Genomic DNA, 288,358 nt, shown 5'->3' with positions numbered 1-288,358 from the left:
ATTAAAATTAAAAGGTTATACTTCTCAGAAAAGTCAGTGACTTGTTCAAAAGTACTGAGATAAAGAAAAACGTTACTAATGACACACTCTAGGCATTTAGTGTTTTGGCCTCTCTAATTCTTGCTTTTAGCAGTCTAAATTCTTGCCGTGGAAATCACTGTGTATAAACTAATCTTATTACTGATAGAACACAAGGAACCAACAGGATAATTTTAATAAAAATGTTTGAATACTACCCAAGTATTAGTGGGCACTAAAAGAAATCTCCCATGATACCACTATTTTATATTTTGTTAATTATGTTAGAATTTGCTATATTTTTAAGGTAAAATAATCTCAAAGGTAGTTATTATTTCAGAAACATAAGCTTAATCATGACTATTTAATAATCAACACATTAAGGAATGGGGATGCAGTTCCCTTTTTAAACTATGATATCTTTGGGGATGGAATATGAATGAATCAATCAGCTTCTATGGGCAAATGTCCTTCCAAAGTAATTGAGTCCTAAATGCCAAACCAAAATAGTTTGCCATAGATTCAATGAAAATGTTCTGTTCTACAGAATGTTCTGACTGATAGTAAATTTAATAACATTTTAAAATGTCAAGTTGAATTTTAATTCCAAGTTTGTATCTTCTAGAATGTAATGTGTTACAAATTCAATATCATGAGACCATCCTTCCTCAGTTTTTTTGATCTAAGCAGTAATAAATTCAGAGAGCAAACAATATCAAGACTCTATTTTGCTTATTTGTTTCAGAAATTCAAACAATTTGTCTGAATTACAAACCCGTAGGAAGCTATTTTAAAATAAAAGTAATAAGAACATTTAGATTCATGAAGTCTAAATCAGGCAGATTCTTATGATATCCGATAATTCCACTTAATTTCTAGCTTCCAAGCTAGACCAACCATAGGATAAAAATAAAATTTAATAAGTGGTGAAACAGCGATGTATTGGTAAAAGTTTCACCTGTTCTATAAAATACATAATTTTCAGTAAATGTTTATCTTGCTTGGTGATAAAAAAGTAGTTTAGTTAATATAAATGAATTCATAAATAGGTATTTAAATACCTTAGCTATGTAAAACAACAATTCACAAATACAAGAGGCTGTAGTTTTATATTAACAAAACAATTGATCTTGTTAATGATAGTAAAAATGTAAACAATTGTTTTGATATCTATGTAAATATAATTTAGCATTACTAAACATAAGTTACATTTGGGCTTGTATAAATAAACATGTTACATTTATATAGGTTATAAATATAGGTATTTATAACCTATAAAAGATGAAGCTAAAATATGAAATTATGTTTCAGAAAGGTTTTCTATTACTTGTAAAATGTAATGTGCTACTTGATATATCAAAAGATACTGTTATTTGCCAATGCCCCGTTATATATTTCGTGATCCCAGAGTCATTAGCAGCATTACAAAATATCCTGACATTCCCTGCCCCCTCCCTGCCATTCCCAAGGAAAGCAGGAAATTTTTCCCCAGGATTTAGCCATTTCTCTTGAATGAATGCTCCTTGAATTTTTGCAGGCCTTCTCAACTATTCCAGAATTCTGAAATAGTTGATTTTGATAAGTTTTGCCCTATTATCATTGCTTTTATTGAGGAACACACTTTTAGAACTCTTACTCAAATGTTCTAGAGGTGCTTTTATACTTGGTGATATTTTAACGTTATTTTTATCTCAATTTCTGATTTTTCATTATTTGCATAAAAAAGTATAATTGAGTTTTATATATTGATCTTGTATATTATTTCCTTGTAAAACTTGCTGATTAATTCTAGCAGAATGTTTTGTGGGTATTATTCACTAAATTTTCTGCATAGGCAATCATGACTTTTGGTTTCCAAAAAGGCTTTTATTTCTTTTTCTTGCCCTAGTGTACAGGCCAGGTCTCTAGGAAAATGTTGACTAGAAATGGTGAGAATATACATACTTGCCTTGATTCTAACATCAAGAGAAGAGCACTGAGGCTTGCAGCAATAAGTACTGGATATTAGCTGTAGATATCCTTTATCAAGTTGAGGAAGTGGGTAAATTTATTATTTTTTATAAAATTAATGCAGGATGTTGCCAAGTGTCTTTTATGTATTAAGTGGATCATGTTAATATTGTTTCTCTAGCTATTTTAGCATAGGGTATCTTTCTCTATCATTTTACTTTTAATTTGTATCTTTTTATTGAAAACAAGATTTGTAGACAGCATATAGTGGGGTCTTGTTTTTTTATCTGATCTGACAGTTCATATCTTAGTCTGTATTTAACATAATTATTGAAATTGTCTACTTTGTCATGTCACTGTCTTATTTTTAACTAATCTTTATACTATTCAACTTGTATTCTTATCCGCTTTTAAAACTGAGTGGGCAGTTTAATGATTTATTTTTAACTTTTATGTTGGTTGATATAGGGATTATACATACATGGTTAAATAAGAACACATCACTTTATTCATATAAGAACCTTAAAATACTATATTTACATGTGTCTTTCTCAGACTTTATGCTATTATTAAAATTCATTTTGCTTCCTCATATGTTTCTTGGTGGACAATAATAGTTGTGAAAATCTTTTACTTTCAAGAATGCTGGAAAAAGAGACATAACCTCCACAACATAATTACATTTAACTTTAAAAGAAGTTACACAATTGGTAAATATAGTTTAAGCTTGGCCAATCTTTAAAACCCTTTTTTTCTTATTGGTTATTTTTGTGATGAAAAGACAAGTATCTGTATTCCTTATAATATTAAGAACTGCTTATTTGACTTTGCTGGCCCTCTTTCCAGGAGAATTTTGTCTCTCTGCAGGAGGCTTCCAATTAAATATCAGTTTCTGCAGCATCTCCTTTTCCTTGGTGCATGGGAATAGCAGCTCTCAAACTCTATACCATGTATTGTTTGTGATTATTCTGATGCAGGCTTCCTTCTCCAAGTGATGAAATGCTGCCTCTGAATTGTAGAAAGAATAACCCATACAAATACAGAAGAAAACATTTTAATTAAGTTTATTCCTCTGTGTACTTGCTTCAATGGAGGAAAAAGAGTCAGTGTCACACATTAGATACACGTTTCATTTTTTAAGTGTTATTTACAATATGAGAAGATTCACAAAACATACATGTCTGCCTCTTCAAGGAAAATTTTAGATCATTTTTGGCATTGGTTCTTTCCTTAAATTCTCCTGCACAATATTTAATGTTATCACAAACTTGAATTGTAAGATATCCGGAAAAGTATAATTTCCTGTGAAATTATTGATTCATTTGACAGAAATTCTGAAATCTGATTTAACCTTATTAAGTTAAATTCAGCCCATAAGAAAAAATATTGCCTTCTCTCTCCAACTTTTATTGTTAATATATACTTATTCACTTTTAATAGGTATTCATTAAATTTTCTATTCTCTACAGGAAGGAAAAAATGTTTATTGAGTTTCTCATAGACACCAGACCAGTTGTTATTATCAACTTCGTCAAAGATCCATTGGTTGTAGACGTGTAGCATTCTTTCTGGATTACCTATTCTGTTCTATTTGTCTATGTGTCTGTTTTGTACCAATACCAAGCTGTTTGGGTACTGTAGCCTTGTACTATACTTTGAAGTCAGGTGAGGTGATGCTTCCAGCTTTGTTATTTTTGCTTATTATTGCTTTCATGATTTATACTCTTTTTTGGTTCCGTGTGAATTTTAGAATTTTTTTTTTCTAATTCTGTGAAAAATAACATTGGTAGTTTGATAGAAACAGCATTGAATGTGTACGTTGTTTTGGGCATTATGGCCATTTTACTCATATCAATTCTTCCTATCCATGAGAATAGAATGTTTTCCATTTGTTTGTGTCGTCTTTGATTTTTTTCAGCAATGTTTTTTAATTCTCCAAGATAACATATATCCAAATGTAAGTAGAAAGTGCAAGGGTAGAGATTAAGTATCTCCCAAGTGAGATATAAAATTGTGTAACGTAAAAATTTATAAGTTTTTAAATGAGTGACTCATGGATTTATCTCTAAATCTTCTGACAAAAGAAATGGGAAAGCTGCAATCACACAACACACATAGTCCAAAAAATAGAAGATGAAGAAAAAGGAGAAGGAAGGGAAGGAGAAGAAAAAAGAGAAGGGATAGGAGGAATAAGGAAAACTAATATGAAACCATATCTTAACATAAACAATATTCTCAGCAACACTATTACAGGAGACATAGTAAATAATTTTACACACTTTGTTTCCTTTATTTAATTTTGTTTGTTACCTAAAAACCCATAATAAAGTCTGACAGTATTATAGCAAAGAAAAGCTCATTTAAAGCATGTATAGTGTGTTTAAAAACACATTTTATGTCTTCTAGAATAAATATAACTGTGGAATATATGTAGCTCTTTCTAACAATTCTCTTTAAGTTGTGGTTAGTACTTTTTGAGAAATAAAGAATTCAAAGCCTCATAATTCCATTATCTAATGAGAGCTGAGGATATATTTTCATTGTTGCCTCTAGAATACTAATTTATACATTTAATGGACAAAAAACCTGGAGTTGCTAGTTATTGACCTCTTAAATCTAAGGAAATAACATACATCAAATACCTAAAAATAAGACCAATTGATCTTTTGGATGGATGGTTGTCATTTTGTCTAATAATAATTGCATGATACATGAGTCTGTATAGTAATAGAATCATGATGTGTATTAGAACAAATTTCCTGAACTGGTTCAAATACATGTTGAGTTTTACAAGTTAAATAGAAATTAGACCATTAGGCTTCAGATAAGCATTTTGAGGAGAAAAGAAAAGAACACGATATAAACAAAGGTGTGGATGGAATCAAAAAGAAAAACAAAAACTGGTGAGTGGAGATAAACATAAACACTAGGTTAAAGTGCAAAGTACAAGCAATGGAGTAACAAGAAGAGGATAGAGAATTAGGTTTGGCCAAGACCACGTATAGATGCAAATGTGTGAAAGGCAGCATTGTATAATGTTCAACAGCATAGATTTTAGAGTCAGACTCTTTGGGTTTGAATACTGGCTCAAACACTTACTGACTGTGACCTTGATCAAATTGCTTAACTTATCTGTGCTTATGGTATTTAAGCCATCAAAAACTACCTGCCATTCTCTCTCAGCACCTGCCCCCTCACCCCACAGCTCAGCATGACAGAAGCTATGCTCCAGGCAGGTGGATCTAAAAACACAGGACTCGCTATTCCTCAAATCCCAATTCCTATTCTATGATTATTATAACTCCTTAGGAGGAGAAGACCATCAGAATATTTCACTCACACACACACATACACACACACTCATGATACAGAAGTTCCACCACAAGCAAGAATAGCTTTGAGGTCTGGAGCTCCTTACAATCACCCAGCACCCACTTAGAAGCTCTACCCCAGTCATGACAGAGCAAGAATACTAGACCTCAATTTCCTGCACCCCAGCTTTCTCATAAGGCAGAGGTTCTACAACAAGGGAGGCAAACAAAGAAGATGAAAAGCCACTGCCGCGTCCATTGACCCCCATAAAGCAAGTGTGTTACTTCATGATAAGCATGTCACTTTCCCTACACCCATATCCACAGCAGTGACAGGGTTTTGTCAAGTGGAAGAGGCAAGCTATAAAAACAGAGGGCTCTTCTCATAAGAACTAAACTTATTTGTAGCAATCATGGGGAATTTAAAGTTGCCATGGTTAATTTTAGTTGTCAACATGACTGGATTAAGGCCTACTTAGAAACTAGAAACCTGGTAAAGTATTATTTTTGGGTGTGTCTGTGGGTGTTATGAGATTGGCATGTGAGTCTCAGTGGACTAGGTGTAGAAGATCTGCCTTCAATGTGGATAGTCACCATCCAGTCTGCTGGGGGCCCAGAGAGAACAAAATCAAAATAGCAAATATGCCAATTTATCTACTGGAGCTGGGATTCACTTTTCCTATCCTGTCCTTGGATAAGAATTCCAGGCTCCTCAGTCTTTGGACTTCAGGACTTAAACCAGCAGCATCCCAAGTTCTCAGACCTTTGACTTCAGACTGATAGATATACTATTAGCTTCTCTGGTTCTGAGACCTTCAGGCTTGAACTGAGCCATGATACTAACACCCCAGGGTCTCCAGTGAGCAGACAGCTTGTCATGGGACTTCCCAGCATCTATAATCACATGAGCAAATCCCACTAATAAGCACGCTCTCACATATCTATATCTGTCTGTCTGTCTATCTATCCTTTTGGTTCTGTCTGGAAACCTTGACTAATACACAAGCTTAATTGAGATGTCAAAACAGTGGGTATAAACTCCAGATAGGAAAAACAGAAAGAGATCATTCTCCACAATGCACCATATACAAATGTTGAAAGTCAAAAGGAAAACCTTAAATCTTTAAATCAAAAGAAAATAATGTGTTATGTTCAAGGTAGCCACAAGAAGATTAACAGGTGACCACTCAAAGATGACAAGACAAAGGGAAACATGTTCAGAATACTGAAAGAAACAACCAAGAATTTTATATCAAACATAACTTCCAAAATGAAGGCAAAATGAAGATATCCTGAGGTAAACCAAAACTGAGATTACTTGTTACAAGATAACCTGCTTTACAAGAAATATTAAAGAATGTTCTTTAGGCTCAGGGCAAGTATTTGAATCCATATGAAACAAAAAGTGGTAAAGATATTTATGTAGGTAATTATAAACAATGTAATTGCATGTTTGTTTTTCTTCTCTTAATTGACTTAAAAGCACCTCTATATACATATACAGGGAAAGAGAAAGAACGCTCTGTTCTATTATATACACTAATGTGATATAACATATTTGGCAATAAAAGCATAATGGAGGCAGGTGCAAACAAAGCTATATTAAGTTATACTGGACAAGAAATGGCAACTTCAATCTCTAGCACCATATGAAAAGTAACAGAAATAGTAAACAAGAATGGATATATAGTAAACACTATAAATACAATCTTTTCTTTGCTACACTTCTTTAAAAGGCTTTTTTACTTTTGATAAACTTATTATTATTATTGAAAATTTATATAAGTACATTCTGTGGCATGTAAGATATAGATATAATATGTATAACAATAATAGCACAAAATGAAAAATATGAATAGAGCTATATAGGAGTAATATTTCTATATTTCAATTCTGGTAAGTTAAAATGCACACTGTAAGCACTCTAAAAAGCACTATGACAATGACTCCAAAAGTCATTAAATTAAATTAAATTACATCAAAGTAATTAAAATCTTATACTAGAAAATATCCAAGTAATGCATAAGAAATAGTAAAGAAGGATAAAAAGAATAAAAAGATGAAGATACATGGAAAACAAAACTAAAATGGCAGATGTAAATTCAACTACATTAATAATAACATTAAATATGAATGGATGGAGAAATCCATTTAAATATCAGAGACTATTAAAAAGAACATCTTAAATCTTTAAATCAAAATAAAATAATGTGTTATGTACAAAGTAACCACAACAAGATTAACAGGTGAGTTACTGTTAATCTTGACTACATTTATTAAAAATTCAAGATTCAACTATATGCTACAATGTCTTTGCAGAAGACATCTTTATTTTTATGTGGCTTAATAAAACTCTACATCACTGAAGGTTTAATTTCACATAATTTTTACATGTCATAAAATATCAATTCTTCTTTTACTTTTTTCTTCAATAATTAAAAAATATAAAAACAAGCAGTGAGTCAGATTTGGCTTGTGGGCCACAGTTTGCCAACCCCTCATTTTTGATGCCGGAAATTTTATTTATTTATTTCCAATAGACAAATAATAATTGTGTATATTTATGGGGCACAAGGTGATGTTCTGATTTACGTGCACATTCTAGAAAAACTAAGTCATGCTAATCAACATATCTATTGCCTCAACTTATTTTTTGTGTATGTGGTGAGAACATTAAACATCAATTTCTTCAGCAATTTTGAAATATAAAGGACATTATTATTTACTGTGGCCAGTATGCAGTGCAATAGATCACTGAAATCTATTCCTCTAGTCTAACTGAGACTTTGTACCCTTTGATCAATATCTTATCTTTTTCTTACCTCTCCTCCTCTCCCCCATCCTCTGGTAAATAATTTTCTACTCTCTGTTTCTATGATATTAACATTTTTAGATTCTACATATAATTGAGCTCTTACATTATTTATCTTTCTGTGCCTGACAGATATATGAAAAAAATGCTCAACATCTTTAATCAACAGGGAAATACACATAAAAACACAATGAAATAGCATCTTACACCTGTTAGAATTGTTATTAACTAAAAGACAAGTGATAACAAGTGTTGGTGAGGATGTAGAGAAAAATAAAGCCTTGCACATTATTGGTGGGAATATAAATTAGTACAGTCATTTTGAAAAATAGTATGGAGGTTCCTCAAAAAATAAAAATAGAATTACCATATGATCTAACAATCCTACTTTTGGGTATGGCCAAAGGAACTGAAATTGTTCTTTCAAAAAGATATCAGCATTCCCATATTCATTTCAGCATTATTCACAATAGCCAACACATAGAAGCATACTCAGTGTCCATCACTGAACGAATGGATAAGGAAAAAGTGGTATATATACACAATTGAATACTATACAGCCTTTAAAAGAAAGAAATTCTGTCATTGTTGACAATATGAATAAAATCAGAGATATATACTTTAGATTTAAAAATACAAAGAGTTTAGTAGTTAAAGTATGGTAAAATATATTTTACATAAGCAACATCAAGAACACTGGAGTGGATATACCATTATCAAACAAAACATGCTTTAAAGCAAAAAATGTGAAGATGGCCAAATAAGAACAGCTCCGGTCTGCAGCTCCCAGTGTGATCAATGCAGAAGACAGGTGATTTCTGCATTTCCAACTGAGGTCTTAGCAACTGGCAGACAAGGTGATTCTCTCCTGAGCCTGGCTCTGTGGCTCCCATGCCCATGGAGCCTTGCTCACTGCTAGCGCAGCAGTCTGAGATCTATCTGTGAGATGGCAACCTGGCTGGGGGAGAGGTGTCCACATTGCTGAGGCTTGAGTAGGTAAACAAAGCGGCCGGGAAGCTGGAACTGGGTGGAGTACACTGCAGCTCAGCAAGGCCTGTTGCCTTAAGACTCCACCTCTGTGGGCAGGGCATAGCTGAACAAAAGGCAGCAGACAACTTCTGCAGACTTAAAAGTCCCTGTCTGACAGCTCTGAAGAGAGCAGTGATTCTCCCAGCATGGCATTTGAGCTCTGAAAACGGACACACTGCCTCCTCAAGTGGGTCCCTGACCCCCTTGTAGCCTAACTGGGAGACACCTCCCAGTAGGGGCCGACAGACACCTCATATAGGTGGCTGCCCCTCTGGGACGAAGCTTCCAGAGGAAGGATCAGGCAGCAATATTTGCTGTTCTGCCATATTTGCTGTTCTGAAGCCTCTGCTGGTGATACCCAGGCAAACAGAGTCTGGAGTGGAACTCCAGCAAACTCCAGCAGACCTGCAGCTGAGGGACCCGATTGTTAGAAGGAAAACTAACAGAAAGGATTAGCATAAACATCAACACAAAGCTCATCTACACCAAAACCCCATCTGTAGGTCACCAACATCAAAAACCAAAGGTAGATAAAACCACAAAGATGAGGAGAAACCCGAGCAGAAAAGCTGAAAATTCTAAAATTCAGAGCACCTCTTCTCCTCCAAAGGATCTCAGCTCCTCGCCAGCAACAGAACAAAGCTGGATGGAGAATGACTTTGATGAGTTGACAGAAGTAGGCTTCAGAAGTTCGGTAATAACAAAATTCTCCAAGCTAAAGGAGGATGTTCAAACCCATTGCAAGGAAGCTAAAAACCTTGAAAAAAGATTAGACAAATGGCTAACTAGAATAAACAGTGTAGAGAAGATCTTAAATTACCTGATGGAGATGAAAATCATGGCACGAGAACTTCGTGACGCATGCACAAGCTTCCATAGCCAATTCGATCAAGTGGAAGAAAGGGTATCAGTGATTGAAGATCCAATTAATGAAATAAAGCAAGAAAACAAGGTTAGACAAAAAAGAGTAAAAAGAAATGAACAAAGCCTCCAAGAAATATGGGACTATGTGAAAAGACCAAATCTACATTTGACTGGGGTACCTGAAAGTGATGGGGAGAATGGAACCAAGTTGGAAAACACTCTTCAGGATATTATCCAGGAGAACTTCCTGAACATAGCAAGGCAGGCCAACATTCAAATTCAGGAAATACAAAGAACAGCACAAAGATATTCCTCGAGAACAGCAACCCCAAGACACACAATTGTCAGATTCACCAAGGTTGAAATGAAGGAAAAAGTGTTAAGGGCAGCCAGAAAGAAGGGTCGAGTTACCCACAAAGGGAAGCCAATCAGACTAACAGCAGATCTCTCAGCGAAAACCCTACAAGCCAGAAGAGAGTGGAGACCAATATTCAACATTCTTAAAGAAAAGAATTTTCAACCCAGAATTTCATATCCAGCCAAACTAAGCTTCATAAGTGAAGGAGAAATAAAATTCTTCACAAACAAGCAAATGCTGAGAGATTTTGTCACCACCAGGCCTGCCTTACAAGAGCTTGTGAAGGAAGCACTAAACATGGAAAGAAACAATTAGTACCAGCCACTGCAAAAAAATGCCAAATTTTAAAGGCTATTTAATGCCAAATTTTAAAGATAGCCATGAGAAATATATATAAAACAATCTACTACACAGCAACAGTACATGCGTTCTTTCCCAGTGCATACTGAACACTTCTAGATGCTATGAAGAAACTGCATCAATTAATGGGCAAAATAACCAGAGAACATCATAATGACAGGATCAAATTCACACATAACAATATTAACCTTAAATGTAAATGGGCTAAATGCCCCAATTAAAAGACAGACACAGACTTGCAAATTGGATAAAGAGTCAAGACCCATCAGTGTGCTGTATTCAGGAGACCCATCTCACATGCAAGGATGCACATAGGCTCAAAATAAAGGGATGGAGGAAGATCTACCAAGCAAATGGAAAGCACAAAAAGCAGGGGATGCAATCCTTGTTTCTGATAAAGCAGACTTTAAACCAACAAAGATCAAAAGAGACAAAGAAGGCCATTACATAATGGTAAAGGGATTAATTCAACAAGAAGAGCTAACTATTCTAAATATATATGCACCCAATACAGGAGCACCCAGATTCATAAAGCAAGTCCTTAGAGACCTGCAAAGAGACTTAGACTCCCACACAAGAATAATGGGAGACTTTAACACCCCACTGTCAACATTAGACAGATCAACAAGACAGAAAGTTAACAAGTGTATCCAGGAATTGATCTCAGCTCTGCACCGAGCAGACCTAATAGACATCTACAGAACTCTCTACCCCAAATCAACAGAATATACATTCTTCTCAGCACCACATCACACTTATTCCAAAATTGACCACATAGTTGGAAGTGAAGCACTCCTCAGCAAATATAAAAGAAAGAAATTATAGCAAACTGTCTCTCAGACCACAGTGCAATCAAACTAGAACTCAGGTTTAAGAAACTCACTGAAAACCGCCCAAGTACATGGAACCTGAACAACCTGCTCCTGAAGTTAGAAATACACAATTCAAAATCATTAGCTGGAGATGTTAACACTTCACTTTTAGTTAACGGATAGAGCAAGTCGCAAGTAGGTAACTAATCAACAGGAGAAAAGAAGACTAAGACGACAATGTAAACCAAATAGCCATGAGAAATATCTATAAAACAATCTACTACACAGCAACAGTACATGCGTTCTTTCCCAGTGCATACTGAACACTTCTAGAATAGACCATATCTAGGATAGACCATAAGACAAGCCTGAATAAATTTAAGAGTATTGGAATAAAGCATGTTTGTCAACCACAGTGGTATGAACTTAGAAATTAATAACAAAGAAATTTTAGAAGCTCATACATATGTAAAAATTAAACAATATACTCTTAATGAATAGTTCAAATAATAAATCAAATGGAAAATTGCTAGAGAAACAATATTATGATGAATTAAAATGAAAATTGTAACAAACCAAAATTTATGTATGGGGCTAAAGCAGTGCATAAAAAAAAATTGTAGCTGTAAACATCTAAACTAATGAAAAAAAAAAGATCTCAAATCAATAACTTAATCTTGCACATTAAAATGCTGGACAAAAAGAGCAAACAAAACAGAGCATTCAAAGGAAAGAAATACTAAGTTAGGTATTTATCTTAAAGTTAAGGAAATAAAACAGAATAGAAAATCAATGAAACTCGAAGTTAGTTATTTAAAAAGATCAATAGAATTGACAGTCTATTAGCTACATTTCCTAAGAAGAAAGAGAAGTCTTAACTTTCTAAAGTCAAAAATGAAAGATGGAACATCACTACCACCTTAAGGAATAAAAAGCATTACTAGGGAAAACTATGAACAAGTATGTAGTTATAAAATTAGGTAACCTAGATTAAATAAGCGATACTCTTAAAAGAAATGAACTTCTGAAATTTTCTCAAGGAGAATTTAAAATCTGCCCAGACCTGTACAAATAGAGAGATTGAATTTAAAAGCCATCCGATAAAGTAGAGTCCAAGCCCAAATGGCTTCACTAGAGAATTCTACCTAACATTAAATTAAGAATTAATGTCAATTATTGATAAACTCTTTCAAAAATAGAAGAGAATACACAACCAACTCATCCTATGAAGCAAGTAATACCCTGATATGGAAACTAGATAAAAACATAACAAGGCACTATAGAACATATCTCCTATGAATATATATACAAATAATCCTCAACAAAACATAAGCAAATCAATTCCAGCAAACATAAAAGATGATTATAAACTATGACTACTGAGATTTATCCCAGAAATGTAAGATTGGTTCAACATGTAAAAATATATTAATATAATACATTATATCAATAGAATAAAGGTTAGAAACCACAGTCATATTATTCGATGTAGAAAAAGAATTTGAAAAAAAAATCTAGCTTGGTGTAGTGGCTTATGCATGTCATTAATCCCAGTGCTTTGGGAGGCCAAAGTGGGAGGATCACTTGAGTCCAGGAATTTGAGACCAGCCTGGCAACATGGTGAGACCTCTTCTCTGCAAAAAATTTTAAAAACTAGCTAGATATGGTGGTATGCTCTTCTAGTCCTAGCTATCTGGGATGCTGAGGCAGTAGGATAACTTCAGCACCCAGGAATTTCAGGTTACAGTGAGCTATGATTGTGCCACTGCATTCCAGCCTGGGTGACAGTTTGCGACGTTGTGTCAAAAAAAAAAAATCCAAAACAATAAATGAACTTGAACTATAAAGAGATTTCCTCAACCTTATAAAGGACATGTATGAAAACCCTACAGCTAACATTCTACCTAACCATGAAATGCAAAATACTTTCTCATTAGGATCAGGAAAAATATATAGATCTATGTTCTTCACAGTTCTGTTTAATATTGTCATGAGAAGCGCTAGGCAGATCAATTAGGGCAGAAAAATAAATTTAGAACACCTAGATTGGAAAGAAGGAAAGAAAGCTATCAATATTCCAGATGACATAATCTTAGGCATAAAAAACAGAGTCTACTTTAAAAACTATATGATTAATAAATGAGTTCAGCAAGGTTGCAGGATACAAAATCAATATCTAAAAATGAATTATATCCCACACAATAGCAATAAACAATCTAAAAGTGATATTTAAAAAAAATCTCATTAGCAATGCAATGAAAAATAATAAAACTTGAATTAAAAATAAATTTAGAAATTAACAAAAGAAGTATAAGACACTGAAAACTAATACACATACACACACACGCACACTTTGGTGTGAAATAATTGAAATAAAGAAGACTTAAGTAAATGAAAAGCCATCTTATGTTAATCACATTATTGGATTGCAAGACATTATTATTAAGATGGCAAAAATCCTGAAATTGATGTAACTTCAATGCAATTTTCATCAAAATCCCAAATACTTTCCTTGCAGAATTTATCAAGCTGATCCTATAACTTATATGCAAATTCAGGGGACCCAGAATAGCCAAACCAACTTTTAAAAGAACAAAATTGAAGAAGCCACAATTGCCAATTTCAAAATTCACCACAAAGTTACAGTAATTAAGACAGAGTGGTATTGGCACAAGGGTAGTTATAAAGATCAGTGGAAAAGAACTGGAAGTTCAGAAACAATGCTTAACATTTATAGACCATTACTTCTTGATTAGGTGCTAGGAAAATTCGATACGACACAATAGTCTTTTCTACTAACCATTCTGAGATAATTGGACAGTCTCATGCAAAAGAATGAAGTTGGGCCTCATCCCATACACAAAATTAAATAAAGGTAGATCATAGACCTAACTATAAGAACTAAAACTCTATAAAACTCTTAGAAGAAAATATGAGAATAAATCTTCATGACCTTAGCTTGGGTAAAGGCTAAGACACTAAAGTACAACCAACTAACAAAAAATAGATTAATTAGACTTCACTAAAATTAACTTTTTGCCTCAGAAGTTTTACCATTAGAAACAAAACATATATCATAAGGAAAGCTAAAAGATAATCTCAGGAGAAATATTTGCAAATACTATATTTGATGAGAGAATTATATCTGGAATATGCAAAGAGCGCTTATAATTCAATCATAAAAATACAAACAATTTAGAAAGTAGGCAAAGGATCTGTAAACATTTATCTATGGAATATATTAATGCAGATGTCCATTAAAAACAGGAAAAGATGCTCAATGTCAGCAACAGTAAAATGCAAATGAAAACCACATGAGATACTATTTCACTTTTATTATGATAACTAAGATAAAACAGACATAGTAAGTATTGGCAAGAATGAGGAGAAACTGCAATCCTCAGACACTGGTGGTGGGAATGTAAAACGGTGAGGCTGCTTTGGAAAACATTCTGTATGTTCCTCAAATGGTTAAATATAGACTTAGCATATGATACATCAATTTCACTCCTCGGTGCATACCCCAAAGAAATAAAAACATATGTCCACACAAAACTTGTACACATAATTTCATAACAGCACTATGTATAATAGCAAATCATGGAAACACCTCAAATGTCAAAAGAGAACTAATATATCCATATGATGGACTATCATCCAAGCTATAAAATGGAGTAAAGCGTTGATACATACGACAATATAGGTGGACCTTGAAAACATTATGCTAGAAGCATTCAAACAAGCAGTCACAGAAAATGACATACTGTGATTCCATCTTTACTATATGTCTGGAATAGGTAAATCTATAAAACAGAAAGTAAATTTGTAGCTGTCTAGGGCTGTGGGGTTTGGAGGGGAATGGAGAATAACTGTTAATGGGTACAGGTTTTATTTTGAGAATGATGAAAATATTTTAAAATTGATTTTGCTAACAGTTGTATACATTTATAAATAAAATAAAAATGACCAAATTGTGTGATACATAAATTTTAATTTGACAGTGCTGTAAAGTATTTGATAATCTTGTTAATAAGCTCATGCCAATAAATTTTAAGACAAATGAAATAGACAAATTCCTTAAAAGACACAAATATCACTCAATAAGAAATAGGCATAGCCCTATATCAATAAAATAAAATTGAATACAATGTTTAAAAGCTTCCAAGTAAGAAAACCACACGCCCAGCTTGCTCCACTGTTGAATTATACCAAAAATATAAGGAAGAATTAGTATCAAATCTATTCAAAATCTTTCAGAAAACGGAAGAGAAGTGAATACTGCCACAATCTCCTCCTGTGAGGCGGAAGAAAAATTATTCTTATATAAAAAACACTTCCTGGAACCCATCAGTTACTCATTTACACATTATTTCACTAAGAATTTTTTTTTTAGTATCAACTATACTCCAGGCACTATAGAACATGCTAGATATACAAGAGGTAATACATTGTTAATTATACAGTTTGATTGAGTGTCATGTACTATAAAGAGCCGAGTAAACAGGTAAATATAACACTGTTATAAATGCTTACAAATTCACTATCCACAGCCCTCTGGGAGAAAATTATTAAATAAAAATTTCCAGAATATGTATGGTAGAGTGCAGGAAAGACTTTCCAGATGAAGTGATACCTAACTGTAATTGTTGTATTTTACTTTACCAGTTTGTTGTATAAGCAATGTTACTATAATGTTTAATCAACACATATTAACAACTGTAAATGCCAATATTGGCAGAAAGGACCATTTCTTCCTTCTGGAAGTTATCTATTTATAGCAATTCAAAACTCTGAAAGAGCACATGTAGTAGAGGAAGAATTCCTGAAGAGAGAAAGGGTAGAGGTGAGAACTCATACTCTAAAATCATATAGATTTAAACTATTGTAGTAGAGTATCAGACAAGTTATTCAAACTTACTGTTTCTAACTATTCTGCCTCCAATGGTTCTTGAGAAACTTAAGCAATTTAGTTTATTTAAAGTATTTAGAATACTACCAGGAACATTGCAAATGTTCTAGCGTAATCTATTATTTTTATTACATCGTCAGCAAAGGAAACTAAAAGATTGTAAGGATCTTTTTTTCTAAGATTTTTGCTGCTCTGGCAATTATGTTTTAGAAAACTAGAGGTTCAACAGTGTGATACAGAGATGTCACTTTATCCCAGTACTTTTAAGTATGGGTTGGCCTCTCAAACCCAAGAGTCTAGCCATCTAGTGGCAGACACTATAAACCTCCAGCGGCAAGCACTGCAATAAACATGGTACACCAATGTCATTGATACCAAGCAGTTTGGCCCTTCTATACCAAGTTCTATCTTATGATATAAGCCTCACATTGTCATGCCTCACCATCTTTAGCCTCTGGCCATCACTCTCATGACCTGGATGAGTTTTACTTAGCTCCAAATGTAATCATGCTAAAGTCATCTAGGGGTCTGTGATAGGCAAAATAATGACCTCCACAAAGCTGATTATGTTATTATCCACAGAAACTGCAAACATGTTAACTTGCATGGCAAAGGAGAATTAGCGTTGTAGATATTATTAAAATGTAATTCAGATGACCTTAAAGTGAAGAGATCATCTTGGATTATCTGGATGGGCCCATCGTAAGTTCAGGAGTCATTAATAGTGGAAGAGGGAAGCAAATGGATTCAACCTGATGTTACTAGATTTGAAGATGGAAGAATAGAGCCATGCACCAAGGAGTAGGGGCAGTCTTTAGAAACTGGAAAAGGGAAGGAAATAGATTCCTAGAATTTCCAGAACAAATTCAGCCCTTGTTGACACTGTGATTTGAGACTCATTTTGGACTTTTGACCTCCAGAACTACAACACAAATAAATTTCTATTGTTTTAAGCCACTCTGTTTATGAGAGTTTGTAATGGCAGCAATAAGAAACTAATACAAGTTCTCAACATTACAGATTTTTGTTGATAAAGTTCTTGACTTTTACAAATATAGCCATGATTTCCATAGTGCCTGGGTAGCTGAATACAAGTGCTCTTTTTCACTTACTTGAAAAGTTTTCTTGTAATTATTTGTTGAGATAATTTCTCTTCATAGCTGGATAGTAGTATTTCGTATGGAGTAATCATCATTATTTATTGATTGTATTTTCTATCAATAAAGCTGAGAGTCAAATCAAGAAGGCAATCTATTTACAATAAAAAAAATCACTATTTAATAGTATAGTCCAGAGTATTTAGGCAGTTCCCAGTACATCACTATTTATATATTATTATAGAGAACATTCTTACATGTAAACTGATATGGAAGTTCTGATAATTTCCTTAGAGCAAATGCCTAAAACTGTTAATAGTTGGGTTCAAAAAAGAAATGCGCCTTTTAAAGTTTTTCATGTCATGCCCATATTAACACTACCATGATCAGAGTAAGAGTGCCAACATTTATATATTTTTTATAAAAATAGCTGTTTTTCCTTTTTTCCTTTTTGGCCAATTGTATAATCAGTAAACAATCGGTAATCACTGCTTTATTCTATATGTATTGGATTATTAATAATAGAATCTTAATATAAAATGAAAACTGATTTATTTATATTTATTTAAATGTTTGTTTACTTTTCTTAAATAGAAAATGGCCAGTCTCATATTTGTAGAGTCCTCGTTGCATTCATGACACTATGTTCATGTTAAATAAAGCTAATGACAAGTCCCTGCCTTCATAAAGTTTATAATCTCAATGTTAATCACAAACTAGCTATCATTAATGAACTTCCAGAGGAAACTCAGCCCTACTGACACCTTGATTTGAGACTCATTTTGGACTTTTGACATCCAGGACTATAACACAAATGCACTTCTGCTAGGGGATATAATAAAGTTCATTATACATATTTTCTTATCAAGACCTTTTAGTAATTTCACAGGAAAGTCATTATTGCCTATTTTATAAATGACAAAATAAAGATTCAGGGAGCTTAATAAATACATTTTAGACCATTTGGCTGATATGTGTAGAACTGTCCTAGGGGATGAAAACCTCTTAATGGGGTAAAATTGATGTAACTAGACTTTACTATAAGTTTAATGCTGGCTGGTGGTATAGTACAATGCAGTAGATGGTTGTTTGGGCACATTTAACTCATATTTGATTATTTTCAAACTCTATGTCATTTTCTATGTCACTTTTTCTCCTAAGTCTCGTCTTTTTCTCTAAAAAAAAAATGAAGAAAATAATGCCTACATTACAGTTTTTTGTATAACTTTTGAAAATGGTGCTATTGCTCTAATTGTTCTACTGAACAAGAAGCTAAGGAAGAGCAGAAGTCATAGCTACACTGCTAAAGTTTTATCCACTGTGCCTAAGATACTACCTGTCAAACAGTAAACACCCTGAATATTTGTTCTAATTTCTGTGGGTTTTGATTATTACTCTGTATTAGAATATTCTCCTAACTATCCACTGAAATTATTTATATATGTGCTTTTATTTTATCCCTCATATAATTCAGTTTACTTTTAATAGGTATAAACATTTTCCAGCCTCAATTATGAATCATAATCTAGAGAAGAACAAATTGTGGAAATTGTGTACTAATAGTTAATTCATGATGGCCCATGTTACTTCCACTTTTTTAAAAAAAGGTTATTTATCTGTGATTCCTTGAAAAATGTCATAAAGCTCTCTCTGTGTGGTCATTTGACCTACTAAAAATATGGGCACAATTAAACTAATGAAAATAAATGTCATTTGTGATAATGAATCACAAGTCAATGAACATCTTCCTTTTTTTCTTATTTTCTCTCAGATTTATTTGGCTGCAAATATATACTGGTTGGCCCAGCAATTACTATAAAACCTCTTTATTCTTGGCCTGTCTCTATCCTAATGCTAAAAAAGCTGAAACTGATGTTTTAGCATTTTCAAATGTAAGGTTGTCTGTGTGACATGGTTTTGCACAAGGAGGAATTTCAGTGGGAAGGCTATTACTTCCCTGACAAAGTACACAGGTACTGCTGGAGGTGTCCTTGATTTTTTGGCACTTTTTTTTTTTTTTTTTTGCCAAGTCAAATGTTCACAGGTTGTGGAGATTAAAATATGAACATCTTTGGTGGGTCATTATTTAGCCCATTACTCCTACTATCATTGCTATTTTTTCTGAATATGTTTCCTAATTTCTAAGCCAAAAAAATGTAGATTGAGAAAAACAATATATACAATTTTAATATGTGCTGAATTTAAAATTTATCTTCATTTGTATGAGAAAATATAATAAAAACAATATATAATCTACTTTTTACCAACTTTGATATTTAAAAAACACAAGACAAATTTTGCCAGAGAGAAATTTGTCTTTATGGATCCACCAATACTTTGTTTATATAAAAACCATAGGACCAGTTCAATAAACACCAAAAAAGCACTTGATAAAATTCAATACCTTTTCATAATTGAAAACTCTCAATAAACTGGAAATAAAAGGAAGATACCTCAATACGATAAAGGCCATATATGACTAATTCACAGCTAATACAAGACTGAATGAAGGAAGACTGAAAGCCTTTCTTCTAAGCTATGGAACAAAACAAAGATGCTCACTTTTCACCACTCTCATTCAACATAGTACTGGAAGTCCTACTCAGAACAATTAGATGAGAAGAAGAAATAAGGGCATTTAAATGGGAAAGAAAAATGTTAAATTATCGTTGTTTACAGACAATATAATCTTACATCTAGCAAATCCTTTAAAAGTCCATCAAAAACCTATTAGAACTGGTGAATGAATTCAGTAAAGTTGCAGGATATAAAATCAACTTACAAAAATCAGTAGCATTTATATATGCTGACAGTAAACAATGTAAAAAAGAACCCAAGAAAGCAATCCCATTTATCATAGCTACAACAAAAAATAAAATATCTAAAAATAAGTTTAACCAAAGAAGTGAAAGATCTCTACAATTAAAACTATAAAATATTAATGAAAAGCATTAAGGAGGACACAAAAATGGAATTATATTGCATGTTCATGAATTATAAGACTCACTATCACTAAAATGTCCATACTATCCAAAGAAATCCACATATCCAAAGTAGTATCTATCAAAATATCAAGGATATTCTTCACATAAATAGAAAAAATAATCCTAAAATCTACATGAAACAACAAAGACCCCAATAGTCAAAGTAATTCTGAGCAAAAAGAACAAAGCTGGAGTCATCACATTACTTGATTTCAAATTATACTACAAAGCTATAGTGATCAAAACAGCATGGTACTAGCATAAACACAGGTGCATAGATCAATGGAACAGAATAGAGAACCCAGAAAAATTTAGTAATTTACAATCAACTCATTTTTGACAAAAATACCAAGAGCATACATCAGGGAAAGGATAGTCTTTTCAACAAATAATACTGAAAAAACTGGATATCCATATGCAGAAGAATAAAACCAGACTTCTCTCTCTTATATATAAAAATGAAATCAAAATGGATTAAACTCCTACATGCAAGACTTGAAAGTATGAAATTATTAGAAGGAAGCATTTAGTGAATGCTTCAGGACATTGGTCTGGGCAAAGATTTCTCAATAGCACAGGCAACCAAAACAAAAATTAACAAATGGGATCCTCAATCTAAAAACCTACAGAACAGCACAAGAAACAATCAAAAAATGGATATACAACCTACAGAACGGGAGAATTTATGTATACTATTCAACTGACACGTGATTAACAACCAGGAGATATAGGACACGCCAATGAAGCAATAGCAAACAACAACAATGAAAAACCTATAACACAATTATAAAATGGTTAAACTATCTGAACAGACATTTCTCAGCAAAAGGCATACAAATGGCTAACGAGTATATAAAACAATGCTCAGCGTCACTAATCATGAGAGAAATGCAAATAAAAACCATAATGAGATATAATCTCACTCCAGGTAAAATGAATTTTATCAAAAAGACAAATAATAATGGATGCTGATGAGGATGTGGAGAAAGGAGAACTTTTGTACGCTGTTGGCTGGAATGAAAATTAGTATGGATGGCCGGGTGTCATGGCTCACACCTGTAATCCCAGCACTTTGGGAGGACAAGGCGGGCGGATCACGAGGTCAGGAGTTCGAGACCAGCTTGACCAACATGGTGAAACCCAGTCTCTACTAAAAATACAAAAAGTAGCCGGGTATGGTGGCACACACCTGTAATCCCAGCAACTCAAGAGGCTGAGGTAGGAGAATCGCTTGAACCCGGGAGGCGGAGGGTGTGGTGAGCCGAGATCGCAGCACTGCACTCCAGCCTGGGTGACACAGCAAGACTGTCTCAAAAAAAAAAAAGAAAGAAAGAAAAGAAAAGAAAATTAGTACAGATGCTATGGAGAACAGTATGGAGGTTCCTTGAAAACCAGAAAATAAAACAACCATATGATCCAGCAAACCCACCGCTAAGTATATATCCAAAAAAATTAGTAAATTAAAGAGATATCTGCATTCCCATGCGCATTGTGGCACTCTTGACAATAGCCAAGATATGGAATCAACATAAGTATCCGTCAACAGATTAATGGATTAAGTATATGTGGCACATATACACAATAAAATATTATACAGCCAAGTCATTTTCAACAACACAGATGGAACTGGAGGACATTATCTTGAGTGAAATAAGCCAGACACAGAAAGAAGTATATCACATGTGCTCACTCATATGTGGGAGCTATAAAAAAAAATTGATCTCATGCAGGTATATAGTAGAATGATGGGTTATGAGAGGCTGGGAAGGGTACTAGGAAGGAAGGGATCAAGAGGGGTTGTTTTATGAGTAACAAAATACAGTTAAATTGTTAGATAGTATAAATAAGTTTGAGTGTTTAGCAGCACAATATGGTGACTGTAGTGAACAATTTATATTATTTTTCAAAATCTAGGGGACTGAATTTGGAATGTTTCCAACATGAAGAAATAATAAATATTTGAAGTGATGGCTATCCCAACTACCCTGATTTTATTGTAACATATTGTATTCTTGTATCAAAATATCACATGTACTCCATAAATATGTACAACTATTATATGTCCATAAAAATGGTAAATAATTTTAACAAAAGGTAAATCTAAGCAAAAATAAATAACAGGTAAATCTAATCATCTCTCTTAAAAAAGTTTTGGAGAAATTAGAACTAAAAGAAAGTTTATTAAGAACCCTACATACAAAGAAATAAAAAATAAATATATTTCCTAATAATCAGCAGTGACTACTTTGAAAATATTGTGAAATTATATTCATTTTTATAAAAAGAAAGACACGAAAGCATTTAGACTTAATAAGTTTACTAAAAATGTTAAGGTCAAACAACTATCCAAAAAATAAAATTAACAAAAATCTTTCTTTTACTTAAATAAAACAAGTCACATATAAATGTAAATATTTTTAATGTTTCTTTATGGATTATCTATCTATCTGTCTCTCTGTTTCTCTCTCTCTCTCTCTCTCTCTCTCTCTCTCTCTCTCACTCTCTCTCTGTGAGACAGGGTCTTATTCTGTTGCCCAGGCTAAGTGCAGCGGTGTGATCATAGCTCACTGTAGCCTTGAACACCTGGGCACATACGATCCTCCCACCTGGGCCACCCAAGTGTTAGGATTACAGGTGTGAGCCACCACACTCAGTCATCAAATCTGATGTTGTAAATATTTTATTTCCTGCAAAAAGAGTCTATGCATTCAAGATAATTCCAAATAAAATCTCAAATAATTCCTATTGGTACTTAAAAAATAATTCTACCATTAGCTTAGAAAAAAATGCTCAAGAATAGTGTATTTAGAAAGTTAATAGTAATAAGGCAGAGGAGAAATTTAATATAAAATAAATGTATATTTAAAAATAAGTGGTATTTATTTTTATAATGTGGGTAAAAACAGACTATTTTACAAATGGTTATGGAACAAAGGGCTCTCCTTTTGGTAAACAAAATTATATCTCTATCTGAAAGCACTTATTGCATTCTAGACAGACTACAAAGCTCCCCCCACATACACACACATATATAGAGACGCAACTATAACAATACTCAAGCAAATAGCTTAAGGCAGAACATTCCTTCCTAAAATAAAATTCAAAGTCATCAAAAGTAAAGTTTAAATTTTTTGAGCATTACTTTTTTTTGTAACAAAATACAAAGTTAATACGCAAGTAAACACATGGAAAAATGTGTGATATATATTTTTACAACCTATGAAAAACTCCTACAAATATAAATTACAAGATAACTGCTTAACTGCATAAAGATCAGTAGATAAATGCATAAAGGTTATAAAGCAGGTAATTTATTGTAAAAAGAAATACAAATGGGTCCCAAAAATAAGAAGTTCAACTTTACATTTACAAATAGTAGTGATACAAATTTTAAAAAACGAGGTGATGATACTATTCACTTATCAAATTGGCAAAAAATATTTAAGTTCAATAATATCCAATGTTTAACTGGAAAAAATGGGTACCTCAAGGCACTATTGTTGAGAGTATAAAATAGCAGCCTTTCTAGATGGAAGCTTCACTGAAAATATTCCTACAAATTATGCATTATATCTGACCCATCAAATCAATGTAATATATATAATATATATACATATATAATGTATGCCTATATACATATAATATATATACATACATGCATATACGCATATATTATATATATGTACATACAATCTGCCATACAATTCTGTATACAAGAGTACTTATCTTAGCATTACTTGTAATCATGAAACAGTACAAATTATATAAATATCCAGCAACAAATGTGGTTAGAGTGAATCTTCATTTTTTATAAAGTCTGACTGCATAGCATACTCATCTATATATGATCACAATATTTTAAAACTGACATGAATTTCAGAAATCTTATAGAGAGAAGAAATTGAGGCCTGATGATACTTTCATTTTTGCCTAAAATTGCAGAGCAAGTTTATGCCTGAACTGAGAACTGGAAACTGCTCAACCCACGGAGCTACTTACTTTCTACTGCAAAACTCTAAAGACCATTTAAACAAAAGCTACAGGAAAGGCTTCTACTATCACCCTCAGTTTATTGATATGCTAATCTGTCATTAAATATTTTCTACTTTCTGTTTATTTTGTTTCCAATTTATTGGAAATCACTGCCAGGATTTGTACCCGGTAGCAGCAGAAGAAATAATAAACTAATGGTTTTGTTGCCTAAATATTAATTTTTAAATTAGTCATTCTGAACACCAAACATCAGCTTAATTCATGATATATTAGAAGTGTTAGAAGTTTGGTTAATTAACCCAATCACGTTTATCCTGACCCTAAATTTATCAGCTATGGGGAGAGTAAGAATGTCAATACGCAACTTACATTGCTATCTTTTCCTACCATGTTCCTGACTTGTTGGCATGAGAGTTAATAAAAATATTCCATACTTTAGGTAACAGTCTCATGAGGTCTTAAACAAAGAATGAGTAATAACTTACACTTAATGAAATATATGGCTGAGAATAAAGTGAAACAGGCATTAAAACACATGGCCGGTAGGCACGCAAATTGTTAAGTTTTCTGGAAAGCAATTTAAAAATTCTTACCAAGATTCTCAGAAGTGCTCAGAACTCCGACTCAGAATTCTGTGAATAATAGTTTAACCTAAGGAAAGAACAAGAAAAAAGACAAGGGTTTATGTATAAATATCTTCATCTCAAAATAATTTACAATAGAAGAAAATAAGCATGCAATAGCTGCAAAATAAGTATTCAATTTTAACTAAGTTGATAATAAAAAGAATAAAACAAGGAAATGAGATAAACTAGATAGGATTACACAAAAATATATGTGTATGTGTGGAAACATGTAAGAAAACATTACTATGATTTGTCATGTTAACACATTTTTGAATGGGAACAACCAAACTAAATCTTCAGTGTAGAAATACTTCAGAACAAAGATTCTGGGAACTTCTTTGTAACAAAACTTGAATTTTTTTTCTCAATGGTTTTGGGGATACAGGTGGTTTTTGGTTACATGCATAAGTTCTTGAATGGTGATTTCTGGGATTTTGGTGCAACTGTTACCCAAGCAATGTACGCTTTATCCGATATATAGTATTTTATCCTTCACCCACCTTTTAACCTTTCCCGGGGAGTCCTCTAAGTCCACTATATCATTCCTGTCCCTTTACACCCTCACAGCTTAGCTCCCACTTATAAATGAGAACCTATGATATTTGGTTTTCCATTCCTGAGTTGCTTCACTTAAAATAATGGCCTCCAGCTTTATCCAAGTTGCTGCAAGAGACATTATTTTGTTCCTTTTTATGGCTGAATAGTATTCCATGGTGTATATATATATACCACATTTTCTTCATCCACTCATTGATTAATGCACACTTAAGTTGTATCCATATCTTCTCAAGTGCAAATTCTGCTCCTCTAAACATGTGTGTGTATGCATATTTTTCATATAATGACTTCTTTTTCTTTGGGTAGATAGCTAGTAGTGGAATTCCTGGGTCAAATGGTAGTTCTACTTTTATTTGTTTAAGGGAGCTCCAGACAGATTTAGTGGTTGCACCAGTTTACATTCCCACCAGCAGCATAAAAGTGTTCTCTTTTCACCAAATCCACGCCAACATCTATCTTTGATTATTATTATTATTACTATTGCCATTCTCAAAGGAGTAAGGTGGTATCTCATCATGGTTTTAATTTGCATTTCCCTGATGATTAGTGATATTGAACATTTTTTTCATGTCTATTGGCTGTTTGTATATATCTGCTTTTGAAAAATGTCTACTCATGTCTTTTGCCCAATTTTTTAAAATTATACTTTAAGTTCTGGGATACATGTGCAGCACGTGCAGGTTTGTTATATAGGTATACACGTTCCACAGTGGTTTGCTGCACCCGTCAACTCATCATCTACATTAAGTATTTCTCATAATGCTATCCCTCCCCTAGTCCCCCAACCCTGACAGGCCCTGGTGTGTGATATTCCCCTCCTGTGTCCATGTGTTCTTATTGTTCAACTCCCACTTATGAGTGAGAACATGTGGTGTTTGGTTTTCTGTTCCTGTGTTAGTTTGCTGAGAATGATGGTTTCCAGCTTCATCCATATCCCTGCAAAGGACATGAACTCATCCTTTTTAATGGCTGCATAGTATTCCATGGTGTATATGTGGCACATTTTCTTTATCCAGTCCATCATTGATGGACATTTGGGTTGGTTCCAAGTCTTTGCTATTGTGAACAGTCCTGCAATAAACATACGTGTGAATGTGTCTTTATAGCAGAATGATTTACGATCCTTTGGGTATATATCCAGCAATAGGATGGCTGGGTCAAATGATATTTCTGGTTCTAGATCCTTGAGGATTGAAACACTGTCTTCCACAATGGTTGAACTAGTTTACACTCCCACCAACAGTATAAAAACGTTTCTATTTCTCCATATCCTCTCCACCATCTTTTGTTTCCTTACTTTTTAATGATCGCCATTCTATCTGGCATCAGATGGTATCTCATTGTGGTTTTGATTTGCATTCTCTAATGGCCAGTGATGATGAGCTTTTGTTCATAGGTTTGTTGATCACATAAATGTCTTCTTTTGAGAAGTGTCTTTTCATATCCTTTGCCCACTTTTTGAATGGAGTTGTTTGTTTTTTTCTTGAAAATCTGTTTAAGTTCTTTGCAGATTCTGGATATTAGCCCTTTGTCAGATGGATAGATTGCAAAAATTTTCTCCCATTCTATAGGTTGCCTGTTCACTCCGATGATAGTTTCTTTTGCTGTGCAGCAAGAATAATTATTTCCATATAGGCCTTTTGGATTGTCTTTGATGGAACTCTGTTCCTCAAGGAATCTCAGATAAAAACCTTTTAAAGCCCAACCATGGGCTTGTATCCTCGAATACCTGTGAGTTGGGTGATCCTTTTCTCTTAAGGTCCCAATATAAACTTGGAGCTCCTGGACCTGTTAGAAAGTGGCATTCTTTACTGACCACAGGTTAGGAACCCTGTGCAGGGACTGTGTTGACAAGGTATGAGGTCAGTTCTCCTGACAGGGTTTTTATTGGCTCTTCAAGTCAAGATTGACTCCTTAGAAGGAAGCATACCCTTCAGTCAAAGCCTTGATAAAATAACAGTTTTTCTAATTGTGTCCTGTTGAAAAAGTGAAATGGATTCTTATTGCACTGATGCAAAAAACTGTATTGCCATAAGTTAAGAGTACTCACAGATAGTTTCCAAATTCTAGAGGATCCAGGCAGAGAGAAACAAACGTGCTCCAAATTTTGTTCACAGGAATACACGTTACTCAATTATTAAAGGCTGTAAAAAGTTCAAAATAAGTTTCCTTAACTCTGAAAAACAAAACGAGGATCAGAAATATTCCAAGCGAAAGTCCAAAAGTTTGCTTTAACTTTCTGAGTGCAGTCCATTTAGTTAACTCTTGTTTTGCTTGACATTTATGAACATTTCAGTTCTTCATGAATCCTGTACGTTTTTTTCTCTATTCCAACTTACAATCTTGAAAGCTATTGGAAACCTGCATTTGAGAACACCTGTTAAAGTCTTATAGCTTGATTATAACCCATCTGTTGAAAAGGAACAAAGGAAGACAACAATTGTCTGTGAGTGACATAATTTCCAAGGTGGTTACACTTAAAAACACAACTGACAAAGAAGTTTAGTTATCTCTGTGGTTTACAATAACTTTACCCTTAATTATGATTGATAGCATATATTCAGACATTAGAATTTTAGAAATCCCATACAATTTTGGAACATATATTAGTATTACTCAACTAAATATAACTTAAAGAAGATTAGACATCATTTTGGCAATCTCATGCAACCGAAAATGTCAAACAATCTGGTTCACCTCTTTTCTGAATGTTTCAGGGGTCCTCTGAACCATCCAGAAAATCAGGCATTAGGAAAGACAGTTTTGAAACTTGACGCTTGAATTTGGGACACCTGTTAAATATTAGAGGTTTAAAACACTTGATGTTATGAAATAGAATTTCAAATTGCCATAAATTATTTATTTTGCCAAAATGACTCAAAAGGCAAAAACCTTTTATTAGCCTTTACTATTACATGAAAATCCTGTTCAAAGTCAAATTTACTTTTGCATCGGTATATTAATGTTAACTCCAATTTATTTAAATGAAACCTTATAGATGATTCTATCTAATCTTAACCAATTTCACCATGAGGTAAAATCTTTGCAAACCTTTTATAACTCTTTTGCCAAAGGGCAGATTAGCATCTTAAGACAACCTTGCTGTGCTTTTATTTCAATGCTCAATTTATGAAAAGACGATAGAATACCCTTTTGAATTTAGTTAATGTTACATATTTTTGCAAGATTAATTTTTACAGTCTTTCCATAACTAACTTAAGTGTTTAGCTTTATCGTATTAAATTTAAGATAATTCCTTATCCTTTTACAAAATTTACACTTCCATGCTTTCTTATCATCTTTTACTAAAAAACACATTTTACTGTTTTTATAAGCCTTGCATGTAACACTGTTTGGTGATCTCAAATACATGTTGCACTGTTAACTCAGCAACTTTTACTTTTGGTGAAAAACCTGGTTAGTAAGCAATTTTAATTATGTACCAGATGTGGAGCCTAGGACCAAGACAGAAGTGCAGATAAAGTCTGACTTTTCCCAGCATCTAACTCCATGTGTCCCAGGCCTTACCTATCTGTAAAGCAGGCAATATACAACCTTGGAACATTTAGCAAACCTAGTATCTAAGTTGTATGATTTAGACCATCTATTTGCATTTTGATGACACTTTACTTTTATTGCATTTTACCAATAATCCTTAAGACTATTTTTATTCCTTAAAGATTAAAGTCACATGAACTAAAACATATTTTATTTAAGTGCTTATTGTCTTTTAAGCCAATCAATTAGAGATCTTTTTGTAGATATTACACAAAACATATATATAGCAACACAGACAGAAGGTTCATCACTCATAAGATTTTTTATTTGCCAGTTTCTTACTTAGATCACTGGCTTCAGGATGGAGCCTTTGGAGGAGCAGGGCCAGTAGAATGCATTTTTAGGGCCTGAGAAGCAGGCACAGCTGAAGGCAAAGACAGATCCCTAAAATTAAGGGTGCCATTTTATACTGAATTTTGGATCCTCAAAGGGAGGGAGATACTATGGAAGAAGACAGTACAGTGCTTCTGTCACACATTTCATTGCAAGGAAACCCAAAGCCTATCAGCTTATTTTGTAATCAGCCCATCTTCCATTGGAGTCTTATCTCTCAGTGGTGCGGGGGAGGAATGTTTTCATGTCTTTCAGGTAGCTAAGAGCATGCTTCTCTGATTTATAATTACCATTAGCCATCCCTTAAAGTGTATTTTCTACCTAGTTATTACACACCAAAGCTGTCTCCTAATGTGAATTTGATACCCCCAAAACTCAAAACTGTCAGACAACACAATGTAAAACAGAACAGAGCCTTTGATTTTGAGAGGAAATTATCTGCTTTTAATTCTTGGGGTTTCATGAGGAAAATGGAGAGTTTTTTTCCCAAAACAGTGTCTGTGGTGTCTCCTCTGTTTTTCTCAAGGAGTCCCATGCTACCAGAAGTTATCTTAGGTCTTAGGGCCTCTCATGTGTGCATTAAGAGTGGCAAGACAATAATTCAGTTGACTGAGAAGAAAAAAAAATCTTTTTTCAGGAAAACAAGATGCAAGAACAGAAAAACATAAAGGCTTTTTAAATATACCTATAACTTGAATATCCACTTTTAATTAAGCTGAGCACTCTCTAAGAAAATCCTTTTAAATCCCTTGTTAATTGATGTTAGCCATGCCAAGCACTTAAGATTCTCAGCTTTCGAACTCTACAAAAAGTAACCTCATAGGTGAAACCAATAAGCCTTAATTCGATTATGACTTAACTGTGAATGTACGAGGTATTTTCAAAGGGATGATAAGCAGCTTTTGAAACTGTCATTGGAAAATTGTGACCGAGAAAGTGAAAGGGATCTGACCCAAACAACTCTGTTTTGTTTCCAGCCCTGAAGCTGTCCTTGCTTATCCATGGTTGTAGACCAAACCAACTTTGAGAGGAGCCTGGTTTAGTTAATAGTCTAAAACAAAGATAATAACAGCCCCTTCTTAATATATACTTCCCTCTTGCCTGGGCACCAGACCAAGAAATTAGCCACAAGATTAGAAGCCATGGCCTGGGAGTCACACAGCTGGAAGCTACAAGATTTTGACCCTACCTAAACTGCTCTCAAGATCAGTGCTTAAGATATTTTGTAAACCCTGCCCTTGATGGATCAGCTGGCACCACCCAGACTGATAAACTGGCTCATCTGATTTTGTGGTCCCCACCCAGTAACTGACTTAGCACAAGGAGACAGCCACCATTGTAAAAGGGCAGAGACTAAAACAAAGTATTGCCAAGTGGTTACAGGTCATGTTGCCAAGGACCTGAAACAAGATGGAGGTCTGTAGCCATGTTTGTTACTGATCATTTTGTTGGACTGGCTTGAACAGCAGGCTTATGCGGTCCTGAGCCTGCATTCTAATCTAAGTGACCCTTTCTTTTGACAAAACCATACAGAAAGACACACAAAGCATGCCATATTGGCTACAGCTTAAGACCAACCTCACAAATCTTTTTCATTAATTAAAACTTTATGGGGAACATAAACAATGATCCTTATTATCACTTTTGCCAGTTTGCATAGAAAGAGAGAGAAGCCAAAACTTGACTGGTAAAAAAAAAAAAAAAATATATATATATATATATATATATATATATATATATATATATATATATCTTTCGCTCTTTTGCTGGCATGTCAGGCTTCTAGGTTCGGGAGAGAGAAACCAAAAGCTTGACTGGTTAAAACAAAAAAAAATTTAGTCTTTTGCTGTCATGTCAGGCTTCTAGGTTCCCTTACCCCTAGCTCAACTATAAGCCAAGCATTTTATTTTTTATTTCTTATTTTTTTTTGAGACAGAGTTTCGCTCTTGTTGCCCAGGCTGGAGTGCAGTGGCATGGTCTTGGCTCACTACAACCTTTGCCTCCCGAGTTCAAGCGATTCTCCTGCCTCAGCCTCCCAGGTAGTTGGGATTACAGGCACCTGCCACCACACCCAGCTAATTTTTTGTATTTTTAGTAAAGACAGGGTTTCACCATGTTGGCCAGGCTGGTTTTGAACTTCTGGCCTCAAGCAATCCACCAGTCTCGGCCTCCCAAAATGCTAGGATTATAGGCGTGAGCCACCACGTCTGGCCTAAACCATGCATTTTAAGGTTCAGGGAAATTAACTTTTCCCAGGTTGGAAGAACATTATAAAAGTACCATTTTAAACTGTGAAAAAAGGAAAAACACCATAGAACATACTGGGTGTTCCAATTAGGGTTGTCAAGAGGTACTGCCTCTCTTCCTATTGAAAACGGTGTTTCCCATATTTCTTTGCCTTCCCTGTTTTCTCTCTTACCTTTTCGCCTACTATAGGAGACACAGTGCTCATCTCTGAAATTCTCTGCTGCCTGCAGAGTTCCCGTTTTTCAGTGGCAGTCAGGGTTTGGCTTAGGAGCAGCATAACAGCCCTCCATGAGATGTCAAATATCTGAGGTAAATTTCAGAAAGCTTTTGTACACCTATCAGGGACATTAGAAAATTGGCCTAAGTCTCCCTTTATTTGCCTAAGGTCCTGCAATGAGAAGGAAACTTGAACCCTAGTGACATCAACTTCATTGGGCATTTCCTGTAGGAGTAAGAGCAAAGGTGGGGGAGTGGGATATTTTGGAGATAGTGGGGGTGGAATAGCTGGAAGCATGGTTGGAGGTGGCCCCAGATAAGAAGGACTGGAAGGGCTGGGACATTCGATAGCTGCCTCAGATGGTGCCCCCAGAAGTTACTTTTCTAGTCTTGGGGAATCATTCCCTTTGGACCTGCCTGATATGATTGCTAAAAGGACTGGGTTGATTGTGCAATGCTTGCAAAGGTCTGGGTTGTCTTGCAGAGCAACGGAAGCCTGTACATAAGGTACCTCAGAACATTTGCCCACCCGTCTGCAGAAAAGATCTAATTGTTGGATAATATTAAAATTAAGGGTCCCTTCACAGGCCTGGATGGTTCAAGAGGGTGAGAAGCCCATGCCCTTGAGAAAAGAAAATGAGTCACTTTTTAAATTAAAGTTTCAGAGTCAAAGGAGTCTTTGTGCTTCAGAAGGCACTCCAGAGGAATACAGGCCGAAGATGATAAAGAAAAGTGAGAAAACAGAGTCCCTTTAGTCTCCTTCCTTTTGGTGTGACCCAGGGTGGAAAGGAAGACAGTGAGGGCGTACCCCCTGCTGTTTTCCCTCTGTGGTTTCTGGGTCCCAGCACCTTGTTGAATGTGCTGCTCATGGTTGCAGGTGTGATCCCAGCCATGGAACCAGAGGAACTATGTGGTTGGGATTAGTCACACTCACCCAAGTGGCTCTAGTCCTCTGCCTGTGATTTCACATTGACTTTCTAGACTTGTGTGACCTGCCTGGCTCCCCTAAGAATAGATCTTGGGAGACACTATGTGACAGTTACATTAGGGCAAATGTTGCACTTCCCTCCTAAATGGAGGAAGTGTGCTGGTTTGAGCTCTGTATCTGTTATTATAGCCCATGCTAAAGCGTTTACCCTTAAAGAATGGTTCTGGTTAACTTCTGAACCTAAAATTCCCCTACTAATTAAGTACCATTCTAACTGGAGGCGTAATAGGTGCGTTAAAAGAACATGGGGACTGAATGGCCATTTTCCTGCTGATGGAACAGTATCAAGACTAAAATTTGGCTTTGAAGGATATTTTACCCCTAATTGTTGAAATCAAAATTTTCCCATTTACACAAGCAGCGTGAAGCCTGGTTTCTAGTAGAGAGGTGCAAAAAGAGGAGAGAATTGGGAAGCTAGAGTGTTTCCTTGAAGGACCGACAATGTGCCTCACGGAGAAGATTCCTATTCCACTAGGTGGCACTGTTGACCTTGAAATGCCATATGCTCTCCAGACCAAGGGAAGAGTGACCTTGACATACCATGTGCTCTCCAGGCCAAGGGCAGAGAGTGACCTAGAAGTCCCATATGATCTCCACACCAAGGGCAGAGATTGACCTGGAAGTGCCATGTGATCTCCAGGGCAGAGGGAGGTACTCACTGTTGGGTGGGGGGGGGGGGGGTCTCTGTTCATAGAAAATCACAAAGCCACCTTCCCTTGAGCTATATCCCCAGTTACTACCATATTACCTGATCTCGTCAAATAAGATTACGTTCCTGTAAAACTTCCCGCACATTGCATAAACAGAGAAGTTAAGAGATACGGATGGTCACAGACAGGAAAGGAGGAAATTACAATAGCAAAGTTGGAGATCCTGTGGCCGACACTCCATCAGGGCAGTCAGAGGCTGGGGTCAGTCCAGAAGCCCTTGGATAACAGTGGGAGGTAGCCCCAGCCAGAAATCCTCAGTTGTCCCAGGACTTCTTCCAGCCCCACATGACAGCTAAGCCCCTTGTGTAAGGAAGCTGGTTTAAACATGGCCAATATGCCCAGCCACCCATGGGTGCTGGGGGATTCTCCATGCTCTCTATAGCAAGTCTATCCCCCCAGTCTTGTAAGGCTAGCAGGCATGCTAATCATTTTTAAATGGCTGAAGGGAACCCAGTATTTGGTTTGATTTGGTTCTAAAATGGAGGCCAAGAGCCTCAGAATGAAAGGACAGAGTTTGAGTTTGCTCCTCTACTCACCGTTTTGATGAATGTTGTACCAAGGTAACCCGAACGAGGTTCCCATTATGAAGCAGCAATATTGTCTTGGGCATATACCTGGGGTTCATTGTCATGCGCCAGGAAAATTTAAGACACAGATAGACAAGAGTAGTTTAGGAGTGGAGGTTTAATAGGCAGAAAAGAAGAGAAAGAGAAACAGCTCTCTCTATAGAGAAAGGGGTCTCTGAGCAGAAAGGACCAGCTGGTGGCAAATGCACCAGATTTTATAGTCCAGTTTGAGGAGGCGGTGTCTGATTTACCCTATGTATGTGTATGCTCACAGTTGGTTGGATCAGGTATGATGTTTACATAGTGCACAGGGAAGGCTGGTTACCCCACCCTAGTATTATGCAAATGGGCTTTCCAGTTGATCGGTGCCATCTTGTCTGCTCCTTACAGTACATGTGGCTGACAAAGAGAAAGGAAGATGGAGCCGCCTTCTTGAACATGTCTAGTCCCTAGTTCCTGCCAGCATTCACACGTGCAAGCTCCCAGCTTGTTTGTCTATGTCTGCAGATTGACTTTACAGGCTGCTCTTTGTTAGAAAATGATTTGGGGCTGCTTTTTATGAAAAAGAGAAGCCTTACCAAGGAATCCTATACCCTTACTGTCTGCCTAAGTGATTTCTTCTCAACTCCTGTACCATTGGGATGGTTAATGGTTACAAAAAATCATTAGAAAGAATAAATAAAACCTAGTATTTGATAGCACAACAAGTGTCTATAGTCAATAATAATTTAATTGTACATTTTAAAATCACTAGAAGTATATAATTTGATGGTTTCAGAGGATAAATTCTTGAAAGGATGGATATCCCATTTCCCATGATGTGATTCTTCCACATTGCATCCCTAAATCAAAATATTTCAACTACCTCATAAATATATAAACCTACCATGTACCTACAAAAAATAAAACTAAAGACACTGAACCCAGAAATTTTTTACTTGCTTTGTGAAGTGGAGTAGCCCTGCCTCAGAACCCAGAGCTATGTCACTCATTGGCATAATGGTGATGTACTCATTCCTTTTGGGATATATGAATTATCTATAAGTCTTTATAAAAATATATAAACCTGAACTTTATCTGTGAAAATGTTGATTTACTAAGTCTTGGTTGAAGCTCCACAGGAGAATCTAACATGCAAACAAGGTTGTGTTTATACTAGAATAATAGAAATATGGTATAGAAAGATCATATTAAGTAAGCTTTTTTCCAGAAATAGAATTACTGTAATATACTTAATTTGTTGAGATAATTGGTACACATGTCAAAGCCAGTGATTTCAGGATATGTGTGTGTACAGACACAGAGAGAGATTATGTAATCATGTAATATTGTATAAGTATTAAATATACTTGATAAGGTATTAGATGATACATAAATTGATGACTGAAACATTGTGATGTAAAGAGAATTATTTTCATTTCACAAATAAACAAGGTGATGTTTAAAATGGCAAGCATTCACTCAAAGTTATGTACCAGTAAAGATTAAATGCTGAATGCAATTCCTTGCTTTCTGATTGTTAGTATGGATTAGTGAGCTGGGGAAAGAGTAGGGACTTGATTGACCAGGAACTTTGATGTAATCAGGCTCAGTGTGAAGCTTTGCCTTGGCATTTCACTAGGTGTGTATGATTTGGATGGTAGATAAGCTTTTGTTTTCTGTTATGTACGAGTTAACAATCATGAGAAGGTTTCTTATCTCCAGAATAATCCTGTATACTTCTACTTTCCTGAAGCAGCCAGCCAATATACCTAAGGCTACAGCAGTCCTCTATCATCAAAGTCTGGCCTTATAAATGAATTGCAGAAAGTTCTAACTTTGGGAAATCCATAGCCATTTGGAGTAGAAAAATATAAAAGATGTAGGAAACTCAGACTCTCAGCACTCAAAAGGTTCAAATTAAAAAACCTATTTGGAATCCCATTTATATCAATCTGCTATGCAATTCTACCTTCTAAGTTTATGTTTTAGCAGTGAGAATAGCATCATATTTTTCCCTTCTGTTTTTTTATCAGGTGAGTGAATGTTTGTGGAGGCAGAATCACAAATTAAGAGAAACTTACTTTTAGATAAGCTCTGGTGTTTCCATCAGATCTTGTTGGTCTGGTGAAAATAAAAAATTCAAACTCATGGGATTTTTGTGAGGTTCAAATTAGCTAAGATATGTGCATATAAAAGCAGAATATAAACCACATAGTATTACATAAAGTTTCTCTCCTTTGAGGCTATGAAATTTTTATTTAGATATTTCTTTTTCTGAGATTTATAGTATTATCAATGTCAAATGAATTAAGAGAAACATCACATAACAAAATGGCTAAAAAGTAGGCTTTGGAGTTGGAGTGCCTGTGTTCACATCTAAGGCAAATAATTTATCTACTCACATCTTCAGTTTACTCATTTTTCAATGGTATAATTATAGTACTTAATTAATGGAGATGTAGATTAAATATGGTATCATGTGTAAAAATTTAGTACACGGCCGGGCGTGGTGGTTCACGCTTGTAATCCTAGCACTTTGGGAGGCTGAGGCAGGTGGATCACGAGGTCAGGAGATCAAGACCATCCTGGCTAACATGGTGAAAACCCATCTCCACGAAAAATACAAAACATTAGCCAAGCGTGGTGACACATGCCTGTAGTCTCAGCTACTCGGGAGGCTGAGGCAGGAGAATCACTTGAAACTGGGAGGCAGAAGCTGCAGTGAGCCGAGATTACACCACTGCACTCCCACCTGGGCGACAGAGCAAGACTTCATCTCAAAAAAAAAAAAAAAAAAAAAAAAAAAAAAAAAAAAATTGTACGTATAATTAGCACTAAATACATCTTAACTCTTCTTTTCCAGTTCATCACACTAATGTACTTGCATTCAAAACCATAAATAACAGGATATCTCAAACTGCTTTGTTGGAGCTCTAAGTTTGCTCAAATTACTTCAGAACCAAGAAAAATATAAGGGTAGGCTCAAGACAACCACACATATGCCTTTCGACTGCTCCATTCTGCCTTTATCTGCTTTAATAGTTTGAAAAACATTTCTAGAATAATATTTTCTTTTACTTTGAATTTTCAGGAAAGATTGAAAAAATTTCCAACAGCATTTTCAAATGTCTTAATATTTCATCAGTAAAATCTTACTATTTACAGGAATGCCCCCATTTTATTGTGCTTTGCTTTAATGTGTTTCAGATATTGGTTTTTTTCTTTCTTTCTTTCTTTCTTTTTTTTAACAAATTGAAGCTTTATGGTAACCTTGCATTGATCTTCTATTGGCACCATTTTTTCCAATATGTGCTCAATTTGTATCCCTGTGTCACATTTTAGTAATTCTTGCAATATTTCAAACTTTTAAAATTATTATTCTGTTATGGTGATCACTGATCTTGAATGTCACTGTTGTAATTGTTTAGAGGCACCATGAGTCATGCCCATATGAGACAGTAAATGTATTCTGTTAATGTTGTCCATGTCCCGACTACTCCAGTGACAGGTAATTTCCCCATCTATCTTTCTCTCATTAGGCCTCCCTATTCCCTGAGACACAGCAATGTTGAAATTAGGACAATTAGTAACCCTACAATGGCCTGTATGTGTTCAAGTGAAAGTAAGTGTTGCATGTCTCACACTTTAAATCAAAAGCTAGAAAAGTTTAAGTCTAATGAGAAAGGCAAGTTGAAAGCTGACATAGGCCAAAAGCTAGGCCTCTTGCACCACTTACCCAACTTGTGAAACAAAAGAAGCTTTCGGAGAAAATTCCAGATGCTACTTTAGTTAACACACTAATGATAAGAATGTGAACAGCCCTTTTGCTGATATGGAGAAAGTTTTAATAGACTGGATAAAAGATCAAACCACCTATGACATTCTCTTAAGCCAAAACCTAATCTACGGCATGAGCCTAACTCCCATCAAGTTTGAAGCTAAGAGAGGTTAGTTTATGAGACTTAAGAATAAAAAAGCCATCTCTAGTAACATAAAAGTGCAAGATGAAGCAACAAGTGCTGATGTAGGAACTTCAGCAAGTTACTTACCAAGTATACTTCAGATAATTGAAGAAGTTAGCTAAACTAAACAACAGATTTTTGATGTACATGAAACAATCTTACATTCATTATAAGATGATACCATCTAAGACTTTCACAGCTAGACAGGAAAAATCAATGCCTGGCTTCAGGACAGAGGAACTCTCTTGTTAGGGGTTAATGCAGCTTATGACTTTTACTTGAAGTCAATGCTCGTTTACCATTGCAAAAATCCCAGGCCTTCAGAATTTTCCTAAATCTACTCTGCCTATGCGCTATAACTGGAACAACAAAGCCCAGATGATAGCACATCTGTTTACACCATGATTTAATGAATATATTAAGGCCACTGTTGAGACCTACTGATTAGAGAGAAGATAGCTTTCAAAATATTACTGCTCACTGAGAATGCACCTAAATCACATAAGAGCTCTGATGGAGCTCTTGTGTGATTTGGTCTGCATCCGTTCTGCAGTCCATGCATCAGGGAGTAATTTTGACTTTCAAGTCTTATTATTTAAAAAATACATTTCATAAGGCTATAGCTGCCACAACTACTGATTCTTCTGATAGATCTGGGCAAAGTAATTGGAAACCTTCTAGAAAGAATTCACCACTCTTGATGCTATTAACATTCACAGTGCATGGGAGAAAGTCAAAATATCAACATTAGCAAGAGTTTGGAAGAAGTTGATTCCACCTCTCATGGATAATTACGAGGAGTTCAAGACTGCTGTGGGGAAATTAACTGTAGATGTGGTGTAAATAGAGAATACAAATGGGAAATAGAGTCTGACAATGTGACTCAAATGCCGCAACTCACGATAAAACTTTAACAATAAGGAGTAGCTTCTTAAGGATGAAAAAAGAAACTTATTTCTTAAGATGGAACCTACTCATGGTGAAAATGCTGTGAACATTGTTGAAATGACAATAAATGACTTAGCACATTACATACATTTAGTTAATGAAGCAGTGGCAGGATTTGAGAGGACTGACTCCAATTTGGAAAGTTCTACTCTGGGTAAAATGCTATCACACAGCCTCACATCCTCCATAAAATCTTTCATGAAAGGAAGAGTCAATAAATGTGGCAAATTTCATTACTGTATTATTTGAAGAAATTGCCACAGCCACCCCAACTGTCAGCAACCACAACCCTGATTAGTCAGCAACCATCAACACTGAGACAAGACCCCCCACCAGCAAAAAGATTGCAACTCACTGAAAGCTCAGATGATTAGAATTATTTTAGCAATAGAGTAATTTTAATGTATTTTGTATAGACATTACAAACAATATTATAAGTATGACATGAAATGTATTCTGTATATTATTCATACATTTATTATAGTCTAAATACAAACAATAATGTATTTACACTATAGTATAAACATAATTTTTATATGTACTAGGAAACCAAACGTTCATGTGAATTACTTTATCACAATATTTACCTTATCGTGGTGGCCTGGAACTGAACCTACAATGTTTCTGAGGTATGCCTCTATATATTTTTTGTACTGAAACTGAAGTCTCTGATATATTTAATCTACACAATTAACATACAGAACAGATGACTCAGGTACCTTTGAGATGCTTTTATATATTGATGATTTCTACACTATTAACATTCATGTAGCAAAATTTATCAGGCAGAATTGTTTTATAAGTTGGAAGATACGTATTCTCCAGCTCTGAAGCAGTTTTTGCTCAATATTTGTTAAATCACCTAAGTAGGAGATCTAAATGAAATACTAAATTAAGACTAATCCTGTTTCTATTTTGTCTGAGATTCCAAGGTGATAATGGATATCAGATATCAAAGCAAGGAGCTAGACTAAAAAGCATATTTTCAAAGGATGTATCCAAAAACCAGCATCATAGGAGATATTTACTCTTTCAAGAACTTCTATTGAAAGGGTATAAGGAGATATGAAGAGTGAAGGAGTTTCTGTGGCAGAAGCAATGCTATGTATTCACTGCATAATGTCTTTCCCCAGGAATATGAGTAAGGCATAAGCTCCCAAATTATGTCAGGGGGTGTAAGACTGAGTCTTGGCTAACAAAATTAATTTAATGGAGGTGGAGGGTATTTAAGCTACTTGCAGACACCGGCCTTACAAACAAACAGTGTGATCCTGTCTTTTCTTCTACCACAATTTTGAAGACTACATGATTCTGATATGATGGAAAAGGCCTGGATTTGGGGTTATCAGAGTAGAGCCAAAAAGAACTATCTGCTTTGCATCAGATGTGGTAGAAAAAATTGGATACATTGTATTAAGCCACAGAGAATATGACACATTTATCACTGAGCCTATCACTGTCTGAATGACAGAATTCCTTTGGAGCATTGCTGCCATATATGAATGCCAAGCCTTTTGTCAAAGGGCCTGGGTGGATGATATTACTTGATCTACTACAAGTTAGATGAGAAAGCCTCAAAAGAACCAACCAGCACTTGATTTGAGGAGGTGATTAGTCTGGTATACTAAATAATCTAAACATGCAAGACCGTGGCTGCGATGGCAAGGGAGAGTTTGCCTCTGGCTGGTATTGACCTGCACTCACAACATTTCTTGGGTCAACGAATGAGGGTGTCATGTCTGTGGCAGCTGGGTGTAGGGCAACACCCAAAAAGTAACTGCACTCCAATCTGATGACAAAGGCTGAGTAATTTGTTTCCCATAGACCCATTGTGAAGCACTTGGTCAAGAAGTAGCTAAAAGCTACTTTAATTTTTGCATAAGGAGAGTGTTTATGGGGCTGAGGTATTCTATTAGAATATGCTGTAAAGCAGACAATGGGAAAATCAGGGAAAGTTGCTGATAGAAGATATGCATTTTCTGTATCACTGGGAATCACAGTGGAAGAGTTCCACCTAAGGGAGCCTCCACAGAGCCAACACAAGCCCCCTAAAGTGAAAGGGTCAGCAATTGTCCCTCTTCACCCAGAGGGCCCTAAACACCTAGTGTAACTGCCTCTACTATGCAAATTTTGTCTCCTTTCATGACTCTATCTCCTTGGGCCCTATTAGCAAGCTAATAAGGGAAACTGAATGGAAAGAGATGGAGGGACTCTTTTCTGCTGCAAATAACCTACCTCTTTGAGCCTTTGGCTGGGTGAATGAAAACATTGTAGATAAATCTATTGGCATTTCTTTTCTGGGCCTCACCTTTTTGTTTTTTAATTTATTTAAGTGTAATACCTAGACAGAATATGCAGTAAATCTGTAAATACCTAGACAGAATATACAGGCGATGGCTCACGCCTGTAATCCCAGAACTTTGGGAAGCCGAGGCGGGTGGATCACGAGGTCAGGAGTTCAAGACCAGCCTGGCCAAGATGGTGAAACTCCGTCTCTACTAATAGGAAAATTAGCTGGGCATGGCGGCATGTGCCTGTAATCCCAGCTATGCACGAGGCTGAGGCAAGGAATTGCTTGAACCCGGGAGGCGGAGGTTGCAGTGAGCCGAGATTGCGCTACTGCACTCCAGCCTGGGCGACAGAGCGAGACTTTGTCTCAAAAAAAAAAAAAAAAAAAAAACCCAAAAAACAAACTGTATGTGACTTTCTGGAAAAGGCAAAACCATTGCTATAGTTAAAAATTAATGGTTTCCAGGCATCAGAGGGGAGAGATAGATAAGTATTTGGAACACAGAAGATTTTTAGGGCATTGAACATACTCTATATGATACCATAATTGTGGATACATATCATTATACATTTGTTCAAACCCATAGAATGCATACACCCAGAATGACCCTTAATGTAAACTATGGACTTTAGGTGATAATAATGTTTCAATGTAGGTTTAATCAAATTGTAACAAATGTACGACTCTGGTAAGGATGTTGATAATGATGGAGTCTATGCATGTGTGAGGGCAGAGAGTATGTGAAAAATTTCTGTGCCTCCCTCTCAATTTCCTGGTGAAACTAAAACTGACCTAAAGAAATAAATACTTTTTTAAAAATACTGTAAATCAAAGTAATTCCCTACAGTAAAAACTGAGATACGCTGAGACACATTGGTGTCTATGACTCACCTGACAGACTCTAAGCATAGCCTCCTATGCCTTGTAATTTTCTGTGCCTAGAATTTGATGACATTTTATATCCCTTGATCCAGGAGTAGGCACCCATTTATGTGAAACTTTAAGTGACTGCCAGAATAACAAAGGCCCAACTTCAAGTATATTAAATAAATGTAAACCCAAGTTAGAATATGTTTTCCGAAGTTAAGAATAGAGAACGATTGACCCTAAAGTACTTACAATTTTGATAGTTATTTACAGGCAAACTATACATTGCAAAGAAATTGTACTTATTTTTAAAAGTTAGAAATAACAAATAGCAATTGTTATTTTGTTTTTCCTGTTTAATTTACATTAGTATATAGTCCAGCAATAATGCTGAAGCTATGAAGATTTGGATAAGCATTCCATTGCATTGATTTTGACAAGTTGATATGCTCTAAGCAATCCAATAAAATAAAAATAATAAGCACTGTAAAAGCTACAAAAAATTAGTCATGGCGTAGGCTGAAAATCCATTTCCTGTTACACATTATCTCATCATCCAATGGAACTGTGACAAATTCATCATTTAAATCCAATTAATTAGCAGATTTTAGAAGCTACTGTCTTTTTAAGTATCTTTATATCGTAGATTATTTATATGCATGTACTTTATCATGTAATCTACCAGAAGAAAAGTAAAAATTGCCTCAAGTAGTTTGAAATTTCCAAACTTAGCATTAGTCTTCCATGGAAATTTATCTATGGATAGAAATGATATGTCCTGTTATTTAAGAACATTCTCTTAATCATATGTTGTAGCAGAAATTCAAAATAATAGATAGTTTTTTAAAATGTCAATTTCTGGTTTCAAAATAACCGCAAGCACAGTTGAATATACATGATACTTTCAGTAAATTATCAAGCAGTATCAATGTTTCTAACATAATATTTGCAAAGTATTGAACTACCTGGTTTCCTTTCAAGTAGTTTTGATATACATTTTATATACTTTTTAAACAAATATGCTTACTTTGTTCTGGTAACTATTCTTAATGATTGACATGTATTAACTCTTAACCCTCACAACAAACTATGTGACAGGTACTATAATTATCCCCATTTTACAGATGAGGAAAGTGAAGTCCAGATTTAAGTAGCTTGACCAAAGTCATTCAATGAATAAGTGGCTGAGCCAGGACTTGAACAGCAGGCATTTATACTCCAGGTCACTTGCCTTGACAAAATGGGCTATGCTATACAAAACACAATGTGGTGACCTCTAGCCATCCAGTTCTCCCAAAAGCAAATATTTTAATCATTCATTATATTAACTTCCAAAAATAGTACATACACTTAATATGTATGTATACATATTCAGAACTTCTATCTATATACTTATCTTTCACTAATATTAATGTGCTTTGCCATATTCTGCTCCTTTTCAAAACAAAATATATTTGAAGATTGTTGTATATTTTAATCTAATTTTTTTTAATGGCTGCAAGAATTTTACTATGTAGAGCCCTTACTTAATATATAACCAATTTTATTTAGATATTTTGGAGGCTCCCAATATTTTGCTGTTAGAAACTGTGCTGCCTAACTTTATTCCATGTAAATGAAAGTATATCTGTAGGATTCAAAGCTAGAAGTAGAATCACTGCATTGAGAGCTATGTCCATTTGTCCATTTTAAACTTTGAAAGTTTTTCTAAAAATGTTGTCAAATTTTCCTCTATAGAAATTGTACCGATTTTTATACCTGCCTGTATGATGATGATATCTGTTGTTCCAGATTCTCACCAACTCAGTAAATTATTAACTCTATAAATGCTGTGATATGGTTTATGATTAAATGTTTTTGGAAGATGGAATTAAAACCCTTACATGATGTTATTCTGATAGAAGCCAACACCAGAGGAAGAACTAGATTTAGTTAGTCATCAACCAGTTGATACTTTGAATCAGCCACTAAATTTCATAAAATTTAAAAGTTGGTGTTAGAAAGAAGTCAAGAAGATGTCAAGCTTGTGCATGATTATAAACAAGGTTTTGCCAGGGTATTTAGTAAACTAAAATGTTTATTTAAAGCAACACCTAGATGTTATTAGATGATAAAAATAACTAATGATTTGGTGTTTCTTCTTTTGCACTTTTTGTATTAGAAATATTTTGAAAGGAGTATAAAATATAATGATAATCAGTGACTTGAAATTAAAAAGACTTGATCAAGAGGCAGGAGGATGGACTATGTAAGGATAGAGTTAACTTGCATTTAGACTGGGGTAGCTTTATGCTTGTCTCCAGTAATAACTGCAAATCTGGAACTGACCCTTAGCCAAGATAAAGATATTATATGCTGCTTAGTGATTCATAATATGGTGTTTAAAATTCAAAACTCTCTGAGAGCTACATTGTACTAGCTTATTGATGTTATTTGGAAATGTATAATTTGATCATTTTTACCTAGTGTAAATGGTTACAAATCCCGGATTTAGTGACATTGCCAACAATATATGAAAAACCCCACAATAAACATTTGTGTGGATCCCAGAAACAAATATATCTCAAACATACCTTGGTAGATTATAATCTAAAGATGAAGTACAGTCTTTGCTGTAAAAAAAGGACTCTAGGGACTGTACCTCGAAGTTTTTGGTACTCTTTGTGACATGAACTATAACAAGTGGAGGTATAAACAGACTGTGGACTACTCTTGTGTCAATCACTGAGTTTTGGCCACAAACAAATGTAGCCATCTGTTTGAACTGTGTTCAAATACGACAAATGCCAAGCTATAACCAATCCAGCTGTTTCTGTGTCTCACTTTCCTTTTCCATGAATTTTCTTCCATGACATAACCGCACTGGATTATCTGAGCCTACTCTGCCTCGAGGAGCTGTCCAATTCGTGAATCATTCATTGCTCAATTAATCTCTTTTAAATTTAATTTGGCTGAAGTTTTCCTTTTATCACCATCAGAGGGCTGAGAGTGTAAAGAAATCTAAATTTATTGAACTCCATAAAGGTATAAGCCCTTCCTATGAAGACACATGGCTATTTTCATTCATTGGACTCCAGTTACTGAGTGAGTTTATAAATGCCCATTAATTGTTCAGCACAGAGCCTTCACTGATTACAAGGTGGAAGCACAAGGCTGCAGACATAGAAGCAAGGATAAGAGAGCTTCTCCTTGGAAGCATAGGGCCTTCATAAAGGGCCAGGAATAAACTTGCCAGACTCTATGGAGAAGGCATTAGTGTGGATAAAAATCTCCTGAGATGTGGAAGTCTGGATGCAAACCTGGAGAACAAGAGGTGACCCAAAATGTCAGCAGCGGGTATGTAAGCAGAGGGAAATCTCCTTTCATTTGCGAATCTAGAAACTGGAATTTAAAGCCTTAAGAGATCTGCAAAGACTGCCTGTGATCAGGATCCAAATCCTGTTAACAGAAAGTCCCAACCCTGCCTTCAAACCCTGAAAAGCGAGTCATGAACTGTTTATAATTAAACTGCAACAAAACTCACTCATTTCAACTATGGATTATGTTGACTCAGCCCACTATGCTGTCATCAGATAGATGAAGGAGTAGGAGGGGGTGCCCTTTACTGAGAGTAATATTACCTACTTCACTTTCTACTATTCTTTAAAATAAAATGTTTAGCATCAAATCAATAATTATGACACACATAAAGAAATAGAAAAATACAATTCATAGTTTAGGAAAAAGAAATAGAAGCCAACCTATAGCTAGCCCATATACTGAAATTAACAGATAAAGCCCTTAACATGCCCATAAATGAATGGGAGAGAATAAATAATAAAGAAGTAATCAATTAGAATTTTCCAAAATTGATGAGACACTGCAAACCACAGATTCAAGATCCGCAAACCCAAAACAGGAAATACACTTTCACATCATGATTGCAGTACTAAAAGTCAAAAATAAAGAGAATATCCCAAAATGGTCAGAAAAAATAAGATAGATAGATATCATTTTATGAAACAACAGTAGCAGTAAACATGATGGCTATCTTCTCAGAAACAATGAAGGTTAAATAAGGGAAAAATCGTCTTTAAAGAAAAAGTATCTGTCAATCTAGAAATTTAATACCAGTTAAAATACACTTTGAACCATATTTTAAGTCTCATTATCAAGTATTTGGTGAGGAGGTGGAGTAAATAAAAAAAATGTACTCATTTGGAGAGAATGAGCACATTAAATTACCCAATCTTAGGTAGTTCATTAGAGCAATGTGAACTCTCGTTGCTGTAATAAACTCTTATTGCTATAATGACATATCTAAGACTGGGTAATTTATAAAGAAAATAGATTTAATTGACTCACGGTTCCACAGTCTGTACAGGAAGAATGGCTTGGAGGACTCAGGAAACTTACAATCAGGGCAGAAGGCAAAGGGGTAGCAGGCATGTGTTACATGTCCAGAGAAGGAGAAAAGAGAGAAGGGGGAGATGCTACACACTTTTAAATAACCAGATCTCATGAGAACTCACTATCATGAGAACCGCAAAGGGGTAATCTGTCCCTATGATCCAATCATCTCCCACTAGGCCCCTCCTCCAACACTGGGGATTAAAATTCAACATGAGATTTGGGCAGGGACACAAATTCCAACCATATAGAAGGCCCATAAAATGGGGTTCAATATATTGGCAATATTTCAGTTCAAAAATCTCATGGTATATATATTGAGTCATAATATGTTTATATCTTTGTTGAATTTCTATTCAAAAGTTTGTTTTTAACTGGGAAAATAAGTAGGGGGATCTAAGAATTCAACCAGTTAAGAAAGTAGTTTATTTCTAACTCAGAAGAAAAATAAATTCACATTTTTGCATCATCAAAAATGACCTCATTTTGAAAGTGTTTTTAAAAGAAAATAGTTGCATATTAGTACAAAATGAACATACAGTTTCAAAAGGATTTCGAGAAATAATTGCATTCACTGAGAAAAAAGTAATACTAGCAATAGTTTAATATAAGACCAAGTGAGTAATCTTCCCAGAAGTAAACATGAATCTGCTACTACAAGGAAACCAAATGTATAGTTGAAGAGACCATGCAGAATCCTGGCTTCCAACTTGCTACTTATCTGATCTTGGACAAATTACTGCACTCCCCTGTATCTAAATTTTACCTAACTCAAGATTGTTGTGAATATTAACTGAGTTAACATATGTAAAGTACTTGAAGTTTTTGACACATAGTAAGCACTATAGGAATGCTTGCTGTTTTAATTATTGCAAGCTGCACTGCTAGGGAAGTTATATCTCCAAAATAAATAAAATAAATGAATGAATATTCTACATCAGGGCATATTAATTCCTCTATGTTTAATTTTCTTTATAAACCAATAATGTTCAGTGCTGTTAAAAATATGAGACATGTTGAAAATTAAAATGATTATTAAAATTAAGAAAAAATGGTGGCAGGCACGAATATCTTTGCCTTTTCTGACTATAATATGACGTATTTTTTCAGATTAAGCATAATTTTGGAATTTAGGTTGAAATATATACCCTTTATATATTAAAGCAAGTATTTTAATAGAAAAGTTTATTTTAAAATGAATATTCAATCAAATGAATTTTTGGCATATGTGAACATGATTGTATAATTTTTCTCTTTAGATATATTTTATTATGACTTATGAAATCACCATTTCTAGAATAAAACTCTTGTTCAAGTTATATTACATTGACTTATGTTGCTAAAACATCATTAGGATTTTTGTATTAACGTTCATATTAAGACTAATCTGTATTCACTTTTTAACTTTGTCAGTCTTCTGATATTGATATAATGCTTCCTATTGAAAATAACATGAAAGTTTTCTTTTTCTTTTGCTATGCTTTATAAGGATTTTATTTACATTTTACTTATCAGTTTTTAATAGTTTTATAAAACTTCCCTGTGAAGCTTTCTGGGAATTCTTATTTTAAGAGAAGTAGGGAAGGGTGGATATATATTCAATACTATTTTTTTTACATTTTAAAATGTTTTAAGTAATTGGTAATTGATATGTTTATTCTTTCATTTTCTGGGTTAAGGTAAGTCATTTTAAATCCTGTGACATTTTCTGTATTAAATTCAATCCTTAGGTTTATTTCAGTAGGAGGAATTTTATTCTCTACATAGTCCCTTTTGTCGTGCCATTTTCATACTGCTTAGCACCCGTAAGCTTCCTAAACACTGCATTATACACATACCTCACTAGCCTGCAATCTCCAAAGATATGCATGTGCTTTTCTTTACTGGCATTTTATTTTTTCTCATAAGAGTAACCCCTGAAATCTGGGGAATATTATTTTTCATCTTATTACAACTATATGCTGATATGCAATGCCTGAGTACACATCATTTATTAGATTCTTAAAGGAGTTCATGGCCCAGGAATATTAAGCACTACGGACTTGGGACCAGTTCTTTAAAGCTTCTCACGTGAGTCATTGCACTAGCCTGCTAAGCAGGAACTTCCTTCAAGCTCATTCTTTTCCAGTTATCCTCCACTCAGCCACTAAACATTTGTATTTACCTTCTTTTTCTTTAGAGTCTTCAGTGATTCTCTACTGCTCTGAACTCCTTAGTTCAGCACACAATACATATGATGATCTGATTCATTCCTACATTTTCTGGCTTTTACCTTTCACATGCAGCCTTCTAAGAAGTTCATGACTTCATATGTAGTGTTTCCTTTCCCTGGAATAGCTTTTCCACTAACTCATCCCTTAATTAATACTATTCATCCTTCCAATGTCACCTTCTTTAGGAAGAATTTCCTCTTCCAAGCCTAATTTAAATTGTCTTATTTAATGTTTCTCTATGCATATTCCTAATATAAGCACCTACTACACCCAGGAACCACAGATTTTACGTTTTTTCCCATCAGCACACGAAATATTCTCCAAGATAGACCATATGTTAGGCCACAAACCAAGTCTCAACAAATTTTAAAAAATCAAATCCAGTAGAATAAAACTAGAAATCAATTCCAAGGGGACTTCAAAAACTATACAAATACATGGAAATTAACAACATGCTCCTGAGTGATCATTGAATGATCAATTAAGAAATAAAGATAGAAATTAAAATATTTTTTGAAATGAATGAGAATGGAAACACAGCATACCCAAATTTCTGGGATACAGCAAAAGCAGTACTAAGAAGTAAGTTTATAATGTTAAATGCCTACATCAAAAGAATAGAAAGATCACAAATTAGCAACCTAACGTGACACCTCAACTAGAAAAACATGAATAGGCCAAACTCAAATCTGTAAAAAAATAATGATAATAACAATGATCAGAGCAGAACTAAATGAAATTGAGAACAAAAGAATAATACAAAGTGAATAATACAAAGTATCAATGAAATAAAAAGTTAGTTCTTTAAAAATAAAAGCAAAATTGATGAACTGCTAATTAGACTAACCAAGAAAAGAGGGAAGACACACAAAAAAATGTAATTAGAAATGACAAAAGAGACATTACAAATGATACCACAAAAATACAAAAAGATCAAAGACTACTAAAACAACTACAGACTCACAAACCAGAAAACCTAGAGGATATGAATAAATTCATGGAAACATAGAACTGCCCAGGGTTGAACCAGGAAGAAATAGAAATCCTGAACAGACCAGTAATGAGTAGCGTGATTGACTCAATAATTTTACAAAACCTCCCAACAACAACAACGATGAAACAGGGTTAGATAGAGTCACAGTTAAATTCTACCAGTGTACAAGGAAGAACCGGTACCAATCTTTCTAAAACTCTTCCAAAAAATTGAGGAGGAAAGAACCCTCTCTAACTTAATCTACAAGTCAGTATCACCCTGATACTAAAGCTAGACAAGGACAAAACAAATTTATGAACTGTAGACCAATATTCCCCATTAACACAGAGGCAAAAATACTCAAAGAAATACTAGCAAACCAAACCCAATATCACATCAAAAAGATAATACACCACAAACCAGTGGGTTTTATTCCAGGCATGTAAAGATAGCTTAACATATGGAAATTAATAAATGTGATTCATAACATAAACAGAATTAAAAACAAAAACCATATTGATTGTATTGATATGGAAGAAGTCATTGATAAAATTTAGTATCTTCTCATGATAAAATTCCTCAACAAACTAGGCATTGAAGGAAATCACCTCAAAATAACAAAAGTCATATACAGCAAACTCACAGCCAGTAGGGAATAGGGAATAATTAAAAGAATTGCCTCTAAGAATTGGAACAAGACAAGAATGCTCAGCTTCACCATTCCTATTCAACATAGTACTGAAAGCCCCAGCCAGAGCAATCAGGCAAGAGAAATAAATAAAAGATATCTATATTGGAAAAGAAAGAGTAAAATTATCTCTGTTCAAGGATGATATAATCTTATACCTAGAAAACCATAACAAATCCTCCAAAAGACTCCTATATTTGATAAATGAATTCAATAAACTTTCAGGTTTACTTGATTTACAAAATTTAACATTTCTATACACCAATAACAATCAAGCTGAGAACCAAATCAAGAATTCAATTCCATTTAAAATTGCTACAAAAAATAAAATACTAGGAATACATTGAATCAAGGAGGTGAAAGATCTCCACAAGGAAAACTACAAAACACTGAAGAAATTGCAGATGACACAAGCCAATGGAAAAATATCCCATGCTCATGGATTGGAAGAATCAATATTGTTAAAGTCACCAAACTGATCATCATATCTAAAGATTTAATGCAATTCATAAAAAATACATAATTTTTCAAAGACTAGAAGAAACAACCCTAAAATTCATATGGAAACAAAAAAGGCCAGACATAAACAAATCAATCTCAAGCAAAAATAACAAAGCTGGAAGCATAACATTACCTGAATCCAAACTATACTACAATGGTATAGTAATCAAAACAGCATAGTATTGGTATTAAAGTAGACATAGAGATTAACAGAACAGAATAGAGAACCCAGAAATAAAGCAACATATCTACAGCCAAATAATCTTTGATAAAGTTGTCGAAAATATACACTGGAGTAAGGAACCACTATTCAATAAATGATGCTGGGAGAATTGAACTGCCATGTAAAGAATGAAACTTGTCCTTTATCTCTTAGCATATGGAAAATCAACTTATAGCAAACCACTTATAAGGAGTTAACTCCCAAAATATATAAGGAACACCTATAACATAACAGAAAAGCAACATTAAACAATGGACAAAGGACTTGAGCAGACTTTCCTTCAAAGAAGACATACAAATGGCCAACAGATATATATGAAAAGATGCCCAACATCATTAATTATCAAGGAAATACAAATCAAAACCACAATGAGGTATCACCTCACACCTGTCAAGATGGCTACTAACAAACCAAAAAAAATCGGTGTCAGTGAGGATGTGGAGAAATTGGAACTCTTGTACCCTATTGATGGGAATAAACACTCTTCCAGCAGCTTTAGAAAAGAGTATGGAGGCTCCTCATAAAAGTAAAAATAGAACTACCACAATATCCAGCAGTCCTGTTTCTTGGTATATATCCAAAATAATTGAAATAAAAATCTCCAAGAGAGTTCGCTCTCCCTTGTTCATTGCAACATTATTCACAATGGTCAAGACATAAAAGCAATCCAAGTGTCAATCAACAGGTGAATGGATAATGTGGTATACACACACAATGAAATAATATTCAGCTTCAAAAAAGTAGAAAATTCTACCGTCTGTGACAACATGAATAGACCTGAGGGACATTATAATAAGTGAAACAAACCAGTCACAAAAGGACAGATACTGCATGATTCCACTTATATGTGATATCTATAGTAGTCAAACTTACAGAAGCAAAAAATACAACAGTGGTCAACTAGAGCTGAAGAGTGGAGGAAATAGGGGGTTGTTCAATAGGCATACAGTTCAGTTGTGCTAGACGAGTAATTTCTGAAGACCTGTATAACATTCCGCCTATAGTTAACAATATGGTATCGGGCACTTCAAAATTTAAGAGGGTAGATCTTAGGTATTCTTACTACATACATACACCCACACATATACACTCAAGACAAACTAACTAAATAAATAAATGGACACAAGGAAACTTTGAGAGATGTTGCACATGTCTATTACCTTGGTTGTGGTGATGGTCATCAAAGTGTACACATTAAATATGTGTAATTTTTAAAATATGAATTATACTTTTAAAAATATGAATTATATTTTTAAAATATGAATTAGACTTTAACAAAGCCTTTGAAAAAGGAAGAACATAAACATTGGAATCAAACAAAATCATGATAATGTCATACTTTTTTACAAATTGGTTTTACTGTCATCTATTAATATGTTAACAATTATTCTTTGAAAAAAATGATTATTTGGCCAAAAGTCTCTTTGAGAACCACTAAAATTTAACATATTATAGGTTACTATAGTAACAAAACTCTTCATTTGGTCATTGCTTGAGTTCCGCTGTATTCAAGAGATACCCAACTACAGTGGCTTAATAAATATTGTTTGGAAAAAATAGGTCCCATCTGTAGTGAATTACATAGGTTCACAAATTATAAATTTCCTAGATTCATTCTAAATTCTGCTCCACTGCTCTAATGATCACCATTACTTATAATGGGTACAATGTACATTATTTGGATGATGGTTACATTAAAAGCCCAGACTTCACCACTACAGTCCATGTAACAAAAGGTGCATTTGTACTTCTTAAATGTATACAAATAATTTTAAAAACTGGCTAGTCAGCCCGTCCTATCTGAATTCCAAGCAGAAAGAATAAGGAAATGCCTTTTTCTGAAGTCGTAAGTCTTCCTCTAAGGTTTTATTGACCGGAACAGAACTGACAACTTATTCTAGCTTATGGGAGGCCGGAAAATGAGTTTTGGCTAATCATATTATTGCTGCAATGAGATATGTTCTTCTGTTAGTAAAAAAGGTTGGTTTATTTGACGTTGGGTGGGCAGCTATTAGTGACTTCCTTTATCAAAAAAAAATTTTCTAACAAATGTCAAGGATATTAATACATCATGCATCATAATTTGAACAGTCCTAATCTATTAGAGTTTTCAACTCTTAGGATAATGGTGCTTTTAAAAACAAATCAGTGACTAACTCTGTGTACTACCATCTCCCACATAAACTCTTTCTCAAATTATCAAGTGTGAAATATTATAAGGCATAATTTATAAACTCTATTGCATAGAAGCAAAGTAAAACCCTTGCAATAAAATACAAATGGAAACTTTTCTAGCATCCAAGAGCCTCTTTAGGATGAACAGAATGATTTGGAAATCAACTGAAAATTGCTAATAAATGTTATGAAGTATCTTTTAGAAATAATTTTTGCCTGTATTTATTACAGGTTTATGATAATGTCAATTCATGTTTTAAGTATATTTCTGACACTCCTTGTAACACTTTAATAACATAAAATTTAAAATGTTCCGTACTTTTTTAAAAAAAGCTTTAGAATAATTCCCTAGAATCTTTGCCAAGAGTTGTGATACTATGTAACTTCTTTTTAAAGTGCTGTGGATGTCAGACTACCCTCTCATTCAATTTTGCATGCACAATTGTGATAATCCTCCCAGTTGTAATAACCTGCTTGATGCTGGTCTTCATTATTTCAGAAGTGTAGACATTGCTATGTTTTGTCCATCATTGTATTTTCACTATATGACACAGGAGATATTTAATGAATATCAGCTGAATGAATGCAATTCTTCAATGAATGAATGCATGTGAGACTCAAATTGGACCAATACAATTGCACAAAGCTAATTTCTCCATTATTGTCATTTGCAATTTTGACTCTTCCGAAAAAAATAAAATCTTACTATTTGTTTTGACAATCAAAAAAATCTATAATTTGAAGAACTACCACTGTCAGAGCATTGTAGTTATTTAAATTGTTTTCACTATCTGTAAAAGGGGAGTAATTTTGCCAATAACTTCATATTAGTTGGAAATAATGATAAAAGTTTCTAATTTAGTGGTTTATAATGAAGAATTAACCAGACCATCATTAAAATTTTAAGGTCTTTAACTTATGAGTCATTATAACAATATATTATTTTTCTTATTCACTATAAAGCAATATTTTTATACCAGAGGGCCAGAAACATATTACTCAGTCTACAATTCAGAATCATTTCACTGCCCTGAAATCTTTTTTTCCCCACCAGTTATCTATAATGATTGAAATTTATTTTTTGTGTTCAGTCTATTGGTCCACATTCAATACTAAAAATAATTATTTTCTCCCCTTTTTATAGTAGCATATATAAAAAATACTTGAAATACATTATTACAATGCACTACTTTCAAAAGTAAGTAAGTAAAGTTGTGCATTCTGAAGACAAGTGGAAAGAGTAGGCAGAGAAGAAAGACATGAAATAATGCAAGTGGAAAAGAAAAGATAGGCCAGAGAAAATTTTTTAAATAGTTGCATTGGAGTCGGATGAAAATGGAAAAGACTGGTGGAAGACACTTGTCTGTTTTAATTTTCCAAATAGAAGTCAAATAAAACTTTCCACTTAAAAACTACGACAAATTTTACATATATGCCAAAGAATACAGTCATTTCTGTCTCTTATTTCCTATCTTGAACTCAACATCATATACTAGCCTTATTGTCAGTTCAAGAGAAGATAGGAGCAGAGGAGCCAATTCAAAATTAGTTATTTAATCAAATGTTTTTGCTGAAACTTCACAATTATTAACATTCAGTATCTTCATTTATTGCATCTCTGGTAGTATTTAAATTAATAAATCATTCTGTTTATGAATTTTAACTTTTTACTTAGTTGTAGCCTTCAAAATGCAGATAATACAAGCCAATTCCTCACTCTCTAAGAGATATATAATTGTGCAATGTCTTTTTGTTACCAGAATAGATATCAATATTATTCTGAAACTTTGTATTTGAACATTTTTATATAATTTTAAAATTTTGTTTCCTGAAGTGTCCATAAAGCCCTTGAATTGATGTGATTTGGAATCAAAACATTCCACTAATAGTTGCTTTTCATTTAATGGTGTATGGAATAATCATTTCTCAAATTTTTCTGGAAACCATATTATGCATTAACAAGTAAGTTTACTATGAATACAAATAATCAAAAAAGACAGAAAAACATAAACATTTCTATGTAGCAGGGAAAAATACTAAACTTACTCAAGGTCTCTGATGCAACATTATTTAATTCCCAAAGACAACTTTAACTGTGAGACAGAAAAAATAACATGTCATAAAGCAGTCTGTCTAACCAGTGGTCAACAGCATGCAGCAATATTTACAGTTGAAAAAAAACAACCATATATGATCACCCAGTGTATTTTTTGTCAGTATAGTTTATCAGAAATTTTATCAGAACTAACAGTATTATTGTTGGAAATGGCAATGTATTTGATACAGTTATCTCCTGCCTCATGGAATTCACTTCATTTTGTGTTCTGTGACTAAATTCCATCAACTCTATTCTATGAATAAATATTATGTTCATTCTGAGGTTAAATCTTTTTTCTGGATCAATCTGAAGTCCAAACACCTGTGAAGTGACACATCAGCTGATCCATTACAAGAGATAATCAACCAAATAATTTAAAAATTGAATTTACGATAAACAAATTGGTTTTATGTTTGGCCAGGCAAAATCCTTTATGTGACCTCAGCAAACCCTATGTATGCTTTGTACTGAAAACCTTAAAGCTGAGCTTTCAACAATGAAAGTGCTTGCTAAATGAAAATAGTTTTTACACCCAGATTTAGTCCTCCAACAGGGTAAGAAACTGGTCACCATGAATGTGCTTGATGGTGGAAATAATCTTTGAACAACAACAAAATCAATAATTCCCAAACAACAAAATCAATAATTCCCAAACAATCTACTTCCAGTCTCAGGAAAATGTAGGTGAGGAAGTAATTACTTCTAATCAGATAGCTTAGATTTATTCTGGTGCTGCTGCTCACAAGCTGTGCATCCTAAAACAAATTATTGTTTCTTAGTTTTCTCATGCCCCAAAATAAAAATATGCTCTTTAAAGTATTATCTAATGCTTACCTCATAGTTGTGATGGAGCTATCAGAAGACAGAACATATGCAAGGTGGTTTTGAAAAAGGCTGGTACATGGGAAGTTCTCAAATTCTAGATGCTATTGTCTTCACCATAATTACAGTTACCAGTTTTTTCCAAATAATAAACGTTGGTAGTTGATGAGCAACTAACTTGTATTATGTTAAGTCTACAATTAGAAGTTAATAGATCCTCTCTGCTTACTCTGAAATAGTGGTGAAGTTAGAAATGGTTAAGTCGTATTTGACTAATGGACCCATGAAGGCCCATTTAACTAATACTCACCCTCCTTCCCTCAAAGGAGGCCTCAAGAGAGTTGAAATCACAGGTAATGAGTGCCAAATAAAACCGAAGCACACTCCAATATAATTGGATTTGAGCATCAAACTCTAATTTTAGGAATAATGTGGAAATGGGTTAGAATATGGCTTACGTTAGAGGATTTAAGGAACTTCTCCACCTTCTAGGTCTCGACTTGAATCTTGAAAATTAATTTGGCTAATAACTTTGAAGAGGGTAGATGATAAAGTGAGATGGCATGTTTATAATTCTTTTATTCCCATCAAGCAGGAGTTACTACAGATTGGTCATATTTAAAGACTCCACTTGGGCAATGGTTGTAAATCATTGGAGCCCCTGAATTAGAAAGCCATGAACAAAGATATGGAGCTCCTCTTTGGTTGAGAGAGGGACTAATGAGATTTTAGTGCAATTTTTCTCCCTTACTTGCTATAGTGGACTATGTAAGAATAAAAGAATTACAATACATATCTCCTTCTCTCCAAAGCTCATCATATAATTTAGAATCACTCAAATTACAATTGCTGTATAACAAAAAACTTCAAAATTTAGTTTAAAACAATTATTTTATTGTCATGGATTTTGAGAATCAAGAATCTGGACAAGACCTAGCAGATATGGCTGGAAAGATTAAAAAGCCTACACTGACTTGACAACCTGGGACTGGAATCAGCCGGAGGTTTACTCACTCACATGTCTGGCAATTTATGCTGGCTGTTGTGGGGTTTCACATGGCTGGCTGAGATTTTTCACATGTGATGTCTGCATGAGGCCTCAACTCCCTCACAATATGGCTTTAATGGTAAGGGGGAAAATAAGCATGTATATTTATAGCAGTAATATTTTTCTTGTAGGAGAAATCACAGTCTAGTACAACATTGCCATGTTACTCAGGCAACTAGGAAGGTTTTCTAAAAGGGCCAAGATAGGTTTTCCCAAATTTCCCACACTTATGACTATATAAAATACTGATGCCACTTTGACATACACTTTGGTAGCACTGTGTACATCTCTTTTTCACTATTTTTGTTGCCATTATATTAACTCATTTAGTGGCCATTTTTCCTGTTAAATCACAGGTTAATGATATCCAGGATCAGAAATATTATTTACTGTAATATTTGAACTCTATAATATAGTGTTTGATATAGATGGTGGTAAATAAATGCTTGAATTTGAATGAAAGAGTAAACCACAAGTTACTAGAAACAAATGACTATTTTCTTGAAGCACACATACAGAATAGACTAATTTGTTATTTTTCTGAAATCCCAGGGGGAAAAAGATGAATTTAAAATACTGCCTTCAAATATTAGCTTGAACCAAAGAAACCTAAGCACTAACTATATATGGGCTGAATTAATGGCCTGTATAGTTTCTTGATGTTTAATAACTAAGCCATGCAATATTTGTTGCATTTTTATTTATTGTAGAGCTGTTATATTAGATCACAAATAAAAGTAATTACTTATTTAGCTATTAATAAATGCCCCCAGGATCATTGTCAACGTATATGGAATAAAAATGAAACTAGGTTTCTTACCATATACAACATGTAAAAAATAAATTCCTGATATAATAAAGACCTAAATTTGTAAGATGAAATCAAGACCTCATTTTTTAAAAGAATTTCATAAAGAAGACCCAAGAACAATTACAAATGAAAAGTTAGACTGTTCTACACATTAAAATAAGACTTTTAAAAACAAAGACACTATAAAACTAAGTAAAAACTGAACACAGCAGGTGAGAGATGTTATCTGTAATACAGGCAACTAATAAGGATTAGAATTAAGAAAATATAAAGCATACTTGTAAATCAATATAAACAAACACAAATACAAAAACTAATAAAGAGATTTTAATAAAATTATCAAAGATGGATAATGCCCAAATGACCAATAAATGTATAATAGCATGTAAGCATTAACAAGCTAAATTGTGATATCATTTCACAACCAAGCATTTGGCACACATTAAAAAGTCTGATAATATAAACTATTGAGAAAGATTTGGGGAAATTGTAACTATCGTTTACTTCTACGGAAGTTTGATTCAAGCTTTTAAAAAAATTCTAATTACCTGGAAATATTTAAACTCAATGACACAAGTAATTCTACTCATAGATATATATGGCAGCAAAATCTTGTACAAATTCACCAAGATAGGGAAGCAAAGATTTTTTAATATCAAAATAAAAGAAACCACAAATCCATCAACAATATAATGCAGAAATAAATTAGGGTTGTATTAGTCCATTCTAATGCTGCTAACAAAGACATACTCCAGACTGGGTAATTTATAAAGGAAAGAGGTTTAATTGATCACAGCTCAGCATGGCTAGGGAAGCCTCAGGAAACTTACAATCATGGTGGAAGGGGAAGCTCATGTCCTTCTTCACATGGTGGCAAGAGAGAATCATGAAGCATTTTCATGATTCTATTACCTCCCACCACATCCCTCCCATGACATGTAGAGATTATGGGAACTACAATTCAAGATGAGATTTGGGTGGGCACACAGCCAAACCATATCATTAGTCTAATAATTAGATACTGCAATATCATACAGTAGAAAAAAATGAATAAATTATGTGGAGCAACATAAGTGAATTTCCAGAATTTTATGTTGAGTAGAAATATACAACTTTCAGAAGTATACAATGATTTCATCAATATAAAATTCAAAAATATCCAACAATAATCAATATCTTGTTTAAAAATACAAATAAAATTATTTTAAAAATAGTGATAAACAGAAAAATTAGATAAATGATTAATCCGAAAAGGAAGAGCTATGGATGGGATTGGTGAGGGGTACCAAGTAAATGATGATGTTCATTTCCTAACTGACTGATGAGTACATAGTTGTTTGTTGTATTGTGATTCTTTTTCCTCATATGTATTTTATAAGAATTATTTTGTATCTACTCAACATTAAATAGAAAGTTCCAAAACAAACAAAAGGTATAGCATATACATATTTTCTTTTAACTGGCCTCAAACTTGTGAAGTCTACAACATGATTTCCATTATTATCTTCTACCAATGGAAAGAGGGTGTGTTGGTTTCCTGTGGCTACTGTAACAAATTACCACAAAGTTGGTCACTTAAAACAACAAAAATTTATTCTCACAGCTCTGGAGACCAGAAGTCCAAAGTTAAGGTGCCGGCAAGATCCCATTTCCTCTGCAGCCTCTGGGGGACACTGTGTCTTGCTTTGTCTAGCTTCTGGTGACTGTTACCATTCCTTGGAAGTTTGTGGCCACATTATTCCAATGTCTGTCTTAGTCTTCACATCATCTTGTGTGTCTGTCACTTTGTCTGTTTAAGGATACACAATGATCTTAAACACAATCATATTTTGCCATATAGAGTAATATTCATTTTTATACCATGTAAAGTCATATTTACAGATTCTATAGATTGAGACATAAACATACATTTGGGACCATTGTTCTGTACATTACAGTGTGGGATATATTTTATTATCTGTTCATTTCTTTAAGTTTCATGACGTGATCCAAATGACTTGATAGATTATTTCAGAGTTAATGAAACTAAGTCAAGAATAACATCCTTAAAAATAGAAACTACTATTTTTTTCTTATACAAAAATGCTGTCTTAGAGCAAAAGGGCTACTGTACAGTATAGAACCTGATATTCAAATAGGACTTTTTGACTAAGAATGATTACTTTGTTGAACGATGTACAGATAACATACTAATTATGGGAAATAGCATTGACTAGAAACATTTTAGTCTGTTAAATTGATCATTCATTACTACATTTAACAGTAGCAGAGATGGGAGGTTTAAACCTCATATTCCCTTGATGCTCCCATGTGATAGTCTATATTAGTTCCTAATAAAAATACTTCACACATTTTCCCTTGAGAAAAGCTTTATTACATAACTGTGCCATAAAGTTATGGTTGCCAGAAATAGAAAGAGACATATCAGAACTGTTTTGGGCTGTGCTTCACTAAGTACAGAGGAAGGTAAAATTCAATTTGGGCCAGGTTTCTAAGAGAACATTACTGAGAAAGAAGTGTGAAAAGAAAAATAAAGAACCTTAAAACATATTTTGACAGTTCTCCATGAAAAACCATAGTAGAGCAGTAAATGTCTGCCTTTTTAAAAGGTGTCAGTATTTTACAAAATTCTATTAAGATAAAATACCCACATCAGAGGGAAAACAAGACAGTGAAAGGATTTTTTTCTGAAACAGAAAAAATCAACATTAAATCATTGGAAAGTGTTGCACATCCCATTTATTTTTCCCCACATCTCTTGTATATCAGGGATTTGTACATTCCATTCAGAATTCAAAGTAAATACAGACTGTCTGCATTTTATTATATAATGCCTTGTCATGTTGACAAGTTAATAGGGTTGGTCCTGAGAATATTATAAGGAAGGAATTTCATCTTTTTCAGGGTGACAGCATTCTTTATTATCTAGTCTATCCCAAGCCAAGGACAATGAATCACAAGTGCTGGTATGCTAAAGCAAATTCTGCCATATACAGTGTGCTCTGCACTCTTTGGAACCAAATTGGCAGTACTGAGAATGTCAATAACCACAGCTGGCAGCTTTTTGCATCTTTTCTACATTACCTTAGACAATTGTGATTTAGAAGAATAGGACAATCATGTTTTTAAGGGCCTTATAGTGGACATCACCATATCTGAATGACTCCTAGTACACTTTCCAGACCTTTGAATGCCTCTGCCTGATGACTGTTTCTCCTGGGATTTTAGAAACTGGTATTCTTTTGCTGTTCTTCCTATACAAAAAGCATGAAATACTGAGAAAACATTCTCCAAGGGCATCCCTTAAACACGGCTCTTGAGAATTGGTGCATTATAGAGCAATTTTCTTGGCCCTTTGGACATTTGGACATTTTCCCAGATTTCCCCCATAACAGTAAGCTTCTATCATCTACTGGATAGCATATGGCCTTCCTCTCCTTATATTACCTTCTCAGCTCCCATCAGGGATCCTCATACTTTCCAATAAACTACTTACACTCAAAACCTTATCTCAGGGTCTGTTTTTATGACAATCCAAACTAAGACAGGCTTTACTTTCTAGGTGAGGACACAAGAAAAATCTTCAGAACATAAGAAAAAGTGAAATAGAAAGTAGAACAGAGATGGTTAGTACACAGATCTAACATCATTTCCATATCAGGTTTCACCACATTCTATATTTGATGGTTTGTGATGTAGTTTGAATATAGGTTCCTGCCAAATCTCATGTTGAATTGTAATCCCAATGTTGGAGACAGGACCTGGTGGGTGGTGTTTCAGTCGTGGGGACAGATCCCTCATGGCTTGGTGCTGTCCTAGAGATAGTGCATTCTCACAAGATCTGGTTGTTTAAGTGTGTGTTTGCTAACCCCCAACTCTCTCTCTCGCTCCTCCTCCCACTTTGCCTTCTGACATGATTGGAAGCTTTCTAAGGCCCCACCAGAGGCTGATGCCGGTACTATGCTTCCTGTATAGCCTGAAGAACTGTGAGCCAATTAAATCTCTTTTCTTGTAAATTATCATCTCAGGTATTTCTTTATACCAATGTAAGAATGGCCTAACACAGCTTGTAAACTAAATTTTTGTGGTACAAAATTTCATCACATGACACCCTGTTGTTCACTATGAGACATTCACAGTAATATAATTTCAATTCCTGCAATATTTCAAGTGCTTTCTAGACTCAGAGCCAGTATACACAATGAATTTTCTCCCATTTTTTACAAGCTTGATTTTCATGAGATTTAACTTAAATGTTGTGATAGACAAAGTAATGGTCTACCAAATGTTCACATCATAACCTTAAGAAGCTGTAAATATGTTATCTTATATGGCAAAAGGACTTAGGAGATCTAATTAAGTTAAAGATTTTGAGAAAGGGGATTATCCTGGATTATTATATGAGCCTGATGTAACCACAAGGATGTTTATAGATGAAAAGGGAGATAGAGATGAATTTGATTATAAGAGGTCAGAATGATTCAATGTGAAAACTCAACCTATATTCAATGGTGCTGAAAGTGGAAGAAGGCAGCCATAAACCAAGGAATGTGGGCAGTGTCTAGGAGCTGGAAAATATGAGGAAATGGATTCTTGCCTATAGCAAAGAGAAAAACAGCCCTGGTGACACTTTGATGTTCACTGAGACATTTTTGGATTTCTGAACTTCACATGTGTGAGAAAATATGTATTGTTTTAAGCCACTAAATTTGTGGTTGTTACAGAAGAAACAGGGCACTAATGCAAATGCCAGTCTTTCAAAGAACCATTCTCTGATGACCCTATCTGGTAAAAGGTCAGCTCTGCCTTACCACCACCATTCCCAGCACCTCCATTATTCTGCCACATAGATCTATTGTCTGTTTCCTATGTTACACATATTACAGTGTGTAATTTCTTACTATTGTAAGCTCCAAGTGAGCAGAAATCTCACTGGTCTTCATAATGTTTACATCTCTAGCCCCTAGAGAAATGCCACACACAGATGGGCATTGAATGGATATATATTTAAATGACTAAACGACTAACTGCAATAAATAAAACATTTAATTTTTTATCAAGTCTAGAACTGTGTTAATGGATTTTGTTAGAATTAAAATAATTTGGGTTTCTCCATCCCTTAAATTTGACAACAAATCTGTTCAAGTGTTAAATTTAGAATAGTCCACGAAACAAATATACAAGTGTTTGACAAGGACTGTGATCTTAATGAGCTAAAAAATGATTCAAAACAGAAAAGCAGATTTGTGTCATAAAGATAATTCTAAAATCTTTACTCTGTTACATAAAACTAAGAACCATTTAACAGTAATATACTAAGTGAAATAGACTTTGGTATTTTTATAATAAAATCAATCTACTAAGAGGGTTTCCTGAGATCTCTTTCTCAGGTTTCTACCAGAAAATGTTATAGACATAGAATGTTTTAAATAGTTTTAACCTTATGGAAAGATATTTTATAGTATTTGTGTATATCAGTGTTGTCTTTAGTTTTCTATGATTATAAATTGCTATTTTTGTTGCTTTCTAATTTTTGCTAGCCTAATTTTATTAAGAATTATTTCCTCAAATGTTAATCATTGAGAGTTATTTACTCCGGAATTTTTTATGAGGCACACAAGAGTCAGGTGTTGCCTATGTTGTATTTCTTTCTTCCATGTAAATTGGTATTATTTAACTTGCAACATACCATCAAGATTAATAAAAGTATAGTTTTGTGTTCATAAGAAAGGTTTAAGAAAATTTTTTATTCCTCCAGGTTTGTTCTTTTCTAGTTATTTGCTACTACCAAACTTTGTTTCTACCAGAAATAAAAAATGAGTGTAGTAAATTAGTCATGAAGATATTGCCTTTGTTTCAACTAAATGACTTCTGGGGGTGATGAAAAGGAAACATAATGTAAAGGATTCCCTAAAGAAAACAAAATACAAACTGAATTCATTCTCTGTAGCCACAGTGCAATATCTGTAAGCATTAGTTAGTAATCAAAGCCATAACATTTTCTGAATCACTAATAACCACAATGTCCAGCAAATACTAGATACATAATACACATTAAAATGGTTTTTGCATTGCTAGAATGAGTAATATGGATGTGAATTCTCATTACACAATTGTTGTAATTGCTAGAACTGTTTGTACAAGAATCTGGAGCATTCTAATTATATTTTAGTACATTTTAAGAACAATTTTAAAGTATAACTATTTTTGTGGGGTGACAGGTAGCTGGAAAAACACTTGAGGAATTGTAGACAGTTTTGACATGGCATTACTCTATCTCTGGGTGTGAGTAAGCCTGGGTGCAAGCTGTATGTATAGTGTTAGCAGGGTAATTATACCTCTTACAGACAATAGTGGCTCCAAGCCAATCATGAGCTCACGTGTATGATCACCTAATGTGCCTCACATGGTTACATAATGTGCAGAGTTGTGCGCCTGTGCTCCAAACCCGCTGAGTCATGCTATGCCAGAAGGCCACCTTGGCCTACTCCTGGCTAAACTGCAGTCATTTCCCTTGCACTCCACTCCCTAGGCCAAGGGCATTCTCCAGGCTGGGACACATGCCCATAGGGTGAAGCCCTGAATCCATAACCCACAACAATAATACAGAGAACAACAGGTCACTGCTAGGGTCCCAGCTATGCTATTATTAGGGCCCAGCATAGGCCAGAGCCTAGGGATGCCCACCATCTCTGCAGGGAGTTGTGAGTAAGGCTCTCAACTACCTTAATCTCCCATGAGACCCCTTGTAGGGCTGCTGTTATGTTCTGCCCATTGTCAGGGATAAAGGTATAACACTGTGTTCCTACAAGGGCACAGGTGCCTCCTTGGGCAGCAGTTATTATGTCTAAGGCCATTCGATTTTGCAACACAACATTTCTGATCTGATCAACCTCACCTGTTAACAGGACAAGGGCCACTCGAGTGTAATTCAGAGCCCAAGCAATGTGCTCTGCAAGAGTAGTAACTTGTGCTTCTATAGTTATGAAACATTACCAAGGGGTAGAACCACCAGGGGGCTCATTGCATTCAATAAAACCAAGAGCACAGCTCCTCCCAGTTATACAGGTGTCTGGCAATGTAGGGAGAACAGTGGCAGATAAATAAGGCCATCCCCAGGGACAACATCCAGTCCAGTCCACTGGTAGGTAAGGCCACCCTGTGTCCTCAGAGACCCATAAACTCCCAGGGGGCACAAAATCCATCAGGGCCTGGCCTTGGTGGGGCTGCTTGTTCCACCATACCTTCAGTGTGATGACATGTGTTATGTTTACACAGGCTGTGACAGGTACCTATCCCGCAGGGGTGTTGCCCCAGTGTCGCTCTATGCACTGCAGTGCATGGGCTTGGGGTATTACATGTTCCCCCACTAGCCAGTCCCACCCATCATAAATGCTATGGGCCAGCCATGGGGAAGGCACACTGTGGGTCTTGCAGCATCCTTTGTCCAGAACTTGTCCAGGCATCAGCCATGGGACCCCAGTCTCCAGCCATGTCCAGTCCTCTGAAGATGCTGAATGTATGTGCCAAGGCAAGCCTTCTGCAGCTGGTACTGGAAAGGCAGGGCAGATCTAACAGATGGAAACATTGGTCACCTCAGCATAGTTGTGGGCCCAGTCCAAATGCAGATGGAGCATGTTAACCTATGGTCAAAATGACAGAGGAAGCACAGGTACTAACAGAGGTAAATCACATCCTTCAGGCAAAATAAAGGCTAACCTTTTATATTAGTCCATTTTCAAGCTTCTGATAAAGACATACCTGAGACTGGAAAGAAAAAGAGTTTTAATTGGATTTACAGTTCCACATGGCTGGGGAGGTCTCAGAATCATGGCGGGAGGTGAAAGGCACTTCTTACATGGCAGTGGCAAGAGAAAATGAGGAAGAAGCAAAAGTGGAAACCCGTGATAAACCGATCAGATCTCATGAGACTTTTTCACTATCATAAGAATAGCACAAGAAAGACTGGACCCCATGATTTAATTACCTCCCCCTGCATCCCTCACACAACACGTGGGAATTCTGGGAGATACAATCCAAGTTGTGATTTGGGTAGGGACACAGCCATATCACCTCTTATCTGTGGATAACAATGCAGCCACCAAAGGCTTTTGCCCTGGGCAATGGTACCACACCTTTTCAGCTCCCCATGGTTCCTTTGAGTCCTGTATGTGTGCCAAAGTCACAGGGGAGCTCATAATAGGCCACACAGGCAGTACGTTTGTTCCTCAGAGGAGGGTTTCTTCCCTGGCCCATTTCCCTATGAACAGTCAACCGTGGGGGCCATGTATTGAACACCCAAGGAGTGACATGCGAGTCATACTGTAGGCCCTCCCCCCAGTGAGCTACAATAGCCAAGCACCGGCAGTGGGGTGCCTGGAGTGTCCATGGCCACAGCCAGGTTTTCTGTAACCCTGCCTTCAGGGGTGTTGTGACAGGCAACAACAGGTTACCATTTGTCCCCATACCTGGTGGGAGGTGGTCATCCTTGGTATGTATCTGCAACTGAATGGGGGTGGTGGCCTAGTGTAACAAAGCCTCCACTGGGGCTGGCCCATCTTTCTGTGGCTGTTCATTCAAGGTTTGGAGCAGTAGGTCCAGCCTGGAACTCCAGCCCCACCAAGACGGGGAGTGGCAGGCAAGTGTAACCCATTCTTCAACAGCCTGTAATATCACTCATTCATACCTGCAGCTTGTGGGTTGTATGGCATTTTATGTCCACTTGTTGTGCCCATTGTTGTACCAGTTATCCAGTGAAATGTGTTTCACTATCACTCTCAATGGACAGAGGGCAACCATACAGGGCACGTAAGTGTTGTAGGACTCGAATGGTATGATGTTGGTCGGCCGCCCTGCAGGGGTAGGCGAACAAGCCTGTGGCCACGTCTACAGCTGTTAACACATGCATATACCCTTGTGACTTCAGCAGTGGCCCGATGTAGTCTACTTGCCACCTGGTCAAGGGCACTCACCGTATTGTTACTCATTGTGTAACACTGGGCTGCTGCCTCCATTTAGGGTATGCCTGAGCACATGCTTGGCATTTCTGACAAGCCTCCCAAAGGTCTTGCTTGGTCAGGGACAGACCCCAACACTAATTGACCTGTTGCATAAGTTTAATTCCCATATGTCCCAATTTCTGGTGTAGCCACAAGGCCACATCTCGTGTTGGTGCTGACTCTAGCCATTGGACCTTGGCCAAGGCATTTGTGTTATCATTGTTGGGGTTGCAAAAAAGCATATGGCCTGGCACATGATAAATAATTACCTCTTTCTGATGGCCCATTTTCCAGAGGTCTTGCCACATGGCTTGGCCCCAAATGAGTCGGTGGCCAACTAGCTACTTCTGTATTTTCCAGGTACTTAACCACAAGGTTAAGCTTTGATAGACTGCCCAATTATCAGTACAGATTACCAAAGGTGTCACCTCCTTGGTGATCACCATCCATACTACTCTAAGTTCAGCCCATTGGCTACTTTGTCCACACCCAGTTTCAAACCATATGGTGTCAGTAGTAGACTGGACTGCAACAGTGGTCCAGGCAGCAGTAGCACTGAGGTAGAGCCATCTGTGTACCATGCCCCATTGGGAATGTGGGGATTCCCTTCCTTAAACAGTGAAGGCTCAGGGTCTAGTGGTGCCTCAGGCCCCATGGCCTTATCTTGCATTAGGAATACAGGTCTCAATACATTGGTTATTTTTAATATTGTTTTAGATATTGTCTTATTGTCTCCTTTGTTCTTTCCCTGAAAAACTAGAAACGATTAATTTACTGTCAAAAAAAACTATTTACAATAAAGAAAATAGTTGAAACTATTATCTGAACAAAAATGAATATAGTAAATCTAATGGCTAGAGGATATTAATTAGTAAATCAGTAGTAATATGTTTCACTTATAAAATACCTGATATTACATGAAATTTAAGATGTAAAATGCCTTGCATCATAAATTGATCATTTTAGTGTTGAATAGGTATGTCTGCTTGCTGCACTCATCAAAGGATATGAAGCACACTGATCCACAGATAAACGAGCTTAGACAATGGACAATTTTGAAAACATTGTCTCATCAGTGGGCTGGGGTTCATCCACCACTACTTAATATTATTTTTTCCTGACCCTTACAATCTTTGTTTATGTGGTCTTGCTTTGCTCTTAACCCTCTTTGTTCCTTTATGCAATTATGCCTTACACTCTTCCACACAGCACAGTCTTTTGTCAAAATGTTATCCAAATAATAGAATTCCATTTGCTTCCTCTGGAGTACCCACATCTGCAGACTGTCCGTGTATTTCTCACTTAGCAACTCTGTCTTATTCCCTTCCTTGCCTGGCAGGTATAACAAAGTGTTTTAAATACACCATGGCTTTTCTATTTCCATTTCAAGCATACACAGTTATATATAAACTTTCTTAGAAATTGTTTTGATTTTAATGATCTTACCTGAAATGTATTACATATTTCACTTAATCATTTTAGCATATTACAATGTTTTGTTATTCAATATTAAGGCACATGTGTACATGTATATATGCATTCCTTGAAAATCAATACATAATAAGCAGCATTACTTTGACAGTACAAAAAAGCAAGGCAGAAATACATGAAGCATATTCTAAAAATTCATTAGAGCTGTTCTAGTTTCAGCTCCAACATGTAAAGATTTTAGAATTCTTTACTTCCATCCTTACAATAAAAAAGCTATGACTTTGCGAAGGCCCATTAAAGAACTAATGTCATAGGCCAAATGCCACTCCAAAATCTGGAGAGAGAGGGGCATCCAAAGAGATAAAGCAACTGAAAGTTGCTTACCTGGAGCAGAAACCTGTGGAAACAAAAACTTGAAGAAACATAGTAATTTTGATAATTGATGGAGGCTGAGTATGGACTACAACGGGAATGGGGCTGTAGTCTTAGAATAACCTATATTTTGATGGACTCTCCTTCCAAGAACCCTTCCAGATTTTCATTATGAGGAGCCAAAAAGATCTCCTTGCTGTTCTGGCAGAATGAGGGAAAAGAGTAACCTTCTCATGAAATACTTCCAAAGTCTCCTCTAGACAAAATCCTACTTTTTACGAGAAAAAAAGTATGCCAGATCACAATTCTGAAACCCTATCTCAACTGGGAGAAAGGGATTCCTATCTACTGCAATCTCCTACCTTCCAGTCTCACCTGAGGGGAAAAATGTTGTTAATAGAAGACAGAACTTTAATAAATTGGAAATGCTGCATCCAGGAAAAGGAGTAGGAAATAAGGTTAAAAAATAGCTAGAAGACTGGAAAAGGGTAAGAAATATTTGTAAAGGCTACAGCCTGAGTCATAGCCCTTCTAAAAAACTGAGATTAATCAAAAGATTACAGAAGGTCTCTCTCCCCTATATCTTACCATCAGAGCAAAAGATCTTCAATGTAATAACAGTGATTACAACTTACAGAGATGCAAAGCACAGAATATCTCTGAGGAGTAATACATAGAGAAACCACTCAAAACAAGAGAAAAGAGAAAAATAAGGACACTGGTGGAATTTAAAGTCTCTGGTATCTATGGCTGCAACAAACATTAAATCTAGCCCAACTAAGACAGATTTAAATAAATCTTCACACTAAAGTGTATTTACTTTATTTGCTATTACTTTATTTCCTACTACTCAATACAACATGTGCAGCTCTCAATAAAAATTTACAAGTTGTGCAAAAAGGCAAGAAAAAACTAAAAAGATAACACAATTATCTGAATTAGGCTCAGATATGACAAACATGTTGGAATTATCAGGACAAGAATATGAAATAATTATGATTAATATATTAAGGACTTGTGATAGAGTTCCCAAGATTACCCTCAGGCTCAGTGATTCCCTACAAGGACTCATAGGACTCAGCAAAAGCTGTTAATACTCAACGGTAAGGTTTATTACAGTGACTGAATACAGATTGAAATTAGCAAATGAAAAGGCACATGGGGTAAAGTCCAGAGGAAAACAGACACATGCTTCCAGGTGATCTCCCCCAGCAGAGTCACATAGGGATGTTTTTAATGATCCTAGCAAAGATATATGAGAACACACAAGTATGACCCATCAAGGAATCTCACTTGAGCCCTGTTGTCTTTTCAGGTTTTTATTGGAAGTCAATCGAGCAGGTATACAGCACCCAAGAGACTTATCCCAGCTACACAGATTCCAGACCTCACTCTCTGAAATAAACAACCACATACATATTAGAATACCAATTGCTAGCAAGGATGCAGAACAGAAACCCATATTTATTAGCTCTATTAAATCAAGAATGGGTATGGGGTATGACATGTCTCCTTTAACCAGCAATTCTAAACTGCAAGTAATAGTAATGTCTCCCTTATACGGATTAAGAAATTGAAGCAAAAGATTAAGTGATTTACCCACAAGTAAACAAGTAGTAGTAAAGAAAATCAATATGTAACTAAGGAATCTTATATCATAGACTTTGCATTGAACCTCTAAACTATTGTGAAAAATTGCTTCATCTTGTTGCACCCTTCCCTACTCATCATAGGCCTCTTAAAATATAATTTATAAATGCAATGAAAATACCTGTATTAAAATTTTTTGAAAGAATTCTTTAAGATGCATCATAAACTGTTTTATTTCAGTGAATGCAAGAGTTTGAGAAACACCTTTGTGAGCAATATTGAGAATACATTAATATAATATGTTTCCTTCCCCATTGAATCATATTACATGGGCTTACCTATCTAGCTATAAAAGGCAAATATAAGTGTGTTTTTAAGATTATTTTTATGGATTTAGAGGCTGGCAGTACAATTCTGTTACATATATTGCGTAGTGGTGAAGTCTGGGCTTTTAGTGCATCCGTCACCTGAACAGTGGACATTGTACCCAATAGGTAATTTTTCAACCCTCACCTCCCATTACCTCTCATCTTTTGGAGTCTCCATTGACTTATTTCCCTCTGTATGTCCAAGTGTTCCTATTGCTTAGCTCCCATTTATAAGCGAGAATGTGGTATCTGACTTTGAATTATTTCACTTATGATTATGGCCTCCTGTTTCATTCATGTTTCTGCAAAAGACATGATTTCCTTTTTTATGGCTGCATAGTATTCCATGGATGTGTGTGCATACACATGTATATTATGTGTCTACATATATATGTATACATTTTCTTTATCCAATCATTCATTGATGGATACTTAGATTGATTCCACGACTTTGCTATTGTCAAACTGCTGTGTTTGGATCCTTCTTAACCCACTGAAATAACAGTTATAACACTAAACCTCTTTTAGTCTGAATTTTCTTATCTTTAAAATGATAAAAGTACCTAACTCAAAGTCTTGTTGTAATAAGTTAATAAATGTAAAGCCTTATAATAGTCCCTGACACATAGAGTTACTTAATGAATGTCACAAAGAGTATTGTAATCAACCAAAATGCATGTGATCTTCCCTTCCTGATTTCTATTGTGACCTTACTTGGCATATAATACATTTTCCCTTTTAATATATATTCTAAATCCTAATGCAGTGCCACCCACATATTTTGGAGCATCTACACTGTATTGTAAAGATGAATTAGTTGTGCATTCATTGAGAGTATTTAATTTTATTTCCCTTAAGAACAGATTCTGTGCAATATGTATAATTGTTTTTAATAAAAGCTGTTAAATGTAATTAACAACTGAGGGGCAAAAATGCCTACATATTACCTTGGCTTTAGATGCTAAAACTTTGACAACTTGCAAACAGAAAAGGGCCTCATTTGGGCCAAAAACTGGGAGTAAATTGTTCATGTTATTTAGTCTATTCTAGGCTTAAAAATGTTGACTCTAATACTCAAATAAGTTTCATCCAGTTCAATATCTGAAAGACTTATTTTATGAAGGTGATTAAAATTACCATAATATCTGAAAATGTCTGAACCAAATTCTAGTGTTTGAGTTATATACAGTTTGTTTGAGAATATAAATTTATCAGTGGGGTCTTAATTTTCTAGTCTCACACACAAAGAATACCCTTTACCAAATGTCCAAAACTATCATTTCTACATGTAATCAATATAAAATTGAGATACTTTTTCCATGTTAAATGTTTAAAGTCGAGTGTGTATTTTACATTTAATGCACATCTCAGTTTGAACTGACCACATTTCAAAGTGGCCGCAGGCCACATGTGACTGGTGGTACCGTGCTGGACAGTGCATACTAGTATCTTAATATTTACTCATGTTCTTGCTCAAAATAAAGCCTTTACGTACTGTTTCCTGTATGTTCTGCCTATTAATATCTACTAAAGTTTTATCTCTGATTCAAGATAGCTGTTTTGCAGTTAATGAAATCAGTTCTATTTTGCTGAAGTTCTTTCTATAGCTGAAGGTTCCATCTTACCTCTGCGCCCTTCTTCAGTGGATGTTGGGGTCTCTAATTGTTATTTTATTTACAGGTTTCGGAAATAAATAATTTCAATATTTAGTGCAAAAAAATACTGGCCCAATTTTGTAATAATCCTAGAAAGCACTTCTAAATAATACTACTAAGTATTCTCCTGGAAGAATTAGTTGACATTATCTTCCAATCAATTCCCAGGAATAATAAATTTTATCCAATTTGAGTTCCTTCAACTCTCAAAAATGAAAATTAATAACTTGTTTTTCTAATATATTTAGAAAAAAATAATGTATATTTCTAACCAGTGGTTTCTGTTACATATGTAACACTGGATTATGTCCAATCCAGTCTCCTTCTGGAACTGGTCATCAGGACAACTTACTTTAGGCTATCAGGGCTTCAGGAAGTTGTTTCTAAACTTTTGAATGATGGTTTTTTTTTTCCAAACACAGTTTTTAAAGATAAAATCTGATTTTATTTAAGGGGGGAAAACAGGGTTGCAATTTACTTTCTCATTATTTTTTCCTCTGAGGTTTCAGAGATATTCTATATGGGATCTCTATGGTGGTGAGTACAGTGAGAAAATCAACAGCTTAGAGCAATTAAAAATATCACCATACCCAAATCCTGAATTAACCTCAGAAACTCCTGCACACAAAGAGAATCTCCCTGTTACTCAAAATCCTCCAATAGCAGTTGCAGGTACATGAGATTCAAAAATCATATCCCAGTCAATTCAGTATAATTTGATATAAGCATAAAGTATATAATTAAATATAAGTAAAAGCATGAGTTATTTATGTTTCATCTTATGTTTATTCAGAAATTCATAACAAAAATCTTGTCTTTATAGAAATAGAGGAAGTTCACAAGGCATTACTACACGTTTTTCATACTCTATTTTTAGCAAGCTATATTCAGATTCTTTGCTAGGTGCTAACTACAATAAGAGCTATAACACAAAAATATCTTTTAAAATATGGTGCAAATTAGAGAGATAAAGTTGGCAATAACTAATGCTAAGATTAATGTGCATTCTGAGATCATAGACTCTAATTTCAAGAACACTTATTGTTATTTCTTTTTTTCACAATTTGACAGATGGGTCCCTTCAGTACAGCTATTCTAGCAAGTTAGTATGTATACGATTTTGTTTAATATACTATTTAGTTCCAATTTTATGTATCAAATAATATTTTTAAATTAGGGTTTAAAAATTATTCAAATTAATAAAATTTTTATATATTCAGTTCATTGAATAATATATTGAAGACTTTCTTTTTATTCACATTATGATATCAATTTAAACACACAAAATATATTTAAATCACATTTTTTCCACATATTTTCTGTTGTGCTTTGAAGGAAAATATAAGAATATAAACTATGTATAAACATATAAATATTTATATGTATAGGTTCCTTTGAACTTGTTCAACCTCTCATGGAGAAGAAAGGCAATATTAAAAGGGATATACATGATATGAGGAAGAAATTCAAGTTCTGATAGCAGGGGCTTAATAAGCAGTTAAAAAAATAAAACATAGAATAATATTCATGGATTTTGTTTTGAAGTGCTGTCTAATTTAGCTTTTATGTTGTATACTGTAGCTCCTATATTCCTAATGCTGAAGAGATTAAGTTATAGAGCTCACTCTCTACCCTCAGAAAGATTATAAGCATATTCTTAAACTTATATTTTATGTTTCATTTATAAATGTACTATTGAGGTAGATGTTAAGGTATTCTGAGAGCAAAACTAACATAACAAGTAGGTCTCCCTTCTCTGTACTCTCTCCATGTCATCTTTCTCTCCTGAACCATACACTTTCTGAGACCTTCAGAGTGCTTCGTTCAGGTGGGCTAGGGTCTCTCAGAGTTTCTACTGAGAATAAGTGCAATATTAATCTATGGGAAGGGGTGGTTGTATTTGGAGACCACTTTGGGAGAGAGATACGTGGCAAAGCCACAGTTCACTATCTGAACATGGATATGGTCTGAGATCTGCAGGTATCCTTGGGGATAGAATCATACCAGGAAGCTCAACTCTGCCTAGTCTAGCCCTAAGAAGCCAGTTAACAGTTGGAAGGAGTTACTGTGATGTTCCCACTCCTTAGGATGCAAAAATAGGAAATAATCCTTTTCCTCATGCCTCAGAGAGATCCAGTTGCCACAGAGAGAAAAAGGTAAGTAAAAACAAGAATATTCAACAAAATAGATCTGATGTAGGAGGCAAAGATGTGTACTTAATAAGATTTAAGAAAAATATATGGATTGAAGAAAGTCAATCCATCCAAAATAAAAAACCCAAAAGACATAATTTAACTGTTAATTCAGTGCACAAGTTAATTTAGAAGAAGATGGAAAAAGTTAAAAGTTGAGTTATCAGCTTGGGAAATCAAGTTGAAGAAATATCAGTATCATAAAACAAAAGTATAAAGAAATAGATACGAGAAAAATGAGAGTTTGGATAATACATCAATGACATGTAAAGTACAAATAGTAGATAAATATTAATAAAAAGAGGTACACAAACAGGTGAAAATTAAGAATAAAAGAAAATTTCCTGGAGATAGAGAAAATAGAATTGCAGATTGAAAATACTTGGACCGAATTCATGAGAAAAATCATATCCAGTTATGTCATTTCTAGCTATAAAAATTGTTTGATTCTAAAAAAAAGTTAACAGAAATAAAAATCTTATCTAAAAAAATTAACTAAAAGAAAAAATCAAATTGACATTTAGATTCTTTACTTATCAAAGTGGCAGCTAAAATAGAATTGACTGCCATCTACAGATGATTACAAACGTAGAATGCAAACATGAGATAAGATGGAGGAGATTGAGAGAAAATAAAATTGTGGTGAAAGAATTTTGCAATGTTTATAAAGCTAGATCAAAATATTCAAATATAAATAGTGTGCACTAAAATTGCTAAATTACATTTCTTTAAACAGAGCTATTGTAAACGGTGCTGCAACACACACAGGAATACCTGAGTCCAGCAACAGATGATTGGATAAAGAAATGTGGTACAAATATACAATGGAGTACTATTCAGCCATAAAAAGGAATGAGATCCAGTCATTTACAACAACATAGATGGAACTAGAGACTATGTTCAGTGAAATAAGAAAGACAAATATCACACATTCTCACTTATTTGTGGGATCTAAAAATCAGAACTATTGAGCTCATGGACATAGAGAATAGAAGGATGGTTTCTAGAGGGAAGCATAGTGGTGAGTGGAGGCTGGGGGAGGTGAAGATGGTTAATGGGTACAAAAAAGTTAGAATGAATAAGACATACTATTTTATAGCACAACAAGGTTACTAGAGTCAATAATAACTTCATTGTACATTTTAAAATAACCTTGAGCTTCTAACTCAAAGGATAAATGTTTGAGGGGATGGATACCCCAATTCTCCATGATATGCTTATTTCACATTGTATGCCTATATCAAAACATCTCATGTACCCCATAAATATATATACACACACTTACTACATACCCACAAAAATTAAAAATAAAAGAATTTTTTAAAAAACAGATATTCTTCAGGGAATATTTAGATTAAATAAAAATAAAAATTACTAAACTATCTCAAAAAAGAAGTTGGAGTGATGCCGAGGAGGGGAGAGTAAATTATAAAAGATCTAATACTGAGGGTGGAAAGGAGAGAATAAGGAGACAAAGACTGAGTCACACCTATTGCCCAGTGACAGTGCCAGCCCCCACATAGCTTCCTAGATGACAGAAAGATGATCAGATATATGTGTCACCAAACACCAGAGCAAGGAGTAAGTCTCCTTGCTCACCACAGAGAAAGCCAATCACTGAGACGATGTGTATTGCTAAGAAATAAAGTTTTATTATATTACCAGTGACATCAGCCAAAGAGACAGGAGTCAAACCTCAAATCCATCCCCACTCTTCAACTAAGTTAAGTGTTTTTATAGCAGGGAAGGAAAACAGGAGGAGCAGGGTGAAGAGTTGATCAACAGGAAGCAGACGATCAAATGTAGGGTCAAACACCTCATTGCAACTATGTGTGTTAAGACAGGAATTAATAGGGTGAAAGGAAGAGAAATTGGCCAAACAGACTGCAGGCACATCTCATTGAGTGTAGTGATCTAAAAGCCTCAGCTCCTTGATATCATACAGAAGGCCTGATGGTCAGTTTCCTGAAAAAAGATGTAAGGTTAAAATTGGGCTGGTTTCAGTCTCCCCTTTTACTTATCAATTTCTCCATCATGGCGAATAAGGTCATCAACTTTTTTGCCTGGTTCATGCTAGGGATGGGTATCATGGGATAATTGACTTAGCTAGAGTCCTTGTCTGAGTTCTAAATATTAATTTAAGGCCATTCAAGGATTCACAAGACCATGGCTATCCCCTGGAGGAGTCCCAGAGGAGCAGGTTTTACCCAAGCAGTGAATCCATGGCTTAACACTGCCTAACTTGACAGATGAGTGAGTGGTCAGCAGCACCGAGAAGGGGCTGACCCCGTTGTTGCAGACAACCTTCAGCCTGGTGGATTTCCAGGTCTTCAGCAGGACTTGTTCCCCGGGTTTCAGAGTGAAGAGGCACATCCATAGGGAACTGGAGTCTTTTGGAAGCAAACTCAGAGAGACTAATTAATGTGTTTCATAGTTTTTTTTATATATAATCTAGCTTGTTTCAGAGGAAGAAAAATTCTTAAGTGACAGGTATTCCACGAGACAGAGAAATGATCTCTCATACAACATTTCAAAGGGGTTAAGAGCCAACCCACTTCTGGGTGATACTCATTCTCAGCAGGGCAAGAGGCAAGATTTTTATGTGTAAGATTTGTCTTTTGGCATATTCTCGAAAGATTTCTTTAATGTCTTACTCATTCTTTCAGTCTTTCCAGAAGATTGCACTCTCCAAGATGAACATAGTTTTTAATTAATACTCAATAGCTGTGATAATTCTGGAGCTACTTGAACTATAAAAGTGGCTCCATTGTCACCTTGGAGACAGGAATTATCTCCTTCATTAAAGGCTTTACTTTGATGGCTTTGGTAGCTTTCTCAGTCCTGATAGGGTAAGCTTCAATCAGGCCTGTAGAGGTCGAGTCAGTTGTTGCATCTAACGCCAAAGGAAGGGGGTATAATGAGGCATGTTTGACTTCTTATCCCATCGTGGCTGGGAACTCAGTTGTAAGGTTTTTCTGGGGTTCTGTTGGCCACAAGTAGGTCCACTTAGTCAGTGGCAGAGGGACTTAGGATTTTATTTTTACTTTGTATTTCCCCCTCTTGGCCAAGATTTGCCAGAGGCAGCATCAATGGCTAAGCTTTTATTTTGTCCCATATCATTGCCAGGTGGTGTGGCTACCTCCCCCCAGGTCTATCCTGTCCCTTAGTAGAACCCCTATGGCCAAAAGACTTATCCCAATTAAATGTCCTAGGTCAGACAAGAATGGAGATGGGCAGGTACTCATTAACCCTTAAAACCTTTTAAGCAACATAAAAGCCAAAACACAGAATTCAAAAAGTAAGTTTACAGAATTGATTTCTAGTCTTAGATACTGACTTGTAGCAATTATTTATACAAAACATAAGCATTTTGTTAGACTCATTTGAGTTAAGGAATGTAGAGAGGCAAACTTCCTTAATTTGTCAGCTGTTTAGGCATTTGTGTGCCTGAACACAATTGATTTGGAGGGCCTGAACTAATTTTATCCCTCAAAATCAGCCCTTAAGATCTTCCATAATAACCTCTTCCAATGGGACTAGAGGGATTGAAAAGTTTTAGTTTCTGGCCCTGTGTCTCATTAAAGTAGTTTGATTGTCATCTTCTCCTGGGTTTGAAGAAGAGGCTTTGGCTGGTGTCAATGTTCAAGATTTAGCAGGAGTTGGTGCCATTTTTCAGATCCAGGAGTCAAATCCTATTACAACACAAGGATTAGTTGATAAGATGTTTATCAAATATGTTGAAAGCCTCAAAACATTTGCTCAAAACGGAATCACAGGTCATTACAAAATAATATTCATTTAACCAAAGTGATAATCAAAAGACTTTAAGAGCAATATAGAAATAAAATTATAGTAAAAGAGCACTCTATTGATAATGTGTGAGCAGAAACTTATCTTACAGCAAAGTAGTCTATCTACAATATAAATGATCAAGTATAATATAGGCACTTATGCTAAGAACAGAAGCCAATGTTCAATGAATATTTAGACATAACATTTAGAAATTAGTGGTTCAGTTTACTAATACTACAGAAAGCCCTATTATTCTAACACATCACAAATTGAACACTAGTTTCACATCTAGTAGTTATTGCCTGCAGCACATCAAACCATTGTATTAAAGTGGTTAGATTACTCTTTGCTTATGTCCAATTGCTAGCATTCTAGTAACAGAACTCTTCTTTAATTTTTGGCCAGGAAACTTAAAGCTCTTACGGCTCTCTATATTATCAGATGTAAACCAAACCAATCCATTTTTAAGTGGCTGGTACGCTCTATCATTTATTGACAAAAGTAGCTTATGTTTTAAATGAACAGAAGATAATGAATTGTTGGAAATTATTAGGAAACAAAATGACTATTCAGAGAACCAAATAAAAGCCTTCCACTATAAACTAAACAGTTACTTTATGTATGTATATCCAAGTAAAACCGAAAGGAGAGCAAATAAATGTGAATTAAAAGCAAAAAACAAAGTCAACCTTAAATTTTCTTCTCCTTAATTTACCTTTGTTTGCATATTTCTTTTTTTTATTTTTTTATTTTTTTTATTTTTTTTTATTATTATTATACTTTAAGTTTCAGGGTACATGTGCACAATGTGCAGGTTAGTTACATATTATACATGTGCCATGCTGGTGTGCTGCACCCATTAACTCGTCATTTAGCATTATGTATATCTCGTGCTAACCCTCCCCCCCCCCCACCCCACAATAGTCCCCAGAGTGTGATGTTCCCCTTCCTGTGTCCATGTGTTCTCATTGTTCAATTCCCCTCTATGAGTGAGAACATGCTGTGTTTGGTTTTTTGTCCTTGTGATAGTTTACTGAGAATGATGGTTTCCAATTTCATCAATGTCCCTACAAAGGACATGAATTCATCATTTTTTATGGCTGCATAGTATTCCATGGTGTATATGTGCCACATTTTCTTAATCCAGTCTACCATTGTTGGACATTTTGGTTCCAAGTCTTTGCTATTGTGAATAGTGCCGCAATAAACATACGTGTGCCTGTGTCTTTATAACAGCATCCTTAATTTACCTTCGAAGCTACAGTGTTACCTAGAGCTTTACACACACACACACACACACACACACACAAAAGATTAGTATCTTTAAATGTACCAATACCATCATACACTTTGTGCAATTAAGATAATCACTTCAGGCACATAACCAGTAAGCACCTTAGTGTTAATACTATATGCAGAATAGCAAATATCGTGTGAAACAAAGAAATGTAAGCATTTGTGAAATTTGGCTCCATGCTAAATCTGGCTTCATGCCCAACTATTTTAAAGAATTACCAAACTGCCAATGTATTTCTTCACAATATCTACTTCACCTTCATTTTTCACTATGAGCAATATTAATTAGCCAAATATCTCCAGTTTTCTATTAATTTTTTTTAACTTTTTAAATGTTTTATTTTCCCTGTATGTGCATGAAGACAGACATACAGAAAAACAAACAAACAAACAAAAACTACTTATGACTTACACAGACCATCTATAACATGTTTGGGCCTTCAGTTTTGTCCTGAATTTTCTCTTCATTTTACTTTAGGATAAGAATTTACCAAGATCCTTTCTCCTACAAAATTATCCTCCTTTCTTTATAACCTTCGTTACCAAAAATACATTTTCATATATCGATAACTTTCTTCATCTCTCTCCCCTACTTACTGGTTCCTAGCTTGTTTCACAAATAACCTTTCAAAGTCCATTGTTTAAATTAACCTTTAGTAACTTCTCAATGAGACAAAGTTATTCTTTCAATAAGGACACATTTTTTTGGCACATTTTATTTACAGGATTATGTGTAAACTAGAATTCTTTGTCTCAATAACCTTAAATTTCAGTGAAGACCTGGGAAGTGAGAAATCCTGAACTGTCAATCTGGTATTAGCATTTTATAGATGAGAATATTGCACACTTTTTAAAAACAAGTTTCCCCATGTCACAATCCTTTCTTAATTGGAAATGACCTAAACATTCACTAAGCATCCAAAAATAACTATGATTTTAAATTATAAAAGTTCACTTACAAACATTTGCCCATCTGCATGTACTCAATTTTTCACTTTTTAACAGTTTATCTAGATTACTTCTGAGAACAGATGTTAGACAAAGCTAGTCATCATTTCAAGTTGTTTCCTTGTTAACCATTTTTATAGTCTGTGAATATCAGGTAACAACCTTAAAGTTAAAGGTATTTTCACCAATAACTCAGAAGATTCAGCCATTTCTATTAAATCAACAACATTAGTCTTATTTGTCTAAAGATAACACAAAGATCATTTTATTCTTGGCTGAGTTTACAGTCTTATAACCTTTGGGGCCAAATCCTACACCTTAAAATACCCAACAGAGAGAGATATAAAGTCCAGACAAAAATGTATGCAGATAATTCTGAAGACAATTCTATTTTTATTTTACCAATTATCTTAAAGCCAGCTTGTTTAAAGGTATACTTAACTCACATGAACTTGAAAAGTACTTGCACATATTTAATCTATGTGCACTCTTTTATTTATAAGCCAATTTGGTACCTTGTAAAAACAACACATAACACCCAAACATATAGGCACACATACAAAGATCAAATAGCTTTTACCTCGGAACTCTAGCCATGAGATACTAATACAAACTCATTGGTTTATGAAAGTGTTCACCTGGCTAAACTTTGTTTGCCTTGATAGATAATCTAATAAAGGCTGTGAACCAGAATTTTAGGTAAAGTGGTTTCCATGGAAGTTTGACTCTTCAAAGCCAAACCTCCCCAGACTCCAAAGAACACTGGAGCCAAACAGCACCATAGAAGAACATCATGTAGTAACCAGGTCTGGCCCTGCTCAGAACAATAGCGTATAATCTGGATACATGGAATTCCCACTTGCTTTTCCATTCAACAGCAAAATGAAGACAGCATTACAATTCAAAGACCTTCCAAGATTAGATGACACCGGGTGTGTTCAGGGTGGTATGGCCTAGCCATGGCAAAAAAACTACGTTCAGATCAACCCTGAAGATAGGTTGGATTTCTAGCCCAGCCTGCACTCTCAAATAGAACTCCAACCCCCCTACGACTATGTTGACACACACACAAAACAATCAACAAAATGCAATCCAACTGCTGCAGCAACACACAAGCCCTGAGAGTGTCCACAATGAAACAGTCGGGGTGCTTCCTCTCTCTGTTGGTTAGGCTTGTTCAACTTGCAAACAGAAAATCCTTTAAAATTTCCCAAGTTTTTGGGAACAGCAGAGACCACTGTCTGGGCCCACAAAAGACACTCACCTATCTAGATGTAGATGTTCTTCCAAGGCAATCAGGAACATTGCTGGGGTCCTCAGCGGCAGGGCCAAAGAGAGACAGAAACACACCTCTGGCCAAAAATGATTGGGCCAGTTTCAACTCAATCAGCAATATTATAATATATGGAATGAAACATATAATAAATAATACATACACATTAAATACAAAAATATGTATTATATATAATTTGCCGTGCATCACATAACTATATAACATGTATATCTATTTAAAATATGCATACATATAGTTTTGTGTACACACATATATGTGAGGAGTTACTTTATGGAAGAGAAAAACAGTTTTATTCAATCATGCTTAAGTATGCAAAATAATAATAGTAATGAATATCTGTGTCTGGATGGACATAGTGTTTATAAAAGCCTAGCATTTAAGCCATGTTATGTCTATTGCCATTCCATAAATGCAGTCATTGAAAATTGCAAAATAGATAAAAATTTCTCATATGTAAGGAGATGAGGTCTGTTGAACTGTGAACTGTGAAATAACCTCTTATATTAAAAACTGCTTCCAAATAGCTATTATAAACCAAACATTTTTAGTTATTATAATATTCAAGCTGCAATAAGAATCTCATTCTCTAAGTGTTTGCTAGCTTTGGTATCAAATTCAGAGTGATGGTCACTGCCCTTATCTATTACTTTTGTTCTACACAATTATAAAATTTTTTTTAAAAATATTATTTTCTTACCTAATGCCCAGTGTTACAAAAGAACGAATGATGATAACAAAATTTTCCTTTGTGAGACCAACTTAATTTAATATTTAAGGTTTATTTTTTAATTATACTTTAAGTTCTGGGATACATGTGCAGAACGTGTAGGTTTGTCACATAGGTATACGCGTGCCATGGTGGTTTGCTGCACCCATCAACCCGTCATCTACATTAGGTATTTCTCCTAATGCTATCCCACCCTTAGCCCTCCAGGCCGTGACAGGACCCAGTGTGTGATGTTCCCTTCCCTGTGTCCTTGTGTTCTCATTGTTCAACTCCCACTTATGAGTGAGAACATGCGGTGTTTTGTTTTCTGTTCCTATGTTAGTTTGCTGAGAATGATGGTTTCCAGCTTCATCTATGTCCTGCAAAGGACATGAACTTAGCCTTTTTACAGCTACATAATATTCCATGGTGTATATGTGTCACATTTTCTTTATTCAGTTTGTGAACAGACACTTCTCAAAAGAAGACATTTATGCGGCCAACAAATATGAAAAAATGCTTATCACTGGTCATTAGAGAAATGCAAATCAAAAACACAATGAGATACCATCTCATGCCAGTTAGAATGGCACTCATTAAAAAGTCAGGAAACAACAGATGCTGGAGAGGATGTGAAGAAATAGGAACACTTTTACACTGTTGGTGGGAGTGTAAATTAGTTCAACTATTATGGAAGACAGTGTGGCAATTCCTCAAGGATCTAGAACCAGAAATAGCATTTGACTCAGCAATCCCATTACTGGGTATATACCCAAATGATTATATTTAAGGTTTTATAACCAAGCACTTACTCACTGTTTATCCTTGTATGAGCATCTGCAAGCTAAACAGTGATGACAAAGGAAGTAACTCTTAGAAAGAAAGTATTAATATTGTTTCTCTCTATTGTTTCTGTCACAGCATAAGTGAAGCAATATTTACAAATATTTACTCAACTTTTTGGGAAGAAGGAGACAACTTCTTGGCAAGCAACTTACATTTTCATTTAAATAAGTGGATTTATTTTAGCTCAATTCTAAGAATCTTTTCCTGAAAGATAAAGTTTTTATTTAAAATTATATAAGCAGCAGAAATAGCCAGTATAAATTTGAGTAGATAATTATATCATCCACCAATGGGAGAATAAATACATATGATATAGCTATAGCACTGTGGAAATTTCTACACACAATAAATAGAAGAATATTAAATTTTTGTGAGAAACTAAAAAAATGGCTAATTGAAAAACAGCAAATCACAGAGTGAAATATACAGCATAGATCCAATTTTTCAGGAAAATTAAAATGTATGGGGAAGACTATATAAGTGAATATATGTTTGTAATTGATTGCAGGAACATATAGAAAGTTGTGAAATTATCTCACAGATGGTGAGATTGGCAAGACGGGGGGACAGGAATACTATGGATATGATTTCCTCTGACAAATTTAAAGGAACTATTAAACAACAGAGAAAATAATAGAATATATAAAAGTAATAATATAGTTGGCACCAAGTTTAATAAAATGTTTTATTTTTCCTATTATCCTTCTTCAGTAGGATACAGTTTATTGAGGTAGTTTTATGTATATTCCTAAATGCAAGTCTATTTAAGCTAACTGAACATTTGAAATGATGATAAATTTTTAAAAAATTATTTGGCAAATCAGAAAGTCAAGGAAAGTATTAATATAATCAATAATGTAGAGAAGTAAAGAATTAGCTTTGGCAACAATATAGGCAATGTGAGATTATCTCAAATACATAGCTTTAAAAAACTATCATGACTTAAGAGGAAGTTCCTTTAAATGACTATTTCTTTTTCTGTTAGCTACTGTTGATCTATTTTAGCCACGGTTTAGTGAAGTGATGTGGAAAGACTAGTTTTATATTTAAGAAGAACAGGTACAATAAAATCATAAATGTTATACTCTACAATACAAACATTTCTATTACTTTCACGAACATAGCAGAAAACATTTGTTATTGCCTATTTGTGCTCAGTAATCTTCCAAAATATTTTTTCTGGAGAATATTTAAGCAGAAAGAAGCTGTAGATATGAAAACCAGGGGGAATTGTAACTCTTTTTAAAAAGAGAGCTACTGCAGGGCATATTGGATCATACCTATAATCCCATCAACTAGGGAACCTGAGGGAGATGAATCATTTGAAGCCAGGGGTTCCAGACAAGCCTGAGCAACACAGTGAAACACTGTCTTAAAAAAAACAAAAGGTTTGTGTATATATTTTTTTAAAAAGGTTTGTTTTGTTTTGTTTTAATTAGCCAGGTGTGATGGTGCCTGCCTGCAGTCCTAGCTACTTGAGAGGCTGAGGTGGGAAGATCACTTGAGGTCGGAGTTCAAGGCTACAGTGAGCTATGATCATGCCACTGCATGATCATGCCACTGCACTCCAGCCTGGGTCACAGAGCAAGACCCATCTCTAAAATCAAAAAGAGAGAGAAAGAGAGATATAATTGTAGAATGTGTAAAGAAAAGCCCTGCCAAAACAAGTCTGTTCATTTTTCTAATATTATTCAATAACTTTCATAGATATTTAAATATTTTTGTAACTGTTTTATGTAATCATTTAAAACAATTTATTATTAATTTTGCTAAGTATAGATAGCAGTTTCATTTTTAAGCATTATTGCTGCCAAAATTTGATATTCTAATTAACTGGCTAAAATAAACGTGTTATAATTAACTGGCTCAAATAAACATGTTAAGTTTTTAGATCTGGTTTATAAATACACACATGAGAATTATTCATTAACATTTTATTGTGGAAATGGTTTCATATCTACAATAGTAGAGATAATTGTATCACAAATTCCCATGGATCAGTTTTAATATTTACTAACCCTCTAATTTCTCTGGAATATTCATAAAATCACAAACTATGTCATTTAACTAGTAGATTCTTCAGTGTATATTTCTGATATAAATCTTTTTTATATATCACAACCATGCCACTATCATACATAGTAAAATGGACAACTCTTTAATATTATCTACTATCCAGCCCATATTCAAGTCAATTGTCTTAGATATAACTTAATTTATCTAAATAAAGATTTAGAAAAGCCCATACATTGCACATGGTTGTTATGATTCTAAAATTTCTATTATTCTCTATTAGTCTCCTCATCCCTCTCCCTCAATCATCTCTTTTTATTGCACTCCTTTGTTTGAGAACTCAAGTAATTTGGTGTGTATTAAGATCCACATTCTGGAACTTAAGCATTAAAAATGCATTTTTCTTTATCATATTCGGAGTTCTTTTGGATCATGTTTAACAATTGCTTCCTTTGGACCTCATACTTGCAATCCAGGTTCCACAATAAAGAATCAGGAACAAACAATTTTCTCATTGTCATCTTAAACATTTAGCTTGTTTGCATAATTTAATATACTTTTTGCTTATAACCACACCTAATAACAGTTTTTTTATAATTGCTCAAATGTCCAAAGTCATTATTAAGAAGGTTATGCATAAATAGGTGACAGGAACAATATTATTTAATATCATCTATGTTCATAATTGTCTGTGGCCTTTATATTTTGGCAGGATACAAAATCTTTGCTTCCTTGAATATCTTAAATAAATTGCTCCACTGTATTCCATTTTAAAATGTTATTTTCAAGAAATCTTGTACCTATTTGCTTTTTCCCTGTATAAGTAACTTAATTTTTTCCCCTGGATTCCAAATATCTTTTTAAAAATCTTTGACTAGAGTAGTTTCAATGGTTTATACCTTAGCATTGCTAATCTCAGCTGAAATTCCCATATAATATTGTACTCTTTCAATACATAGGCTTAAGTAACATTTTGTTTCAGAAATGTTTTCTTTAAATTATAATTGTTAATCTTTGTTCTATTTCATCTAATTGTTTTTTACTTCAGGGATGCCAATCATATTGTATTGGATCATCTTCACCTGTCTACTTTTTCTAATTTTCTCTTGAAGATTTCTTTCTTTTTTCCCTTTTAACTTCATTTTCATTCAGAGATATTGTCATGGGTAATATTTCACAATAATTCCTCCCTTTGGAACTCATAAATGTGATCCAGTTCCCATAATAAAGAATCAGGGACAAAAAGGAAAAAGAAATGTTAGAAATAGGGGAAAAAATTATGTATGTTTCTATAGCATCCCTCACTCTCTGTTTTCTATTTTCCCCACTGCATCTCAACAATCTGTCCAATTATGAACTCCCTTTATATTCACATATATTAAGTTTTAACACATTATTGAGTTGCACAAGCCATTCCTTTAGTCCTTTATCACCTCTCAATATAGGAAGCAGCTGCTTCAATTGTTCATTCCAATTTTTTATTTTCCCTCTATTTTGTGGGTAATAAAGTGTGATGTTTCTCAGTCCATTGCCATTGCATCTGCAATAAAATGAGTTCCTTGATCAAATGCTATGTAAGCAGAAGGTTCATTTTGAACTATTTTCTGCTCTAGGCATTTAACGGCTTTTTAGAGGCATTTCTTTTTCAGTTCATGGGTGCATAAATCCAAATCTAGATTGAGTGTTGAACCTGATCAAGGCCCTTTGGTGTCCACCATAATGGGTCAGTGTAATCCCCCTACAAGCTGTGGGTCAGCCTCGATCTGCTCCAGGCTTCTCAATCTCTGATGGTGCTGTTGACAAACAAGGCAATTGTTAGTAATACCATGAGCTTCTGAGAGAGACAGTATGAAATAGTTTTTTTTTTTTTCTGTCAGTTAGTTTATTGCTTCATGCCTCTGTGGCCATTCATCTCATGTATCAAACATGAGCATTCACTTCTTGGTTTCAGTCCCTCTTTTGCATTTGGATGGGGTTCTTTTGATTCTCTTGATGGTCATCAATATGCCTCATATTGATTTCTTAAATCCTTAAATTTGTCCATAATCTAGCACCTGACACTGAGATTCCTTTTATCTTCCAGTTATCTCCGGCTCATTTTCTAAATATATTATTAGTTTATTGGTTATTGCCTTTAAATAGTAAAAACTCACACCATATCATTATTTCTATAATTATGTTTTATCTGATGGCATAAGAAATGCCTCTTAATTTTGTCCATTAAGTGAATTGATCATTTCCCTCTTTTTTTTTTTTTTTACATATAACCATCAACTAGTCACAGAACTGATATTTTTGAGATTGAGTAGCAACGCTACACTCTTGAGACAACATCTGTGAATGTTGTTGTATTTTTAGTGTCCTCAAATAATTAATTATTGGAAGGATCCTGTTTAGCCAGATGGTTAGGTAAATCCTCAGGAAGATTCAAAGAAAGACCCAAAGACATAGCAACTACATGTTCATTTGTTATTGCTACCTTTGTTGGTAGAAATTGTTGCACATTCTTGAATATACCATTTCCATTTAATGAGGAAAGCCGGTGTATAGTACTTCTCTCCCAGTTGCAATGATGGTATAATATAACCCAGGCCATGATGAGCATCTCAGGCCTCAAAATAACTGTATGCCATTCAGCAATAGAAACACTTTCAATTAAAGCCCAATAATCAGCTAACTTTTCAAATGATGTGTACCTTGAAGATGTATCAGGTTATTTCCTAGTCCAAAATCCCAGCAGCTGCTGCTGGGTGTCAGTAACAAACTTTTTCCAGACTCCAGTCAATGTGGCTACACAATGCAGGCACTTCCAAAATCATTTAACTGTGCTGGTTGTGAGGCCATAATGAGCTTGATTGCATTCTGGCTTTTTGAAGCACAAAGGAAGGCTGTTCTGCTCAAAGCTCCATTCAAAATTATTGATTTTCCTGGTAACTTTATGAATATAGGCTAGTAACATTCCCAGATGTGATGTGTTTTCTCCAGAAACTAAAAAACAAAATCACTCTCTCTGCCTTTTATTTTGGCATCTGTCAGAGACAATAACTTATTTTTTGTTGTCTGAAGAATATCTCCAGTTGCTCCTGTGCAAGTGGGGCCTAGGATACTTTCTATTTGCTGTAAGCATTGTACTTTAGTCAGGTTGATCATCCTCTGGTGGTCATATGATTATCAAGCATTTGTAATTCTTTCCTAGCTTGGTCTCAAATTGAGACAGCAACATTATGGCATCAATATAATGGATAACAGCTTTTTTTTTTAATTTCAACTAAATCAAATCTAAGTCTCTTCTTTACAGATTTTTGTATAAGTAGAAGAACTTATATATTCTTGTGGAACATAATACATGTGCACTAGAGGCCATTCCACATGAATAAAAATTGAATTTGCCTTCTTTTTAAAATATAGATGGAAAGGAAGGCACTACCTAAATCAATAATCAAATGCCAATTTCCTGTACCTTGCTGCACAAGCATGAATTGTTGATATCATATTGTGCACAGCTAATGCTACATGAAACATCACTGCATTTAGTTTTCTATAAACTATAGTTAAATTCCAGAATTCATTAGCTTTTCTTACCAATCATACTGAACAAGGAACTGGTGAGTACTAATATCTGCATCAAATAGACCTTCAATTAAAGTGAAATTTCCTTATGCCCTCCATGTATTCTATATTGTTTTAAATGAACCACTGTGTGGGCTTAGGCAATTGTAAAGATTCCAATCTAGCATGCCCAATTAAAACAGGATGAAGAGAAGATGTGCACATTCTTTTTCCAAAAGTTTGGGCAAGGGAAGCTTTTTTTCCATTTGGATATCATATTCATTTCAATAATATATTCTAGTAAGCATGAGGCAATGACCATAACGTTCATTCATAAATTTCTACTTTGAGCCATACTTTTACCTGAAAGTTGTAATACAATCAAATTGCCACATCCTGCTGATTCTATTACATAACTTTTTAACTTTTTCTTATTGATTTTAGGTATGACAGTACACTGAGCACCTGTGTCCAGCAATGTTATTAAAGTTTCTTCACTACTCCCAGGCCATTTTACCTATACAAATGCAAATGACTTCATGTCAGTTCTTAATGACTCAATTGCTGTGTCTCTGAGAAATACGGATTAAGCGATCTTTACAGTTTCCTCAAAAAAGGGACTTCTGCATACTTTGAGCTAATTTTCTCTCTCCATTAATTTTATTTTTCAGCCATCCAAAGAAATGATTCATGCAGATGAAGCAATTAGTTTCTTCTAAGCTCAAGGAGACCAATAGAGTCTATAAAACATTGTCTGAAGAGTTAGCTCTATAAATAAACTGCATCTTTTTTAATCAGTTTTCTCTCTAAGATTTCAGAAAGACAGTCTTGTTTACAGGACAGCAGATGACATTTTTTAATGGTCAGGTAACAAAATGTAGCAACCAAGAAAGAGCAGTGGTGAACATTGCAAAGACTAGGATCAGAATTTTTTGATTTCCGTAATGATTTATTTGAGATTTTTTTCCCCAAAATTATTTTACTTGCCCTCCCCTAACATACCTATAAAAAATCAATAGGTCTATTAGTTTAGTACTTCCAGTGGAATAATTTTAAGCCTCTGAATAAAGAACTAATACCTGCTAGATAGAATGCAAGACACTGAGCTTGGATTAAGAGTCTGCCATGTAGAGTGGAAATTGTAGGCATGATTGTCCAAGGTAATATATAGTTAATATATATAAAATGAAACCCCACTTATCTCATCACCACTGGAACTCAGAAAGATGGTACAAATGAGAGTAAATGCAGTTTTGTGTCACCCCAGCATCCTTGTAGTCCTGGTAATTGATGCCAACAGGGGAAAATCTGCTAGGGACAGAAAGCAACATACCCACCTTCTCTGTGGTTGGGGAATGGTGGTAGCAGTAGCAGAAAGGAAACAGGGCAGCGAAGCATAGCATAAAGATCTTTTATAACAGTTCTCCACCAGTGCAAATATCAGCATATGCACACACATGCATGCATATATAGTTATTACTGTTTAAATTATACATTTGTTCTACTTTAGTAATATATAAATTTTTAAGATATGCACCAGTAACATAGAACATGTAGAAGATAATCAAAATAATAAGAGTTCCAATATGTTCTTCCACATCCTAGTGACTCCTCTCCAGCACTACATGGAGCATCTGTATCTCATTGGAGACCAGCGTTATAGGGAGGAGAGGCTAAGGTTAGACTCACTTATATTCAATTAGATGAAATAATTCCCAGCTTTTAAAAGCTTTATAAATGTAACTATCCATGTAGACTTTTAACATTTTATTTTTTCAGCATTTTCAATTTTTCATATGTTTTTATTTTACATAAACCATTTTCAAAGCCCTAAAATAATTTTAAATTTAAAGGTTCAGCTACCCTGGCAATTTTGTTTTTCCACAGAAAACATCAAAAATAATGAGGTCATGAGGGCTGTTTCAAAATTAATACAATTCTCTCATATCTTATTACTAAATGAAAACCAATTTACTCTATAGATTGGAAAACAGATTTTTCTTAAAATAAACCTATAAAATTAAGGTTGAAATTTCTGTTGAGAGGGAGATGGAGGAGAGGGGAGAAAGAAGAGAAAGAGACTTCTTGCCCTTGATCATATAACTATGTAAACCCTAGACTATATCACCATTAGGTATTTGGCTATAGTTTACAGGAATCTTTCATCTTTTTCTCTTAAGCAATTTGATCCTATTAGAAATCTGATTTTCAGTTTACCAACGAAGCCATCAAAATAAATACCCTCATAGGTGTTTTGTTTATAATGTGGGACATAAGAATTCATTTCCTCACAATTAGTGTTGATATTCAAAATACCTAATTAGTATGGTAATATAAATTAAATATACATTGAAATAGAAATAATTTTAAAAAGTATTATCTTTTATTTTCCATTTTGTTGACATTTTAGAAATTATTGGTGTTTTTTTTTGTTTGTTTGTTTCATCCTGTTTTACCCTGTGTGATAATTCAACATAGAAAAACCACATTAGCCTCTTCCAGTGAATTCCCAATTAAATTGAGGCCAGTGAGCATGGTGATTAAGACTATGACCCTTGATGTTGAAATACCTAAATTTTAATCCTGGCTCTGCCAATTAAGTTTCAAATTACTTCTCTGTTATTCAGTTTTCTCATTCATAAAAAAGATATTAGTAATAATTATGCACAGGCATTTCTAATATGTCATTATAAATGTTCCTGAAAGACTTCTACCCTAGAAAAGAAATTACATTTTTACAGGTGTGAGCCACTGCACCCAGCATGATTAGGCAGTTATGATGGGTATGGGGTCTGGTAACATATTGTCCAGATGCAGTGATCTGTTAAGTTTCAGTTCCTTGATGCTACCTGGGAGGCCTGATGGTTGGTTTCCTGAGAAAGGAACTCAGATAAGATAAATGTAACTTTCTAAAGTTTTAAGAGTGGGAGGATCAATTCCTATGTTTATTCAAATAAACCATAAATGTCAATTCTAGGGGACAATTGGGCCGGTTTCAGTATAGCAGACGGGAACATGCAGATGTTGCCCACACTCAGCCAGATGACCTGAGGGTGTGTGTCTGTGTGAACTTTGAGAGAATCTGTGGCAGCTGGGTGGGAGATGGAGTAGGACTTTAGGAACTGTTGATGCAACTGGAAAATGATGGTAATATCTGGATGAGAATATATGTATTAGTCTGTTTTCATGCTGCTGATAAAGACATACCCAAGACTGGGAAAAAAAAAAAAAAAAAAGAAATTACATTTTAAAAAATGGGGCATATGGGGAAAGTAGGATTAAGGACACCTCTCAAAATGTATGCAACTTAGTGATAACAGCACTAACAATAATTATGATTAGTACTTGGGGAGATGTTTAGCATGATTGGAGACAGCCTCAGCAGATAATAAAAATGCCCCAACTTCCCCGTAAAAAGGTCATCATTCCTTAATTTGCCAATGACAGGTACACTAGCACCTATAGGTGATTCAGTATCAGATGTTATCTTTTTAGTTGTTGTGACCCTGAGAAGCTCCAGAGGTTCCCAGGGAAGATGATGGGACTTCAAAAGAAAAAACAGAAACATTTCAATCAATTGAGAAATGTATCAATACCGTAAATACTAGTGCAGCTATTTCAACACACCTATGACTCTCAGCTGTGTAAGCAGCCATGGAAGTATCGAAGTTGTTAATAACTTGCTTATAGAGATTATGTGACAGAAATGTTTATGCAATATCATTAATATAATTTTAAATTAAATTTTAAATTATGGAAGTAAGAAAAATTTTCATATTCATTTTCAAAGCTATTTTATATAAATGAAGATTACATGCTAAAATCCTACACGTGCTTTAAAAAATATTTTCTATGGTCTTATCTTTACCTTCTATGTTTGAATATTTTAAATACACATATTACTGCAATTATACATGTATATAACTTTTATATAAAGGTACATATTGACAGTGTATGCTTTTTTAGTTGTCAGTCAATAACTTTGTAGAATACTACGCTAGGCAGTGTAAAATAGTACAAAGATTAAAATGCAGTTAATACTTTGGAGAGTTAGCTATGTTTGAATTTCTAATCCAAACCATGCTGATAATCTATAATCAAAATGGAAGTTGATTATAGATTATGGTTTTAGAAATACCCTTCAATACTAAAAACATTTTGGAATAAATGTGTACCCAGAAAATTTTGTGTATCATTATTAACAAATTTTATCTATTTTGTTTTCTTTTTCTTTCCTTTCTTTTTTCTTTTTCTTTTTCTTTTTTTTTTTTTTTGAGAGGGAGTCTCGTGCTGTTGCCCAGGCTAGATTGCAGTGGTGCAACTCACCGCAACCTCTGCCTCCTGGGCTCAAGCAATTCTCCCACCTCAGCCTCCTGAGTAACTGGGATTATAGGCACACACCACCACGCCCAGCTAATTTATATATATATACATGCATATATACGTATATATATACGTGCATATATACATATATATATACGTGCATATATACGTATATATATACGTGCATATATACGTGTATATATACGTGCATATATACGTGCATATATACGTGTATATATACGTGCATATATACGTATATATACGTGCATATATACGTATATACGTGCATATATACTATATATACGTATATACGTATATATATACGTGCATATATATGTATATATATTGCATATATACGTATATATATTATATATATATATTTGTATTTTTAGTAGAGACGGGGTTTCACCATGTTGGCCACGTTGGTCTTGAACTCACCTGCCTCAGCCTCCCAAAGTGTTGGGATTACAGGCATGAGCCATTGCGCCCAGCCTAAATTTTATCTATTTTCTATTTAACATAACTTTACTCTTCTAGAGCTTATGCAATGATTATAATATTTGAATGAAAAAATATACCAACAATAAATGAGTCATATGTAAGTAAAGAGATCAGCACCTTCAGTGCCCACTAATTTCTAATTCCTCTTTCAAATGATAGCAAATTAATATGTAACACAGAAAGTATATACCAATCATAGAATTCTACAATTTTAGGGATTAACTTGATTCAATTAGCATCTGAGGAGCTCTTATTTCAAGGAATAAAAACAAACTGAATAATTCCACCATTCCCCAATCTCCCCCTACATAAACCAGCAGTTCTTACATTTGGTGTTTATATACTTTAATGAGTTTGAAAAATTAATTTTTCTCTCAGTTACATCACCTGTACCTATTGAATCAATATGGAAAATCTTATTGTTTGCATATAATCAACAGACACCTTTCCTACCACCCTATAGTTACTTGAACAGAACTATGTCTTATGAAGAAAGCAAAAAAAAAAATCCTTGTTACTGGAATTATCTTCATTTTTAGCAAATTCATATAAACATGTTTTTATTTCTTTGCAATATTATCTCCAAATTATTTTGAGGGTAAAAATGCAGATGGCAAAATGATCATCAACCTCATTCTACGATTCTACATCACATACATATTTAATTTTCTTAAATTTCAGTGAATATGCCTGAGAAACAAAGAAGGAAAGAAAAGAGCTGAGAGATGGAAAGAAAAGGAAGACAGGAGGGAGATAAATAATTTACATTGTACAGATAATACCCTTCTCATTTCCCTTCTCATTACCTTGAATTAGCATATGTCATAGAGAGGAGGAGGAGATTGGAGACAAGACTCTCAACTGGTCATTCTCAACTCTCTAGTATAAAGATTTTTCATAAATAAGCATGATTCTAGTGTTTTAAATGTGAATTTTTATACAAGCTGAACTCAAAATACAATGTAATCTTTATCTTGAGTTGAGCTGCAGAAGCAGCAATACATTCCAAAGTTTTAAGACCAGCTATTTCATTCTTTAGAAAATATGCCATGTGCACAAACTACATTTTACAGTGGATATAAAGGACTTTCAAGGGGAACGTTTGTGATATGACATGCTCTTGCACAGAGGCTATACAAAATACTCCCCATATAATCTGTGACTATGTTGTGTGTTGCTGTTTAGAACAATGTGGTCAGGATGTCAATCAATCACCTTGGAGTCAGCACAGTGGCTCATACCTAGCTCTGGCTCATGGCCTCCATCTTTAAATCATAGCTTCTCTAGTCCTCCTTTTGTTGGCTGAGTTTTAATTCCAAAGAAATTATCTGACGTTTGTTTGTTTGTTTGCTTGTTGGAGTATTTTTTTATAGTCTTCTAGTTAACATTCATCACTGCTATAAGACCTGAGTCCTTGCATATTTGAAGATGTCTTTCTATGATCTTTATATTTGAACATGAGTTTAATCAATGGATAAAAATTTCTTGGAACACGTTATTTCCCTAAGAAGTTTGAAGAATTTCTCAACTGTCTTCCAATGGGTATTGTTGTTTTACAAAATTCCAAGGCCATATTGATTTATTAAACTTATGAGTAATTTGATATTTTTTAACCTGTTACTTATAAAATTATTTCCTTATCCAAAGACCGACTAACCTCATTTGAATATATATTAACTTTATTCTTTTGAGTAAATTTTGATTGTGACATGATTAATCTTTCTGAATCTAGATGTAGTTTTTCTTTTATAGGAACAGTTTCTTTTTATTCATATATCACCATTGAGCTGGGGAGTTGGGGATAGGGCCATGGTATTTTAATATATTAAAATGCCATTAAAGCTCTCTTTTTGAGATTCAGCTATTTTTTTAAATTAAGTATTGCTCTGGTTGCTGTAAGCTTTTTGTTAGTTTCCAGAATTCTGAAAGCTAATTCTGGTCATTTTTGTCAGTTTATTGCTTTTGTGAAGGGACAGACTTTTGGAATTCTCTACTCCATTTTTGATGACTCTCTTATATTGTATTTTTGTGTAATTTTTCTCATCCCATGTATTTGATTCTTTTCAGAAACTCTATGAATGTGTTGGATCACTTATTCTATGGCTATAATTTCCTTTATAATCTTGTTAAATTATTTCATGTTTTGTTTGATTCCTTTCAAACCTACCCTTCATGCTCTGTTTCATGTAATAGAAACCTTTTTACTTCTGCATCTAATATGATTTTATTTTTATAATATTTTTTATTCTTTGGGTTTCATTTAATTGACTATTTCTTTAAATTTCTTTAGTTTTCACTCACTAATTTTATTGGCATTTTAAAGTACTTATTTATCTGACATTTCTTTGTCATGTCTCTTTTCTTTTTTCTTTTGTATAAAACCTTTACATAGGTTTTAGTGATTTTTAAATTGATTTTTGTTTATCTTTGAATGTGTGTGGGTGGAAGTTGTTCTTTCTGGCCAGCTATTTCCCAAAACAAAAGCCTAAGTTTTGGTCTTGGTGATAGGAGTTTGGGTAGAGTTCTGTTGTTCTGTTACCACTGAACACTTTCTGATGAATGTCTACCCTGGCGTATGAACTTTTCATGCCTTATAATGAAGCTCCCACATTTTAATTTTTATGTAATAATTTGTCTCAAATTTATTTGGCTCTCTAAATCAGCAACTGCAAAACTGACAACTAAATTTAACCTTTACTCTAAATCATTACAGAATCTATTCTGGTGAAATGGCTTCAATTCCAATGTCTTCGTTTAATTTTTCTTCTCTTGCCACCTTTTGTTGTTACATAGGACTCATGAATGTTCACACAGTCCTTTGGAGCAATCATATAATTGGAGTCTAAGTGCTATGGTTTGAGTTTGTCCACACCAAAACTCAGATTGAAATTTGATCCCAAATGCAGTGACATTGGGAGATGGGACCTAGTGGGAGGTGTTTGGGTGAAAGGGGTGTGTATCTTATGAATGGCTTGGTAGTGGGTTGGTTCTTGCTGTCTGAAACTGGATTAGTTCTCATAAGAGTATTCCTGCAAAGAGTGGTTATTCTAAAGCCAGGAATTTAGCCCCTACGATTTTCTTTCTTCGCATGTTTCCACTTCCCCTTTGACCTTCTCTGCCATGTTATGACACAGCACAAACTTGCTATAAACCAGGGCTATGCCCTTGAAGTTTTTAGCCTGTAGAATTGTGAGCTAAATAAATCTCTTTTCTTTATAAATTAGTCTAGGACATTCTGTTAGGGCAACATAAAATAGACTAAGACACTTAGCAGACAATGATTGATCCAACTCCTTTGAGTATCCCACTTATTAGGAAAACTATGAACTCCACCAATTTATTCCCACTTGGTAGTTATCCCCGTTGGCATTAATACAATATTTGATTGGATAAGCCAGTGCTGCTCTGTTTATTGTAATCTGGAGTTGAAATTATCCACAGGTTCCACTGAAGTTTTCTTTTGTATTTGTACATATTTTTATTGTTCTGTGTTTATTTGTTTGTTTCAGACAGAAAAGCAGAGTGATGAAATCTTTGAACCATCAGTTTTAACTAGACAATGTTCATGCTTTATTATTTGATGGTTTTTGTTTGCTCCTTTTGTTTTGTTTTGTTTTTCTCTTGAAGATGAGCTGATTACTGGTAGAGCTATTTGAGAAAAGAACAATGTATTAAATTGTATTTAGTTGTAGTTCTAACTTTTTATGTGATTTTTTTGCCAACCTTTACATGGTTTGTTTGCTTGTTTTCTTAGAAAGATGGTATGATAGTATGACTAAGATCCTAGACTCTGGTACCAGATTCTGGGTACAACCATGCCTTCCACTATTTTCTAGATATTACGTGTAACTTCAGATAACTTATTTAATCTCTTTATGCTTCATTTCCTAATCCAAAAATGAGAATAATATCATTGCACAGGACACTTAGGACATATAAATAGCTTAATTAGTGTAAAGAACACGCTTGGAAGTCTAGAACACACAAGGTGCTTTATGAATGTTAACTATTATTTTTATAAAATCATTTTCTATACTTAGGGACTAAATTAAACTAATATAGAAATTATAAATTCAGTTCCCATTTAGTAAACATTTTATACAAAAGATATATGTTTAAATATAAATATCACAATTTTACTGAGGATGAAATGGAGCCTAAGAGAAGGTAGGGTCAGTAAACTAAAAAGAGCAAGAGTTTCCAGTCAAACCTTAATCTATCAGTTTCCAAAGCTTGTGCTCTTCACTGTTTCCCAGGAACAGTCAAAAATAAATAATAAAAGATGAGATGTTTATTGGTTGATTCACTTCCTCAAAGCCACAACTTACCAAACTGTAGAACACTAATTTGATAATTAGTATGCAATGTCTGATTTTGTTAAAATGTCTTTTGATATTTTTGGAGCTATTACAGTAATATTATTAACATGTCATCAGATTCAATTAGCTAGTCAGTCCATTAGGAAACAATACCAAAGCATTAATGAAAGTAAATCTTCATGTGTGATTTTTGTTTAGTAGGGCACATCTTTTCAACCATAGTAAAAAGGGTATTTCTTTCAACTAGCTGTTCAGACTCAGAAAACATTTTCAATTTGTCCCCTTCTTTCTCACCATCAAGGAGTTCCTAAGCCAGGTCATTTTTCTTTTTACAATTTACATTTTTTAGTAATTCATTTTAAAAGATTTATAAACAATATAAATGTAGAAATACAGAAATGTGTACAGATAAAAAAATCAAAGTCATGAACACAATGGTAACACTGATATATATCAATGTTATATCAATTTAAATATCTTTAAATTATGTTTTCTGTCTGTAAACACAAGAGTAATTTATTTATTATGCAATTGAGGCCAGGGTGAAACCTCCACAGACCCAGAGGACAGAGCATCAAGCCACAAATGATAATTCTCAGGCCCTGATATTTAATAATTTTTTCCTGATGGGTTGCAAACTTGCTTCAGACCAGTGATCCCTTAATTCCTCTCATTATCTCCCTTTTGGAATAGGAATGTCTATCTTGTGCCTGTTCCATCACTGTATTTTGGAAAAAGATAACTTGTTTCCCAGTTTCAGAGGCCTGTGCATAAAGAACAATTTTGCCCAAGGATGGACTATACCCAGAGTCTCATGTATATCTCATTTAGGTGATGAGACTGGGGAATTTTTGAGTGGATATTTAAATAAAATTTTGGACCTAGAGTTTGTAGTGGAGAATGGGTTAAGATTTTGGGGGATGTTGGATGGTGTGAATATACTTTGCATATAGGAAAGACATGAATTTTGAGGAGCAAGAGGGTGGACAGTTGTGGGAAGAATTGTGTTCCTTCTACCCCCAAAACTATGTTCTAATACTAGCACTCAGTACCTGTGAATGTGACCGTATTTGGAAATAGGATTTTGAACAAGAAATCAAGTTGAAATTAGATTTGGAGTTGTCCCTAATCAAATGACTACCATCCTTAAAAGAAGAAGAAATGTACACACAGAGAAACATACAGGAATGATAATGTGAAGGACATAGGGAAAACACCATGTAATAACGGAGGTAGAGATTGGAGTGATGCATCTATAAACCAGGGAACCCCAAAGATTGCCAGCAACCAACAGAAGCTAGGAGAAAGGAATAGAACATATTGTCCCTCAGAGACTCCACAAGGACTAACCTTGCCCATGACTTGATTTCAGACTTCTAGCCTCACAAATGGTGAAAAATAAATTTCTGTTGTTTCAAAATACTTGGTTTGTAGTATTTTGTTATGATAGATCTGGGAAAGTAATGCAAATGTCAAATTATACTGCTACAGAAAGATCAAGAAAGTTAAGGAAGGGAAGTGACTATTTGGTTTAGCATGCAGGTAATTGATAGGAGAGTACATTAACTGAAGAGTATAACATTTAATACCTAAAAAATTCATTTTGAGTAAAGGAAAGAAAATATTGAATTTACATATGTCATTAAAGCAGCTCATCTAGGAATGAAATAGGAGATAAAAGTGGTAATTATAATTATAATGTGGCCAAGAAAAGCTCTTTAATGTAGATTCTTAGATATGTTTCATTACTAAAGAAAAAGGGGAAAAAAATGAGATGTTGAAGACGGGGAAAAAGAGGAATGATTGAAAGAACAAGTAGCACAGATCAAAGAATGGGTTTTAGGATGGGAAAAACCATTGTAATTGAGACAATAACAAACAATGAAAAGATGAGTAAAATGCACAGAAATGTCAAAATTCTTGGCTGATGGTTTTTAATTTTGCAGATACATTGGAGACAACATCACTTGCTGAGTATGAGAAGGAAGGTGTAGAAGAAAGAGATTTGAAGACATGATGAGAATTTTGGAAATAGGAAGTGATTTCAATTCCACATGGAAAGAGTGTCTGGTAAAGTCCAAGAATTTTTAAGGAGGACCTGTCAGCATAATTAAGTGGAGGTACATTGATTGATTGATTGTCAGCAATGCTCAGTAGCTTGATTGTAAGACCTCAAAACTCAAAGGGTGAACTGACTGAATAAAACTGCAAAACTAAACTGATGAAATAACAAAGGAAAGAAGTATAATACAAGGGTAAAAGGGCTAGACTATGATGATCTGAAATTGGCAAGGAAGAAAAAATATCTCAACGTGGTAGGAAACAATCAACATACTAACACTAAAAATGTGAGAGAACTGTCAAGTAGAAGATTGGTGTCAGAGACAGAAATCTGGAATTTTGACAAGCTCTTCTTCCCCAAAATAACTCCTCCACTAGCCATCAACACAACCTGAAATTTTACCCTATTATGCTTATATTTGGGAGGCCTGTTATAATAAAAATTCAAGTATGAAATATACCACACTAAGTGCCCTGGAGTTGTAGGAGAGAAAAAAATAATCAACACATGACAAGTATCCATTCTCTTTATAATAGTTAGCAAATAACTGGGGCATATTGCCAGTAGGTATTCTAAGCAAAATATGGGGAGGAAATAAGGTTTAGAAGAAATATAATTTTCTAAATATAATAATTCATAATAAAATAGACAAACTTATTGGTCATTAGGAATAAATAGTCAGCAATAGTTAGCATTAGGAATAAATAGTAATGGTAAGCATAAAAATGATCATAATTTGTATTATACTTATGTAGTCAAACCAATTTAGTTTGCTGTTATCTAAAACCTGTTAACATCTTCTATCAAGTTGTCTATCGTGCTTGACTCATATGTTCTCATACATTTGCATAAGTGCATGCTTATACCCACTTCCAAGTTTTAAATGCCAGAATGTAGGATCCTACTCTAACAGTCATTTTCTGATGTTCTACCATTTCTTTTGCCCTCTCTGCTCCTTCCCTCAGTACTCTAAGGCTAAGACTTTTGGATATCTTATAGTAAGAGAAAAAGCATGAGGAAGAATTAGGAAATCAAATAAATAGGTTCAGATAAGAGCAGGATTCAGAACCTGGGCTACAACAAGCGGATATTCCACCAAATTGTTTTAGTCAGAAAACCTCATCTTCAGGTATGATCTCCTCAACCTTCTCATTCTCTAAGGCATACACTTTTGCTAAGTCTTTCTTTTTGAAATTTCATTTAATTTTCACACACAATTTTTTTAAAATTGGATACTGGAGATGACTGTACTTTTACTTTGTATTTATTTAAAATATTTTCAAAATTTTATTTTTTATTAACAAATAATAACTTTACATATTCATGGGGTACATATTTTGATATGTACGATGTATAGTGATCAGTTAAGGGTAATTAGCATGTCCATCTCAAACATTTACAAGAGAAGTTGGAACAATCCAGAATCAGTGGGCACCACATTCTCTTACACAGTTAAACACTCTCATTTTTCTCCATACCTTCCTATTTTTTTTACATTTATTTATTTATTTATTTATTTTTATTAGTAAACTACATTCAATCATATTTTAATCATATTTTTAAAAGATAATACATCATGAAAAAGTAGAATTTATACCAGGAATGTAAGTATACTCTAACATTCAAAAATCAATAAATGCAATTCACCACATAAGTGTATTAAAAAACAAACCATATGGTTGTCCCAATAGATACAGAAAAGGCATTTGAAAAAGTTCACCTTCGGGGCATGATAAATATAGTCAGCAAACTAGGAATAGAAGGGAACTTCCTCAAACTGATGAGGGCCATCTACAAAGAACCTATAGATAACATCATTCATAATGGTGAAAAACTGAATACTTTCCCACTAAGATTGGAAACAAGGTAAAGGTGTCCATTGTTACCATTTCTTTTTTTTTTTTTTTTTTTTTAGTATTTATTGATCATTCTTGGGTGTTTCTCGGAGAGGGGGATTTGGCAGGGTCATAGGACAATAGTGGAGGGAAGGTCAGCAGACAAACATGTGAACAAGGGTCTCTGGTTTTCCTAGGCAGAGGACCCTGTGGCCTTCGGCAGTGTTTGCGTCCCTGGGTACTTGAGATTAGGGAGTGGTGATGACTCTTATAGAGCATGCTGCCTTCAAGCATCTGTTTAACAAAGCACATCTTGCACCGCCCTTAATCCATTTAACCCTGAGTGGACACAGCACATGTTTCAGAGAGCACGGGGTTGGGGGTAAGGTTATAGATTAACAGCATCCCAAGGCAGAAGAATTTTTCTTAGTACAGAACAAAATGGAGTCTCCTACGTCTACTTCCCTCTACACAGACACAGCAACAATCTGATTTCTCTATCTTTTCCCCACATTTCCCCCTTTTCTATTCGACAAAACCGCCATCGTCATCATGGCCCGTTCTCAATGAGCTGTTGGGTACACCTCCCAGACGGGGTGGCTGCCGGGCAGAGGGGCTCCTCACTTCCCAGACAGGGTGGTCGGTCGGAGGCGCCCCCCACCTCCCGGATGGGGTGGCTGCCGGGCGGAGGGACTCTTCACTTCTCAGACGGGGCGGCCAGGCAGAGACGCTCCTCACATCCCAGAGGGGGCGGCAGGGCAGAGGCGCTCCCCACATCTCAGATGATGGGCGGCTGGGCAGAGACGCTCCTCACTTCCTAGACGGGATGGCAGCTGGGAAGAGGCGCTCCTCACTTCCCAGACTGGGCTGCCGGGCAGAGGGGCTCCTCACATCCCAGACGATGGGCGGCCAGGCAGAGACGCTCCTCACTTCCCAGATGGGGTGGCGGCCGGGCAGAGGCTACATTCTCGGCACTTTGGGAGGCCAAGGCAGGCGGCTGGGAGGTGGAGGTTGTAGCTGGCCGAGATCACGCCACTGCACTCCAGCCTGGGCAACATTGAGCACTGAGTGAGTGAGACTCCGTCTGCAATCCCGGCACCTCGGAAGGCCGAGGCTGGCAGATCAGTCGCAGTTAGGAGTTGGAGACCAGCCCGGCCAACACAGCGAAACCCCGTCTCCACCAAAAAAATACGAAAACCAGTCAGGCATGGTGGCGCGCGCCTGCAATCCCAGGCACTCGGCAGGCTGAGGCAGGAGAATCAGGTAGGGAGGTTGCAGTGAGCCGAGATGGTGGCAGTACAGTCCAGCTTTGGCTCGGCATCAGAGGGAGACCGTGGAGAGAGAGGGAGAGGGAGACCGTGGGGAGAGGGAGAGGGCTAAAGTACTTTTATTACAGGACTTCTCAGATCCTTTTTTTCCTTCCTATTTCTTAATGTGAAAAAATACTGCTAGACTCTAGGCTTCAAGAATAGAATTCATATATAACTGCTTCATTGCTATACTCCCAGTATCTGGCATAGCACCTGGAAAGAAGTATGCTAATACATAGCTAAGAAATGATAGACAATGAATTATCACTGATCCCTCTTGGGGTCAAGGGAGATTCTCAGTAGGTAAGGCAGATTGAGAAGGAAAGCCATGCCCTGAATGCCTCCCTTCCTCTGAAAGAAATAAATTTTTAAACTTCTTTCATTATATCTATTTCTAATTCCATCATTATCCTTTTTTTCCTTGTCATATCCCCTCTACTTTGTATAAGCCCAATGAAGGCAAAACTGAAAAATTAAAATGTTTGTTATAAGTATTACAAAGAAAGCAACAGTAAAATGAGTGTATTTCTACACAACTAAGTAATTTTTCAACTTCAAAAATCTGATCAAAACATGCTTAATTACCAAACCACCACATAACCTATTTTGTAATCTTGAGTAAGCAGGTGTGTCATATGGAGATATATTTTTAATGTCTTTTAAATTGCATTGGGAAAGGAAGAGGCTTTCATTTGTAACTCAAGTAATTTCTAGATGATGAATTAGAACAAAGAAGTAATCTTTCAAAAGAAAATAGTTAAATTAAACCATTGGAATTAGTAAGCAGAAAGTGCTAATCTTATTGACTTTGCCTATGATTTATCACATATTTTCACAGGCCTCTCAGAAGAAAAGGGAAATAACATTTGATAATCATCATGGTCTGCATGCATTTACTTTGAAGCAGGATTGTGTCAAGGCTGTGATAATAACTATCAGGTTGCTTAAAATCATTTTTATACACTAGCCATTTAGTCATAATAACTGTAAGAAGGAAAACACTATTTATCACTACGCACCTTAAGTCCACTTGTCCAATCATCACAGCAGGTTCTTTGAAGAGTATATTTTAAACTGGAAAACTAAAGAATGCAGAAGGGCCAGGCACAGTGGCTCATGCCTGTAATCCCAGCATTGTTGGAGGTCCAGCCTTTTGGGAGGCCGAGCTGGGAAGATTGCTTAAGGCCAGGAGTTGGAGACCAGGCTGAACAACATCGCCAGACCATGTCGCAACAACAACAAAAAATTTAAATTAGCTGGGTGTGGTGGCACTGGTGGCACATGCCTGTAGTACTAGCTACTCAGGAAGCTGAGGTGGGGAAGGATCGCTTGCGCCAGGAGTTGAAGGCTGCAGTGAGCTATGATTGCACCACTGCATTCCAGCCTGGGTGACAGAACTAGGAAAAAAAAAAGAAAAAAGAAAAAAAAGCAGAATATGTACAAATCACAAGTTACCTTCTCTTGTTAAACTTGTTGATCAAATCCCTTTCACCTAAACATGTTTAGATGTAATACACAATGATAACTAGAGGGAAGAGTGTTTCCTCTGGCCTGCTGTTGTTGAGGGAAGTCTGTAGAAACTACCATATAATTATACTGTAAATGAGATTTCTTTAAAAACTCATTTTTAAATGACAAGAGAGGTTCAAACAGTTCATGTATATCCAGTAGGTTGCTAAATATATATTTAACCCTAAATTTATACACATGCCCCCAGGGTGTTAACAAAGGAGTTTCGGCTCTGGAACCTCTTGATAAATTTCCTGAGATTGGTCTAAGCACAGACTATGTCCTTCCAGCTTGCAATCCACCGAGCACTTTAGCTCACTTATTCTCAAGCAAAGCTCAGAAATCAGGTCCTGCCTGTCTTCCCGGAAAACCCAAGTATTTGTTCAGTTACGGTATTCTCATTAGTGTGTCCTCATGGTCAAGCCCTGAAAACTAACGCACCATATGTCCAGAACCCTGTAACCAAGAGCGTGTATTCACAGTGCTTACTGGCTATGTTCAACCCAGGGAAATGTAGAGATCTGTCTCGTTGTCGTGTTTCAAGAAAATGTACTCCTTGGGATTTGCGATTTACCCTTAGTGTGCTATGACATTCCAACCTGAGCAGAATCCTCCAGGAAAATCCAGAGTCTCCAGCTGCCTGCTGGGAATGGGGTCAGAGGGACGGATTTCTAGTGATAGAGGTACAGGAAGAGGGAAAATGGGTGGATATGGAAAGTGGGAGCGAGAGGAAAAGGAATCTGAGATGAGAGAATATAAACACCAGAGCAGAAAGTTGAATGAAATTCAAAACCCAGGGACACCTAAAAACGTTTGCGGCTGACTGTGCCCACAGCCTGCAGCAGTCTACACTCATGCACTCTCCGAAAAATCAGCAGGATCTTGCCCTTGCCTCATGGGTGAATGGTTAATTTGTGCAGGAAGGAATGGTCCCCAATACATGTTTGAGAACAGGGACCTCAGCAAGATATCCTGAAGTTAAAAGAAGGCAAACAATCTTGGAAAGATTTTAATTACAGCTGAGAGAGTGCAGCCCTCCCTTGCGCGGGTCAGCTTGCCAAGCTCCAGCTGCTTGCAGCGAATGAATGAAATGCGAAGGGCGGGATGGAGGGAGCGAGTGCAATCACAGCCAGCGAAGGGGATAGTCAGCTCCGCGGCCCCTGCAACGTCACCGAAGCGTGGGACCCCATGAGTATAAAGAGAGCCTGTAGCGCAGGACGCTCAGTTCTCCAGCCTGTGCCGGGCAGCTGGCACCCTCCCTAGGTGTGATGTGACGCGATAACCCTTAATCTCGGGCGGATCTCATTCTTTCTGCCTGCCAGAGCCGCAAGCGCCTCTGAGAAAGTGCAGCTGTTGCCCCTTAGCCCCAGCTGCATCCCCTAACCAGCAGGAATTGCAGTAACTTTCAGCTTCCAGTCTTATCTGAAGACCCCGGCACCAAAGTGACCAGGAGGCAGAGAAGAACTTCAGAGGAGTCTCGTCTTGGGCTGCCCGTGGGTGAGTGGGAGGGTCCGGGACTGCAGACCGGTGGCGATGGCCACTCTCCCAGCAGCAGAAACCTGGATAGACGGGGGTGGAGGCGTGGGTGCAGACGCCGTGAACCTGACCGCCTCGCTAGCTGCCGGGGCGGCCACGGGGGCAGTTGAGACTGGGTGGCTGCAACTGCTGGACCAAGCTGGCAACCTCTCCTCCTCCCCCTCCGCGCTGGGACTGCCTGTGGCTTCCCCCGCGCCCTCCCAGCCCTGGGCCAACCTCACCAACCAGTTCGTGCAGCCGTCCTGGCGCATCGCGCTCTGGTCCCTGGCGTATGGTGTGGTGGTGGCAGTGGCAGTTTTGGGAAATCTCATCGTCATCTGGATCATCCTGGCCCACAAGCGCATGAGGACTGTCACCAACTACTTCCTTGTGAACCTAGCTTTCTCCGACGCCTCCATGGCCGCCTTCAACACGTTGGTCAATTTCATCTACGCGCTTCATAGCGAGTGGTACTTTGGCGCCAACTACTGCCGCTTCCAGAATTTCTTTCCTATCACAGCTGTGTTCGCCAGCATCTACTCCATGACGGCCATTGCGGTGGACAGGTGAGGAGAGGACAGACAGGAAAGAGGGAGAAGGGAAAGAAAAGAGCTGGGCGGTGGGATAAGATTACAAAGGAAATAGTAACGTAACGGGGTCTATAAAAGTAAAGAGACTAAGAATTTTTGCTGAAAGGAGGACACTAACCCATTTGTAGCCCTCTAGTGGCTGAACAAGTTTCTGCTTCCGTGGCCTCCAACACTCAAGCCCTAAATCATTGAGCCTTATTAAGGATATCTAGAGGGACTGAAGAAGGTGAATGAGGGACAGGTGAAAATGCCTTTCCAAGTAGGGCAAACTTAGCTAGAAACGTTTAAGTACTAGCAAACTTTCTCAAATGACTTTGGAACAAAATTTATGTCATCTGTAAAGTGCACTTTTTGGCCTTCCTTCTCTCTGTCAGTCACTATTCTGGCAGAGTAATGGTAAGTGAGTCGCCCCTCCACCCTTCCCTCTTCTGTCTGTTCCTCATCCTCAGCCTTCCCTATTCCCTAGTCTTGCCCCAAGGCCAACACTGGTTTGGTCTCCCAGTCACCAAGAACTAGCAAAGACCACACACACTCTCCAAAAAACTACTGTAAACTAGCAGTTTCCACCACATCTCAGATTAGATTTAATTTCCAGTAATCTGCAGAGGCTATGAACTGAGTAAACCCTGTGTCTGCAAGTGTGTAACCAAATTTTTAAAAACTCTATGTGCCTTTGCCTTCTCATATTGAACATTATGAAGTATAGGTATTCGTGGAAATACAATGGTGAATCCCTACCTGTTATTGAAGGCTGGCTTTACTTTAATTCAACTTTGTGGTGAAAATCAATAGCAGTTGATTTCAGTCTCAGCTTTGTGAAAGGCAGTTGCATGGGGGATACATGAGGGTGATTTCACTTTAACTTGAAGTCTCAATGTTCTTATTCATGCAAAGATTATTTTTAAACATTAACAAACATATCAAAATAAAATGGAGATAAATATTAATTCTTATGACATTTCAGTTGCCATTATAATAAAAAAATAAGAAAAAAACAGGTTATTTCTGTAAGTTCATCCTCTGTGTTTACTATTTTGAAATACTGAGCACTGAGGTATTAGTAACATATATCTCTAGAAAATATTTTCATGTGCCAGGCTCAAAGGATTAAATTAAAGGAGCAGAGGTTAGTAGCCACTAACTAGAATAAATAAACACAAAATCACACTTTTTAAAAAGCCTCTAAAATCGTCAATCTTCCCTTTCTGCTTTATCTCTGATTATCCACACATATGCACCCCTTCATTTCTACTATGTATAGGAGTGCAAATAATGAAAAAAAATCAGACTCCAGTTGGGAAATAAGTGAAATTGCCTCTAATCTTACTACACCAAGATAGAAGTTAAGTGTTCCTTTTGTTTGAGCAGCTTCCTTGCTTGTTTTGCTTTGTTTGTTTTTCTTTTTATTTCTTATAGTATATGTTTTTTGATGTTTTGATTAGGGGGAGAGGTATTAGCATATAATGTTATAAAATTCTTACAATCTTCTTGAAAGATTAATCATGCAATATGAACTTTGAAGAAAATTTTAGTGCATGTGAAATCTGTATTTCAATTTGAAGGGGAAAAAAAGGTTGTATTTTTCTCTTTCCAATTTCTTCCTGCCAACATTTATGGGATTGTCTTGGAGTTATTTTAAATAATCATTTAGTGCTATCTTATTACAGTCATTGGTTTGAATTAATGAATACTTTACTATTAATCTTTACTATTTCTTTGTGTAAAGCATTAATCATTAAAACTATTAACAAATTTAGAGTATACAATATGCTATAAAATCTGAAGCATACTCAGTTCGAGTACTGAAAATCTCTTTTAAAACTATTATTTAAAAGAATGTTCTTATTTGAGCAGACAGTTGATTAAAAAAATACAGAAATACAGAAAAGCTTGTTTAAAATAGTTTTTAGAATCAAAAAGTATACAAAATACAACAATTATTAAAACTCTCAATAGATTACCAGTCCAATAGTTTACCAATCTTTCTGCATTGGTGTCTTAATCAAACATGAACTGTAAAAACTGACCCTGTGCTGTTTTCAGTCATTTTATAGGTTAAAGAAAACGCTTCTAAGGTTGACACCTGAATGATGTGGTATTTTCCATCATTTTATAGGACATATTTTATAAGTTAAAGAAAACCTTTCTGAGGTTGACACTGAATCATGGTGCCTTCTGCATGGACTTACTGACTCATTTAGCTAAGAATATAGTAAACAGTATATATTTCCCAATTTAGACTACAATTGAAGTGTGAAAACTTCAATTATTTAATTTTGAGTGTTTTCTATCCCCACTTAATATAAACTGAATTATATCAACCTAGCCTAAATGGAAAATATATTCAATTCGCTTTGTTCCTGTGCCTAAAATCCAAAGACCCGTGATCTTGAAAATAATTGCAACTTTGACTTGGGCACATATGGCTTTTGTTCAGCAGTAGCAAAATTGTTGCAGCCTCTTATGACTCTGAGAAATGACAGATATTCCCTCAATGAACGCCTGTATCTTACAAATGGAGAACCTTAAGCTAATGGTCACACAATTGTTATAATAAAAGGCATTGAGTTTTCCTTGAAGTGTTCAGCATTCATTTTGTACTGGAAAAAATACTTACTTTCTGTTTTCACGATTTAAATAATATTAGTAAGTTTACTAGATATGACTGTGAGATCACCAGTTCTGGTCTTATTCTGAAGCACATTAACTTCTGATTTGCTACAAAGTCCTGCGAAACTGTTTTCTAATTTGCCAGAAATCCATCTTCTAGTTCTACACATTTCCTTCTTGCCTAGAAGTCTACTTTAGCACTACCAGTACCTGTCTCCTCACCCCTATACCTCCAACACACACACACACACACACACACACACACACACACACAAGATAAAATTATTTGTCAGTGAAGAGTTGCTTTTCTCTCCACCATCCTTCCCCAATTTGCCATTTTGAAAAATAACATATAAATGTAACACTTGCCTCAAAGATGATAAGCTTTTCCAAGATTATGCAGTACAGTCAAGATTCAAATCACTGCAGTTAGCTCCAGGGCCAGTGATTCTCTTCACCTCTACACTATTATGACACCTAACAAGTTGTGATGACTGCAGGGTTTGATTAGACAAAGTCATTACCTTTAATCAAATTAGAATTTAGTACTTGTTTAAACTGTTTATCTTACATGTATATATAACATATCTTACATATATATATATTCTATTTTTTACTTGAGAAAGTAGAAGGTAGAAAATTATTAATAGAACAGTTATTACAATACAAATATTTTGATTTCCATTCATTTACGGCATATAGTACTTGATGTATGGTCATATTAGAAAATAGTTATATATTTTCTTTCATTTTCTAAGCACATGCTTTGAGATTAGGTTAGAAATTATAGGAAGTTTTATTATAACATATAGTAAATGAAAATTTCAGGGCATATGATCCAGTATTGATCTGAGTATTTAATTAAATATTTTTTTAAACCACATACACTGTTTCTTGTAAACCTTAAGGGAGTGTGTTAGTCTGTTCTCACATTGCTATAAAGATATACCTGAGACTGGGTAATTGATAAAGAAAAGAGGTTTAATTGGCCCATGGTTCCCCAGGCTATACAGGAAGCATAATGGCTTCTGCTTCTGGGGAGGCCTCAGGAAACTTACAATCATGACAGAAGACAAAGCAGGAGCAGTAGTCTTAAATGGCAGGCAGGAACAGGACCAAGAGTGAGAGAGGGAATGTGCCACACACATCTGAACAACCAGATCTCACAAGAACTCTATCAGGAGACAGCACCAAGAGCATGGTGCTTCACCATTCATGAAAGATCCACCCCATGATCCAATCACCTCTCTCCAGGCCCCACTTCCAACATTGGGGATTACAATTCAACATGAGATTTGGGTGGAGACACAGATCCAAACCATATCAAAGAGTAATTACTGTTTTATCTATTGTTCAAAAGCTTTAAGAAAGATAGCAAAAAAGTTGTTCTGTAAATCCAGTGGCATACCTTACATGAATAATTATTAAAAGGAGCATTCAACAAAACTGTGTAAGAATAGTAATGGCCAAGTAGATAAAAATTGGTCTTCTATGCTACCCTTTGTTGTTTTTAATTAATTTGGTAATCTTCTATTTCACTTTTTCATAAACCTAATTTATGCAAAGTACTCAAAGATCCTCTAGGAAGAGCTTTTGAAAATTATTCTGAACAAATAAAAATATAGAGTCATGAGAAATACTGAGGCCTTAATCTAGTAACAGATTATCTAAATGTATTGTGGTAAATTTTGCATCATTACCAACATTATAGATATAAACTCTGCTAAATTTTTAAAAAATCCTTTTTCGGTCTTTAATTTGAGTACCAAGTGCAATATCCTTCCTCTGCACTCTAGGAAAAGTCACTTTCCATGCAGTTAATACTCTTTATTAGTGTTATAGTTATACTTGACTCACTATCACTAGTTACCTCAAATGATGAACTTTTTAGCCTAAGATCAACTGTTACATATTTTTGAATTATTTACAAAATAGTAACTAAAACTATGGTAAAATTAACTTTCAGGAAACTTATCATAACTGTTTGGCTCTTTCTAAAATTTGTAATTCTCATTCAATAATTTTAGAATATCCCATTTGCATCCACTAAAATTACTGCTCTAGTGAGTTGTCAAAGTTCAGTTAAAATTATAGTGCCAATTCTTATAAAATTGTGAGCATATAGTGAAAGCAATAAATATATATTAATTGAATGGGTAATAAGATTATCACAGAATCATATGTAATCAGAGGTTGCTCTTTTATAACTAGCTGAACTCCGGCTGATATCAAGGTTACATTAACCACAACAGAAAAGTGTATGTCAAACAAGAATTTATGGCATATTTAACAGGCATAAAAATCCTTAATATATAACATATTCTTATTTATTAAAGAAAAAGTATATCCCCAGTGTAAAAAGAACAAAAGACATAAACAAAATCCAAAAAAAAGAAAAATGTCTAACAAGCATGAAACTATCATTTGCTTATATCCCATATTTTCATTTCCTTATGTGCTATTTGCTCTTAAAGCCACTCAAATCTCATTATTTTCCCAACACTGTCCAAAGAGCCACACTGAGAAATCCAGTGGACATTTCAGTCCTTGACTTCTTTGACCCATGAGCAATATTCCTCACAGGTGGCTACTGCCTGGAAGTCTCACCTCTCGGCTTCCAACTTTTCTGATATCCTTCCTCCTTAGCCTCTCTTCTTTGGCTGTATTTCTGAATCTCTGCCTGTACATAATGAATAAATGCAGAAGTTGCTTTATGCTAAGTTCTGGGCCTGTTCTCTTCTTCTTTATTTCCTGTCCCCAACCAATCTCATTCAGAACCATGACTTTATTTTCCACTGTGATTGAAGAGCTCCTATCTTTTTCTGTCTAATTGATTTTCTGTCTTTTTTTCTTTATTATTATTATTATTATACTTTAAGTTCCAGGGTACATGTGCACAATGTGCAGGTTTGTCACGTATGTATACATGTGCCATGTTGGTGTGCTGCACCCATTAACTCGTCATTTACATTAGGTATATCTCCTAATGCTATCCCTGCCCCTTCCCCCCACCCCATGAGAGGCCCCAGTGTGTGATGTTCCCCTTCCTGTGTCCAAGTGTTCTCATTGTTCAATTCCCACCTATGAGTGAGAAGATGCGGTGTTTGGTTTTTTTGTCCTTGCGATAGTTTGCTGAGAATGATGGTTTCCAGCTTCATCCATGTCCCTACAAAGGACATGAACACATCATTTTTTATGGCTGCATAGTATTCCATGGTGTATATGTGCCACATTTTCTTAATCCAGTCTATCATTGATGGACATTTGGGTTGGTTCCGAGTCTTTGCTATTGTGAGTAGTGCTGTGGTAAACATACGTGTGCATGTGTGTTTATAGCAGCATGATTTATAATCCTTTCAGTATACACCCAGTAATGGGATGGCTGGGTCAAATGGTATTTCTAGTTCTAGATCCTTGAGGAATTGCCACACTGCCTTCCACAATGGTTGAACTAGTTTACAGTCCCACCAACAGTGTAAAAGTGTTCCTATTTCCCTACATTCTCTCCAGCACTGGTTGTTTCCTGACTTTTTAATGATCACCATTCTAACTGGTGTGAGATGGTATCTCATTGTGGTTTTGATTTGCATTTCTCTGATGGCCAGTGATGATGAGCATTTTTTCATGCGTCTTTTTGCTGCATAAATGTCTTCTTTTGAGAAGTGTCTGTTCATATACTTCGCCAACTTTTTGATAGGGCTGTTTGTTTTTTTCTTGTAAATTTGTTTGAGTTCATTGTAGATTCTGGATATTAGCCCTTTGTCAGATGAGTAGATTGCAAAAATTTTCTCCCATTCTGTGGGTTGCCTGTTCACTCTGATGGTAGTTTCTTTTGCTGTGCAGAAGCTCTTTAGTTTAATTGGATCCCATTTGTCAATTTAGGCTTTAGTTGCCATTGCTTTTGGTGTTTTACTCATGAAGTCCTTGCCCATGCCTGTGTCCTGAATGGTATTGCCTAGGTTTTCTTCTAGGGTTTTTGTGGTTTTAGGTCTAACATTTAAGTCTTTAATCCATCTTGAATTAATTTTTGTATGAGGTGTAAGGAAGGGATCCAGTTTCGGCTTTCTACATATGGCTAGCCTATTTTCCCAGAACCATTTATTAAATAGGGAATCCTTTCCCCATTTCTTGTTTTTGTCAGGTTTGTCAAAGATCAGATGGTTGTAGATGTGTGATATTATTTCTGAGGGCTCTGTTCTGTTCCATTGGTATATATCTCTGTTTTGGTTACTGTAGCCTTGTAGTATAGTTTGAAATCAGGTAGTGTGATGCCTCCAGCTTTGTTCTTTTGGCTCAGGATTGACTTGGCAATGTGGGCTCTTTTTTGGTTCCATATGAACTTGACAGTAGTTTTTTTCCAATTCTGTGAAGAAAGTCATTGGTAGCTTGATGGGGATGGCATTGAATCTATAAATTACCTTGGGCAGTATGGCCATTTTCACAGTATTGATTCTTCCTACCCATGAGCATGGAATGTTCTTCCATTTCTTTCTGTCCTCTTTTATTTCATTGAGCAGTGGTTTGTAGTTCTCCTTGAAGAGGTGCTTCACATCCCTTGTAAGTTGGATTCCTAGGTATTTTATTCGCTTTGAAGCAATTGTGAATGGGAGTTCACTCATGATTTGGCTCTCTGTTTGTCTCTTATTGGTGTATAAGAATGCTTGTGATTTTTGCACATTGATTTTGTATCCTGAGACTTTGCTGAAGTTGCTTATCAGCTTAAGGAGATTTTGGGCTGAGACGATGGGGTTTTCTAAATATACAATCATGTCATCTGCAAACAGAGACAATTTGACTTCCTCTTTTCCTAATTGAATACCCTTTATTTCCTTCTCCTGCCTGATTGCCCTGGCCAGAACTTCCAACACTATGTTGAATAGGAGTGTTGAGAGAGGGCATCCCTGTCTTGTGCCAGTTTTCAAAGGGAATGCTTCCAGTTTTTGCCCATTCAGTATGATATGTGCTGAGGGTTTGTCATAAATAGCTCTTATTATTTTGAGATACATCCCATTAATACCTAAGTTATTGAGAGTTTTTAGCATGAAGGGCTGTTGAATTTTGTCAAAGGCCTTTTCTGCATCTATTGAGATAACCCATGTGCTTTTTGTCATTGGTTCCGTTTATATGCTGGATTATGTTCATTGATTTGCGTATGTTGAACCAGCCTTGCATCCCTGGGATGAAGCCCACTTGATCATGGTGGATAAGCTTTTTGATGTGCTGCTGGATTCTGTTTGCCAGTATTTTATTGAGGATTTTTGCATCGATGTTCATCAGGGATATTAGTCTAAAATTCTCTTTTTTTGTTGTGTCTCTGCCAGGGTTTGGTGTCAGGATGATGCTGGCCTCATAAAATGAGTTAAAGAGCATTCCCTCTTTTTCTACTGGTTGGAATAGTTTCAGAAGGAGTGGTACCAGCTCCTCCTTGTACCTCTGGTAGAATTTGGCTGTGAATCCATCTGGCCCTGGACTTTTTTTGGTTGGTAGGCTATTAATTATTGCCTCAATTTCAGAGCCTGTTATTGGTATATTCAGGGATTCAACTTCTTCCTGGTTTAGTCTTGGAAGGGTGTATGTGTCCAGGAATTTATCCATTTCTTCTAGATTTTCTAGTTTATTTGTGTAGAAGTGTTTATAGTGTTCTCTGATGGTAGTTCGTATTTCCGTGGGATCAGTGGTGATATTCCCTTTATCATTTTTTATTGCATCTATTTGATTCCTCTCTCTTTTCTTCTTTATTATTCTTGCTAGCAGTCTATCAATTCTGTTGATCTTTTCAAAAAACCAGCTCCTGGATTCATTGATTTTTTTGAAGGGTTTTTTGTCTCTCTATATCCTTCAGTTCTGCTCTGATCTTAGTTTTTTCTTGCCTTCTGCTAGCTTTTAAATGTGTTTGCTCTTCCTTCTCTAGTTCTTTTAATTGTGATGTTAGGGTGTCAATTTTGGATCTTTCCTGCTTTCTCTTGTGGGCATTTAGTGGTATAAATTTCTCTCTACACACTGCTTTAAATGTGTCTCAGAGATTCTGGTATGTTGTGTCTTTGTTCTCATCTTTATTTCTGCCTTCATTTCGTTATTTACCCAGTAGTCATTCAGAAGCAGCTTGTTCAGTTTCCATGTTACTTGAGCAGTTTTGAGTGAGTTTCTTAATCCTGAGTTCTAGTTTGATTACACTTGGTCTGAGAGACAGTTTGCTATGATTTCTGTTCTTTTATATTCTCTGAGGAGTGCTTTACTTCCAACAGTGTGGTCAGTTTTGGAGTAAGTGCAACGTGGTGCTGAGAAGAACGTATATTCTGTTGATTTGGGGTGGAGAGTTCTGTAGATGTCTATTAGGTCCACTTGGTGCAGAGCTGAGTTCAATTCCTGGACACCCTTGTTAACTTTCTGTCTTGTTGATCTGTCTAATGTTGACAGGGGGGTGTTAAAGTCTTGCATTATTATGGTGTGGGAGTCGAAGTCTCTGTAGTTCTCTAAGGACTTGCTTTATGAATTTGGGTGCTCCTATATTGGGTGCATATACATTTAGGATAGTTAGCTCTTCTTGTTGAATTGATCCCTTTACCATTATGTAATGGCCTTCTTTGTCTCTTTTGATCTTTGTTGGTTTAAAGTCTGTTTTATCAGAGACTAGGATTGCAACCCCTGCCATTTTTTTTGTTTGTTTTCCATTTGCTTGGTAGATCTTCCTCCATCCCTTTATTTTGAGCCTATGTGTGTCTCTGCATGTGAGATGGGTCTCCTGAATTCAGCACACTGATGGTTCTTGACTCTTATCCAATTTGCCAGTCTGTGTCTTTTAATTGGAGTATTTAGCCCATTTACATTTAATGTTAATATTGTTATGTGCAAATTTGATCCTGTCATTATGATGTTAGCTGGTTATTTTGCTCGATAGTTGATGCAGTTTCTTCCTGGCATTGATGGTCTTTACAATTTGGCATGTTTTTGCAGTGGCTGGTACCAGTTGCTCCTTTCTATTTTTAGTGCTTCCTTCAGGAGCTCTTTTAGGGCAGGCCTAGTGGTGACAAAATCTCTCAGCATTTGCTTGTCTGTAAAGGATTTTATTTCTTCTTCACTTATGAAGCTTAGTTTGGCTGGATATGAAATTCTAGGTTGAAAATTCTTTTCTTTAAGAATGTTGAATATTGGCCCCCACTGTCTTCTAGCTTGTAGAGTTTCTGCCAAGAGATCTGCTGTTAGTCTGATGGGCTTTCCTTTGTGGGTAACCTGACCTTTCTCTCTGGCTGCCCTTAACATTTTTTCCTTCATTTCAACTTTGGTGAATCTGACAATTATGTGTCTTGGAGTTGCTCTTCTTGAGGAGTATCTTTGTGGCATCCTCTGTATTTCCTGAATTTGAATGTTGGCCTGCGTTGGTAGGTTGGGGAAATTCTACTGGATAATAGCCTGCAGAGTGTTTTCCAGCTTGGTTCCATTCTCCCCGTCACTTGCAGGTACACCAATCAGAGGTAGATTTGGTCTTTTCACATAGTCCCATATTTCTTGGAGGCTTTGTTCATTTCTTTTTATTCTTTTTTCTCTAAACTTCTCTTCTTGCTTCATTTCATTAATTTGATCTTCAATCACTGATACCCTTTCTTCCAGTTAATCAAATCGGCTACTGAAGCTTGTGCATTTGTCACATAGTTCTCGTGCCGTGGTTTTCAGCTCCATCAGGTCATTTAAGGACTTCTCTACACTGGTTATTCTAGTTAGCCATTTGTCTAATCTTTTTTCAAGGTTTTCAGCTTCTTTGCAATGGGTTCAAGCTTCCTCCTTTAGCTCAGAGAAGTTTGATCATCTGAAGGCTTCTTCTCTCAACTTGTCAAAGTCATTCTCCGTCCAGCTTTGTTCCATTGCTGGCGAGGAGCTGCTTTCCTTTGGAGGGGGAGAGGTGCTCTGATTTTTGGAATTTTCAGTTTTTCTGCTCTGTTTTTTCCCCATCTTTGTGGTTTTATCTACCTTTGCTCTTTGATGATGGTGACATACAGATGGGGTTTTGGTGCAGATGTCCTTTCTATTTGTTAGTTTTCCTTCTAACAGTCAGGACTCTCAGCTGCAGGTCTGTTGGTGTTTGCTGGAGGTCCACTCCAGACCCTGTTTGCCAGGATATCAGCAGTGGAGGCTGCAGAACAGAAAATATTGTTGAACAGCAAATGTTGCTGCCTGATCATTCCTCTGGAAGCTTCGTCTCAGGATGGTACCTGGCTGTTTGAGGTGTCAGTTTGCCCCTACTGGGGGGGTACCTCCCATTTAGGCTACTCAGGAGTCAAGGACCCACTTAAGGAGGCAGTCTGTCCGTGCTCAGATCTCAAACTCCCTGCTGGGAGAACCACTACTCTCTTCAAAGCTATCAGACAGGGACATTTAAGTCTGCAGAGGATTCTGCTGCCTTTCAGCTATGCCCCGCCCCCAGAGGTGGAGTCTACAGAGGCAGGCAGGCCTCCTTGAGCTGCGGTGGGCTCCACCCAGTTCAAGCTTCCTGGCCACTTTGTTTACCTACTCAAGCCTCAGCAATGGCGGGTGCCCCTCCAGCAGCCTCACTGCCTCCTTGCAGCTCGATCTCTGACTGCTGTGCCAGCAATGAGTGAGGCTCCTTGGGCGTGGCACCCTCTGAGCCATGCGTGGGATATAATCTCCTGGTGTGCCGTTTGCTAAGACTATTGGAAAAGTGCAGTATTAGGGTGGGAGTGACTGGATTTTCCATGTGCTGTCTGTCACAGCTTCCCTTGGCTAGGAAAGGGAATTCCCTGACCCCTTGTGCTTCGCAGGTGAGGCGATGCCTCACCCTGCTTTGGCTCTTGCTCGGTGGGCTGCACCCACTGTCCTGCACCCACTGTCTGACAAACCCCAGTGAGATGAACCCGGTACCTCAGTTGGAAATGCAGAAATCACCCATCTTCTGCGTCGCTTACACTGGGAGCTGTAGACTGGAGCTGTTCCTATTTGGCTATCTTGGAACCGTGTCTTATTGATTTTCTTCTGGATTATAGACACTTAAGAATCTATACAATGAACAGACAAATATAAATGAATAAAAAAATTAAGATTTGAGAAAAAAATACATCAATATAAAACAAGACCAGGTTGTTATATATATGAAGTCATGCCAAAGTAAATTTGTAAAGTAGACATTGGGGTCAAACAGTCTTAATTTCTTATAAAAGTTAAACTTCAAATATGTCTCTGAGTCTCTTGATAATTATACAAAAAAAGGAAATAAAATTAGTAATATTGTTTACACTCTCTGTAAAGATAGTACATACACATTCCTTAAGTGCTAAAGAATTTCTGATACTTGAGTTTCAAGGAATTATTTGTATGAGTAAAAAGAAGAAAATATCCTCAAGCACAGTGTCATAAATGCAAAAGCAGGTTTCCTATGGATTTTTATTTAGCATTCCACCAAGTGGGCCAAAGGCATGGTACCAGAGCAGAACTCGGTGAACGACATTTTCAAGTACTAAACATGTATCTGAGCAAAGTTTCCAGATGGTCTGTTTTGATACAAAGATAAAACTGCAAGAAAGGATAAAGCATATTTTCTACTGAAGTATCTTTTTTTCTCATTTGAACTTTGGATATAGCTTGGGAAGCAGATAACTCAAAGTTGTAATATATGGCAAAAGCTCTTGGAATCGATTTTATCCCAGTCCCCAGTTGCTGATCCTGATTCATCATCCTTCCCAGTCTTATACTTAAACATATTTTTTCTTATTCGTTGTAAGAGCCACACATTCACAGTGAAAAAACAAAAATATATAAGTATTAGAAAGTTAAATTCAACTTTTACCCATTGTTATCCTACCCCCTAAATATCACCAACCTATGACCGTCACATCCACATTGCAATGCTCCCCCCAGTTTTTTATTATATATACTTTCTTTCTCTCTCTATGTGCTCATGTATAGTACATTATATACATACATATATATCTGTGTATATATGTGTGTATATATACACAGATATATTTTCTTTATTAAAACAATATAACATTATGTCATATAAATTAACATGCTGTTATTAAACATTTATTTGATGAATTATAGATCTTAGATATACTTTAGCATCAGGATATAGAGATTTGTTTTATTCTATAAAATTTAGTTCAATTTTTTAATAGATAATTCATGTATTTGGCTTAAAACTCAAAGAAGCAAATAATTCACAAATATAAAATTCCATTGGTAACCCTCCTTTGATGTATGGTCATGCATACTCAATTACCTCCTTGACATTTCTACTTGGATGTCTGAAAGGCCCTTTAAATTCCACAAAACCCATCATCTTACCTCCAGATATTTTCCTCTTTCAGTGTTTCAATAAAAAGTACAAGCATTCATCCAGCTGTTCAAATAACTCACAAATCTATTACATTTTTTCTGCCTTTACTCCCACTTCCCTACTCCAAGCCACCCTCATATCTTTTCTGGTCTACGAAAATAGCCTAATTGGTCTCCCCACATCCAGGCTTAACCTACCCTAATGTGTTCATATTGCAACACAGAATTATGTTTTCAAAACATACATGAGAAAATATTTTCCATACCCCTATTTAGAATCCTACAATGTTTCCATTGCATTTATGAGAAGAATAATATTCTTAATCCAGTACAATTTCATTAGATAATTCAACTGGCCTAATCTCTGTTTCAACCACTCAGATCCTCTTTCAGGTTCATAAATGTATGATCCTATCTTTTTGCCATAAAATCTTTGAATACACAGTTTTCCTTCTCCCTCAAATTCTCTTCTTCCAATTCCTCGTTAGCTAAATGTACTCCTCTTTTAGATAACAGTTCAAATGTCACTTTTACAGAGACACTTTCCATGATCCTCCCAATATAAATTAGCTGTTTCCTTATAGATTCCCATAGCACATGACAATCATAACATTTTCATATTTATATTTATTTATGAAATATAAATTTTATGTTTCTGTTTAAGACTATTTGATTGATAATTTGCTCTAAGAGACTTGTAAGTACCATAAAGGCAGGCTGAATGTTCTTAGTCCCCTTTGCATTCTTATGCCTGTCATACTGGTTTGAACATAGTAAGGATGCACTCTGGACTGATGAATAAATGAATTATAAAAGTAAATAAATGAATGAAAAGGCCATGAAATACCACTTTTTATGTAAGAAAAATGATAAGAGATTGGTAAGCATGCAATGAAACAGGCATTTTTACACATATTTTTTATGAAATTGCAATTTTTACAGTTTAAAATTATCAATTAGTATTTTATATAGTTTATCCTAACATTTGGATATAAATTGGTAAAAATCTCTTAGGAGGGTGATTGTCAATTCATACATCCTTTGAGTCATTTATTCTACTCAGGATTTAATTTTTAAGAAATAATAATAGATTTTTAATAAAAACTCATATTTAAAGATAGTTTTCAAACCAAAATGCAAAGAACTGAAAACAACTAAAATTCTCAAGAAAAGAAAATGATCTAACAAATTATAGAGCATCCAAAAACGAAATTTTATGTAGAAATAAAAAATTACGTATTTGAATATAACCACAATTCTTCCAAGTCTCCATGCCCTTGTGTATAAATATGTTAACGTTAACATGAATATTTAAATTTCTTTGATTCATAACTTTTACTTATAAACCATTTCTTGCTATAGTGTCCTAATTATTTCAGAGTCCCTAGTGAGGATAGTCAGGGAGAGGATAGTGGTTAAGAGTTTATCAGTAGTCTTCTTTAGCACTTGGTATGGTTTGGCTCTGTTTCCCCACCCAAATCTCATTTTGAATTGTAACCCCCATAATCCCCATGTGTCAAGGGAGGAACCAGGTATGAGGTGATTGGATTATGGGGCTGGTTTCTCCCATGCTGTTCTTACGATAGTGAGTGAGTTCTCATGGGATCTGATGATTTTATAAAACAGTTTTCCCTGCTCTTGCTTGCTCTGTCTCACCTGCCACCATGTAAGATGTGCCTGTTTCCTCTTATGCCATGACTGTAAGTTTCCTGAGGTCTCCCTGGCCATGCAGAACTGTGAGTCAATTAAACTTTTGTTTATAAATTACCTAGTCTTGGGTAGTATCTTTATAGCCTTGTGAAAACAAACTAACACAGTACTTCTACAGCAATGTCAACACTTCCATAAAGAGTATGACCATTTCACTGCAGTGTTGGATGCCATCTCCTTTTCTATATTGCTATTTTTAACACATTGCATCCAAATCTGCAAGATTCACAAGTTACAAACTTTGCCCTCAGCATGACATTTTTGTGAAGCCTATTTTATTCTAAACAGAATATGGAAGAATATCTCATCCCTACATTTTGCTAAATGTATTACCAATTTCCTTTCTTTTTTTTTTTTTTTTTTGTGAGATAGTTTCACTCTGTTGCCCAGACTGGAGTGCAGGGGTGCAATCTCGGCTCACTGCAAGCTCCGCCTCTCGGGTTCACTCCGTTCTCCTGCCTCAGCCTCCCGCGTAGCTGGGACTACAGGCGCCTGCTACCACGCCCTGCTAAATTTTTTTTGTATTTTGTAGTAGAGATGGGGTTTCACTGTGTTAGCCAGGATGGTCCCGATCTCCTGACCTCGTGATCCGCCCACCTCGGCCTCCCAAAGTGCTGGGATTACAGGCATGAGCCACCACGGCCGGCCATGTATTACCAATTTCTTAATACCCAAAGTTCCTTCATCTTCTACTTGCAGTTCTCTCTTCATAGGGTTCAGTTCTAAATCAAATGTCCAGCATGAGAAATTGTGCATACCCTTTCTTTCCTATGCCTCATCACTCTGAGCATAAATCATTTTTAGTGAGGTTTCCTCATTGGTATATTAAATAAATGCTGCAGAATAGACAACTGGGGTTTGCAGCTCCACCACTTCATTAGACACAGTCAGATTCTTAATCTAATTCTAGACTCAGCAGGATTTTTAACACATGAGAAATTTTTAGACCGCGGATTTAACAGTCCGATATAATTTTATGTGTGCCATGAGGTGCATATGGATTGAATTTTCTCTGAATGTTGAGACTTTGGATAATTTTATTTTCTTTTATAGTTTTCTTTTTTTAATTATCTACAACAAAATGCTAATCTTTCACACAAAACAAAATAATGTCAAATAATTATTAATTAAAGTTCTGAGATGAGTGGTGGTGTGGTTGTACAATAGTGTAAATGTACTTATTGCCATTGAACTGTACACTTAAAATGGTTAAAATGGCAAACTTTATGTTATATATATTTTACCACAATAAATTTTAAAGACAATATTAATTAATTAACATGAACACTTTTAAAATATGATTACTCTGAGATACATGCAAAACAATTTGGACTCCAAAATAGGACAAATTGATTAAACTTTGTTTAAATACTTATGAGGTATATTTTTTACAGCAACATTTTATTTTATTTTATTATTTTTCATTATACTTTAAGTTTTAGGGTACATATGCACAACGTGCAGGTTTGTTACATATGTATACATGTGCCATGTTGGTGTGCTGCACCCATTAACTTGTCATTTAACATTAGGTATATCTCCTAATGCTATCCCTCTCCCCTCCCCCCACCCCACAACAGATCCCAGTGTGTGATGTTCCCCTTCCTGTGTCCATGTGTTCTCATTGTTCAATTCCCACCTATGAGTGAGAACATGTGATGTTTGGTTTTTTGTCCTTATGATACTTTGCTGAGAATGATGGTTTCCAGCTTCATCCATGTCCCTACAAGACACATGAACTCATCATAATTTATGGCTGCATAGTATTCCATGGTGTATATGTGCCACATTTTCTTAATCCAGTCTATCATTGTTGGACATTTGGGTTGGTTCCAAGTCTTTGCTATTGTGAATAGTGCCGCAATAAACATACATGTGCATGTGTGTTTATAGCAGCATGATTTATAATCCTTTGGGTATATACCCAGTAATGGGATGGCTGGGTCAAATGGTATTTCTAGTTCTAGATCCCTGAGGAATCACCACACTGACTTCCACAATGGTTGAACTAGTTTACAGTCCCACCAACAGTGTAAAAGTGTTCCTATTTCTCTATATTCTCTCCAGCACCTGTTGTTTCCTGACTTTTTAATGATCGCCATTCTAACTGGTGTGAGATGGTATCTCATTGTGGTTTTGATTTGCATTTCTATGATGGTCAATGATGATGAGCATTTTTTCATGTGTTTTTTGGCTGCATAAATGTCTTCTTTTGAGAAGTGTCTCTTCATATCCTTTGCCCACTTTTTGATGGGGTTGTTTTTTTCTTGTAAATTTGTTTGAGTTCATTGTAGATTCTGGATATTAGCCCTTTGTCAGATGAGTAGGTGGTGAAAATTTTCTCCCATTCTGTAGGTTGCCTGTTCACTCTGATGGTAGTTTCTTTTGCTGTGCAGAAGCTCTTTAGTTTAATTAGATCCCATTTGTCAATTTTGGCTTTTGTTGCCATTGCTTTTGGTGTTTTAGACATGAAGTCCTTGCCCATGCCTATGTCCTGAATGGTATTGCCTAGGTTTTCTTCTAGGGTTTTTATGGTTTTAGGTCTAACATTTAAGTCTTTAATCCATCTTGAATTAATTTTTGTATAAGGTATAAGGAAGGGATCCAGTTTCAGCTTTCTACATATGGCTAGCCAGTTTTCCCAGCACAATTGATTAAATAGGGAATCCTTTCCCCATTTCTTGTTTTTGTCAGGTTTGTCAAAGATCAGATGGTTGTAGATATGTGGCATTATTTCTGAGGGCTCTGTTCTGTTCCATTGATCTATATCTCTGTTTTGGTACAAGTACCATGCTGTTTTGGCTACTGTAGCCCTGTAGTATAGTTTGAAGTCAGGTAGCGTGATGCCTCCAGCTTTGTTCTTTTGGCTTGGGATTGTCTTGGCAATGCGGGCTCTTTTTTGGTTCCATGTGAACTTTAAAGCAGTTTTTTTCCAATTCTGTGAAGAAAGTCATTGGGAGCTTGATGGGGATGGCATTGAATCTATAAATTACCTTGGGCAGTATGGCCATTTTCACAATATTGATTCTTCCTACCCATGAGCATGGAATGTTCTTCCATTTGTTTGTATCCTCTTTTATTTCATTGAGCAGTGGTTTGTAGTTCTCCTTGAAGAGCTCCTTCACATCCCTTGAAAGTTGGATTCCTAGGTATTTCATTCTCTTTGAAGCAATTGTGAATGGGAGTTCACTCATGATTTGGCTCTCTGTTTGTCTGTTATTGGTGTATAAGAATGCTTGTGATTTTTGCATATTGATTTTGTATCCTGAGACTTTGCTGAAGTTGCTTATCAGCTTAAGGAGATTTTGGGCTGAGACGATGGGGTTTTCTAAATGTACAATCATGTCATCTGCAAACAGGGACAATTTGACTTCCTCTTTTCCTAATTGAATATCCTTTATTTCCTTCTCCTGCCTAATTGCCCTGGCCAGAACTTCCAACACTATGTTGAATAGGAGTGTTGAGAGAGGGCATCCCTGTCTTGTGCCAGTTTTCAAAGGGAATGCTTCCAGTTTTTGCCCATTCAGTATGATATTGGCTGTGGGTTTGTCATAGATAGCTCTTATTATTTTGAGATACGTCCCATCAATACCTAATTTATTGAGTTTTTAGCATGAAGCATTGTTGAATTTTGTCAAAGGCCTTTTCTGCATCTATTGAGATAATCATATGTTTTTTGTCATTGGTTCTGTTTATACGCTGGATTATGTTTATTGATTTGCGTATGTTGAACCAGCCTTGCATCCCAGAGATGAAGCCCACTTGATCTTGGTACAGCAACATTTTAAATACACATTTGATGTCTGACATAAATTGTAAAGACAGTTCTGGCAAGGGAGTCCTGGTAACATCATAATATGTTGTAAGCAGTAAAATAATTTCCCCCAGAATTGTATAAGGAGACATCACCTGTTTGGAGTAATAGAAGCCTGCCTGAAGGCTACAGGGATAAATTAGTACAGTGTTTGTAGTGTTTCGTGTGCTATGTCACACAGGATTTTAATATTTGCTTAAGTTCATTATTTTGAGCTTGTATTATCATCTATAAGATGTTTCTCCTTCACACCTGCCCAAGTATCAAGACTATTTAAAATTATCTGTTATGCACTCCTGTAAGTAAGGGAAAGTATGTCTATGATTATATTACTAATCAACAGTGGGCCTGGTTGTGTTCTAGAGCCTGTTTATACCAGCTAGAAGGAACCAGTTGTGCACTTTTCTTCCCAACTGGAATACAAAGTAGTATTCGGTGATACTACTTTGATAGCTTGAAGTCATGGGAGACGTATTTACACCACAGAAATCTGGAAACACTACACATCAGGAGTTGTGTTTTTTATTGTTTATCCAGGAGTACCTGTGGTTAAAATCATTTACCAGCACATGACTCACTGTTTGTGTATTCACTCAACAGATATTTCTCAAGTACCTTGTAAGTACTAGATGTTGTATAGGTATGGGGCACACTGAAATAAACAAAGTAGATATGGCTCGTAATTCCATGAAATTATATATAATAATTAATACCTCTAGTTTAAAACCCTTGTCAGTAATCCAGAGTTTTAAATACGACAACCTCCTCAACATCTCCATCTGAGTGTCTGAGGGTCATCTCAGATTTACACATCCAAAACAGAGGTCCTGACGTTCCTCTAAAACGTACTCCTTCTGCCATCTTCTGAGGTCAAAATATGAGCCTCAGGTCAAAACTCCAGGAAGCATCCTTGGCTCATCTCATCTTTCATACATATCCAATCCATCAGCAAATCTAGTCATGTCTACTTTCAAATTATATGTTGAATCTAATCACTTAAGACTCCTACTGCTGCCACCTTAGTCCGAGCCAATATCATTTTTCACCTAAATTACTACAGTACTCACCTAACTGGTTTTCTTACCCTTACTCCTGTTCCCCTTTAGTTTGTTCTGAATGCAACAGCCAGAGTGAACCTATTAGCAATGGAATCACAATATATCTCCTCTACAAATCATTCAACGGCTCCTTAGCTCTCTCAGGGTAGAAACAAGTCCTTACACTGACTTACAAGAATTTAGACTAGCTGGTCCTTTGTTACTCTGTAATCTTTTCTATTACTACCACTTCCCCACTGTGCTCCGCCATCACTGTTCTCCTTCATTTTATCAGCATACTAGGCAAGTTTCCACCTCAGGACCTTGCACTCTGTAGGAAATATTCTTCCTCCAAACAGCCATGTTGTTCATTCCCTATACTGCTTCTGGACCCTGACTATTATATAAAATTGCTTTATTTTTATTACATGTATCACCTCCTAAAATACTATGTAATTGGACCATCTGTAATACTTAACTTTTGCCTCTCTCCCCTATAGTGTTAGAATTTCCATGAAAACAAGGCTTGACTTGTGTATCAACTAAATGAATGAGTAATAAGTAGAGTGCATGGTAACTATGAGAACACATAACAAGGGAGAGTGTATTTATTGTGTTAGAACAGAAAAACAGAAGTTGCAAAAGTGTTTTTGTTTATTTTTAATTTTTAATTTTATGGGAACCTAATAATTATACATATTTATGGGGGGTACATGTGATGTTTTTATACAGTCATACAATGTGCAATGATCAAATCAGGGTAATTGGGGTATTCATTACCTCAATTTCTTTGTCATTTCTTTGTGTTAGGAACATCTCAATTCCTCTCTTTTATTTTATTTTAAAATATGCAATAGATTATTGCTAACTATAGTCACACTGTTATGTTTTTCAGCTTCTAGTAACTATCATTTGACTGTATGAGTTCATTATTAAAGATTTTTAGTTCTCACTTATGAGTAAGAACATGTGAAATTTGTCGTTTCTGTGCCTGGCTTATTTCACTTAACATAAAGTCCATCAGTTCCAGAAGTGTTTTTAATGTTCTTTATTTTACCAAAAAAAAAAAAAAGAAAAAAAAGAAAAGAAAATATCCTCTGATAAATTGTGTTGCTAATATTAAATTTTAAAAATCATATAAATACTCTATATAATCTCATGGATAATGATCACCTTCAAATTAAGGTGAACCATCAATGGAGAAAAAGATTTGAGACTTTTCAAATGAGCATAAATAACAGTTTTGAAGAAATCAAACAAAAGATGCTAGGCACTTATGAAATTGAGTATTTATATTGTATAAGTACTATTAATCCAAATCCCAGGTGTATAAATGAAGTAAATTTTTAAAAGTCATAGTACCATGTGTATTGACTTTTATACCTTCAAAATAAATGAATATGTAAAAGTTTTTTTTCCCATAGCTAACTACATGATGTAAAATACATTCAAATTTCTTTAACTACTAATTATGATTCCATTAGCTTAAAATGTTTTACTTGTTAAAATTATAAGTTAAATATATCTTCCACAAAGGTTTACATAATCTAGTTTCATATTGAAGACAGTAGTATTTCAGAATCAAACAATAGTAGTATAATTCAATATTATCTTTTAAAGTAACAGAATGCAATATCTTTCCTACATAAGAAGTTACTGGCAATCCCCGTTCACCATTCACAGAGCAATTGCTGATGAAACCTTTAAAGAGGAGGAGTGAAACAGGACTCACTGGAAACAAAAAGATACTAGCTTTAAAGTTTTAGTTCACAAATAGAATACTTATACTAAAGATAGAATAAATACATATTTGCATTAAAAGTTATCAAGTCTAAACATGTACTTCTCACTGCACACAAATTTGAGTTACCAATGTTTAGTTAAATAACACAAGTGCCGGCTGGGTGCAGTGGCTCATGCCTGCAATCCCAGCACTTTGGGAGGCCGAGGTGGGCAGATCACGAGGTCAGGAGATCAAGACTATCCTGGCTAACACGGTGAAACCCCATTTCTACTAAAAATACAAAAAATTAGCCGGGCGTGGTGGCGGGCGCCTGTAGTCCCAGCTACTCCGGAGGCTGAGGCAGGAGAATGGCGTGAACCCGGGAGGCGGAGCTTGCAGTGAACCGAGATGGCACCACTGCACTCCAGCCTGGGCAACAGAACGAGACTCCATCTCAAAATAAATAAATAAATAAATAAATAAACAAACAAACAAACAAACACACACACACAAGTGCCCCCAACAACATGGCTCACATTTCAGTTACCACGTCATATTAACTCACACATTAACTGTGAGTGTTTGCATAAAGGACAAACTTGGCTGCTAGCTTTTCAGTCTATGAACCACTCTACAAATAACAGATTAACATTATAATCAATGAGCAATCACATTCCTTCTTTCAAAATCTGCCACTGATTGGTTACTGATCTGTTCATTCAGTTCATGCACAAACAGAAAAGCACATAGTTGTATTGCCCAAGTGCTTTCCAGTGTTAAACTCACATGCCATTTTTAAAAATGGCTAATCAAGACCTGGAGCAGTGGCTCACACCTGTAATCCCAGCGCTTTGGGAGGCAGAAATTGGAGGATCAACTGAGACTAGGAGTTTAAGGTTACAGTGAGCTATGGCTGCACCACTGCATGCCAGCCTGGGTGACAGAGCAAGAACCTGTCTCAATAATAATAATAATCATAGCTAAAGAAAGAGGGGCTGGTCAGCAAAGATGAAAGTAGAGTGAAGAAATTAAAAAAGAATTGAGAAGTGATAATGCTGGAAGTAAAATTTGAATCCAATGTAAATGCAGTTATGGAAGAATAACTGATGGAGGGAATGTTGATACTTTTACTCTTCAGATTCTAGATTTGCAGCCTGAGGGAATTATGAAAGGTGAACTTATCAACCTAAAGGAAGAAACTGGTAGTGACAAAAGGGTGAAGCCATCATAGAGGAAGTGGCATCAGCAAAAATCTTCACATAAAAAAATAAAAAAGAAACTCTTCAAGATAGTTCACCACTTTGAAAGTGCAAAGGATAAAATGTTGGAAGATAATTCAAATTTAGAAAAAAGGAGAATGCTTTGTCAAAGCATAGAAACGATGCTTGCTTGCTCTGCATAATTTTATATGACAAGAAGAAGGCAAATTCTGTTCAAACTATTTGTGATACTTTTTTTTTACAAAGAAATAAAACATTTTATTTCTCATTGTTTCTAATGCTTTAAAATTATATTCTACAAAAATGTTTTTCTGTTTTTCATTTCTCTATGTATTTATAACTGAGAGTAAGGGAGTTTCTGATCTTTTAACAAAAATGTTAAAGATTACAGGAAAATTGTATTTTTCCCAGTGATTATTTAGATCACTTTGCATGGTCTCAGTTTATATGATCATTTTGATTTCCAAGTACCATTTTGCAAAGCAAAGACTACCTGTATGTAAAAAAAAATCACAGCCTAATTGCCTAAGTTTGGTAATCAATAGATACTCTTTTCTCAGACTTCCACACTATTTAGCTCGTTGATATAGATCATTCTATTTACCAAACATTGTAACTTATTGAAAATACCTTTGTCAGAGATATTATTATATAGGTTTCTAAATAGAATAGAAAAGAAAAAAAGGGAGAAAGAAAACAGCTACAGAAAAGGTAACCTAAAGAGTGTGGATGGCTAAATACTGAAAACTACTAACACATAATTTCAAAAATAAGCATATGATCATCTAAGTGGATTCTGAAATAATTTGTGATAACTCAATTCCCATTCCTGATAGAATTCTTGGCGAACTACAATATACGGTATTTCTTAACATAATAAACAATATTTATCTGCAAATATAATAAGTGAGAACTATATGAAGTAAACTTTACACACACACACACACACAGAGAGAGAGAGAGAGAGAGAGAGAGACATATCTATATTCTGTTGACCCTTGAGCAATGCAGGACTTAGAGGCACTGAGCCCTGCACAGTAAAAATAATTGTGTATAATTTTGAACCCCACGAAACTTTACTATTTACTTCACTGGAAGCCTTACCAATAATATAAACAGTCAACACATATTTTGTATGTTATATGTATTATATACTGTATTCTTATGATAAAGTAAGCTAGAGAAAAGAACATATTATTAAGAAAATCATAAGGAAGAGAAAATATACTATTCATTAAGTGAAAGTGGATCATCATACAGGTCTTTATTCTCATCATCTTGTTGAGTGGGCTGAGAAGAAGGAGGAAGAAAGGGGTTGATCTTGCTGTCTAAGGGGTAGCAAAGGGTGAAGTGGAGGAGGGGAAGGAGAGGCAGGAGAGACAGACACACTTGGTGTAATTTTACTGAAAACAATCCGCGTATAAGTGGACCTGTGTAGTTCAAACTCATGTTGTTCAAAGTCAAACGTACTAGAAAATAGAAAACACATACTGAAAAGATTAAACGGTAAAAGTATACCAGTTATTTTTAGTTTCACTGTAATTCCAATAAAACCATAGTAGAAGTTTGATGGAACTTAAATTATTAATTGTCTAAAAGTTTTCTGATTATAAGCTACTGAGATTAACCAAGAAATGTTTACTACTAATAAAAAGTAATAATGAAGAAAATTGTCCAATGAGATAGGAAAATACTATAACATTACAATAAATGAAAACATTTGGAATTTGAACAAGAATCTGCAGTCAAATTGATTGTTGATATCAATAATTATATGTAAATATGTAAGAAGTTCAAATCTAGGTTTATGTCTTCCTGTGAATTGATCCCTTTCATCATTATCAAATGTCTCTCTCTATATTTAATAATACATACCTTAAAGACTAATTTTTATGATATTTATATAGCAAATCTTTTCTTCTGGTTAGTGTTTACAAGGTAAACACCTTTTTACATAAACATTTTAATACCAAGTTCATTACACATGAACTTCTTTCATATATTATAATCAAAAGCAAGGTTGGCTGCTTGCTATGTATAAAGCTGGTAAACAAGGAAGAAGCGCAGCAGAAGGAAAGTGACTTTAATCTAGAGTCAGCCATAGGGAAATGGCCAAGGTTAGTGCCTTAAAGAAACCATTTCAAACTTTAGGTTGGGGAGAGGGGCTAAAAAACGGAACTTGGTACGGGAAACATGTGGGAATTGTGCCGGGTACAAAGTCTGTGTGTCTTATTCCGGTGGCTATCTTGAGTTGCAGTCCACCTGGAACTCAGGCTGGCATTGTCTCAACAATGGCTGGGTTGTTGACTAACTACCATGAAGTAATCTTCAGAATTTTGCAACTGGGTCTCCATGCTTGGTGTGTCTCAAGATTAGTCCCTGGAACTCCCAAGTAAGCACATAGATAAGTGTGCATGGTGTAAACTTCACGAGCATACAGTTAGATAAATGTGCATAGTGTAAGGAAGTGTATGGTGGGAAAGGGAGGGATGTAGAGTTTTAAAAAGCACACTTCAAGCTATATTTTAAGACTAAGGAGGGAAAAAAAGGTTTCTGAAATTTGCTTCAAGTCTTGAGACTAAGAGGAAAGGAGAAAAAAGAAAGAAAAAAATTTTTAATGTGTTTTGAACCTAAACTACTTGGTTACAATATGAGATAATTACAAAGAAAGTACTACAAACCAATAAGAAAAGTATAATTTCCCAAAATATGAAATTTGGAATTTAGCTAATTATTTGGAAATAAAGTTAGAATCCTACTTTGCACTGAGCACTAACATAAATATCTCATTGAATAAACTGTAGCAATAAAATCATAAAAAACAAAAATATTATCATTAAGTTCTTCATTTTACCTAGGAAAAAAAATCTCTAAACACAACAGCATCAGAATACAGAGAAAAACATTTATTAATCTGACTATATAAGACTATATAACTAAAGCATTATATTAAGCATAATTAGATGATAAAGCAAACCTTTAAGTGTTTATGATTAAATGAAAGACACAGAATTAATATTTTACCTTAAAATTAGTTCTTATGAATCAATATGAAAATATCAATACAAATATGCAAAAGATGACAATTTTAGAAAAATAAAATGGTTACATAGACAAAACATTTTTACAATAATTAAAGAAATGCACATTTACCTAAAAATAGGCAACCATATTTTATGGTAATGCAATGATGATGAAAGTCAGAGAAGGGAGCATTCTAATTTTCTGCTGGAGGAAATAGAAATCAGAACAACCATTTGAGAAATTATTTTGGCAATTAGTACACTGAAATTACTAATTCCTTTTGACACAGCAGCTTCACATCTGTGTGTCTGCCCATAAAAAATAAAGATGCAATGAAATATTTTATTGTTTGCAAATTTTTAACAATACAGTTTCAAAATAGTCTTCTATGTTTTAGAATATACATTAATCAGTGATATAAAATAATGTTTTCAGGATATTGATATGCAAAAGGACATAGAGTAAAATATTAACAAGTTGTAGAGATTACAGATAAAAAACATAATGGTATAATGTATGCATATATATTTGCATATGCATAATAAAATTGTGAAAGGAAATGAAAAATGAACCAGGATGTTTAGCAATTCTGTCCTTTAGTGGCAGTATTGAGGAGAATTTGTATTTTCTTATGTATATTCTTCTGTATTTCAAAAGTATACATTTAATAATGAGAAGGGAAATGTAACTTGTTTGTAAAGCAGGATGAGAGTAATCCACTGTTGCATTTTGTACAATGACCTGAATGTTCACATGCTTTCTCATTAATATGTTATTCCATTGGTGATTTACTCATAGAAGCCTGGGCAATGACTCTCCCTTAGCAGTAACCTGGCCCCTCAGAACTCACACTGAGGTTTACTATATGTATTCATTCCTGTGAGTCACTGGAGTTATATAATAGACAATATCTAATGACACAGTATTTTCTATTTATTTGCTATCTGGATGTGGTTCCACTAATTGGATTTGTTAATGTTTAAGGAAAAACACTTTAGCAACACATGTACACATAACATTTCAAAATAAATAGAATTTTTGCCATTATATGACGTGATGGTGATGAAACGCTCCTCTTAATTACAGCAAGTTGGTTAATCATGTTGTTCAAGTCTTCTTTATCTTTACTAAGTTTCATTATTATTGTTGTTTTGCCTTCCTGTTTTATTGGCTACTGAGAGTGGTATGTTATAGTGCAAATATGACTGTGGATTATTTCTCATCTTAATTCTGTCAAGTTTGCACTGTACTACTTGAAGCAATGTTAACTAAAATCTAGGATTGTTATGTCTTCCTGTGAACTGATCCCTTTTATCATTATCAAACGTCCTTCTTTATATTTAATAATACATGCCTTTAAGTCTAATTTTTATGATATTTATATAGCAAATCTTTTCTTCTGATTAGTGTTTACATGGTAAACCTTTTTACATAAACATTTTAAAATCAAGAATGTCTAATATAAGAAATCACAAATTTGATTTCATAGTAATGAATCATGTATTCCAATCACATAATTTCATTTTTACATTCACACACAGTAAAATTTATTTTGATTGATGTACAGATGCTGGGACCAGCTCGGTCCAGGAGACCCTAACCCAGGGTGCTAGAGGAATTAAAGACACACACACAGAAATATAGAGGTGTGAAGTGGGAAATCAGGGGTCTCACAGCCTTCAGAGCTGAGAGCCCCAAACAGAGATTTACGCACATATTTATTAACAGCAAGCCTGTCATTAGCATTGTTTCTATAGATTTTCAATTAATTAAAACTGTCCCTTATGGGAAATGAAGGGATGGACCAAATTAAAGGAATAGGTTGGGCTAGTTAACTGTAGCAGGAGCATGTCCTTAAGGCACAGATGGCTCATGCTATTGTTTGTGGCTTAAGAATGCCTTTAAGCGGTTTTCCACCCTGGGCAGGCCGGGTGTTCCTTGCCCTCATTCCCGTAAACCCACAACCTTCCAGCTTGGGTGTTAGAGCCATTATGAATATGTTACAGTGCTGCAGAGATTTTGTTTATGGCCAGTTTGGGGGCCAGTTTATGGCCAGATTTTGGGGGGCCTGCTGCCAACATACAGATTTAAGACTTTTAATGCATGGATAGTTCATTTAACAACCACCACAGCCAGGACACAGAACAATTTCATCATCACAAAGGAAAGCCTTTATGCTCTTATTTGTATTCACAGCCTCTTCCTGACCTAAAACCTGGGAATAACTGATCTACCTGCTACCACTGCAGGCTGATCTTTTTGGGAAAATGTCATGTTAATATAATTATTCAACATGTAACCTTTAAGACTGGCTACTACTTTCACTGACCACAACATCTCTGAGATTACCCAAGTTAATCCGTGTATCAAGAGTTTGTTTCTTTCTATCCCTGAGGGTATTCCATTGTATGGCTGCTCCACAGTTTGTTTACAAAGGACATTTGGGTTGTTTCTAGTTTTGTGCAATGAATAGAACTGCTATGAGTGTTCATGTATGGGTTTTTTGTGTGAACAGAAGTTTTCATTTCTCTAGGGCAAGAAAATAGGAGTGAGATTGTTGGGTTGTATAGAAAACATATATTTAACTTTATAAGAAACTGCACTACCATTTTGTATTCATAACAGCAATGTGTGAGAGTTGCACTTGTTCCAAATTCTAACCAGCAATTGATACTGTCAAATTTTCAAATTTATTTTTTAGTTGACATTATAAAATTGTATCTACCTATTGTGTGTGACATAATTTTTTAGTTGACATTATAAAATTGTATGTACCTATCGTGTGCAACATAATTCTATATACCCTGTAGAATGGTTAAATATAGTTAATCAACAAATGCATTACCTCACACAGTTGTTATTTTTGTAGTTTCTCTTCAGAATAAATACATCTTTGTCTATTAAAAATGTTGAGACTTATTTTATAGCCTAGACAAGCCTATCCTGGAGAATATTCCATATTCCCTTGACAAGAATATGTATTTTGGTGCTATTAGGTTGAGTGTTCTATAAATTACAGGGCTAATAGGTGAATGGTGTTCACACCTCTTACACTCTTGCTGATTTTCTAATTCTTCTATCTATTAGTAAAAGTGGTTTATTGACGTCTATAACTATTCTTATTGAATTATCTATTTCCCTTTTGTTCTGTTTTTGCTTCATGCATATTGATGGATATTGAAGGTCTCTTGTTAGATGCACATATGTTTGTGTCTATATCTCTTTCTAATAAGTTCCTAGTTTGTCTCTAGTAACTTTTTGTCTTAAAGTCTATTTTGTCTGATATTAATGTTGCCACTTCATTTCTTGTATTTTTACTCATTTACTCTCATTTAATGTTTGCATGGTATGTTTTACATTCAGTGCTTTTCTGTTGTTTTACATTCCACATACTTGTGTATTTGGAGTTTAATTTATATCTTCATGTGGATTTGAGAAACCATTTGATGTTGCTTTCTTTCTGCCTGAAGAACATCCTTTAGTATATACTTAAGGCAGGTTTAATCATAACGCATTGTCTTGTTTGTCTTGGAATTTATTTCAACTTGTTTTTGAAAGACATGTTGACAATTTTCTCTTTTACACTTTTAATATTCCATCCCGTTGCCTTTTTCTTTTGGATTTCATTATTTTCAATGAAAAGCCATCTCTTAATTTCATTATGGCTCCCTTGTGTGCAATTAATTACTTTTCTCTTGTCAACTGCAAAGATATTTTGTTTTGTGTTGTTTACTTTTTCTTTCACTTTCAGCACTGCAATTATGATGTGCCTAGGTGCAGATCTTTGCATTTATCATAATTTGAGTTTGTTGAGCTTTTGATATTTGTGGATTAATGTGCTTCATAAATTTAGGGAGTTTTCACTCATTATTTTCTAAAAATATTTTTGTTCCCTTCTTTTTCCTCTTCTTCTGGGACTCCCATCATGCATATGCTTGTATATTTAATAGAGTCTCACAAATCTCTTAGGCTTTGTTCATTTGACTTTAATTTTTCCTTGTTAAATTTTTTTCCTGTTTTCAGATTGAAAAATCTCTATTGTTCTACCTTTAAATTCCTTGATGCTTTCTTCTGCTAACTTAAATATATTTAGAGGTTTTATTGTTGTTGTTGTTGTTGTTATACTTTTCAGTTGCAGAATTTCCATGTAATTCTTTTTGTAATTTCTATATCTTTGATAGTCTGTATTTGATGAATCATTGCATTATTGGTTTACTATTAATTTTTTAAAAGCTTTTCTTTTTTTAATTATTATACTTTAAGTTTTAGGGTACATGTGCACAATGTGCAGGTTAGTTACATATGTATACATGTGACATGCTGGTGCGCTGCACCCACTAACTCGTCATCTAGCATTAGGTATATCTCCCGATGCTATCCCTCCCCCGTCCCCCCACCCCACAACAGTCCCCAGAGTGTGATGTTCCCCTTCCTGTGTCCATGTGTTCTCATTGTTCAATTCCCACCTATGAGTGAGAATATGCAGTGTTTGGTTTTTTTGTTCTTGCGATAGTTTACTGAAAATGATGATTTCCAATTTCATCCATGTCCCTACAAAGGACATGAACTCATCATTTTTTATGGCTGCATAGTATTCCATGGTGTATATGTGCCACATTTTCTTAATCCAGTCTATCATTGTTGGACATTTGGGTTGCTTCCAAGTCTTTGCTATTGTGAATAATGCCGCAATAAACATACGTGTGCATGTGTCTTTATAGTAGCATGATTTATAGTCCTTTGGGTGTATACCCAGTAATGGGATGGCTGGGTCAAATGGTATTTCTAGTTCTAGATCCTTGAGGAATCACCACAGTGCCTTCCACAATGGTTGAACTAGTTTACAGTTCCACCAACAGTGTAAAAGTGTTCCTATTTCTCCACATCCTCTCCAGCACCTGTTGTTTCCTGACTTTTTAATGATTGCCATTCTAACTGGTGTGAGATGATATCTCATTGTGGTTTTGATTTGCATTTCTCTGATGGCCAGTGATGGTGAGCATTTTTTCATGTGTTTTTTGGCTGCATAAATGTCTTCTTTTGAGAAGTGTCTGTTCATGTCCTTCGCCCACTTTTTGATGAGGTTGTTTGTTTTTTTCTTGTAAATTTGTTGGAGTTCATTGTAGATTCTGGATATTAGCCCTTTGTCAGATGAGTAGGTTGTGAAAATTTTCTCCCATTTTGTGGGTTGCCTGTTCACTCTGATGGTAGTTTCTTTTGCTGTGCAGAAGCTCTTGAGTGTAATTAGATCCCATTTGTCAATTTTGGCTTTTGTTGCCATTGCTTTTGGTGTTTTAGACATGAAGTCTTTGCCCATGCCTATGTCCTGAATGGCAATGCCTAGGTTTTCTTCTAGGGTTTTTATGGTTTTAGATCTAGCCTTTAAGTCTTTAATCCATCTTGAATTGATTTTTGTATAAGGTGTAAGGAAGGGATCCAGTTTCAGCTTTCTACATATGGCTAGCCAGTTTTCCCAGCACCATTGATTAAATAGGGAATCCTTTCCCCATTGCTTGTTTTTCTCAAGTTTGTCAAAGATTAGATAGTTGTAGATATGTGGCATTATTTCTGAGGGCTCTGTTCTGTTCCATTGATCTATATCTCTGTTTTGCTACCAGTACCATGCTGTTTTGGTTACTGTAGCCTTCTAGTATAGTTTGAAGTCAGGTAGTGTGATGCCTCCAGCTTTGTTCTTTTGGCTTCGGACTGACTTGGCAATGCAGGCTCTTTTTTGGTTCCATATGAACTTTAAAGTAGTTTTTTCCAATTCTGTGAAGAAAGTCATTGGGAGCTTGATGGGGATGGCATTGAATCTATAAATTACCTTGGGCAGTATGGCCATTTTCACAATATTGATTCTTCCTACCCATGAGCATGGAATGTTCTTCCATTTGTTTGTATCCTCTTTTATTTCATTGAGCAGTAGTTTGTAGTTCTCCTTGAAGAGGTCCTTGACATCCCTTGAAAGTTGGATTCCTAGGTATTTCATTCTCTTTGAAGCAATTGTGAATGGGAGTTCACTCATGATTTGGCTCTCTGTTTGTCTGTTATTGGTGTATAAGAATGCTTGTGATTTTTGTACATTGATTTTGTATCCTGAGACTTTGCTGAAGTTGCTTACTAGCTTAAGGAGATTTTGGGCTGAGACAATGGGGTTTTCTAGATATACAATCATGTCATCTGCAAACAGGGACAATTTGACTTCCTCTTTTCCTAATTGAATACCCTTTATTTCCTTCTCCTGCCTAATTGCCCTGGCCAGAACTTCCAACACTGTGTTGAATAGGAGTGTTGAGAGAGGGCATCCCTGTCTTGTGCCAGTTTTCAAAGGGAATGCTTCCAGTTTTTGCCCATTCAGTATGATATTGGCTGTGGGTTTGTCATAGATAGCTCTTATTATTTTGAGATACGTCCCATCAATACCTAATTTATTGAGGGTTTTTAGCATGAAGCATTGTTGAATTTTGTCAAAGGCCTTTTCTGCATCTATTGAGATAATCATGTGGTTTTTGTCTTTGGTTCTGTTTATATGCTGGATTACATTTATTGATTTGCATATATTGAACCAGCCTTGCATCCCAGGGATAAAGCCCACTTGATCATGGTGGATAAGCTTTTTGATGTGCTGCTGGATTTGGTTTGCCAGTATTTTATTGAGGATTTTTGCATCAATGTTCATCAAGGTTATTGGTCTAAAATTCTCTTTTTTGGTTGTGTCTCTGCCCAGCTTTGGTATCAGGATGATGCTGGCCTCATAAAATGAGTTAGGGAGGATTCCCTCTTTTTCTATTGATTGGAATAGTTTCAGAAGGAATGGTACCAGTTCCTCCTTGTACCTCTGGTAGAATTTGGCTGTGAATCCATCTGGTTCTAAAAAGCTTTTCTTTAGTTCTCTAAACATATTAATGATGGCTGCATTGAAATCTCTGTCTGCTAAGTCCAACTTCTAGGCCCTCTCAAAAATAATTTCTAATGACTGCATTTATCTCTGCATATGGGTCATGTTTTTCTTTTTCATGTGTTACAATTTTCTATCAAAAATCAGACATTTTATATAATTGAATGTAACAACTATGAATTCTAGTTTTCCCACTCCACCTTGGGGTTTACTGTTATCATTTCTTGTTTGTTGTTTATTTATTTAGTGACTTATGTGTACTAATTTTATGGAGTGTTTGTTTGACAGTTTGTGGTCTATGGTACCATTGCTCAGTTTTTTTCTTGTGTTTATTTTAAAAACTGGTTTCTAAAGGTTTACCTCTGAGTCAGCTTAGTTAGTGGTTGTTCAATCAGCCAGTAACTGGTCAGCAGTTGTGATTAAATAACTTGAACTAGTAAGACTCTACTATTTGCCATTGGATCTGTGTCATGGGAATGCTTATAAAATTCAGAAGGTTTACAAGTCTGCCTCACATTCATCCAGGGTCTAGTATCTCTTAAGACTTTTTCCTGTCTTTTCTAAGTGGCACAGCCCTGTGCGTGCATCAGCCTTGCAGATCAGCAGGGATTCAAACAGAGCCTTACTTGACTGTCTCTTCCCCTGAATCATCCTGTTAAATTTATAACTAGACTGCAGATTTGTTGCTTTCTCCAACTAACACTGCTATGTTTTAACCACTGATTGTTTTAACAACTGAGATGAGATCTCTATTATTTTCAACAAATACCCTAGGTAAGAGTTTTTCCATTCTTTTCACTAAACAAAGTCAGCCCCCTCCAACACGGCAGCAGAGCTAGTAGTTCTCATAGATGTCCCCACCCACACAGGGCAGAACTTTCACACTGTGGACCTGGGGAAGGGAGAGGTAGACATGGAATCTTCTTGCTCTTACAGAGATTAACTACCCTTAATGAATACTTGTTAACTTATATGGGCTTTGTTTAATTTTCAGAGACTTTCAATAGTTAATTTTGATCATTTTTTCTTTTTTGGTTTTGGGGGAGAAGATATTTGGAGTTCCTCCCACCATCTTTCTGAGAGTATACTCTATTGTGAAGTGTTTAAAGTTCTTTATATATTCTGCATATGAGTACTTTGTCAGGTATGTGATTTGCAAATATCTCCCAGACTGTGGCTTATTTTTCTACTCTTTTCCCAAGGCATTGTGCAGAGCAAAAATTTTAAATTTTGATGAAGATTAATTTATCAACATTTTTGCTCATATGAACTTTTTATTGTCATGTCCCAGAAATATTTGCCTATGTCCAGGTTACAAAGATTTCCTCCTAGGTTTTCTTCTAAATATTTTGTTGTTTTAATGTTTTACTTTTAGATGTATGATACATTTTGAGTTAATTTTTTTAAGTCTTAGCTTGAACTCAATGTAAAATATTTTTGGCATACAAATATCCAATTGTTTTAAAATATTTGTTGAAAATACTATTAACTATTCACTTAACTGCCTTTATACCATTGACAAAAGTCAGTGGGCCACGTTTATGTACATCTGTTTCTAGACTCCAAATCCTGTTTCATTGATCTATGTCTTTACCAAATCCATACTGTATTGATTACTGCTGCACAGAAGTTCTTAAATGTGATAGAGTGATTCCCCCAACTTCAGTCTTCTTTTGTAAATTTATTTTTCCTATTCCGCTTTTAAACTAGTTAATATACATTTATTTATTTATTTATTTAATTTTGAGACGGAGCCTTGCTCTGTCACCAGGCTGGAGTACAGTGGTGCAATCTCGGTTCACTGCAACCTCCATCTCCCAGGTTCAAGCAATTCTCCTAGGACTGCAGGTGTTCACCAACACACTAGGCTATTTTTTTATATTTTTCATAGAGACAGGTTTTTTGCTATGTTGGCCAGGCTGGTCTTGAGCTCCTGGCCTCAAGTGATCCTCCCACCTCAGCCCCCCAAAGTGCTGGGATTACAGATGCATGAGCCACCACATCCAGCCTTAATAGATATTTTAGAATGAGCTTTTATGTATCTATAAAAAAATCTTACTGGAGTTTTTAATGTAATTGCATTAAATATGTAGATCAGTTAGGATATTATCAACATCTTTACTATGCTGAATCCTTCAAACTGTGAACATAGGATGCCTTTTTATCACCTATTTCGGTCTTTATTTTTTCATCAGTATTTTGCAGTTTTCATCATGTAGATTCTGCATGTTTTGATAGCTACATGCCTATTTTATTTTTGACCTAGTATTAGTGGTAGCTTTTTAAAATTTAGTTTCAAATTGTTCATTGCTGATAAATAAAAATACCATTGATTTTGTCACTTGAACTTGTATTCTGCATCCTTGTCAAACTCATTTATTAGGTCTATGTGGGGATTTTGGGAGATTTATTGGGATCATCTACATAGACAATCTTCTATTGTATGAATAGAGACATTATTAAATTTCTTTTGAATCTGTATGCCTATCCATTCTTTTTTATGACTTACTGCACTTTTAGCACAATGTTAAATAGAAGTGGTAAGAGTGGACATCCTTGATTGTTTTGATCACAGCAAAAATATACAGTTTTTTGTCTTTCAACAGAATGTTAGTTTTAGGTTATTTGTAGATTTCTCTGTATCAGATTTAGGACATTGTCTTCCATTTGAATGTGCTGAGAGTTTATAATAAATTGACGTTGAACTTCATCAAATTTTTTTTCTGTTATCAATTAATATATTTAAATTGGTTTTTGGGTTAAATTGATTGAATTTTTAATATTAAAACCGGTCTCAAATTATGTAAACAAATACCATTTTTGGATGATGTATTTCTGTCTGGCTCTCCTCTCTCTCTCTCCTCATTTCTCTCTCTCTCTCTTTCTCTCCTTCTCTCTCTTCTCCCATCTCTCCTCCCCAACTTCCTGTCATGAATTATAAAGTGTTCTCTACTTTTCAATTATGTAGGATTTTGTGGCACTGGTGTTATTTTTCTTTAAATATCTGACATAATTCACCTGTGAAACCATCAGTTACTAGAGATTCATATTTTGGAAATTTAGTAAATATAGAACTCATTTTGGGTAGAGTTTTGTAGTTTGCACATATTAAGAAACTGGTCTATTTTATCTATTTATATATGTGTGTAGTATTACACTCTTTTTGAATGCCTGTTTCTCTGTAATAGTATCACTTATTTTTTAAGATTTTGCTTATTTTTGTCTTCTCTCTCTCCTTTTTTTTTTTTTTTTTTTTTTTTTGGTCAGTCTTTCTAGTGTGTTATCAATTTTAACAAGCTTTCCAAAAGGTTATTTTTTGGATTCACTGATTTTCTTTCTATTGGCACTTCACTTTGACTTGTATTGATTTCCTCTCTTATTTAATTTCCTTTCTTTTTCTTGCTTTGGGTGCATTTTGTCCTTATTTTTTCTAGTTTTCACAGATGGAAACTTAGATTACTTATTTGAGAACTTTTAAATATTTTATGTCAGCATTTAATTCTGTAAATTTACATACAAGTACTGTTTTAGTTGAATCCCACAGGTTTTTTAATTTTGTATTTACATTTTCATTCTGTTCAAAATATTTTCTAGATTTCCGTAGACTTTTTCTTTGATCCATTGTGTGGTAGACAAATTTTATGATGATTCTTAGGATTTCTGCCTCCTCATCTTCATTACCTTTATATTAGCCTCCCACTGAGTAAAGACTGGACCTATGATTTGCATCTAACCAATAAAACGTGGCATATGTGATGAGATGTCACTTCGGTGATTGAATTATGTTATCTAAAGTTCCACCTCACTATCAGTTAGCTCTAGATTTTCTCTTTCTTCATTGCTGGCTTTAAAAAATCAAGTTAACATGAATTCTACAGCCACACACACAACAATCTCCCATAACCTTAGAGAGATGGAAATGGATCCTTCTCCAGTCCAGCCTCCAGATGAGAAAACAGCCCAGCCAACATCTTGACAGCACCTTATGAGATCCTAAGAGAGGACCCAGCTAAGTTGTCCTCATTACTGACTCAGAAACTGTCAGATATTAACTGTTTTTGCAGGATGTGACGGCTCACACCTGTAGCTCCAGTGATACGGTTTGGCTCTGTGTCCCCACCCAAATCTCACCTCAAATTGTAATCCCCATAATCCGTATGTGTCGAGGGAGGGACCAGGTAGGAGGTGATTGAATCATGGGGGTGGTTTCCCCCATGCTGTTCTCGTGATAGTGAGTGAGTTCTCCCAAGATCTGATGGTTTTATAAGGCAGTTTTCCCCACTCTTGCTCAGTCTCTCTTGCCTGCTGCCATGTAAGATGTGCCTGCTTCTCTTCTACCATAATTGTAAGTTTCCTGAGTCCTCCCCAACCATGTGGAACTGTGAGTCAATTAAACCTACTTTGTTTTTAAATTATCCACCCTTGGGTAGTATCTTTATAGCAGTGTGAGAACAGAGTAATACACCCAGCTACATGGGAGGCTGAGGTGGAAGGATCACTTGAGCCTAGGAGTTTGAGGTGGCCATAAGCCATGACTGCACAATGCACTACAGCCTGGCCAAGAGAGAAAGATTCCATCTCTAAAAATAATAGTGACAAGAATTTAAAAGGTGTTGTTTTACAGACCAGAATAAGAGTGGGTGAATAATAATAATTAATTTTTAAAGTATTAAGCTACTAAGTTGATGACAAGTTATTACACACCAAATAAAACTAATAAACATGAATTATTTAAGAGTGTTTTGTGTAATTTCCAAGTTTGGAAATTTTTCTCTTTCCTGTTATTGATTTCCAGTTTAATTCCATTATTATCTAAGAATATATATTTGTTTTAATTTTTTGCACTTTTAAAATTTTGTTTTCTATTCTAGAATATGGGTCATCTTGGTAAATGCCTATTTGTACTTGAAAAGTATATATTCTGCTCTTGTTTGACTCAGTGCTCCATAACTGTCAGTTAGATGCAGTTCATTGGTGGAGTTATTTAGTTTTTCTATGTTCTCACTGATTTTCTATCTACTAATTTTATAAGTTCTAAAAAGATTATGAAATGCAAAATTATAATTGTGAATTTGTGGATTTGACCATTTAGTTCAGTCAATTTTTGATTCATGTATTTTGAAGCACCGTTATTATGTGCATTTAGGATTATTTCGTCTTCTTGGTAAATTGATCCTTTAAGCATTAAACAAGATAAAGAATCTCTGGTAATTTTCTTTGCCTTGATGTACATGGTAGATCTTTTTCTACCATTTTACTTTTAATATACCTATGCCATTATATAAGGTCCATTAAGCTACAAATTTTATGATCTATGATTTCAAATGAATTATAAATGAGAGATGTTATGACAAAACAAGAAGGATATATCTAATAAATTTCTGATGTTATATTTAGGCCGTGAGAGCGAGACACTATATTTTGAGATACAATTTTTAGCATCAAAAAGTGAGTGGAATTGAGAGATCCTTCATAACGTGTAGGAATGTGACTTTGTATTTGTTGGGGTGTGTGGAATACTGTACGTGATTTGACTGCCTCTGAATAACTAAAGTGACATTTTATCTTGAATTTGGTAAATATTTTTTTTAATATCCTATTTTACCAGTTTAAAGAAAACAAGCAAATCTGTTGAGCGTAATATTTTAAAAGGAAGAATATTATGCTCTATTTTCAATAAAATAGTTTATCTTAGCAAGAGAAAGCAAACCTATTAAAATAGAAAAAAATATAAGGAAGAAAGAGAAAGCTTAGAGAAAAAATAATTTAACAGAAATAAAACTACTCCTATAATTAGAGTTTTCTTTTGAAAAAATGTGAATGCTGTTATCAAAGAGGTAGATGTAGAAACATAGCTATCAGAATAATGTTCAATTTCCTAATAGCCCTATTACCCTATTAAGTGAGAACATAGATGAAATGGCTTATTATAGAGAGTTTAAAAGATCCTCATGGTGAGAAAACAAAACCAGAAAATCTATAGTTGTCAACAATAATTTCAGGTGATAGATGACTTAGGTAAATGATGATGAGACCTGAAAAAGTAGCCTTCTGTACAGATTTCTATTCTTAGCTATCTGTTAGGGTACAAATGAGAAAATATTCTGTATATAGTTCTTATTGCATTTTCACTTGACAATAATGAGAAATATATATATTGTGATATATATGTGTATATATATGTGTGTGTGTGTGTGTGTGTGTGTGTATATATATATATATATATATATATATATATATATCACTTAATCTGGAAACTTTCTAATGGATTGTTACCAGAGCAAATTTCCATACTGGTTTCTATTATAATACATGTTCTTTGATTTTTACTAGGTCTGCTCAGATTTTTTTTCTCCAAACAAGCTTAAACATTCCTCCTTATCTCAATAGAATAAAAATTTCTACAGACTAAGCACCATTTTCTTTCTGTTCTGTAGGTGTGACTGCTGCTTCAATTGGTTAGTTCTACTTGCTAACAATAAAAAGTACCCAAGCTCATATGGGCTTTTTTTATTGTTTATGTAAACATCACCCATATGATGAAACATCCCATATGTTTCATCAAATGGGTGATGAAACCCTCAAAAGCACTCTACTTTTATCTGTTCTCAAGTACTGCACATAGCTTGAGCACAGTCTAACAGTATAATTTGAGGCATAACAAGTGCTTTCAATTAAAGGATTTAAGAGTACTATAAAGAAACATAATTACTTAGCAATATAATAATGCAGCTTCTCATTGAATGGGATTTAAGGGTTTATCACACCAAACTACTCCATATTTAAATATATATATATAATAGAGCTTGTATTGTTAGTCTGCCCCAGCTTCTGCATTCTATGTAGTTCCGGTGTACCTTTTGTTAGAGATAATTGATATCCAATCTTTTATTTATCTGCCAATGGAGAGCTTTCATTACAAACCATCATTCTACTTACCTTTCCCTGCAGTTATCTATAGTCACCATTATATTATGGAATGTTATTACATAAATTTAAATTTGTATCCTCAAACTAAAACTTTAAAGGGAGTTATTTTAAAGGGGGTGTCTCATGAAACAAGTAGAGCTCAATTAAAAGGATTCATACCATCTCCTCTCCCCCAGCTTCTTCAAAGTCAGCAATTACTCCACAAAGGGTTGTTATTGAGATGTCTTTTCAATGCATATAAAACCTGAGAATGAAAGGACATCTGATGTGGGAGCTCTTTGCACCCGTTTCAGGAAAACCAAAAGTACTACTACTACTTCAAACATTTATTTGGAGTTATGGTTTATAGGAATCAGATATGATGACCCCCTCAGAATACTTTCACCACCTAACAATTCCAGTCCTGAGGTTTGAAATATGCTGCTATTAAGGTAACCATAACAGCCATTATTTATACGCCACACTGTCATCTCAAAGAAATACACACAGTTCTACTCAAAAAATATGACTTCCATTTTACTGTTTTGGAAGAGAAGAATACAAATTCAGGATTATGATTGGCTTTTACCTATAAGAAAGCAATGCAAATGGGCATAGTTAGGGCCTCCAGAACTAAAAACTTTAATTTCCTGTATTTACACAGTAATGCAACATAGAGGATGTCAGTTAGCACTTTATGAAATTTATAGAGTAAGCATAATAATGTTCTTAAATTAATGGAACTGAAATCCACCATACAGAAAATTAATAATTTGGTGTGAACTTTCTGGCATCCCTGATTTTCTTCAGTGGTGAGACATGAAAATGACAGAACTGGAAAATACTTGCTTTTTGAAGTCAGATTATATTACTAATAAGTCATTTGCCTCCCATGAGCTCAGAAAGACTGAGAAGACTTATGGCCCTCAAAGAGAAAAGATTATTAAAATAAAATAATCTTATAGATGTGGTGTGAGGACAGAGAAGCAGCTGTTAAAAAAAAAAAGCAACCACCTTTTATTTTCTAAGTGTATCTCATGCATGAACTGACGACTCTAAAACAGCAGACTCACATCATTTTCTATCCACTTAATCTGTTTTATCTTTCTGCGTAGTACCCACTGCTATCTATTTTGTGTACCTTTATAGTCACACATTCTAGAATAATGCTTTCATTTATTTGGCACTCAATGCATATTTGTTGTATGGATAAATGAATGAATAAATGAATGGAGGTGATTTTTAAAGTTTTAAAAAGTAAGTTAATAGTTTGTGCTTAAATCAATTTTAATAAGATGAAAATACAATTAAAAAGAAAAGCCAACTATGGAAAAGTTTCTGATTCTCATCTTTGTTATCTGAATTTTGAAGTTATCTAATACTTGCTTTATTCCACTTGCACAACTAAATAGATATTTCCATCTTCACAACTTACATACCCTTAAGATTTGGAAATCCTCATGCTTGTTGGCCACCATCATCTTTGCAAATTTAAAGAGAATACACTGGCACTGCCACAAGCTACTATTTAACTGATAAAAAAAATTGATACAGTGTAGATCAACATCAGACATAACTGAAAGGAATGAATTCCTAGTACATCCAACGAATTTACAAAGTCTCCAAGAGTCACACTGAATATTTCCATTTAATCCTTGAATCACTGAGCACTAGTTGCCATTATTCAAGTTGCACAGAAGATCTCATTACTCTCCATTCAACAAAACTGTTTTAAACGGAGAGATTTAGAAGAAAGATAACCTATACTACATTACCTTGATGAAACAGGTTTCTGTTGAAAAGCTAGGGACAATATCCAAAGTTTTATTTAATCCTCATATCAGAATTTGGCATATGCTTTTTTTTTTTCTTTCTATGCCACTCACAACTACCTAAGAACCACCTTTTTTCTTTTTTCTTATTTCCAGCTTTTATTTTATGATCAAGGGTACATGTGCAGGATGTACAGGTTTGTTACATAGGTAAACTTGTACCATGGTGGTTTGCCAAACAGATTGTTTCATCACCTAGGTATTAAGCCCAGCATCCATTAGTTATCCTTCATGATGCTCTTCTTCCTCCCACCCTCCACACTCCAAAAGGCCCCAGTGTGTGTTGTTCTCCCTTATGTGTCCAAGTGTTCTCATCATTTAGCTCCCACTTCTAAATAAGAGCATGCAGTATTTGGTTTTCTGTTCCTGCATTAGTTTGCTAAGGATAATGGCCTCCAACTCAATTTATGTCCCTGCAAAGGACATAATCTCATTCCTTTTAGGGCTGCATAGTATTCCGTGGTATATGTACCACATTTTCTTTATCTAGTCTATTGCTGATGGGCATTAGGTTGATTATATGTCTTTGTTTTTGTGAATAGTGCTGCAATAAACATACACATGCATGTGTCCTTATAATAGAATGATTTATATTCCTTTGGGTATATATCAGTAATGGGATTGCTGGGTCGAATAGTATTTCCACTTCTACATCTTTGAGGAATCACCACACTGTCTTCCACAACGATTGAAATAATTTATACTCCTACCAACAGTGTAAAAGTGTTCCTTTTTCTCCACAACCTCACCAGCATCTGTTGCTTTTTGACTTTTTAATAATAGACATTCTGACTGGTGTGAGATGGTATCTCATTGTGGTTTTGATATGCATTTCTCTAATGATCAGTGATGTTGAGTTTTTCTCATATGTTTGTTGGCCACATGTATGTCTTCTTTTGAGAAGTGTCTGTTCTCGTCCTTTGTCCACTTTTTAATGGGGTTGCTTATTTTTTTCTTGTAAATTTGTTAAGTTCTTTATAGATGCTGGATACTAGACATTTGTCAGATGCATAGATTGCAAAAATTTTCTCCCATTCTGTAGGTTGGCTGTTTACTCTTGATAGTTTCTCTTGCTGTGAAGAATCTCTTTAGTTTAATATGATCCCTTTTGTCTATTTTTGCTTTCGTTGCAATTGCTTTTTGAAACTTTGTCATGAAATCTTTGCCCGTGCCTATGTCTTGAATGGTATTGCCTAGATTGTCTTCCAGGGTTTTTATGGGGTTTTGCATTTAAGTCTTTAATCCATCTTGATTAATTTTTGTATATGGTGTAAGGAAGGGGTCCAATTTCAATTTTCTGCATATGGCTAACCAGTTATCCCAGCACCACTTATGAAATAGAGAATCCTTTCCCCACTGCTTGTTTTTATCAGGTTTGTCTAAGATCAGATAGTCTTAGATGTGTAGTCTTGTTTCTGGATTCTTTATTCTGAAGAACCACTTTTAACACACTGTATTTGTTTGTCTTTGTCTGCATCTTATCTGTATAGCTGTTTTTCTTCCTGTGTTAATTTCACTATTATATTTAATATAGGTTAGGATAACTTAGGTTGACTGTCTACTGCATCTGACATTATCTAGCTCTTTGAATATATTGTGTTATTTGGTGTAATTTTAATGTTATGATAGTGCTATGTTTGTTATTTCTATTTAGCAAAGTTAAGAAAACTACTTAATTTAAAATCTATATACATGCTGAAGTCCTCATTTGTGAACAATTATTCATCTACCTGTACAAATGTTAAACAATCATTTGCATTCACTGCTTAACAATTATGTTGACTCTCGTGAGCCAGACGCTGCAAGGTGGGTGCTACAGAACACAGAGAAGAATAAATCAGTATCTTTTTCCTCTAGTAGCTCATTTAGAACAATGAGGTGAAATCAAAGTCTAAGCACAATATCTTTGAAGCACTGAGTGTGCAAAAACTAGCTATGGAAGAATAGAAAGGAAATAATTCAGAGTGATTATTCTGTATCTGAGTGGAAATTAAAGCATGGGTAGAAATTTGCCAATTATATAAATAAGAGGTATGAGCAAGAGGGATAATTTAAATTTTTCAGTTCAGATCTACTCCCTATCATTTCTTTCTTTTCTCTGCCCCCTCCCCTCCACCCAGGCTAACTACCTGTGTGGATTGCACCAATAGGGTCCCTTGCTCTTTGGCCTTTTCTTGGTGTTGCCTAATGGGAGACACATGGAGGAAATGGGAGGAAATGATGAGAGTGGCTTTCGGACGTGTCTACCGCTCCTTCCTTTCAGGAGTGCTGCAAATTGGCTAAGCCTCCAACCTGTAAGCATATCTCTTATTGGATGTTCATCTCCTAAGGCTTCATATCTTCATTTCAGATTCTAGGATCCTTTCACCCTTCACACCTGGAGAAGTGGGGTACCCACTCCCTGGCATTGCTAGTCCTGGATAATATTCATTTCACATCGATTTCCTTGAAGTCTACCGATAACTTTGTAAATGGCCTCTTCATTAAACTCTCTTCAGTTTGCACATTCTTGCATGTCATCTATTTTCCCTGGAGCTCTGACTGAGACTCCTTATTTCCTAATATATTTCCTACAATATAGTAGGTTTGTGGGGAAAGATAAGATGTCTAGTGTCACTGTTATAAAACGTGAGCAAAATTGCAGTTAATCTTCTAGAAAGTGAAGACGCAGGAAAATATTTTTAAAGACAACTTTGGAGACATTGTGAAGAAAGCAAGGAAAGAGCCACGGCAGGGAAACTCATTATGAGGACATTTCAATGATCCAAGCATTGATAGAAAAGAGGGAAAGAACAGATTTGGTGATGTCAGAAATTGGATGCATAAGACTTCAACAGTGCAAAGGAAGTAAGAAAAAGGGAGGATTTTAGAATAACTCTTATGTCCATATGAATAATATTTAGAATGAGGATACTCAAAAAAGTGTTCATTTTTCATGAGTGAAAAACACCTATATTTTTATATAAGTATAGTAAGATTTCTTCTGAAGCCATTCATTCTTTAGGAGGATAGATATAAAATAATTTACATCTATTTTCACAGAATTTTAATGTCAATAATTGGTTAAGAAAAATGCCTGCCAAAACTAATGCCTTGTAGTACCAATTAAAACATGTAGGCAAGGCGCGGTGGCTCACGCCTGTAATCCCAGCACTTTGGAAGGCCGAGGCAGGCAGATCACGAGGTCAAGAGATCAAGACCATTCTGGCCAACATGGTGAAACCCCATCTCTACTAAAAGTACAAAAATTAGCCAGGCATGGTGGTGCGCGCCTGTAGTCCCAGCTACTTGGGAGGCTGAGGCAGGAGAATGGCATGAACTCGGGAGGCAGAGGTTGCAGTGAGCTGAGATTGTGCCACTGCACTCCAGCCTGGTGACAGAGCGAGACTCCATCTCAAAACAAAACAAAAGAAAAATGTAGCTTTGTTTACTTGTCCTCATCAGTTGAATTATGAACATAAGGTCCTGGAACAATGATTAATCAGCTTTAAGACAAGCTCCTTCTGATGAAAACTAGAATCTCAGAGTTGTGAGGGAGCCTAATTCCATCTATTTCCACGGTTTATCTGGTAGCTTATAGTTATTTAATTCATGAAATAAATGGTTACTCACTCTTCCTGAGGACCTCCAACAACAGAGAAAAAAAAAACCAGAAAAACGTAATAGCACTGGAGACAATTCATTGTGCTCTGGATAGGTGTGAGTCATTTTTCTCATAGAAACTGTGTAATCTGAGCTTTTACTCATAAAGTGTTCTAACACTGTTTTTGAAATCTGTTGCTCACTACAGCCTTTCATATATTTAACTAAAGCTACCGAGTGTTCTGCCTCTTTTCAAGACTAAAATGTTTCACTTCCTTTACCTATTAACTACTCTGCGATAAGTCTATTGCTCCTACCTGGGAGTTTCTTTCACTCTTATTCTTTCTAACTCCTCCACGTTTAAGCCACCATTTGCCACTCCCTTTTCATCTAAAACCTCATTCTCTTATAAAAAATGAAATAAAATGAAATTGAATGGTGTTGTACACATTTGGAAAAGTATATCTAGCTTACAGTCTAAATAGAGTATCATGTATAGCTAATTATGTATAGTGTTTTGTGTTATCTCTATAAAGCATTGACTACTAGAAATATTATTTATAGGTGAATTTCAACCTAACACATACAGGCATACATCATTTTATCTCGCTATGCTTTATTACACCTTGCAGATATTGTGCTTTTTACAAATTAAAGGTTTGTGACAATCCTGCATCGAGCAAAACTATTGGTGCCATTTTGCTGATAGCATGTGTCGCTTCATGTTTTCATGTCACATTTTGGCAATATTCACAATATTTTTAACTTTTTATTTATTATTATATCTGTTCTGGTGACCTATGATCAGAGATCATTGATGTTACTCTGGTAATTGTTTTGGAGCTTCACGAACCATGCCCATGTAAGAAAGTGAAGTTCATCAGCAAATGTATATGTTCTGACTGCTCCATGTGCTCCTGACTCTCTTCCTCTCCTAGAGACTCCCTATTTCCTAACATATAACAATGTTGAAATTAAGCCAATTAATAACCATGCAATGTCCCCTAAGTGTTGAAATGAAAGAGTCACAATGTCACTCGCTATTTGAGTGAGTTAAGCTAGAAATGATTAAGCTCAGTGAGGAAGACATATCAAAACCCAACACAGGATGAAAGCTAGGCCTCTTGCACCAAACAGCCAAGTTCTGAATGGAAAGTAAGAGTTATTAATGGAAATTAAAAGTGCTACTCCAGTGAACACCAAATGGTAAGCAAACAAAGCAGCCTTATGGCTGATATAGAGTTTAAGTGGTCTGGATACAAGATCAAACAAGCCACAACATTTCTTTAAGCCAAAGCCTAATACGTATCAAGGATCTAACTATTTTCAATGCTATAAAAGCTCAAAGAGTTGAAGAAGCTGCAGAAGAAAACTTTGGTTCCTGAGGTATAAGGAAAGTTTGGTTCCTGAGGTATAAGGAAAGAAGCCATCTCCATAACATAAAAGTGCAAGGCAAAGCAGCAAGTGTTGAAAAGCTGCAGCAAGTTATCTAAAGGACTTAGTTAAGATCATTGATGAGGTGGCTATATTAAAGAACAGATTTTCAATGTAGACAAAACAGTCTTACATTGTAACAAGATTCCATCTAGGACTTTCATAGCTAGAAATGAGAAGTCAATGCCTGACTTCAAATCTTCAAATGACAGGCAGACTCTGTTACTAAGGGTTAGTGCAGCTGGTGACTTGAAGTTAAGCCAGTGCTCATTTGTTATTCCAAAAATCTTAGGGCCCTTAAAAATTATGCTGTGTATTCTGCCAGTGCCCTATAAAATGAACAACACAGCATGGATGATGACACATTTGTTCATGGCATGGTTTAATGAATATTTAAAATCCATTGTTAAGACTCACTGTTCAGAAAATAAGATTCCTTTCAAAATATCACTGCTCATTGGCAATGCACCTAGTAACCCAAGAGCTCTGATATGAGATATATGAGATTAATGTTGTTTTCATGTCTGCCGATACAAGACACAACATTCATTCTGCAGCCCAGGGATCAAAGAGTAATTTAGACTTTCAAGTCTTATTATTTCAGAAATTTATTTTGTAAGGCAATAGCTGCCATAGTGATTCCTCTGATGGATCTGGGAAAAGTAAATTGAGAATCTTCTGGAAAAGATTCACCATTTTAGATAGCATTAAGAACATCATAGATGACTTTGAGGGGTTCAAAACTTCAGTGAAGGAAGTAACTGCAGTTGTAGTGGAAATAGCAAAAGAACAAGAATGTAGAGCCTGAAGATGTGACTGAATTGCTGCAATCTCATAATCAAACTTTAATGTTGAGGAGCTGCTTCTTATGCATGAACAAAGAAAGTGGTTTATTTAAATTGAATCTACTCCTGGGCAAGATACTGTGAACATTGTTGAAATAATAATAAACAATATAGAATATTATATAAACTTAGCTGATAAAGCAGCAGCAGGGTTTGAGAGTATTGACTTCAACTTTGAAAGACATTCTACTGTGGGTAAAATGCTATCAAACAGCATTGCATGCTACAATGAAATCTTTTGTGAAAAGAAGAGTTAATTGATGTGGTAAACTTCATTATTATCTTATTTTTAAAAACCTTTGTGGGATACAGCAAAAGCAGGACTAAGAGGGAAGTTTATAACAATAAAGACCTACATCAAAAGAGCAACACAATAAAAAGTTGCTTTTTTGAAAAGACAACCAAAATTGACAAACCTTTAGCCAAAGAAGAAAGGAGAGAAAATATAAACAAATAAAATCAGAGTTGAAAAATTAGATATTACAATTGATAGCTCAAAAATTTAAAGGATCATTAGAGACTACTATTGTGCAACTATAAGCCAATAAATTGGAAAACCTAGAAGAAAAGGATAAAATCTTGAATACATACAACCTCCTAATATTGAACCATAAAGAAATAGAAAACCTAAATAGCCCAATATTATGTAATGTATAGAGCCAGTAATAAAACTCTCCCATCAAAGAAGAGCCCAGGACTTGATGGTTTCAATGCTTAATTCTACCAAACATTTAAAGAAAAGCTAACACCAATCCTACTCATACTATTCTGAAAATATTAGGAAGAGGGAATACTTTCAAACTCATTCTCTAGGGCCAGCATTACCCTGATACCAAAACCAGGCAGAGACACTACCACAAGAAAAAAAATTAAAAATTGCAGACCAATATTGATTAATATAGATGAAAATAATCCTCAATACTAGCATGCCAAATTCAACAACACATTAAAAAGATCACTCATCATGATCAGGGGAGATTCGCATCAAATCCATAAAGATGAAACATTACATCAACAGAATGAAAGACAAAAAATAGATGACTATTTCAAAAGATGCTAAAAAAGCATTTGGTAAAATTCAATGTCATGTCATGATTAAAAACTGTTATCAAACTGGATATAAAAGAAATATACCTCACTCCAATAAAGGCAATATGTAACAAACCTACAGTATCATACTGAATGGGAAAAACTGACAGCCTTTTCTGTAAGATCTGGAACAATACAAGGATGCCCATTTTCACCATTTGTATTCAATATAGTACTGGAAGTCATAGCCAGAGTAGTTAGACGAGAGAAAGAAATAAAGCATATCCAAATTAGAAAGAAAGAAGTCAAATTATTCTTGTTTGCAAACGATATGATCTTATATTTAGAAAACCTAAAGACTCCACTAAAAATGAAAAACTGTTAAAACTGATAAATGAGTTCAATAAAGTTGGACAATACAAAATCAACATACAAAAATCAATAGCATTCCTATATGCCAACAGTAAACATTTGAAAAGGAAATCAAGAGAGCAATCCCATTTATAATAGCAACAAATAAAATAAAATACCCAGGAATAAACTTAACCAAAGAAGCAAAAGATCTCTATATTGGTGAAAGAAATTGAAGAGGACACCAAAAATGGGAAGATATTTCATGTTCATGGCCTGGAAGAATTAATATTGTTAAAATGTCTATTCTACCCCAAGCAATCTACAGATTCAATGTAATTCCCATCAAAATACCAATGATATTCTTCATAGAAAATTTGTTTAAGTCCTAAAAGTTGTATGGAATCACAGAAGATCCCAAATAGCCAAAGTAATTCTGAGCAAAAAGAACAAAACTTGAGGAATTACATTACCTGACTTCAAGTTATACTGCAAATTTATAGTTACCAAAACAGTATTGTGCTATCATAAAAACAGACACATAGACGAATGGAACAGAATAGAGAACCATGAAATAAATCCACATGTTTGCAACCAGTTCATTTTCAACAAAGGTGCCAGGAACATACATTGGGGAAATGACAAGTTTGACAAGAAATGACCATATAACAAATGGTTCTAGGGAAACTGGATATCCATTATGGAGAAGAATGAAACTAGACCTCTATCTCTCACCATATAAAAAATCAAATAAAAATTAATTAAAGACTTGTATGTAAGACCTAAATTATGAAACTACCATTAGAAAACATTGTGGAAAAACTTAAGGACTTTTGTCTTATCAAAGATTTCTGGAATAAGACCACAAAAGCACAGGCAATCAAAGAAAAAAAATCCATAAATGGGATCACACCAATGAAAAAAATCTTCTGCACAGCAAAGGTAAAAATAGGAGGAAATATTTTTAGAATATTCAACTGAGAAGAAATTAGGAACCAGAATATATAAGAAACTCAAATACCTCAATAGAAAAACAAATAATACCATTTTTAAATGTGCAAAAGACCTGAACAGACATTTCTCAATGGCAAACATACAAATCATCAACAAGTATGTTAAAAAAAAAGCTCAGAATCACTAATCATCAAAGCAATGTAAATTAAAGCCACAATGAGATATCATGTCACCTCAGTTAAAATAGCTTTTATCTAAAAGACAAAAAGTAATAGATGCTGATGAGGATGCAGACCAAAGGAAACACTCATGAACTGCTGGAATGTAAATTAGTACAGCTGCTAGAAAACAGTATGGAGGTTCCTTAAAAAACTAAAATAGGAATTCCAGCAAGCCCAGTGCTAGATATATATTTTTAAAAAAGGAAACTAGTATATTGAAGGAATATCTGCAATCCCATGTTTATTGTAGCACTATTCACAATAGCCATGATATGGAATCAACTTTTCATCAATGAATGGAAAGAGAAAATGTGGTATATTAGATTGGTGCAAAAGTAATTGCTGTTTTTGCCATTACTTTTAATAATAGATACATAATAGAATACTATTCAGCCATGAAAAAATGAAATCTTGTCATTTGCAACGATATGAATAAAACTGAAGGACATTATGTTAAGTGAAATAAGCCAAGCACAGAAAGACAGATATTGTATATTCTCATTCATACTTGGAACTAAAAAAAAAATTGTGTATTCCAAAATAACTAGAGGAGTGGATTTGGAATGTTCCAAACACAAAGAAATGATAAATCCTTGAGCTGATGGATATCTTAATTATTTTGATCAGATCATTACACATCATACGATTTTATCAAAATATCACATATACTTCATAAATACATACGACTATTTTTTTTTTTTGAGACAGAGTCTCACTCTGTCACCTAGGTCGGAGTGCAGTGGTACAATCTCAGCTCTCTGTACCCTCCACTTCCCGAGTTCAAGCAATTCTCCTGCCTCAGCCTCCTGAGTAGCTGGGATTACAGGTGCACGTCACCATGACTGGCTAATTTTTTGTATTTTTAGTAGAGACGGGATTTCACCATGTTGGCCAGGCTGGTCTTGAACTCCTGACCTCAGGTGATCTGCTTGCCTCGGCCTCCCAAAATGCTGGGATTACAGGTGTGGGCCACCACACCTGGCCGAAACAACTGTTATGTACTCAAAAAAAATTAAAGATTGAAATAAAATTTAAAAAGTAAGCATTCTTACATACCAACAAAAATTGCAACAGCCACCTCAACTTTCAGCAACCACCACCCTGGTCAGTCAGCAGCTACCGATATTGAGGCAAGAATCTCCACCAGCAAATGATTATGACTTGCTGAAGGATCAGATGATCATTAGCATTTTATCAGTAAGTAATTTTTAATTAAGCTATGTACATTTTTTAGACATAATGCTATTGCACACTTGATAGACTACAGTACAGTGGAAACATAAGCTTTAAATGTGCTGGGAAACCTATAATTTCTGTGACTTGCTTTACTGCAATATTTACTTTATTATGGTGGTCTGGAACCAGACCTACAACATATCCAAGGTTCTCCTGTATGTCAGTAAAGGAATTGTTTTCAAAAAAATAATCTTCTGGCCGGGTGTGGTGATTCACCAATTTGGGAGACTGAGGTGGGCTCATCACTTGAACTCAGGATTTCAAGACCAGCCTGGACAACATGGTGAGATCCCACTGTCTCTACTAAAAATATAAAAAATAGCTGGGAGTGTTGGTGCACACCTGTGGTCCCAGCTACTCAGGAGACTGAGGTGGGAGGATCACTTGAGCCCAGGAGGCAGAGGTTGCAGTGAGCCAAGATCACACCACTGCACTCCAGTCTGGGTGACAGAGACCCCATCCCAGAAGGAAATAATAATAATAACAATCTGCTAAGAGTTCAAAAGTGTTTTCATAGGGAATTAAACTCTCAATAAAGTTGTTTTAATAAAATTTGTTTAATCTAATGTTTAATTTGTTTAAAAAACATTTGTTTAAATGTTTTACAACTTTGAGGGGGTTATAAGTGCAGATTTCTTACATTCATGTAAGATAAGTGGTAAAGTGTGGTCTTTTAGTGTACCAGTATTTTTACATTATTATAAATACATAATAGGTGTACATATTTATGGGGCACATGTAATAGTTTGATAAAAGCATATAATGTGTAATGATCAAATCAGAGTTATTGGAGTATCCATCACCTCAAGCAGTTAGCACTTTTGTGTTAGAAACATTCTAATTCTAGTCTCTTAGTTATTTAGTTATTTAGAAATATATAATAAATTAGTATTAGCTAAATAAGCTGCCCTGTTGTGATACTAAACACTAGATCTTATTTCTTCTATCTAATTGTATTTTTGTATTTATTAACTGTACTTTCTTTACCCTATCCTCTTCAGTACCTGTATGTGGGAGCTAAAAATATTTGAGCTCAAAGTTTTTTTGTTTTTGTTTTGTTTTGTTTTGTTTTTGAGACAAAGTCTCACTCTGTGCCCAAGCTGGAATGCAATGGCGCGATCTTGACTCACTGCAACCTCCGCCTCCTGGGTTCAAGTGATTCTCCTGCCTCAGCCTCCCAAGTAGCTGGGATTACAGGCATGCACCATCAAGCCTGGCTAATTTTTGTATTTTTAGTAGAGAAGGGGTTTCAACATGTTGGCCAGGCTGGTCTTGAACTTCTGACCTCAGGTGATCCACCCACCTTGGCTTCCTGAAGTGCTGGGATTACAGGCATGAGTCACCATGCCTGGCCTGAACTCAAAGTTTTTAATATGTAATTGATGACACTGAAGTGACTTTATGAAGCAGCTCTTTTGAAGTTACTTATGGAAGTGGTTTTTGAGACAATATAGAGGTGACACAAAATGTCAGTAAACTGGACTTCAAAAGAGTGATTTAGAATTTTATATCTCATGGGCGAAATAATCAAATATGTCCTGATTTTAAAACTACTTATTACAGAGATAGTATAAGTAGCAAAAAATTTAGCAAGTTTTATATTGCCACTATAGATTACTACTTCTAAATCTGTTATCTGAAATTTTGAGTAGACATTGTTTCATGTAATATTCTTTACTGATGCAGCATTTTGATACAAATCATTTTGTAATTACTATTTAGGTAAAAAATTAAAATTTTAGTATTAAATGAGTTATATATAAAGTTCTTAGAGTGTATGGTACCTAAGCATTCATGCATTAGCAATTATTACTTTTATTGTTAAAATAGAAAATTTATATTTATAATCAATATATTAATGAGGTCATGTTTAATACCTAAATCTCTAGCTTCATTCAGTACCACCTGTTTTTTCCCTGTCCTGTATGCTGTAGAGCTGGCCTTCCATAGTTCCCCAAATGCACTCTGCTTTCTCCTACCTCAGGACTTTGCTGTTCAACTTCCTTCTCTCATTCCCACCTTCACCCTAAATAAGCCCCCACTTATTTTTCTAATCTTAATGTTGCTTTCTTGTGGAAGTTATACCTGATGTCTTTAACACTGTGTCCACTTATAACCAAGACGAGGTCAAATTCCCTATTTTATGCTTCATAATTACTTGTGCATATCTTTATAATATCACACTGTAAACAATGAGGAAGTTTTTATTCACCAGAATTTCCAAAAGGTTGAGCTAGACCTATCAGTTTAATGAGGGAGTGAGGGACTGGGTTAAACTTCACAAGAGGTTGTAAATGAAGAGTCACCCATGATGTATGTAGGGTTTTAGAAAATTAGGTGAACATTACAAAAAGAACAAACTCAAGGACAAACATCAGGACAAAGAATGGCAGTGTATTCTCCTCTCTCATAAATCTCTAAGTTCAATATAATTTGGAAATCTGAAATGCTTTATATAATTAAATTTCTTTTGGAAATCATACATATATTTTGTACTGATTCAAGAATAGTGACAGAGGGAACTTTAAAAGTCAGATTGGTAACTTTAAAAATCATGGGGTATGGTACTGAGCACACAGGCCATCACACTAAAGCCCCAAGGAACATTTAACCAAATATCCGGGAGGCAACGTTACTTCAAGGAACATTTGTGTGATAATTTCTAACCTATTTTGTGACTACTTGAGTAATATATTTCTTCTGCATTAGACTCTGAACTCCACAAGGGCAGGAGCTACTTCTATTTTGTTCATCAATATTGCCAAAAAAGATAACAAAATCCCAGAAGATAGCTGGTATTCAAGAAGTTGTTTAAAATAAATACATAAATGAGTAGATAAACCTAATTCTAAATCTAAACTGAATGCCTATAACATAGAAACAAATACTTTCACTATTCTGAAGCTGTTTTAAATATAATTTCCCTCAAATATCAGTATATACATTTTACTTATAAAAATCAAAGAATTTGAGATGAACAAGTGATTTGTTTCTTGACAGATAATATCCTATTATATGTATATATTCATATATACATGTATGAATAGTCATAGTCATATATACATATATGAATAGTCATAGTCATATATACATATATGAATAGTCATAGTCATATATGAGTCATACATGAGTCAGCAAATATAGATTATTTTAATAAAAGCTTATTCACTTTGAAATTTATTAAGACAACATTTATAATCAGCTAAATGATTCATTTATTCTTAAGTTTGTCTAAGACAGTTATGGGCCGGGTTTGGTGGTTCATGCCTGTAATCCCAGCACTTTGGGAGGCCAAGGTGGACAGAAAGCTTGAACCCAAGAATTCAAGACCAGCCTGGGCAACATGGTGAATCCTCATCTCTACAAGAAATACAGGAAAAAAAAAAAAAAAAAACTAGCCAGGCATGCACCTGTAGTCTCAGCTACTCAGAGAGCTGAGGCAGAAAGATCACTTGAGCCAAGAGTTGGAGGTTCAGTGAGCTGTGATCACACCTCTGCACTCCAGCCTTGGCAACAGAGCAAGAGGCCCATCAACCAAACAAACAAACAAAGAATAGAAAAGGCAGTTATGAAAAAAATCACAAAATAAAATGTATCTAGAAAATGCATTTTGACAAAGGTCATGTATCTCTCAAATGATTTGTCAAAGCAGAGAAGCAGAAAATACCCTAGCACTGAAGGCCAGAAGTTGAAACTTTATGGGTCATGAGCAGCTGTTGCAACTAATCTTTATTTTGCACAGAGAGTAGCCAGACCGTATTTTGTGTTTGGGACTTAACAGACTAGAACATATTCTACTATGACCAGGAGCAAATTGATTGGAAGAGAGTAAAATTCATATCATTTTAGGCAAATTATTTTTTGCATAGTTTCTACAATCAAATAAACATCTGAAGGCTGGATTCTGTCTTCATTGCAAAACTTGAAGATATGTAAAAGCACATAAAAATCCAGAAACAACTTAATAAAAATGCCAACAAAAGGAAGAATTATAATAGATACAAATAACAATTACAAAATTGGAAAGGCTTTCTTATTGACATCAGACAAAAGTTACATCCAAACTAATCTGCCTTTCAAAAGACAATAAGTAAACATAAAAGACCACCTCAATTATATCAGAAAAATAGTAAGTGGTAAAGCAAAGCGGTCTAGTATTAGAGTGGAAAGGAAAACTTTTAAGAGGTGGCTTTAAAACTATTAGTTTTCAATAGATGCTTCTGAGAATTTCAGCTTCTATAAAGGATAATAAAAAGTGACTTTAAAACATGTTTAGGTGGTATGCTAATATGAAGAGTAAAGAATCAGCTCTTAGCTGTTACTTATGAAATAATCCTACTAAGGAGATTCTAATGTCTTTAAGAATCTGGTGAAGGAAGAATGGTGATGAGAAGCTCGGCAAAAATCCTTGGAAAAGCTGATGTGATCACATAAAATATTTTTTAAAGCAATAAAGCACTGACAATTATTTGGGTGAAATTATATCTCACATCTGACTATTTATTCTCAAGGTCCAGAGAATGTTTGTTCAGGTGAGCCTAAATATCCATCCTCTCCATGCAAATTATTGTTGCTGAAGAAAGTTACAAAATAGAAGATATTGGTGCCCAAACGAATTCCAAATCAACAATTTCAAATAAGTTTTCATCAGAGCCTGGCAATTCTCCCTATTTCTTTGGCCAACTAAGTGTCCCTTTCTACAACAGTATTTTGGTATTTCTTTACTTTCCTCAAATCATTCACTTAATTCAACCTCCAGTGGTAATGCCCTAATCCAAGCAGCAATTATCTCTGAACCAAATCAGAACATAAGTTAGATAACTTACTTCCCTGCTTCCATTCTTTATATATATGTTTTTTATTTTTTATGAGACAGAGTCTTGCTCTGTCACTCAGGCTGGAGGGCAGTGATGTGATCTCTGCTCACTGCAACCTCCACCTGCCAGGCTCAAGAGATGCTCATACCTCAACCTCTTGAGTAGCTGGGATTACAGGCCTGTGCCACCACACCAGGTTAATTTTTGTATTTCTAGTAGAGATGAGGTTTCTCCATGTTGGCCAGGCTGGTCTCAAACTCCTGGCCTCAAGTGATCCGCCCACCTTGGGCTCCCAAAGTGCTGGGGTTACAGGTGTGAGCCACTGTGCCCAACATTTGCTTCCATTCTTTTCCTCTTCCAGTCTCCAGACTGAAGCTCGAAGCTCTTTTCTGGAGGAAATCTGATTATTCTACTTCTCTGATAAAATTGCCTCAATTACTTTCCACTGGCAAAAAAAATCCACAACCTGTACTATAACTTCATCTTAAACCACCTTCCCTCTTTACTTTCTGTGTATCAATTGCAGTATCCTGTAATTACTAAAGAATATGATGCTTCTTCCACCTGTACCCACTGTCTTAGTTTGTTAGGGCTGCTGTAACAATGTACCACATATTTGAGTGCCTTTAAATAACAGTAATTTATAGTCTTATTGTTCTGGTGGCTGGAAGTTTGAAATCGATGCTCCATGATACATGCTCCCTCAAGAACCTGTAGGGGACTCTTTCCTTGTCTTAACCTAGCTTCTGGTGATTTGCTGGCAATCTTTGCTGTTTCTTGGCTTGTTGATGCCACATTTCAATCTTCTGTCTTCACATAACATTCTCCCTACATATCTGTTTCCAAATTTTCCCTTTAAACAAGGACACTAGTCATATTGGGTTAGAGACCACCCTAATGACCTGATTTAAGCCCAATTACCTATGTAAAGAATCTATTTCCAAATAAGGTCTGTGATACTGGGTGTTGGGTCCTCAATATATCTTTTTTGGAGGGTCACAATTCAAACCATAAAAACCCACCATCAGGCTGGGGCGGTGGCTCATGCCTGTAATCCCAGAACTTTGGGAGGCTGAGGCAGGCAGATCACCTGAGGTCAGGAATTCGAGACCAGCCTAACCAATATGGGAAACCCCTTCTCTACTAAAAATACAAAAATTAGTCGGGTGTGGTGGCGGGCATCTGTAGTCCCAGCTACTCAGGAGGCTGAGACAAGAGAATTGCTTTAACCTGGGAGGTGGAGGTTGCAGTGAGCCAAGATCGTGCCACTGCACTTATGGCCTGGGCGACAGAGCAAGACTCAGTCTCAAAAAAAAGAAAAAAAAACCACCATCAACATAGGAGTTTTTCACATGCTGTTCATTCTCCCAGAAATCTTTGCAACCCTCACTCTTCTGCCACCTTGCCTGGTTATCCTTCCAAGTTTCAACCTAGAATGACTTTTCTTAGGGACAATTGAAGTACAATCTAAATACATTTTTCTCAGTTCATATATACACTTGGCCTTACCTTCGTAACAGCTGTCACATCTCTAATTTACATTTATTGGTGAGATTATTTGATTAGTATTTGTCTGCTTCACAAATGGTATGGACTTCACAATTTGGGAAGTATTTTTCTACTTCACAGAAAACCATTTTTGCCCAGTGTTGGATCACTAGTGTTTGGAATACCATAGTAGGCATTCAATAAATGTTTTATTGAATAAATGAATCATGGATCAGACCAGCTATGACAAAAAGGTATGCTAGAAGTTTCAGTATCTCTACTATCACTAACATGTTCATGAGAACATAAACTGATTATTTCCATGTAATTCAAATAAAATGATATTTTACCTGTTAGAAATTAATTTCTAACAGGTAGAAATTATTTCAGAAAATACTTTCTCTAGCATTAGACTAATTAGACTGGCCAGAAGAATCAATGCGATTTGCAATTTACTTTGAATTATCTGTGCTACAGGAGTTGTACAGGGCTTTAAGCTTGCTTGTGTTATTCCACTTCTCCCTTTACTCTCAGAAAATCAACTGTCTAAATACCTAAATCACATTCATTAGATGCCAGAGCAAGCAACAAAGCAAAAGATTATAATGAGATTTGAGGGATATTCAGTTCAGTACAACAAATTTATTGACAGGTGCTTGGCTTTGAAACACCAATACAGAAATAATTCCTATATTGAGATAAATGCTATGTGAGTTATAATCAACAGGAGCAGGAACAGAAATGCCCACATATAATTCTTTTATATATTTTACCTTTGTTTTAATGTTACACATAAAGGCTTTTAGATTCAAAAATGCAAAATGGCAAAATTCTACTTCTGATTCTTTGGTGGGTATCTCTAACACACACACACATATAATAGATAAGTATCTAACATATATATCGTGGAAGGGAAATATATATATTTCTCTCCTAAAATAAATGGTTATATTCAAAATATATAATCTGTATCTATATTGTCTTTGAAGACTGGCAAAACTGGCTTAAAATTCTAGCTCTTCTCTTATTATCTGGATCATTATGAACAATTCCCATAATCTTTTAAGCCTCAGTTTTCCTTTCTGTAAAATAGTAGTATTATTCTGTGGTTGGATTATTATGGCTATTAAGTATATATGATGTATGTAACCCTATTACATACATTATGTACCCTAGTTATGATTAACAATCAATAATTTTTTGTTATTATCTTCACCAAAATAACCATGAGAGTTGAATTTTAAAGTCTCCTATTTGAAACGTACGCATTATTTTTCTTTGTAGAGTTCACACTGTTTTCCTAAACTTAGGTATTTTTTTGTCACTACTTTTTCTTTTCTCTTTCTGTAAGCTTTATTGAGGTATACTTGATATACAAAAAATGCACATATTTAATGTATACATTTTGATGAGCTTGGAAAAACGTGATATTGCCACAATCAAGGCACTAAACATATCCATCACCTCAAAAAATTTCCTTGTGTTCTTATGTGTGTGTATTTGTTGTGTGTGTGTGTGTGTTAAGAACACTTAACATGGGATCTATCCTTTTAACGTGATAAAATTCATGATAATTTATTGCTAACTATAGGTACTATGTTATACAGCAGAAGTCTAGAACTTCTTTATCTTGCATTATTAAAACTTTATATACATTGAGCCCTGAGCAATCATCATCTGTTCTATGCTTTCATAAGTTTCACTCTTTTAGATACTACATATATTTGGAATCATGTAGTGAATTAAGCCAGTCACAAAAGGACAAATATGATTATTTTTCAAATCTAAGTTTCATGTTTATCTAATGGCTGTTATACATAATGAATTAAGACTGTTTTCTTTAGGTAAATCATGACTATAGTTAATATTAAGAATATTATATAGATAATTTTCACAATATCTTCTGAAAATTTAATTCTGCCCAGTAGTTACAACAGCAAAGAGTTATAAACATATTGATAAAATATCCTTATTTTGAAATATTTATTCTTAAGGTTAACATTTTTTGGCCTATGCGATATTCATTCTTTGATGAAAGTATTACGTCTGAAATTTTTCATAAATCAAAAGATATTCTATAAACATAAAATGACCAAAAGTAGAATTGAAACAACATAAAGATCATGTTTTATTAAAATACAAAAAGCTAATTTGTTTGGTACATATTATTTTTGTCTCTGAACATTAGCTAGAATTTGGCAATTAGCCATGCTATCTCCAGTTCAAAATTGGAAGTTGCTTCTTTCAGCTATATTGTTACTCTGGTACAAAGTTAATAAAGTATGACTCTATTTACCATATTTACAGAATTCCTAACTTCCCCAAGAAGTTGCCCTCCAAAAGTCATATTTAAGTATGCTTTAAGTATACTTTTTAGAGACTCAAATATATTTTTCCGTTACAACAGATAGGCACACATCTATCTTAAAAGTTCCGTTACAACAGATAGGCACACATCTATACTTAAAAGTATGCTTTAAGTATACTTTTTAGAGACTCAAATATATTTTTTCGTTACAACAGATAGTTACACAGATAGGCACCATGAAGATGTTCATGAGGCAGTATGAATTCAATATGAGGTATAACAGGAAGGCATAGCCTCAATCAAACTTGATTTATTAATCACGGAAATTCTGAACTTATCTCCTGCTGCTCTTAAATGGGTTTATGGACCATATCTTTTATAGGAGTTTCTCATCTTTGTCAAGTATGTGGTATAATCCATATTATTTCTCTAGAAATTATATGTTTAAAAGTTAAACATACAGAGGAGACATGAAGGTTTTGAGCTGTGAAACCAGTATTTGTAAGCACTTATTAAGTGTTAGGGACCAGTACCAGTTCCTGGCCTGTTAGGAACCAGGCTGCACAGCAGGAGGTGAGTGGTGGCTGGTGAGCTAAGAAGCTTCATCTGTTTTTACTGCCATTCCCCAGTGCTGCATTACTGCCTGAGCTCCGCCTCCTGTCAGGTCAGCGGCATTAGATTCTCATAGAAAGCCAACCTTATTGTGAACTGTAGGTGCAAAGAATGTAGGTTGAGTGCTCCTTATGAGAACTTAATGTCTGATGATCTGTCGCTGTCTCCCATCAACCCCAGATGGGACCGTCTAGTTGCAGGAAAACAAGCTCAAGGCTTCCACTGATTCTACATTATGGCAAGTTGTATAATTATTTTATTATATATTACAATGGAATCACAACAGAAATAAAGTGTGCAATAAATGTAATGCCCTTGAATCATCCCCAAACCATCGCTCCCTCACCCACTGCCAGTCCATGGAAAAAAATTATCTTCCATAAAACCGATCCTTGGTGCCAAAAGGCTGGGCACCGCTGACTTACATCTGTTGATCCTCACCTTACCCCAAGAGATGGGTGTTCTTATTTCAATTTTAAAAATAATACAGCTGAGGTTCAAAAAGTTTAAACAAGTGTCAGAATAGAATTTGAACCTAGATCTTCCTGATTCCTAGACTATGCCATGATTACCATTCTACGCTGCCTCTACTCAAGCAGTCCTTATCAACTGGTTTCCCAAAAGAGCAATGACTGTAACTATTGAAATGCCTTTGAAATACCTTTGAAACTCCATTTCAAACTCTGTTATAAAGAAAACCAATGAAATGGTTTTTTTTGTTTTTATATAGGTATATGGCTATTATTGATCCCTTGAAACCCAGACTGTCTGCTACAGCAACCAAGATTGTCATTGGAAGTATTTGGATTCTAGCATTTCTACTTGCCTTCCCTCAGTGTCTTTATTCCAAAACCAAAGTCATGCCAGGCCGTACTCTCTGCTTTGTGCAATGGCCAGAAGGTCCCAAACAACATTTCACGTAAGTTAATTCTCTATTATGGTTTTCAATTCAGTTTATCAAACATTTAGGAAACTACAGATTAGGAGCAACAATTAAATAAGACTGACATTTCCCCCAGGGTTCATACATTATTTGGAAAAGGAAATATATAAAAATACTGTAATATGGTATGATTTGTGTGTGGTCAATAAGTTGTGTAAGTTACTAAGGTTTTTAATTGGAAATATGAGGATGTCTATGTGGGATGGCACTGGAGAGTTTCCTGAAGGAAGTGATAAAAGATAAAAGCAATGTGCAAAGAAAAGCATTGTGTTATTGATTGAGAAATGAGTGAGAAGGAAGAAATCAAAGCCCAAATGTGCTGATTGCTCTTTTAGGAAGCGTAGATGAAGGGAAGGAACACCCTAGTAGGTTATCTAATTTTATTTTGGTTTGATTTGGTTTGTGTTCTTTTGCTTGTCTCTAGACAAGCAAAAAGCATTAAAAAACCTGAACACTAGATTGAAAAGGAAATACAAATGCTATAATATATGGTAAAATTTGGTTCATATTTTATACCCACCTTAAATAGAGCAAAAAGGAATAATAATGTAATTGTGTAATTTATTGCATTTGATTTTTAAATTATAATCTTAAATTTTATTTTAATAACGTACTTATTTTTCTATTTTACTCACCAATTTTTCCCTTTAAAAATAACAAATGGTGCAAATAATGGTTGCCATTTAAAGCAGTCATTTTATCTACCTTTGCTCTACCCAAAGTTCAGATTTTTGAACAAAAATATTAGGAGGCACTTATTTAAGGAAAATCAGACAGCTCGTATTAAACTGAGTACCGTATTCATTATTATTAATACATCTTAATTGTATGATAATGTTATCATCTTCAAATTATTTGTTGACTGAATTATTTCCTCATTGACTTTAAATCAATACTTAGTAATCTACCGAGAAATGGAAAGGCAAGGATATTTAAGATTCACTTTACAAAAAACAAAAAACAAAAAAAAAATCACTGGTATGGAGAAGACCGTTCTAACAAACTTTTTAATTACTTTAAAGCTTTCCAAGACAGTGAAATCCATACAAAAGTTTGTAAAATTATAAATTATATTTGGGCTATTGTAGTATGGCTTACTCTCCTTTTCCTCGCTAATTGAATTCTTATAATTTTGATTGAAAGCTACTAAATACCAGAATTTAATTTGATAATTCACAGCAGCATACTTCTGGTTTGACTACTATGTCGACATGTTTTTTTGTTTTGTTTTGTTTTGTTTTTACCAAGTTAACAATGCAATCAAATGGACCCAGACTCTGGAAAATTGCATGTAAATGTCTTTATCTGATTTTTAAAAATTGTAGTAACTTGTGGATTAATTATGGCTCAGAGTATCTACTTACTTTTTTCCCACCATTTGAATGAAAAACAGTTTATATATGTCTGATGTTGCAGCAATAGAGAAGACAGTCCTATATAGGAGAAAACATACGCCGGTTGATTCATTTATTCTATCCCTTCCCTTTTCCTCCAATGATACATTTAATTGGTTTAGCTCAACAATTACCAAGCAGAGTACATAGCAGTGGAAAGTCGTTCATCCTCAACCTCTAGGCAAGGAGAACTTATGTTTAACTGAGCCCTTCAACCCAGCTATAGTTTTCATATACCAAGTAAAGATTGACAACATCAACTGGCAGCATTTGAAACATAAATATAAGTGACAATAGCATGATATTTTGATGGAATTTTGAGATGAATGTATAGAGATAATGTAGAAATAACTCTTGGTAGTTTTAATTATGATTTAAAGCTGAGCAAATTCAGTCCCCAATATTTCATTCCAATAAGGTCTTCAGCATGTGTTTTTCTTATTTTTCGTAGTTATCATATTATCGTCATTATACTGGTGTACTGTTTCCCATTGCTCATCATGGGTATTACATACACCATTGTTGGAATTACTCTCTGGGGAGGAGAAATCCCAGGAGATACCTGTGACAAGTATCATGAGCAGCTAAAGGCCAAAAGAAAGGTACTGGTCCATGTTGTTTACCTAGCATTTGTATAGGTTATGGTATATCAGAAAGAAAAGCAATCTAGTCATGGCGTGTTAATACAATATGATCTGATGCTCTACTCCTGTTTTTAATGTCTTTGTTTTAATTTTTTTCTTTTCTTTTTTCTTTTGGTTTTGTATAAGCTGCTGTCCACATACTACAATCAGTCTGTTATATAATAGTTAATTCATTACATAAGGACTTCTTAAAAATTGCCTTTTGTAAAGTATTCTTAATTACTCTGCTGAAATTGCTATAATTTCACTATTCCAGTTGATTGTATTTTTGCAACTCTATCTTTCTTTGTCATTTATTGAAAAGAATGCCTCTGATGTATTCTATAATCTGCTCAAGGCTTCTTTTATCCCAGGAATGACATCTCTTCTAGAAAGTGCAATAATTTTCTAATATAAATCTATCTTTCCTGCATCCCCTCTTGTCTCTTTTTATTTCTCTCTCACTTTCTCTGTGTGTTCTTTCCCCTGATAAGACATTTTATATGTATGTATGATTAAAGGATGAGGATTGTATTAATACTATTCTATAATTTATTGAGTGACATGAAAAAGGCTGTTTCTCATTTACATGAAACAAAAACACCTCTAAAATATTATATTTTACTAGGATTATTTTATTGAGATTTTTTCTACTACCATTATGCGACTAAATAAGTGAGATGTTTTTCATAAATTTGTGGAGTTAAAAGGAAACACATTCCATCCTTTTCTCCACAGTTGGTGTGTACCTAATGCATCTTGGAGAGGTTTTCTCAAAGATGAATGAATCCTACTGATTATGCCAATCATTATTGTTTGTTCCATTTATGACTTATTTACACAGTACTACTAGCAACACATGGACATTTCCTTTAAAATTCAGTCAACAGTCTTAAAAAACACTTAGCTACAAAAACTCACTTAACAGTGATCAATCAGGTTTTAAAAATGCAATGTACAAAATGGATTCCATTTTAATAGTGCTTTTTCTCTTATATTGACAAATAATACTAGACCACATTTATGTCTGGTTAACATTTACCATGATTTCTAGCATTTGAAAACAAAAAGTAAGAATGAGCTTTTCCAGATCAATTTACTCATTTCAGGATGTACAAAAATATATCTACTGTGTATGTAATTCAATTTTATTTTTCTTTCAAAAAGCTTTACTTAAAAATAATGTGCACAAACAACCAAATGGCCTCTGGCACCTACAAACGAATCCTAAAGCGAGGAGAGCTTCAAAAACATGGCCCTCTTACATGAACAGTATCTGTCTCCCCTTTGTAATTTCAACCCGCCTTATATAACATCTTGCTCATGTTGAAAGATACTCTTTTCTTGGGATAATTTCTTATAGCTATATCTTAGGTATCATCAGAGTCAATGACTGATGTTATGTTCTGTGTATTTCAGAATAATTTCTCTGTAGTACCTGGTTAGTTTCTGTCATTTATTTCGTTTTTTAAATTTTATTATTATTATACTTTAAGTTTTAGGCTACATGTGCACAATGTGCAGGTTTGTTACATATGTATACATGTGCCACGTTGGTGTGCTGCACCCATTAACTCGTCATTTAGCATTAGGTATATCTCCTAATGCTATCCCTCCCCCTCCCCCCACCCCACAACAGTCCCTGGAGTGTGATGTTCCCCTTCCTGTGTCCATGTGTTCTCATTGTTCAATTCCCACCTATGAGTGAGAACATGTGGTGTTTGGATTTTTGTCCTTGCAATAGTTTGCTGAGAATGATGGTTTCCAGTTTCATCCATGTCACTACAAAGGACATGAACTCATCCTTTTTTATGGCCGCATAGTATTCCATGGTGTATATGTGCCACATTTTCTTAATCCAGTCTATCGTTGTTGGACATTTGGGTTGGTTCCAAGTCTTTGCTATTGTGAATAATGCCGCAATAAACATACGTGTGCATGTGTCTTTATAGCAGCATGATTTATAGTCCTTTGGGTATATACCCAGTAATGGGAAGGCTGGGTCAAATGGTATTTCTAGTTCTAGATCCCTGAGGAATTGCCACACTGACTTCCACAATGGTTGAACTAGTTTACAGTCCCACCAACAGTGTAAAAGTGTTCCTATTTCCCCACATCTTCTCCAGCACCTGTTGTTTCCTGACTTTTTAATGATTGCCATTCTAACTGGTGTGAGATGGTATCTCATTGTGGTTTTGATTTGCATTTCTCTGATGGCCAGTGATGATGAACATTTTTTCATGTGTTTTTTGGCTGCATAAATGTGTTCTTTTGAGAAGTGTGTGTTCATATCCTTTGCCCACTTTTTGATGGGGTTGTTTGTTTTTTTCTTGTAAATTTGTTTGAGTTCATTGTAGATTCTGGATATTAGCCCTTTGTCAGATGAGTAGGTTGTGAAAATTTTCTCCCATTTTGTGGGTTGCCTGTTCACTCTTATGGTAGTTTCTTTTGCTGTGCAGAAGCTCTTTAGTTTAATTAGATCCCATTTGTCAATTTTGGCTTTAGTTGCCATTGCTTTTGGTGTTTTAGAAATGAAGTCCTTGCCCATGCCTATGTCCTGAATGGTATTGCCTAGGTTTTCTTCTAGGGTTTTTATGGTTTTAGGTCTAACATGTAAGTCTTTAATCCATCTTGAATTAATTTTTGTATAAGGTGTAAGGAAGGGATCCAGTTTCAGCTTTTTTTTAAACATTTCACTGTGTACGCCTAAACAAATTAAAATAAACCCAGTAATTGTAGATTATAGTTTTTCTTCATATGCATGTAATGTTTTTCTAGAAAGAAATAAAAATTTAATCTGAGTGTTTCTTTTGTTTTTGAATTCAGAGTCCCAGAGGGAACAAAAAGGAAGAGGGATTTTTTTTTTAATTTTGTCTCTAAATAAATGGTGAGAGTAAGGCAAAACATTACCTTTTGATTTCATTACTCCACAATTTCAAAATAGAAATACTAATTCAGACTGGGAGTGTGACCCTTCTAGAATATTTCAAAAAAGTAAGACATTTTAAAGTTCCAGTTTATATGTCTTCCTCTTGGTTTTTATTCTAGGCTGAAATAATACGAAATGGCCCTTTATGTCATGGACTTCTCATAATAAATCTGTTTGTCCTTAGATTTCTTTTACAGTCAGTTATTGGTATAAGCATTGATATCTAGGCACTAATATGCATATTGTTCAAAATAATACAATTTTAAAATATAGCTGGCTCTTCTCTTAATTTTTTTCTTTTTATCTAAAGTCAAAATATTGTTCTGGAGTTGTTTAGAATACAGCTATTACTAATAATCATGTTATTTTGGATTTTTTCATATCATTACTTAAAACACAGAAGTTCTACCCTGGATGGACCATTTATTCATATGTTGTCTCCTAGAGAATACATCTTTGATATTACAGATTGGACATGAGACATTAAAAAAAAGTATTGGCTACATGAGTGCAAACTAATCATGACTATTGGGAAAAACAATTCTATACACTACTCTGAGCCAGACTCTTAATAATAAAAGACTACACGGGGTGGAGCAGGATGGTCAAATAGAAGCCTCCACTGATCATCACCTCAGAAGGACACCAATGTAACATCTATCTACACACAAAAATAATCATTTCCTAAGAACCAAAAATCACGAGAGCTCTCACGGTATCTGATTTTAACTTCATATAGCTGAAAGAGACACTGAAGAGTGTAGTAAAGACAGTCTTGAATTGCCTGTGACACCCCATCCCATCCCCAGCAGCAGCCATGTGGCATGGAGAGAGAATCTTTGCCCTTGGGAGAGAGAGCACAGCAATTGTTAGACATTGCATGGAACTCAGTGCTGCCCTGTCACAGGAGAAAGCAAAACTGATCCAAATCTAGCTGATGCCTGTGCATAGAGGGAATATTTAATCCAGCCCTAGCCAGATAGGAGTCACCCATCCCACGGGTCAGAAGTTGAGTTCCCCCACGCCTCACCACAGTGGGCTAAAGTCCTCTGGGGCTCTAAATAAACTTTAAATGCAGTATAGGCCACAAAGACCGCAACTCCTATGTGAGTCATAGTGCTGTGCGGGGCTCACAACCAGTGGACTTGGGTGGTGTACAACCTACTGAGACATCAGTGGGGCTGACTAAGGGGGTGCATGTATCACCTCCCCACAATCCCAGGCAGCAGGGCTCATGGGTTCAAAAGGAACTGGCTCCTTCCACTTGGGAAAGGAGAGGAAAGAGTAAGAAGACTTTGTTTTGCATCTTGGATACTAGCTCAGCCACAATAAGACAGGGCACCAGTCAGAGTTATGAGGCTCCCTTTCCAGGTTCTAGGTGCAGGATGACATTTCTAGACACAACCTGGACTAGAAGGGAACCCACTGCCTTGAAGGGAAGGACCCAGTCACAGCAAGACCCATCACCGACTGACTAAAAAGCCTTTGAGAGCCTGAATAACCAGTGGCAATACCCAGGTAGTACACCATGGGCCTTGGGTGAGCCTGAGACATGCTAGCTTCAAGTGAGACTCAGCACATTCCCAGCTGTGGGGGCTACAGGGAAAAACACTTCTGCTTGAGAAAAGCTAAGGGAAAAGTAAAGGGGACTTTGTCTTCCATGTTAAGTACCAGCTCAGCCACAAGGAGGTAGAGCACAAAGTGGGCTCTTAGGGTCTCTGATTACAGACCTTGACACTTGGACAACATTTTTGGACCTACCTGGACCAGACGGGAGCCCACTGCCCTGAAGGGTGAATCCCAGGCCAGGCAGCATTTACCACAAGCTGACTTAAAACACTCTGGGCCTTAAGTGAACATAGGTGGTAGTCTGGCAGTACTCCCTGTAGGCCTGTGGCAGTGGTGGCCACAGGAAGTGTCCTCTGCCTTTGAAATGAAGTCAGAAGAGGGGAAACAACTGATTCTTGTGGTTTGAATGCAGCTCAGCCACAGTACAATAGAACACAAAGTAGACTTCTAAGGTTTTTGACTCTTGTCCCTGACTCCCAGACAGCACCTCTGGACCCACCTAGGAGGAACTCTGGACCCACCAGAACACCTCTGGATCTACCTGGGAGAACTTACCACCCTGAAGGGAAGGACACAAGCCTGGCTGGCTTCGCCACCTGCTCATTGTAGTATGCCAGCCTGCAAGCATAGATGGTAGCCAAGTGGTGATTATTTTTTATATATATATATATAATATATAATTATATTTATATTTATTTATATATATTTATATATGTATTAAATATATATTATGTATTTATATATAATATATTTATATATTTTATATAAATTTTATTTTATTAAATTTATTTTATATACTTATTTTATTAAATTTATTTTATATATATTTATATATAAATATGTATTATTTATATATATTTATATATAAATATGTATTATTTATATATATTTATATATAAATATGTATTATTTATATATATTTATATATAAATATGTATTATTTATATATATTTATATATAAATATGTATTATTTATATATATTTATATATAAATATGTATTATTTATATATATTTATATATAAATATGTATTATTTATATATATTTATATATAAATATGTATTATTTATATATATTTATATATAAATATATATATAAATATATTATTATACTTTAAGTTCTAGGGTACATGTGCACAACGTGCAGGTTTGTTACATATGTATACATGTGCCATGTTGGTGTGCTGCACCCATTAACTCATCATTTACATCAGGTATATCTCCAGGTGGTGATTAAAACAGGCTTTGGGTGAACCCCAGTGCTGTGTTTGCTTTATGTGTGACTCAATGCAGTTCCAGTGGTGGTGGCCACAGGCTGCTTGTGTCACCCCATCCACCCCACCCAGCTCCAGGTGGCTCAGAACAGGAAAAGGGACTATATTTGGAAGAAAGTGAAGGAAGAGAACAAGAGCCTCTGTCTGGAAATCCAGAGAATTCCTCTGGATCTTATCCAAGACCAACAAGGCAGTATCTCTGTGAGTCTGCAAGAACCACAGCCTTACTAGGTCTGTGGTACCCCCTAATGCAGATGTGGCCTAGATCACAATACCCAAGTCCTTTTGAATATCTAGAAATCCTTCCCAAGAAGGATGAGTCCAAATGGGCCTAGACTGTGAAGACTACAATAAATGACAAACTCTTCAATGCCCAGACACAGACAAACATCCGTGACCATCAAGATCACCCAGGAAAACATGACCTCATGCAATGAACTAAATAAGGCACCAAGGACCAATTCTGGAGAAACAAAGATATGTGACCTTTCAGATGGAGAATTCCAAACTGCAGTTTTGAGGAAACTCAAAGAAATTCAAGAGAACACAAGGAATTCAGAATTCTATCAAATAAATTTAGCAAAGACATTGAAATAATTAAAAAGAATCAAGAAAAATTGCTGGAGTTGAAAAATACAATTTATATACTGAGGAATGCATTAGTCTTTTAACAGCAGAATTGATCAAACAGAAGAAAGAATTAGTGAGCTTGAAGGCAGACTATTTGAAAATGTACAGTAAGAGGAAACAAAAGAAAAACAAATAAAAACAATGAAGCATACCTACAGCATCTAGAAAACAGCCTCAAAGGGGCTATGTAATATATACAAAAATCAAATCTAAATGGATTAAAAACTTAAGTCTAAGACCTGAAACTATGAAACTACTACACAAAAACATTGGGTCAATGATCCAGGCCATTGAACTAGGCAAAGAGTTCTTGAGTAATATCCAACAAGCACAGGCAACCAAAACCAAAATGGACAAAAGGAGATCACATCAAGTTAAAAAGCTTCTGTGCAGCAAAGGAAGCAATCAGTAAAGTGAAGAGATAACCCACAGAATGGGAGAAAATATTTGCAATCTCCCCATCTGACAAGGAGTTAATAACCAGAATATATCAGTAACTCAAACAACTCTCTAGGAAAAAAATCTAATAATCCAATTAAAAATGGGCAAAGGATCTAAATAGACATTTCTCAAAAGAAGACATACAAATGGCCAACAAGCATAAAAAAGATGCTCGACACTATTGATCATCAAAGAAGTGCAATTCCAAACTACAATGAGGTATCATTTTACCCCAACTAAAATGGCTTTATCCAAAAGTCAGGCAATCACAAATCCTGGCAAGGATGTGGAGAAAAGGAAACTCTCATACAGTTGATGGGAATGTAAATTAACACAAACACTATGGAGAACAGTTTGGAAGTTTCTCAAATAAAAATAAAAATAGCACTACCATATAATCCAGCAATCCCACTCCTAGGTACATAACCAAAAGGAAGGAAATCAGCATGTCAAAGAGACATATCCATTCCCATGTTTATTGCAACATTATTCACAATAGCCAAGAGTTGGAAGCAACCTAAATGTCCATCAACAGATGAATGGATAAAGAAAATGTGGTACATATACACAATGGAGTACTTTTCAGACATAAAAGAATGAGATTCTTTCACTTGCAACAACATGGATGGAACTAGAGGTCATTATGTTAAGTGAAATAAGCCAGGCACAGAAAGATGAAGTTTGTATGGTCCCACTTATGTGTGGGAGCTAGAAATGAAAATAATTGAGCTCATGGAGATAGAGAGTAGAAGGAAGGTCCCAGAGGTTGGAAGGGTAGTGGGAAAGTAGGGGTGAAGTGAGGAGTGTTATTGGGTACAAAAATATAGTTCGAAGAATGAATAAGTTCCCATATTATATAGCATAACAGAATGACTACCGTCAACAATAATTTAATTGTACATTTAAAATTACTAAAAAAGTATAATTAGATTGTTGGTAATGCAAAAGATAAATGCTTGAAGTGATGGATACCCCATTATCCTGTATCAAAATATCTCATGTAACTCATAAATGTATACCTCTACTATGTACCCACAGAAATAAATAATAAATAATGAAAGGCTAGCAGATGCTGATTGAACTCCCAATTACTCATCTACAAGAATATATAAGAGCTGAAAAAATTTTAGGCTAGTCACGAGCAGAAGACCTTTGTAAATATTGAAGAGCATTGCTTCCATTTCTCTTTCTCCCACTACTTTTAGAAACTGTGGTCAATTTCAAGCCTTGTGAATTATATTCTTTGAAGTATAGCCAGTAGAAATATCTCACATTTTTATGTTATATAGAACCTAGCATATTTAAACTTTGAATTAATATGAAACTTTTAGATAATTTTGGATTAACTAATCCCACTAGATTTTTATTTTGTCCTGCCTAAGTAGCAATAGTTTAAAAATAACAACACTGGTATTAACTAGCACTAGGTAAAAAGACTGAATATTACCCTTGAGAAATAAGCTGATAGCTTTAAAAATGTTTCCTCACCATTAAAATTAGAGTGTTGAACCTCTTAAATGTAGCCGAGTATTTAACTTAAAAATCCCTATACTTTAAAGAAAAGTATATTCAACTAATTTCAAAATATGGAATAACAATTGTCACACAATCCTCAAAGCCTAGGCTAAGTTTAGTTCATTTTTTTCAATGATAATTGGTTACTAATCTTGCCAAAGCTCTCCTTCAAGAAATGTGTACTATTCATTACTATGATATTCAAGTTGGAAATTGAAATTATGATACTTCTTTAAATTTTAAGAGAGAATGCTTTCTTAACATTATCCTGTTTGCTGACCAAGTTATATTAATGCTTACATTCCAATTTGAGAATAATTTAGTATCTAGAAAAGGAAACTGATCCTTGCCAACTTTAGTCTACTTATTAGTAGTCAAAGATTTTGGCTACCTATTAAAACGTTGGCTAAAATGCCATGTATGAAAATCATTATTGAAACTATCTGTTTAAAATTATAACAATTATACAACAAAATTTGAAACTTTATGTCTTTATTCAATACACCATAGGTTGGCATATGAAAAGTTGAATTTTAAATATCTAGTGTTCAACTCACAAACTGACTTAAAATACACTTGCAGTTTTAAAAAACTATTCTAGAATGATAGATCTGATAAGAATCTAAAATTTCATGAATCCCTTGCCTTGCTCCTATTCTGTACTAAAATCGAAGACTGTAAGGAGGAAATGAGTAGAGGGGCTAACAGATTTCATATTTAGGATATTTGGTAAAAGAAATTAAATATGCTATTTTATTTTCTTAGTCTTGCCTATATCATACTGTTCCCTAAGTAAGAAAACTATAGATATCTTCTCAAAGTCATTTGTAATGCTTCTTAGAGTTAGCATCTTATTTACAGCTCACTAAATCCATATGACTACAATTTGAACTCATTCACTTTGGAAACAGAAAAGATTTGCTATCCATCTCTTCTACATAGTATTTCCATAAATAAGGACTACTTCTTTCCATCTCAGGTTGGAAGAAAATGTAGTCACATTCTCCTATAAATAATTTAAAAATCCTTGGCAATGACAAAATACATCCCAAAATATATGCGTGAGGGACACAAATGAATCCCTACTGGCATCTTGGAGTAACTATCTACAACACTGGCCTTGTACAACATAAATGCTACAAGACCAATGATTAATTAGCAAGATGGAAAGAGAATAAATTATACTAATCAACAGCTGTATGATTGGACATAAAACATAATATTTAAATGATTATAATTATAAAATGCATCAATAAGAAAAAAGAAGTGGTGTCTATATAGAGAATGGAAACAATGTGAATGTTATACTATATCAGATCCACCTTCATTCGCCAAAGATTATTTATTAAAAATTCCTACTGTGGAAGTGGAATAGACAAAGTTTGTCTAAATTCAGGAAAGATGTTTTCTAGTCTTCTGTTAGCCTTGTGAATCAGGTAAAGAAAAATGAACTGCTTTCAAGTTGCGTTAATATTGGTTCAATGTCAAACCTCCACTTGTGTTGATAAAGAGAATTATCTCCACCTGGAGGAAGGGTTCTAAGGACATGCTGCAAAGCTTTGCCCTCAGTACTAGTATGTTCAAATTTGACCAATAACAAAAATATCAATTCTTGGTCACGAAAGTAATTCTATAGATACAGACAGACTATTAAATGACTGAATTAGGAACTAGGAAAGCCAAGAGCTCCGTGCCATGTACATGACCGGTTTTGCATGCTGTGCCTTGGCCCCACAGCTAACTAGAAAGAACAGGGTCTTGGATGTGAAAGATCCTTGTATTCCAGTTCTTGCCCTATCTAGGAGTAATCTTGGTCACATATATTTAACTTTATTATGCTCTGTTTGCTGAAAATTGTGGAGGTTTAAATAAGATTGTATGTAGGGACCTTTTGGAATTAAAATTGTGGTTCTAGAGCCTAGCACTGTATCTTTTACACAAGAGGCATTTAGTTCATATGGATATTTGCCTTTTCTCCTACCATTGTGTATCTTTTCCAAAATAAAGAATCTCAAATTGGATGCAGAACTCATTTCCTGACATTAATGTCTGATTCTTCTTTTTTTCTTTTAATTAAGAATTTGTTCAGATGGCTGTAGATTTTGTCAAGATTTATAGTCAAGATAATTACATTAAAGATAAAATCAGTTTCTAAGTGTCCTAAGGTTTTCTATGGTTTTTTGTGCATTAATTGTAACAAGAAATATAAATGTCAAATTTCCTGTGGCTATACATTTCACCAAAGTGACAACAGCAGCAACAGCCACAGAGGAAATGGAATAATTTTCCATTTTTCCATTCTTAGATTTAGCCTATAAACTAAATCTCTTACTCTTGGAGAATATCCATTATAGCAAGCTGAATCAAGAATTTGATAGCACATTTCCTTCCCTGTGTTTTAATATTTACATCATATTTTATACTATTAATCTGAACTTCTGCTTAACAATTGTCTTCCTTTACTACCCTGCTTAGTGATCAATATAACACAATATGTACACATTTTCACATTTTTCTAAGAGACAGCTCATTGTGCAGTATCAGCAGTAGTAAATGTTCAGGGTAATTGAGAAACTGCTAAAATGCTGGCTTTGTGAAAAGACTGGAACTTTTGTCTGACTCTTTTTCCATACCAATTTATTTATCTTTATGTACTTTGTTGTAATTAAAAAAAACCTTGAAATTACCCATATGACTTAGACTTCCAATGTTAATATATCATGGAGATGTTCAAGCTCATATATAATGCAATTGTGGTTTACCTATTTTTGTGTCCCTCTCTCATTTCTACATTTTCAGGACACATGTCCACTTATTTCCATGCATCTTTCCTTAATAATTTGTCATAATAATATTGTTATTCATATTATTATTAATCATAAAACCATAATATCTCCTTTTAAAAACTAATGTATTCTACTTTCTTTTAAAAAGGCATGTTATCATCTTGGTATAAAACTAACATTTTAATAGTAAGTTTTCTAGGGAAATGAAAGTCAGGAACTAGAAAAAAATTTTTAAATTTCTGTTATGTATTATGAAATATCTTCCCAAAAAAGAAAAAATATTGTAAGAATTTTATATAGAAATTCATGATTATTTACCAATTATTTTTCATTCAGATATTTTGAGAAATTTTTTATTTTGACTGATGAATCAATGAATATCAGTAGACTATATCTATCTCATATCATTCTGAAATTATATAAATATTTTAACCCAGCAGTGTATGCTGAAAATGTATGCAATTTATTCTTTAAAAGCTTTTGCTTAAAAGAAAAATAGCTAAAAACAAAACAAAGTCAGAAAACATCTGAAACTTCTGATGGGCTTGTATAATATTACCATATATACAATTCAACTACTGTTTCTAATTCAAACAGTGAAGCTTAAAGAAAACTAATAGCTCTTTGCTAATTCTAGTAACTTTATCTACCCCACCTCATGGTACGACTTGCAATCAGGAGAGCCTTCTATATCTGAGTTGTACATTGATTGCCAATACCACATGCTTTAAACCCTTTGATTAAATATTCCTCCTGCTCTCTATGTGTGGCAGTAAATGTGAAACAGTTTGAAATGCCTAGAAAAGTTTTTATTTTTTTTTTTTTTGTGGTTTCCAGTAGTACTGAAGAAGTGGAAATGATTATTCTTTTTTAAAAGGTAAGAAAAGATAAACATTAGGAGGAAATATCTAAAGCCTTTCAGTGTTTGGCAATCATTTGAAAAAGTTTCTCTATGGATTATCTGTTAATACTACTCATTCTGCAAGTACAAATTCAGGAGAGATGGAATCATGTTCAGGCATCATGAATTTCTAGCAGGAAAATGAAGCTCAGCATATGAAATCTATAACAATTGCCATCATTATCAGTACTTCATGAAACATACACACAGGCACACATACAACTGAGAATTATATCAATTGTTATAGATTTTATACAATCATTATATAGAGCTTTGACATATATCGTTGTACTCATCCTCACAAAAATCCTGGGAGTGAGGCCTGGTAGAAATTGTTATCCCTCATTTAACAAATCAAGAAACTGAAGCTCTGGGAAGGTGAATGTTGCCCAAACTGACAGGTAGTGCAAGTAGAGTTCATTCCTACAGAAGGCAAAACAACTGTTATTTCTACTACTTTGAACTGCAAAGAATTGGTAGCTACCCTTAGGCAATCTGTATCTCTATCTCTCTCTCTCTCTTTTTTTTTTTTTAGACAATGTCTCACTCTGTCGCCAGACTGGCAATCTCCCCACTACTGAAATTTCCTGCTTATCATTCCATTCTACATCCTGATTTACTCTAGAACAGTGCTGTCCAATAAAAAGTTTTTCAATGATAGAAATGTTCCATATCTGAACTATCCAACACAGTAGCCACTAACCACAGGTAGCTATTTAACACTTAAAGTATGGCTAATACAAACAAATGACTAAGTTTATTTTATTTTATTCCAGTTATGTAAGTTTAAATTTAAATAGCCACATGCAGAAGTGGCTATCATATTGGTCAGCACTGCTCTAAAAAGGCATAAAAACAATAAAGCAAATCCAGTAGTTATTACAAAACCTGTGTTTACTCTCATTTATTGTGATAATGTAGTAAGACATGAATACAATCAGAAAGTGCCATTAATTCTAACAAACATAGAAATTCACTTGCCTTTTTGAAATTTCATATTGATACATAATTATTGTACATATTTTGGGGGTACATGTGATATTTTGATACACGAACACAATACATAGTAATCTAATTAGGGTAATTAGTATATCCATCAGCTCAAAAATTATTATACCTTTATGTTGGGAGCATTCCAAATCTTTCTTACAGCTATTTTAAAATATGCAATAAATTACTGTTGCATATTTTATCCTAGTCACCCTAATGTTATTAAACACTGGAATTTATTCCTTATATCTACCTGTATGTACGTATCCATTAACCAACCTCTCCTTAACTCCCCTCCACCCTACCCTTCCCAGCCTCTGGTAATCACCGTTCTACTCTGTACTTCCATGAGATCAATTTTCGTATAGTTCCCACATATGAGTGAGTACATGCATTATTTGTCTCTCTGGGCCTGGCTTATTTCACTTAGCATAATGTCCTCCAGTTCCATCTATGTTGCTGCAAATGACAGGATTTCATTCTTTTTTAATGGCTGAAACAATATTCTCTTGTGGATATACCACGTTTTCTTTAGTATTTCATGTTTTCTTTTTCTAATCGACAAATAATAATAATTTGTCAATTTAAAAAGCAACATTTTTTCTATTTTTACTCATTTTTTAATTGACAAATAATAATTGTATTCTCTATTCCTTTTTAAAATTGACAAATAATAATTTTATACATTTGTGAGGTACAATGTGATTATATATGATGTCATTATATATATACAATGTGATTATATATATACAAATATGTATATCCATATTTTAGGATGATTGAATCAAGCTAATTAACATGTCCATCACCTCACATATTTATCTTTTTTTTGTGAGAACATTTGAAATTTATTCTCTTAGCAATTTCAAAATACACAATACATTGTTATTAACTATAGTCATCATGCTGTTCAGTAGACCTTGAAAACTTATTATATCACCTGTCTAACTGAAATGTACCCTTTGATCAACATCTCCCATTCCCTCCCAACATCACCTCTGGTAACCACCATTCTACTCTCTACTTCTATTAGTTTAACATTTTTAGATTACGCATGTAAGTGAGATTAGGAAGTATTTGCCTTTCTGTGCCTGGCTTATATAACTTAGCATAATGTCCTTCAGGTTCATCCATGTTATTGCAAATGGCAGAATCTCCTTCTTTTTAAAGGCTGACTAGTATTTCATTGTGTATATATGCCACGTTTTTTTATCCATTCATCCACTGATGTATATACATAGGTTGATTACATATCTTGGCTATTGTGAATAATGTTGCAATAAACTGGGAATTGCAGATATCTCTTGATATACTCATTTCAATTCCTTTGGGTATGTATACAGAAGTGAGATTGCTGAATCATATAATACTTGTTTAATTTTTAGCTTTCTGAGTAACCTTCATACTGTTTTACACAATGGCTGTACTAATTTACATTCCCAACAACAGTGTACAAGGAAGGGTTCCCTTGTCTCCACATTCTTGCCAACACTTATCTTCCATTTTTTAAATAGCCATTCTAACATGTATGAGGTAATATATCATTGCGGTTTTAATTTGAATTTCCCTCATGATTAGTAATGTTGAACATTTTTTCATATATCAAAAGAACAATCTAAAGGCATCACACTATCTTATTTTAAAATATATTACAAAACTATAGTAATCAAAATGGCATGGTACTGGAATTTTTTTAAAAAACACCTAGACCAATGAAACAGAACAGTGAGCCCAGAAATGAGCCCACACATTTACAATAAATTGATATTAACAAAGGTACCAAGAACACATAATTGAAAAAGAACAGTATCTGCAATAAATGGTGTTGAGGGACCTTGGGTATACACATGCAGAAGAATAAAATTGGACCCTTAAATCATAGTATATAAAAATCAACTCAAAATGGATTAAATACTTAAATGTAAGCCTTGAAACTATAAAACTACTAGAAGAAAAAATAGGGGGAAAGCTTTATGACATTTGTCTGAATAATTATTTTTGGGGGTTTAGCCTCAAAGCACTGGCAACAAAAGCAAAATAGACAAACAAGATTGCATTAAACTAAAATCTTCTGCATGGCAAAGAAAACAATCTATAGAGCAGGGGTGTCCAATCTTTTGGCTTCCCTGTGCCACACTGGAAGAAAAAGAATTGTCTTGGGCCACACATAAAATATACTAACACTAGTGATAGCTGATGAGCTAAAAGAAAAAAAATCGTAAAAAAAAAATCTCATGACATTTTACAAAAATGTATGAATTTGTGTTGGGCCACATTCAAAGCCATCCTGGGCCACATGCAGCCTGTGGGCCATGGGTTGGACAAGCTTGCAATAGAGTAAAGATAAAATGAAGGATTAGGAGAAAAAATTTGTAAACCGTACATCTTATAAGAGGTTAGTATCCAAAATACATAAGGAATTCAAACAAACCAAGAGCAAGAAAACAAGTAACTTGATTTTTAAATGGGCAAAAGAACTAAACAGACATTTCTCAAAAGAAAGTATACAAATGGCCAATAAATATGTGAAAAAAAACCCCTCTACATCGCTAATCATTAGGGAAGTGCATTTTTTCTCTATTCTTGATTCTTATTACAAGGTTAGGATTATTTCAACTGAATTTTGCCACAAGTAAGATTTCCTTTGCCAAAAAAAGCCTTTTTAAATTTCTTGCATTTTTGACATTGTGTGTAACACGGCACATATACATACATATCTTTGCAATATTTTATAATGGGGACAAACATAAACTACAGAGTCAAACAGCATGGTTTGGTTTGATTCTTGCATTGCCAGTTACTGGTTTACTACATCTTGATATCTCACCCTCCATTTTCTTATTTATAGAATACTAAAATAATATTTTTCTTGTAATGTTTTGATGAGGGTTAATCTAGGTAATATATATGTCAAAGTCTCTAGTTCCTAATGCTCATAAATATGCAAATCCAATCTTCACTTACTTTGCCCTATTCATGAAACAAATATAAACCTAATTATGATTATTAATTAAAAGATAATGCTTATGATAGGTCTAGAAACACAGCTAGCATTGATTGGTGCTTATTATGTGCCATACACCTTACTTAGGTTGTTTAGATACATTAGACATTGAATCCTTATAACTGCATAAGGAAGACATCACTGTTATTTTCATTTTACAGATAAAGTAATTAGAAGGGTTGAGTAACTTGCCTATTTTATTTAACAATAGAGTCAGGATTTGAACCCAGAAAGTCTGATTCTAGAGAATGTGTTCTTTCTCTCTGTATTATACTGATTATTTCTGTACTTTACTCAAGAAGGAAACAATAAATAAGATAAAGTATTTCTTTACTTTTTTTTGTGGTCAACTGATATTTCTTTTTTTATTTTATTTTATTATTATTATACTTTAAGTTTTAGGGTACATGTGCACAACGTGAAGGTTTGTTACATATGTATACATGTGCCATGTTGGTGTGCTGCACCCATTAACTCGTCATTTAGCACTAGGTATATCTTCTAATGCTATCCCTCCCCCTCTCCCCACCCCACAACAGTCCCCAGTGTGTGATGTTCCCCTTCCGGTGTCCATGTGTTCTCATTGTTCAATTCCCACCTATGAGTGAGAACATGCGGTGTTTGGTTTTTTGTCCTTGCGATAGTTTGCTGAGAATGATGGTTTCCAGTTTCATCCATGTCCCTACAAAGGACAGGAACTCATCATAATTTATGGCTGCATAGTATTCCATGGTGTATATGTGCCACATTTTCTTAATCCAGTCTATCGTTGTTGGACATTTGGGTTGGTTCCAAGTCTTTGCTATTGTGAATAGTGCCACAATAAATATACGTGTGCACGTATCTTTATAGCAGCATGATTTATAATCCTTTGGGGATATACCCAGTAATGGGATGGATTGGTCAAATGGTATTTCTAGTTCTAGATCCCTGAGGAATTGCCACACTGACTTCCACAATGGTTGAACTAGTTTACAGTCCCACCAACAGTGTAAAAGTGTCCCTATTTCTACACATCCTCTCCAGCACCTGTTGTTTCCTGACTTTTTAATGATTGCCATTCTAACTGGTGTGAGATGGTATCTCATTGTGGTTTTGATTTGCATTTCTCTGATGGCCAGTGATGATGAGCATTTCTTCATGTGTTTTTTGGCTGCATAAATGTCTTCTTTTGAGAAGTGTCTGTTCATATCCATCGCCCACTTTTTGAAGGGGTTGTTTTTTCTTGTAAATTTGTTTGAGTTCATTGTAGATTCTGGATATTAGCCCTTTGTCAGATGAGTAGGTTGCAAAAATTTTCTCCCATTCTTTAGGTTGCCTGTTCACTCTGATGGTAGTTTCTTTTGCTGTGTATAAGCTCTCTGGTTTAATTAGATCCCATTTGTCAATTTTGGCTTTTGTTGCCATTGCTTTTGGTGTTTTAGACATGAAGTCTTTGCCCATGCCTCTGTGCTAAATGGTATTGCCTAGGTTTTATTCTAGGGTTTTTATGGTTTTAGGTCTAACATTTAAGTCTTTAATCCATCTTGACTTAATTTTTGTATAAGGTGTAAGGAAGGGATCCAGTTTCAGCTTTCTACATATGGCTAGCCAGTTTTCCCAGCACCATTGATTAAATAGGGAATCCTTTCCCCATTTATTATTTTTGTCAGGTTTATCAAAGATCAGATAGTTGTAGATATGTGGCGTTATTTCTGAGGGCTCTGTTCTGTTCCATTGGTCTATATCTCTGTTTTGGTACCAGTACCATGCTGTTTTGGTTACTGTAGCCTTGTAGTATAGTTTGAAGTCAGGTAGCATGATGCCTCCAGCTTTGTTCTTTTGGTTTAGGATTGACTTTGCGATGCGGGCTCTCTTTTGGTTCCATATGAACTTTGAAGTAGTTTTTTCCAATTCTCTGAAGAAAGTCATTGGTAGCTTGATGGGGATGGCATTGAATCTGTAAATTACCTTTGGCAGCATGGCCTTTTTTATGGTATTGATTCTTCCTACCAGTGAGCATGGAATGTTCTTCCATTTGTTTGTATCCTCTTTTATTTCATTGAGCAGTGGTTTGTAGTTCTCCTTGAAGAGGTCCTTCACATCCCTTGTAAGTTGGATCCCTAGGTTTTTTATTCTCTTTGAAGCAATTGTGAATGGGAGTTCACTCATGATTTGGCTCTCTGTTTGTCTGTTATTGGTGTATAACAATGCTTGTGATTTTTGCACATTGATTTCATATACTGAGACTCTGCTGAAGTTGCTTATCAGCTTAAGGAGATTTTGGGCTGAGACAATGGGGTTTTCTAGATATACAATCATGTCATCTGCAAACAGGGACAATTTGACTTCCTCTTTTCCTAATTGAATACACTTTATTTCTTTCTCCTGCCTGATTGCCCTGGCCAGAACTTCCAACACTATGTTGAATAGGAGTGGTGAGAGAGGGCATCCTTGTCTTGTGCCAGTTTTCAAAGGGAATGCTTCCAGTTTTTGCCCATTCAGTATGATATTGGCTGTGGGTTTGTCATAGACAGCTCTTATTATTTTGAGATACGTCCCATCAATACCTAATTTATTGAGAGTTTTTAGCATGAAGGGTTGTTGAATTTTGTCAAAGGCCTTTTCTGCATCTATTGAGATAATCATTTGGTTTTTGTCATTGGTTCTGTTTATATGCTGGATTACATTTATTGATTTGCATATGCTGAACCAGCCTTGCATCCCAGAGATGAAGCCCACTTGATCATGGTGGATAAGATTTTTGATGTGCTGCTGGATTCGGTTTGCCAGTATTTTATTGAGGATTTTTGCATCGATGTTCATCAAGGATATTGGTCTAAAATTCTCTTTTTTGGTTGTGTCTCTGCCTGGCTTTGGTATCAGGATAATGCTGACCTCATAAAATGAGTTAGGGAGGATTCCCTCTTTTTCTATTGATCGGAATAGTTTCAGAAGGAATGGTACCAACTCCTCTTTGTACCTCTGGTAGAATTCGGCTGTGAATCTATCCGGTCCTGGACTTTTTTTGGTTGGTAAGCTATTGATTATTGTCACAATTTCAGAGCCTGTAATTGGTCTATTCAGAGATTCAACTTCTTCCTGGTTTAGTGTTGGGAGAATGTATGTGTTGAGGAATTTATCCATTTCTTCTAGATTTTCCAGTTTATTTGCATACAGGTGTTTATAGTATTCTCTGATGGTAGTTTGTATTTCTGTGGGATTGGTGATGATATCCCCTTTATCATTTTTTATTGCATCTATTTGATTCTTCTCTCTTTTCTTCTTTATTAGTCTTGCTAGCAGTCTATCAATTTTGTTGATCTTTTCAAAAAACCAGCTCCTGGATTCATTAATTTTTTGAAGGGATTTTTGTGTCTCTATTTCCTTCAGTTCTGCTCTGATCTTAGTTATTTCTTGCCTTCTGCTAGATTTTGAATGTGTTACCAGTACCATTGAATTATATTATTGTATTATTTACATATTCTGAGATAAAAGGCTTTTGTGTGCTAAGCCAACCAAAATGTATAACATCATTTCTGAAAAGAAAATATTTTCCAATATCAGCAATCAAAATTCATGTAAGTACCAGAGTCAACTTAAAAATTAATTTTCAGAAAAAACTCATGAGTAAGCTGGTACTGCACATACTTACCAAAGTGAGATGCACTAAGGTAAAATCTGTGTTTTGATTGATTAAAAATTGTAAATCTGCTCAATACATAGTATTTTGTGTTTTTTAGTTCAGATGGGTTTGTTTTCTAGCATTCAACAACTCCTTTTGCTACATACTAAATTAAAACAATACATAAACTCCCTTAACAAATTCTCCTTAGTTAATTAACCAAAAGCATACTGAGAGTAATTAATGGTTTTAATGCAATGAAAGCAACTCTACAATAAATACATTGTTAAATCTTAGTAAACCTACATACATTTAGCTGTTTATTTTTGAGAAATTCTGGATTCTTAAACCAAATGAACACAAAGTTTTGTGTGTGCCTATGAGAGAGGAAGAAGGACAAGGGAGGGGGAGAAAGAGAGAGAGACTGTGTTAGAAAGGAGAGTGATGATACAAAGCAAAAGAAAGGAAAAGTTTATAATATAATGGAAAGAGAATGAAATTCAGGACTGCTGGTTACTAGACTGGTACTGATTCAGTAATATGTTGGTAGGATCATTTTTTTTCTAGGCTCATTAACTTATTCATAAAATAATAAGACAGAGCTACCTCTAAATTCTCTTCCAATTATAGACATCAATGATTGAGATTCATCAAATATTTACTCAACATCTAATGTGTACCAGGCATTGTGCACAAGTGATTTTATTTAAATCTTACAAAAGGGTTTATATTTCAAGCATAAATATTAGTTGGCTAAGCTCACAAAAAATTCTTAGTGGGTTCTGTGCACTTGATTTTGGTTAGAGCCAAAGTTTTCCATCACACCATTGACGTTAAGCAAGTCACCAAAGCAACCCACTTTATATTAAGCACGGGAAGGCTTAGAAGAATCCTTCATGATTAGGCTCTGAGTTTGCAAGTTATGTTTCGCACAGGGGTAGGGGTGGGAAGATGCACACCTAAGTTCAGTTTAGCATGGAGACCTCTCCCCTCAAAAATGAAAGTTCTTCTTTCAGTTGATAAGACTCCAGTCCCTATACTTCTTTCTCTTCAATCTCAGTCATTGCTCCACCTCATTCCTTCCTCTTCAACCCTTAGCCCTATCTAGTTGTCAGAAAGAAAAAATATATGCACTTTTATCTACATTTAGGCAAATGTTTTAGTGGGAGATAAATCATTGATACTGAGAGTATTAAATCATACTTATAGTACAATGTCATGTTTATATGTAGTAGTTTTGTCTCTATTACCCATATAAATATGCATATATGTGTGCATATATAATGTAGGTAATATACTTGTATGCGCAGACCCAGCACATCAAATGGTGAAGCAAGCAAGCTATATGGAGACTGAAACTAGCTCAGAATCTTTGATTAAAAAAATTCCCAACTCTAAAACCTTTTGTAGCACAGCCTACACATTATTTTATCTTACACTCCCAACAATGCTCTGGATTAGATAGAAAAGGTGTTATCTTACTTGAGAGATGCATAAGCAAATAAGGAAGTTGAAGCTAGAGAAACTAAAGGTGAAATGGAAAGGGATAAATGTGAAAACCTTTTAAAATAATCACCAGAGTTGGGTAACTCTATTAGCTATGGGTACTGAGAGACTGGAAGTGAAAAAGTTCTGTTTTAAGATTAATTGCTAAGAAAATGAGGACGCTATTGACAAAAATAGAAACCAATTTCTGTGCGAAAATCCAGCAATTGTTGAAGAAGTTGAATTCACTTTAGGAAAATCCAGCAAGGTGAAATAGTTCATATGCAGCAAGAGGTACTTTACAGTTTATGCTGATGAAGATGACAACTGATGGTCATTTATGAACAGAGATTCATATCAATGCATTCTGTACTCTGATTATAAATGTTCATGAAGAGAACAGCATTCTATCATGCCCTTTAAATAGCAAAATTATAGCTAGTATAGCTGCACCACCTACTGGGTATCATGAGCACACATTTCTCTTCTCACTGTTTATGTTTCTTCCTCCCAATCTCATTCCCCCAACCTCCTGGAGGCCAAGTCAGAGGAGAAGAGAAAAATCATTTTGCCAGAACTATTGGCTTCTGTTTACATTTATCTCATTTGAAGTTTTTATTTCTAATTCAGTAAAAGAAAGATTTTTAAGCAATGCAGAAAATTCCATTGATATCATTGTTCCTCTTCATTAGAGGTTACTGTTAATAACAGATTAATAAAATATCCTTTGGGAAAAAAGTGAATGACTAACAGTTCATGCAGTGGTTTTTGTGCTCCCAAAAGTAAAAGGGTTAATGCCATCTGCCTTCTAGTCCTATTTAGTTTTGCATTAGAAGTATAACCAGCTTGTATTTATAACCATGTGTAATCTTTTAGCTTCTGAACTTTTGTGAGCAGATGATGAATTTCTAGGTGCTTATTTCACATGGTGATAGATCGATTGGTTCTGACTCATATTTATGTACTTTCTTCAGCTTCTATTTTGAAAGACTTGCTTTTTTTAAAAAAAGAACTAAAGTTAGGAATATCTGTGGTCATAAAACAGAACAAATGCAACAAACCTATGGAGGAATTAAACCCCAAGACAATGGGATCAGGAAAACACCTGGCTATTTTTTAAACTATTCAACTGAAAATAGAAATTAGCTCATTTAAATTGCAATGACCTGGATAAGGTTAGAGACTATTATTCTAAGTGAAATAATTCAGGAATGGAAAACCAAACATTTTATGTTCTCACTGATTGTGGGAGCTAAGCTACGAGGACACAGTCATAAGAATGGTACAGTGGACTTTGGGGACTTGTGGGGAAGAGTGGGAGGGTTGAGGGATCAGGACAACAAATAGGGTGCAGTGTATACTGCTTGGGTGATGGGTGCACCGGGGTCTCACAAATCTCCACTAAAGAATTTACTCATGTAACCAAATACCACCTGTACCCCAATAACTTATGGAAAAATAAAATTTAAAATAATAATAAAATAAATTAATTTGCAGCAAATAAGCTACCTCATGGGGCTCTGTTACTTTATTCATTTAGCCCTTAGGATTACAAAATCTACATGCATTTCTTTCAGATGCTCAATATTTCTTTATTTAGTAAATTACTTTTAATTATAATAAGACCACATATTTAAGCATTGTTAGTCACATACATTATCTCATTTAGTAGTGTCATCAACACTAAAAGGTATTATTATAGTTAGCTATCTGATGATATAACTAAGGCTTAGAGGGTGTGTCCAGAAAGCAGAGGAATCTAGTTTGGAACCCAGTCTAACACTAAGGTCTAGGAACTGCATTGTAGTTAATGTCAGTAAAAGAGGGACAAAAAGATGTCAGGAAAATAATTAATAATATAATAATATCATCATACTAACACTTTTTAATCTTTTTTTACAATATGTACTCAATACATAAGTTTTAAGAGAACAAATTTATTCTTCCTTCTATAAATTATATCCCTCTAGTTCTGTTGCCCATGTCACTTAGAGTTATCTTGCCCCCTTTGATTATGAATATTGTGGTTACATTTACAAGGCACCGTTAGATTTTATATTTAATGCTAAAATGATCTTCTGCCTTTCTGTACAGATTCACTTTTCTGGAAATAGATTGGTCCTTGCTCTTCAATGTATTGATTTATTCTTTCTTCATACGCTTTCATCCAGCTTTCAGTGCACTTTATAAAATGACAATATTTCTTTTTCTTTATTTCTTCAAAAAAAAACAGGATACATGTGCAGAACGTGCAGGTTTGTTACCTAGGTATACGTGTGCCATGGTGGTTTGCTGTACCTATTGATCCATCCCCTAAGTTCCCTCCCCTCACCCCCCACCCACCAACAGACCCTGCTGTGTGTTATTCTCCTTCCTGTGTCCATGTGTTCTCAATGTTCAACTGTCTCTTATAAGTGAAAGAGAACATGTGATGTTTGATTTTCTGTTCCTGTGTTAGTTTGCTGAGCATGATGGCTTCCAGCTTCATCCATGTCCCTGCAAAGGACATGATCTCATTTCTCTTTGTGTCTGCATAGTATTCCAGGATGTATAGGTACCACATTTTCTTTATTCAGCCTATCATTGATGGGCATTTGGGTTGGTTCCATGTATAATGACAAGATTTCTATCAGAATTTGTTTCAATGTTTTCTGTCTCATCTGGTAAGCTAAATTCACACAAACATTATTGTCTTTTCCCTCTCCTAAGACGAATGCGCATTTCTAAATGTTGTCCATGTTTCCCTATTTTATCTTGATTGAGTGGTTTTTAATATACAGTTAAATAGTTTTAACTAGGCTATTTGTGAATATTTGGAGTATTCACTTTAGTAAATAATAACATATTATCTAATAACCATTTATGATTCTTTAGTTTACAATTAGACCCCATGTAAAAATAAGTTCGCACAGCTATTAGACTTAAAAAATAGAGGAAAGAACAAGATAAATCAAAAATAGGTTGAATTGAAATGATACTTGGTTAGAAAAAGTAAAGTATTTTATCACAAGCAAATTCTAGGCTCTATTAAAGAACACCGATCAAGAGCAGTGCTTTACTCACCATTGTCTTCTCAGTGCCTAGCATAATGCCGGATGGATGGAGTTTTGTGAATCAACTACCTTCTCATGTTATAGATGAGAGAATCTACAGTCATGTGATGTGACTTGCTTAAGGTCAGAATTGTTATAAACAGGGAGAGCCAGTTCTGGACTTTAGGCTTCCTAATTTCCAACATGGTACTCAGCTCAGTCCCAACACACAAAAGAAAGATTATAATCTGAATCTTCCAGACAAAGTTAATGTTTTCAGGACTATATTAATTCCCTTAGGACTGAAAGTAAGGCCTATTTATCTTACTGCTAAATGAATTAAACTTTTCTGGAAAGTTTCCATAGTTCACTAAATATTTTAGTAAATATCTATGTGTTCTACCACAAGTAAAATAATACATAGGAAGCTTTTTATTATATGCATTATTGATATAGTATGCAGTAAACTAAAAATTCTAATCAGTAAAAAGGAACTATACCATGCATTTATTATTCATTTTTTTATTATACTTTTAAGTTCTAGCGTACATGTGCGCAATGTGCAGTGCTGATACACAGGTATACATGTATCATGTTGGTTTGCTGCACTCATCAACTCGTCATTTACATTAGGTATTTCTCCAAGTGCTATCCCTCCTCCAGCCACCCACACCCCAACAGGCCCCCATGTGTGATGTTCCCTGCCCTGTGTCCTGGTGTTCTCATCGTTCAATTCCCACCTATGAGTGAGAATATGCCGTGTTTGGTTTTTGGTCCTTGTGATAGTTTGCTGAGAACGATGGTTTCCAGCTTCATCCATGTCCCTGCAAAGGACATGAACTCATCTTTTTATGGCTGCATTGTATTCCATGTGTATATGTGCCACATTTTCTTTATCCAGTCTATCATTGATGGACATTTGGGTTGGTCCCAAGTCTTTGCTATTGTGAATAGTGCCACAATAAACATACGTGTGTGTGTGTCTTTATAATAGCATGATTTACAATCCTTTGGGTATATACCCAGTAATGGGAAGGCTGGGTCAATGGTTTTTCTAGTTCTAGATACTTGAGGAATCACCACACTGTCTTCCACAATGGTTGAACTAATTTACACTCCCACCAACAGTGTAAAAGCATTCCCATTTCTCCACATCTCCTCCAGCATCTGTTGTTTCCTGACTTTTTAATGATCACCATTCTAACTGGCGTGAGATGGTATCTCATTGTGGTTGTGATTTGCATTTCTCTGATTACCAGTGATGATGAGCATCTTTTCATGTGTCTGTTGGCTGCATAAATGTCTTCTTTTGAGAAGTGTCTGTTCATATCCCTTGCCCACTTTTTGATGGGGTTGTTTTATTCTTGTAAATTTGAGTTCTTTGTAGATTCTGGATATTAGCCGTTTGTTAGATAGGTAGATTGCAAAGATTTTCTCACACTCTGTAAGTTGCCTATTCACTCTGATGGTAATTTCTTTTGCTGTACAGAATCTCTTTAGTTTAATTAGATCCCATTTGTCAATTTTGGCTTCTGTTGCCATTGCTTTTGGTGTTTTATTCATGAAGTCCTTGCCCATGCCTATGTCCTGAATGGTATTGCCTAGGTTTTCTTCTAGGGTTTTTACGGTTTTAGGTCTAACATTTAAGTCTTTAATCCATCTTGAATTAGTTTTTGTATAAGGTGTAAGGAAGGGATCCAGTTTCAGCTTTCTGCATATGGCAGCCAGTTTTCCCAGCACCATTTATTAAATAGGGAATCCTTTCTCCATTTCTTGTTTTTGTCAGGTTTGTCAAAGATCAGATGGTTGTAGATGTGCGGTGTTATTTCTGAGGGCTCTATTCTGTAACATTGGTCTATATCTCTGTTTTGGTACCAGTACCATGCTGTTTTGGCTATGGTAGCCTTGTAGTGTAGTTTGAAGTCAAGGAGCGTGATGCCTCCAGCTTTGTTTTTTGCTTAGGATTGTCTTAGCAATGTGGGCTCTTTTTTGGTTCCATATGAACTATAGTTTATTCCAATTCTGTGAAGAAAGTCATTGGTAGCTTGATGGGGATGGCATTGATTCTATGAATTACCTTGGGCAGTATGGCCATTTTCACAGTATTGATTCTTCCTATCCATGAGCATGGAATGTTCTTCCATTTGTTTGTGTACCCTTTTATTTCATTGAGCAGTGGTTTGTAGTTCTCCTTGAAGAGGTCCTTCACATCCCTTGTAAGTTGGATTCCTAGGTATTTTATTGTCTTTGTAGCAATTGTGAATGGGAGTTCACTCATGATTTGGCTCTCTGTTTGTCTGCTATTGGTGTATAAGAATGCTTGTGATTTTTGCACATTGATTTTGTATCCTGAGACTTTGCTGAAGTTGCTTATCAGCTTAAGGAGATTTTGGGCTGAGACAATGGGGTTTTCTAGATATACAATCATGTCATCTGCAAACAGGGACAATTTGACTTCCTCTTTTCCTAATTGAATACACTTTATTTCTTTCTCCTGCCTGATTGCCCTGGCCAGAACTTCCAACACTATGTTGAATAGGAGTGGTGAGAGAGGGCATCCTTGTCTTGTGCCAGTTTTCAAAGGGAATGCTTCCAGTTTTTGCCCATTCAGTATGATATTGGCTGTGGGTTTGTCATAAATAGCTCTGATTATTTTGAGATACATTCCATCAATACCTAATTTATTGAGAGTTTTTAGCATGAAGGGCTGTTGAATTTTGTCGAAGGCCTTTTGTGCATCTATTGAGATAATCATGTGGTTTTTGTCATTGGTTCTGTGTATATGATGGATTACATTTATTGATTTGTGTATGTTGAACCAGCCTTGCATCCCAGGGATGAAGCTGACTTGATTGTGGTGGTTAAGCTTTTTGATGTGCTGCTGGATTCAGTTTGTCAGTATTTTATTGAGGATTTTTGCATCGATGTTCATCAGGGATATTGATCTAAAATTCTCTTTTTTTGTTTTGTCTCTGCCAGGCTTTGGTATCAGGATGATGCTTGCCTCATAAAATGAGTTAGGGAGGATTCCCTCTTTTTCTATTGATTGGAATAGTTTCACAAGGAATGGTACCAGCTCCTCCTTGTACATCTGGTAGAATTCAGCTGTGAATGTATCTGGTCCTGGATTTTTTTGGTTGGTGGGCTATTAATTATTGCCTCAATTTCAGAGCCTGTTATTAGTCTATTCAGAGATTTGACTTCTTCCTGGTTTAGTGTTGAGAGGGTGTATGTGTCCAGGAATTTATCCATTTCTTCTAGATTTTCTAGTTTATTTGTGTAGAGTTGTTTATAGTATTCTGTGATGGTAGTTTGTATTTCTGTGGGATCGGTGGTGATATCCCCTTTATCATTTTTTATTGCGTATATTTGATTCCTCTCCCTTTTCTTCTTTATTAGTCTTGCTAGCAGTCTATCAATTTTGTTGATCTTTTCAAAAAACCAGCTCCTGGATTCATTGATTTTTTTGAAGGGTTTTTTGTGTCTCTGTCTCCTTTAGGTCTGCTCTGATCTTAGTGATTTCTTGCCTTCTGCTAGCTTTTGAATGCGTTTGCTCTTGCTTCTCTAGTTCTTTTCATTGTAATGTTAGGGTGTTGATTTTAGGTCTTTCCTGCTTTCTCTTGTGGGCATTTAGTGCTATAAATTTCCCTCTACACACTGCTTCACCTGTGTCCCAGAGATTCTGGTACCTTGTGTCTTTTTTCTCATTAGTTTCAAAGAACATTTTTATTTCTGCCTTCATTTTGTTGTTTACCCAGTAGTCATTCGGGAGCAAGTTGTTCAGTTTCCATGAAGTTGTGCGGTTTTGAGTGAGTTTCTTGATCATGAGTTCTAATTTGATTGCACTGTGGTCTGAGAGACAGTTTGTTGTGATTTCTGTTCTTTTACATTTGCTGAGGAGTGCTTTACTTCCAATCGTGGTCAGTTTTAGAATAAATGTGATGTGGTTCTAAGAAGAATGTATATTCTGTTGATATGGGGGTGGAGAGTTATGTAGATGTCTATTAGGTCCACTTGGTGGAGAGCTGAGTTCAATTCCTGGATATCCTTGTTAACCTTCTGTCTTGTTGATCTGTCTGTCTAATATTGACAGTGGGGTGTTAAAGTTTCCCATTATTATTGTGTGGCAGTCTAAGTCTCTTTGTAGGTCTCTAAGGACTTGCTTTATGAATCTGGGTGCTCCTGTATTGGGTGCATATATATTTAGGATAGTTAGCTCTTCTTGATGAATTGATCCCTTTACCAAAACTTTTTTTAAATATTTATTTATTTATTTATTTATTTTTTAGACCGAGTCTTGCTCTATTGCCCAGGCTGGAGTGCCGTGGAGCAATCTCGGCTCACTGCTACCTCTGCCGCCCAGGTTCAAGTGATTCTCATGCCTCAGCCTTCTGAGTAGCTAGGATTATAGGTGCACACCACCACGCCCAGCTTTTTTTTTTTTTTTTTGTATTTTTAAATGGAAACACAGTTTCGTCATGTTGGCCAGACTGGTCTCAAACTCCTGACCTCAGGTGAGCCATCACCCTGGCTTCTGAAAGTGCTGCGATTACAGGTGTGAACCACCAAGGAGGAATTAGCACAACTTTAATACCTAGACTTTTTTTTTTTTTTTTTTGAGACGGAGTCTCGCACCGTCACTCGGGCTGGAATGCAATGGCGTGATCTCGGCTCACAGCAACCTCCGCCTCCTGAGTTCAAGTGGTTCTCCTGCCTCAGCCTCCCAAGGAGCTGGGACTACAGGTGCCTGCCACCACGCCCAGCTAATTTTTTTTAATTTATTTTTCGTTGAGATGGGGTTTTGCTATGTTGGCCAGGCTGGTCTCGAACTCCTGGCCTCGTGATCCACCCACCTCAGTCTCCCAAAGTGCTGGGATAACAGGTGTGAGCTACCGTGCTCGGCCCCACCACAATTAAAATAATACATAGGGACCTTTGGAACCTTTTTATTATATAGATTACTGATACAGTATGCAGTAAACTAAAAATTCTAATCAGTAAAAAGAAATTATACCATGCATTTATTACTCATTATAAAGTTACAAATTCCCTTAACCTTAAACTATACTGAAAACAACAACAAACACAATGCCTGCTTTCTTTCATACTGGAGAAAACTACTTCAATGTTTTGTAGGACTATATTTATCAACATCAAATATAAACTACCTGGCCATGTAAAATAATTACTAGAGAGGTGCAGTTAACAGAATGATGAATAGCAAGGAGTACACGCAGGCTTAAGTGTTGCAAATCTCCATGGCATATTTGCTAACCGACACACATTCCCGCAAGCCTCCCATTCTGCCCCAGGCCCTTAGCTGGTTACACCAGCTATACGTCTTTTTCCTAAACACAAAAATTCGTTAAAAAAAAAATAACAATAATAATAAAAGCCCACATAAAGGACAGGCTTTTTTGTCTTAGTGTCCTTTTGGTTGACAGCTAAGATCCAGGGGTGACATATGACCAGGCTCTCTCTGATGGATGTAATTGGTAAAAGATACCAGATTAGATTAGTAATTTCAGCCACAGAAGCACCTACGTAAATTACACAAGTATATGACTCAACATGGATCTACCTAGGTTGAATAACAATACAAATGTCAGTTCACATCTGTCCCATATGATTTAGAGGGTGATAGGGAGGGAAAGGTAAAAAAGATAGTTTGTTAGAGCTGCCATAACAAAGTATCACAGACTGGGTGGCTTAAACTATAGACATTTATTTTTCCACTGTCTTGGAGGCTAGAAGTCCAAGATCAAAATGTAGGCTGGGTTGATTTTTCCCGAGGCCTCTCTCCTTGGCTTGTAAAAGGCTCCATCCCTCTGGGATCTTCATGTGGCCTTCCCTTCAGGTCTGTGTCCTAATCTCTTCTGATAAAAGCACAGTTATTTTTGGATTACAGACCAGGTGTATGATGTCATTTTACCTGAATTGCCTCTTTAAAGGCCCTATCTTCAAATTCTGTCACAGTGTAAGGTACTGGGGGTTAGGACTTCAACAAAAAAATTTTAGGAGGATATAGTTCAGCAGATAACACAGAGGTTATTTAAAGTCTTTAGATATTGATCTCTTTGATCCAAGTCACCTCATAGATTCCGGGAGCTTCCTGGCACCAAGGATGAATTCTGCTCTAATATGAAGATACAGGTTTCATGGCAAGTGAGAGTGCTACTAAATAAAGGTAGAATTACAACCCCCCCATCCCCTACTCCCATATCATTCTAACTGGTTTATTCTTTAGCTGAAAGAAAATTGAGGAAAGTATTTTTCTGCTGGCCTGACTTGAATATTTTACTCCTTTTGTTCATCCCTACTTGGCAGTTTTTTTTCCACTTTCCCTTGCATTTCTACTTCTCTTTTGTCTATCCTTGCCTTACAGGAAACAGTTCATTTCAAAATTATTTCACCTTTTCATTTGTACATAATCTTTGTAACAAGGGACCAAGTTTTCAATGTGCCTAGCACGACACCTACTTCCCACCAAGAGAGCACTCTGTAAATGTCTCATAGTCCTTACACGTTTTATACCATTCAATTCCCAGTAATATTGTTTTCATTTATCATTACCTATGTAAACCAGATTTTAGCAGCCTCCATGTATATAACTTTTTAAATTTTTTCATATGTCCTTAATGAAAAATGTAAATTTACTGAGGATTTTGTAGATTAGTCCAAAAGGATAATTTGTCTCTCACGGCATAAAATTCCTTTCAACATTTCTTCTGAAGTCAGTTCTGAGGCAATTGCGTGTTTCTCTCTTTTTTAATCTCCTTCTCTCTTTTCTTCTCCCTCTCTACCTTTCGCTGTCTTGCTGCTCCCCCTTGATCCATTTCTCTGATCCAGAAAGACCATTCACCCACACTTTTTAAAGACAAATTTAGAATTGTTCTGACAATTCAAACTGTAGCCCTGTTCCTATAATTCAAATGATTCCAAACTTCCAAATACCTACCCACATCTGTTACCCTACTCAGAAAACAAAATATTTTCCACGTACCCACATTTCACTCTCCTTCAAGTCAAAAGGGAATTACAAATAGAAAAATAATGTTTTGTCTTACAAACCATGTTACACAAATGCTTTATTTCTGTAATTCCAATTACATGCTGTAAATCTCTTCAGATTTCTTTCTAATACTATTTTCATTTTTATTTCATTTCAACAAAGATTTCGGGGAGACTTTCTTCTACTACTTTGCTTAAGTTGTAAATTCCAAAGTGCTATGATTTTCTATACACCTGTATACTTTACTCAGCATATTTTCAAATTTATGGCTTTGTCGAAATCATTTGTATGCCTCTCAAGCCTGTCTTTAATCTTTTTTTATTTGAAAACATTTAGAACTAGTGGAATAATGCACTGTGATTACTTTATCCCTTTTGATTCTCAGGTATTATCTTCAGATTATTTCTGCTTCATTATTTCATCATTCTCCAGAAAGTTGTGGCAGCCTTATATAAATCTCTGAAACAGGAATTTCTAAAGCCTCTTGCTGTACCATCTAAGCCCAGACAAGGAAAATTATTTTTGCTAACACCCTAAAGGAACATACATGCTTTGTATACTAAATCTGCAAAGAAAACAGCATCATAAAAGACATGAGAACAACACAGAAAACAGTAATTGCATACCTAAAGGGAATAGGAACTCAAATATTAATTAGAATAAGCAACGGGTCCTTCAAATGTTACCCGTGTGGATTAAAAGGCAGACGATCAAGTATGAAATAATTCTCTTCATATAAAGTTTCTCATTAGAAATTAAAAACTGATGAGTGATAGTCAAAGGTTGATATGCCACAGTTAACCTAGATTGAACAAGGTAGTGTGTTTTACTTTAAAACAAAATATCCTGGAGAACTAGAAGTCACTGTTTTATTTACATTATTCAGAATATAAGCCAGGTCTCCATCATCCGAAAACGAGTCTACCTTCTAGCTGTGAGATTTCCTGGAGCATCTCCTAGAAAATTTCATTACCAAGCAAGAAATTTTTGCAAGAAGGACTATGCATAGAGACCTCTGAATCCAGTACTGTGAGGCAATAAATAAAACAACTTACATTTATTTAGGGATCACTTGTAATACATTGAATGGGAGACCCTATGCCTTAAAATTCAGTTTCTATTGCTCTCTGGTCTTCCTATAAGACTGCCTAGGATTTAGGCAGTCTTGGGCAAGTGATTCAAAAATAAAGGATTTAACCCACACCCTTCTTAAGTCTCATAACCTAAAATGGGACATATAGTTCAGATACGTTTTGCTATAGTCATGTTATCAAATTTTTATACGGCACAAACATGGCTGTTATAGTCTATGATTACAAGCCAAAATAAATTTTGCCATAAAATAAGCAGAAAACTATTTACCAGCATATGACGTTGTTAATTTAAAAAAAAAAAATAGAGAAAAATCCCAGGGTGTCTATCTTTGCATGATTTAGCAGCATAAATCAGATTTTCTTCTCTCTGAAATATATAGCTTTGCAAATATATTTTGATCCAACTAAAGTACCAGATTACAATAGTTGAGTGGAAAAAAAGTTTATAGTTTTATTTGTATAAATTTTAAATATATGTATAAAGCATTAATGTATTTATTTTAAATCTTCTTCACAGGAGGATTTAAATAATACAATATTTAAAATAATGTATCTTAAATCCTCCTGTGAAGAGGATTTAAGATAAATACATATTTTAAAGATTTTGTTATTTAAATTTGTACATTATTTTAAATACATTAGGTAGGTATACTCCAGTTGGAGGACAGGTAGATCCAGGAAATGACCTCGTGGCATTTTCATCTTTTAAATTTTGCCCTCTGATTCATTTTGAGTAGAACTTTAACATGCATTTTATTTTATTTTTGGAAGTGTAGTTTCTTAAAATTGGGTGAATGCCCTTATCCAACCACCTTGACATTAGTCTCCTCTGGGTCTGATAGCTGCTTGCTACTGAGCTCCATAACTCCACAGCAATGCAGTTCTTCTCTGGTACCTGAATAATTCCTAGTATTGAATTTTGGATTCTTTTTTATGTGGGGGTTGGAGATTCAATTGGCCACATATTTTTGGCTAGACTCACTCTGAACACCTCATCAAGCCTCTCGGCTCACTGCAAGCTCCACTTCCCGGGTTCACACCACTCTCCTGCCTCAGCCTCCCCAGCAGCTGGGACTACAGGCAGACGCTGCCACGCCCGGCTAATTTTGTGTTTTTAGTAGAGAGGGGGTTTCACTGTGTTAGCCAGGATGGTCTCGATCTCCTGACCTTGTGATCCGCCCGCCTCAGCCTCCCAAACTGCTGGGATTGCAGGCATGAGCCACCGTGCCTGGCCTTTCACTGATTTCTATCTTTTCATGTCCTTCATCCACTCATTACCAATATTCTGTATCCTCGGCACTTCCTTCTCAAGAGTAGTCCTCCGTCAATGAAACCATCTGTCTTCTGAACCATGACCTATTTTACTTCACTATGTTCTCTCTCAAAATGTAAGTATGCTCACATCTCTTTGCCTGCTTCTCTTATCAATCTTTTACACCTTTGATTAATTCGCTGTGGCTTCCAGCACACCATTCCACTGAAACTACCCTTGCCAAAGTTACCTTTGACTTCTTTGTTCCTAAATTCACTGGATGTATTCAGTCCTTGGCTAGATTGAAGGAACAGACACCCTTTGATCACTCCCCCTTTGAGAAGTCTCCCTGTCCATGGCATTGGTGTCGTTTCTCTCTGCAGACCATTCCTCTTCAGTAGACTTTTTTGGCTTTTCTTCTTCTAACAACCACTTAAATGCTACTCTTTACCCAAAGTCGCGTTCTTTGTATTTTTATACTTTCATTTAGGATCTTATTTGGATAATCTCATCTCCCAGGATATCAACACCCTTAAAAATTACTTTCAAATCTACATTGGTATTATGCCCATATCTAGATTTCTCTAGGTTTAGGCCCTGAGCTTGAGATTAAAATTTTATTAACCACCTCTCACCCCAAACCCATGTGTAGTAGACACTTCAAAGTAAGCTGGTAAAAACTAAATAATAATTTTTGCTCTGAAATGCTTGTTTCCATTTTATAGAATATTCTTAATATCCATACAGTGGTCCAGACAAAAAATCTGGAAATAATCTATAACTTCTCCCTTTCCTTAATCAATGTTCAATGAATGACAAGGACCTTCAAATTAACTCTAAATGTACTCATATAGTTATTTTCTTCTTTCCTAAGCCTTTCCTCCATTCTTGTTTAGAACTACCTAATTCTTTGTCTGGATTTATAAAAAGCCTCCTGCCTATCTTATATTCCACTCAAATGAAGTCTATTCTAAACTGTCTTCAAAGTATCTCTCTAAAATCTGAATTTATGAATACCCTTATTAAAATTCTTTAATGGTTTATCTGACCTGTAAACACATATTGGCCCTCTATTCTCACCTCCATCCTTATCTTCCAGCTTCTTGATCAGCATACCTTGTAGTACATGGTACATCCCGCTCAGCGAAACTATTCGTAATACTAGAAGGAGGCATGAGTTTTGGTTACCTTATTTTCTGTGATCAGAAGACTCGTCCCTGCTTTCCCCCACCGCTTTTCAATTGCTCTCATCACAGACAGCTATTCTTCTAGAAGGACTCTTCAATATCTCCACTTCCTCAGTGTTTCACATTGAGCTTCCACAATACCACATGGAAAACTCTAGCATGTGGCATACAACATTATATAAGTAATGTTCTTTTGTTTAGCTATCCGTTCCAAGAAATTTTACCAAACTGAAGAGCAGGGTCTATGCCTTAGCATTAGATAGTCAACAACTCACAAGGTACATAACATAATTCAGGAATGGTATAAATGCTTATAAGATTAATGAATGAATCTGTTTCCTTGGAATCTTTTTTATTGTTTAAAGTTTAACTTTTATTTTAGAGACAAGTACATGTGTAGATTTGTTGTATGGGAATATTGTGTGATGTTGATGTCTGGAGTATGAATCCACATCCTCCAGGTGTGAGCATAGTGCTCAATGGGTAGTTTTTTAAATCCACCCCCACCCTCCAGTAGTCCACGATGTGTATTGTTCCCGTATTTATGTCCATGTGTGCTCAATGTTTAGCTCCTACTTATATGCAAGAACATGTGGTATTTGGTTTTCTATTCCTGCATTAGTCTGTTTAGGATAATGACCTCCGGGATCATCCATGTCCCTGCAAAGGACATGATTTCCCTCTTTTTTATGGCTGCATAGTATTTCAAGGTGTATATGGGCATTTTTTAAACTGTACTCTATCATTAATGGGTACCAGGGTTGATCATATGTCTTTTCTATTGTGAATATGCAGTGATGAATGTATGTGTCTTTTAGGTAGAATGATTTGTTTTCTTTGGTGTACCCAGTAATGGGAATGCTGGGTTGAATGGCAGCTCTATTTTAAGTTCTTTGAGAAACTTCTGGACTGATTTCCATAGCGGTCATGCTAATTTATGTTCCCGCCAATAGTGTTTAAGCCCACCAACAGTGTTCCCTTTTCTCCACAATCTCACCAGCATCTGTTGTTTTTTGACTGTTTAATAAAAGCCATTCTGAGTGGTGTAAGATGATATCTCATTGTGGCTTTAATTTGCATTTCTCTGACAACTAGTGATGCTGAGCATTTTTTATATGTTTGTTGGCCACTTGTATGTCTTGTTTTGAAAAATGTCTTTTCATGTCCTTTGCCCATTTTTAAAATAAGGTTTTTATTTTTGCTTGTTAAGTTCCCTATAGATTCTAGATATAAGGCATTTGTCAGGTACATAGTTTGTGAATATCCTCCATTCTGTAGGTTGTCTGTTTGCTCTGTTGATAGTTTTTGTTTGCTGTGCAGAAACTCTTTATTTTAATTAGGTCCCACTTATCAACTTAGCAAGTTTTTGTTACTTTGGAGACATTCCTGGAATACAAGGCTGTTTCAATATCTGCAAGTTGATAATTGTGATTCACCACACAATCAGAATCAATAGCACAGATCATATTGTCATGTCAATAAATGCAGAAAAAGCTTTTGATAAAAATCCAAAATTTCTTCATGATAAAAACCCTCAACATACTAGACTTCAAAGGAATACACCTCAAAATAATAAGAGCCATCTGTAACAGACCCACAACCAACATCATATTGAATGGGCAAAAGCTCAAACCATTCTCCTTGAGACCTGAAACAAGACAAGGATGCCGACTCTCACCACTCCTATTCAACATAGTACTGGAAGTCTCAGCCAGAGCAGTCAGGCAAAAGAAGGAAATAAAAGCCATCTAAATAGTGGCCAGGTGCAGTGGCTCATGCCTGTAATCTCAGCAATTTGGGAGGCTGAGGTGGGCAGATCATTTGAGATCAGGAGTTCAAGACCAGCCTGGCCAACATGGTGAAACCCTGTCTCTACTAAAAATACAAAAATTAGCCAGGCGTAGTGGCAGGTGCCTGCAATCCCAACTACTCAGGAGGCTGGGGCAGGAGAATTGCTTGAACCCTGGAGGCGGAGCTTGCAGTGAGTTGAGGTCGTGCCACTGAACTCCAGCCTGGGTGACAGAGTGAGACTCCGTCAAAAAAAAATAGGAAGTCACGCTATCTCTCTTCACAGATGATATGATTGTATACCTAGAAAACCCTATAGTCTCTGCTCAAAGGCTCCTAAAATTGATAAACACTTTCAGCAACTTTCAGAGAAAGAAATGAAAAGCATCCAAATAGGAAAAGAAGTCAAACTATCTCTCTTTGAAGATGGCATTATTCTATACGTGAAATATCCTAAAGACTCTGCCAAAAGGCTCCTAGAATTGATAAACAACTTTAGTAAAATTTCAGGGTACAAAATCAACGTACAAAAATCAATAGCATTTCTATATACCAGCATTCCAGGCTGAGAAATAAATCAAAAGCACCATCTCACTTACAATAGCCACAAAAAAATAAAATGCCTACAAATACAACTGACCAAGGAGGTGGAAGATCTTTACAAGAAGAACTACAAAACACTGCTGAAAGAAATCAGAGAGGACACAAATAAATAAAAAGCATCTCATGCTCATGGATTGGAGGAATCAATATCGTAAAAATGGTCACACTTCCCAAAGCAATTTACAGATTCAGTGCTATTCCTATCAAACTACCCATGTCATTCCTCACAGAACTAGAAAAACTACTCTAAAATTCATATGGAACAACAACAACAAAAAAAGCCCAAGTCACCAAAGCAATCCTAAGCAAAAAGAACAAATCCAGAGGCATCATACCACCCGACTTCAAACTATTCTATAAAGCCACAGTAACCAAAACAGTTTGGCACTGGTACAAAAGCAGACACCTAGACCAATGGAACAGAATAGAAAACTCAGAAATAAAGCCACACACCTACAACCAACCATCTGAACTTTGTCAAGACTGACAAAAACAAGCCACAGAGAAAGGATTCCCTATTCAACAAATGGTGCTAGGATAACTAGCTAGCCATATGCAGAAGATTGAAGCTGGACTCCTACCTTTCACCATATACAAAAATTAACTTAAAATGGATTAAAGCTTTCAATGTAGGACCTCAAATTATAAACATCGTGGAAGACAATCTAGGAAGTACTCTTCTCAACATCGACCTTGGCAAAGAATTTATGGCTAAGTTCCCAAAAGCAATTGCAACAAAAACAAAAATAGAATTATTTTTTCTGATGGCAAATGCCCTCAAAGGACGACTAAAAGCCAGTGAAAAAATATTTTTCCTAAATTCATAGACACTGAATTTTTAGGATATTTTATGATTTTTCTCCCATCAATTTTATTTTCTCTAACTACAAGCATCATGACGTCTGGTGATATTTTTTTCTCTCCTAATTACCTTCCCCCGGGTGCCTGATAAACACATATTCTTTCAAAATGATACTAGTTACGTTCATTCCTCTATTTAAGTCATTACTTAAAAAAATAATCATTATATATGAAAGTTTACATTTAATATGGAGGGTAGAATATTTCAAAATAAATCAGTTTGCTATACATTTTCTTGCTTGTTTTTCTTAAACCATGACTCAAATGAATTATGATCTTCTAATATTTATGACTCAAATAAACATTAAACGATAATGAATCATTTTGATATTCCAAGTCTGGTTTCCACTTTTGATGAGGCAGCATACACCAATTCTTATGTTTATGAGTTGCTAAAAAGAATAGACTCTGACCAGAAACAGCAGCAATTAATGGGAACTTAACAATAGATTTTGCTTAGAAGTCCCCCAAAATTAATTTTTTTCTTCTAGTAATGATGAAAACAAAAGAAATGTTTTATTCTAGAGCTATATTCTTGGAAAAAGATTTGAGATAGTAACAAAATGAATCAAGTATTATCAAGTACTTTTTATCAAGTATTTACATAATCATGATTAAAATGAAATGTTTTGTATTGATTTAAGATATTATTCTAAGATTTGCATTTGCTTCTCTCTTTCTTTAAATACTTTTTATATCTCTCCTAAAATTCTCGATTTTTTAACTCATTATAACTAACTTTTTCTGTAGATACCTTAATATGTTTATCGTACTTATTTAAAGGTCTTCCCTGCTAATTGTGAAATATATTTGCTCATTTTGTTTCTTGACTATGGATTACATTTTTCTATTTATTCACATGTCTCATAATTTTTTGTTGCTTAGTGAACATTGTGAAGTAGCATATTAAGAGTCTGGATCATATCTTCATCTGAAAAATTCTATGCTTTCTCCTGTAAGTCAGTTAAAATTACTGGTGGGTCATCTCAGATTTGTGGAGGTCTGGGTTTTTTAATTCTTTTTAATTTAATATTATTTTGAAATAAGGTCTTGCTCTGTTTACCAGGTGATAGTGCAGTGGCCTGATCATGGCTCACTGAAACCTGGACCTCCTGGGCTTAATCGACATGCCCACCTCAGCCTCCTGAGTAGCTGGGACTACAAGCATATGCCACCATGCCCCGCTAATTTTTGTATTTTTTGGTAGAGACAGGGTTGTACTATGTTGCTCAGGCTGGTCTCAAACTCCTAGGCTCAAGAGACCTATCTGCCTTGACCTCCCGAAGGTCTGGAATTACAGGCGTGAGCCACTGCGCCTGGCTGAGATTTGGTTTTATATTTTGTTAGGGAAATCTATCTTAGTTTTGCCCTTGGTTTTAGGATTAATCTTTTAATTTTAGGCATAGCATTTAAGCATACACCTGGGAAAATCAGAGTTTCTACTGAAAACAGTTTTTACTGAGGATTTTTCTCTAGTTTGGTGGGACTCAAATGTATACATACAAATACATGCATACATATATATGCACAAGTATAATGTATATGTGTGTGTCTATAGAGTGTGTCTATAGAGAGATAAATATACAAGCTACTCTTTACATTGTACAATACTATATATACTATATACTCCATATGTTATTTATGTATATGCTCTGTACATTTGTGATACACACACACACATACACGTATGTACTCTGCCATTATTGGGAGCCAGAATCCCTAAAATTCTTATATTGGAAACATCTTTATAATAATATGTCCTGTCTTTTTTTCTTTGGTTGTCTGTTCTGTGCTGTGTAGTAACCCACAAACTTGTATTAATGTTTCACTTAAAACTTTGCATTCTTCACTATCCTGTCTAGGAGTTTCCTCTAGCACAGGTCATGAATTTCTGACATTACTGACCTGTATGAATCCATAACATTGAATTTTCCACAACATCTGCAGTTTTTCTGACATATTATGGGAAACATTTGAATGCACTGTTATAAAATGTATTTCCGGAATTGTCAAAGCAGAGGATATTACTCTTTCTCAGAAAATATTTATGATCTAAAGGAGTAGATATATAGACAAGCTGTTTTCCTTTATCTCAGATGAAATTTATGAGCCAGTACAAATTGAAATCTTAAATACAAACAAAAAAATATACCGAGATTTCATGCCTTGGTTAATTTTATGCTCTACATATTACAGTTAGGAATTAAATTGCCATTAGAATCTGTGTACTTTTTTACTGTTTAAGAACATATATTGTCTTTTCATTGTGAAACATATTTTATTAAGTTTTATTTTTCTAATTTTCCAGTACAACTAAAACAAATATCAAGAACAAGACATTTAGTCTTTTTCTTTCTCTGGTAATCATCACAATAGTTTTTTAATAGGAAAGCTATTCAAGGAATATCTATCATCTTGTTATTTTGTGGAAATATGCTATGTTGGAGAAGTAGTAAAGCCATTATAACTATCCAACAATTAGGCTTGCTATTTTTTAAGTTGCAATGACAAACATGAATTTGATGCCACTTGCCAAAACAAACCCATTTCCCTCTCTCTCTACCTTTTTTCCCTTTCTCTTTTTCTTTCTCTCTCTCTCTCCCTCTCTCTCTCTCTCACACACACACACACACACACGATAGCAGGAAATATGGTAAAAGGAAGAGCTGTTTTAACTGCTTTAACTCCTACTAGCTGCATACTTGCTATTATGAAATTTGACAGAAGTATTTGGCCCTCCAGTACTCGGTCTTCATGTTACCCATGGTCCCTCAGCTCACGACCATGGTCTTCTCTTGCCTTTACAAATACATTCATAGGACGGGCGCGGTGGCTCACGCCTGTAATCCCAGCACTTTGGGAGGCCGAGGTGGGCGGATCACGAGGTCAGGAGATCGAAACCATCCTGGCTAACACAGTGAAACCCTGTCTCTACTAAAAAATACAAAAAAATTAGCCGGGCGTGATGGCGGGCGCCTGTAGTCCCAGTTACTCAGGAGGCTGAGGCAGGAGAATGGCGTGAACCTGGGAGGCAGAGCTTGCAGTGAGCGGAGATTGCGCCACTGCACTCCAGACTGGGTGACAGAGCAAGACTCCGTCTCAAAAAAAAAAAAAAAAAAAAAAAAAAAACACACACACACATTCATAATCAACTTAGGTTATAGTGCTAATGATTTAAAATATGATTATAAATTAGCAAGATCATGAAAATGAAGTAAAAATGAATATCTTACTGAATATTGAATGAATATCAAGCCCTGAGTATGTTATGAGTTTGGCATTCACATTTTCATTTAATCTTCATAATCCCCTGAGTGATGAGTGTTCTCATCCCTTCTTCACTAATAAGACTATTGTGTCCTTGGGCAAATTACTTAATCTTTCTGAACATCAATATTCTTACTATATCCAATATACTAACGTAGTCTAGATTTAAATCAAATTTTGTAACTTTAATGCTCTTAGCACTGCAGTACAGTACTGTGCAATGAAGACTGCAAGGTTTGACTCTAACCATTCCATGAAGAGCATGAGCTTAAACATATACCACTGGTCAACCATTTAATGATTCATTTAAAGCCTTTGCCTCAACACTAAATGGAACCAAGTTAATAAAACCTAGACCTTAGAATATCAAGGGAAAAAAAATCTGTCAATTTTTTGGCTTTACTACTTCTCCAACATAGCATATTTCCACAAAATAACAAGATGATAGATATTCCTTGAATAGCTTTCCTATTAAAAAACTATTATGATGATTACCAGAGAAAGAAAAAGACTAAATGTCTTGTTCTTGATATTTGTTTTAGTTGTACTGGAAAATTAGAACTCAAAGGAAAAGTCTAGAAAGTAATAGAACTAAACATTCATAAATGAACATTTGAGAATATATCTTAAATTTATTTTTGCTAAGGACTAAATTGTACATCACCAAAATTCATATGTTAAAGCCATAACACCCATTATAACTGTGTGTGTAAATGAGGTCTATAAGGAGGTAAAGTTAAATAAGGACATAAAAATGGGATCCTTATACAATACAATGAGTATCCCTATAAGAGGAGATGCCAGAGTTCTCACTCATTCATTCTCTCTCTCTCTGCCTCACTCTTTCTCTCTCTTTCTCCCCTTCTCCACTCCCTCTCCTCCTATACCAAAAAAAAAGAGGTAATGTGAGCACATAGTGAGGTGGTAGCCACCTACAAGCCAGGAAGAAAGCCTTCACCAAAATGTGACCATGCTGGCACCCTGATCTTAGACTCTCAGCCTAAAGAACTGTGAGAAAATAAATGTCTGTTGTTTAAGCCACCCAATCTATATTTTGTTATGACAGTCTAAGCTAAGACAATTTTCATTTTATTACCAGCTATTAAAATACAATATTAGTCTTGCACGGTGGCTCACGCCTATAATCCCAGCACTTGGGGAAGCCAAGGTGGGCAGATCACAAGGTCAGGAGTTCAAGACCAGCCTGGCCAATATAGTGAAACCCTGTCTTTACCAATAGTACCAAAAAAAAAAATTAGCCGGGCGTGGTAGCGCACACCTGTAATCCCAGCTACTCGGGAAGTTGAGGCAGGAGAATCGCTTGAACCTGGAAGGCAGAGGTTGCAGTGAGCAAGATGGCAGTTTTCCCTAAGTAATGCTTAAAAGCATTATTTTAAATAATTTTCACACAACCTTATAAGGTTAGCCTCATTTTATAGGTATGTGAGAAAGCTGAGGCTTTATCACAGATATTTACTAGCAAGGTTGGGACTAGAATTCTTATCACCTGGCTCTTAGTCCTTCTTTTTAATCACAACGCCTATGTTATTATACTAAAAAGTAAGCACTTTGCCTATACAAAGACTTATTTTCACCAGCACTATATACGACTGCTAAAATATAATATATTGACCATTTTTGCACATTACAAAACTATCCGTATATTATTAATTATATTTGCAATATAGAAAGAGACTCTAAAGGGAAACTTTATAACACTCTCTCAGAAGCCCATATGATGTTTAAGCTGTTTTTTATCTAGGGCATCACAACTCCAAACCATGTATGAGAATACCATTCTTTCACTTTGTACCATTCATCTATTTATATATTCATTTATTCATTTATTTACAAGAGGGTTATCATGTGCTCTGGGTATTCTTCTAAGCACTGGAGAGAGAGAGAGAAATGCAAAACACAACTTCCCAGGCCGGGCTCTGTGGCTCACGCCTGTAATCCCAGCACTTTGGGAGGCCAAAGTGGGCAGATCACCTGAGGTCAGGAGTTTGAGACCAACCTGGCCAACATGGTGAGATCCCAATCTCTACTAAAAAACACAAAAATTAGCTGGTGTGGTGGTGCACACCTGTAGTCCCAGGTACTCAGAAGGCAAAGGCACAAGAATCAGTTGAACCAGGCGGAGGTTGCAGTGAGCCAAGAGCAAGCCACTGCACTCCAGCCTGGGTGACAGAGCGAGACTGTCTCAAAAAATAACCACAAGAAAAAAAAAAAGAACTTCATGGGATTTGCATTTAAGCAGGGCAAAGATAACCCCTAAATAAACAAGAGAGTAACAAATTACACTGGAAAAGCTGAAGGAAATAAGCCATGAAAGAGAATAATTGCAATCGGAGTTGTCTTCAACTAGGGTGGTAGGAAATGACTGTTGGAGTGATATTCTAGCTGAGTTCTTATCAATAAGAACAAATAAAGCACACAAAGAATTAGGAGAAGAGCACTCCAGGCAAGAAAGACAACATAAGCAATGCCTGAAGTAGGAAAATGATTGATGTTTTTAAGGATCAGAAAGAAGTCAGGATGTTGGGTCATAAAGAACCAATGGGAGTATGTAATGGGTGAGACTGGAGAACACGGCAGCAAAATATAACAGAAGCTTTGAATGTTCAGTTTTATTTCAGATACAATAAGAAAATTAAGTAGAGGGTAATCTATTTTACATTTTTTTAAAAAGTTACTGTATCTGCTATTTGGAAGCAGAGGCCAATTAGATGGTTATCGCATTTGTTTAGGAGAGAGACAACAATGCTTTCTCAGAGGTTATAGTAGTAGAGATGACAAGATATTAAAAGATATAAGACTTATTTTGATGTCTTGGTCAATAGGATTTGCCAAGTGATTGAATGGGGCAGTGAAAATGAGGAAAACCAAAGAAACAACCATGACTTATAAGTGTCTGTCTCTGGCAGTCAGATAGATGATGATGCCACTTACTGAGGTGTGGATGTTCACAAGAAGAATGTAGCTTTTAGAGGGGCAAAAAAGTAAACTTTTTTATTGGCCTTTTGCTCCAGAATCATTCTCCTCTACTTCTTGATGATACGTCTGTGTTAAAAAAAGGAAATGCTTGTCTACTAGACAGTTTAACTATAATTGAAACATAATTAGCTGCTTCTCCAATATGTACAGATTGCATTAGTTCAAAAGAGGTAATGCATGTGGCACAGAGCCTTGCACATAAAAGGTCTCCAACAAATTTTACTCCCCCTCTGCCTTAGGAGGCAACTGTGTGTACCTTACTTTTGCTCTTTAAGGTGTTAATTAGTTATTAATTATCACCAACAGCAAACTCTCTAAAAAAGAAATTAAGAAATCAATCCCACTTACAATAGCTACAAAAAAATAAAGTAACTAGGACTAAACTTAACTGAGGAGATGGAAGATCTCTACAATAAAAACTATGAAACATTAACAAAAGCAACTAAAGAGGACACTAATAAGTGGAAAAATATCCCATGTTCTTGGATTGGAAGAATTAATATTGCTAAAATATCCATACTACCCAAAACAATTTACAAATTCAATTCAATCCCTATCAGAATACCAATGAAAGTGTTCACAGAAATAGGAAAAACAATCCTAAAATTTTCATGAAACTATAAAAGACCCTGAATAGCTAAAGCAAGCTTGAACAAAAAGGACAAAGCTGGAGGCATTACACTACCCGACCTTAAAATATACTAAAAACAAAAGTAGTGAAAGCAGCATGATACTAGCATAAAAACAGACACATATACCGATGGAACAGATTAGAGAACCCAGAAATAAATCCACACTTTACACCCGACTGATTTTTAACAAATGCACCAAGAACACACATTGGGGAAAGGACAAGCCCCTAAATGGGGCTAGGAAAACTGGTTATGCATATGCAGATGGATGGAACTAGACCTCTGTTTTTCAACACTTACAAAAATCAACTCAAAATGGATTAAAGATATAAATGTAAGACCCAAAACTATGAAACTACTAGAAAAATTTATGGGGAAATGCTTTATGACATTGATCTGGGCAAGGATATTTTGAATAAGACCTCAAAAGCAAGAGAAATAAAAGCAAAAATAGGCAAATAAGATGATGTCAAACTAAAAAGCTTTTGTACAGCAAAGGAAATAATCAACAGAGTGAAGGGACAATCTACAGAATTGGAGAAAATATTTGCAAACTATGCATCTGACAAGTAGTTAATATCCAGGCTATATAAGGAACTCAAACAACTCAATAGCAAAAATAATAGTAATAATAAAATTTAAAAATGGATAAAGGATCTGAGTAGACATTTCCCAAAAGAAGACATACAAAGGACTAACAGGTATATGAAAAACAATGCTCAACATCACTAATTATTGGAGTAACACAAATTAGAATCACAATGAAATATAATATCATCCCAGTTAGAATGGCTATTATGAAAAAGACAAAAAATAACAAATGTTGGCAAAGGTGCACAGGAAAAAGAACTCTTATACACTATTGGAGGGACAAACTGTAAACTAGTACAGCCTTTATGGATAATAACATGGAAGTTCCTCAAAAAATTAAAAACAGAACTACCACATGGTCCAGCAATTCCATTACAAGGTACATACTCAAAAGCAATGAAATTAGCATGTTGAAGAGATACCTGCACTCCTATATTTATTGCAGCACTAATCACAATAGCCAAGAAGTGGAATCAACCTAAGTGTCCACCAAGAGATGCATGGTTAAAGAAAATATGGTTATATATGCAATACAATGCTAATTAGTCATAAAAAATTATTTTTTATGATTTGTAACAGTTTCCATGAACCTAGAGGACATTATGTTAAGCCAACCACAGAGGAACAAACACCACAAGATTTCAGTCATATGTAGAATCTAACAAAGTTTACCTTATAGAAGAAGTGAGTGGTTACTTCTCACTAATCACTAGTAGAATAGTGGTTACCAGAGGCTGAGGAGAGTGGCAGGAGAGGGGATGGGGAGAGGTTGGTCACCAGGTACAAATTTATAGTTCGATAGGAAGAATAAGTTATCATGTTCTATTACACAGTAGGTTGTCTATAGTCAACAATAATGTATTGTGCACTTCAAAATAGCTAAAAGAAAGGATTTTGAATGTTCTCACTACAAAGAAATGACAAATGTTTGAGATAAGTATTCTAATTACCCTGATTTGATCATTTCATTATATATGTATTGAAACACACTACCCCACAAATATGTACAACCATTATCTGTTAATTATAAACAAAATAAAACATAAAAATAAAAGACCAAATGTACTTTTATGTTGCTCCTTTTTGAGTTATTTCTTACAATAAAAAGCAGTTTCTTTCTTTTTGCATTGCTGATATTGAGGGAAGACAGCACGAGCTTCTATAACATATATTTTGAATTATATTTGCTTTAGGGTGTAAATAAATCTACACTAACACAATATTACATCCTACAAAAACATTTGTGTATGGAAATAATTTTGTGGCCACTGTTGAAATAGAATGCAGTGAATAAGGCCAACAAATATCTATCTTTTACTATTAGTAGCTTATCACTAATAATTCCACAGCATAATGAAGCCTGTGCTATGATATTCATTACACTGTGTAGTTCCCTATTATACACTTCATATTTTTGGCCACCCTAGAGGCAGCCCAATTTCTGAGCACTTTCAATTTTATATGAAATATGTATGATTTAGGGAAGAATACATTGTTTTCTAATCAAATTAATTCCTCATCTATTTAGCTAATGACATTGCCTCAGGCTCTATTAATTTATTGATTTTACAAATATTTATTCAGAATGTTGTATGTTCTATCTTGTTTGTAGGCACACTGAGCACTAGTTATTAAGAAACTAGGAGACAATAGATGACATTAGATTTCTGACCATGTAACTTACTTACAAATCCATTTGATATACTCTCTACAATCATACCTTTTTATTACAATGAGGAAATGTCCACCTCCCCAAAGTTTGCAGAATCCATTTGCTCATACTCTGTTAGAAAGCATAAGCCTTCGGTTGTACTTGACGACCTATAGGCTTATTCCAATAGCATTCAAACACCTTTCAGTATGTTTAATTTTAGAAAATTATCTTTTGATCCTCCACCCAGCTTCCAATCTATGTCCCTCCATTATAACCAATGAAAACATCCATATTTCTTTTTTTATTTCAACTTTTATTTTAGATTCATGGGGTACATGTGCAAATTTGTTTCATGGGTATATAGTGTGATGCTGAGATTTGGGGTCTGGATTCTATCACCCAGGTAGTGAGCACAGGACCCAATAGGTAGTTTTTCCACCTATGCTCCCCTTTCTCCTGCCTCTAGTAGTCTACAGTATCTATTGTTCCTACTTTTATGTCCATGCGTGCTTAATGTTTAGCTTCCACTTATAAGTGAGAACAAGTGGTATCTCGTTTTCTATTTCGGTTTTAATTTATTTAGGATTATGGCCTCCAGCTGCATCCATGTTGCTGCAAAGGACATGATTTTATACTTTTATGGCTATGTAGTTTCCCATGGTGTATATGAACCACATTTTCTTTATCCAATCTATTATCGATGAGCACCTAGGTTAATCCCATGCCTTTGCTATTGTGAATAGCGTGGTAATGAACATATGATTGCATGTGTCATTTTGATAGAATGATTTATTTTCTTTTAGGTATGTATCCAATAATATTTCATTCACACTTTAAACCTTTCCATTTAGATTTTGACTGCACAATTCCACCACAGGTGCTCTGGTTCAGTTCAACCACTAGTCTCCATGGAAACCATCATTTCTTATCTTACTAAAACTTTGAGCAACATTCTACAGGACTGGCAATCCTCCCTCCCAAAGGAGAGGAAAACCCTGTAGTGATGTTTCTGACCACGTTATAGCAGTTTTCTTGCCAAACACTGCTTGTTCCTCATATCCTTTCCAGCCCTTTGTCTCTATCTGACTGACTTCAAAATGTCTGACTTATTTGGGGCTTAATCTAGACCACTTCTCACTCTCTATTCTCTGAGTAATTTCATTCATTCCCATGGCATTAAATATCATCTAAAATGTATATTATCTATATGTTCAATCTAAGTATACAATAGATTAAGTACACAAAAACAACTGTATTTCTTTCTTAAGCCTATATTATCACATGGCTCAAATAGCTATTCTTTCCAAACATCCAGCCTGCTAGAGACAAAAACTAAGAGCAATAAAGATTACTTTAATTTAAATGTAAAATATTTAAAAGTATTTTTGTTTTATTTGTTTTAAATAATATTTTTGAATTCTTATTATGAGCATAATAACACTAAACACTGGTAAGATAAAAATAAATACATAACACCTCCTGCAATTCAAATGTTCATAAACTGAGTCTGAAAATCAGATACCTTCAAAAGTCAAAAGAAACCGTCAAAATTCAAAACTCAAGAACTATGCTAATTTCTAGAGGCACAAAGATGAATAATGCATAGGACATGATATGGACTAAAAGAAACAAAAACATGCTTAACAATACCGCATATCTGTGTTACAAAAGATAAGTATGATTTGCTAAGTCTAATTAAGAATTATTATCTCTTGAGATAATCATGTGGTTTTTGTCTTTGGCTCTGTTTATATGCTGGATTACATTTATTTGATTTGTGCATATTGAACCAGCCTTGCATCCCAGGGATGAAGCCAAAATTCGACAACCCTTCATGCTAAAAACTCTCAATAAATTAGGTATTGATGGGATGTATTTCAAAATAATAAGAGCTATCTATGACAAAACCACAGCCTATATCATACTGAATGGGCAAAAACTGGAAGCATTCCCTTTGAAAACTGGCACAAGACAGGGATGCCCTCTCTCACCACTCCTATTCAACATAGTGTTGGAAGTTCTAGCCACGGCAATTAGGCAGGAGAAGGAAATAAAGGGTATTCAATTAGCAAAAGAGGAAGTCAAATTGTCCCTGTTTGCAGATGACATGATTGTATATCTAGAAAACCCCATTGTCTCAGCCCAAAATCTCCTTAAGCTGATAAGCAACTTCAGCAAAGTCTCAGGATACAAAATCAATGTACAAAAATCACAAGCATTCTTATACACCAACAACAGACAAACAGACAGCCAAATCATGAGTGAACTCCCATTCACAATTGCTTCAAAGAAAATAAAATACCTAGGAATCCAACTTTCAAGGGATGTGAAGGACCTCTTCAAGGAGAACTACAAACCACTGCTCAATGAAATAAAAGAGGATACAAACAAATGGAAGAACATTCCATGCTCATGGGTAGGAAGAATCAATATTGTGAAAATGGCCACACTGCCCAAGGTAATTTATAGATTCAATGCCATCCCCATCAAGCTACCAATGACTTTCTTCACAGAATTGGAAAAAACTACTTTAAAGTTCATATGGAACCAAAAAAGAGCCCGCATCACCAAGTCAATTCTAAGCCAAAAGAACAAAGCTGGAGGCATCACACTACCTGACTTCAAACTATACTACAAGGCTACAGTAACCAAAACAGCATGGTACTGGTACCAAAACAGAGATATACATCAATGGAACAGAACAGAGCCCTCAGAAATAATGCCGCATATCTACAACTATCTGATCTTTGACAAACCTGACAAAAACAAGAATTGGGGAAAGGATTCCCTATTTAATAAATGGTGCTGGGAAAACTGGCTAGCCATATGTAGAAAGCTGAAACTGGATCCCTTCCTTACACCTTATACAAAAATCAATTCAAGATGGATTAAAGACTTAAACGTATGACCTAAAACCATAAAAACCCTAGAAGAGAACCTAGGCATTACCATTCAGGACATAGGCATGGGCAAGGACTTCATGTCTAAAACACCAAAAGCAATGGCAACCAAAGCCAAAATTGACAAATGGGATCTAATTAAACTAAAGAGCTTCTGCACAGCAAAAGAAACTACCATCAGAGTGAACAGGCAACCCACAAAATGGGAGAAAATTTTCACAACCTACTCATCTGACAAAGGGCTAATATCCAGAATCTACAATGAACTCAAACAAATTTACAAGAAAAAAACAACCCCATCAAAAAGTGGGTGAAGGACATGAACAGACACTTCTCAAAAGAAGACATTTATGCAGCCGAAAAACACATGAAAAAATGTTCATCATCACTGGCCATTAGAGAAATGCAAATCAAAACCACAATGAGATACCATCTCACACCAGTTAGAGTGGCAATCATTAAAAAGTCAAGAAACAACAGGTGCTGGAGAGGATGTGGAGAAATAGGAACACTTTTACACTGTTGGTGGGACTGTAAACTAGTTCAACCATTGTGGAAGTCAGTGTGGCAATTCCTCAGGGATCTAGAACTAGAAATACCATTTGACCCAGCCATCCCATTACTGGGTATATACCCAAAGGACTATAAATCATGCTGCTATAAAGACACATGCACACGTATGTTTATTGCGGCATTATTCACAATAGCAAAGACTTGGAACCAACCCAAATGTCCAACAATGATAGACTGGATTAAGAAAATGTGGCACATATACACCATGGAATACTATGCAGCCAGAAAAAATGATGAGTTCATGTCCTTTGGATGAAATTGGAAATCATCATTCTCAGTAAACTATCACAAGAACAAAAAACCAAACACCGCATATTCTCACTTATAGGTGGGAATTGAACAATGAGTTAACATGGACACAGGAAGGGGAACATCACACTCTGGGGACTGTTGTGGGGTTGGGGGAGGGGGGAGGGATAGCATCGGGAGATATACCTAATTCTAGATGACGAATTAGTGGGGGCAGCGCACCAGCATGGCACATGTATACATATGTAACTAACCTGCACAATGTGCACATGTACCCTAAAACTTAAAGTATAATAATAAAAAAAAGAAAAAAAAAGAATTATTATCTCTCTAATGAGCAGTGATGATGAGCTTTCTTTCATATGTTTGTTGGCCACATAACTGTCTTCTTTTGAGAAGTGTCTCTTCATATCCTTTGCCCAGTTATTGATGGTGTTTTTTTTTCTTGTAAATTTGTTTAAATTCTTTGTAGATTCTGGATATTAGCCCTTTGTCAGATGGATACATTGCAAAAAATTTCTCCCATTCTGTAAGTTGCCTGTTCACTCATGGTAGTTTCTTTTGCTGTGCAGAAGCTCTTTAGTTTAATTAGATCCCATTTGTCAATTTTGGCTTTTGTTGCCATTGCTTTTGGTGTTTTAATCATGAAGTCTTTTCTCATGTCTACATCCTGAATGGTGTTGCCTAGGTTTTCTTCTAGGGTTTTTATGGTTTTCAGTCTTATGTTTAATTCTTTAATCCATCTTGAATTAATTTTTGTATAAGGTGTAAGGAAGGGATCCAGTTTCAGTTTTCTGCATATGGCTAGCCAGTTTTCCCAACACCATTTATTAAATAAGGAATCCTTTCCCCATTGATTGTTTTTGTCAGGTTTGTCAAAGATCCGATGGTTGTAGATGTGTGGTGTTATTTCTGAGGCCTCTGTTCTGTTGCATTGGTTTGTATATCTGTTTTGGTACCAGTACCATGGTGTTTTGTTTACTATAGCCTTGTAGTATAATTTGAAGTCAAGTAGCCTGATGCCTCCAGCTCTGTTCTTTTAGCCCAGGATTGTCTTGGAGATATGGGCTCCTTTTTGGTTCCATATGAAATTTAAAGTAGTTTTTTCTAATCCTGTGAAGAAATTCAATGGTAGTTGATGGGGATAGCATTGAATCTATAAATTACTTTGGGCAGTATGGCCATTTTCAAGATATTGATTCTTCCTATCCATCAGCATGGAATGTTTTTCCATTTGTGTCTTCTCTTATTTCCTTGAGCAGTGGTTTGTAGTTCGGTGATCATTAAAAAGTCAGGAAACAACAGTTGCCGGAGAGGATGTGGAGAAATAGGCATGCTTTCACACTGTTGGTGGGAGTATAAATTAGTTCAACCTTTGAAGAAGACAGTGTGGCAATTCCTCAAAGATCTAGAACCAGAAATTCCATTTGACCCAGCAATCCCATTACTGGGTATATACCCAAAGGATTATAAATCATTCTACTATAAAGACACATGCACACGTATGTTTATTGCAGCACTGTTCACAATAGCAAAGTCTTGGAACCAACCCAAATGCCCATCAATGATAGACTGGATAAAGAAAATATGGCACATATACACCATGGAATACTATGCCGCTAGAAAAAAGGATAAGTTCGCCCATCGTGAGCAACGCAGAAGACGGGTGATTTCTACATTTCCAACTGAGGTACCGCGTTCATCTCACTGGGGAGTGCCAGACAGTAGGTGCAAGACAGTGGGTGCAGTGCACCGTGCGTGAGCCGAAGCAGGGAGAGGCATAACCTCACCCGGGAAGTGCAAGGGGTAAGGGAATTCCCTTTCCTAGTCAAAGAAAGCAGTGACAGACAGCACCTGGAAAATCCGGTCACTCCCACCCTAATATTGCGCTTTTCCAATGGGCTTAAAAAACGGCACACCAGGAGATTATATCCTGCACATGGCTGGGAGGGTCCTACGCCCATGGAGTCTCACTCATTGCTAGCACAGCAGTCCGAGATCAAACTGCAAGGTGGCAGAGAGGCTGGGGGAGGGGCACCTGCCATTGCTGAGTTAGTTGTATGATTAGGTAAAACAAAATGGCCAGGAAGCTCGAACTGGGCAGAGCCCACCACAGCTCAAGGAGGCCTGCCTGCTTCTGTAGCCTCCACCTCTGGGGGCAGGGCACAGACAAACAAAAAGCCAGCAGTAACCTCTGCAGACTTAAATGTCCCTCTCTGACAGCTTTGAAGAGAGTAGTGGTGCTCCCAGCACGCAGATTGAGATCTGAGAATGGGCAGACTGCCTCCTTAAGTGGGTCCCTGACCCTGAGTAGCCTAAATGGGAGGCACCCCCCAGTAGGGCCGGACTAACACCTCGCATGGCCTGGTACTCCTCTGAGACAAAACTTCCACAGGAACGATCAGGCAGCAGCATCTGCGGTTCACCAATATCCGCTGTTCTGCAGCCACTGCTGTTGATACCCAGGCAAACAGGGTCTGGAGTGGACCTCTAGCAAACTCCAACAGACCTGCAGCTGAGGGTCCTGTCTGTTAGAAGGAAAACTAACAAACAGAAAGGACATCCACATCAAAAACCCATCTGTACGTCACCATCATCAAAGGCCAAAGGTAGATAAAACCACAAAGATGGGGGAAAAAAAGAGCAGAAAAACTGGAAACTCTAAAAAGCAGAGTACCTCTCCTCCTCCAAAGAACACAGCTCCTCACCAGCAACGGAACACAGCTGGATGGAGAATGACTTAGAGGAGTTGAGAGAAGAAGGCTTCGGACAATCAAACTACTCCGAGCTACAGGAGGAAATTCAAACCAATGGCAAAGAAGTTCAAAGCTTTGAAAAAAAATTAGACAAATGGATAACTAGAATAACCAATGCAGAGAAAGCCTTAAAGGACATGATGGAGCTGAAAACCAAGGCATGAGAGCTACGTGACAAATGCACAAGCCTCAGTAGCCGATGCGATCAACTGGAAGAAAGGGTATCAGTGATGGAAGACAAAATGAAGGGAGAAGAGAAGTTTAGAGAAAAAAGAATAAAAAGAAATGAACAAAGCCTCCAAGAAATATGGGACTATGTGAAAGGACAAAATCTACGTCTGATTGGTGTACCTGAAAGTGACGGGGAGATTGGAACCAAGTTGGAAAACACTCTGCAGGATACTATCCAGGAGAACTTCCCCAATCTAGCAAAGCAGGCCAACATTCAAACTCAGGAAATACAGTGAACACCACAAAGATACTCCTCGAGAACAGCAACTACAAGACACATAATTGTCAGATTCACCAAAGTGGAAATGAAGGAAAAAATGTTAAGGGCAGCTAGAGAGAAAGGTCAGGTTACCCACAAAGGGAAGCCCATCAGACTAACACCTGATCCCTCAGCAGAAACTCTACAAGCCAGAAGAGAGTGGAGACCAATATTCAACATTTTTAAAGAAAAGAATTTTCATCCCAGAATCTCATATCCAGCCAAACTAAGCTTCATAAGTGAAGGAGAAATAATATCCTTTACAGACAAGCTAATGCTGAGACATTTTGTCACCACCAGGCCTGCCCTAAAAGAGCTCCTGAAGGAAGCACTAAACATGGAAAGGAACAACTGGTACCAGCCACTGCAAAAACATGCCAAATTGCAGAGACCATCAAGGCTAGGAAGAAACTGCATCAACTATCGAGCAAAATAACCAGCTAACATCATAATGACAGGATCAAATTCACACAAAATAATATTAACTTTAAATGTAAATGGGCTAAATTCTCCAATTAAAAGACACAGACTGGCAAATTGGATAGAGTCAAGACCCATCAGTGTGCTGTATTCAGGAAAACCATCTCACATGCAGAGACACGCATAGGCTCAAAACAAAGGGATGGAGGAAGATCTACCAAGCAAATGGAAAACAAAAAAAGGCAGGGGTTGCAATGCTAGTCTCTGATAAAACAGACTTTAAACCAACAAAGATCAAAAGAGACAAAAAAGGCCATTACATAATGGTAAAGGGATCAATTCAACAAGAAGAGCTAACTATCCTAAATATATATACACCCAATACAGGAGCACCCAGATTCCAAAAGCAAGTCCTTAGTGACCAACAAAGAGACTTAGATTCCCACACAATAATAATGGGAGACTTTAACATCCCACTGTCAACATTAGACAGATTAACGAGACAGAAAGTTAACAAGGATACCCAGGAATTGAACTCAGCTCTGCACAAAGCTGACCTAATAGACACCTACAGAACTCTCCAGCCCAAATCAACAAAATATGCATTCTTTTCAGCACCACACCGCACCTACTCCAAAATTGACCACATAGTTGGAAGTAAAGCACTCCTCAGCAAATGTAAAAGAAAAGAAATTATAACAAACTGTCTCTCAGACCACAGTGCAATCAAACTAGAACTCAGGATTAAGAAACTCACTCAAAACCGCTCAACTACATGGAAAATGAACAACCTGCTCCTGAATGACTACTGGGTAAATAATGAAATGAAGGCAGAAATAAAGATGTTCTTTGAAACCAATGAGAACAAAGACACAATATACCAGAATCTCTGGGACACATTCAAAGCAGTGTGTAGAGGGAAATTTATAGCACTAAATGCCCACAAGAGAAAACAGGAAAGATCTAAAATTGACACCCTAACATCACAATTAAAAGAACTAGAAAAGCAAGATCAAACACATTCAAAAGCTAGCAGAAGGCAAGCAATAACGAAGATCAGAGCAGAACTGAAGGAAATAGAGACACAAAAAACCCTTCAAAAGATTAATGAATCCAGGAGCTGGTTTTTTGAAAAGATCAACAAAATTGATAGACTGCTAGCAAGACAAATAAAGAAGAAAAGAGAAGAATCAAATAGATGCAATAAAAAATGATAAAGGGGATATCACCACTGATCCCACAGAAATACAAACTACCATCAGAGAATACTATAAATACCTCTACGCAAATAAACTAGAAAATCTAGAAGAAATGGATAAATTCCTGGACACATACACCCTCCCAAGACTAAACTAGGAAGAAGTTGAATCTCTGCATACACCAATAACAGGCTGTGAAATTGAGGCAATAATCAATAGCTTACCAACCAAAAAAAGTCCAGGACCAGATGGATTCACAGTTGAATTCTACCAGAGTTACAAAGAGGAGCTGGTACCATTCCTTCTGAAACTATTCCAATCAATAGAAAAAGAGGGAATCCTCCCTAACTCATTTTATGAGGCCAGCATCATCCTGATACCAAAGCCGGGCAGAGACACAACAAAAAAAGAGAATTTTAGACCAATATCCTTGATGAACATTGATGCAAAAACCCTCAATAAAATACTGGCAAACCGAATCCAGCAGCACATCAAAAAGCTTATCCACCATGATCAAGTGGGCTTCATCCCTGGGATGCAAGGCTGGTTCAATATATGCAAATCAATAAATATAATCCAGCATATAAACAGAACCAATGACAAAAACCACATGATTATCTCAATAGATGCAGAAAAGGCCTTTGACAAAATTCAACAGCCCTTCATGCTAAAAACTCTCAATAAATTAGGTATTGATGGGACGTATCTCAAAATAATAACAGCTATCTATGACAAACCCACAGCCAATATCATACTGAATGGGCAAAAACTGGAAGCATTCCCTTTGAAAACTGGCACAAGACAGGGATGCCCTCTCTCACCACTCCTATTCAACATAGTGTTGGAAGTTCTGGCCAGGGCAATCAGGAAGGAGAAGGAAATAAAGTGTATTCAATTAGGAAAAGAGGAAGTCAAATTGTCCCTGTTTGCAGATGACATGATTTTGTATCTAGAAAACCCCACTGTCTCAGCCCAAAATCTCCTTAAGCTGATAAGCAACTTCAGCAAAGTCTCAGGATACAAAATCAATGTACAAAAACCACAAGCATTCTTATACAACAATAACAGACAAACAGAGAGCCAAATCATGAGTGAACTCCCATTCACAATTGCTTCAAAGTGAATAAAATACCTAGGAACCCAACTTACAAGGGATATGAAGGAGCTCTTCAAGGAGAACTACAAACCACTGCTCAATGAAATAAAAGAGGATACAAACAAATGGAAGAACATTCCATGCTCATGGGTAGGAAGAATCAATATTGTGAAAATGGCCACACTGCCCAAGGTAATTTATAGATTCAATGCCATCCCCATCAAGCTACCAATGACTTTCTTCACAGAATTGGAAAAAACTACTTTTAAGTTCATATGGAACCAAAAAAGAGCCCACATCACCAAGTCAGTCCTAAGCCAAAAGAACAAAGCTGGAGGCATCATGCTACCTGACTTCAAACTATACTACAAGGCTACAGTAACCAAAACAGCATGGTACTGGTGCCAAAACAGATATATAGACCAATGGAACAGAACAGAGCCCTCAGAAATAATGCCACTTATCTACAAATATCTGATCTTTGACAAACCTGACAAAAACAAGAAATGGGAAAAGGATTCCCTATTTAATCAATGGTGCTGGGAAAACTGGCTAGCCATATGTAGAAAGCTGAAACTGGATCCCTTCCTTATACCTTATATAAAAATTAATTCAAGATGGATTAAAGACTTAAATGTTAGACTTAAAACCATAGAAACCCTAGAAGAAAACCTAGGCAATACCATTCAGGACATAGGCATGGGCAAGGACTTCATGTCTAAAACACCAAAAGCAATGGCAACAAAACCCAAAATTGACAAATGGGATCTAATTAAACTAAAGAGCTTCTGTACAGCAAAAGAAACTACCATCAGAGTGAACAGGTAACCTACAGAATGGGAGAAAGTTTTGCAACCTACTTATCTGACAAAGGGCTAATATCCAGAATCTACAATGAACTCAAACAAATTTACAAGAAAAAAACAAACAACCCCATCAAAAAGTGGGTGAAGGATATGAACCGACACTTCTCAAAAGAAGACATTTATGCAGCCAAAAAACACATGAAAAAATGCTCACCATCACTGGCCATCAGAGAAATGCAAATCAAAACCACAATGAGATACCATCTCACACCAGTTAGAATGGCGATCATTAAAAAGTCAGGAAACAACAGGTGCTGGAGAGGTTGTGGAGAAATAGGAACACTTTTACACTGTTGGTGGGACTGTAAACTAGTTCAACCACTGTGGAAGTCAGTGTGGCAATTCCTCAGGGATCTAGAACTAGAAATACCATTTGACCCAGCCATCCCATTACTGGGTGTATACCCAAAGGATTATAAATCATGCTGCTATAAAGACACATGCACACGTATGTTTATGGTGGCACTATTCACAATAGCAAAGTCTTGGAACCAACTTAAGTGTCCAAAAACGATAGACTGGATTAAGAAAATGTGGCACATATACACCATGGAATACTATGCAGCCATAAATTATGATGAGTTCATGTCCTTTGTAGGGACATGGATGAAACTGGAAACCATCATTCTCAGCAAACTATCACAAGGACAAAAAACCAAACACTGCATGTTCTCACTCACAGGTGGGAATTGAACAATGAGTTAACATGGACACAGGAAGGGGAACATCACACACCGGGGACTCTTGTGGGGTGGGGGGAGGGGGGAGGGATAGCATTAGGAGATATACCTAATGTAAATGACGAGTTAATGGGTGCAGCACACCAACGTGGCACATGTATACATATGTAACAAACCTGCACGTTGTGCACATGTACCCTAATACTTCAAGTATAATAATAATAAAATTTTTAAAAAAGGGATTCTAATCAAAACAAGTTTTGCTTTGTTTTGTTTTTTTGTCACACCAAGCTGACCATTTTTATTCCAAGCATTTAGAAAGAATCAATCCTGTACCAACAGAGAAATGCAAACCAAAACCACAATGAGATATCATCTCACACCAGTTAGAATGGCAATCTTTAAAAAGTCAGGAAACAACAGGTGCTGGAGAGGATGTGGAGAAATAGGAACACTTTTACACTGTTGGTGGGACTGTAAACTAGTTCAACCATTGTGGAAGTCAGTGTGGCAATTCCTCAGGGATCTAGAACTAGAAATACCATTTGACCCAGCCATCCCATTACTGGGTATATACCCAAAGGATTATAAATCATGCTGCTATAAAGACACATGCACACATATGTTTATTGCGGCACTATTCACAATAGCAAAGACTTGGAACCAACCCAAATGTCCAACAGTGATAGACTGGATTAAGAAAATGTGGCACATATACACCATGGGATACTATGCAGCCAGAAAAAATGATGAGTTCATGTCCTTTGTAGGGACATGGATGAAATTGGAAATCATCATTCTCAGTAAACTGTCACTCAGTAAACCAAACACCGCATATTCTCATTCATAGGTGGGAATTGAACAATGAGAACATATGGACATAGGAAGGGGAACATCACACTCTGGGGACTGTTGTGAGGTGGGGGGACGGGGGAGGGATAGCATTGGGAGATATACCTAATGCTAGATGATGAGTTAGTGGGTGCAGCGCACCAGCATGGCACATGTATACATATGTAACTAACCTGCACATTGTGCACACGTACCCTAAAACTTAAAGTATAATAATAAAAATAAAATAAAATAAAATAAAAAAATTAGAATATTGCCAAAATTAAAAAAAAAAAGAATATGACCCCTAGAGTTTTCTAAATATTTGTCAGCATTTTAGTTAATTTCCTAAACTAATTTTTGCTTTTACAACCCAAACCTCAAAATCATCCATCCTACACTAATTTAATGTGATGAATAAGAACAACTGTAGGCATTTCAGTTCTAATCTGTACGGTATAAAAAAATCTAAGATCTTTCCCCTTCGATACATGAAGGAATGGTATCCAAAGTTTATTCTCACTAATATATGAGGACATGCAGTTCCATCCTGTCTACGTAGTTAGATTCTTAACTGCTAAAAAAAAGGCACTATAACTTTGTAAGGGCTACATTACATGTCCCCACTTTACTCCTTTATCCTGCTTGTAAGTTTCCAAGGGTAATGGGTGGCTACCCACTTAATAATATTATTAAGACATGATGAGAGATTTGTACCTTCTCTGTCCCAGATTGTCATCTTGCCTAAAAATATCAAGAATTTCTGAAAGTTTACCACCTGATTCTTTTTTCTCCTTAACAGTTTATAGGCTGTCTGCACTAGTACCATTGTTCAGCCATGCAATACAGTGGTAACTGCTCATAGCACCTGCACATCTATCACTGCTCAAGCTTCATGCTTCAAAGAGCTCTTTTCTTTGGCATTTTATCAGGAGGGTGATTTCAGTCTTGTGATTTCAGCATTTCACAAAGCAAGACAATTTCTCCCACCCGAGAGCCTACGTTTGCATTCACATCCAAACTAGAGTCCAGAGAGTTCATCATCTGAAATAACACTACGAGATTTTGTAAGCAGAGTGCCAAGGTAACAGTATTATATAGAAATAAGTACAGAAAATATATTATAGCAGCTGTTTCACTTATTAACATTTCTGTAGAGTATTTTAAGCTTTTCTTAAAATTTTTTAAATATGTTTATAAATCTTTCGCAAGAAGTCCTAAAGGCCCTCTGTATGTGAGTTAAAAGCTATCTGAAGTCTCTGTTCCATTTTCCACATGCATTTTAATTTTTGCATGCTTTTCTGAACTTTTTGCACTATGAAAATTGAAATTTATCTAAAAGGACTGATAGCCTTAGTAGGTTTTCAGCAATTGTCGGAAAACAGTTTTGTGCATAGGGAGTTTGTAGTCAGTCTGTATAAAAGGATTCAAATACAATTTATGTTAACATTCTCAAAGATATTTTACTTGCTCTTAACATTTGCTTAGAATGAAATCTAATGCTTTCATGTGCCCCATGAAAATAATTATATTAGGCCAGGTGCAGTGTCTCACACCTGTAATCCCAGAATTTTGGGAGGCCGAGGTGGGTGGATCACAAGGTCAGGAGTTTGAGACCAGCCTGGCCACTATGGTAACACCTTGTCTCTACTAAAAATACAAAAATTAGCCAGGTGTGGTGGCACGCTCCTGTAATCCCAGCTACTTGGGAGGCTGAGGCAGAAGAATTACTTGAACCCGGGAGGCAGAGGTTGCAGTGAGCCAAGATCGCACCACTGCACTCCAGCCTGGGTGACAAGAGTGAGACTCTGTCTCAAAAAAAAAAAAGTTATATTATTTTTGGACTCATTCTCTTTTTAAATTTGTTTGCCTTGAAAGCAGAAATAGCAGTAAATTCCATGCTTATTTTACATACACATGTCCATCTTAAATGAAAACCAAATGATACTAGTAATTGATAACTGAGTAAAATCTTAGACATTACTTAACTGTCTGTGTCTTTCAGTTTCTTTTGTTTTATAGTCACTTTCACTTGTTCATTTAAAAAATTTCTGAGTACCCTTTATGTATGAAGTCCAGTCTAGGTGCCTGAAATATACAAATGAACAAAACAAACAGAAAATCCTTGCTCTTTTGTAGTCCAGCATCAGGAGACACAAAATAAAGAAAAAACATAACAAACTGAAGAGAAAGAGCAAGCTAAGAGGTTCTGGGAAGGCTGGAAGGGCAGATTGTGATTTTAAATTAGTTGGTCAGAATAGCACTCAAAGAAAAAATGACAATTGTGCTTGAAGGAGATGAGGTACTTAAACCCTGGGAATCATGGTTAGAAGACTGTTCTAGGTAGAGGGAGGAGCCAGGGAAAATAATCTATGGCCAGAGCTTAACTACCCTGTTCAAGGAATAGTAGAATGCTCACAAATTCAACAATGAAAACATCAGTAGACTCATTTCATTTCGTCTAATATCCTCTGAGCCTACAGTTAGTAGGCATGTATTGAGTCATTCTTTATTACAATAAACTAGTACATTCTCATAAATATTATTTTAAATTTTATCTGCACATGTTCATACTCACCACATTTCAATGCATGCATTTTTATTAAAATTATACATTTCCTTTTTTTCATTATATTGTAAACTTCAGGATGAGGAATTGGTCCTCAACCAATGTATTCTCAATGTTATTTTCTAGACTCAAGATATTCAACAGATGTTTTTATCTGTAAATAGAGGGTAAAAAGACAAGAAAGATCTTAGTTACATGAATCACAGTGGTCAGATCTTTGGATTTTTGCCTCAATTTCCTAATGTGCAATTGAAAGACAATTAATTAATTGTTAAATACATAAAATATTGCATATATGTAAATTAAATCATTTGTTTTTCACAAATATATGAATTATGAATAGGAAATCTGAAAAATAAAATGCAGAAATACAAAAGCAGTTCTTCAGAAGAAAGCAATGTAATTTAAAGAACACTGGGAAAATCAAAAGATGTTATGTGATGTGGCCAGTGATGACATTTTGTGAGCTGTTGACCTGGATTTTCAACTCTGATGGCCAATTTCCATCTGCTCAATGCTGGTCACCTGGATGGTACGGTGATTTGGCCCTTAGGGAAGAGTTACCTTCCACATTGATCCATTCCATGTTTTGCCTATTTCTAAAATCATGTCTCTCCTGACTAAACCTTGCCAACCTTCATCTGAATCCCTAATTTGCAGTCAAATGACAAGTCCATTTCATAAATACTGTATCTTCCTAGTTCTGAGGTGCCTCATAGGCCCTTTACATCAGAGCTTTCCCTGATTTGTTTTAATCTGACTGCAGGTAAGCTTCAAAATTGTTTAGCTTAAAGTATCTTATTTTAAACTTTTTACTATTTCCAAATTCCCAAAAGAGATATGAACATTGTTCATTGTACATTGCTATTTATTATTCATTCATTCTATATCTATTTATCTCCAGCTATATATCAAGGACTGTGATAGATGCTGGGAGTAAAAAGATAATTAAGACATTCTGTCTTCAGGAATTTTAGGCCTAGTGGAAGAGAAATAATAGCTGACAGACATTCTACTTTGATTAGAGCTGTCCAGGATATTATCATTCACAAGTATACAATCAAAGGAAATGGCCTATGCTTACCAAAGTCATAAAAGCTAATGCATAAAACACTTGCATAAACCAATAATCTATTTGCAAATCTAAAGTTACTATTTTCCTCACACTAATGTGAATATTTACACATAATCACTATTTGGGGAAATCTTTCCCAATATCAGATTATAAGAGAAACCAAATTAATATTCATAAGGTTACGTAGTGAGCAGGCTATTAAAGAAATCTAAATAGTCTTAAGCTATAGTCAGGCTATAGAAGAGTACTGACTTGAACAAACCCAGCCCTAGCAGCCTAGTAAACCTCCATAGTGACTTAACAGTTGATTTCCTGGAGATAACATCTCCACTATCGTACAATGCAGGCTACACAGCCACATCCTAGTTCCTATCTCTCTCTGTTCCAGGCTCTCTGGGTTTTTGTAAACACCGATTTTCTTCAGGCCAATCAAAATATATTTGTCCGTGTTTGAGTTAGCACTACCCATTCACTTAGATAGGTAGAAATGAATAGTGACATAGCATAATTTCTTGAGACTTACCTTAGGCAACTGTCCATATATTGCTTCACCATTTCTTAATATATTGATTATTCCCTAGGCATGATGTGTATTTAACTGTATTGGCAGAAAAGCATGATTTGCAATATGCTATTGGAACTATTATATTTAATGAGTATTATATTTGTCAAAAATGACTTTTTTTCTTTATAGGTTGTCAAAATGATGATTATTGTTGTCATGACATTTGCTATCTGCTGGCTGCCCTATCATATTTACTTCATTCTCACTGCAATCTATCAACAACTAAATAGATGGAAATACATCCAGCAGGTCTACCTGGCTAGCTTTTGGCTGGCAATGAGCTCAACCATGTACAATCCCATCATCTACTGCTGTCTGAATAAAAGGTAAAGACAAAACTACGAAATGCAAGTTGCTTGTCACACCCACCTTCGCTAGAAACATACAATGTTGTTCCATTTTCTTGGTGCAAATTCAAAATGCAGAAGGAAGGGAAAATTTAAGAATTCACTGAGAGAGGCACAGGCTTTATCTTTCAAGACCCCCATACACACTTTATAAAGCATCCCACATTAATAATTAGATGCCCCAAATAATGATCTTGGGGTTCTAACTGGATGATTCTTCTATGGGCCAACTTCTTCCTCCAAAACCTCAGAATTTTACCTGCCAAAGAAAAAGAAGTGCCCTCATGATTGAAGGAGAATTGAAAATATGCTCAAATCCTCAAAGAAATGAAGATACTTCCTAGAAATTCTTGAATAATTTCTATAAGATGGAGAGATGATGGCATATGTGAGCGGACTTTATTAAAAAGGATATGTTGTAAATAAATAAACTTTGAAGTAGAAGGTTTTGTAAAAACAATGGGAACTCCAATCCTCCTTCCTTCATTGTGAGGTGGGGTGAGTAACAGAGCATGCAGCCTCTATGGAGATGGCTTGTGAAGAAATCACAGTGGTCAAGGGAAAGATGTTTATAAAGTTAAAAAATGAAAAGTGAGAATATTTGTAGTCAAATGTAAGACTAGAAAAAAAAAGATAAAATCTGCTTTCCAGATAAAAACACCTTGGTTGTATTGGTCAGCACATGAAGGGATAGGGTTAAATTTCATAGGGCTGGTAAGTCCTGTAATAAACCAATGTGTTTTTTTCACAAGTAGAATTGGGACTTTATGTAAATAACTGCATGAATTAAATCCTAAGCTCTCTTCCCAGTTGGGGTTCTACCACACTGTGCCTTAAGTTTGTTAAATAATTAACTCTTGCTTTTTTTTTTCACTAATTGCATAAGCCATATCTCAATTCCCGCCACCCCACAAGCATTACATCCACTTTTAATCAACTTCATTTAATGGTTTACAAAGATAAGGATTTTGCACTTTCATATATAATTAGATAAAAATCATCAAGATTAGCAATTAATTCTAACATTAAATGAGACTTTAATTTATAAATGTGTAATCATTTCTGAAAGAAACTATTTTGAAATATATCATTTTTAAGTGCCTTAACTGGCCAGCCTAATTCAATTATATTTATGTAAATGTATACAATTATTTTAGAAAAATGTACTGTTTCTTTAACATATTGATTACCTGATGCTATGCGTTTGTTATTGATGACTTCTCACTGATGGGAATGAGATGCTTTTCATTGCTGGGAATCAATGCTTCTCATTAATGGGAAATTAAGATTCAATTCAAACAAGAACTAAACGACTAACAACAGTACTGTGACATAAATTCTAAGAGTCTGGCTAAAAACCAAACTCAAAAACTGAGTTGTTATAACTGCCTTACGTAGAATTTTCTGTGGCAGCTGAAAGACATATCTGCTTGAAAAAAATAACTTTTTCTTTCTGCGGCCTGCTTTTCCTCAGATTTCGAGCTGGCTTCAAGAGAGCATTTCGCTGGTGTCCTTTCATCAAAGTTTCCAGCTATGATGAGCTAGAGCTCAAGACCACCAGGTTTCATCCAACCCGGCAAAGCAGTATGTACACCGTGACCAGAATGGAGTCCATGACAGTCGTGTTTGACCCCAACGATGCAGACACCACCAGGTCCAGTCGGAAGAAAAGAGCAACGCCAAGAGACCCAAGTTTCAATGGCTGCTCTCGCAGGAATTCCAAATCTGCCTCCGCCACTTCAAGTTTCATAAGCTCACCCTATACCTCTGTGGATGAATATTCTTAATTCCATTTCCTGAGGTAAAAGATTAGTGTGAGGCCATCATGGTGCCAGTCTAGGACCCCATTCTCCTATTTATCGGTCCTGTCCTATATACCCTCTAGAAACAGAAAGCAATTTTTAGGCAGCTATGGTCAAATTGAGAAAGGTAGCGTATAAATGTGACAAAGACACTAGTAACATGTTAGCCTCCACCCAAAATAAAATGGGCTTTAAATTTATTCTTTGAAAACTCTAAATTATTATATGCAATGAACAAAAATATGTCAGAAAAATACTTGTAAACTCGCCAGTCTATCTCATTTACAAATTGCAATATACATTTGTGACATTAAAATGATATATAGTTTTTCCAAGAGATTAAAGAATCTTTAAAATATAATATTGTAAGTGAAGGGAAACAAAATCTGTATAAAATCTGTATAAAATAGGCTTTTTTGCCTAGAGATATAAAATGGGAAAAAAAGTTAAATGATTCATTTTCCCACTAGAGTAATGGAAAATTAACCTCAAGAAGTAGGAACTGAAAATCTTTGCTCAAGAAAACTCATTTTGTAGAATGTAAAGATTTAAAGATTTAAAGATTTCTTCCATGGCATTTAACTGAAAAGGAAATCTAGTTAAATCATTAGGCAAATGTATATTTCATTCTCTTGATTTTTTTTCTGAGAAAGTGAAATTTTAAAAAATTATATACTTTTTGACCATTACTTATTTTTGAATACCAAGCTAAAACGTAGTCAGTTAAGACCCCAAAAATATATAGAAAATTCCTATCATTTTTTATTTTTCACAGATTTTTTTAAATAGCTAGATTATAAAACAGTAAAGGTACATTCCAATAAATAGAGGAAGAATACTATTTATGTTCTCTTCCTCTCCCCTCACTGAAAATAGAATAAGGACTAGGAGAAAATATCTTCAAAGGCAACTCCTTAGGGAAAAAAAGTCACAAGTGTGACAAAAGAATATATGGTTGAAAAATACCAATATATGTTACATATGAGTAAACTAGGCAAGGTGTAGACAAGTGAATTACCTCTTAGAAAACAAATCTGCACAATAGTTTGGATACATGTAAACTAATACCAGCTGAGCAAGAGGGTGAGTTTAACACACATCCTTCCACAGAAAGACCTTTTCTTTCATTTGCTTAGATTATTCAGAAGTCTTACCAGAAAGAAATGAGATAATAGTCCTAAGAAAGCATCACATTTACTACAAGAAGATATATACTAGCACATTTCTGAGACTCATAACATAACAAGAAATACTTTTAAGTGTAAAAAGTAACATCCAGGCCTCAGTGCTTACAGATCATCTTTCCTTGAATTAGGGATACTGTTAATCCTGCTCAAGAAAGCAGAAACTTTTTGAGAATGTGAATGTGTAGTATGAACTTCTCCTTTAAACTCTTCAGTTTGATTTTTAAAGATATTTGTCTAAAATAATACTCTCTAACACTTTATTGTTGTGCCTCCACCAATATTAAAACAAAATATTTTTGAAGAACAGAATAAAAGCAAATATTCAATGGCAAATCATGATCTATTTCTCAAATCTCTTCCCTATTTTGAAGCCAAAACCAGAAATATCCAATTGTTACAAAATGTTCGGAGTCTAAACAAGCTAAACATATGTGTTCCAGCTGAATTTCTTCTGATGATACCAATAAACAAAGAGACACACACACACACACATACAAATGTGCCTACACATTCAATCATTTAATGAATGCAACAACTTCAAAGAATTAAAATCAAATACTGAAATGATAAGTGGTCATTACAGCATTGCCATATGCTCAATAAAGTCTGTGAAGCTTGTGTGCATGTTTTAAATAAGCAAATTTAATATATAGTATCTAATTGTTTGAATATAATGTTTTTGAATGTTCATTCTTAAAACATATGAATATTTATCATACAATGTTAAAGTGTCAAGAAAAAGCCTAATATGTAAAAACAGTTATTATTATCTTAAATTTATGAATGATATGGTACTAGCATTAATTAATGTTTTAGACATATGGAACCATATTCAGCTGTAAAATATGAAGTTTAGCCCTCAAATTTAATGTCATCAGCCACTACCAAAGTGTCATACATTTGAAAAATATAACTCCTGGCCCTCACATATTAGAGAAATTCAGTAGAATTTTCTAAGACATTTATGTCTAAGGAAAAATACTGGCCTCGTCAGTTGGATTGTTGGTTTGCTTTGGCTTCTGTGAACATACATATTGTTGTGTTGCTTACCGAGCACCTCCCTTCTAGTGTGACAGAAATACCCAGACAGTATTTTTTCAATGCTTTCCAGAAAAAAACTGGCATCATTCACTCACTACTCATGGCCCTTAAACTGAGACCTATAGGCAGAATTTTTTAAGTTCAAAAATTTAAACGACAATAATAAAACGAGTGAAATATAAAAGAGAAGATTTTTCACTCTTTTGTCTGCATTTTGACAATAAGAATTACAGAATAATGCACAAAATCAAATTCAGTGAGATTCATTTTTAAATAAAGTCATCCCAGTGTTTTCATATTTGCTAAGCTTGGAAAGAATCTGCCTTCAAAATTTACTCTACCCTCTGTTCCTAAAGTTCAGTATGAATCTTTCCATTGTTTGAAGGCAAACACTGGCTCAGACTACTAGGCAGATGGTTAAAACAGCCCAGGTTTTTTTACTTAGATCAGTATCAGAAAAATTCAAAATATTTTTAAACAAATATGAAAGAATCAAAAAGGCTTACATCATTGTAAGTATTCTCTTTTAAACAAAATACATTAAATCAAAAATAAACATTGCTTACTATTTTGCATCTGGACAAAGTACAAGATATTGAAATTACCTGTATGGGAAAATATTAAAGCGGACATAATTGTTACAGAATCCACTCTCACACTTTTTTATTTTTTACCAAGTACAGCACACTGTTGCATTATTCCATCTTCTAACTTCATGATGTGACATTTCTGACCCAGCAGCTGAATTCATGTCCTTTTCCAAATCCTGCCAATGTCTTAGAAACAGTGAGCAATTTCAGAGTGAACCCCGCCCTTACAAAGCACATAAAGAATACGAAGAAGCTTGGTATCAAGCCTATGAAATACAAAATAAATGTGAAAAATAAATGCTGGCCAGCTCAACATTTGAATTTAGTTTTTGCAAATGCAAAATTTCCTCTAAAAATTTATGATTAGTACCTGGTAAACGATTTCATCAAATAGAAAAGCAGGAGACTTACAAACATTTCTCACACTTCTAACAGTAACAATTTCCTATTTATCATTGATAATATGTCAAAAGCTAAGGAAATCCAGAATGACATGGACCATGTAGAACAATAAGGTTGGCATAATTTCCCTTAGGGCCAAGCAGGAATAGAGAATAAAGTTCAGTAGGGCTGTACAAGGTCATTAGTTTTGTGTTTTCATACATATATATATATATATATATATATATATATATGAAAAATCTGTTTATATAAGAAGTAAATGTATGTAAAGTTTGTAGTGAATAAAGTATTTTCAAGTTGTGGTAATTATATTGAATATGTTTAATGTATTTACACCCTTTGCATATGTGATAATGTGACAGATTTAATTTCTATTTTTTCTTTAAAAACATTAAAACTAATATTAAAAGTAAAAGAAGTCTTACTACTTTCCTATTGGCTAGTAAAATATATGTCATGGAGGGTTCTCTCTTTTCTAAACACACTCACCCAGCCATTCCTCAAAAACTACATTGTGCTTCCTTGTTGATTTTTTCCTCATAGAAATGTCTAATTTTCCTGTTATTGATTCAGAAAAAAAATTTATGGGGACAAAATTCTCAAAATATAAAAAAAATTATGCTTAGAGAGCTGGTGAATTGGAAGGGAGGGCCAAAAGTGCATGTAGCTGAGTAATGAAGCATAGAATTTTTGAGTTGTGACAACCGGGATCGTCCAACCAACAGACTTGGGTTACATCCAATCTTCACCAACAGTTTACCAGAGGACTTCAAGCAAGGGATTCTCTGCTCTGAGCTTCACTTAACTCATCAGTGAAGAAGGGAAAAATAACAATTTCTTCAAAGTGCTGATATGAGAATTAAATGAGCTAAAGCATAAGAAGGGCAGAGCCAAACAAAAAAAAATGTTCAAAACCATTATTACAATAGTGTCCACAGTTTCCTTTATACAGTTGATTCTCAATAAAGTAACCAGAATGATTATTTTAAAACTGCATCACACCATCTTGCCCCTCTACTCAAAACCCTCTACTGCCTTCCCATTTAACTCAAAGGAAAAGCCAAAATTTTTACAATGGCCTAGAAGCACTTTTATGATGTAGCCTTTTCTAACTTTCCTCCTTTCACCTATTCTTTCCTGTGCTCATCAGCATTCACGGATCCATCTACATTAGCTTCCTTATTGTTCTGTATCTTTGCCAAGCATGCTACAACCTCAGGACCCACACTGACTATTCCTTCTCTATAGAATGCTGGCCACCAAGATAGTGGCATGACAAACTTCTTCATTTCACCAAATCTTTCCCCAATAAGGCCAATCCTGATTACCTAATTTAAAATTGCATATCTTCTCCCCCTCAGCAACATGCACAATTTTTCCCTATCCTCCATCCTGATGTTTATTGTTTCATAGCATTTATCACCTTCCAGAATACTACATAATTTAATAATTCATTATATTTATTATATATTTCCCCAATTAAAGTGTAAGCTCTATTAGGGTCTGGACTCATTAATAGTTATTGAATGAATGAATGAGTTTTTAAAAATAATAATCTGAAAATAAATTTTAAAAGAATTGATTTCTGAGAATGATGATTTTATGAGAATATGAAAATAAAAAATTTATTTTCAGCTTATTTTATTATTTTTAAAAACTCATTCATTCATTCAATAACTATTAATGAGTCCAGACCCTAATAGAGCTTACACTTCTCAGCAAACTATCGCAAGGACAAAAAACCAAACACTGCATGTTCTCACTCATAGGTGGGAATTGAACAATGAGAACACTTGGACACAGGAAGGGGAACATCACACTCCGGGGACTGTTGTGGGGTCGGGGGAGGGGGGAGGGATAGCATTAGGAGATATACCTAATGCTAAATGACGAGTTAATGGGTGCAGTACACCAACATGGCACATGTATACATATGTAACAAACCTGCACATTGTGCACACGTACCCTAAAACTTAAAGTATAATAATAATAAAATAAAATAAAATAAAAAAGGAATTGATTTCTTATCAGAAATTATGAAGGCCAGAAGGCAATGGGATGATATTATTTAAGGTGCTGGAAAAAAATATTCTAATCCATCATAACTATCCTTCAAAAAATGAGGAAGAAATTAAGATGTTCTCAAATAAACAAAAACCAACAGAGTCCTATATCAGTAGGCCTGCCCTATACAAAATGCTAAAGGATGTTTTTAAGGTTGATATTGAAGCACACTAGGCAGTAACTCAGTGTCATTGAAGAAATAAAGCTCTCTGGTGACTACCTGTGCAAATGTAAAATCCAGTGTTATTGTATTGTAGTTGCATTTTTGATTCATAATTTCACTTTTAATTTACAACACAATTTAAAAGACAAATGCATAAAAATAATTATGATCTGTTGTTAAGAACATGATGTATAAATATATAATTGATGATAACAACATACAAGTGGGGACAGAACTGTCCTGGAGCAGAGAATTTTCTATGCTATTGAAGTTAAATTGATATCAATTAAAACTAGATTGTCATAAACTTAAGATGTTAAAGTATTTCCATGCAACTGCAAATAAAATATCTTTAAAAAATAATACAAAAAAGGAAATGAAAGGGGACACAAAATGGTTTAACTACAAAAAATACATTGAATACAAAAGGAGTCAATAAAAGAGGAAATTAGAAACAAAAATGGCCTAATGCTTACAGAAAACAATTGCAAAATGATTGAAATAACCCTTTCTTCTCAGTAACTGCTTTAAATGTAAGCAGATTAAAAAGGCAAAAACTGGCATAATGAAAAAAAAAACAGTGATCCAACTAACACTTTCTACAAGAAACTCCCTTTAGATCTAGAGCTACAAATAGGATAAAATATATTTCATGTAATACAGTAACTAAACAAGAACTGAGTTAGCTATACCAACAGACAAATTAGACCTCAAGTGAAAAACTATTTCAAGGGACAAAGAAGGATATTATACAACTCTAAAAGGCTCAACCCATCAAGAAGATATAATGATTGTAAATGTAAAAGCACCTAACAACAGAGCTCCAAAATGTATAAAACATATATTGACAGAAATAAAGAGAACAATAGCTCTATAGTAATATAATACTTGAAGACTCCAATACCCTCCCCTTTCAATGATGGACAGAATATCTACAGAGATAGTTAATAAGAAAATAGAGAACATACGCAATACTATGAACCAACTAGTCATAACATACACATATAGAAACCATGGAAAGTGAAATCACAAATAAGAGGGGACTACTGTACACCACTGTCTTATCTGGTTCCCCAGCTTGTGGATAGCAGATTATGAGACTTTTCAGCCTCCATAATTATTTGCGCAATTAGGGAATTCGAAATCAAAACCACAATGAAATACCACTTCATGCCTACTAGGATAGCTATAATCAAAAAGACAGGCAATAACATACTGAGGCAAGAATGTGGAGAAACTGAATGCATTGAATGTGGATACATTAAATTGAATTGAGTGTAAAATGGTGCAGCCACCATGGCAAACACTTCATCAGTTTCTCAATATGTTAAACACAGAGTTACCATAGGACCCCAGATGTTGTACTCCTAGGTATCTACCCAAGAGAAATGAAAGCATAAATTCACACACAACTTATACACAGACGTTCATAGCAACATTATTTATAATAGCAAAAAAGTGAAAGCAACCTAACTACCTATCAACTCATGAATGGATAAATAAAACATGGAATTGCAATAAAATGAAATTTTATTTGGCAATCCATAATAAGAAATTAAATACTGATATGTATTATGACATAGACTAATCTCAAAACCATTATGCTAAGTGAAAGAAGCCAGCCACAAAAGACGATATACTGTGTACTTCCAATTCTATGAAATAAAAAGAGTAGGTAAATCTAAAGAGAAAGAAATTAGCTTTGTAGTTGCCTGGTTGCCTAGTGCTAAAGGAGAGAGGAAGGAGTGTAAAAGGATAATGACTGTGAAGAGGCACACAATTTCTTTTTGGAATGATGAGAATATTTTAAAATTAGATTATTGGGTTGGCTGCACAACTCTGTAAATATACTAAAAACTACTGGATTGAACATTTAAACGTGTACATTATATATCAATAAACCTATTTTTTTTAAAAAAAATAGGAGTTTTATTAAGCAAAAGTCAATGACCTACGTCTTTTAAAGGAACTCTAAGGAAGAAAATTATCAAATCAGCAAGCAAAATAATTGAAGAAACCTTAAAAAGTAACTTACAAAATAATGAATCAGTTTCTGTCTTTGCAAATGGAACTGGAATTTTTTATTAATATTTCCTTTAATTATGAACATAACTCTGAAACCATACATAAAAATTTCCTTCAGAAAATTCCGGTCCCTAGGTAGAATTCACCCCAGACTAAGAAACATGATAAATAGGATTCCAACCACATAATAAAAAATAATCCACTGATTCAGTGTTTTTAGTTGTGAGCAGTATAAACTAACTCAGATAATCTTAGTAAAAATAAATTTTAATTTATTTATTTGTGTTTGTGTGTTTGTTTACAAGAGGGTTTACTCTCTTGCCTAGGCTTGAGTGTAGTGATGTGATCATAGCTCACTGCAGCCTCAAATTCCTGGGCTTGAGTGATCCTCCCACCTCAGCCTCCCAAATAGCTGGGACTACAAGCATACGCCACCACACCTGGATACATTTTTTTAATTTTTTTGTAGAGACAGGGTCTTGTTATGTTTCCCAGGCTAGTCTCAAACTCCTAGCCTCAAGTGATCCTCCTGCCTCAGCCTCCCAGAGTTCTAAGATTATAGGCATGATACTATGTTAGGAAACTTGTAAACTTTGAGAGCTAGAAGAACAAGTGTGGGGCCTGGTAGTCACTGTCAATACATAAATCACACCTCAGAACCATTAAAGTAGCTACACTGCCACCAGAACTGCAGGGCATAGTCACTGTCACTCAAAAATGTTTTATCACCAAAACCATGTAAATGATGCTAACACTGAAATTGTTGCTTCTTCTCCCTCTGGAAATTGGATATTGATGCTACTGCCTCTCCACCCCAATGGGAATACATTCTCCTGTGTGTCTGCTGCTTTGCCTCAAGAATTCTCAATCCAAAGCCCAGAGTGTGCATATCAAATTGGGATAGCCGAAGTTAATGTGCTTGCACTTAGCTATGGGACCAACTGAAAATAAGCCTTGGGTTTTCTGCTTCTAAAATGGGAGGCAAGATCTGCTTCATAAGCTGGAAATTCCTCAAACACACATGCTGAGAATTCAACAAGAATGGCAAATATCTTTTATAGATGCCTTGAGAAAAGAAACTGTACCTAAATGTTATGTAGACGTCTTTAGTAAAATTACAGTTTACAATTTTCCTTTTATTTTCCTGTGTTAACCATATTTTCCTTAATAAGCATGTACTGCATAAGCAATAAAAATTTTAAAAAGCATTATTCTGTGGAAAAAGTGAGCATTCTATTTTAACTGAATTCACAGGAAATGTCTTTATTTTTTTCCAACGTTATTGTCACTTTGAGTTTCGAGCATGAAAAATAATTGCTACATGTTTTAAAGTTTAGAATAGGTGGCTATTGATAGGCAGATAATATCACAATTAGGGAAATTAACATAACTATTGTCTAGATATAATGTCACACTCACAAAGGTTTTGTACGAATTAAAAAGGAACTGACAAGTCACATAGGCAATTATGAACAGCCCAATCTTCCCCTAACTGAATTGAGCCTCCACCTTGTCTGAGTTTTCAGGAGGAAAATTGAAGACCTCTTTTGATTACCTATATCTTTTATTTTCATTGATCTTGTTCTTCTCAGTTTGTAGCAAGAAGCCCACAGTTTATTCTAAAATGTACTGGAAAGATTATAGAAAAGGATAGTAGTGCATGAATGCAAAGTCACCAGAATATTGTTATACATTCTGAATCATAAATCCTTTCTGTACTAGAAATATCCATTGTTGAGTTTCCTCTTCCTCCTTTTTTCAAATAGCCTGAGAATGGATGCATGTGGGCAATCCTAAGTGGCCTGAGAGGATGAGTGCATTTTAATGAATTCATCTCTGAGCACGTGTTTAAACACTAAGCTGTGGAAAGCACTAAAACATTTAAAGCTTCAGTTTTGTGCTCTTAAAAGGCAGTGACCCCCAAACATAACCCTTTATTTAGCAGAGCACCATGAATTCTCATATATGCAAGTGTAATGAGCGGAGAGAGTTGGCAGGATGCATGACTGAATTCATTGATTTCAGCATATGCAATCATGGTAACAGCAAATTCTGAGCACCCAAGAAGTAACTGAGAACCTGAAATAGGGAAGGAGAAACAAGGTGGAACAGCCCAATGGTGGTTCAGTGAGGATGCTGGACTTTAGGCAAGTATGTGGGCTTTAGGCAAGAAAAACTAACTCAAAATGTTAGGTCCTAGTGGCAGAACCCAGGCGTCTCAAAGAAAATTTTGCATACTTAAAAGTTGTTTACATATTGAAAGAATGGGTGCTAGAATGCAAATCTTGACTAATATGGCTCATTATTAAAGAATAAAAGAATTTGGCTAAAATTAAACTCTCTCTGCCTACACAATAAAGACAAGAGAGAAAACAAAGAGTGTAAATTCCCTAGCCAAAGCCTTTTAATCCAAAGCCAAGCCAGAATAACATTGTTTTTTTGTTTTTGTTTTTAATGAGATGGAGTTTTCTCTGTCGCCCAGGCTGGAATGCAGTGGCGCAATCTCCACTCACTGCAAGCTCCGCCTCCCAGGTTCATGCCATTCTTCTGCCTCAGACTCCCGAATAGCTGGGACTACAGGTGCCCACCACCGTGCCTGGCTAATTTTTTTGTATTTTCAGTAGAGACAGGGTTTCACTGTGTTAGCCAGGATGGTCTCGATCTCCTGATCTCGTGATTCGCCTGCCTCAGCCTCCCAACATTGTTTCTTTACTTAAGAATAGTCATCCAGGCTAATGTGGTCCAAAAATTTGTGATACTTTTGAGTTACTACTACACAGTTATTCCATCTCACCTTACCTCATTGCTTTGTGTTGCATCTAATCCATCCCATCCTATCCATCCCATACTACCCCTTGTCAAGTGAGTGCTCTGCCTTTACCCTACCTTTACACTATCCCAGGGTTGCATCTGCAATATTAATAGTAGGAACAGCAAAGAGATAGTTGTCTGCAAGCTCATTAAAAGCTTTAAAAAGAACATGAGGGACAAATAATTTCTTAGTCCTCTGCAATTTAAAGATCAAGGTGATAGTACAGAAAACACAGATCTGTGAGGAAAATGCTAAAGTTGACAGTTTAAGTACCTCAATAAAAAATGAAAAATAATTTTAAAATCAAATGCACCATTCATTTAAAGACAAAAACTACACTGCCAATTCAAAGCCACCAAAAAATGAAAGTTACTTTTAAGAAATTGACTTTTAAATGCCAAACATATATTTTTCAATAGTTATAGTAATAATCATTTAAATGTATGATACTAAAAATGTATAACACCTTAAGTGGTTTATTTTTCACACTAAGCTCCAAAATAAGATTTTTGCTTTTGGAGGATGTGGTTCTTCTCCAAGATATGAGTCAATGAATTGAACTCTTTCCCTCTTGTGGTTTTGGTACTGCCAAAATCCAACACTCAATGTGTTTTCTTGCATCAAGGCATGAGAAAAGAAAAGTCTTAGAAAAGATACATCTAATTCCTAACTGCCTTCCACTGGCAATACTGGATATATGATACCACCTAATTGCAAGGGATCCAGAGAAATACAGACCCTGACTAGGCAGCTACTTCCCAGCAACAACTTAGCACTGTGGGGGAGGCAGCATAACCGGTGAAAATCTAGCCTTATGCTACAGATTACCTACCTGGCTACCAAATATCTATGAGCACCATTAGTGCCCAACACAGAACATACCCTGTCACATCCCATTTTTGACATTCTCAAATAGCTTCCAGTTACTTCATCCTATTCAAAGTTCAGATATCCAGCTGGTGTGTGGTCTTCTCCATCTGACCTTAATGGGGCTACTCGTAGTTCTATAATCTACGATCTAAAATGCCAAGGCATCTGTCCTGCTCTACATCTAATATACAGTGGTGGAGAAAGGGTGACATAAATAACATAAACATAATTACAAACTCAAATTCAGAAAAGGGAACAATGGAAAGCACACAGCAGGCACTGGTCTATAGCAATGACAAAGTTCTAGAGGTTAAGTATCGTGTGCATTTCCTCTCCTGGCAGTGGTGTATTTCAATATCTGAATTTAAATGGCTGTGCATCACAAAGATATATGTAGATGCAAAAATGTATATCATTAGCTTCCCTTACTGATAATGGATATTTAAACATAAAATAAGTGAAAATATTCCTTATATGGATATAAGCATAAAAATGAGGTCAAATCCTAATTATTTTTCACTATGCAAAAATTTTTGTTAATCTTCTGGTCTGTAATGTTCATAAATCAACATTCAATCACTTATACTTAAATGCTGAAAGCTGCTCTATTATCTTAGGTGTACAACTATTTTAACATGCCTTATATAAACATGGAAAAAATGAAACTCTTTAAAATAGCATATTTAAATATTTCCGAAAAAAAATCTATGTTTAGGTTTTATAAATATGCCCACAAGAAATATTTTAGAGAAAGTTTCCTCCTTTTTCCATGAATTATGAGAAATCTTCTTTTAGGCTTAGAGCTCCAAATTCATAGTGAAATAAAATCAGACCGGGCGCAGTGGCTCACCCCTGTAATCCCAGCACTTTTGGAGGCCGAGGCGGGTGGATCACCTGAGGCTGGGAGTTCGAGACCAGCCTGACCAACATGAAGAAATCCCATCTCTAGTAAAAGTACAAAATTAGCCAGGTGTGGTGGCGCATACCTGTAATCCCAGCTACCTGGGAGGCTGAAGCAGGAGAATCACTTGAACCCAGGAGGCAGAGGTTGTGGTGAGCCGAGATGACACCACTGCACTCCAGCCTGGGCAACAAGAGTGAAACTCCAAAAAGAAGATAGAAAGAAAGAAAGAAAAAGAAAGAAAGAAAGAAAGAAAGAAAGAAAGAGAGAGAGAGAGAGAGAGAGAGAGGGAGGGAGGGAGGGAGGAAGGAGGAAGGAAGGAAAGAAAGAAAGAAGGAAAGAAAGGAAGGAGGAAGGAAGGAAAGAAAGAAAGAAGGAAAGAAAGGAAGGAGAAAGAAAGGAAGGAAGGAAAGAAAGAAAGAAGAAAGAAAGGAAGGATGGAAGGAAAGAAGGAAGGAAGGAAGGAAGAAAGAAAGAAAAAGAAAGAAAGAGAAAGAACGAACGAATGGCGGGCGGGCAATCAAGCAACTACTTTAACTACTTTGAAAGTTCTTTTGACCTTGAGCATGACAACTAAAGTACACATGCTAGCTGTTCTCAGGCTGAAAGACCTGTCATCCCATCTTAATTTCAAAAAGATAGCTGCCTCCTCTCGATGGCTTAATATTTCTTAGATTTCACCTTCTGATTTTTCTCAGGAATTGAATGAACTTCCACAAACACAAATCAGCCATTTATCTTTTATGCCTGTCAAAATCCATGGAATTCATGGTTCAATACACAATGTAGTTCATCTACCTTGTATGATAGCAACCTACCTCACATGATAACCTTGTAAACTATGATTATTAAGGACAACCCCTTATAGATAAGAGTGAAAGCAACTAAAAATATCTAAGCACTATATAAGTGCATTGCTAATACTCTTAAATGATCACATGAAATTGCATTGCTAAGAATGGGGTTGAGATCATTGTGATATTTCAATCTACCATTATGATCGTCCTCAGAGAATATGAGTATATATAGAATACAAAGTCCATAGAACATTCACAGTGGTCCATAATATTATACCAAGAACAAAAGAGTTTCCTTTCCATGTAGTCTTAGAGATTGTTCAATTTATGCATCTTATCTATTTTTTGTAGTTCAACTTAATTTTAATAAAATCAGAATATTCACAGCACATGCATTGCTAGCATCTGAACTAATATAATAAGCAATTACTAAAGGTACAGTGACTTGAGGTGCAATCTTTACATTCAGCAAGTTTAAAACCTTACATGATTTTGAAATCTTATTTATTAACTGAAAATACTGCCTGCTGATAAAACTTGCTCAAACGCTATTACTGAATGTACAAGTCACTGATTATGCCAACTAAATTGCCAACTAAAGATAATCACATTTGAGGATTGCAATGTGCCAGACATTCACTGAAAAAAATACATAAAATTCAACAAAACTCACACAACAAACATCTGAAAATCTGGACACTTCGTATCAGTGTGGTGAAGTGTTTCATTAATATCTTAAGACAAGTGTATCAATACCTTGGCATGATTTAATTTCAAGTCATCAATTTTGTTTTTACTAATATCAGAAAATTATAGCTATACTGCCAATGCCAGGTCTGCTTAATTTGACTTGAGTTTAATATGACTTAACATTAAAAGCTCATAGTACCCTGAAATATATAATTTCATGAATATGGTGACATTCAACATTCAAGTGCCATTGTGTTTGTACTGTCTTTTAGTCAAGTTTCTTTAAACTTTCAAAGAATCACTTTTAGGCTTACAAATAAATATTTGTCAAAATGTTCAATAAATATTACATAAAACTATCAGCAAAAAGTATCTAGAAATCTGTCATGTGCAAATAGTTTTCTTCCCAATGGTCCCAAATAAATTTTAGAAATCTAGTCCCATCCCCTTCCCAGACAAGCTGTGTTCAACAATCTCCAAGAGACAAAATAAGATTGGAAGTTTAAGGACATGCACACAAGACAAGAGAAGACCTATATACATATATATCTGAATGTGCAATAAAAGAAGTACTTTGTACAAATTATGGACAATAAGTATAAGGGCCTAAACCTAGACTAATTGAAATAGCACCATGACAAATGACCTCAATACTGTCAAGTGTACCTACTTAATAAAAGTTCTAGAACAAGGCACAATACACTTGAAAATCTACTGCACTTTAGGAAATTTTTGCCATTTTCCTATGCCACTGTAAAAAGACTGAGCGCTTTAATCACCACATTCTGGCCACAAAATTAGAACAGAATTCAAAGTGGCAGAGGCATTTTAGTGGTGAACAATGCTCATCTTTGGCCAGATTTAACTTAAATTGACTATAAATACAATGGAAACCTATGCAACTAAAACTGCGCTGTAGAGTAAATTGACACCTTGTGCAATTATGTACATATTTCCAACCTGTGTGAGCTTAAAGATTTCAGTTAGTTACTCTTCTGGAGCCATTTTTACAAAGTCTATAGTAAGCCAGTTTAGCATCTCAACTCAGCTTGAACAATCATGTGAATCAGCATTTAAAGCAAAGCCGGCTGCATAATTCTTCCTGTTCATACCCTCTTGACCAGAAAACATCAACACTAGCATGTGTTATTAGACCAAAAATCATCCAGGGCCCTAACGAGGGTTGGTCATTGCTGTGGTCCCCATCTACCATTTCAATTTCACTTATGGCAGGCATTTAAAAAGTCTAAGCAGATGAGTTCTCCTAAAAACCTACTTCAAGTTACCAGAACTTTAAGCATTCCCTGTAATAGTATGCCCACATTTGGCTAGCTCATAGTTAATAATCTGCCTAAACACTGAAAGAGGAGTTGCTGTATTTACTTGAGTTAACTTTGAAGACAGTGTTTGAATGTATGCATGTATTCATACATCACCTCATCGTGACTGGAATGGCTTGTTTAAAGGCTGTGAGGTTACAAATACCTATCCAGGACAGAGTGAGAAAATCAGAACTTTAACTTAATACAGTTTGCAGCAGTAGAAACTAATTCCATTAATATACTTTACAAGATTTGTTGTTTGTTTTCCCCCAATTTTCAAGTATCAAAAAGCCCTAATGGAGGCTACCAAATAGGTTTATCCTTAAAATATTTATGGATGAATCGATGGTTCCTTTTAAGTTGTATCACACCTGTGTCCCAAGGTTTGACTTCAGCCCAAGTTCAGTAATTTTGTCAAAACAATTGATGTATTGAGCCAACAGGACATCAAAATAAAAAGTTATCTAAAGTTAACATTAACAAACAAACGATCCTCAGTCACAAAATTATAAATGCAGTTTGGGTTGGAGGTAGGCAGGAGGGGAATTAATCCAAACAATGGCAATGAAGTCTTCAAACCACCTTCCGAACAAAGTTGTTAATTGTTCTTTTCATTTCTTCTTGTGGAACCTTGAGCTCCTTTAAAAAAGAAAAAATTAGTGGAGAATCACAGCTGGTAATATACTGCGAGTTCTTCAAGCTACACAAGGTATCATCCAGCTAAGTTACATATGGTTTCCATATTAGCTTGTTTGGCAGGGTGACCTACTGCAAAGCAGGCTCAGTTACCCACCAGTCAACTCTCTGGGAGTTATAATTTCCTCCATATCTATTAGTGTTGCAAAAGCCTCCATAGCCACCTCCGCCAAATCTTCTGCTGCTGCCGTGGCCACCTCCACCACTGTGTCTGCTACTTGCATGGCTGCCGCTGAAACTGGAATGGCTGGCACCACTATTTTGTCAGTAGCCTCTGGCACCAAATCCTCCACTAAATCTGCCACTCTTAGAACGTCCACAATTACTACCCTGGTAGTGGTGTTCATAAGCCATATTTTCTAACCAAGATGGCACTTCTTGTTTAGCTTCAACAAGAAGATGCAACAAATCCTTAGTGATATTTATGTTCCTCTCATTAAAGAACGAGGTGGCCAGGCCAAGGTTTTCTACACATCTTGTATGGCCAATGCCATATACATATTCTTCAATATCACTTGGCAAATCAAAATTGATAACATGTTCCACATTTGAAATGTCCAGTCCTCTTGCTGCTACTGCTGTAGCCACTAGCATTGGGCTTTTTCCTGAGGGTAACTGGTGAAGGGCTTCTTCCCTATCCCTCTGAGAATGATGTCCATAGATACTGGTACATGACTATCCTTCATGGTATAAGATATCCTCTAGAGAATAAAAACCCTTTTTGGTCTCCATAAACCTAAGGTTAGTGCATACTTGCCTGGGATCAAGTGGATGTCTTAGGAGGTCAAGCAGAAACAACTTTGTCTGATTCTTCCACCCAAACAACTTTCTTTGTGATGTTCTCAGAGGTAGAGCCAACTCCTCCATACAGCCAATAAGATATTAATATATTCATTGAAGAAATCATGAGCGAGCATCTGTATGTCCTTAGGCCAAGTAGCACTAAACATCATAGTTTGGTGGACACCCTTTGGAGGCATGGTATCTTGTTCAACTTTTCTATGTATCTGAGGCTCAAACCCCATATCCAACATCTGATCAGCTTCTTCTAACACCAAGTATTCATAAAAGTTTAATCCAATCTTTCCTCTTTCCATCATATCCACTAGATATCCTGGAGTGGCTAGTAGCAAGTGCCATCCACCTTCTAAGACTCAAATCTGCTGAACAATAACAGCACCACCATAAATCACGCAAGGAGGAACTCTAGATCAGTACGAAAATTTTCTTGCTTTCTCATTGATCTGTATTGCCAATTCTCTTCTTGGGGCTAATACCAAGAAGATTGGGTATTGTTTGCTGCGCCCTCACCTTTAATTTTCCTTCATGGCCCTCAAAGCCTCCTTTGGACCATCTGAATACATCTGACTCAACATGGGCAAGAGAAATGCTGCAGTTTTCCAGACCCTGTTTGGGCACAAGCCATCAAGTCTCTTTTCTCTTTTCTAATAGTAACAGCATGCTTTTGCACTGGAGTCAGGCTAGTATAATAACCTCCATGTTTCCCATGATAGTTTCTCCCATCTCAACATCACTGAAACTTTCAATATGTGGAGGACAATTGCTGTCTGTTGCCTCAACTAGAATGTCATCGTATTTCTCAAAATTAATCCCAGTGTTGCCTCCAGAAAAGAGTTCCTGTTCCAAGCATTCACTTGGTGGGAGTGGTTTTGACCAATCATCTTCATCTTATTTGTCACACCAGTGACTGTTTTCACCACATGCTGATTTGCCAAAGGCACTTCTGTCACCATGGCTGCCAGTGCCATCATAATCACTCCATCCACGATTATCAAACCCTCCCCTTGATCCACTTCCATGATCTCTGAAGAAGCTAGACTTAGTGCTTGAATCATTAGGAGATTCAAAACTGCTGTAGGCATCCTTATCTTTGCTAGAATGCCACCCTAAACTGTCTTTATGGTAGAATCCTTAGTAGCTGCTCTGTTCCTCAACGAAAAGGGATATAGTGCCCTTTGCTGGCTGTACTTCCCCCACTCTGATTATCTGAATAGGCCAGGTCTAGGCCAGCAAACTGCTGGTCCAACCCAAGCACATTTTCAATCACCACATGACTCATCCCTGAAGAGTACCCAGGAGTCTTCCACTGCTGAGCTAATATGTTTGTTTCACCGTGAAGGCCCTCTCATGAAAGAACTGTAGCTCTATTTTATCTGTCTTTAACAGAAAATATGAGTAAGAAGGCAAAACAACTATGTTCAGTTTAGTAAGAGTTGTTAAAAGTTAACATTTATTTTGTCAAATATAATTTATTATCTTTAATCAGCCTCACACCTCATATTACCAACTTAAGCATTTAGTCAGTATTTTGAAAGTCATACATGGCTTATTAAACACAACTTAATGAATTAGAGTATTATCCCAATCTTATAAATGAAGAAATTGGAACAGAAATTTTAAGCATCTTGCCCAAACTACAGTTTGCTACTCATGAAACTAAGCTTTGCATCCAGGTAGTTTGACTCTAGAACCTACCCATGGCTTTAACTAGTAGTTTCTGAGATGCAGCCACATGAACTTGAAGTAAATGCTATGTTTATCCACCTATGACTATCAATAATAACCCTAGGAAACAAACAAGTGTTTTGCATTCTGATGTTTTAATCTTTAAAGCATAGATATTATGCATTTCGTGTAGTAGTTTTGAAGTAGATGAACTACCACCTATAAGTGTTTTTTTGTTGTTGTTGTTTTGTTTTGTTTTGTTTTTGAGATGGAGTCTTGCTCTGTTACCCAGGCTGAAGTGCAGTGGCGTGAGCTTGGCTCACTGCAAGCTCTGCCTTCCAGGTTCATGCCATTCTCCTTCCTCAGCGTCCTGAGTAGCTGGGACTACAAGGCACCCACCACCATGTCCAGCTAATTTTTCGTATTTTTAGTAGAGACGGGGTTTCACCATGTTAGCCAGGATAGTCTCGATCTCCTGACCTCGTGATCCACCTGCCTCGGCCTCCCAAAGTGCTGGGATTACAAGCGTGAGCCACTACCTGGCCCACCTCTATGTGTTTTAAAGCACATAGTGTTTTCAGAGAAGAGGCTGATCAGATGAATGCTTAGACATTATACGAAGCCTGGTTACCATGATCAATTAACCCCAGTTCTGGTTCTTATTCTAAGCCTTAGGGTGTCCCAGTATTGATTCCAAATTAAGATAGTTAAGCAATATTAACAAAGTTCCCAAGAAACTGGAGAAAATATCAGAATACTGACTAACTAGTATATTGTCTTCCTACATGGAAAGACAAATTTGAGAACTTAGGAAAGAATAAGTATTATTATATAGTCATTTTCATTTATTTATTTTTTATATATTGTTCCTTGGATAAAAATTCTAATCTATGCCTGACAGACTTGATTAATATTGCATCTATCCTTGATGAATCTATCTTGTTGAACCATCAAAATGCAAGTTAACCTCCAGTTACATTTGTGAACAAATAATTTCACTACAATATAATAAATTATCAAAGAATATATATATAGAGAGAGAGTGCCATGAGAGCAGGTTGGGGAGAGGACCTCTGCCTATCTCAAAGAATTGGTAGGAAGGAAGAGATAAACAGGGAATAATTTTCACAAAGAGATGCTTGAGCTAAATCCTAAAGAATAAATACAAATTATCTGAAGAGAAGAAAAAAGGCAAGCACCGAGAACAGAGTATGCAGGAACAAGGAAGCCTAAGTAATACATAATTTTTTTTTCCACTAACTGCTAAATAACTTTTGAAGTTAAGAAAGCTAATGGTATATCATTAGGCACCAATAAAATTATCTTGAGATTTGACAATGCCAACTGAAAAATTTCTTCTGCAAGGCAGAGCCAGTTACCTTTTATAATATCAATTTAGATACACACAAATAAAGACATTCTCATGTCTTCCTCGCATTCTTCTCAGGTTCTCTCAGCCAGCCATCAAAGTCATTTGACTGGACACTAATCTGATTACAAATGATCAAAGCCTTTCCTAACTGTAACACATCAGATCAAACTTGGTGTGCAGTGTGTTTCCTGAATCATTATTAGCAATGAAAAAAATTTTTTTTTAATTTCTACTATATACACAAGCTAGTACATAATATTTTGGCCCAGCAATACTAATGCAGTCATTTTTATTTCAGGAAGGCTTTTGATGAAATATTCAGCTTTGTTTTATTACCACAATTTTTAAAGCAATGTGCTCAGTTCATGTCTGAGACTTACCACTTCAGTTCAGAGAGGGAAATGTGGGAAACAATAAGGGTCAAGTATGAGTGGAGAGATAAAGGGCTTGAGGTACAGGGAGGGGAGATATAAAGATCAAGAACTGAGTGACACCAAGTTCAGAGTGAGGGGCAAAGTTGAAATGAAGATTATGTATGGAGTGTAGACAATCCCCTGTCTCAGAACACTGTCTACTGCTGGTAAGTAATTACTGACCACGGAATGACAAAAAGAACTCTGAAGCATTTTTCCATTAACAAAATATCTTCCCATGTTTGTTAGTCATTAATATTTTAAAGTATACACAGTGCAAAAATAACAACAAAAGTAGATAAAATTTTGCTATGAAACTATATATAAACTAGTGTAGCTTTCCTGAAATAAAACTATTTTTATGTAGATATTACAGTTTGATGTTCGATGAGGTTTTTTAAACAGTGAAGTTGAGCACAGAAGCAAATAAGTTAAGCAATACTAATACTTTAAACAGAATAATTTCCATTTCAATAATCTTATCCTATACATAAGGTAATTTTTTAATTGAAATGGATTTTGTCCTTATCCCTACCTTTGAATGAATCCCTTCCATTTTCGCTTATAACTGAGAAGAGAAAATCAAAGGAAAAATAGAATCAAACAGTAGTAAACAGTCCGAAGTAAATGTTTTCATCTGTAACAAAAATAAAAATAAAAAAGAAGAAAAAAAAAGAATTAATAAACTGTCTGCCACCTCCCTTAAAAAAAAACCCTCTGGTATTTATTATTATTTTATTTTTATAATGTATTGTTCACTCCCTTTACACCAGGGCTTGTGCCAAGCACCAGAAATACCGTGAAGAATAAAATATACTGAGAAGATGACTTCATAGAATTTATAGTCGAGTAAAGGAGATTGTACTCAGATAATTACATGAACACGGAATGCAGATGCGTTCAAGAGTTGTAAAGGGAAAAATCAGGATAAGAGTGCATTGCAGGGAACCATAAGCCAATTTATGAGACCAGGGAGACTTTCCTAAGAAAGGGACATTTAAGAAGAAACCTAAGGTGATCCTAAAGTTGAGATTATCCAGAAGAAAAGAGATTATGTTTCTAGACAGAGAGAAAAGTATGTGCCAGTGCTCTGAGATGGGAGCTTGTCTTGTTTGTGAAAATAAAGTAGGTTAGCAGGGCCCCAGTATAACCAATCATGGAGTATACCATGACAGAAAGGCAGGGCCATGGGGTGCTTGTTATACTTCTGCCTATGACCATAAGCAATTGCACTATTGGATAGAAAACAGCTCACAAAATCTTACATTGACCTGTGAAAGGGAGATGAGGCCAATTTTCTATGGAATTCTGAGCTTATCAATTTGCCTTTGATTCCATAGGAGATTATTTTTTACATAGCGCAATTAACAGGAAACAGTAACTAGAGGCTACAGACCAGCAGACGCCACTAGTTTCAATTAACTATAAATAAGTACCTACCAAGAACATCCAATTTCCCACAACTCTACAGAGACTATCTTGTCAAGGTTATCATGCTGTAGGTCTGATGATTACTTACCTTCTATGACAACTCAGCAGCATTTGTCAGAAATAATCACTTCCTTCTTGGAATGCTTCTCTCGACTCATAACACTTCACCATCCTGGTTTTCTTCCTACCTCAATAGCTACTCTTCCAAGTCTCCTTGATGCTCCCTTTCCTCTGCTCCAACTCTCAATGTTGAAATGCATCTAAAGCTCAACCTTTTCTCTTCTCTATCTACACATTCTTCTACTCAGTCCCATGATGTTAAATGTCCTTATCGCCTAAATCTTTACCTCCAATTCTGATGTCTCACAGTTTCAGACTTACATATACAACATGATGTCTCCACTTCGATGCAGTCTTTACACAGTCATCTCAAATGTAACATGGCCAAAGGGACCTTAATTTCCCCAACGTAGGGTAAGACCTAAAATTTCAAGTGCTGCCTTGACATTTTTTAGCTTTACAGGGCCCGAAAGGCCTATCTGTGAGTTCTCTTGCTGTCACCAGATATGCCCCTACTCAGTAGGAAATGTTCTCTGCCCAGCTAGTTCTTCTGTCAGCTGTTGCATCCTACCCTGTCCTCAACCTAACAGGTTTAATCTCCCGGCCAACCCATACAATTACTCAAGCAAAGCAATCCAATCCTTCTGCAGGAACCAGGGGACATCTCACCCTCCCATTACTAACAAAGCCTGCCTCCCACAGCCCAGTTCACTCAGCTCCTGAGTGCAACATCTCTGTGGCCCTTTACAGCATGCAGTGTGTTGTGGCTGGATGATCTCATCTGTCCAGTGTCAGGGGTTGTGTGCTTGAACATCTCCTACAATTTTGGGCACGAGACTCCTCCTTCACCAATGGGATGAATAGGAAGTGGTCATAACACCCCAAAACTAATTTTTCCTCTGATCTGCATCTTAATACATGGTGCTATCATTCAATAAGCTGTTTAAGCAGATAAATTCTCTTTCTTATCTTTCTCTCTTACCCACATCTAATCAGTCTGAAAGCCTTTTCAACTCTGCCTCAAAAACATAATCCCAAACTATCTGCTTCTCTCCATCTGCATTACCTTCTATGTTTACCTAATGTTATCTCTCATCAGAATCGCTACAGGGACACCCTAGCTGAATTCTCAGCCTTTACTTTTACCGTGAACAATTCACTGTTTACATAAAAGACATTTTTAAAAACCCTAGTAGTTTTCCATTACGCTTAAGATATGAATTCTTTCCCTAGCTTATAAAGTCTTAAATCATTTAATTCTGCCTGCCTCCTTAACTTATCTTGCCTTATGCTTCACATCACCCACTCATTTCAAGCACATTCAACTTCTTGTTTCCCTGGAACAGGATAAACTGATTCTCGTCTTTGGCTTTTTACACTAGCTGTGTTTTCTGCCTGAAAAGGGGCTTCTTCTTATCTTGTTATGGCTAGTTAATTATTATCATTCAGATCTCAGTTAAAACAAGAGCTCCTCTTAGCTATATGTCCTTATCTATATCATATCACCTTTTAATCTTCTTCATACATTTATTGCCATCTGTTATCTGTTTACTTACTTACTCATTTACTTGATATTTTTGCCCTCTACCAGGCTGGAAACTGGGGAGAGTCAATGCCTTGATTGGCTTATTCACCACTGCAATCTCAGTATCTACAGCCATGATAGACACATAATGGGAAAATAATATATAATGGCTAAAAGAACAAATGAATGAATTAAACAAAGTAATGCAATAATTAAAGCATAAATGTATGATTTATACAGGCCATTATTCAAATCCCATTAGCTATTTTGTGGAGATATTAGGAATTAAACTAGATATAATGAGTTTTAAATTTCTAAACATCTTCTAGAATATACTACCTACATAATAATATAAACTACTATCAAACCGTTCAGTTGGCTTCTCAAAAAAATCAGGAGACAACACAGAAGAGAAAAGTAAAATTAGAATCATAAACTCCAATTCACTCAGATCACTTAATTGCTAGACATTTAAAAAAAAAGATTGAACAGAAATTGCATAACTTCCTTTTCAGCATCTAGTTCAAAATCTATTTGTTAAATAATAGCAAAAAAATCTATAAATAAGAAGCATTTAAGAGATAAAGTCTTCACAATTTATTTGACTAAGTTGTAATCTTATTGGCTATTTTAAAGCATATCTCTCAAACTAGGCTTAAGGCTCACTACAAGTGTGTAGAAATATATGAAAGTCATAGTACCATTTCTCATGTCAAGGTGCTTGGAATCACAGTAAAGCAACTTAATATGCAATTTTAAAAAGCTGAAACAGAATTTAACTTGCCTTACACTTTTGAGCTGTTATACAAATGCTATACATTTTACATTTTTGGAAAATAGTAGTCTCTGACAGTTACTTATATTTCTGTGTGGTCAGTGATAATATACCCTTTGTCATTTCTAATCGTGTTTATTTGGATTTTAACTCTTTTCTTTTTTATTAGTCTAGCTAGTGGCCTATTTTATTATTTTTTTCAAACACCAACTCCTGAATTGATCTTTTGAATGGTTTTTCGCATCTCAATCTCCTTCAGTTCAGCTCTGATTTTGGTTATTTCTTGTCTCCTGCTAACTTTGGGATTGGTTTGCTCTTGGTTCTCTAGTTCTTTTATTTGTGATGTTAGGTTGTTAAATTGAGATCTTTCTAACTTTCAGGTGTGGGCATTTAGTGCTACAAATTTCCCTCTTACCACTGTCTTAGCTGTGTCCCAGAGATTCTGGTATGTTTTATCTTTGCTCTCATTAGTTTCAGGGAACTTCTTAATTTCTGCCTTAATTTCATTATTTATCCAAAAGTCATTCAGGAGCAGGTTTTTAATTTCCATGTAATTGTATGGTTTTGAGCAATTTTCTTAGTCTTGATTTCTAATATTATTGCACTGTGGTCCAAAAGAATGGTTGGTATATTAGTTCTTTTTTATTTGCTGAGGATTGTTCTATGTCCGGTTGTGTGGTCAGTTTTAGAGTATGTGCCATGTGGTGATGAATATATATTGATGAATGAAGAATGTATATTCTGTTGTTTTGGAGTGGAGAGTTTTATAGGTGTCTATCAGGTCCATTTGATCCAGTGCTGAGTTAAGGTCCTGAATGTCTTTCTTAATTTTCTGCCTTGATGATCTGTCTAGTCAGTGGGGTGTTGAAGTCTCCCACTAGTATTGCGTGGGAGTCTAAGTCTCTTTGAAGGTCTCTAAGAAATTGCTTTATGAATCTGGATGTTCCTATGTTGGGTGCACATATATTTAGGATAGTTAGATCTTCCTGTTGAATTGAACCCTTTACCATTATGTAATGCCCTTTTGTATCCTTTTTGATCTCCGTTGGCTTAAAGCCTGTTTTTTCTGAAATTAGGATTGTGACCCCTGCTTTTTTCTGTTTTCCATTTGTTTGGAGATTTTCCTTCATCTCTTTATTTTAAGCCTATGGGTGTCATTGCATGTGATATGGGTCTTTGGAAGACAGCATACAATTGGGTATTGGTTTTTTATCCAGCTTGCTACTCTGTGCCTTTTAATTGTGGCATTTAGCCCATTTACATCAATAACATGTGTCTAATAAACTTTTGTTAACAAGAAGATAATTTTATTATGAAACATGATTTTCTCCATGGACTTGTGTATAACACTTAAACAAAACATTTATCAGAAATAGGTATTGAGCATTTTTCTCCAAAATTATTCCCCTCTACACTATCCCCAGTGTATAACATATATGACAATAGAAAGTGCTTGATGATTTTAGGTTATAAGAGTATGTCAAGTCCAACTTTTCATCAAAAATAAAATTCAACATTGGACTCAAGACTTTAACATTTAAAAGTAACTGCTTTGAACTTCCTTTTCTGTGTGAGATTTGAAATTTTTACGTTAGTTTAATGCTATATAGTACTCCACTGTATGTGTATGCCATACTTTTATCTATGGTTGATGGGAATTGAGGTGTTTTTAATGTGGACTATTACCAACAGTGATGCTATGAAATAGTCTTATACTAGGTTTTAGATGCATAGGTCATAGAGTTGTAGGAAATATGCATGTTCAGCTTTAGTAGGTATTGCCAGTTTTCAAAAGTGGTTGCAATAATTTACACTTCCACTAACACCATATGAAATTCCAATGGCTCCACATCTTCAATTACCTTTGTATTGCTGTAATTTTCTATGTTAGTCATCTTATCAGATGTGTAAAAAATTACATTGTTGTTTAAATTTGTGTTTTACGGATGATCAAAGCTAAGCACCTTTTAAAGTTGCTCACCTTTTAAAACAAGTATTGCAGCTTAAGGTGGATCACCTTTTAAAACACTTATTGTACAAGGTTACTCACTTTTTAAAACACTTACTACACCAATGGCATTTGATGATCAAAGTTGAGCACCTTTTAAATATTTATTGGCCATTTGGAGCTATTCTTTTGTGAGCACTTAACATTTTTGCTCATTTTTTTAAAATTGGATTACTTGTTTCTTCTAATTGATATGTAGAATATTTATATATATATTTTTTAAGTATGAATGCTTTATCAGTTATATACATTTAAGTACAGTCTTCCACTATGTCACCTGAATTTTCTGACATTTGAGTGATATCTTTTGATGAACAATAGTTCTCAATTTTAATGTACTACAATTTACCAATCTTTTCCTTTATGGTTAGTACAGTGTCCTCCAAATAAACAATTGCCTACCCAAAACCCATGAGGATATTCTTCTTCGATTTCTTTTAGAAGTCATTGTTTTACTTTTGACATGTAGATCTACATTCTGTACAAAATAATCTCTGTGTATAATGTGAGATAGGTATCAAAATTCATTTTTCGCACATATTTAATTGCTCGAACATAATTTATTTAAAAGACCAGCTTTTCTCCCACTGAATTGAAGTGGCATTTTGTTTTAAATCAGGTGGCAGTATGAAGATGTGCAGGTGTTTTTCTGGATGCTATTTTATTACATTGGTCTGTTTGTTTGTGTTTCATTATCACAATGTCTTGATTACTGTAACTGTATAGTAAAGTACTAATGTGTTAGTGAAACTCTTCCAACTCTTCTTTTACCTTGTAAAGACTGTCTTGGCTATTCTGAGTTCTACAAAGTTTTGAATTAGCTTTGCATTCTCAACAAGAAAATCTGATCAACTTTGAATGAGATTGCATTGAATGTTAAGAATAAATTTGAGCAAAGTTGACATCTGAACAATATTGAGTTTTTAATTCACAACCACTATATATATGTCCATTTACTTAGGTTTTCTATTCTCCCCAATAATGACTGATATGTTTTCTGTGTAGAAGTAATTAAATTATTCATAATACTCCATTTCAGATGCTATATTGATGATATGAATTTTTAATTTTATCCTATCTCCTCTGGTATATAGAAACACAATTGATATGTGTATGTTCATCTTGAATCTTGATGACTTGCTTCTTCACTCATATGTTCTGAAAATATGTCCATAGATTCTTTAGGGTATTCTACAAACAGCATCAGTCATCTGCAAATTGTGACAATTTCATTTCTTCCTTTCCAATTCTTTAACATTTCATTTTTCTCTTGCTTTTTTTCTTTCTCCATGTCTTATTTATTTATCTTAAAATATCTAATTGGCAAATAAAGATTGTATATATTGAAGTTGTACAACATGATGATTTCATATACATATACATTATGCACTGATTGTCCCAATCAAATTAATGCATCCATCAGTACTCATGTTGTACAAGAGATCCCTAAAACTTAATTATCTTATAATGAAAAGCTTGTACCTTTAATAAACTTCTCCCCTTTTTCCCCACTTGCCAGGCCCAGACAACTACCATGCCACTCTCTCCTTCTACAAGTCAGACTTTCAGAGATTCCAAGTATAAGTGAAATCATTCAAAATTTGCCTTTCTATGCCTGGCTAATTTCACTTAACACAGTGTCTTGCAGGTTCATCTATATTGTCACAAATAGCAGAATTTTCTTCCTTTTTATGGCTGAATAATATCCCATGGTATATACCACATTTTCTTTATCCATACATTCAATGATTAACACTTTGATTGTTTCCATATATTAGCTATTGTAGATAGGGCTGTAAGAAACATGAGGGTGTAGATATATCTTCCAGATACTGATTTAATTTATTTTAAATATAAACAGAGAAGCGGGATTTCTAAATCATATAGTAGTTCTATTTTTAATTTTTTAAGGAACCTCCATACTGCTTTCCATAATAGCTGTACTAATTTGCACTCCCACTCAAATATATGAAGCTTCCCTTTTCTCCACACCTTTGCCAACAGTTGTTATCTCCTGACATTTTTATATTAGCCATCCAACAGGTGTAAGATGATATCTAATTGTATTTCTCATTTTAATTTTTCTGATGATTAATTATGTTGAGCATCTTTTTGTATACCTGTTGGCCATTTGTATGCTTTGGAAAAATGTCTGTTCATTTATCCTATGCTGATTTTTTATAAGGTTGTTTGTTTTCTTGAGTTGTGTGAGTTCCTTATACATTTTGGAGATTAATCCCTTATAAGATACATGGTTTGCAAATATTTTCTCCCATTCTATAAGTTGCCTTTTTATTTTATTGTTTTCTTTGTCATGCAGAAGCTTGTTATTTTGATGTAGTCTCACTAGTTTACTTTTGCTTTTGATAACTGTATTTTGGGTATTATATTAAAAGAATCATTAATAAGACCAATATCAGAAGACTTTTTTCCCATATTCAGAAGTTTTTTGGTTTCAGGTCTTATATTTAGATCTTTTATCTATTTTGAGTTTATTTTTATATATGCTATAAGATAAAGGCTCAATTTTATTATTTTGCATGTTGATAATTCAGATTTTTTCTGTGTCCTTTATTTAAGAGAGTTTCCTTTCTTTGTTGTGGACTTTTGGCACCCTTGTTAAAGATTAGTAGACCATATATGTATGGGGTTATTTCTGAGCTGCCCTTTCTGTTCCATTAGTTTATGCATCTGCTTTTAAGCCAGAACGATACTGTTTTGATTACTATAGCTTAGTAATATAGTTTGAAATTTGGGAGTGTAATGCCTCCAGCTTTGCTCTTCTTTTACAAGATTGCTTTGGCTATTTGGAATCTTTTGTGGTTCCATGTGGATTTAAGGATTGTATTTCTATTTCTATGAAAAATGCCATTGGAATATTGATAAGAATTGTATTGATTTGTAGATCACCTTGGGTAATGTGGACATTTTAATAATATTAACTATTCTTATTCATGAAGATTAAATATATTTCCATTGATTTGTGTCTTCTTCAATTTCTTGTATCAATATCTTATAGCTTTTAGTGTACAGACCTTTCAGCTCCTTCACCAAATTTACTTTTAAGTATTTTATTCTTTTTCATGTGTTTGTAAATGAGATCATTTTCTTAACTTCTTTTTCAAACGGTTCTTTGTTAGTGTATAGCTATGCAACTGATTTTTTATATTAATTTTGTATCCTGAATATCAAAACCAGATTAAGATGCTGCAATAAAAGAAATTACAGGCCAAAATCCCTAATGAACATAAATGTGAAAGACTCTCAACAAAATATTATCAAAGCAAATTCAACAGCATACTTAAATGATCATACACCATGATTAAGTGGTATGGAAGGATGGTTCAGCATCACAAATAAATGTGGTAAACCAATTGACAGAATGAAAGACAAAAAACATATGATCATCTCAATAAATGCAGAAAAAAATTATTTGACAAACTTCAACATTATTTTATGATTTAAAAAAACTCTCAATAAATTAGGTACAGAAGGAATGGGCCACAAAATAATAAATGCCATTTTTGACAAGCCCTCGGCTAATATCATACTCAATGAAGAAAAGCTGAAAGCTTTTCCTCTAAGATCAAGAACAAAACAAGGGTTCCCACTCTCACCATTTCTATTCAGCACAATGCTGAAGGACCTGCCTAGAGCAATTAGACAAGAAAAAGAAACAAAAGGTGACCAAATTGGAAAGGAAGAATTTAAATTGCCCTGTTTGCAGATGACATAATCTTATATACAGAAAATCCTAAAAGCTCCACCTAAAAAACCTTTTAGAATAAACATTTTTTTTTACTATTGTTTACTAAGAATTCTAGCAAATGCTCAATAGATCTACAGTACGTACAATATACAAAATATGTGTTAATTGCTTGTTTATGTTACCAATAAAGCTCTAGTCAACAGTAGGCTATTAGCGATTATGTTTTTGGGGAGCCAAAAGTCATATATCAATTTTTAACTGTGCAAGGGGTTGGTACCCCAACCTCCACATTGTTCAAGAGTCAACTATAATGATAGTGAATTATTGTTTTGCTCCCATTCCAGAAGAGAGGGTTATAATCATCATTGAACATACTGTACAGGACCCTTGCAATTACATTTCACCCACTAAGTTAATTGTCCATTAGCTTGTAATATATATGGTTATCATCAGTTCTTTTAATAGTTAGCCTAAAAATTACAATATTCATCCTTGACTTATTAATGTAGTATTTCTAGAGAACACAGAGATCTTATCTTAATTTCATTTACCCCAAAGCTGAATTTGGTGATGAAACCAGGCACTTCTGATGGCTGAGGAAGAGCAAAATTTCAACTTGACAATCACAGATGACTGCTGAAGCAGATACAACCACTGAGGCAAAAATCTGATTGCAAGGAACCTGAACTCCCTGACTTGAACACCTGCAAAGGACAGGGATTGGGGCCCTTAGGTACACTACTCTGCACCCAGGAGTTACAAATCACTAACACTCCGAACTGTGACTTTTCTGGTGCCCCATTCAGGTGTTTTATATGATGTATGTGGTTTTTATTTGCTCTGTGGGCTTGCACAAGCCACCCTAAGACCTTCATGGTAAAATTTCAATCCTGTCTCAAATTGACAGTTTAAACCCTTAATAAAGCCTTATATTTTAAAGCACACATACACACACATACACATACATGTCAGGCCTCTGAACCCAAGCCAAGCCATCGCATCCCCTGTGACTTGCACGTATACGCCCAGATGGCCTGAAGTAACTGAAGAATCACAAAAGAAGTGAAAACGCCCTGCCCCGCCTTAACAGATGACATTCCACCATTGTGATTTGTTCCTGCCCCACCTTAGCTGAGTGATTAACCCTGTGAATTTCCTTCTCCTGGCTCAGAAGCTCCCCCACTGAGCACCTTGTGACCCCCGCCCCTGCCCACCAGAGAACAACCCCCTTTGACTGTAATTTTCCATTACCTTCCCAAATCCTATAAAATGGCCCCACCCCTATCTCCCTTTGCTGACTCTCTTTTCAGACTCAGCCCACCTGCACCCAGGTGAAATAGACAGCCATGTTGCTCACACAAATCCTGTTTGCTGGTCTCTTCACACAGACTCGAGTGAAATTTGGTGCCATGACTAGGATCGGGGGACCTCCCTTGGGAGATCAATCCCCTGTCCTCCTGCACTTTGCTCCGTGAGAAAGATCCACCTACAACCTCAGGTCCTCAGACCAACCAGCCCAAGAAACATCTCACCAATTTCAAATCCGGTAAGCGGCCTCTTTTTACTCTTTTCTCCAGCTTCCCTCACTGTCCCTCAACCTCTTTCTCCTTTCAATCTTGGTGCCACACTTCAATCTCTCCCTTCTCTTAATTTCAATTCCTTTCATTTTCTGGTAGAGACAAAGGAGACATGTTTTATCCATGGACCCAAAACTCCAGTGCTGGTCACGGACTGGGAAGGCAGCCTTCCCTTGGTGTTTAATCACTGCAGGGACGCCTCTCTGATTATTCACCCACGTTTCAAAGGTGTCAGACCACGCAGGGACGCCTGCCTTGGTCCTTCACCCTTAGCGGCAAGTCCCGCTTTTCTGGGGAAGGGGCAAGTACCCCAACCCCTTCTCTCCATGTCTCTACCCCTTCTCTGCTTTTCTGGGGGAGGGGCAAGTACCCCTCAACCCCTTCTCCTTCACCCTTAGCGGCAAGTCCTGCTTTTCTAGGAGGCAAGAACCCCTAATCCCTTATTTCCACACCCTGACCTCTTATCTCTGTGCCCCAATCCCTTATTTCCACACCCCAACCTCTTATCTCTGTGCCCCAATCCCTTATTTCTGTGCCCCGACCCCTCTTCCCACTTTTCTGGAGGGTAAGAACCCCCGAACCCCTTCCCTCCATGTCTCTATGCTCTCTTTTCTCTGGGTTTGCCTCCTTCACTATGGGCAACCTTCCACCTTCCATTCCTCCTTCTTCTCCCTTAGCCTATATTCTTAAGAATTTAAAACCTCTTCAACTCTCACCTGACCTAAAATCTAAGCGCCTTATTTTCTTCTGCAATGCCGCTTGACCCCAATACAAACTCAACAGTAGTTCCAAATAGCCAGAAAATGGCACTTCCAATTTCTCCATCCTACAAGATCTAAATAATTCTTATCGTAAAATGGGCAAATGGTCTGAGGTGCCTGATGTCCAGGCATTCTTTCACACAACAGTATCTTCTTAGTCTCTGTGCCCAGTGCAACTTGTCCCAAATCGTCCTTCTTTCCCTCCCGCCTGTCCCCTCAGTCCCAACCCCAAGCATCACTGAGTCTTTCTAATCTTCCTTTTCTACAGACCCATCTGACCTCTCCCCTCCTTGCCAGGCCAAGCTACATCCCAATTCTTCCTCAGCCTCCGCTCCTCCACCCTGCAATCTTTTTATCGTCTCCCCTCCTCACACCTGGTCCGGCTTACAGTTTCATTCTGTGACTAGCCTTCCCCCACCTGCCCAGCAATTTACTCTTAAAAAAGTGGCTGGAGCCAAAGGCATAGTCAAGGTTAATACTCCTTTTTCTTTATGCCAAATCAGAAGCGTTTAGGCTCTTTTTCATCAAATATAAAAACCCAGACCAGTTCATGGCTCATTCGGCAGCAACCCTGAGACGCTTCACAGCCCTAGACCCTAAAAGGTCAAAAGGCCATCTTATTCTCAATATACATTTTATTACCCAATCTGCTCTTGACATTAAATAAAACCCCAAAAATTGGAATCTGGCCCTCAAACCCCACAACAGGACTTAATTAACCTCACCTTCAAGGTGTACAATAATAAAAAAAAGTTGCAATTCCTTGCCTCCACTGTGAGACAAACCCCAGCCACATCTCCAGCACACAAGAACTTCCAAACCCCTGAACCGCAGCAGTCAGGCATTCCTCCAGAACCTCCTCCCCCAGGAGCTTGCTACAAGTGCCAGAAATCTGACCACCAGGCCAAGGACTGCCGGCAGCCCAGGATTCCTCCTAAGCCACGTCCCATCTGTGTGGGACCCCACTGAAAATCGGACTGTTCAACTCACCTGGCAGCCACTCCCAGAGCCCCTGGAAATCTGGCCCAAGGCTGACTGACTCCTTCCCAGATCTTATCAGCTTAGCGGCTGAAGACTGACACTGCCCGATCGCCTCGGAAGCCCCCTAGACCATCACGGACACCGAGCTTCAGGTAACTCTCACAGTGGAAGGTAAGCCCGTCCCCTTCTTAATCAATATGGAGGCTACCCACTCCACATTACCTTCTTTTCAAGGGCCTGTTTGCCTTGCCTCCATAACTGTTGTGGGTATTGACAGCCAGGCTTCTAAACCTCTTAAAACTCCCCAACTCTGGTGCCAACTTAGACAATACTCTTTTAAGCATTCCTTTTTAGTTATCCCCACCTGCCCAGTTCCCTTATTAGGCTGAGACACTAACTAAATTATCTGCTTCCCTGACTATTCCTGGACTACAGCTACATCTCATTGCCTCCCTTCTTCCCAATCCAAAGCCTCCTCTGCGTCCTCCTCTTGTATCTCCCCAACTTAACCCACAAGTATAAGATACCTCTACTCCCTCCTTGGTGACCGATCATGTACCCCTTACCATCTCATTAAAACCTAATCACCCTTACCCCACTCAATGCCAATATCCCATCCCGCAGCACGCTTTAAAAAGATTAAAGCCTGTTATCACTGGCCTGCTACAGCATGGCCTTTTAAAGCCTATAAACTCTCCTTACAATTCCCCCATTTTACCTGTCCTAAAACCAGACAAGCCTTACAAGTTAGTTCAGGATCTATGCCTTATCAACCAAATTGTTTTGCCTATCCACCCCATGGTGCCAAACCCATATACTCTCCTATCCTCAATCCCTGCCTCTACAACCCATTATTCTGTTCTAGATCTCAAACATGCTTTCTTAACTATTCCTTTGCACCCTTAATCCCAGCCTCTCTTCGCTTTCACTTGGACTGACCCTGACACCCAGCAAGCTCAGCAAATTACCTAGGCTGTACTGCCGCAAAGCTTCACAGACAGCCCCCATTACTTCAATCAAGCCCAAATTTCTTCCTCATCTGTTACCTATCTTGGCATAATTCTCATAAAAACACACGTGCTCTCCCTGCCAATCGTGTCCGACTGATCTCTCAAACCCCAGCACCTTTTACAAAACAACAACTCCTTTCCTTCCTAGGCATAGTTAGTGCAGTCAGAATTCTTACACAAGAGCCAGGACCGCACCCTGTAGCCTTTCTGTCCAAACAACTTGACCTTACTGTTTTAGCCTAGCCCTCATGTCTGCGTGCAGCGGCTGCGCTGCTTTAATACTGTTAGAGGCCCTAAAAATCACAAACTATGCTCAACTCACTCTCTACATTTCTCGTAACTTCCAAAATCTATTTTCTTCCTCATACCTGACGCATATACTTTCTGCTCCCTGGTTCCTTCAGCTGTACTCACTCTTTAAGTCCCACAATTACCACTGTTCCTGGCCCGGACTTCAATAAGGCCTCTCACATTATTCCTGATACCACACCTGACCCCCATGATTGTATCTCTCTGATCCACCTGATATTCACCATTTCCCCATATTTCCTTCTTTCCTGTTCCTCACCCTGATCATGCTTGATTTATTTTGAGACGGAGTCTCGCTCTGTCGCCCAGGCTGGAGTGCAGTGGCGCGATCTCGGCTCACTGCAAGCTCCGCCTCCCGGGTTCACGCCATTCTCCTGCCTCAGCCTCCCGAGTAGCTGGGACTACAGGCGCCCGCTACCACGCCCGGCTAATTTTTTGTATTTTTAGTAGAGATGGGGTTTCACCGTGTTAGCCAGGATGGTCTCGATCTCCTGACCCCGTGATCCGCCCGCCTCGGCCTCCCAAAGTGCTGGGATTACAGGCGTGAGCCACCGCGCCCGGCCCATGCTTGATTTATTGATGGCAGTTCCACCAGGCCTAATCGCCACACACAAGCAAAGGCAGGCTATGCTGTAGTACAAGCCACTAGCCTGCCTCTCAGAACCTCTCATTTCCTTTCCATCCTGGAAATCTATCCTCAAGGAAATAACTTCTCAGTGTTTCATCTGCTATTCTACTACTCCTCAGGGAATATTCAGGCCCCCTCCCTTCCCTACACATCAAGCTTGAGGATTTGCCCCCACCCAGGACTGGCAAATTAGCTTTACTCAACATGCCCGAGTCAGGAAACTAAAATACCTCTCAGGCTAAATAGACACTTTCACTGAATAAGTAAAGGCTTTTCCTACAGGGTCTGAGAAGGCCACCGCAGTCATTTCTTCCCTTCTGTCAGACATAATTCCTCAGTTTAGCCTTCCCACCTCTATATAGTCTGATAACAGACCAGCCTTTATTAGTCAAATCAGCCAAGCAGTTTTTCAGGCCCTTAGTATTCAGTGAGACCTTTATATCCTTTACGGTCCTCCGTCTTCAAGAAAAGCAGAACGGACTAAAGGTCTTTTAAAAACACACCTCACCAAGCTCAGCCACCAACTTAGAAAGGACTGGACAATACTTTTACCACTTTCGCTTCTCAGAATTCAGGCCTGTCCTCAGAATGTTACAGGATACAGCCCATTTAAGCTCCTGTATAGACGCTCCTTTTTATTAGGCCCCAGTCTCATTCGACACCAGACCAACTTAGACTGTGCCCCAAAAAAACTTGTCATCCCTACTATCTTCTGTCTAGTCATACTCCTATTCACCGTTCTCAACTACTCATACATGCCCTGCTCTTGTTTACACTGCCGGTTTACACTGTTTCTCCAAGCCATCACAGCTGATATCTTCTGGTGCTATCCCCAAACTGCCACTCTAAACTCTTGAAGTAAATAAATAATCTTTGCTGGCAAGGCTATGCTGAACCTCCTTAGGCACTCTCTAATCAGATATCCTAGGTCCTCCCAATTCTTAGACCTTTTATACCTGTTTTTCTCCTTCTCTTATTCCATTTAGTTTTTCAATTCATACAAAACCGTATCCAGGCCATCACTAATCATTCTATATGACAAATCTTTCTTCTAACAACCCCACAATATCACCCCTTACCACAAAATCTTCCTTCAGCTTAATCTCTCCCACTCTAGGTTCCCACAGCGCCCCTAATGCTGCTTGAAGCAGCCCTGAGAAACATTGCCCATTCTCTCTCCATACCACCCCCAAAAGTTTTCGCCGCCCCAACACTTCAACACTATTTTGTTTTATTTTTCTTATTAATATAAGGAGGCAGGAATGTCAGGCCTCTGAGCCCAAGCCAAGCCATCGCATCCCCTGTGACTTGCACGTATACGCCCAGATGGCCTGAAGTAACTGAAGAATCACAAAAGAAGTGAAAACGCCCTGCCCCGCCTTAACAGATGACATTCCACCATTGTGATTTGTTCCTGCCCCACCTTAGCTGAGTGATTAACCCTGCGAATTTCCTTCTCCTGGCCCTGCCCACCAGAGAAAAACCCCCTTTGACTGTAATTTTCCATTACCTTCCCAAATCCTATAAAACGGCCCCACCCCTATCTCCCTTTGCTGACTCTCTTTTCCGACTCAGCCCACCTGCACCCAGGTGAAATAGACAGCCATGTTGCTCACACAAATCCTGTTTGCTGGTCTCTTCACATGGACTCGAGTGAAAATACACACACACACACACACACACAAATGGACATTTACCCCACTCCTGCTTTTGTGCTATTGTGGTCATGCATGGTATTTCTTTTTTGCTGTTGTTTTTCTTGTTGTTTTCACTGTCATACAGGTATTTATGATGAAAACAGAATCAGAGTCTGACCTTCCTGACTTGAAGTACAAGGTTTTTGGGGTTTTTCATTCGTGTTTTATGTGTTTTTTAAAAAATTATTTGTGTTTTTTTAATCGACAAATAAAAACTGTATACACATATGCTTCCTGATTTATAATGGGGATACATCCCAAGAAACCTACTGTAAGTTGAAAATAATGTAAGTCAAAAATGCACTTAGTAAACCTAGCTTACCAAACATCATAGCTTAACCTAGCCTAGGTTAAACATTCGTGGGACACTTACATTAGTCTACAGTTAGGCAAAATCATCTAATACATAGCCTACTTTCTAATAAAGTTATTAGAAAGGATTTTTATTCAAAAATCAAAATATGGTTTCTACTTAATGTTTATTGCTTTCACATCATCGTAAAGTGGAAAAATATAGGTCAAGCCATCGTAAGTCAAGGAATGTTGGTATATCGTAATGGTGTACATGATATTTTGAAATATGTATACTTTAATAGCTATAGTGAGCTAATTAACATATGAAATGCCTCACATTCTTATCATTTATTTGTGGTGAGTAGATATAAAATCTACTCTTAGCAATTTTTAAGTATGCAATACACTATTGGAAGGGTCTCCGGCTAAGTTAGTTTTCTTTCTGAACGGACATTTCTCACTAACAAGTGCAGAAATTCCCTGTGAACAGGGGAAGCAGTAATGCTGACAACAAAACTCAGATGTAAATTTAGAATAAAAAAGGGCTCATGGTTGACTGCTTTGGGCTATACTTCCATAATCTCTCAAAAAAAAGTAAGGTATTGTCCTCTGGAGTATTTTGATGGAAAATTTTAGGAAGACTTGATAATCTGTATAAGTTGTAGGCTTGAGATCCTAAAAGATCTGTATCTAAATTCATGTATTCTACAGAAGTTTACTTAATTACTCCAGGTTTATTTTTCCTTACTTGTGAGGTAAATGTTGTAATACACATCTACCTCACAAAGGTGTTGTGAGAATTCAATGATATGTTATTTATAAAGAAAGTATTGATTACCTTCCTTCTGTCCCAGTGATAGATCACAACAAGAGATTATGAAGAGGGCATGGCCGCCATGTCATTCTGGAGAGAGACAGAGTAAAACAAAGAAGGTGATGGGTAAAGCACAGTCGCCTGCTATATATTGTCTATTTTTGGTTTTTCACTTACCTTTTATATTTACGCCTTTTATGTACAACAGGATTATAAGCAGCTTGGGTCCAGTGAATGTTCTATTTCATTTTGCTATCCTTCAATGCACTTAGCTTAGAGGAAATAATCAGAGCTTATTATTGATTAATTAATTAATAGATGAATGGTGAACAGATGATTATCATCCCAAGAAATGGGATTTTTTTAATTCTGGGCAACTAAAAAAGTTTTTAACTACAGAGAAATATTGACATGGGCAACAACTTCGTCATACAGCAAAAAGTCCTTTTTTTTTTTTTTTTTTTTTTTTCTTTTTGGAGACAGAGTCTTGCTCTGTAACCCAGGCTGGAGTGGAGGGCAGTGGTGTGATCTCGGCTCACTTCAACCTCCACCTCTTAGGTTCAAGTGATTCTCCTGCCTCAGCCTCCCGAGTAGCTGGGACTACAGGCATGCACCACCACGCCCAGCTATTTTTTGTATTTTTAGTAGAAACGGGATTTCACCATGTTAGCCAGGCTGGTCACGAACTCTTGACCTCAGGCAATCCGCCTACCTCGGCCTCCCAGTGTGCTGGGATTACAGGCATAAGCCACCATGCCCAGCCCAAAAAGTCATTTTATTTATTTTTTAAAAAGATATTGCCAAGTTTGAGAGGGAAAAATGATTCATTTTACAACTGTGACTAGTACCAGATCACAGATAACATATGTACAAAAAACTTGCCTTTGTGGTAGTAACAGAGGCAGTTGGAAGAAAGCAAGCAGAGAAAACGACCAACTGTTGAAGCTTTTATCACAACTTTGTTCAAACATGCACTAGAACAATTTGGAATGGTATTAATTTTCAACTTAAACCTGTAATGTAATATCTCAAGAATTGTTACAGAAAGACTGAATAAATATATATGAGAAAGAGCTCTATAATTTAATTATATTATATATTAGAGAAAGAGCTCTATATTCCACTATAACATGTGATTTAGGCATACCTCTCTCCTAGAAGAAAATGCAATGCAAGAGGCAAATTCATGATTTCTTTTTCAGTGGGTTGGGTGGGCTAGCTTACACTAACTTTCAAAAACTCAGCTTATGACCAAAATTCTGCAAAGAAGTTTTATGACTCAGGATGTGTGTGTTAATGTGCTTATTTTAACAGCAGCCTCTCTACGAGTCTCCTAACTTAACCTCATGGGAAAACACTTCCTACCACTAACAGCATCTACTTGATTACTGATACTTTGATCATGGAGTTTGGGCATGCCACTTGATAGAAACTTGAAGAGCAATTATATTTTTCAAAAAGAGCTTTGAATAATGTTAAGATAGATTGTAACATGACTATCAATTCTTCCCTTCCCATCAAAGGAGAGAGTCCATTTATCCAGCCTTTGAATCTTGATTATTCATGTGACTTGCTTCACCCAATGTAACATTAATAAGCACAACACAAGCAGAGGCTTGCCAAGAACTTGGTTTGTTTCTAATGCTTAGAAGAAGAATGGTGTATGCCATATTTCTGCATTTAGAACTCACGTGGAGACATGTGTGCCCAATTGCTCCTCTTTCATCTCAGGCAATAACCAGACACGGGACTGAGGCCATCCATGACCAGCCAGCCCTAGCCAACACACAACACACAAGCTGATCACAGATGCATGAGTAAGCCTAACTGAGACCAGCCAAGACCAGCCTAGAATAGAACTGCTCAGCAGCAATAAAAACTAAATAAATTGTTACCTTAAGCTACTTTTAGAGCTATTTGGAAGTGTATTTTTGTGCAGCTAACATTTACTAGCAGATAAAATGGTGATTATTTATCTCTGTTTTATTGATGTTTTAAGGAAATTGTTTCTATTAAAAGGAAATATCTGGTCTTTGTCACGTTAAATCAGGTTTAGCCTGAAGTTGTCTCCTTAAATTTGCGGCACAACTCCCACCCTGCAATACTTCAAATTGTTTCACCTTTTTTGACAGAACCAAGGTATATCTTAAATGTACTTGATTGATGTCTCATGTCTCCCTAAAATGTATAAAACCAAACTGTGCTCTGACTACCTTGGGTACATGTTCTGAGGGTCTCCTGAAGGCTGTGTCACAGGCCATGGTCTTTCATATTTGGCTCAAAACAAATCTCTTCAAATATTTTATGTAGTTTGACTCTTTTCCTCAATAGATCTCATCATTTAACCAGTTAAGTATTTTGAGTTAGTTTGGGATTAAACACGAGAGTTTTGACAGGGAGCTGAAACAATAGTAGTTTCATCAAAAGTTGATTCTTGGTGCATGTAATTTTCTATTACAATGAACACAGATAATAATGATGCATATGTCTTTACCTAGATTAGAGAAAGGAAGAGAAAAAATAAAAATTTTGGAAATGAAATAAAAAGATATTGATCTCACTGATGTTTCTGAATCTAAGACTGAATTCAATTATTAGTTGTATTTACTGCTTATTAGATTTACTAAGAAAGTTCTTTAAGGTACTTACAGCCCTAAAATTATTTGCAATATTCAATAGCAAGGGACTTAAATACAGTCCTGATTACTCCATCACAAAATGCCAAAAACAATTAGGACCTTAAAGGAACTACCCAAATAGGTTTAAGATATCACTCAGGCCATAAAAATGTTTCTAAAATTCACATCACAAAATAGCCAAATGACATATCAGAAACAAAAGCAAAAAAGTCATCCTAATTCAAGGCAATTACTTTAGCAACTCAAAATAAAATGTTAAAAGTGACCAAAAAACAAATGCAAAATATTTTAATGACTTTAAATGGCTGTATAATTTCCTCATCACTTGGCAGAGTTAAGATGGCATTTAACCTAAGTTCACATCATTAAAAAAAACACTGCACCATGATGCTTTTCTTAATATGCATTCTCAAATTAGCATACAGAGAAAAATGAAACTATAATAGAGATGTAAATTTAATCCCTATTTAGGTCACTAGACATTTATTAGCCCTACCACAGGTTAATTACTTGCATTTGCATCTGTTTCTAAATGCTAATTATCTGACCTCAGAACACTCACTTATGGGCTTCATTTATTGTAAAACAAATCCCTATGATTTGATCGTAGAGTAACTTTTAATGTCTAACTTTACGTAGTATATTACAGTTTTCAAAACATTTTTATAAAAAGTATTTTGTTTATTTACAGTAACTATATATCATAGATATTAATGTGTATATTTTGCATTTAAGCAAGTTGGAGTTCGTAAGGTTGAATTACTTGAAATGTACAAATAGATAGTAGTGAATATTTAAAATACATTTTTAAAAATATGACCCAGAAAAATAGGTGGCATTTAAGAAATATAAGCATGGTATCTATCTTACATGTATATTAGGAGTGGACAGTTTTCTAAGATTAGAAGCAAACAGTTGTCAAGCAAGAGTTCTGATTTTTGTAAGTCTTGTGGGAAAGAAAGATAATAGAGGGTTTCATTGCAAAGATATAAAACTACTCTAGATAATTTAAGCAAAAACTAATCTAATAAATTGGGTTTTCCAAATTATTGAAACACCTTGAGAACTAGTGCCTGGGTAGGCCTGGAGAAATGACTCCAGGAACAGCATTACAGAACTCACCTGCCCAGTGGTAACAGTGCCCAGATTGCTCTTCTCCATTATCCAGCCAGAGTTCCAGATCAGCCTGAATACTTCACCTCTGGGAAGACTTTGCAGAACCTCCAGATTTATGCCACCTCTATAACCTGTGTAATATTATTACAATGCATATTATGTTCTATTTCACTTACAGTCAGCCCTCCTTATCTGTGGGTTCCACATACATGGATTCAACCCACAGTAAAATGAAAATATTTGGGGAAAAAATTAATGTTTGAGTCTGTATTGAACATGTAGACTTTTTCTTGTCACTGTTCCCTAAACAATACAGTATAACAACTATTTACATAGTATTTACATTACATTGGGCATTATAAGTAATTAAAGATGATTTAAGTATATGGAAAGATGTATATAGGTTATATGCAAGTACTGTGCCATTTTATATAAAGCACTTGAACATCACAGATTTTGGTATCAATGAGGGGTGCTGAAACCAATTGCCCATGGATACCAAGGGACAGCTATATTTGTTTCAATGTGTACCTCTCCTTCTAAACTCAGTTCTTAAGCATATAGTATCTTTATAGCTATACACCTAGTGTCTATCAGACCCTAAACTATGGTAGGCCCTCAATACATTTTATTGTTATAGGTAGATAGATAGGCATGAGTAGGGCAGGAGAGGGCTCTCCCTCCACCCACTAGAAATGTCAAGTGATGTTTTAAAAATTGTCACACTGCCTCTCAGAAAATGATAATTCAGCAACCGGGGAGAGGCAATCTTCTGATGGTCCACACCTGTTAACATTAAAGTGTTATTAAAGGCAGACCCCAGAAAGAAGAAACTTACTGGGCATGCACATTAAGAGATAAAAACGGCAAAATATTATCTTCCACGTACCCACAACTGGAAAAAAGGAAGAAAGCTTCAGGTGGGCATATGTACTCTTCCTAAACACACTGCGCATGCTCACTTCCCAAGTGTAGAGAGGGCTCTGCACATACGGGAAGAATCTTGGGAAAGAGGTGAACCTATAAAAGGCCAAGAATCATGGTTGAACGGGACATTTGACCTTCTCTCTTAAACCTTCATGTGCCCGCTTGGGTCTCTTCCAACTGCACCTTCCTTTCTTTCCTGTTCTAAGGCCTTTTTAAATAAACTTCCACTCATGCTCTGAAACTTGCCTCAGTCTTGTTTTCTGCTTCATGTCCCTCAGTCAAATTCTTTCTTTTGATTAGACAAGGGCTAACGTTGCTTGCAGACGTATACAGATTTCCTACTGGTAACTTGGGGTAACTTAGATCTCTGCCACTACTAACAGTATTAAATCTTTATTTCATATCAGTGATAATTTTAAGCATTTTACATGAATTAACTTATTTAATACTCATAATTTCCCTGTGAAAGAGGTCTATAAGGAAAATGGCTGTTCTTCAGTCAGGAGTAGGCCAAGGTAGACATCCAGTACAGTATGACACAGCAGGTTTGGAGCCCAGGAACACAACCCCATGCATTACCTAGTGCCCTTATGTGCCTGCCACTGTAATCCCCACATTGCCTAGACACTCACATAACTGGAAGGGACAATGTTCCTGGTTTTTGCAAATCCAGCAAGCCCCCTGGTGGCTCTACCCGTTAGCATTAACCATCCCTGGAGCAGGTGTCATAACTGTAGAAATGTAAGTTACGGCCCTTGCAGAGCACAATGCTCAAGCCTTGAATAACACCTGAGTTGCCTTCGTTCTATTAACAGATGAGGTTGATCAAACCAGGAAGGTGGTACTGCAGACCCGTATGGCCCTAGACATATTAACTGCTGCCCAAGGTGGCACCTTTGCTCTTTTGGGACCACATGTTGTACCTTCATCCCTGACAATCAACAAAACATAACAGCAGCTTTTCAAGGAAATCAAAGCAGTTGAGAGCCTTACTCATGAATCCCTACAGATATGGTGGGTCTCTGGGCTCTGGCCCATGCTGGATCCTAATAATAATGGGCAGCATAGCGGGAATATTAGTCATGGGTGTTGCTTCCTGTATTGCTGCTGTGGCCTCTGGGTCCAGGGTTCTGCCCTGCGGGCATGTTTCCCCACTACGAGAACTCCCTCAGCGTAGGGGGTGGAGTGTAAGAAAATGGCTGTGCTTCAGTCAGGAGTGGGCTGAGGAAGACATCTGTTACAATATGACACAGCAGGTTTGGAGCACAGGTGCACAACCCTGTGCATTATGTAACCATTTAATGTAACCTGTTTGAGCTCTTACCTGGCTTTGAGCTACTATTGCCTGTGAATAATATAACTGCACTGCTGACTCTGTAGGAGAGAGAGAATAAAGCCATGTCCCAACTTTCTACAATCCCTCAAGAGTTCTTTCGGCTACCTGCCACCCATCCCCCAATTCCTCTCAGACCCCAGCTCAGGTTAGAACCTGACAAGGTTTAATTTGAATATAGGCAGTCTGGATCCAGAGTTCACATGCTAACCATCGAGGTACCTTTCCTCATTGTAAAGATAATGTCTCCCAAAGATCACACCTTTAGAAGGTTAGAGGAAAAGCAATAACAAAAATGAATGGAATAACACTACATAAGAAGACTGAAGCTCCAAAGATTCAATCAAGCTGTAGAGATTAAGCTAACTTAATGGAACTTTACAGGAAAGATTTAAGGGCCACATATTGATGCAAATAGTCATCTATCACAGATGATTACTTTTTTACAATCACACACAGAAAAAGCTAGAGCCTTTTTTTAAAGGCTTTAAATGTGACACTCAAAATAATTCAGATATGACAGGTCATGATTTAACGTGCCTTTTGAGCTCACCGCTCCCTGATATAAAGCTTAATTAAACAAAGTGCGTTTTTGTTTTCGTTTTGTTTTGTTTTGCCTTTTTTATGATTTTTATTTTAAGTTTGGGGTACATGTGCGGATTTGTTATGTAGGTAAACTTGTGTTATGGAAGGTTGTTGCAGGTTTGTGAGTGGAGCTTTGGAGAAGCATTGCTAGAAAATGCAGTATTTCAGGAAGATAAGAAAAAAGGGCTATTGTCTTTTTTAAACAGTTAAATATTTTTAAATAAATGTTGGGTATTAAGAGGACTGAAGAATAAAAGCAATAAGAGAGTAATCAATTCTCTCTTTCTCCATTTAAAATGTGATTTCAGTGAGAAATTCCTAAAAAGATAAGCAGCATGACAAAGTAGACAAAGGGAAGATGCCAGACAACCTGGAAATTGGATAATGGAGACCCAGGGAGGGTATAAAAGAGAAACTACTTTGTAATAATTTATATTGATTATTCCTTTCAATACATTTTGTGGAGTAGTTCAATATTCCCATAATCCATTCTTTGTCACCTGAAGGAAAGGTGAATGAGATAACTCAGAAGTTCCATAACAAGGCAGTGGCAGGTTTGAGACTATTGCTTTGTGTTTCTTAATTTACCAGCCTTTTGTGTGTATGATGAGGATTCCTGCCCTCTTAGCCACTAGTAAAAAAAAAAGAGATAAAAAGTATCAAGGTTTTTTTTTTACTATCAAGTTTTCTTTTTTAACTTGGCCATCTCTGTCACCAAATACATTCTTACACAGATATAGCCTTAAAATTTGTTCATAGTACAACGCTATCCATAATATTTGTGTTGAATACAACACATGTATATACAAGCAAGAAACTAACATGAATAACAAGTGATGAGCTAAAGATTCATTCTCAATTAGCCTTTTGTTTTTATAAAGGGTGTGTGGCTGTTTTTCATGTCAGTGATCGTTGGTGTGAAACCAATATAGAGTCAGGAGAACATACTCATACTAACCATACATAATTTAGGACTAGATGATGCTTTTTCAACTTCATTGTGTATAAAATAGATTTAATTATGTTGAAGATGATGTACAGAAATGAGTTACTTAGTTACTGAATGAACTAGCCAAAATTTCAGCATTCATATCTCATCAACTGTTGCTATTTATCATTCAAACCTTTAGTAACTCTCAGGAATCTAAACTTTACTGACTTATGTGAGAAATGCACAAGCCACAGAAGTATTCACAAATTTAGAAATCTACTAAGCTCTCAGAATATGTATTTGCAAGATAAGGTGAACTTTTATCCCCTGGGACAAACCTGTGTTACACTGATTGACTCAGCATTATAATTAGTAGTGCCCTTTCACTATTGATATGCTCTTTTTTAGATGATGGATTAAATGGCTTTCTGGGTCATTGATTACAAGATTCTATCTTATAACCATATTTTAATATTAAATATTTATCAAGATGTTCATGTACTATATCAGCAAAAAATTACTAAATGTATATAAGGTGGTTTTGACCTTGCCACTCAATTATTTACTAAAAGACTAAGATGCTCTCTCAAGTAAATACCTCACTTTGGTAAAGTTCCATTACTAAAACTCTCAAGTATCTGAACTTTTCATTATGCTTCCCTATACTTCTTTTTCAATCCAGTTTGTCAGTGTCTGTTCACAGCCTAATAGAGCAGTTCTCACAGTATTAGGGGTCATCAACACTCTGTCAGTGTGTACACGACTATTTTTAAAATAAACTAAAATGCTGTTTGTCTTTTTCACTCTTATTCTCTAATGAGTGTCTGGTACAGTTTTCCAGAGGTTACATGATGTGTGATGATATCATCACTCTGATAGCTAATGGAAAGTATGATTGTATATTCTGTAATGTTCCAGGAGTTTCTGAGGTTTAGGTTTAGGTTATAAAAGGGGGCATGTTCAGAGATTAACTCAATTTTTTCTCAGTACTTCTATTGTGTTTTTACTAAGTGCCTTTTCTTATATTTGCCATAATCTGTATAAACTTATTGTCATACAATAAATCAATATTTTAAAATCCCAATGATTTCTTTATGCCTACACAAAAACAAATAGTAATCTTGTTTTTCAAAAATGTTTGTAAATTTGGTGAAAGTTTTCTATATTTTAATTTTTATGTGGAGCTGTTATTATCTTAGCATTTTATCATATGTAATTCCAAAATTTAAAATGCATATTTATTTTTTTTCCATCAATTTTATTTTAAGCTCCGGGGTACATGTGCAGGATGTGCAGTTTTGTTACACTACACAGGTAAACATGTGCCATAGTGATTTGCTGCAAGGATCAACCCATCACCTAGGTATTAAGCCCAGCATCCATTATCTATTCTTCCTGATGGTCTCTCTCCCTCCACCACCAGCCCCCAACAGGTCCCAGTATGTGTTGTTCCCTGCCATGTGTCCCATATGTTCTCATCATTCAGCTCCCACTTATAAGTGAAAACATGTAGTGTTTGGTTTTCTGTTCCTGCATTACTTTGCTGAGGATGACGGCTTCCAGCTTCATCCATGTCCCCACAAAGGACATAATCTCATTTCTTTTTATGGCTGTATAGTATTCTATGGTGAATATGTACCACATTTTCTTTATCCAGTCTATCATTGATGGGCAATATGGGTTGATTCCATCTCTTTGCTATTGTGAATAGTGCTGCATTGAACATACATATGCATGTACTGTATCTTTATAATAGAATGATTTATACCCTGTAATGGGATTGCTGGGTCAAATGGTATTTCTATCTTACAACCATATTTTATCTTGTATCACCTGTATATTAAGGTATTTCTATCTTATAACCATATTTCTAGATCTTTGAGGAATTGCCACACTCTTCCACAATGGTTGAACTAATTTACATTCCCAGCAACAGTGTATAAGTGTTCCTGTTTCTCCACAACCTCACCAGCATCTGTTGTTTCTTTACTTTTTAATAATTGCTATTCTGATTGGTATGAGATTGTATCTCATTGTGGTTTTGATTGGCATTTCTCTAATGATCAGTGATGTTGAGCTTTACTTCATGTGTTTGTTGGCTGCATGAATGTCTTCTTTTGAGAAGTGTCTGTTCATGTCCTTTGCCCACTTTTTAATGTGGTTGTTTGCTTTTTTCTTGTAAATTTGTTTAAGTTCCTTGTAGACACTGGATATTAGACCTTTGTCAGATGGATAGATTGCAAAAATTTTCTCCCTTTCTGTAGGTTTTCTGTTCACTTTGATACAACAACAGCAAAAAAACCCTTCAGGCCAATATCCCTGATGAAAATGAATGTGAAAAATACTGGCAAACCAAATCCAGAAGCACATCAAAAAGCTTATCCACCACAATCAAGTTCAGTTCATCCCCACAATGCAAGGTTGGTTCGACATATGCAAGTCAATACATGTAATTCGTCACATAAACAGAACTAAAGACGAACATTGCATGATAATCTCAATAGATCCAGAAAAGACCATCAATAAAATTCAACATCCCTTCATGTTAAAAACTCTCAATAAACCATGTATTGAAGGAACATACCTCAAAATAATAGGAGCTATTTATGACAAACCCATATTCAATATCATACTGAATGGGCAAAAGCTGTAAGCATTCCTCTTGAATACAAGCCCAAGACCATGATGTCCTCTCTCACCACTCCTATTCAACATAGTATTGGAAGTTCTGGCCAGGGCAATCAGGCAAGAGAAAGAAAAAAATGTATTCAAGTAGGAAGACAGGAAGACAAATTATCTTTGTTTGCAGGTGACCTGATCCTATATCTAGAAAATCCCATCATCTAAGCCCAAAACCTTCTTAAGCTGATAAGCAACTTCAGCAAAATCTCAGCATAAAAAAAAAAATCAATGTGCAAAAATCACTAACATTGCTGTACACCAACAGGCACACAGAGAGCCAAATCATGAATGAACTCCCACTCACAATTGCTACAAAAAGAATAAAATATCTAGGAATACAGCTAACAAGGGATGTGAAGGACCTCTTCAAGGAGAACTACAAACTACTGCTCAAGGAAATCAGAAACGACACAAACAAATGAAAAAATATTCCATGCTCATAGATACGAAGAATAAATATTGTGAAAATGGCCACACTGCCCAAAGTAATTCAATGCTATTACCATTAAAATACCATTGACAGTCTTCACAAAATTAGAAAAAACTATTGTAAAATTTATATGAAACAAAAAAAAGGGCCAGTATATCCAAGACAATCCTAAGCAAAAGGAACAAAGCTGGAGACATCATACTACCCACCTTCAAACTATACTACAAGTCTACAGTAACCAAAACAGCATGGTACTGGTACAAAAACAGACACATAGATCAGTGGAACAGAATAGAGAACTCAAAAGTAAGACCACACACCTAGAACCATCTGATCTTTCACAAACCTGACAAAAACAAGCAATGAGGAATCAATTCCCTATTTAATAAATGGTGCTGGGAGAACTGGCTACCCATATGCAGAAAATTGAAACTGGACCCCTTCCTTACATCATATACAAAAATTAACTCAAGATGGATTAAAGACTTAAAGGTAAAACCCAAAACTACAAAAACCCTAGAAGAAAATCTAGACAATACCATTCAGGACATAGGCACAGGCAAAGATTTCATGACAAAAACACTGAAAGCAATTGCAACAAAAGCAAAAAAATTGCAAATAGGATCTTATATTTTTTCTTATGAATCATTCATTGACTTCAAAAGAGAGGAATGCACTCCAAAAAAATTTAAAAACTGGGCAAAACTGTAAATGATACACAACAATATGAAAGTTACCTTTCCCTTAACTTTAAACATACTAATAATTTACCTTGCTATGTATTATGTAGTATCATGCAACAGAATATTTTCAAATAATATTATACCAGTTATGCTTCAGTGTCATTTTGAGACTATTAACAGTTTAAAAGAAATTTAGAACCATTTAAAGGCCAATATATTAAGTGCTGACAAAGATACGGAGCAACAAGAATTCTCATTCATTCCTGATAGGAATGCAAACTGGTTTGACCACACTGGAAAACCATTTGACAGTTTCTTAGAGAGGTAAACAAACCGTTATCATACAACTTACAATTTCATTACTAAACAGTTACCCAAATGAATTGAAAATTTATATTGACACAAAAAGCTCTACATAAATATTTGTAGCAGTTTTTTCATACTTGTCCCAAACTGGAAATAACCAAGATGTCCTTTAATAGGTGACTAACTAAAAACCCTGTGATACATCCATGCAATGGAATTCACTACTCAGCAATAAAACAGAATGAACTATGAATAAATTGGATAAATTTATTTATCCAACATGGATAAATTTTAAATACACCTTTCAAATAGAAGAAACCATAACCAAACCTTATGTATTATACAATCCCATTTATGTAACATTTTGGAAAAGGCACAAAAACTATAGGAACGCGAAACAAATTAGTGATTGTCATGGCTTGCGGGAAGATTCCTACTATAAAAAGACTGTATGAGGGAAGTTTTAGGGTGATAGAATTGTTCTGCATGTTACTGTGGTGATGGATACATTTCTTTATGCATCTGTCAAAACCAAAGAACTGTTTACCACATAGAGTAAACGTCACTATATGCCAACTTTAACAATTAACTAGATTTTGGGGATCCAAACCCATTTGTTCCTAGTTTTGAAAGCAGACTATGAAAAAATGAATCTAACTGTATTACAAATGTATTGTGTAAAATCTCACTGAAGAGGGTGAGGGAAAATAATCTGATCTATGTAACTTTGGGAAACAGTGTATTAACTGGGTATTTTAAGACTAAAGTTTTTTTTTTTTATTAGAAAACTGGCACAAGACAGGGATGCCCTCTCTCACCACTCCTATTCAACATAGTGTTGGAAGTTCTGGCCAGGGCAATCAGGCAGGAGAAGGAAATAAAGGGTATTCAATTAGGAAAAGAGGAAGTCAAATTGTCCCTGTTTGCAGATGACATGATTATATATCTAGAAAACCCCATCACGTCAGCCCAAAATCTCCTTAAGCTGATAGGCAACTTCAGCAAAGTCTCAGGATACAAAACCAATGTGCAAAAATCACAAGCATTCTTATACACCAATAACAGACAAACAGAGAGCCAAATCATGAGTGAGTTCCCATTCACAATTGCTTCAAAGAGAATAAAATACCTAGGAATCCAACTTACAAGGGGTGTGAAGGAACTCTTCAAGGAGAACTACAAACCACTGCTCAACAAAATAAAAGAGGATACAAACAAATGGAAGAACATTCCATGCTCATGGGTAGGAAGAATAAATATTGTGAAAATGGCCATACTGCCCAAGGTAATTTACAGATTCAATGCCATCCCCATCAAGCTACCAAGGACTTTCTTCACAGAATTGGAAAAAACTACTTTAAAGTTCATATGGAACCAAAAAAGAGCCCGCATTGCCAAGTCAATCCTAAGCCAAAAGAACAAAGCTGGAGGCATCACACTACCTGACTTCAAACTATACTACAAGGCTACAGTAACCAAAACAGCATGGTACTGGTACCAAAACAGAGATATAGACCAATGGAACAGAACAGAGCCCTCAGAAATAATGTTGCATATCTACAACTATCTGATCTTTGACAAACCTGACAAAAACAAGAAATGGGGAAAGGATTCCCTATTTAATCAATGGTGCTGGGAAAACTAGCTAGCCATATGTAGAAAGATGAAACTGGATCCCTTCCTTACACCTTACACAAAAATTAATTCAAGATGGATTGAAGACTTAAATGTTAGACCTAAAACCATAAAAACCCTAGAAGAAAACGTAGGCAATGCCATTCAGGACATAGGCATGGGCGAGGACTTCACGTCTAAAACACCAAAAGCAATGGCAACAAAAGACAAAATTGACAAATGGGATCTAATTAAACTAAAGAGCTTCTGCACAGCAAAAGAAACTACCATCAGAGTGAACAGGCAACCTACAGAATGGGAGAAAATTTTTGCCATCTACTCATCTGACAAAGGGCTAATATTCAGAATCTACAATGAACTCAAACAAATTTACAAGAAAAAAACCAACAACCCCATCAAAAAGTGGGCGAAGGATATGAACAGACACTTCTCAAAAGAAGACATTTATGCAGCCAAAAGACACATGAAAAAATGCTCATCATCACTGGCCATCAGAGAAATGCAAATCAAAACCACAATGAGATACCATCTCACACCAGTTAGAATGGCGATCATTAAAAAGTCAGGAAACAACAGGTGCTGGAGAGGATGTGGAGAAATAGGAACACTTTTACACTGTTGGTGGGACTGTAAACTAGTTCAACCATTGTGGAAGTCAGTGTGGCGATTCCTCAGGGATCTAGAACTAGAAATACCATTTGACCCAGCCGTCCCATTACTGGGTATATACCCAAAGGATTACAAATCATGCTGCAATAAAGACACATGCACACATATGTTTATTGTGGCACTATTCACAATAGCAAAGACTTGGAACCAACCCAAATGTCCAACAATGATAGAGTGGATTAAGTAAATGTGGCACATATACACCATGGAATACTATGTAGCCATAAATTATGATGAGTTCATGTCCTTTGTAGGGACATGGATGAAGCTGGAAACCATCATTCTCGGCAAACTATCGCAAGGACAAAAAACCAAACACCACATGTTCTCACTCATAGGTGGGATATTGAACAATGAGAACACATGGACACCGGAAGGGGAACATCACACACCGGGGCCTGTTGTGGAGTGGGGGGAGGGGGGAGGGATAGCATTAGGAGATATACCTGATGTTAAATGACAAGTTAATGGGTGCTGCACACCAACATGGCACATGTATGCATATATAACAAACCTGCACATTGTGCACATGTACCCTAAAACTTAAAGTATAATAAAAAAAAAAGAAAAACAACCACCGCAACCAACACCAATCAAGCCAGAAATCTATATCCGGTGAAATATTCTTTGAGAATAAAAGTGTAATAAAGATAAAAAATAAAATAAAATAAAATTAGACACAAACACTGTACCCAATGGCAAATTTGATTCTCACAAGAGTATAGTTTAGTTATTCAGAAACTATTTTAGATGTATACTGGGGTATGCATATAAATAAATAAATGATTCATTAGTTACATGAATTGTAGATAATGGGAGTCAGAGTTCCTACTTTCAGAAAAAAAAAATTACAATAAATAATAAAGAAGGTTAGAATAAACTCTGTGGTGCTGAATTTGAGTTGGATATACCAGTATATACTCAAACATTTTAATAAATAGACAAACAAATATAGATATATCTATATAGGCACAGGCAAAGTTTTTTGGATTTTTTACATACAAATATTTCCTGACTAAATCGGCCTATCAGACAGGATTAGAGGCTTTAGAGCCAGTGACACTCCCGTAGCAGTGAGCATGCTCTGTGCCCAGATAGTCTTTCCCAAATACCATGCTTTAATGAAGTGAACCAGGTACCCTCGGAGAAATGGTTAATGATAGGGATGAGGGCAGGGAAAATTCAAGATGAGCTTGGAGGAACTGTCATTCCAGAAAAGATACAGGAGCCAACCTAAAAGAGTTCCCAATTGCCAAAGATGAAACACTTTGAGCAACAAAATAATGACAGTATTAAATTATATTCCAAAGATT

The 288,358-nt window shown here is 35.6% G+C and overlaps 1 protein-coding gene, 2 long non-coding RNA genes and 1 pseudogene across 3 annotated transcripts; 1 reads left to right on the top strand and 3 right to left on the bottom strand.

The window, feature by feature from the left end:
- Positions 1-101,793: 101,793 nt before the first annotated feature.
- LOC129397618 (uncharacterized) lies at positions 101,794-107,093 on the bottom strand. Its single transcript, XR_008625192.2, has 2 exons — positions 106,961-107,093; positions 101,794-105,087 (listed from the first exon to the last, which is right to left on the bottom strand). It is a non-coding gene; the product is annotated as an uncharacterized LOC129397618 (long non-coding RNA).
- TACR3 (tachykinin receptor 3) lies at positions 105,883-238,822 on the top strand. Its single transcript, XM_003829966.6, has 5 exons — positions 105,883-107,280; positions 167,976-168,164; positions 170,034-170,184; positions 233,700-233,896; positions 235,392-238,822. The coding sequence occupies exons 1-5, from the start codon at positions 106,733-106,735 to the stop codon at positions 235,702-235,704; spliced, it is 1,398 nt and encodes a 465-aa protein (XP_003830014.1). The 5' UTR covers positions 105,883-106,732; the 3' UTR covers positions 235,705-238,822.
- On the bottom strand, positions 201,701-276,993 carry LOC134730279 (uncharacterized). The gene is made up of 5 exons (XR_010111989.1): positions 276,871-276,993; positions 273,134-273,199; positions 233,940-234,176; positions 231,940-232,084; positions 201,701-201,871 (listed from the first exon to the last, which is right to left on the bottom strand). It is a non-coding gene; the product is annotated as an uncharacterized LOC134730279 (long non-coding RNA).
- Positions 251,349-253,383, bottom strand: LOC100970295 (ATP-dependent RNA helicase DDX3X-like; annotated as a pseudogene).
- Positions 276,994-288,358: the final 11,365 nt, after the last annotated feature.

Source organism: Pan paniscus, chromosome 3, assembly GCF_029289425.2.
Source record: "Pan paniscus chromosome 3, NHGRI_mPanPan1-v2.0_pri, whole genome shotgun sequence".
Classification (NCBI taxonomy): domain Eukaryota; kingdom Metazoa; phylum Chordata; class Mammalia; order Primates; family Hominidae; genus Pan; species Pan paniscus.
Note: the sequence above shows the minus strand (reverse complement) of the source record. Positions and strands in the feature narration are given on the sequence as shown.

Excerpts from the sequence above, each read along its gene's own strand:
- TACR3 (XM_003829966.6), top strand. The coding sequence starts at position 106,733 with ATGGCCACTCTCCCAGCAGCAGAAACCTGGATAGACGGGGGTGGAGGC. Across the intron at positions 107,281-167,975 it reads ACGGCCATTGCGGTGGACAG|GTATATGGCTATTATTGATC; the intron begins GTGAGGAGAGGA and ends GTTTTTATATAG. Across the intron at positions 170,185-233,699 it reads AGCTAAAGGCCAAAAGAAAG|GTTGTCAAAATGATGATTAT; the intron begins GTACTGGTCCAT and ends TTTTCTTTATAG.